The 228818-nt window shown below is 47.9% G+C and overlaps 8 protein-coding genes across 14 annotated transcripts; 2 read left to right on the forward strand and 6 right to left on the reverse strand.

The window, feature by feature from the left end:
• Positions 1-3277: 3277 nt before the first annotated feature.
• LOC308461023 (G-protein coupled receptor 4-like) lies at positions 3278-9806 on the reverse strand. The gene is made up of 2 exons (XM_080977601.1): positions 9721-9806; positions 3278-5695 (listed from the first exon to the last, which is right to left on the reverse strand). Exon 2 carries the CDS (start codon positions 5414-5416, stop codon positions 4385-4387), a length of 1032 nt encoding a protein of 343 aa, XP_080833727.1. The 5' UTR covers positions 5417-5695; positions 9721-9806; the 3' UTR covers positions 3278-4384.
• Positions 9807-16544: 6738 nt separating this feature from the next.
• On the forward strand, positions 16545-59959 carry RPGRIP1 (RPGR interacting protein 1). Its single transcript, XM_080978817.1, has 26 exons — positions 16545-16633; positions 22221-22334; positions 25272-25331; positions 26398-26536; positions 28565-28872; positions 31171-31270; positions 32618-32743; positions 34101-34206; positions 35339-35362; positions 35473-35619; positions 38210-38283; positions 39441-39571; positions 40058-40197; positions 41033-41206; positions 42223-42340; positions 43392-43844; positions 46041-46210; positions 47432-47765; positions 48758-48939; positions 52629-52757; positions 54537-54672; positions 55600-55694; positions 56512-56704; positions 58501-58585; positions 58681-58811; positions 59821-59959. Exons 2-26 carry the CDS (start codon positions 22247-22249, stop codon positions 59934-59936), a joined length of 3759 nt encoding a protein of 1252 aa, XP_080834943.1. The 5' UTR covers positions 16545-16633; positions 22221-22246; the 3' UTR covers positions 59937-59959.
• An 88-nt stretch (positions 59960-60047) lies between these two features.
• Positions 60048-78964, reverse strand: SUPT16H (SPT16 homolog, facilitates chromatin remodeling subunit). 2 transcript variants are annotated; one of them, XM_080978819.1, is made up of 26 exons: positions 78834-78964; positions 74923-75015; positions 74650-74820; positions 74371-74523; positions 74141-74287; positions 73239-73390; positions 72571-72743; positions 71932-72022; positions 71751-71824; positions 71436-71548; positions 70784-70849; positions 70281-70376; positions 69989-70104; positions 69710-69863; positions 69240-69367; positions 68550-68685; positions 68249-68375; positions 67840-67958; positions 66683-66808; positions 66448-66560; positions 65842-65917; positions 64627-64796; positions 64024-64153; positions 63417-63546; positions 62311-62388; positions 60048-61212 (listed from the first exon to the last, which is right to left on the reverse strand). In XM_080978819.1, exons 1-26 carry the CDS (start codon positions 78897-78899, stop codon positions 61049-61051), a joined length of 3162 nt encoding a protein of 1053 aa, XP_080834945.1. In that variant the 5' UTR covers positions 78900-78964; the 3' UTR covers positions 60048-61048. The 2 variants fall into 2 exon arrangements, with proteins under 2 accessions (XP_080834945.1, XP_080834944.1); XM_080978818.1 differs by having other exon boundaries at positions 62311-62391.
• A 4914-nt stretch (positions 78965-83878) lies between these two features.
• Positions 83879-150316, reverse strand: CHD8 (chromodomain helicase DNA binding protein 8). Of its 4 annotated transcripts, XM_080978807.1 has the most exons (39): positions 150180-150314; positions 148205-148274; positions 131722-132620; positions 130681-131061; positions 127743-128119; positions 127530-127644; positions 126000-126194; positions 125577-125645; positions 123603-123658; positions 122468-122585; positions 122254-122337; positions 120690-120827; positions 119094-119215; positions 117892-118135; positions 116828-117004; positions 115928-116071; positions 114505-114760; positions 113331-113544; positions 111616-111811; positions 109732-109899; positions 108396-108575; positions 106529-106639; positions 105590-105801; positions 102247-102446; positions 101703-101904; positions 100418-100507; positions 99573-99676; positions 98444-98558; positions 98162-98237; positions 96920-96974; positions 96577-96772; positions 95386-95594; positions 94047-94634; positions 93022-93170; positions 90514-90765; positions 88676-88783; positions 88394-88573; positions 86884-87006; positions 83879-85247 (listed from the first exon to the last, which is right to left on the reverse strand). In XM_080978807.1, the coding sequence occupies exons 3-39, from the start codon at positions 132481-132483 to the stop codon at positions 84750-84752; spliced, it is 7464 nt and encodes a 2487-aa protein (XP_080834933.1). In that variant the 5' UTR covers positions 132484-132620; positions 148205-148274; positions 150180-150314; the 3' UTR covers positions 83879-84749. The 4 variants fall into 4 exon arrangements, with proteins under 4 accessions (XP_080834933.1, XP_080834935.1, XP_080834932.1 ...); XM_080978809.1 differs by lacking the exon at positions 148205-148274 and having other exon boundaries at positions 101703-101859; positions 150180-150316; XM_080978806.1 differs by lacking the exon at positions 148205-148274 and having other exon boundaries at positions 150180-150316.
• Positions 150317-152872: 2556 nt separating this feature from the next.
• Positions 152873-164202, reverse strand: RAB2B (RAB2B, member RAS oncogene family). Its single transcript, XM_080978852.1, has 8 exons — positions 164032-164202; positions 160816-160887; positions 159013-159080; positions 157875-157957; positions 157396-157488; positions 156735-156846; positions 154677-154745; positions 152873-153462 (listed from the first exon to the last, which is right to left on the reverse strand). The coding sequence occupies exons 1-8, from the start codon at positions 164075-164077 to the stop codon at positions 153367-153369; spliced, it is 639 nt and encodes a 212-aa protein (XP_080834978.1). The 5' UTR covers positions 164078-164202; the 3' UTR covers positions 152873-153366.
• A 51-nt stretch (positions 164203-164253) lies between these two features.
• Positions 164254-181867, forward strand: TOX4 (TOX high mobility group box family member 4). Its single transcript, XM_080978823.1, has 9 exons — positions 164254-164841; positions 169565-169633; positions 170342-170584; positions 174781-175044; positions 176195-176473; positions 177184-177264; positions 178615-179310; positions 180383-180546; positions 181490-181867. Exons 1-9 carry the CDS (start codon positions 164836-164838, stop codon positions 181551-181553), a joined length of 1866 nt encoding a protein of 621 aa, XP_080834949.1. The 5' UTR covers positions 164254-164835; the 3' UTR covers positions 181554-181867.
• A 756-nt stretch (positions 181868-182623) lies between these two features.
• On the reverse strand, positions 182624-198106 carry METTL3 (methyltransferase 3, N6-adenosine-methyltransferase complex catalytic subunit). Its single transcript, XM_080978824.1, has 11 exons — positions 197947-198106; positions 196314-196516; positions 193634-194029; positions 190013-190188; positions 187619-187835; positions 186541-186728; positions 185686-185724; positions 185478-185586; positions 184621-184686; positions 184406-184518; positions 182624-182868 (listed from the first exon to the last, which is right to left on the reverse strand). The coding sequence occupies exons 1-11, from the start codon at positions 198038-198040 to the stop codon at positions 182757-182759; spliced, it is 1713 nt and encodes a 570-aa protein (XP_080834950.1). The 5' UTR covers positions 198041-198106; the 3' UTR covers positions 182624-182756.
• Positions 198107-201494: 3388 nt separating this feature from the next.
• Positions 201495-223297, reverse strand: SALL2 (spalt like transcription factor 2). Of its 3 annotated transcripts, XM_080978820.1 has the most exons (5): positions 214635-214830; positions 214205-214240; positions 208199-210543; positions 204830-205292; positions 201495-201815 (listed from the first exon to the last, which is right to left on the reverse strand). In XM_080978820.1, the coding sequence occupies exons 1-4, from the start codon at positions 214741-214743 to the stop codon at positions 204858-204860; spliced, it is 2925 nt and encodes a 974-aa protein (XP_080834946.1). In that variant the 5' UTR covers positions 214744-214830; the 3' UTR covers positions 201495-201815; positions 204830-204857. The 3 variants fall into 3 exon arrangements, with proteins under 3 accessions (XP_080834946.1, XP_080834948.1, XP_080834947.1); XM_080978822.1 differs by lacking the exons at positions 214205-214240; positions 214635-214830 and adding an exon at positions 223168-223297; XM_080978821.1 differs by lacking the exon at positions 214205-214240 and having other exon boundaries at positions 214635-214828.
• Between the last annotated feature and the right edge of the window lie 5521 nt (positions 223298-228818).

Here is a 228818-nt window from a genome sequence, read left to right on the forward strand (position 1 = left end):
CCCACCCATTTATTCCCCAGCTTCCTTTTCTGAATGGTGTCCATCCCTGCCACTCATCTCTTCTTGGTTTGTGATAGGTCAAGGTCTTACAGGCAGGGACCAATGGTGCCTAAAAGGATGTTTCAATAAATAAATTAGGTGGCTTCACGTACATCCGGCTCCCTTGGGGAAGTAAGGCTCCATTGCCTACGAGCGAATGACGTAAGTGAAGCCTCGAGTAGTCATTGGACACCGCGCAACCCTAACACAATTGGGCCCCGTTAAAAAAGGAGGCGTAACTTCGGCTTTGCTCGGCCAATAAGTGCTTGCCTTGTGCCCAGACTCAAATTTTAATTGGTATGTTTGAAAAGTATCCCGCCCCATAAACCTGTCCTTTTATTTTATTTTGCCTTACAGACCTCTTGGTACAGCCTCATTTTAATTGTCCACCTTCTCCCACATTCTATCTTGAGATTGTAGCTGCCTGCACATCATACGTTTAAATGAAATGATTTTGTCCCAAGAATCCTGGGAACTGTAGCTTGCCCTTCACAGAGATGAGGAATTATAGTTCCCGTAATTTTTATTTTTTTTTACAAAAAAAATTTTTGGGGAGGGAGAAGCATGTAAAATGTACAGTACTGTATGTACACAGCCTAAAAGCAGCCAAGTTTTTGCCTCCCCCTTTATGCTTTGTTTACCTTCTAGCCCTGTAAAGAATTCTGGAGAACTTAGTTTGGTTCCCGTAAGGTTCCCTATGGTTCCCTATGGCGGATTTTAAAATCTTAAATTATGTTCGATTTTCTTGCAGGCAAATGCACATAGGTCTGCAACTGTTCCAGGCTGTGCATTTTACTGGGAAATACGTTCCACTGAAATTATCAAGAGCAGGTTTTTCTCATGTACTCTTGAAACTAACTTGAAGAAACTGAAGAATCTGAAGAAGTTTATCTGAAGTGTGCATGCACACAAAAGCTTATACACAGAACAAACTTAGTTGGTCTTTAAGGTGCTACTGGACAATTTTTTAATTTATTTCGACTGCGTCAGACCAACACGGCTACCTACCTGAATTTGAGAAACTGAGTTTTCTTTTTTAAATTTCTCCTCCCTCCTGATCCCTTTTTATTTTGCGTTGTGCATTTTAGATTGCAAGCCTGAGGGTAGGGACTGCCTTATCGCTGACCTTTATAAACCACTCTGGAAGTTTTAAAAAAGTTTTAAATAAACGAGTAGAATGTTTGGCATCACAGCTCACTTACTTAGAATTAAGCCCACTTTACTAAACCTTGATTTGCTTCTGACTCAGGACAGATAGCTAGGAAACACAGTCTTACAAGTGCAAGAATATAGTTAAGCTTTGGTATGTCAAAAGCTAGTCTATGTAAGGTGATAACTAGGCCCATGTGTGTATATGACCTGTGTTTCTAAACATGCTGAAATTAGCATGCATTAAGCGCTATTTAAGGCAAGCAGATACTTCCTGTGATATGTTGAAAGCAAATTAAATGAGACTAATCCCCTCTGAGGTGGCAGCATGAGGGTAATGGGTCACCAGCATGGCACAGGATTAAAGAAGTGGGGCCCCTCCCTGATTTAGAAAAAGGGCAAAGTTTAGGTTAGCAAGGTTAGAGGAAGCAGGGATGTGACTTGAGAGAGCAAGGCAAGGTGCAGTACAAGAAAGAAGCTAGACTGTCTTGGAATACTGATGCTCTGAACTCTAGCAGGCTCAGGTTGTATATATGTGTAAATAAACCATATAGTATAAAGACACTGCAATTTCCTCTGTGCCTTGTTGTTCAAGAAGAAATACAGACCCTGGTAAGCGTGCCTGGAACTCCCTGGAATCTCAAACTGCTGGCAGATTGCAGGTGGTATATAACAATTGCCAATGCCCAGTGGGTCACATGAGTAACTTTTCACCCACTAAACAGCTACTTACACCTCAACTTGATGAACATCAGTGTGGTGAAAGCTTGGAATATGGTTCACTTCCAAAAGTTCTCTATCCTCGAGGCTGTTTTGCCAATCCAATACAAAGAATGCTGTTCCGGTATTCTTGACCATAAAAGGTTGTTCCTGTTCCTATACTCTTATCTTGGGGCAGGAGGTCACCAACTCTAAGAGCGCTCCTGGCGCCGTTCCCGGGTCTCTTGTCAGACTTGACAAGGTCTATGCGTCTTTGTGGTCAGGATATAAGATAAGACCCAGACGTGCCATCCCTTCTCCACTGGAACTGGCAAGGCCATCCATTGCCGTCACGGACTGATAAATGAGAGGGCTTTGAGCACTTGTTTATACAGCTGGCTTTCTGTTTATACATTGACTCTAGAGCTCAAGTTAATGCATTTTAGAAATGCTCCCTTGGAGGAGGAAAAATGAGGATTTTGGGTCCCGTTTCAGACTGACTGCACAGAAACCCATTCCTTCCCCCTTCAGTCCTGCCAGCATCCTCCACTGCATTTCCCCCCCTAGACATGGATGGCTTATAAGGTCCCTGCTCCCCCACATCAAATCCTCACAACAAGTTCACTGGGCTCTGAAATTGCGGCTGGCCCAAAGTCACCCAGAAAGCTTCATAGCCAAGTGAAGAACCTGGGACTCCTTGTTCTTCGAATGTGTGCACATTGTGTAAAAAGTGTTTGGGGAACAATGCATCAAAAAGCAGTGTTTCATAAGGAACGAAATGATAAGACACACGATCCAAGGGATAGCTCAGTTGGTAGAGCATGAGACTCTTAAGCTCAAGGTCATGGGTTTGAGCCCCACATTGGGCAAAAGATTTCTGCACTGCAGGGGGTTAGACTAAATGACCCTTGTGGCCCCTTCCAACTCTACAATTCTAAGATTCTAAGGATACAGATTGATTGTTGCCAATGTTTGCCCACTGCTTTGCAAACAAGTGGTGGGATGCACAGCCAACGGAGGTTTGTACACAGCAATAGTCTTGGCACTCTCAACTACTTTGATGACACAGTAGCTCCCAGGCTACCATACTACTTTTAAGTTGAGTCCACACCAACAAACTGCAAAGCAGTAGCAAGTATGCCATAATGGGCAGCTTACACAGAATGCCCATTTAATAAACTGGGCGGTTTCTCTTGTATAGTGCTTTCTTCCTCCTATATACATTCTGGTGGGACCGACTACTTTGCCCATCAACATTCTCCTTTTGGCAAGCTCCACACCATGTAATATCTCCTCTACCCCACCCACCCACTATGTATGTATAATCCCAAAATTCCCAATGCTCTTCTTGGGAGTGAAATCACAATGCAACTTTTGTATATTTTTATTTTTTCATTTGAGGAGGCTGGGGAGCTTTTGGTATACAAACCCTAAAACACCATCAGATTCAATCACAAATCCCTGCATAAAACAGTCAGTGAAACGACAAATCACATTGCCGCAGAATGATAGCTATGTTATTTAGAAGTACCCACAATGGAGTCAGGATCTACATTTCTCCAGCAAAGGTCAAAGCTTTGATCATCCCAAGTTATCAGAAATCAATCAAAGTGTTTGGGAAATCTGGGGACAAGAGTGCTTTCAACCACAGATGGCAAATTTGGCTACAGCCCTCCAATAGGGCTGGGCGATATATCAATATATAATCATCCGAAACCATTTTGAAGTCCATAATTGTGATATCAGCTTCATAATTATTGACCTGGCAATATATTGTGAATCATAATGTGTGTGTGTGTGTGTGTGTGTGTGTGTGTGTGCACACGCTATGCAAAAATTGCAATGTGGGAAAAACCATGAAGCCAGCCAATGCTTCTCTTAATTCCTGCAGCCCCTGTTAACTCTACTGGCTCAGCTCTCCCTCATGCAAGGGGGCAGCAAATCACAAGAGAAGGGGGTGGAATCACAATGCAGGAAAATCTGTGATGCCTCTACATAGCTCCATCCTTATTTCAGGCTGTGATATGTTGGTATATCACAATGTCTAACTGGTGATATATCAAAATGTTGAAAACCAGATATCGCCCAGTCCTATTTTCCATATATTGTTGGGCTCCAACTCCCCTCATTCCTGAGTGTCGGCCCATATGGCTGCAGCTGATGGGAGCTGTGGTTCAGCAGCCTTTGGAGAGTGACACAGGTTTCTCGCTCCTGCTTTCAACCATCATACTTTGTGTTATGTACTGAAGTTCTCACCCTGGGCCAGCAGGGGGATACTGTAGATAGTTATGCAAATGAAGGATCGAAAGTGACGTTCAGTGATTGGATAGTTTTAGAAAGTTGTTACAGTAACGTGGTACTGGAGCTCTATATAAGCAGGCTGACTGAGCCCTTCAGTGCAGTTCTGTCCTGGCCTGTGAATAAACAAGAGCTGTTTGAAGAATTGCTGTGTCGTCTGATATGTTTACCCACAACTTAACACTTTGCATGTGGAGCGTTAGCCGGGTATGTCCTGTGCCCCAAGCTGGTCTTGCATCTGTCTCCCGGTGGTAAAGCACGGAGGAAAACCTTGCTGTTCTGACTTGTTTGAGACTCCTGCCCTGCGAGCCTTGAAAGTGAAGGTGTATCTGAACTCTGCCCGAATATCCTTGAGGAGCAGGATGTACAGAAGAGGATCAAAGATGTTACCCAAGGTGGTAAAGAACAAAGTTGTACGTTGGTAGATGAAGATCTTCCTCACCAAGTCGCAGCTTTCAACTGCCTTCCCGTGGAGCATCACTTCCCAGAAATACCTGTAATACGAAGTCACCTGGTGAGGAGTGAAGAGGACGAAAAAGGTGATGACCGTGAGAGAGATGAAGCCGTAGATCTGCCTTTTCGTTTTCTGCTCCAGAGAGGCCACTTTCCTGAGTTCGTACAGGACCCGGAAGTAGAAGAACCCCATGAGCAGGAACGGTATAAAGAAAGAGAAGACCGTGATGCTCACCCTAAACTCGGCGTATTGATAGTTCAGCCTGGAGCCATCCAGGCAGCGCTCCTGTGGCTGCTCCTCTGGCCACTCACCTCTGATCTGTATCCCGATGCCGACCGCGCAGAAAGCTGCCACCAGGAGCCAACAAACGGCACTCACTTTGGCAGCGCCTCGCATGGTCTGCAGCCTGTGGAATCTGAGCGGGTGGACCAGGCCGAAATAGCGCTCCATGGCGATGAGGCACAAGAAGTTGTTTTTGGCGTAGAAGTTGGTGCGGAACGCCAGGCCGGCCACCGCACACACCTCCTTCCCAAGGCTGGTTTTGTGATCGTGGTAACTGTAGTACATCCATAAAGGGAGCGTCAGGGTCTGCAAGATGTTGGCTAGCACCAGGTTTGCAATGTAAACAGAGAGGATGACGGACCTCTTCATTTGGTGACTCAGGGCCCAAAGCGCCAAGCTGTTCAGAGGCAGCCCGACCACCACCACCACCGAATAGATGGGGATTTGAAAGTACTTGGTGATGTTGACAGGCAAAGGGTGGCATGAGATGTTCATGGCGCCTATTGGAAATTATTGTGGGTTTTCTCCCCTCTCTTCCTATGGAGCCCCATTGCTCCGGACTGTCATCTCACAGCCATTGCAGACAGCGCATACCTTGTTGAACTTGCTGGCCACTGGACTCGTCCACAGGGTGTGGAGGTGGAAACGAAGGACACTGCGGACGAGGTGGCAAATGCCCCTGCTGCCACTTGTCTTCTTTGGTGGCCTGCCCTTCCTTCTAATCCAGATCAGTTTTTAATTAAGAAAAAGAAAATAGAGAGGGCTTCTCAAGACCTGGCATGGGAAAGATTGCAGGAAAAATGGATCAGGCAGTTCTCAGACTTGGAAATAAGTGTGTAACCGCTACCTTCCCCCGCCCCCCAAAGGTCTGCAGTCCTAATGTACCTTTTGCACATGGTTAAGGTATAAACCACAGAGCCTAGGGCTAGCTGATCAGAAGGTTGGCAGTTCAAATCCCTGCAACGGGGTGAGCTCCCGTTGCTCGGTCCCTGCTCCTGACAACCTAGCAGTTTGAAAGCATGTCAAAGTGCAAGTAGATAAATAGGTAAACGGCGTTTCCATGCACTGCTCTGGATCGCCAGAAGCGGCTTAGTCATGCTGGCCACATGACCCGGAAGCTGTACGTTGGCTCCCTCGGCCAATAAAGCGAGATGAGCGCTGCAACCCCGGAGTCATCCACAACTGGACCTAACGGTCAGGGGTACCTTTACCTTTATGCAATCCTCTTACCTGGGAATACAACCCTCCTGAATAGATAGATGCCTAGGATTGCTGGCCAGTTAGGCATCACCCCAAAAGGCATGAGTCACCCCTCAACAGTACGTAACTTTGCATTATTATTATTTTTTTTAAAAAGCATCTGATCATTTACCATCCATCTATTTATATGCAAATTTAGAAAGAGTCACTATACGAAGACTCTTATAGTGGGGGGGGGGAGGATGAGTGTAGATAACAGGAAAGAGAAAGGGTAAAGGACCCCTGGATGGTTAAATCCAATCAAAGGCGACTATGGGGTTGTGGTGCTCACCTCACTTTCAGGCCGAGGGAGCCGGCGTTTGTCCACAGACAGCTTTCCGGGTCATGTGGCCAGCACAACTAAACTGCTTCTGGCGCAATGGAACATCGTGACGGAAGCCAGAGTGCACGGAAACACCGTTTACCTTCCCACCGCACTGGTACCTATTTATCTACTTGCGCTGGCATGCCTTCGAACTGCTAGGTTGGCAGGAGCTGGGACAGAGCAACAGAAGCTCATCCTGTTCTGGGGATTTGAACCGCCAACCTTCTGATCAGCAAGCCCAAGAGGCTCAGTGGTTTAGATCACAGCGCCACCCGCGTCCCATGAGTATATATACTACTGAGCTAGATAGACCAATGACCTGATTCAGTAAACAGTGGTACCTCGGTTTAAGAACTTAATTTGTTCTGGAGGTCCGTTCTTAACCTGAAACTGTTCTTTTGTTTCTTTTTTTTAATTAGCATTTTATTTATTTGTTAACATTCTTAAACGTTGTCATATTACATTACAGGACTTACTATAATATAATTTCCAACATGTATACATAAATTATATACAAATTTTATATACCTAGAAAGAAAATGAAACAAAAAAAAGAAAGAACAAAGAGAAAAAACAAAAACAAATCCCACCCCCAAATCATATACATACCAACACACTAGACTTCCTGTCTTTCCCGTTGTATATTCATTTTTTTACAAATGAATGTACTCTTATTATTGTATATTTCTTTACATATTATCTAACTTGAAACTGTTCTTAACCTGAGGTACCACTTTAGCTAATGGAGCCTCCCGCTGCCGCCACGCCACCACTGCGCGATTTCTGTTCTCATTCTGAAGCAAAGTTCTTAACCTGAGGTACTATTTCTGGGTTAGCAGAGTCTGTAACCTGAAGCGTCTGTAACCCAAGGTACCACTGTAAAGGCAGCTTCTGATATTCCTCAAATTAAGGTGGATATCACCAACTTAATTGCCAAACAAAGGCTTTGCCCATTAGGCAACTGGAAGGCTTTCAGAACCCAGCAGACTTGGCTGCCCTCACATATCCTGGCAATGTCCTCTTTCTGTTCTCAGGCCTGTTCCACTCATCTGAAGATCAAGGGAGCCACAGCAGGTGTCCCTATCCTATAAACATCTACTGCCAAAGAGCTCCGTTTCACTGTTGCAGAACATGCTTTCCTCCTCGTGCTGCTGAGCATTGATGAATGAAAAGCCAAGCCTGCGCACAGGGAATTTCCATGACATTTGACTGCGGTGATAACCTTCCTGTGGTTGTGTCCCTTCATAACCCACAGTCTGTCAGACTCTGACCTCATCTGTGCCAGCGATTGAATGGAAGTCTGCCCACATGCTCAGGGGCAACTTCCTCAGTGTACAGAAGAAACCGCTTGGAGACAGGAATAAAGAAGGAAGGGAGATGGGTATTTACTGGTATTTTTCTGGGTGATTTGAAATCTATTCTAGGTGGGACATTGGCCTAACCCAGCAGGCTCTTCTTATGCTAGTAATATTAATAATAATAATAATAATAATAATAATAATAATAATAATAATTTTATTATTTATACACCGCCCATCTGGCTGAGTTTCCCCAGCCACTCTGGGCGGCTTACAGCACATAAAAAAATTGTAAAACATTAGACATTAAAAATCTCCCGATACAGGGTTGCCTCCAGATATCCAACAATAGCAAAATGTAAGAAGCCGGCCCCAGCCCCAGTTAGGTTGCTGGAAAAGATTGCCAGAAGGAAACTATGTCAATTTTATTTGAAAGCCAATGGGTGAGCTTGGTTTGGTGGCTGATCACAAATTCCCAGTGTTTAGGAATAGACAAATCTATTTTTCCCATACATTTAAAGCACTCCCCCCCTCCGGGGGGGAAAGAATCCTAAGTACTGTAGTTTATCCCTCACAGAACTACGAATCCCAGCACCCTTAAATTACAGTCCCAATGAGTCCTTTCTGGGGGGTGGCGGGGGGGTTGCTTTAACTGTGCTTCAACAGTATGGTGTGTGTGCACAGCCGGGGCTGCATCCGGAACGAGCAGATTCCATTCTTCACTTCCTTAGGTTGTATTTAAGTACCGTATTTTTTGCTCTATAAGACTCACTTTTTCCCTCCTAAAAAGTAAGGAGAAATGTGTGTGCATCTTATGAAGCGAATGCAGGCTGCGCAGCTTTCCCAGAAGCCAGAACATCAAGAGGGATCGCTGCTTTCGCTGTGCAGCGATCCCTCTTGCTGTTCTGGCTTCTGGGATTCAGAATATTTTTTTTCTTGTTTTCCTCCTCCGAAAGCTAGGTGCGTCTTATGGTCTGTTGCGTCTTATGGACCGAAAAATACGGTACATCCTGCCCAGAGCAGACCCATTCAAATCAATGAACCTAAGTTAGGCATGCCTGCTAAATTCAACAGGTCTGCTCTGAGAAGGGTTGAATACCATGCATTGTTACTGCTGTAAAAACAAGATTACTGATATCTGAGAAAGAAGTAGAAGCAAATTATTATTGTTAGAGCTTTCCTGAGCCATATCCCTGTAGTGTGTTCCCATGCTCTTAGTCTCCAAGAGTAAATTTTATTTTGCGACTGGTAGCCAAACACCATAAGATACACACACACAGAATTAGTAAGGATGCATACTTTGAATCATAGATTCATAGAATTGCAGAGCTGGAAGGGGCTCCAAGGGTTATCTAGTCCAACCCCCTGCAATGAAGGAATCACAAGCGAAAGCATCCATGACAGATGGACATCCAACCTCTGGTTAAAAACCTCCAAGGAAGGAGAGTCTACAACAGGCATAGGCAAACTCATCCCTCCAGATATTTTGGGACTACAACTCCCATCATCCCTAGCTAACAGGACCAGTGGTCAGGGATGATGGGAGTTGTAGTCCCAAAAACATCTGGAGGGCCAAGTTTGCCCATGCCTGGTCTACAAGCTCCTGAGGGAGTCCCTTCCATTGTCAAACAGCTCTCACCATCAGAAAGTTCTTCCTAAAGAATCCCCTTTCTTGTAACTTGAAGCCATTGGTTCGGGTCCTACCCTCCGGAGCGGCAGAAAACAAGCTTTCTCCGTCTTCCATGTGACAGCCCTTCAGATATCTGAAGGTGGCTAGCATACGTCCTCTCAGTCGCCTCTTCTGCAACCCAACTCTCTCAGCCATCATACATGGTCATTAAGAGAATGAATGATCAAGGCTGATTTCAAAGTCAGCTTGAGTTTGTTTGTTTGTTTCATGCTGTAAAACAGTAATAATAAAAAATTGAAGCACTCACCTCATTACTGACCCAAGAGACGATTCACACACCTGCTTGCTTGCAACTGCTTCATTCTTTGGAATGGCATCCTCTCTTTGTGGCTGTGTCAGTCACTGTGGTTTTTGTGACTCAGATAGCATGCAGAATGCGCTAGTCTCAGTTAAGCGATAACCACCAAGTTGTACATCATAGGAGACAGCCAAGTGGGAACTCAAATAAAGCTGTTTTGGGTTTTACATATTGCTCTCAGGTTGCTGTGCGTCTCAGAAGGGACTTACCAACATGATAGATAGATAGATAGATAGATAGATAGATAGATAGATAGATGATAGATACCATCTGGGAAGTCAGAGATTTGACACTGAAATAACTGTTGCATTCTTGAAGGGTTGTAGGTTTGTTTGTTTTTTATCCCTTTTCAAATGGGCAAATCACCTGCAGGAGTCAGGAAGCATACCACAAGGGACTGGCTGATTTGTGCAAGAAAAGTGGCAACTGGCAGCTTTGGAGATGCGGGGTGTGATTCTGGAGATTAATGATATCTGATTTTGACTCGGAAGTAGCAGTGAACACACAGAGAGAGACACTGGAGGGGGGTTCTTTGTCCTCACAGAGGGTTAGGCCTTTTCCCCAATCTAATTGAAGCCCCCTCCTCCATACCACAAGCTACCCATAAGGGGGAAATGCAGGCACACAATGAAGAACTGCAGAGTTGGAAAAGACCCCAAGAGTCATCTAGTCCAGGCATAGGCAAACTCGGCCCTCCAGATGTTTTGGGACTACAACTCCCATCATCCCTAGCTAACAGGACCAGTGGTCAGGGATGATGGGAGTTGTAGTCCCAAAACATCTGGAGGGCCAAGTTTGCCTATGCCTGATCTAGTCCAACTCCCTGCAATCACATCTAAAGAAACCCTGACAGATCCAATCTCTGTTTAAGATCTTCCAACAAAGCTCACCACCTTCCAAGGGTGTCACAGGCCAGCTTCACCTGTTGAACAGCAGCCTGAAGAGGGAGAAGGCGGAGTGACTCCACCTGCAGCTGATCAGCCTTCTAGGACTTAGAGGAGAAGGCGCTGATGAGAGGCTTCAGCCTTCTTAAGCAAAGCTTCCAGCAGAAGTCAGGTGCTGGAAACAACGCTTGTCGTTCCTGGCTTCCTGCTTGTCTTGGCCCTTGACCCCATGATCATCGGATTCTCTGACCCTTGGATTGTCTGGCTATGCAGGTTGCTGTTTGTCCAACCTTTGGACTGGACTTCACTTTGGATGCTGATGCTGCCTTCAGGCAAGTACACCTCAGAGACTCTTCTGTTTGGCTGCCCTCCTGCTCCACTGAGCTCTGCACATCAAGCCTCAGCAACAAAACTACGGCAGTGGGAGTCTGTCCCACTGTCAAACGGTCGGAGAGATTTTGCATTTAATCAGAATCTCCTGTCTTGTAATAGGAATCCATTGGTTCAGGCCCAACAGCAGAAAGCAAGTTTGCTCTGTCCTCTGTGGGACAGCCCTTCAAATATTTGTAGGTGGCTATCATACCACTCCTCTCAATCTACTCTTCTGCAGCCTAAACTATACCTAACTCTCTCAACCATTCCTCTTAAGTGGTTTCCTTTCTAGATACTTTGGCTTAACCAGGTCAAGGACTCTGGCTTCTTGCTGGGTTAAGAGCTATGCTTGCCCTGTCCTTCAAAAGGAAGGTGCAGTGAGCATGTCGTTTGTTGGGTCAACATCTTAGCCAATGGTCAGAGATGATGGGAGTTGTAGACGAGCAACATCCCTCGAGGGCCACAGGCCCCAACTATTCCGTGATGGCTTCTCCTCTACGTTCCCCTGCTATGGGGCAAAGAGGTTAGTTCTACGTATCCCACAATGCATTGTTGCAGTTTATCACTGCTTTCTGATCCCGCTCCTCTCTCTTCTTTACCAAATGGTTTATGCCATTCTAACTTTCTTAATACAGTGGTACCTCAGGTTAAGTACTTAATTCGTTCCGGAGGTCTGTACTTAACCTGAAACTGTTCTTAACCTGAAGCACCACTTTAGCTAATGGGGTCTCCCGCTGCTGCCGCACCGCCGGAGCACAATTTCTGTTCTCATCCTGAAGCAAAGTTCCTAACCTGAAGCACTATTTCTGGGTTAGCGGAGTCTGTAACCTGAAGCGTATGTAACCTGAAGCATATGTAACCTGAGGTACCACTGTACTGCAATTCCTTAAAAATTCCGGAGCAGTTAACAAATAAGAATATCAGACCAATAAAATGGATTTTCCTTTTGCCTGGCCTAGATATCATTCCTTTCCCCCAACCGACCGAATTTTGTTGTTGGCTTTTGATCTGATTTCATCCTGATGTTAATTCTGACCCATTGTTCCATATTTATTAATAAATATTTCCCCATATTTATTTCTTAATGTCCTGATAGGCGCTGGGGATAGAACCTGGGACCTGCTGGTTGCCATTGAGTTACAACCAGGGCTTTTTTTTCCAGCTGGAACGCAAAAAAAAAGCACTAGCTACAACCCTTCTTTGCAATGTGGGGCCTGCTGGAGGTTTTACTTTCTGGCCTTTTTGTGTCCTGATGCTGGCTTGCAGGGTGGGAAATGAAGTCATAGCCGATAGAGGAAGCTGTGACAGGGATTCCTTTTCTTTGCATGTTCCCTGCCCTACACAGATCTGCATTTGCAGGCCACTTCCCTGTTGAGGTTTGATCTCTGGTTCTTTAGAATTGCCTATTATTCTTTTTTTTTGGAAGAGGAAGAGAGGCTCAGCTGTGCAGGCAGCGACAGCTCCTCTGAACTCCTAAAGAAGAAAAAAGTAGACCCCATCTGCGCTATATGTTTAGCTCCTGGGAACTGTGGTTTCCAAGCGTTGGTGGCATAGTGGTTAGTACATATGCTTTAAGAGTGCAGGTCAGTTATGTGTCCAGGGCAGCTGTCTACCAGCTCCATCTGGTACGCAGGCTGAGACCCTATCTGCCTGTGGACTGTCTCGCCAGAGTGGTGCATGCTCTGGTTATCTCCCGCTTGGACTACTGCAGTGCGCTCTATGTGGGGCTACCTTGGAAGGTGACCTGGAAACTACAACTAATCCAGAATATGGCAGCAAGACTGGTGACTGGGAGTGGCCGCCGAGACCATATAACGTTGGTCCTGAAAGACCTACATTGACTCCCAGTATGTTTCTGAGCACAATTCAAAGTGTTGATGATGACCTTTGAAGCCCTGAATAGCCTCGGCCCAGTATACCTGAAGGAGCGTCTCCAGCCCCATCGTTCAGCCATCGTTCACTGATGATCCAGCTCCGAGGGCCTTCTGGCGGTTCACTGTGAGAAGTGAGGTTATAGGGAACCAGGCAGAGGGCCTTCTCGGTAGTGGCACCTGCCCTGTGGAATGCCCACCCATCAGATGTCAAGAAACAACTATCTGACTTTTAGAAGACATCTGAAGGCAGCCCTGTTTAGGGAAGTTTTTAATGTTTGATGTTTTCTCATGTTTTTAATATTCTGCTGGGAGCTGCCCAGAGTGGCTGGGAAAACGCAGCCAGATGGGCGGGGTATAAATAATAAATTATTATTATTATTAGTGTCGTGCTAATAATGCCAAAAGTTGCAGGTTTGATCCCTGTATATGACAGCTGCATATTCCTGCATTGTGGGGGTTGGAACAGCTGATCCTCAGGGTCCCTTCCAATTCTACAATTCTATGAATGCTTTGGTTCAATGTGTCTTTAGGGTATACGGTTTTATTTATGTTTATGTACCACCTGCGCATAGGATGGAGGGGCTGTTTGCAATTAACACAGAGCTTGCCGACCGCATAACTGGCACAAAGAACCCTTGTTATCTCAGTTCGTGGAAGAAGTGCTGTTTGGTCTCCAGACTACTCCTCGGTCCCAAAAAACCTCATCCTCATGCTCTGTCCTTGTATCTCATTACTCTTCCTATATTTAGTACTGTAGAAGTGTGGGTTTGTTTTAATACTTTTGTATCCCACCTTTCTGCCAGGGAGCTCAAGGTGGCATACATAATTCTCCTTCTCCCCATTTTATCCTCGAGACAACCATATGAGGTAGGTTAGGCGGAGAAAGGCAGTGATTGGTCAACAGTCATCTAGTGAGCCTCACAGCTTAGTGGAGATTTGAACCCTTGTCTCCCAGGCCCTAGCGTGACACTCTAACCACTGTGCCACACTAGCTTTGCCAGTTTGTTCCATCTTTGTTTTTCTCATGACATCAACTGACTCCCTCCCATTCTGACAACCAGCTTTTGTTTCCTTGCTTTCCCCCCTCTTTTTCCTTTGCTTCTTGGAGCAAGCAAGGAGCCATGTGGCCGGTCAATGGCTCCCAACCACAAGAAAAACCAAGTGAAATGAATATCTCCAAAAGGGAGACTTTACAGCCTGCATCTTCGCATGATTCTTTTTGTAAGGAAACCCAGTTCTTTCCTTTCAGTCGTTCAGAACCCTTTTTCATCTTTATTTCACCGATGGAGACTTGTTTGCTGCAACGTCTGAAACTGTGAGCAGAACTTTTGTCTATTTGCTGAGCTAAGTGTCTGTGGTGTATTCTAGCGTAAGTATTTTTCTGGGGGACGTTTGTTTAAAGGTGGATGAGGGCAGATGGAAATCTAACCCAAGTTTTAATGTGCTTGGAACGATCGCCATATTGCTATCTCTGCTACGAGAGAGTAATGAATCTCTCTTCCAAACCTCTCTCTCCAGCAGAGGCAAGCAGGCTTTCGTCTCACAAACGGCAACCGGAGGTCCACACAGCCAGAAAAGTACAGCCCTCAAAATCAGCTTCTCCTTTTCGTGTACAGAAAAAGTAATCTCAAACCACAGCTCACAGCCACATCTGTGTTCGCTAAAATGAAAATTTCCACCAAACATCAGTCACATCTTGAACATCAAGGTAATATTTCAGTTCCCAAGACTCAAGTAACCCCTTCCCAAACTCAAACCCACCCAAAGCTGAAATAAAAATCCTGCAAGCAGTTTCCGAGTGAAATGCGCCACAGTTAATTTGAAGCCACCAAATGAAAAGCTGCGTTCATAATTATTTTGTAATCAGCAACACAGCCCCAGTCTCAGCAGAGACAGTTCAACAAAGGACAGGCATGAAGCCCACATAGACAGTGTTAATAGTCCTCAATTCAGAAGCTGCAAAATAAGGAGGACCATTTTGCAATCGCATGCATACACTCATTTATCAATGTTCCTCTTAGCCAAAATTAACTAGGGCCAAGTGAGACAAAGGCAGGCAAATAAATGAACACATTCATCGATGCCCCTCATAGACGTGAATTAATCCCGGCCTTCACCTCTCATAATCTGATTTAATCAGCTGTCTTCAAAGGGTTCAAAGCACTTTCCCCCCCTAAGCACTGATGTTCTGTTGCTTCGGATGGTGAGACAGGAAGGGAAGGAAGTATGTGAATCAGAGCATCCTTGGTAACTACCGTGGCAGCAGATGCTCCAAAAGGCATGATTTTTCAGTGCACCTTAGGGGAAATTAAAATAACAGCACAACATCAACATAGAAAGAGATGATAAAGCCGTGATCTCGCGGGAGCCGCCAGGTGACTCGCGAGAGAGCATGGCTCCTAAAAATGGGATGTCCCACTTAAATCAGGACAGTTGAGGGATATGTGTATCGAGAACCTCTGGCCTGGGGGTCCAGTCTGGCCCTCCAGGTCTCTCTTTCTGGCCCTGGGAGGATCTCTTTAGGCCACACCCCTTTCTCAGCCCTTCATTGTACCCTCCTTGAGGGTTTTTTGCCTGGCTAGAACATACGTTGCTTCTCTCACTTTGGCTTCTAGCCCTGTCCAGTGGGATGGATCCCTACAGAAGGTTAACTGGAGGGAATGTGGTCCTCAGGTGGGAAAGGGTTGCCCATACCTGCTGTAAGGACACTCAGTATTATCCCCCCCCCCCCAATATTGCAGATGTTAATTGCTTGGCACGAGAGAAAGCAGCCTGCTAGAGAGGCTACCTGGTGAGTGCATGACCCAGGTGGGATTTAAACAAGGAACTGCCTGGTCCCTGGATTTCTGTCTCCCTGAGGCAGTGGGACAGTTCAGACCAGGCCACCACTTTGCTGAAATTCCTGGAGGGGATCATACTTGCGCCACCTTGGGTCCCATGTTGGAAGGAAGTTGGGGTGTAATAAATGCATGAAAATAAATCCAAATCAAACAATAAATGAATAATAATGATAATAACATGCCCCCTATATAACTGGGTTGCCCCAGCCACTCTGGGTGACTCCCAACACAACATTAAAAACACGATAAAACACCAAACGTTAAAAACTTTCCTAAACAGGGCTGCCTTCGGATGTCTTCTAAAAGTCAGATAGTTGTTTGTTTCCTTGACATCTGATAGGAGGGTGCCACTACCAAGAAGGCCCTTTGCCTTGTTTTCTGTAACTTCGCTCCTCACAATGAGGGGACCGCCAGAAGGCCCTTGGCACTGTACCTCAGTGTCCGGGCTGAATGATGGGGGTGAAGATGCTCGTTCAGGTATACAAGTGGTCTCTCCCCTTTTGCTCTAACACCCCAAGTCTCTTTGCCCACCCTGACTTGCTTTTCAAGTCTTCTGTGAGGTGGAAAGCGAGGGATTAATTGCTGCCATGTTAGCTGGGTAGCCAGCAGCTTGCCCATCTCTCCATCCTTCTGTTGCCCAAAGTACCCTTTCTCCTCCTCCTCCTCCTCCTTGACCCGTTAATGAGCTTAGGCAGGCCAGGATTACCAAAGGGATTTCGTCCTTCCCTTCTGGGCAGCGTCTGCCTAACATGACTCACCGAGAAACCGAAATACGGAACCATCGAGAAGACAGCCTCTTAAGTGGCGCGGAAGGCGAAAGCGAACTGGGGCAAAAGCGTCGGAGGGATTGGATAGAGCCCAAAGCCCCATCTCCGTCTCGGCCTGTATAAGCGTGAGCTAGAATCTGATTAATTTCAATATCCAGAGAGGGAATTTAAAATCACAGCATGGTTTGGGGTGGGGAGCAGAGAGGAGAAGGTGACAGACAACAGAAGAAATTCTGCCGTGGCAGGTTCATTCCTCTGCATCTTCAGGGTGGGCTGAAAGAGACACCTGCCTGAAATCCTAGAGCAGGCACCCCCAAACTCAGCTCTCCAGATGTTTTGGGACTACAATTCCCATCATCCCTGACCACTGGTTAGCTAGGGATGATGGGAGTTGTAGTCCGAAAACATCTGGAGGGCCGAGTTTGGGGATGCCTGTCCTAGGGAGATGCTTTTAAGCAGGGGCAGGTGGACGTCGACCTTACAAGATCTTATTTGGGCTTATTCCCCTGAAAACCCTGAGGCTCCTCAGCCACAACCAGAGTGGCTAGGACAACCCAGTCAGATGGGTGGGGTATAAATAGTAAAAATATCATCATCGTTATTATGGAATAGGACATCTCTATTTTCATCGGAGAAGTGCTGGAGTGTCTGTCTGTCTGTCTGCCTGTTTAACTAAGGGTACATTCAGATGTGGGAATATCGGGTTAGTTTTGCTGATTATACTGCTTCCACCCAGATTTCTAATGTTCCTTTCACACTGCAGGATGTGTTGTGTTACGTAACTGTGGCTTTTTGACAGATATAGCAGCGCATCATGCTAAATTTCTTTCACACCAGTAGGTGTGGGGGTGGTGTAACAACAATAAACACCATTGGACGATGTCACTGCTCACCTACGCTTTTCACACATGCGTGTTTCTGTTCCATCATGGTTCCCCCATGAAAACGGCAGGAAATTGGTGTTTGCCGGTATACTGCCCCAAATTTTGTCACTTCATTCCTGCGATTTTTTTCCCAATTGAGGGGGCTGCAAATGGATTTTTTTCTGGAATCAGATAACAGAACTGAGTGCTAAATGCGTGCAATATTCTCTTGGTTTTTCTGGAATGGACATTGACATCAAGTGAAAGCTCACATATAATGTGGAAATTAAGCAGCAGGGAAGCATCAGGGAATTGGAATAAACTGCCAAGTGAAAGCAGACTAACTCAGTCTCATTAATTTCAGCTCACCTTCTCTGAACAGGGCAGAATTAGAGACACCCTCCGTCTTTTTCTTCCCCTCAGAAACTACCTTTGCAAATCTCCCATAAACAATGTAAATGTCTTTTGAGTTGTTCAGAGCCTGCCATCAGCAATGCAAATGTTTCGTGTTATAACAAAGCGTGCGTGCACTTCTTGTGTGAAATTTTGCCCCCTTTCCATTCTTCCAGAGTCCTTCAAAAGGTTTGCATAGTCCAATGTGCCCGCCTAAATTTGCCCAACAAAAAGGATCATTTACCTAATTCCAGACAAGAAGCTACGCTAGCCTGTTGCGTCAAAAACAGCAGAGCCTTGTGTCACCTGAGAGACTCACAGTGCAATCCTATACACCAGAGTTACATACACAATGTGTGTTTAAAGCACTCTATTGCCTCTTTAAACAGTGATGGCTCCCCCCCAAAGAATTCTGGGAGTTGTAGCTTGTTAAGCGCAATGAGAGTAGTTGGGAGACACCAATTCTTCTCACAGAGCTACAATTCCCAGAGTTCACTGGGAACTGAGATTGATACCACTCTATTCTACCTTGGTCAGACCACAACTGGAATACTGTGTCCAGTTCTGGGTGCCAAAATTTAAGAAGGATGTTGACAAGCTGGAACGTGTGCAGAGGAGGGCGACCGAGATGACCAAGGGCCTGGAAAACAAGCCTTATGAGGAGCGGTTGAGGGTGTTGGGTATGTTTAGCCTGGAGAAGAGGAGACTGAGAGGAGATATGATAGCCATCTTCCCATATCATAAAGGCTGTCACGTGGAAGATGGAGCAAGCTTGTTTTCTCCTGCTCTGGCAGGTAGGACTCGAACCAATGGCTTCAGGTTACAAGAAAGGAGTTTACAACTCAACATCAGAAATTTCTGACAGTAAGAGCTGTTTGACAGTGGAACAGACTCCCTCAGTAGGAGGTGAACTCCCTTTCCTCGGCAGATTTTAAGCAGAGACTGGATGACCATCTTGTCCGGGATGCTCTTGTTGAGATTCCTGCATTACAAGGGGCTGGATTGGATGACCCCCGGGGTCCCTTCCAACTCTACGATTCTGTTATTGTGAAACTATTCTGGGAAGCATCTGTGAGTCGGGAGACGTGGAGGACATTCAACGCTATTTGTTACGATGCCCTTTATATACATCCCCTCGACAAAAATTCCTCGATTCCATCCTTTGCTCTCTTTCCAACCAAACTCCTCTTGAGCAAATCTCTATTTTACTGGCTGGCAATAATGCATTTATGACTGCACGGGCTGCAACATTTGCCTTGGCTGCAAGTAAGTTGAGAGCTAGGCACCAAGACAAGTATCATAAGGGGGAGTGTGAGACGTGGAGTGCTTAACTTATGCAACAGGGATCTTTGCATTTTTGTATGTTTGCTTTGCTGCTGTTGTTGTTCAGTTTTAAATCAGTTATTTGTATCTAACGCCTTGTGACCAATTGTGACGGCTTATAGGGTAAAGGTAAAGGGACCCCTGACCATTAGGTCCAGTCGTGACCGACTCTGGGGTTGCAACGCCCATCTCGCTTTATTGGCAGAGGGAGCCGGCGTACAGCTTCCGGGTCATGTGGCCAGCATGACTAAGCTGCTTCTGGCGAACCAGAGCAGCGCACGGAAACGCCGTTTACCTTCCCACCAGAGCGGTACCTATTTATCTACTTGCACTTTGACAGGCTTTCAAACTGCTAGGTTGGCGGAAGAGGGACTGAGCAACGGGAGCTCACCCCGTCGCGGGAATTTGAACGGCCGACCTTCTGATCGGCAAGTCCTAGGCTCTGTGGTTTAACCCACAGCGCCACCCGCGTAACTTTTGACAGCTTATAGCTTTTAGCAATAAAGATTCATTCATTCATTCATTCACTATCCTGGGAGTTGTAGCTCCAGCTTACAGCTACATCTTATAGGAAAAAGGCCATTGATCAGTGGCAGAGCATGCAGAAGAAATCCAGGTTTTATTCCTGGCATATCCAGGTAGGTTTGAGAGAGATCCTTCCCTGAAACCTGAAAAATGGACTGTTGATCTGACTTGGTATCAGACAGTCTTGGGCTCCCTGAATTTGCCGAATCCTCTTCTAAAGCCATCCAAGTAGGAGGCCATCGCTGTTTCCTGCAGCAACGAGTTCCACAGTTCAACCATGCACTTTTACATCTCCTCCAGACAGCAGCAATGTGATAGCCTTGAGGAAGTGGAGCAGAACAACTAAAAAAAGAAATCGGAATAAATCAAACCACTGATGCACTGTTGTTCCATCAAAGACATGTTGCAGAAGACACTGGCGATAAAACACAAGTGTGGCGTGCCCGTAAAGACAGGAACTGAAAACATAACAGCCTGGACTGAGCTCTTTCTGACAGATGGCAAGAGGTTTTAGTGGGAGGGGAGAGAAAATCCGCAGTTGCTCTTGCAGGACTGTGTGGGTGGCGAGATCAAGTGCTTCTTCCAGGTCGTGGCGGCTGGGCGGGGGCGGGGGGGGGGGAGATGGAAGAGGCCAGATCAAGAAACAGAGTGCAGTTATTTCCGCTGCAAGCGAGCGGCTGCAGAGGCAGCTTCAAAAGCATCCAGAGGTGGGAGAGGCCTTGATCTTCAACAAAGTCTCAAAGGATGCTTCGAAGATCGCCATTTTGGGGAAAGGATTCAGCCACACACTGGCCAATTTGGGCTGTGCAATTAAAGTTGATTGGGAACTCTAGTGCAGCAAACCTGCCTTCCAAAAGAAAAGGAAAATATGGACCTTTTTTTGCAACGGATGGGGGAAATGTACCTGAAAGCATGGGAAAACAACTGCTTGAGACGATGTTGCATCACCTCCTTTGGCAAACAAATTCAGAGTGAAGGCTCTGTAAATCACAGGTATTCTCTAGCTCTCTGCAGACAGGTGGTCTGGGAGCAACCTCAGGTCCAGAAAACCTCTCTCTCCCGTTGAACTCTATCTCTTTGTCAATACGGGGCTGTGTTTTCCACTAAAATGAGTATGCATTTCTTTATGAAAAGGAAATATCTAGCCTGCCTTCCCACTATAAACAAAGTGGTTTCTATCAAAAGTTTAAAGTGCTTAGCCTTAGGGAAGGCTGCATAGCTCAGTGGCAGAGCATCCGCTTTGCATTCGTTAAGGTCCCAGGTTCAATCCCCGGCGTCTCCAGGTAGGAATGGGAACGCCCCATGTCTGAAATCCCTGGAGAGCTGCTGCCAGTCAGTGTGGACTGTACTGAGCTAGATAGACCCAACTGGCTGATTTGTTTGTTATGGGGCAGCTACCTCTGTTTCCTAAACACAGCAGACTGAAACCACACTACAGTGATACAGTACCAGCAGGTGCCATGGCAATCAGAAAAATCAATAAAAACAGGCACACATGGCTGCTAAGGAAATGTTTGCGTCGTGTGGTTAACAAGGAAGGTCTCAGGCATGTCCTTTTCTACAGCAGGGATCATAGAATACACTCTAAGTTAACTTTAGAGCATAGAATCGCAGAGTCAGAAGGGACCACAAGGATAATCTAGTGCAGAGGTTTCCACCCTTTTTGAGTCCACGGCTCCCTTTACCAACGTCATTCTTTCTGCAGCACCCTCAGGAGCCCAGATGTGCCACCCCTTGCCTGCAGAAGTGGCAGCGTCTCGCCCCTTTCAGAACAACCTGCCTTGTGGAGTTCCCCCCCCAGCCTCCTCTCCTCTCCCCTCTCCTTGGGAGTCCTCCGGACAGCCGCTGCCCCTGATCTCTGAGCTGCACCCCTCTCCTGCCCCAAAGAGAGGTCCCTCCTCACACTGCCCCACAGGGGCCTGAGAAGAGGATATTCCCAACCTTAGTGGCCCAACAGAGACTGGCCAAAGGTGAATGTGAGGCCAGCACTTTACCTTGGGAGGCGGCAGGGTCAAAAGCGGGCACTCAACTTCCAGGCAGGCCTTGCACACAGCAAGCACAAGAAAGGCCAGCACGGCCAGCACTTGCCCACCTCTCACTATTCTCCTTTCCCAACAGCAGGCACTGGCAGACTGGCGGACTGGGCTCCCTCTCCTGCTTGCTTGCTTACTCGGAGGCTGCCTTAGTTCCTGGCAACTAGCACCCCCTGGCCAGCCCCAGAGGCACCATTCGCCTGCGAAGCTTGTAGCCAGGGCTGCTGCAACAAACAGCTGTGCAAGCCTTTGGGAGGCAGAGACATGAGAGGGCATCAGGGGAGGGAAGGAAGGAAAGAGAGACAGAGGCCAGTGTTGCCCACGGCACCCCTGACCATCGTTCAAGGCACCCCAGGGTGCCACGGCACACTGGTTGAAAACCACTAATTTAGTCCATCCTTCTGCAATGCAGGAATCTTTTGACCAAACCAGGGATTGATCTCACGACTCTAGAATCCCAAGGTATGTGCTGGGGTTCTTGAAACCTTTCACCACTTGGAGTCTGGGGTGTGCCTAAGAAAGCCGCTGTGTTCCTTCCAAAGCTCTCTTCCTAAGTCCCATCTTTGTTATTTCAGCTTTGTTCCAGGCCTCCTTCCCAGCCATGTCGCTGCTTGTGTTGGACGAAACAGCAGGCGATCTGCCAGTCCGAGACACCAACCAGAAGCCCTCCGTGATTGCGGCTATACAAGGTCAAAATTTGGTTGGGGAGGAGTGGTTTTTTAGGGCATTTGCTACAATAGTTGTGTTGCTCACTCTGAAACTTTCATAAACAGAACTGCGAATGGAATTCAGATTCCGTGTCAGGAAAAGTTTAATTCTGCAACCGGAATAAATTATGTAAATCTGCATCGATTTGATCATTTTGGGTTGTTATTACCACAGTCATGCAGATGGGTAAACTGTGCAGGATACTGAAATTCCACCATTTCTTGACCCATGAATTTCCTGATCTGTCCCCTCTGGTATTTCTCATTCAGTTTTATCATATTTTGACAGTTTATCTTTGTGGCCCAAAAGACTAGCAACTTTTCTTCCTTGCTTCCCCTGCTCAAGGAAGCTTCAATTCCTTAAAGACTACATTCCGACATTTCCACAGTGCAATACCGGAAATTGAAGCGTTGAGTTAGGTGTCCTTTGCTGCACAGATAATATTTGCAAAGAGTGCGGTGCAATGTGAAACTCAGGTTGAAATTCTCTCAGTTTCACATACGGTCCTGCCTTTCCAAAACTTAATGCAAACTCCCTTCAAGACGTTTGAGCTGCCTGCAAGCAGAGCATGAATATGTAGGTGCATAGTGATGAATTCAGGGCTATAGCTCAGTATGAGAGCATCTGCTTTGCATGCAAAAGGTTCCAGAGTCAAACCCTGGCATCTTTAGGTAGGGCCAGGAGAGACTTCAGTCTGGAACCCAGAAGAGCAGTTGCTGGTCAATGTATATAAATGGTGCAATTGTTTGTTTCAGCACAAGGCAGCTTCCTATGTTGCTATGTGTCAGGGGTTCAGGGACAGAGGCACAGGGTAGGCAGGAGATGGAGAGCGATGGGGATGAATCCCAGGACAGCGAGGAAGAGGATGACAATGACTCAAGAGATTCCATGAGTCTTTCCAGCGAATCAGAGGATTCCCAGAAGGGGGCGCCGGTGGTCAAGGCCAGGGGAGCCCCAGGGGGGACGTGTCAGGAGCAGGGGGCCAGCGGGGGATCCCAAAGTGGCAGCTGGGCGTCAGGACCAGCCTCCCCGCCAGAGTGCAGCGAAGGGGGTGGAGGTTCCAGTGTATCAGGGGAAGCAGCTCCGGCAGCAGAGAAGGGAGGGAGGTCGGAGCAAGCCACCCTCCCGGAAAGGGGAGGGGAGTAGTGAAGGGAGTAGTGTAACTGTCAAAAGGAAGGTTAGAGGTTGGGCGCGCGCGCCAAGTTCAAATGTGGAGGCGCGCGGAAGTACAGGGAGCCCGGAGGAGGAGCCAGGTCCCAAAGCCCGCAGGAGGGGGGAAGAGCAATCTGGGGATTCCGCGTCAGGGGAATCCAGGAGGGGCGAAACCCCAGCGGGCAGGAAGACCCTGCGGAAAAGGAAAGAGAGGAAGAGGGGGAGCAGCGCAAGCCTCTTAAACTGGTGCAGGGGAGGGACTGACTCAGAGGGGACTTCAACGGTCTAAGCGTAACAGACGTGGGGCTGCGCGCCTCGGATGTGAAGCAAACAATGAACTCCAATAAACACTTTTGTATATAAGAAGAAATTGGCGTTGGTCTTTTGTGAGCTGAGACCTGAGGCAGCCCTGACACTATGTTTCTAGAATTGGAAGGAACGGTCTTTGAAAATAGGGCTCAGAAACTCCCTCGTAGCTGGACAGGCTTAGAGGGTATGGCCCTAAAGGGTAAAGGGACCCCTGACCATTAGGTCCAGTCACTGACGACTCTGGGGTTGTGGTGTTCATCTCACTTTATTGGCCAAGGGAGCCAGCGTACAGCTTCCAGGTCATGTGGCCAGCATGACTAAGCCGCTTCTGGCGAACCAGGACAGCGCACAGAAACACCGTTTACCTTCCCGCCGGAGCGGTACCTATTTATCTACTTGCTCATGCTTTTGAACTGCTAGGTTGGCAGGAGCAGGCACCAAGCAACAGAAGCTCACCCCATCACAGGGATTTGAACCTCCAACCTTCTGATCGGCAAGCCCTAGTCTCTGTGATTTTAACCCACAGCGCCACCTGCGTCCCTTTCCCTACAGGGTACCCTTATGCAAAAAGAGGGTTGGTAAATAAAGACAAACCCGCTTCCTTTTGTGGCATGCCAAGAAGTATAGCGGGGGGGGGGGATAGTCTACCGTGCCAGTGGCAGCGCAATACTTTCCTTGCCGTGGCTGCTGGCAACCCACATTACGACACTGTGCCCGCCACCCCCATCTCTGAGCTGTGCGAGATTCCAGAGGTTCCATTCGCTCACCCAGGATTTGTGTTTCCTCCTGAGAATATGAGGCACAGCGGACCCTGTGGTGTCTTTAGAATATATGGTTTATTTACACGTAGGTGCAACCTGAGTCTATGCTGTACAGGATCACAGCATCAGCACCCCCCAAAAAGATGTTGCTTTTCCCATAGCCCCAGAAGCCTTGGATTCCAGCAGAAATCAGACATAGTTCTCTTGCCTCCACCTTCTAGCTCACGTAACTCAAAACTCCTTTATTTTTCTATCAGCAAGTTGAGGGAGAGAGGCTCCCACCCATTTGTCATCTGGCACAGAGTCGCTTCCTTTGTTATCTTAACAACCCCTATGTAGGTCATTACCTCACCAGGAAGCTAGCCTGGCTATTCCAGGAGTTTGAATCCTTGCTGGATCCAGGAATTTGAAGGAGGTTCCCGCATATATCCTACCTGCCTCAAACTCTTAATACTATGTTGTTATGCAGTGGGTTTGTCTGTGCAATTCTTCTTCCCCCAGTCTCCCCCTCTCCATGCATAAACCCATGTTCTTTATGCAAGAATGGCTTTATCTACTGATAACTCTACTCTGTATTGTTTTTAATATTTGGTTGGAAGCTGCCCAAAGTGGCTGGGGAAACCCAGTCAGATGGGCGTGGTATAAATAATAAATTATTATATTATTATCTCCATCTCCAAACCCCCTTTCCTCCAGATGTGTCATCTTCTGCTGTCCTCCCTGCCAAATCCCAAGGGTTGAAAACATGGATGAAAGGTAGGCGAGGTCATGAAATTCACTGTCTTTATGTGTCATATCAAACTTTTCACATAACCACTCCCTCTAATAGCAAACCCCAATGGTGCGTGCCAAGAAAAATTGAGATGAAGCAGGACTACTGAGAAACAAGATGGAAGTGTCCACCCGACTGGGGAACTTTGAGGTTTCTAGAAGTACATATTAACTAGGGTTGCCATATCTCAAAAAGTGAAAATCCGGACAACAACGTTGTTGAAGCCTTTTTTGGCAAGTTTTTGAACTATTTTTTAAAGAAGGTCACCTAAAACAACTCTGCCAACACGGGTTGCCATACGCCCAGATTTTCCAGGACATTTTCCCGATTTCGGCCGGGACACTGCTTCCTACAGCGGTACTCAGGGTATGTTCAGGATATTCCGGACATAGGGCAACCCTATATAACCGTCCCCCAACTGTCCAATGAGAATTAAGCATGGTCAGCTGAGCACAGGATGTTGAGTGTGTTGGAAAAGGAAAAGGGGAAACTGAGGCAACGATGCCCTACTTCAGCTCTTTATCGCTTAGAGTATCATTGAGGAGAACATGGTTGGCCAACAAGAACCTTGTATCCTTATACATAATAATTCTCATTATGAAGAGGGCTAGCATTATGTAGTAAGAGTGTTGGGCTAGGACTGGGGAGACCTAAGTTCAAATCCTCCCACAACCATGAAACTCACTGTGGTCTTAGGCCAATCACTCTCACCAGAGCCATTTTTTAGGAGCAGGCAGCCCAGGTGGCTACCTGGAGCCCTGGACTCTGCAGGGTGGAGTGCCTGGCCTAGTGCAACTAGAAGGTGAAACTTAATTTTTGCAAATGTATTAAAAACCATCCTCTTACAGCCATGTTTGACCTCCACCCAATACATGGTTCTATCTTCCCAACCTAGTTAACATTTGCAGAATCACCTCCAAAGGCCTGAAGACCGTCATGAATGATGAAACCACGAAATCTACAAGATTTCTGTATGGGTGGAAACTTCTTCCTTTGTTTCCAGACCACATAGCTGATGATGTTCTTCCCAATTCTTTTGCTGCTCCCCAGCATCAGGTTCACTGGCAAGGACTCGGCGCCAGATAAACCGAGTGAACCGCACAGAGTTAGAGGACGGGTTCTTGCGACTTCACGATGAAAATCTCCTGCTCAAAGAGTTTGCCCGGAAGCAAGAGGACAGGATCAAAAGGTATCGGGAGTGACAGCTATTAATTAAATTGTCGTCCGTTGTCAGAGTATATTATTGTGTGTTGTCCATTACTCACAATCAACTGGCTGATTGTTCAGTTAACAGGTGTTTTAAATCTAATGTCTTGAAGAAATGACTATAGTAAGCTAGAGTTCACACCCAAGACCAGCTTCAATGTGCCAAACAGTAATAAAAGAGAATGTTGCTGAGTCTACATAGGTCCCTCACCACGGATCAATCCCAGCCTGTCATCATAGTTCAGAGTAGTCTATCGTCTCTGTAAACCACAGCCCTCTCTCCTCTCCCACTTCCCGACCACCCTACTCTGGGTTGGGTTTTGTGTTATATGTCTAGTTCGGTCAATAGAACTGGAAGTGTTGTATTAATTAAGCTCAGTTGAGCCGATGCTTTCCTTTGTTCCATGAATGCCTCTGTTCAGTGAAGACTAATGTTACATTCTGCCACCAGGTGTCGCTGTCGTGCTAACTGTGTTCTCTGTGTGCATGCTGAAGCCAAGAGCACCATGGTGGCCTCTAGTGGCAGAATGCAAGCATTGCAACACTGCAAATTTAAAAAAAACAAACCAACACGACAGGAAGTGGCTTCAGTCTAATGAGCATTTAAACTAGCCGTCACGCAGGTCTTTGCAATAACAGAAAACACATATACAGATTGCACCATCAACACACCGTCTTACATCAGCCATAATAACTAGGGTTGCCATATCTCAAAAAGTGAAAATCTGGGCAACAACATTGTTGAAACCTTTTTTGGCAAGTTTTTGAACTATTTTTTAAAGAAGGTCACCCAAAACAACTCTGCCAACATGGGTTGCCATACGCCCAGATTTCCCAGGACATTTTCCTGATTTCGGCCCGGACACTGCTTCCTACAGCTCCATCTGGTACGTAGGCTGAGACCCTATCTGCCTGCGGACTGTCTCGCCAGAGTGGTGCATGCTCTGGTTATCTCCTGCTTGGACTACTGCAATGCGCTCTACGTGGGGCTACCTTTGAAGGTGACCCGGAAACTACAACTATTCCAGAATGCGGCAGCTAGACTGGTGACTGGGAGCCGAGACCATATAACACCGGTCTTGAAAGACCTACATTGGCTCCCAGTATGTTTCCGAGCACAATTCAAAGTGTTGGTGCTGACCTTTAAAGCCCTAAACGGCCTCGGTCCAGTATATCTGAAGGAGCGTCTCCACCCCCATTGTTCTACCCAGACACTGAGGTCCAGCACCGAGGGCCTTCTGGCGGTTCCCTCATTGCGAGAAGCAAAGCTACAGGGAACCAGGCAGAGGGCTTTCTCGGTAGTGGCGCCCGCCCTGTGGAACGCCCTTCCAGCAGATGTCAAAGCGATAAACAACTACCTGACATTCAGAAGACATCTTAAGGCAGCCCTGTTCAGGGAAGTTTTTAACATGTGATATTTTACTGTATTTTTGGTTTCTATGGAAGCCGCCCAGAGTGGCTGGGGAGGCCCAGCCAGATGGGCGGGGTATAAATAAATTATTATTATTATTATTATTATTATTATTATTATTATTATTTCTCAAGTCTGCTAATAATAATAATAATAATAATAATAGTTAATAATAATTTATTTATACCCCACCCTTCTGACTGTGCTTCCCAGCCACTCTGGGCGGCTTTCAACAAAATATTAAAATACAGTAATGCATCAAACATTAAAAGCTTCCCTAAACAGGGCTGCCTTCAGATGTCTTCTAAAAGTCATGTAGTTGTTGTTCTCTTTGACATCTGGTGGGTGGGTGTTCCACAGGGCAGGAGCCACTACTGACAAGGCCCTCTACCTGGTTCCCTGTAACTTGGCTATATCTGGTTCCTTCTATCTTTCTTTCTATGACCCCTCTCTGAATCTTTTCCAACATGATTTGGCTTTCTTAAATGGTGGTGCCCAGAACTTGAATCTCAAACATGGTCCTACGAACACCAATTACAGAGGATGTATTATTTCTTGAGAATGCCAAAACTGGATCTTTCCCTCCCTTTGCTCTATCAGGATGGGCACCAAACTATCAAGGCTCAGCCACGAGCGAATGCAAGTTGACGGGAGACCCGGGAGCTGGATCCGAAGCTCTGGAAGAAACCTGGACCTGGAGGAGGACCTGGAAGGGACTCGGGAGAGGGTTCGGGAACTGGAGAGACAAAATGAGGGTCTAAGGAACCGCCTGCTTTTCTACAAGCAGCAGCTCCAGCTGCAGAGTTTGGGTCGATACGGCCCTTACGGCTATGTCTCTCCCAGGGTAGACACAGGACTTCGGCGGGCACACACAGCCGCTGGACGAGTGCCTGAGAAAGTACGCAAAGGTAAAAAGAGCTTGTGGAGGGTATTGTGTTCATCGGTAGAGAGGTTCTGGGCTGAGCAGTGGTTTTGCAATGCTAAAGGATGCATAATGAGTGTCAGGGACTGGCAGGATGCTGACGGGTGTGCAACAGTTGCACTAATGTACAGAGTATGGGAAAAAAGTAAGACGAATTGAGTACAGGACAGCAAATAGGACCTGGCAGGTGTTACTAAAACTTAGTGGGATGATGCAGAAATCCCAGCAAAAGAAGAATGGATACAAAAACTTATGGGATACGCAGAAATGGCATAACATGCTGGAAAAATAAGAAATCAAGATAACAAACTTTTTATAAAAGAATGGAAATGGTTTGTTGAATATTTACAAATAAAACAGATTTACAAATAAATTGTAAACAGACATTGGCTAGATTATTGTAATAACCTGCAGTTTTATAAGAGTATATACTGAAAGTAGATGAATAAATGAGCAAATTAAGTTAATTTGGATATGCAGAAAATATTTAAGGAACTGCAGAAAGAGGAAGGAAGCCAAGTTTTTAAATGTTAAAATGATTATAAAATTACTGAAATGTATAAAATTGAAAATCATACATAAAACAATTTTTTAAAAGTAATAATAATAAAAGAAACTTAGTGGGATGATACTCATGACTGAAATGTAGGAATTGAGAGGTATAACCTGTTCAAAAGGAATAGACGAAACAGAAAGGGAGGAGGAGTGGCATTATAATGTTAAGGATGTGTACACTTGTGAAGACCCAGAGCATGGAAGGCAGGTTGAGAATTTGTGGCTAAATTTGGAGCAGAAGGAAACAACAGTGACTTTGTTGTAGATATCTGCTAAGGACCTCTAAGCCAGGCTGAAGATTTGGATGATGCCTTCTTGAGCAGATGAGCAAACATTCAAAACAGAGAGATGTAGTAGTCATGGGAGACTTCAATGACCCCAGTACCTCTTGCAACTCAAATTAGGCTAAGAATGCCAGGTCTAGCAACCTCTACCACATGTGGTGGACCTGTGGTAGAGTGAAGGGCTTCTGGGAATTAATTTATAATGAACTTAAAAAAATCTTTAAGTACACTTTTCCCAAAAAACCCCGAAGCCTTTCTACTGGGATTGACAGGGAAGGAAATTAAAAAGAAAGATAAAAATCTCTTTCTAGACGCCACAACGGCTGCAAGAACTATCTTGGCTCACAATTGGAAAACAGATGTAATACCTACCATTATGGAATGGCAGGTTAAAATGATGAATTACGCAGAACTGGCCAGAGTATCAGGAAAACTATGAGATCAGGACGAACAGAAGTTTCAAGAAAGCTGGAGTATATATTTGGTGTATATAAGAGACAATTGTAAAACCTTAAAGACACTGGCAGGGTTAGAATAACTCTAACAGCGTATGGTAAAAATAAAGTTAAATATACAGAATACGCGATGTTAGAAAATATATGATACTTACTGAAGGGGTGGAGGGAAGTCCGAAGCTCGGCAGAGCTAAAGATAAATATGTGATTTATTTGTATAATGAATGTATGTTTAATGAAGAATAAAAAAAAAATTATTGGGGGAAAAAAGAAAAAAGAATTCCAGGTCTAACAAATTCCTCAATTCCCTCGCTGACAATTTCATTTCCCAGAAGGGTGGAAGAAGCAACAAGGTGTCAGCGACTAGCAGGCTGTTGACTGGGGTGCAGTGAGGATGGGGGGACTCAGGAGAGGGGGCCAGTGAATTGTGGGAAACCGTACCAGCCAGGAGACAAGAGTCGGAGGCAGGGGAAGCTTCGGAGCTGGAAGTGGGGCGCAGGATGGATCAGAAGAAGAGGAAGAGGCAGTTCAAGCAAGTGGAGGGCCAGGTGCTTCCTCACCCTCTCCTGCACCAATGTCTCCCAGAACCAGGAGGGAGCTGAAGAGAGAAGAGCAGAGGCAGCTTTCACACGGACACAGTCTCCAGCTGTGTGCGTGCAGCCCATAAAACTGAGGGAGAGGATGTGAGCTCCTGTTGCTGCAACTGTTCCACAGAGCACAGACCTGGGAATAGTTGCCTAGATGCTAGAGTGGTGTGCATAGTTATTCGGAGCCACAGAAACAATTGTAAGTGTCTGCTTTTAACAATAAAGAGTTAACTATCTTCCATTGCATTCCTTTGGCCCACGGCAGTAGACTTCATTGAAGCAAATTGCGCTGGCTTTTCGTGGACCCTGCTGGTTTTTCTCTATAGAATGTGTGACCCAACAGGGCATGGGCTGAGGCGCATGATGTGTTGCTCGTAATTATTTATATTTTTTGGCCCAGCAGGAATGCGGGTTCAAGGGCCGGCGGTCAGACCAACCCACACAGCTCCTGCCCGCTATGGCGATCACACTCTGGAGGGATCTCGAGTTGAGACGGAGAGACTGTGAGTCTTGCCTGCCCATCCTACCCTCAACCGTTTGGCCACTGTGATTCTTTTCCTTTCTTTCAAAATCATTTTTATTTGGTTTAACAAGTATAAAATTATAACAATACAATCATAAAGGTAAAGGGGCCCCTGACCATTAGGTCCAGTCGTGACGGACTCTGGGGTTGCGGCGCTCATCTCGCTTTATTGGCTGAGGGAGCCAGCGTACAGCTTCAGGGTCATGTGGCCAGCATGACTAAGCCGCTTCTGGCGAACCAGAACAGCACACGGAAACGCCGTTTACCTTCCCACCAGAGCGGTACCTATTTATCTACTTGCACTTTGACGTGCTTTCAAATTGCTAGGTTGGCAGGAACAGGGACCGAGCAACGGGAGCTCACCCCGTCGCGGGGATTCGAACCGCCGACCTTCTGATTGGCAGGTCCTAGGCTCTGTGGTTTAACCCACAGTGCCACCTGCGTCCCTAATACAATCATACACATCCACATTTACAAATTCCTCCGACTCTCTGGACTTCCCATCTCCCCTTCATGGTTCCCATTCTTAAACCTTTACTGCTGCATCTTTTCTATGTTTTATATACAGTGGTACCTCGGGTTACATACGCTTCAGGTTACATACGCTTCAGGTTACAGACTCCACTAACCCTGAAACAGTGCTTCGGGTTAAGAACTTTGCTTCAGGATGGGAACAGAAATCGCACTCCGGCGGTGCGGCGGCAGCAGCAAGTCCCATTAGCTAAAGCAGTGCTTCAGGTTAAGAACAGTTTCAGGTTAAGTACGGACCTCCGGAACAAATTAAGTACCGTAATTTTTGCTCTATGAGACTCACTTTTTCCCTCCTAAAAAGGAAGGGGAAATGTGTGTGCGTCTTATGGAGCGAATGCAGGCTGCGCAGCTATCCCAGAAGCCAAAACAGCAAAAGGTATTGCTGCTTTCACTGCGCAGCGATCCCGCTTGCTGTTCTGGCTTCTGAGATTCAGAATATTTTTTTTTCTTGTTTTCCTCCTCCAAAAACTAGGTGCGTCTCGTGGTCTGGTGCGTCCTCAAGAGCAAAAAATATGGTATTTAACCCAAGGTACCATTGTCTCCATAGTACTTGCTACATTACAAGTGTTATTGTAATCCTGCTAGTGTTTTCATCTGCTTACAGTATGTCACTGTTTTATATACATGTCATTATATTGTAAATCACTTTGAGATGGGAAGGAATGACATAAATAAATAAATAAATAAATAAATAACGTTAATGCATGCAAATGTTAACTGGATCCTCTCCTCTTCCCATTTTCCCAAGGACAATGAGCTGGAAACGGAGCAGCTATTTTTGTTTTCTTCCTTTCAGTACCCAGAGCCTGGTCCTTGCAGCGTTGGAGCTGGATCCTGAGTCGCTGAGTTCCACACACGGCAGAGATACGGACCCAGAAAGCGCCCGCTCCCTGCAGCGCCACCTAGAGGTCCGGGAACGCCGGTACAATGCCTGCACAATGCTTCATCCACGTATTATTTGGTCCATGTTAAATCAGTCTCTCTAGCTCTTGTTTTAAGGTCTTCTCAACTCTTGTTCCATTTCTCACCAAAACACTTAAATCGAACTTAATCCGTTCCGGAGAGAGCCAGATTCTGGGATGTCAAAGTATATATTTTCGGGCTTAAGTTTAAAACGGGGAAAACCAAACATGACTCATTGATAAGATATAGAGATTTGTAAATTGGGAGTGTTGACATGTGTTTCACTCTGAGTTTTGGCTTGTCATTGATCTTAATTATTTTTTGAATGTTTTAAATAGTTGTTTTTCATGGGTTATTACTGATAATTTTATTGTTTTACTTACTGTAAACAGTTTTGAAATTGGTTGTTTTCCTACATGGTACATGTACCTACGTGGTACATGGATTTTGTAAAATAAATCAAACAAACCTTTATTTTAACTTCTTGGTTCATCAGGAACATAAAAATTCAGATACAGTGGTACCTCATACCACATACGCTTCAGGTTACATACGCTTCAGGTTACAGACTCCGCTAACCCAGAGATATTACCTCGGGTTAAGAACTTTGCTTCAGGATGAGAACAGAAATTGTGCAGTGGCAGCACGGCAGCAGCAGGAGGCCCCATTGGCTAAAGTAGTGCTTCAGGTCAAGAACAGTTTCAAGTTAAGAACAGACCTCCGGAACGAATTAAGTACTTAACCCGAGGTACCACTGTATCTGTATGCAATAGCAGAAATGGCTGGAAAGTATTTTGTTACAACCACGCCCCCCACCCCTACCCCCCCAATTTATTAACCTAAAGTAGTTTCCAGCCCTTTTCTTCTCATGAGGGAAGTAGAAAGGAAGGACAGATAAGTGCTGGCCGGTGGATTTCAAATTTAATGCTGGTCTCTTTATCCAACACAGACCTAACAAGACAATCTATTTCTTTTTGATGATTATTTAAAATCTATTTTTATTAATACCAAAAGTTCAGTACAAAGTACCTATTTAAAACACACCAGAATAAAAGAAATACTTTTAAAAAAAACTACAGTAATCTAAAGAGGAACAGGGGCAGAAAGAAGAAGGAAAAAAGGGGGGGAGAAAAAAGAGTGAGAGAAAAAGTAAAGAACATGGGAAAAGATAAAAAGACTTCCGGTTCTCTGTCCGTCAACTAAATATAGTATTGACATCCAGCTATTCTATTTTCTATAAGCCAATATTTTTTTTCAATCTTCAAATCCAGACATTACAAGCTCATTTTCTCTCTTAGGCAAAAAGTCTGCAAGAAGTTTCCAGTCCTTAATAAATGTCAATAATCAACACCTATTTGTCTGTTTTGCTGTTCTAGAGCCGCCATCCAGGAAAACGTGGAGCTGATTCGTCTGCAGAAGCTTCTGAGAGCCAAGAATTCAGAACTGGTGGTAACCAAAGCCCAGTTTGCTGGCTTACAGGAAGTGAGTCCTGCCACGTAGTCAAATGCAGCCCACTGGGTTTCACTCTCTGGCCCCTGGGCTTCTCCCCAAGCCAAACCATTTCACACAGACATACTGCTTATCTTCTGAGCCCTCCCAAGGGATGCAGGCCAGTGGCAACTTGGGGCCGTCAGAGGCAAAAGTGGGTGGGATAATGGATGTACGTTTTGCCTTTGTGCAGTAGGCTAGTTCTTACACACACCCACAAGGCACCTCGCTCTCTTCTCCATCCAAGCAAGGAAGCGGCGTTATCAAAATTCTAGGGCAAAGTCTAGCAAGGCAAAAACACTTGCGGTTGGGGAAGGAAGCAGTGCTAGTGAAGGCCACATTTGAGCCCTAGACCTAAGGTTCCTCATCCGTGATCTCAACGATATTTTTAGTTGTGAGCTTTACAACGGTTTGTGTTTTTTGCAGATCGTTTTCAGAGCGTTTTTAATAGCTGTTTAGATCCAGCCCAAATTATTTAAAAACAGATTGTGAGGGAATGTGAGGGACCCTGACCCCCACAAACTACTGTTGCACGCACACCACATGACTTCCCCATAAGATTCCTGGGAACTGTTGGACTTCCGGTCCGCTGCAGAGGAGAATGGCGGTGTGCTAAGTGTCGTCCGCGACACAGAGCCGGCAGAAAGGCTTTGAGGGCAGCGATAGAGCTCAGCGCACCCCCCCAAAAAACCCCCACGGGAGAGTGGGGACCTGAGGGCTCCAGCGGAGTGAAAAATGCATTCAATGATTCAATTATTTGACAGTATAGAGCAAGGGTCAGCAAACTTTTTTAGCAGGGGGCTGGTCCACTGTCCCTCAGTCCTTGTGAGGGGCCGGACTATTTTTTTTTGGGTGGGGGGGGGGAATGAACGAATTCCTATGCCCCACAAATAACCCAGAGATGCATTTTAAATAAAAGGACACATTCTACTAATGTAAAAACACGCTGATTCCCAGACTGTCCACGGGCCGGATTTCGAAGGCAATTGAGCCGGATCCGGGCCTTAGTTTGCCTACCCATGGTATAGAGACTCTGTTTTCCTTCTTATATGTGACTTCCGACAAGGAAGGTGTTTTTTTCCTCATCCACCCCAATAATCCAGCCCTTTGCTTGCTATTCCTCCAGGCTTACGAGACTCAGCTCCAGCAGGTAACTTTCTCCAGTTCTTTTTGGTGGTGGCAGCATTGGGGGATTGGGACTCTACGGTCCCTCAAGGCTCTAGATCTCATGAATCTTTCCCTTCTTCTTTGCTTCTCCAGAACCAAGAGGCATTGAGGTCAGCCAGCGAGGCCTTGCTAGCTCAGGTCGAAAAGCTGAATGCCCACCTCAGGGAGGAGAGTCAGAAGGTGGCAGCCCTGGAGAGCCAAGTAGAAATCCTTTCTCCACTGCAGGGAATGCTGGAAGATGTAAGTCGTGTCAGAAATAACCCAGAAGAAAATGCTTCTATCATACTTCTCAAACTTCAGTCTTTTATTTTTATAGAAACCATTTCTATGCTGAGATATACAGTGCTTTTTTTCTTTAAAAAGGGGGTACTCTCATTTTTACTCAAGAAAATCACCATTTTATAGTTCAAATTGGGGGAAATAAATACAGTAAATGGACAAAAGTACAAAGATTCACAAAATGTTTAGAGTTACAGGTATATGTACCCCTGTGTACCTCCAGAAAAAAACAACACTGGGGATATGTGTGATATGCCCCTGAGATATCTGTCAGGTGGTACATTTTTGAATGTTGAAGTCTGGACATTGGCTTAATTTCTGTTGTAGGAATTCTAAGATCTCAAATATAGAATAAACATTGATAATTGCACAAGGAAAACACACATACAGTGCTTTTTTTTCTTAAAAAAAATGTTTAGGGGGTACTCTCATTTTCCTTCTCGTATTGAAATACTGCCCCTCAATGAGGCCAAACTTAGATTCACAAAATGTTTAGGGGTATGCGCACCCCTGCGTCCCCCCAGAAAAAAAGCATTGCATAAGTATATAAACCACATGTCTAAACAGTACAGGAGAGCAAACCAAAAACCATCTTGGCTCTCTTAAAGACTCTAAATGTTTCCTCTGCCTCCTTAATCCCTCTTGCCTGAGAACAGATAGGCAGATAGCAATCCGGGGATGTTCCTGAAGGGATTCCTCTCCTATATCTACGAACCTTGTATTAGTTGTCATTGTTTGCCCAGATGCTCTGCATTGAGGGATGTGTGACGGGCATCCTTATTGTCTTATCAAATGCTAATGCTTTGTGTAAACTGTGTCTGGAACTATGGAAAAACTTGCTAAATCCTCAGGAATATCACACCTTGGCCTGCCTGAGCCACAGCAACCCCATCTAACCTGTGATGCCATTTCTGACTGTTTGTAGAAGGGATGTGCTTCTTCTCCGTGCCAAAATGCAAACCCTTAAAAGAGATGTTTCTTCTTGGTTCTGGTTCTCTCTTGCCCCCTTGCTAGGAGGGGAGGGAACTCTGTTCCAACATAAAAAATGAAGATCTGCCTTGCTATCACTGTTGTTGTTGTTTAGTCATTTAGTCGTCTCCGACTCTTCGTGACCCCATGGACCAGAGAACGCCAGGCCCTCCTGTCTTCCACTGCCTCCCGCAGTTTGGTCAAACTCATGCTGGTAGCTTCGAGAACACTATCCAACTACCTCGTCCTCTGCCATCCCCTTCTCCTTGTGCCCTCCATCTTTCCCAACATCAGGGTCTTTTCCAGGGAGTCTTCTCTTCTCATGAGGTGGCCAAAGTATTGGAGCCTCAGCTTTACGATCTGTCCTTCCAGTGAGCACTCAGGTCTGATTTCCATAAGAATGGATAGGTTTGATCTTCTTGCAGTCCATGGGACTCTCAAGAGTCTCCTCCAGCACCATAATTCAAAAGCATCAATTCTTCGGCGATCAGCCTTCTTTATGGTCCAGCTCTCACTTCCATACATTACTACTGGGAAAACCATAGCTTTTTCTATACAGACCTTTGTCGGGAAGGTGATGTCTCTGCTTTTTAAGATGCTGTCCAGGTTTGCCATTGCTTTTCTCCCAAGAAGCAGGCGTCTTTTAATTCCGTGACTGCTGTCACCATCTGCAGTGATCATGGAGCCCAAGAAAGTAAAATCTCTCACTGCCTCCATTTCTTCCCCTTCTATTTGCCAGGAGGTGATGGGACCAGTGGCCATGATCTTGGTTTTTTTGATGTTGAGCTTCAGACCGTATTTTGCGCTCCCCTCTTTCACCCTCATTAAGAGGTTCTTTAATTCCCCCTCACTTTCTGCCATCAAGGTTGTGTCATCTGCATATCTGAGGTTGTTGATATTTCTTCCGGCAATCTTACAGTATTTTTCTTTACAGCATTAGACTTTCCACTATGACCTGTTCATCTTGGGTGCCCTGGATGGCATAGTTCATAGCTTCTCTGAGTTATTCAAGCCGCTTCACCACGGCAAGGCAGTGATCCATGAAGGGGCTATCACTGTATCCTGCCTCCATCCATTCATCTCTGACCTATCATGGACTTAGGGGGACTCAGTCCCTTCGGGAGTTGGGCAGCAAAAGCCAAACACCTCTATTTTTCTATATCGTTTCCAAAGAAAGATGTCAGTCATATATATGATTTGAGCTTCTTAGCTGCATTTTATGTTTCCTTTACATTTGACAAACCTGGGACCTTCAGCATGTGAAACAGATGGTTTACCACTGAGCCACAGCCCTTCTGCATCCCATGGTTTTGCTCCTCTTGCCCGGCAGAATTATCCTGGTATTCAGAGACATACCTCTTCCAACACGGAATACGGTATATAGCCGTCATGACTAGAAACCACTGGTAGAGTTGTATCCTCTATGCATTTTTTTAAAACCCCTTTTGAAGTCATGCACGCCATTGGCAGAGTCAAAAATAAAAACAGATTATTTGCCCATCTTGCTTCCCATCCAATCTCCGGGCTACCGCTGGCAGCTTGGATTCCACAACAAGACCCTGTATTGTGTACCGTTTTTCAGTTTCAGGAGAGAGTCCGGGACCTGGAAAAGGAGAGAGATTTGCTGAAGGAAGATTACGACAAACTGCTGGAGAGGTGAGAGATGGGTTGGCAGGAAAGGATAAGCAACTCGGGAGTTTGTTCCCTCTCAACAAAAGCCATTCGTGCAGCAGTTGGGAACCTCAGACACAGGACCGAATATGGCCCTTCAAGTCTCTCTGTTTGAGCCTAAGGACTTTCCAGGTTAAACCCCTTCCTCAGCAAAGCCCACTTTCCTCACTTCTTGAGTGTTTTTGTTTTGGCCTGTCTGTTTTGGAATGTGTCTGTGAACTCTGATATTGGTCACATTCACACCATAATAGTAGTAGTAGTACAGTGGTACCTTGGGTTAAGTACTTAATTTGTTCTGGAGGTCCGTTCTTAACCTGAAACTGTTCTTAACCTGAAGCACCACTTTAGCTAATGGAGCCTCCCGCTGCTGCCGCGCCACTGGAGCACGATTTCTGTTCTTATCCTGGAGCAAAGTTCTTAACCCGAGGTACTATTTCTGGGTTAGCAGAGTCTGTAACCTGAAGCATATGTAACCTGAAGCGTATGTAACCCGAGGTACCACTATAGAAGTAGTAGTAGTAGTAATAATAATAATAATAATAATAATAATAATAATAATAATATTTCTGACTCATTTATAGCATTCCCTCCCCCTTGTGTGTAGATCCGCCTTGGGTTGCCCCAGCCACTCTGGGTGGCTTCCAACACAGATAAAAACATTAAAAAGAATTACAGATTAAAAGGCTTCCCTATACAGCGAAGCACTGACTAGGATGCCATTCAAAGCACTATGATATCATTTTAAGCACTTATAGCTTCCCCATAAGAATTCTGGGAACTGTAGTTTGTTAAGGGCGCTGAGAGTTCTTAGGAGACCCCACTTCACAGGGAATTCTGGGAATTGTAGCTCTGTGATGGGGGGATAGGAGTCGCCTAACAACATTCAAGAACCTTAACAAACCACAGCTCCCAGAATTCTTTGGGGGAAGCCATAACTGCTTAAAATGGTATCATAGTGCCTTGAATGTATGGTGTGAATATGGCCAATATCTTTGGGTAAACCTGGATGAGGGACGGAGGCGTGTAGAAATAGACAGGCATTTTTGGTATGGGAAGAAGGGCTCCCTACTAGAATTTAGAGAAACATAGGCAAGGATTTTGTGGCCCTTTTTGATATGCGGCAAATCTATGTGTCTCTTTAGCTGCCTCAGCAATACCCAGCACCCCCTAGATGTGGTTCCCCAGGAGGACAACGCCCCTTGCTTGGAAGAACAACTCATCTCAGCAATTGCAGAAAAGCAGAGCCTGCAGGAGCAGCTGGAGAAGGAAAGAGGTGAGGAGGCCAACGAGAGCTGGCAGGGAAATGACTGAATAGGCAAAATACCCAAAACACGACCCCTTGCGTCTCACACGGGTCACTAACAGTGAAGTTCGAAACAAGAGCTGGGGGACCGCAAGCCCAGGGAGCAGATGCGGCCCTCTGCACCTTTCTGTCTGGCCCTCAGGGCTTTGGTCAAGTTGGACTGCAGCCTACTGCAGAAATGTCGCCTCACTTGCCCCGCCTACTTTTGCCTCTGGCCCCACCCACCACTGGCATGCGGCCCCCAGAAGGCGGCCTGTGAGGGAATGTGGCCCTTGTTCTTGCTGCTGTTGTTTCATTGGCTTTTATAAATACCCTCCCCCTGTTCCAAGCTTGGAAGTGAACTGATGAATTGAGGGTAAAAATAATTAGCAAGTTATAGGAAAGGAACAGTCAGGACTATTGAGAACAGGTGGCAACCTTGCAATTCATCCCAAATCCTTGCTTTCCCCTCATAAGCTCTGGACGAGGAACTGAAGCAGGAAGTGAGCCAGTTGCTTCAGGAACGCCCACAGGGAGTCGGCTTCTTGCGGGAGAAGGCGGCCATCTTGGATAACCAGACTAGAGAGGAAGACTTTCCATCCAGTCTAGTAGTTGAGGTAGGCACTGGGTAAAACCACACACTTAGCAACTGGACCTTAGATACTAGTACTGTACATACAAATACACACATATATGCAGGTAGGCATCGATTTCCATGCTGACCTTTGTCACACGCAGCTCTGTTTCCATCCTGCTGTTCGGCTTCCTACAAAGACTGTTTTTTCTCTCATGGTTCATTATGTTACGATTACGTGATTCCACCCTGTTCGTTTCGATGCAAAGAAAGCCCAATGCAAATACGGCTGGAAAGTAATCTGTCATGTATCATTTGCAGGCTGAGAACAACAGCAGCAGTGAATACCAGTTGTGTTTGATGGATTGGTTTCCATTCTGGATATGGGATGCATAAGCAAAACACTGGCAATTTCCATTCCCGTTTTTGTTTCTGTCAGAATTCTCCAGTATCCGCACGCACAAATTACCGGTATCATAAGCATTGCAAGTCCTCGGCTGCTGTTTCCCGGTCTTAATTAAATTGCGAGGAGTTCCAATCTGAACAGGCAGCTGAGGTCTTGCAAGGCTCATCTTGCTTGTGTTAATTGCCAGTGACATTTAGTTTAGAACATTTTGGGGGGGGGGGATAAAATACCTCTCCCTGCACAGATTGGCATTTTATGTAAAAATGACCTGATCCAAGGTAAAGCAGATACCAGCGGATTAAAATGTCAAAGCAATAGAGTGAGCAAGTCATCAGTGATATAGATCAGCACAGTTTCATGAAATGGATTTGCTTCTCCTCCATTTTCTGATTTGGCATGGTAGTCATGCACACACGTCAAGCCCCACACATTTCCTTCCATCTCTCTCCCACCTCCACTTTTTTCCTTGCAGCCCCTCTATGTGGAAGGTCTCGAGAGAGAGTCTGAGAAGGAAGAGATGTTTGCCCAACGGAGTCTAAAGCGAAGGCTCTACGAGACGGAGGCCGCCCACGCTGAGACCGTGCTGGAGCTAGAGAAGACCCGGGACATGCTCATCTTACAACACCGCATCAACCGGGACTACCAGGTGAAGCAAGGAGACTGAGCTGCCCACCTGGGAGATGGAACAAAGGGGGGGGTCTTTTTGGAGAACTAGGGGTGTGTGCAGACAAGCATATTCCATATTCACTGTGTCCTCACCAGGGTCAAGCTCAGTGAAAGCTAGTTCTGTGTGTTTGCATTGAGTTGAATGTGTACAGTGCTGATTGGCTAGCGCCTGTAATGTCCTCAAGAAACTTCTCTCCACCCCACATCAGTGGAATAATTTTGCAACTTTTACATTTTTATTTAACGGGAAAGGAATTCAAAACAGCCCAAATGTGCAAGGGCACAATTCACAAAGCATCCAATGGAAAATGAGGAGATGCAACTTTTAGGTATAGAGAACTCCATTTTATTGGGCCTAACCTGTTCGAATATGGATACTTTCTGGGGACATGGCCAATTTCAGTCTTTAACAAATGTATCAATAGAATTCCTTTGCTTACATTGGTGCCTTCACACATTTTCTGCAGAAACACAAGCCTTAGTAGGGCCAGGCAAGCAAAGCAGTTTTGCTACCTTATTCCCACCCGCCCAGGAATGCTCCCCTGCCTTTCAACAGCTGCATGGCAGACAGAAATTCTGGATCTGTTTCTTGCATGATTTGTGTAGCTCTAAGAGAGCATTTGGGCACGATGCAGGGTATTTTGTGAATCAGGGATGCGCTTTGCCAAGCAGGAGGCTGAAGGAAGGCAGACATCCCTCACTAAAGCCATTTCAAAATGTCCTCCTGTGAGTTTGCTTTCTGGGGTGGAGTTATATTGTTTTGTTACATCGCACTGTATTCTATTGTAGCTTCTCAGTTTCGTTCATTCGGTACATGTGTTTCATTGGCTATTTTTTAAGCTGCTTAAGGGACTAAGCGGTATATAAATAAATAACCTAAAGCAGCTGCAAGTGGAGGAGCAGGGAAACGAGAGTCCTCCTCATCTCTCTCCCGGCTGAGTCTTGAGGCTGACTGTAGGTACTGTACTCTCTTTGGCGGGCATGCCTTGCTTCCAGGCAGAGCTGGACGGGGTGCTGCTGCAGACGGCAAGAGAGAAGCAGGAGCATGAGGAGAAGGAGCAGCAGATGGCCCGCCTTCTGGACCTGCGTGGGGCCCGCATCCGCCAACTTGAAGGTAGGCATGTGGACGGGCATACCTCCTCTCCATGCAATCTCTAGCTCCCAATCCACACCATAGATTGAAAGCACTCTTTAGATCTGCACAAGGTGGAATGTGTGCAGAGGAGGGCGAACAAGATGATCAAGGGTGTGGGAAGGAAGCCTTATAAAGGCAGTTGGGTATGTTCAGCCTGGAGAAGAGAAAGCTGGGGGTTGATACGAGAGGCACCTTCGAATACCTGCTGCAGAAGAGGGAGCAAGCTTGTTTTCTGCTGCTCCGGAGTGTAGGAATCCAACCAATGAGTTCAAATTACAAGGAGATTCCAACTAAACATTGAAAGAACTGTTCAGTGGTGGAGCGGACTCCCTCGGGAGGTGGTGGACATTCAGTGGAGGACGGATGGTCCTATGTCAGGGATGCTTGAGTTGAGATTCCTGCATTGCTGTCAGGGACCATGCTGAAGAGAGCTGCACTGAGGAGGAATGGTGGGAGCCTCCCCCTGCTCTTGCTCTACAGCCTGAAACTTCCCAGGAGCAGGAGGACAGTATAGATTTGGAACAGTGGTTTGCAGAGGGACATAGTTCAGAAGGCAGAAGCTGGGAAATACTGGATGGGGAACAGCTAGGAGAAGAGAGACTGGAAGAGAGAGGGTTAACAGATTCACAGTCTCTGGACAGCATTCACCTCCCTTCTCGAAAGTCACGAGAGCTCAGAAAGTGGCAGCACAGAAAGTACAGAGGGTACAAGCTCAGATTACAAAACATAGGTGTGATGTAGATTATAATAGGGACAGAAGGGGGTGCAATCCTTAACTGGGAGCACCGCCATTCTAGGAGATGTGTTCATTGTTCTCTTGCTATGATTATTAAAGTTTCTAACTGGTAAGAAGACTCCTATTACTTTGTTCTGCTTATCTACTGCCACGGGGGAGGAAGCCGATTCCCTGAAGCCTGACAATTGCAGGGGGTTGGCCTAGATGACCCTCGGGGTCCCTTCCGATTCTGTGGTTCTGGGAACAGGTCTTTGTGGCTCTGTCTTGTTTCCCCACCCTCCCACCCCACTCCAGCGCAGTTGAAGGACGTGGCCTACGGAACGAGGGCAGCCCCGTTTCCTCCCAGAGAGGGTGACTCATCCGTGGAAGCAGTCCCTGACCAGGCCCCACAGCTGCGTCGCGGAGAGAACCTCTTCGAGCTGCACATCTCAGGCGCGGTGCTGTCGGCCGAGGCGCTGCGTCTGCTGGGGGACCCGGAGCCCCTCACCTTTTGCACGTACTCCTTCTACGACTTCGAGACCCACTGCACGCCAGTGGTGCGTGGCTCCCGCGCCCGCTACGGCTTTACCTCTCAGTACGTGGTGCAGGCCGAGCCGTTTTTCCTGCAATACCTGCAAGGCGCCACGTCCCGCCTCGACCTCCACCTTGCCTCGGCCGTCGAACACGCCACCCTGGCCTCCTGCTGGCTGCGCTTTGGCGAGGTGCTGGGCAGCGGGGAGAAAGTGCACGCCACGGCGGTGCTCCGCGGTAAGGATTGCGCCGCTCCAACTGTGGCAGATGTTTTGGAGTCGGAAAAGACTCAAAGAAGGGCAACCAGAATGATAAAGAGCATAAGAGCCTGCCAGATCAGCCCTGTGGCCCATATATATAGTCTGGCACCCTGTTCTCAGTGTGGCCACCAAGATGCCCATGGGAAACCTGCAAACAGGATTTGAGCATGAAAGCAATTGCCCCCTGTGGGAATGTTCAGGAAGGCAGGAGAGGATATATTGTTTGTTAATATCCTTCCTAACATGCGCTAGCAAGTTCTATAACCTAGCAGAGTTTTACATTCCCCTTTCTAAACACACAGCGGATAACTGGTTGCAGGCTTGCTTAAGCCTCTTAATATTAGCTTCCTGGTAAGTTCCCTTATATCCCCCTTAAAAGAATAAACATGCCACAATCTTGCTTAAAGTATATAAAAGAAGTTTACAGAGGTATCTCGGGTTACAGACGCTTCAGGTTACAGACTCCGCTAACCCAGAAATAGTACCTCGGGTTAAGAACTTTGCTTCAGGATGAGAACAGAAATCATGCTCCGTTGGCGCGGCAGCAGCAGGAGGCCCCATTAGCTAAAATTGTGCTTCAGGTTAAGAACAGTTTTAGGATAAGAACGGACCTCTGGAACAAATTAAGTACGTAACCAGAAGTACCACTGTACTCACATCATCAGTTCACAGTTGGATCCCTGAAGGCAGACTTAATTACAAAATATATAAATGTGGATCTATCCCATATGAGGGGTTAATCCCAGTGACTGCAGACTGGCAGTCACTGGAGTTCACACAACGAAAAGACAATGGAAAAGAAGGAAGTAGGGGGAAGAGGGCTGCTTGCCTTGTGCTTTTGTTACCTGCACAGGTAAGGTCATGCCCACCTCTAGTCACATGCAAGAGGAAGTATGTCCCAGGCCAGGAGGAAACAGGAAGTTCTGACTGGCTGGACCAAACATGCCCTTGCATGTCCACTCTAGGAAAACAAGGAATGTTGTATTTGACTGCTACCTATCTATCACATCCCACACCCCCATGGTTTCCAGCAACTGGTACAGTGGTACCTCGGTTTTCGAAGGTAATCCATTCTGGAAGACCATTCAACTTCTGAAACAGTTGAAAACCGAGGTGCAAAGGGCGGCCTGCAAATTCAAGAGAGAAAATTGGGGGGGGGGGGACTCAGCAGAACCCGTTCGACTTCCGAGGAGCATTCAAAAATGGAAGCATTTACTGGGTTTTCGGCATTCATAAACCGAAACGCTCAACTTCCTAGACGTTCGAAAACCGAGGTACCACTGTATTCAGAAGCAGTGCTGCCTCTGACTGTGGCAGGAAAGCCCTCTCCTCCATGAATTGGTCTAATAATTTGAATAAGGGGATGGAACAATTCCCCTCTAAGAAAAAGTTGCAGCTTTAGGGGGGTTTTTAGTTCAGAGAAAAAGCAAGCAAGAGGTGGCATGATAGAATTTTATAAAATTATGCATGGCATGGGTTAAGTGGATAGAGAAAAGTACACGCACCCCGGCCATAACGCTAGCACTTCTGCAATGAAGCTGAATATTGGAAGATTCAGGACAGATAAATTAGGAGTACTTTTTCTCGCAGCACAAAGTTAAACGATGGAACAGAATGCAATGATGGCCACCAATTCATAGAGGATGAGGCTATCAGCAGCTATGGCTCTATTGTCGGACTTTGACAGCACACATCCCTCTCTTGTTTTCCCAAAGCAGGTTATGTTCTTACAGAACAGGGATGGAGAACCTCCTTCCCTACATCACTTAATCATCATGCTTGAGCAGCTGGTAGTCGTGGCCGAGTGGTTAAGGCGATGGACTAGAAATCCATTGGGGTCTCCCCGCGCAGGTTCGAATCCTGCCGACTACGTAATCGTGCTTTTGCTTCCGAACGAGGGAGAGTGGCTCTTGGGCTTGAATCCTGCTTCATGGTTTCCCCACATGTTCGGGGCAGCCACTGTGAGATCAGGAGGCTGGCCTAGATGGGCCATTAGCCTGATCCAGCAGACTGCTCTTAAGTTCTTGGGATGTGGGGAGTCTGTTAGGGCTGGGGGCTCCCTACCTACCCAACTCCGGCAAGCTTCTGGAGGAGGGACTGACGCCTCTCTTTTGTTATTCCCACAATCCTTACCGCAACCTCCTGCCCACACCCTGGCACCACATAACTCCAGGATCCAACGGCGAAGATTTCGGCATCCTGGAATATTGGGCGAGGCTTCGCTTTCCGATTGAGCAGATCCTGAGACTCCACCGGCAGCGAACCAAAGCCTTGGGCTACCTGTCTGCGGGGGTCCAGAACGCCATGGTGGCCCATCAGGGCTGGAGGCAGGAAGAGGAGAAGGTGAGGACAGCAGAGCGGGGGGAGCTGGTGTGTACATTGCCAAAAAGCTCCAGTGTTCTAGTCCTCATGATGATGGGCAAAACGGCAGTTATGTAAATATTTATTAATCTGAGATTGAGAGGAGAAGTGATCACCATCTTTAAATATCAGGTTTATTTTCTTCTACCCATCACTGAACAGCACCTTAAGCTTTGGAAAGGGGACGAAGGAAGCCATTTTAATGAACTTGTTACCAGTTCTTTGCAAGAATCCCAGGCCAAACCGAAGATCAAGGGACTGGAAACCAAGCTTCATGAGGAATGGTTGAGGGTACTGGGCATGTTTAGCCTGGAAAAGAGGAGATTGAGAGGGGATATGGTAGCCATCTTCAAGTATCTCACAGAGAGGATGGAGTGAGTTTGCTTTCTCCTGCTCTGGAAGGTAGGATTGAACCAATGGCTTCAAGTTACAAGAAAGCAGATTCCGACTAAACATCAGGAAGAACTTTCTGACAGTAAGCTGTTTGACAGTGGAACAGACTCCCTGGGGAGGTTGTGGACTCTCCTTCCTTGGAGGTTTTTAAGCAGAGGTTGGATGGCCGTCTGTTACAGATGCTTTAGTTGAGATTCCTGCATTGCAGGAGGTTGGACTGGATGACCCACCTCTACAATTCTGTGATTGTAATATCTGTTCCTCCATCCTCACCAAAGGCTCAAGGTGGGTAGGGACGCTGAAGAAATGAACCACAATAAGTAGATCCAAACGCATTGTGGGAGTCATCTGAAGAGCCCCAGACTCCCTACGTTGCTTTTTCACTCTTCCATCACCATCCTGAAACCTGAAGGAGCGTTGCCACCACCATCGTTCTGCCTGGACACTGAGGTCCAGCACCGAGGGCCTTCTGGCGGTTCCTTCCATGCGAGAAGTAAGGTTGCAGGGAACCAGGCAGAGGGCCTTCTCGGTAGTGGCACCCGCCCTGTGGAACGCCCTCCCACCAGATGTCAAGGAAATGAACAGCTATCTGACTTTTAGAAGACTCCTGAAGGCAGTCCTGTATCAGGAAATTGTTAATGTCTGGTGTTTTATCGTGTTTTTAATATTCTGTTGGGAACTGCCCAGAGTGGCTGGGGACAACCCAGCCAGATGGGTGGGGTATGTATGTATGTATGTATGTATGTATGTATGTATAAATTATTTAATAATAATAATAATTACCCTGCCCTCTTCCCCCCCTCCCAACAGGCCTTGGGAGCAGGCTGGAACGAGGTTTGTGTGCAAATCGAAAGCTGCTCCAGCTTGCGCAGTCGCTGGTTGGGCTCTCAGCCCAGCCCCTACGCCATGTACCGCTTCTTCACCTTCCCGGACCACGACACCATCACCATCCCTTCAAGCAACAACCCCCACTTTGGGGACGCCCAGAACTTTGCTCTGCGCATCACTCCTGAACTGCACCATTACTTGCTCCGAGACAGCCTGCAGGTTTATGTGTTCGACGACGAAGACGAGGAAGCAGGCAGCTACCTGGGAAAGGCCCAGATCCCACTGGTGCCCCTGGCACAAGGGCGCAGCGTCGCAGGTGAGATGGGCATATCTCGGGGTGGAGGGATTTATCTCGGGCTGCAGGCGCTCAATACATTTAAGGCCTGTTTCAAGCATGTGACTTCCTCACAAAGAAGCCTGGAAACTGTAGTTTTCCCCTCTCAGAGCTGCAATCCCTAACACCCTTAGCAAACTGCAGTTCCCATGATTCTTTGGGGGAAAGTTGTGTGCTTTAAATGAACTTTCTGTGTATGAAGTGGATGCAGCCACGGTTTCTCATTTCACAAAAATATTATATAAATAAATAAATAAATAAAAGTGGGGCTCAACTCATACTTTTCAAAAGATTTTATTTATGCTTTTCAAGTTTATACATTTCATTAGCTTTACAGTCAATTTAACATTTCAAAATTTGACTTCCCCCTCTTTCTGCAGTTCCTTAATTTTTTTTAAAAAAGATATCTTCTGCATATCCAAATTCATTTAACTTGCTCATTTAATTATCTACTGTAAACATATACTCTTTTGAAACTGCAGGTTATTACAATAATCCTGCTAATGTTTTTATCTGTTTACATTTTTGCAAGGAATTCCCCCCGATATAATGCATTCCTGTATGTCATTTTCACTACGATGAGCATCTTTCTACACATATTTTTTTTGGCTGCTGTAGTGGTTTTAGAGTGTTGAATTAGGACTTGGAAGACCTGTGTTCAAATCTACACTCAGCCATGAAGCTCACTGTGTGACTTCAGCCAGTCTATCTCTCAGCCTAATCGACCTCACAGGATTGTTGGGAGGATAAAACAAGGAGCAAGGGAAATCATGTATGCCACCCTCAGCTCCTTAAAGGAAAGGTGGGAGGGGGTTTTCAGTAGGTAAATAAATAAATCGGCTGTATTGTGGAAACTGCACATTTTAAAGTCATTGGTGTCAAACCTGGGTTGCATCATCGTTCAGTGTGACAAAATCATTTCAGCTGAGACCCAAACACAAACCACCTGTGTCGACTCTTCCTCCCTCCTGCAGGAGATTTTGTCCTTATGGATCCAGCAGGGAAACCCAATGGCTCCATCTGCCTACGTCTGGAGTGGAAGCTCCTTTACATGCCCCCGGAGGACTTCCGCCATCAGGCGTCCGCCGACTGGGAGCAACAGCGGCGGTCTTTAGAGCTGCAGATTGAGGAAGAGAAAGCCGAGCTGCGAAGCCGGGTATGTAAAGTCAGTGTCAAGGGTCGGACTTGGCTGCCACACTTTGCAGCCCCCTTGGCTGTCGCAGAGCAAGCGGGCCAGTAAACCACACAGTCCGAAGATAGAGTTAACTCTCGATTAGCAAAAACCCGGTCTCCACCGACTTGGCTGAGTGTCAGGCCTAGTGAGATCAGTTGAGGACAATAAAGGTCCCCACAGCTGTCTATGTCTTCTCCACTGTAGGGCTTTTCCTGTCTAAAGTCTGTTTTGGTGGCCTAATCCGGCCTCCCGGCTGGTTTAATCCGTCCCCTGTGGCAGTTTATTTCAAGAAATCCTAAAGAAAGCTCAACAACTTTGGCTGGCCCTCATGAAAGTTCACTTCATCAAATCTGGCCCTCTTTGAAAAAAGTTTGGGCACCCCTGTCCTAAGCAATCGGAGACTGTGTCTGTATGCAGCCAGTCTCCCCTCCGCTCTCTTCATGCCTCTCCTGGTTCTAGGAAATTGGAAAAGGGGAGCTTGTTGCAGAAGGAAGGGGAGACACCCATGCCTCTTCACCAGCCTGGCTCATCCCTGCTTCTTGGCCTCCCTCCTTCCCTGCTTCAGCTTTTGCCTCTGATTTTGAACTTCCCTCTGCCATAGACTCTCCCCAGAACTCACTAAGCCCTGTTATCTCTTCAGCTTCTGATGCTTCTTCCCAGCTTTTTCTCTTTGACCACTCTTTGTCGTCCTACCACCAATCCCCTGGGTCTGAGCCGTCTTCCCTTGGGGGTTCATCTGGTTCCTCCCAGCGTTCCTCTGCGTCCAACTACAGCAGATAGGTGGACCCAACTACTTCTAATTTTGTCATCACCTGCCTCCCTGCTGAGTTCCACAAGGGCAGCACTGAGAGTAGGCTTTATAGCCAGGGCCATAAATAGCTGGTTATAAGGCAGGCAGAGGGATCTGGCTGAGGGCAGACTAAGGTTGATGGGCCAGCACCCTAATGGATAAGATTCTGCTGCTTAAGGATCTTTGTAGTGGTCTCACCCTGGTTGGGCCATAAGTGTTCATCTGCAGGTGTAGGCAAACTCCAGCCCTCCAGATGTTTGGGACTACAATTCCCATCATCCCTGCCCACTGGTCCTGTTAGCTAGGGATGATGGGAATTGTAGTCCCAAACATCTGAAGGGCATGAGTTTGCCTATGCCTGATACAGCAAGGAAGAGGCTGTGTCAAGGCTTCAGGCTGCACCAGCCAAGTGGAAATACCCTTACAATCTCAGTTCCTTTTAACAAAACAAACTTATGAAAAGGCTTCCCACTGTCCTTTCTACTTCTGCCATTCAGGCTTTGCAAGTCATTTATTGTGTCAGGATGGCCGAGCGGTCTAAGGCGCTGCATTCAAGCCGCAGTCTCCTCTGGAGGCGTGGGTTCGAATCCCACTCCTGGCAAATAATTGTTTGTTTTCAAATTTTCCACACATACAAGAAGAAAGGAAAAACATCAAAAATAAAAGATGAGCTTATCTAACATTGTATATTCTTAGACTGGCATAATTATTACAGTGTACATAATAAAATTGTTGTGAAATCTAAGATAACTATATAAATACAAATATGTAAATATGATAACGTTACCAAGCATAAACGAAAAAAGATAGGGAGAGAAAGAAAAGATGAAAGGAAAAAAGAGAAAGAGAAAAGAAAGGAAAAAAAGAAAACAGCAAAACCAAAAAACTATTAAAAATAAGAGGGCTAGAAATCTACCGGGGTCTCGTCTCCCTGCACAGGCCTTCAGCTCAGTGGCAGAGCCCTCGGTATTTGGAAAAGACTCCCAAAGCATATGTCTTCACTGCCAAGCCAAAAAATAAAGTGGAACATAAAACAGTGGCATGAAAAGTTACAGGGTTTCCCTGCAGGAACCTACAGGGCATGCACTGATTGGAAACGAAGCAGTACGTCCACCTTGAACCGTTTGCAGGTAGGAACAGTACTTTTGAGTGGAAACCTGATACCATCATGTGCAGAAATAATCGTGAATGCACAATGAAAAGGATGCCTGGAGAGGACCACGGACTGGCAGTGACTCTCCAGAGCTTCAAACGAAACCTTTTCATAGCCCTAATTGCTGGGGATTACAGCTGGCGACACCCATCTCCTGCCAACAGTGTTTTGGTTTTTTAAAAATTAAATAAAACCCTGCAAGACGAGTGCTGGGAAAACTGTGTACTCATTGGCACTATACATTTAAAGCCCTCTTTTGCCACTTTCAATGCTCCTGGCTTCCCTCAAAGGATTCTGGGAGCTGTAGTTTAAGGGTGCCAATAGATGTTAGGACACCCCCACCACCAGTCCCCTCACAGAGCTGCAATACCCATAGTCGTTAAACAGTCAAACCTGCTCCCTTTCCTGCAACCTCAAAATCTACCACCTGAGTGGATCCATTGCACTTCCTTCCCTAATGGTAGGGCCTGCCCTGGCAGTGGAGAGAGAACGCCAAGCTGACCACTGGCTTCTCTCTCTTTTTTTAACAAAAAAACCCAGACAATAATTACAGATCTCTTGTGTGTCGTTGTTGCAGTAGACGAGTGGAAAGGAGCAGTAAGCGTTAAAATCAGACAAACATTTTAAGTAAAACAACGACTTGGATGATGGAGGGCATCCTGATCAAATTTGCAGATGACACCAAACTGGGAGGGGTGGCTAACACCCCAGAGGACAGGATCACACTTCAAAACGACCTTGACAGATTAGAGAACTGGGCCAAAACAAACTAGATGAATTTTAACAGGGAGAAATGTAAAGTATTGCACTTGGGCAAAAAAAATGAGAGGCACAAATACAAAATGGGTGACACCTGGCTTGAGAGCAGTACATGTGAAAAGGATCTAGAAGTCTTGGTTGACCACAAACTTGTCATGAGCCAACAGTGTGACGCGGCAGCTAAAAAAGCCAATGCAATTCTGGGCTGCATCAATAGGAGTATAGCATCTAGATCAAGGGAAGTAATAGTGCCACTGTATTCTGCTCTGGTCAGACCTCACCTGGAGTACTGTGTCCAGTTCTGGGCACCACAGTTCAAGAAGGACACTGACAAACTGGAACGTGTCCAGAGGAGGGCAACCAAAATGGTCAAAGGCCTGGAAACAATGCCTTATGAGGAACGGCTAAGGGAGCTGGGCATGTTTAGCCTGGAGAAGAGGAGGTTAAGGGGTGATATGATAGCCATGTTCAAATATATAAAAAGATGTCACATAGAGGAGGGAGAAAGGTTGTTTTCTGCTGCTCCAGAGAAGCGGACACGGAGCAATGGATCCAAACTACAAGAAAGAAGAGTCCACCTAAACATTAAGAAGAACTTCCTGACAGTAAGAGCTGTTCGACAGTGGAATTTGCTGCCAAGGAGTGTGGTGGAGTCTCCTTCTTTGGAGGTCTTTAAGCAGAGGCTTGACAACCATATGTCAGGAGTGCTCTGGTGGTGTTTCCTGCTTGGCAGGGGGTTGGACTCGATGGCCCTTGTGGTCTCTTCCAACTCTATGATTCTATGATTCTATTCTATGATTCTAACTTTCTGATACGGCCCCTCCACAAAACCCAGGATGGGCAGTTGGAGATCATGAACTCTTCGAGATAACTATTTATGAAAGTTAAGAATGGAAACCAGAGGGTACCAGATGACTTAGTTATAGGCTGGTCCCTCACTTACTTCTGGCTTCTCTTATGCCCGTTCAGGTCTCCCGAGAAAGTGGTAGTGAGCGTCTGCCTTCCAGTCTCCAAAGGAAAAAGCCACGTCTCTGTACGTCCGAGGTGGAGAAACGCATTCGGAAACATGCCAGGCCAGAAAATGGAGCCATCCAGCAGGTGAGAGATGAAGATTTTGGCCCCGAGTACACTATACATTTAAAGCACTCTTATACCACAACAGCCATGGCTTTCTCCCAAAGGATTCTGGGAGCTGTTGTTTGCTAAAGGTACTGAAAATTCTTGTTGTTGTTTAGTCGTTTAGTCGTGTCCAACTCTTCGTGACCCCATGGACCAGAGCATGCCAGGCACTCCTGTCTTCCACTGCCTCCCGCAGTTTGGTCAGACTCATGCTGGTAGCTTCGAGAACACTGTCGAACCACCTCATCCTCTGTCATCCCCTTCTCCTTGTGCCCTCCATCTTTCCCAACATCAGGGTCTTTTCCAGGGAGTCTTCTCTTCTCATGAGGTGGCCAAAGTATTGGAGCCTCAGCTTCACGATCTGTCTTTCCAGTGAGCGCTCAGGGCTGATTTCCTTAAGAATGGATCGGTTTGATCTTCTTGCAGTCCATGGGACTCTCAAGAGTCTCCTCCAGCACCATAATTCAAAAGCATCAATTCTTCAGCGATCAGCCTTCTTTATGGTTCAGCTCTCACTTCCATACATCACTACTGGGAAAACCATAGCTTTAACTATACGGACCTTTGTCGGCAATGTGATGTCTCTGCTTTTTAAGATGCTGTCCAAGTTTGTCATCACTTTTCTCCCAAGAGGCAGGTGTCGTTTAATTTTGTGACTGCTGTCACCATCTGCAGTGATCATGGAGCCCAAGAAAGTAAAATCTCTCACTGCCTCCATTTCTTCCCCTTCTATTTGCCAGGAGGTGATGGGACCAGTGGCCATGATCTTGGTTTTTTTGATGTTGAGCTTCAGACCATATTTTGCGCTCTCCTCTTTCACCCTCATTAAGAGGTTCTTTAATTCCTTCTCACTTTCTGCCATCAAAGTTGTGTCATCTGCATATCTGAGGTTGTTGATATTTCTTCCAGCAATCTTAATTCCGGCTTGGGATTCATCCAGTCCAGCCTTTTGTATGATGAATTCTGCATATAAGTTAAATAAACAGGGAGACAATGTACAGCCTTGTTGTACTCTTTTCGAACCAATTAGTTGTTCCATATCCAGTTCTAACTGTAGCTTCTTGTCCCACATAGAGATTTCTCAGGATACAGATGAGATGATCAGGCACTCCCATTTCTTTAAGAACTTGCCATAGTTTGCTGTGTTTGACACAGTCAAAGGTTTTTGCGTAGTCAATGAAGCAGAAGTAGATGTTTTTCTGGAACTCTCCAGCTTTTTCCATAATCCAGCGCATGTTTGCAATTTGGTCTCTGGTTCCTCTGCCTCTTCTAAATCCAGCTTGCACTTCTGGGAGTTCTCGGTCCACATACTGCTTAAGCCTGCCTCGTAGAATTTTAAGTATAACCTTGCTAGCGTGTGAAATGAGCGCAATTGTGCGGTAGTTGGAGCATTCTTTGGCACTGCCCTTCCCCTCTTCCTCTTGGGGCGCTACAATGCCCAGAGTGGTTTTAAAAATCAATCCCCCTTCCCTTTGCTGATGGTCACGTGTATAGCTTTGTTGTTTTTATAGTTTTTTGATGTGCATGGTGCTTAAAGTGCAAGAGAACAAGTTCTTTGCCCTTGCAATCCATAAGGTCTCATACACACTTCCACATTTAGAAGAAGCTAAATTATGGAGAATGTTCAGACCCTCCATATGAAAGCAGATTTGTATACTTGCTTCTTTAACACCAGTGTTTCTGTTAGAAGTCAGAGGAGAAGCCCGGTTGCTGTGCTGTTCTCAGACCCTGACCTCAGTGGGGCTTATGTCTGCGCAGGTGGCCCTGGAAGGAGTACGAGAGGAAGAGGAGCACAAGGTGGCAGCAACGGAAGAAGAGATGACAACCGCAAGTCGCCAGGAATCGGAAGGGAAATCAAGCCCACTGGCTGAAGCAGCCATGCTGAGTGACAATGGTACTTTCACGGAAAGCTTACAATCAGTAGCTCTCCACTTGCTGCTGGACTCCAACTCCCATCAGCCCCAGCCGGCATGGCCAATGGTCAGGGATGATGGGAGATGGAGTCTAGTAACAGCTGGAAGATGCAACATTGGCCCTTTCTGTTATGGGTGGTGTCAGGCTACTGTTGCCCCTGGAGCAATGAAACAAAATATGAGGTGTGACCAGAAAGTTTGGTGAATGGTCACAGAAATCAGACAGTGAGAAATATTCGAACATACAATCGGCACTGGTAACCCACAAAATGCTCACAGTTGTGTACGGAGATGAAGCTGCAACTTGACAGACAATGTATGACTGGTTTAAGTGTTTCCGCGAAGGGTAGCAAACCGTCGAGAATGGCAGCAAATGTCGGCAGAGTTTGTGAGTTATTGATGTGGGATTGCCGATTGTCTGTCTGAATGATGGCGGAAGAATTGCATATTCCCTGTGAAATATTGTCCCAATCTGGCCCCACCGGATTTCTTTCTTTTTCCAAAACTGAAATCTGCACTGCAAGGGCACAGATTTTCCAACATTTCACACGTCCAAGCTGCTGTGACGAGGGAACTGAAAGCAGTACGAAAAGAGGATTTCTCCAGAAGTTTCCAACAGTTCTCTGAATATTGTCAACAGTGCCTTGTATCAGAGGGGGCCTACTTTGAAGGCCTGCAAGGCATGTATGTTAGAATATTTCTCGCTGTCTGATTTCTGTGACCATTCAACTGAAGTTTCCAGTCACACCTTGTAAATATTAGAACCAAGTCTAAGATCAGTTGTGGCATAAGCTTTCCTGGACTAGGTCTCGTTTTGCCACATTGCAGGGCAGTGAGATTGTAACAGGAGTGGGGAATAAATAAGGAGGCTGTCTCTTACATAGCTGTCTCTTGAATCTTGCCTCTAGCCTCAGAGAGACCAGATACTTCCAGTGAAGCCCAGACCACAGAGAGCGATGAAGTGGTGGTGCAATCTTCCGGGCTCCAGGAGTCTCTGGGACCGGTGGGTACTGGATTTTCTAAGCTAGTAGGGCGCGTGTTGAAAACATTGACCAAATACAATTTGTGGTGGGCTTATTCAATGCTGTATGTAGTACATGGTGCTGTGGGTTAAACCACAGACCCTAGGACTTGCCGATCAGAAGGTCAGTGGTTCGAATCCCCGCAATGGGGTGAGCTCCCGTTGCTCGATCCCTGCTCCTGCCAACCTAGCAGTTCGAAAACATGTCAAAGTGCAAGTAGATAAATAGGTACTGCTCCGGTGGGAAGGTAAACGGCGTTTCCGTGCGCTGCTCTGGTTCACCAGAAGCGGCTTAGTCATGCTGGCCACATGACCCGGAAGCTGTACGCTGGCTCCCTCAGCCAAGAAAGCGAGATGAGCGCCGCAACCTCAGAGTCGGCCACGACTGGACCTAATGGTCAGGGGTCCCTTTACCTATTCAATGCTGTATGTAGTACATGGGTCATGATGTGCCAAGGGGGCCGTCCCTGGGCCCCACAGGGTCTCATGCCAACTGCTGGAACGAGGCATGACAGAAGTCTTATTTCGCCAATAGATAATACATTTTTTACACCTTAATTACAGTGCGGGAACGATTGCATTTTGACATCGGGTGATAGGTAGGTGGAGTCACACATCTGATAAACATAGCCATGTGGATGTAAAGATATGGATCTGACCCACCCGCCTTCCTGATCCAGTTCCCCATCTCTCTCTTCTCAGTGAGCATCATTCTACTCAACTGATTTGCCTCTTGGTAAGCAAAGGTTTTTGCAAAGGTTTTATTTCATTCCTATTCCTCTCCCAACTTAACCGGCAGCCTTCAGACAGGATCCGCGTGGAGGTCATCTCCCTGAGCCTCCACCCAGGTAGCCCACCCATTGCTGATGAGAACATCCAGCAGCTGTACGTGGAGTATCGCTTCCCTGGCCTGCTGCTGGAGGAAACCGAGACCCCCTTCTCTTTGCGGAAGCCCCAAGGAAACCAGGAAATCTACTTCCACTTCAGCAAAGGTGAGGAGGCGTGTGTCTGGTTCCCTTGATGCAGAAGGAAACCCATAAACTTGTAAGAGTTGGTATGGTCTACAAGGCTTCCTGCTATATTGCCAAACTTACATGCCTCTAGGCCAGGGTGAGGAATTTCAAGCCTGGGGGCCAAATGTAACCCCCCCTCCAAGCCACACCCCTTGCTGCCTCTGACTTCGCAATTCTCCTTGAGTATTTTTGCCTGGCTGGAATATGCCCTTGAACTCCCAGGCTTCTTATCTGCCGGGCTGGAGTTGAGAGAGAAGTGTGCAACTCCTGTAGCAAATGTAAAAAAAAAAAAAATCACACCTCTTGCTCCGCCCACTTTTGTATGTAGCCCCGCCCAGGACTGGATGTTGCCCTCGGGCAGAGAAAGGGTCTATACCAGTGTTTCCCAAACCTGGGCCTCCAGCTGTTTTTGGACTACAACTCCCATCATCCCTAGCCAGCAGGACCAGTGGTCAGGGAAAATGGGGATTGTAGTCCAAACACAGCTGTAGACCCAAGTTTGGGAAACACTCATCTAGTAGCGTGGAACATTTTACAAAAGACCATTGAGGGCCACACTACATCCAAGATGAACTCTTGGGGGCCACATTATTATTATTAAATTTGTATTCCACCCTATACCCATAGATCTTAGGGGGGTTCACAATGCACAGCAGCCCCCATTTCTTCTCCCACCCCCACCACATGAAATTCAGCTGCCCAATCCTTCTCTAGGTCCTACCACCTGTTTATATCAGAACCTAGTTCCCTCTACTGCTTTCGGATACAATGCTCAATAGCACCATCTAGTGTGCATCTGAAGGGCTCCATGCTAATTTATGCACTACCCTTACTCCCAAGAGTGGGGTGCACAATTCCCTTCCACCACCAAAACCTACCCAATTTTATCCCCACCGTAAAAATGACCCCCGTGAGGTGTGTTAGACTGCAAAAGAGACCTGCAGAAGGCTACTTTTCTGTGGCCGTTTTAGAACTCGCCTCCCAGCCCACCCCAGATGCAGCCATTATCCCATGCCAGGTCTCACCAACAAAACCACTCTAAGCTGCCTCCCCAGATTCAAAGGCCAGCATCTCCGATCTTCATTTCCATTCTTGCAGATGGCTACACCATTGCACAACTTACGGGGATGGGGCAAGAGTCAGCTAGAATGTGTTATAAGCCACTGGCCGCCCTCCTAAATTTCTCCCCCTGGACCAGTTTGAGGAACCCATGTTCCACAAGGCCTGTTTTCCAGGCATAAGGCAGGATTGAGACCACGGGATGAAGAATTTTAAACCACAGAGCCTAGGACTTGCCAATCAGAAGGTCGGCGGTTCGAATCCCCGCAACGGGGTGAGGTCCCATTGCTCGGTCCCTGCTCCTGCCAACCTAGCAGTTTGAAAGCACATCAAAGTGCAAGTAGATAAATAGGTACTGCTCTGGCGGGAAGGTAAACGGCGTTTCCGTGCGCTGCTCTGGTTCTCCAGAAGCGGCTTAGTCATGCTGGCCACATGACCCGGAAGCTGTATGCCGGCTCCCTCGGCCAATAAAGCGAGATGAGCGCCGCAACCCGAGTCGGCCACGACTGGACCTAATGGTCAGTGGTCCTTTATAGCAAAGGACTAATTCCACTGTGGACCTCTCGTTCTGGAGAAGGCGTATTTTAGTATCGACAGCATGGTTTTTGTCGATCGCGTCTGCTTTTATCTGTCTCCCTGCACTCAACATGCCAAGTGCTGTATCACAGAGAGCAGCAGCGGCTCCAGTAAATGTCTTCTTGAATATTCTACTGCAGTGATCAAAGTGGACCCAGACCCAGAGAGCCTTCAGAGGCAGCTGCTCTTTTCTATGCTGGAGGCACAGGAGCCCCAGCATAATTGGTGAGTATCGTGTTTCCCTTCCCCTGAAACCCCAGGCGAAAAAAGAATGAATGATCCCAGTGCCTGTATTCATGGAGCCCTCTTCCTTGACATAGGCTGCAATTTGCAGTGGTGAGCGAACCACTGCCAGGGACCGGAGGAGAATGCGAAGACGTCGGCTTTGCCTACTTGGACTTGCGGGAGATTCTTCTGACAGGTAGCGATTTGCTGGAGCGAGAACTTGACGGTAAGAAGCTGGCGACTCGTGACAAAACTGAAGCAGTGTCAGAAGTAGCCTTCAGAGCCCTTCCAAGTTATGTCTGACTACAACTCCCATCAGCACTAGCCACGGATGCTGGGAGTTGCATCCCGACATCTGGAGGGCACCAGGTTTGGGGAAGGCTGGTCTACAACTATGCCAGCTTGCTATGCCACTTGTTCTGGACCCACCATTTCAAACCAGCCCTAATAGCTGTAATGACAATCTCCTTTGGTTGCTGCATTTTATCGACAGTGGATTGTGCAATATTTAAAAACCAGCATTTGCAAATCTCCAAATGGGTCCGAACTTCAATGTCTAAAACTCCTGGTAGAGGACAAGGATCTAGAGATCACGCTAAGGGTGGCCAAATTCTGTGCGACTGCCATAAAACTTAGGGAACAAGCTGTTCTACCAAAATTATTATGGTTTTAAATGACAATTTAAAGTGATCAAGATTTAATATACAGTGGTACCTCGGGTTAAGTACTTAATTCGTTCCAGAGGTCCGTTCTTAACCTAAAACTGTTCTTAACCTGAAGCACCACTTTAGCTAATGGGGCCTCCCGCTGCTGCCGCACTGCCAGAGCACGATTTCTGTTCTCATCCTGAAGCAAAGTTCTTTACCCAAGGTACTATTTCTGGGTTAGCGGAGTCTGTAACCTGAAGCGTCTGTAACCCGAGGTACCACTGTATATTTTTAACTGCCGCTATATCTGTATTATCTCTGTTATACCCAATTGCAATTCAATGTATTCCTGTTGTGTTTTATGATTTTCCTGATATTGTAAGTGAGCCGGAACAGGTCTGTGACCGTAATAATAAAATTCAAATTCACCAGCATTTGCAGGTTCCCTCATGCACCCATAATAGGAGTGGGTGCTAGAATCCTAGTCCTTGTAAATGAAGACTGAGACTCTCGTGCTTTCTTCAGTAATAACAGACTTGGTTCCACATCTCTTGCACACAAAAAACTATTTTAACCTTGTCATTCTAGTTATCAGTCCTTTTGATCCCGACGCCAACATTGGGATGCTGAAAGTGTCCATGGAAGCAGCTTCTGCCCTGAGAGCCATTTACTGGGCAGGCAAAAGGAAGAGCAGTGAGGAATGATAAGCTGAACGGGTGAAGACTACAGAAACTTAACAGGATTCCATGACCGAAAAGATGCTTTGGGGCGTTTGACAGAAGACAAGGATGAAGCCAACGAATAAACTTTCCAAATACTTAAAAAAACATTTTTATTGATCAGTTTTTTTCCAAAGTCAAAAATACCGAGAGTGCTAACTGCTACGGGATGGAGGGGGTTGGGGAGAAAGGAATTTTGAAAAAGCCTTTCCCTGCCCTCCCATGGGTGGATCATTGACTCCCTCCCTTCCCCACAGGAGAGAAGGGAGGCAGAGGGCAGACAAAGCATTCAACCCCCTACCCCTTGTCCCTAAAACACTTGCTCACTGGAGACCAGACTCTGCAGCCAAGGAAACAGATAAATACAGACAGTGCCTGACGTGTTTGTCTTTTTTAAAAAAGAGAAGAGAAAGCAAGAACCCTTGTCATTCAGTTGCGTTCCCCTGGTCTCCCACCTGTTCAAAAACTCTTGCCCTCTTCTGTGTCACTGTTCCAAGGTGGGATTCCTCTACCACCCGGGGGGGGTCTGCTTCAAAAACATGGAACGCAACCACCCTTGCCCCAGCACAAAATACCACAAAAAGTTGCACAGTTCATTTTGCTGAAGTACATGCTCTGGTTCTGGAGTAGATCTCAGGGCAACCTGCGCCTCCCTACCCCCAATCCGTCCGAGAACAAAGACACCGAGAGTCGGGGAAGAGATGTAAGCGGGAATGGAGAGGCCAAGGTTAGGTGACAGAAAAGGGTAGGTGGGAACAGCAGATCACGGACACCAGATTCCTGAGCCTCCCCCCCCCCCACCTTTCCTCCTTGGCAGAGTTTGCGTTTGTGGTTGACGTAACCGCAGGGCCTGGCATTCTCTCGCAGCTGATTGGTCCGTACAAATGGTCAGAGAGAAAAAAGAGAGACTCAAGGAACAAAAGCAAAATACTCCCCAGAGAAACAGAAAAAAGGGGTGAGGGTGCGTGAGGGAAAGAGGGGAGAAGTTTGTGGGGAGGGGCTGGCTGGCCGCCCCTCGTGCCCTAAACGTTGGCTGCTGGATGAGGCCTTGAAAGCCCAAACCCCCTAAAGATTGGCGGGTGGGAAGGGTTCGCGGTTTACTTCCTCTTCTTCTTGGAGGGGCCCGAGCTTCGACCGGGGCTGCGACTGTGGGAGCTGCGGTGGTGCCTCGAACTCTGGGACGATGACGATGGGACCTTCCTCTTCCGGCTGATGGTGCGGCTTCGCTCCTCTTCCTCCTCATATCGGCTCTCACGGTCAGCTGCAGAGAGATGCAAAGGAAAGGACTCAGTGGTGGTGGGAAAAGAAGATACCTACATTCCTGTAGTCAACTCATGGCTATTTCTCACAGCTGGGCACATATATTATGAGATACATGCTGTGCGAGGCTAAGCACCTTTACTAATTTATTGAATCTGTATGCCGTGCTTCATCCAAAGATCACAACTTATTTAAAAAATCATAAAATGCACAGTAAAACCAACAAACAAATAACCCCCACAACACATTTAAAAGGGCATCGGATGTCAATCGCCAAAGGCATGGTTAAAGAGGAACGTTTTCACCAGGCACCTAAAGGTATATAGCGAAGGTGGCAGGCGAATCTGTCCAGGGAGAACATTCCCCAAATGGGGAGCTGTTGCAGAAAAGGCCTGTTCTTGTCTTGCCATCCTCTGGACCTTTCATGACGGAGGCGCATGAAGAAGGGCTTCAGGGGATGATCTCGGGGTCAGGGTTGGTTCATATGGAGAGAGGCATTTCTGAGGTGTTTATAGGTCAAAACAAGCATTGTGAATTGGGCCCAGAAACTAACTGGCAGCCAGCGCAGTTGGACCTTTAGAGGACTACACCCTTACAGTCCTACTACAAACTCCCATCAGCCCTGAACATTGGCCATCGTGGCTGTGGGAGTTCAACACATCTAGAAGAAGCACTGGCTTCCAAACCTTGATACAGCTACCCAAAGTATTTTTTAGAACTTAAGAAGAGCCTTGCCATATCAGGTCAAAGGCCCATTCCATATCAGCGTCCTGCTGTCGCAGTGGTCAAGCAGGTGCTGTCGAGAAGCCTGCATTCAGGTCCTGGGTGCAACAGCAGCCTCCCTTGTGGCAGATTCCCCACGAACTGGGGATATATCCTGCCTTTTTGTTTCTTCCTTTGTGGAACCAAAGGTGGCATACATATTCCTCTCAGGCAGGCAGCCATCCAGACGTTGGCCAGAACCAAGGAAGCAGCCCTCATGCGCCTCCAGCTCCTACCCTGGGACCCATTGTTGCTCCTGCGAACGGCCTTCCAAACGCTCAAAGCAGTGAGCCCAGAAGCCTCTGCACCAAGTTGGGCTGAGCAACGGTTCTCTCACCTTTCCGTGCTTCTTCCTCCAGCTCGTCCCAATCTTTCCCGCTCTCCTCCTCGCTGCCCATGGACTCCTTGGAGTAATCTGCTGAAAGTGGGAGAGGCTCAGAATTAGTTGCCATGCAACCAAGGAGGAAGTGGGGTGACGATGGAGACCCTGATAGAGGAGCAACCTGCAGTCCCCCAGGTTTTGCCAGGCTCTGTCTTTGATTTCAGGTTCTCCAGTGATAATAGGATGCAAACAGACCAAGTTAGCGTCACTTAGTTCCCACTTAAAGATCAACGGGGACTTTGGGTACCAGGTTAGGCATGAGTGTTCGACTAATTTACAGTAGGATGCCTGTTTACTCTGATGTAAGACTCACTGGGATCAATGGGATTTGCTCTGTGTACCTGCGGTTATGTTTGCAGCCTTAGAACAGCTCCGGTTCTATGAGTTTCCAAAGACTTTGGGAGTTAGTGTGTGTTGGCGCATGTTGCATAAGAGTCAAAGAACAGAGCTACTATTTCAAGACATTTCACAAGGAAAGGACTAAATAGCTCTCCCATGGGATTTCTTAAGCTGGATCCGCATTCGGTGCCCCTGTTTCAGCACATCACTGATCAAAATGTTTTCACACACTATGACACCCCAGGTCAACTTTCTGAGCAATAATGTCAAACTTTTGTTATGTTACAACACCATGAACAATGCAGGGAAAGGGAGGCAGGCAAGGCAGGGCACACACACAGTCCTCCATCAGTGACCAGCTCCCAAGGTTTTAAAAGGAAATGGTGATGCTACTGCTTTTATAAAAATGAAGAAAGCAAAGATGAGTGACTTCCCTCGGAAAGGAAGGGTGGCCCACACAATGTGGCCTGGGAGAACTGAGTGTGCAGGAAAGGTTGCTGGAGATGGGTGCTTGAGCAGAACGTGTTTAAAGAGCAAGAGGAACAGTGAAATGGGCATCCACACACAGGTAGGGAGTCGAAGTGCTGGAGGAAAGCAGCCCAGGAACATCCTGAGTACAGGGTGCTTGTGTGTGTGTGTGTACTGGGTGTGCTGAAAAACCAAGACCCAAGGGGAAGCGAGGGCAGCTCTCATTGGGCCTGTGGCTGGCTGTTTCCCCTCACCAGAGTCCTCTGCCTCAGAGGAATAGTCCTCATCGCTGTCCTCCTCTTCATCTTCATACTCTTCCTCAGAAGGGTTGAAGGTCTCGTCCTCGATCTCGGATTCCGACTCCCCGGCCTCAGCATCACTTCCCTGCGGGAGAAGGAAGAAGACTCTTAACTACGTTGCTGGAATCCCATGAGTTCCATTCCGCTAACAGAAAGTTTTGGATAGGAATATGAAGTCAAGTTTGTTGGTCCATCCAACTTAGCACTGTCCATCCTGACCGGCTGTGGGTCTCCCAGGTATCAGAGGTGTTTCAGCCCTACCTGGAGATTCCAGGGATCAAAACAGGGACCTTCTGCCTGAACAGCAGATGTTCTACCATGGAGCTACCATGGAGGTCCTTCCCCTGCATTAGGGTTGCTTTTGTTTTTTGTGGGGATGCAAAAGTTGGGCTAATGCAGGATTCTTTATCCCGACACCCGTTTCCTGTTGCACCAGCTTCTGAGCAGGATTTCCAAAAATCCCCAACTCCCGTACAAACCCATTCAACCTTTCGAGAAAAGGTAACAACCTAACAGCTAAAGGTGAGGTCTTGTTCCCTGTTTTCTGGCTGCCCCAACATACCTCTCCTTCGGGCTCGAGGAATGACCAGCCCCCTTGCTCAAAGAAGCCTTCTGGGTCGTCCACAATAGTTTTCATGATTTTGGTCCAGTTAAGGGATTGTACTCCTTCTGTGTACTTAATGTCACAAGAGCTGATGTGGGTGGAGAGGGAGGGAAGAGATGAATGCAGAGAGTCAACAGAAAGGTGGGCTCACATCCACCTTTCAAAATAGCACTAACTCACTCCTGTAGCTACTAACCTGCTTCCAAAACTAGTTCATATGAGGGTGGAGTAAATATTCTCCCATAGCTTTTCACTTATGGCAAGTGGGGAGGGAGGGGGAGAGGATAGCTGCAGTTCCATTCTGCATTGCTTGAAGAGGCAATGCAGTCTTCAGAGAGGACTCCTGACCCAACTACTTTTGCAGAGGTAAAAAATGGACATGTTCTAATCTGCAGCTGCTAGCACTGTCTCTTTCGAGCACTTTTTGGGGGTGTGATGAGACAGGAGGGAGCAGAAGGCAATTCCGAGGAGCCTTCCAGCAATAACCTAACACATGAATGCTGCCAGCAGGGTGATCCAAGAACATTCCCAACCCCTAACCCTACCCCCCGGGCCACTCACTTGAGCCACTCCTTGATGGGGTCGAGTGAAGCCACAGGAATAGCGTTGATCATTGTGACCTTTTTGCTGTAGTCTTTGTAGACGATGACCATGTCAAAGTTCTTCAGGTGGAACTGCACACGCTCAAAATGTATCAGCTCCACCTCATCCAGTGTCACCACAAATGGAGGCTGGAGGCAGAACAGAGAGGAAGTATTAGCTGTCTAAAATCTCCAAATAATTCAGAGGGACAGAAATGGGCTGAATCATAGAATCATAGAGTTGGAAGAGACCACAAGGGCCATCGAGTCCAACCCCCTGCCAAGCAGGAAACACCATCAGAGCACTCCTGACATATGGTTGTCAAGCCTCTGCTTAAAGACCTCCAAAGAAGGAGACTCCACCACACTCCTTGGCAGCGAATTCCACTGTCAAACAGCTCTTACTGTCAGGAAGTTCTTCCTAATGTTTAGGCTGGGGTGAGGCAGCTCAATCCACAACCACCTTAAATTTCTGTTCTTCAACCTCCAGTGCTGTTCTGATCTCAACACACGATGAAGAACAGTAAGCAAATATCACTACAGTGGTACCTCTGGATACAAATTTAATTCCGGGGGTCCGTTCTTACCCTGAAACATTCGCATCCAGGGGCGCCTGTTTTGCGCATGCGCGCGCAGCGGAAACCTTTCCATTACTTCCGGGTTTGCCGCATGCGTAGCCTGAAGGATGTGTATCCAGAGGTGTGTGCAGCTAGAGGTACCACTGTACTGAGAGCACAAAATAATGTCTGCGTAAAAGAGGGATCTCCTTGCCAGACTTTCGTTAGTAGGCCAACATACCCTCCAACGAAGACCAATCTTAAGGCTCATGGTTTCTTCATAAGTTTATTACATTTATATATTGCTTCCCACTATGAAAAGCCCCAAAGTGACTTACAACCAAAGTTAAAATGATAAAGATATCTAAGCCTGTTTTTAAAAAGTCAGAATACAAACACCCAGTCACAGGTACTACCCAAATGCCTGGACAACAAAAATGAAAAACAGCTGAGCCTAAAACCATTTTGATTTCCTAGATCCGTTTCAGTCTCATGCAAGAGGGTCAAAATCATGCCAATTTCTGGTAATTAAGAGTTTTCAGTTTAAAAGGACTCTGTGGTCGAGAGAAAGCTGAGGATATTCCTCCGCCGGGTGTTCAACTTGTGCTCTCCCCAGTCAAACACAAGCTCACACTCACCCACTCAGTGCAATTCACCAGGGCGCTGCTGGTTGGTTGGAGCAGGCAGGTGCTTCTGTAGGGGGCGCCGTTGAACCTGCCGCGACGAATTGGGGATTGGGGGAGAGAGAGAAGAAGAGTGTGAAGCAGCTAGTGCAGGAGAAACAGCCAATTATCTCAACGTTTGCAACCAAGCCGCCCTTTCAAGTAAGGCCTTGAGTGTCTGCGAAGTCAGAATATGAGGGCGTGGAGTTCCTCAGGGACAAAATATGCCCCCAGCAGCTTCTGCTGCCTGATTTAGAAGTTAGGAAAATTCACAAATGTGGTGCATTTCCTCCTCGCCACCACTAGTTCCTATTCCTAGCCATAGTGCTTTCCTGGTTCCCTGAGGCAAAAGGTAGGGTGGAAATAGACTGTGTGTATGCATGCACTCTATAGTCCATTTACGTAAGCTGGATATTCCAATGGCACAATTCCTTGCCCCCTGTGTATTTTCTCCTCGTGTAATTCGTCCCCTGATCCCCAGCCATCCCTCTCCTACTCAGAAGAATCCTGGAAGTTCGGCTCAAACTATACGTGTTTTATTGTCCTGCAAAACAGAAGTTGCCCTGTCACAGGGGTCCTTACCCCAGCTCCCGGAAGGGCACCTCAAATTCCAGTTCCTCCTTGGTCAGAGACTCCACCTTCTCAATGAAATTCTTGAATGCCGTTTTCAGCTTGTGTCTCATCTCACGCTCCATCTGTGCCAAACAGGATCAATCGGGATCGGCCACGCAGCCCAGAGTTAGCTCTGCCGGGATCTGATTTCCGCCCCTGCTCCCCCCTTCCCCGGAACAGGGCCACAAGCAGCCCCCTCTCTCACCTGCTCGGCATAGAGGTCGTCGCGGTCGTGCATGTGCTGGTGCTTGCCCAGGTCGGTGGTGATCTCGCCCACCTCCGTATAAAACTGCACATCGGTGTGGCGCTTCTTGCCAAACATGATGGCATTCTAGGGTGCAGGGAGAGAGAACGGAGTTAAGCAGGGCCGGCACATTTGTGTGCGCCACCAGCGAATAAGCGGAATGCTGTTGCAAGGGCCACATAGGTTTTGCACCAATTAAAAGCTAAGGCCAGCATAAGGGATAAGTTTGCACTTCTGGGGCAGTTATTTTTCACACTTTATTATGCTTATACTGGCTTGGGAGGAAGAATTTTAAAAATCAGAAAATTAAAGAATTGCAGAGTTGAAAGGGACCACAAGGGTCATCTAAGTCCAACCCCCTGCAATGCAGGATTTTTTTGTCCAACACAGGGCTTGAACCCATGACCCTGAGAGTCTCGTGCTCTACCGATTGAGCTATGTCAAAAGCAGTCGCTCTTCTCTCTTCCTTCTTACACCCCCATCCCAAATAACAGAAGTTTTAATTAGCTATGACTTCATCAAAGCAAGCGACACCTACTACAAGCTTATTTCTAAGCTTCTTTTTACAAGGACACAGGTTTTCTGGGGGAAAGCAATTCTGCAGCGAATCCAAATTCTAGGAGCAAGGAAGGAGACCTGCACCTTTGCTTCGAGTAAGACATTGATGGGGGATGATCCACAACAGCCTGGTATAATAACGCCTCTTAAGTCCTCCTAACTTAAGCTGGATAGCAGGTAAAGGTAAAGGACCCCTGGACGGTTAGGTCCAGTCAAAGGCGACTATGGGGTTGCGGCGCTCATCTCGCTTTCAGGCCAAGGGAGCCGGCGTTTGTCCACAGACAGCTTTCTGGGTCATGTGGCCAGCATGACTAAACCACTTCTGGTGCAACGGAACACCGAGACAGAAACACTGTTTACCTTCCCGCTGCAGCAGTGCCTATCTATCTACTTGCAGTGGCGTGCTTTCGAACTGTTAGGTTGGCATGAGCTGGGACAGAGCAACGGGAGCTCACCCCGTCACAGGGATTCAAACCGCCAACCTTCTGATCGGTGAGCCCAAGAGGCTCTGTGGTTTAGACCACAGCACCACCCGCGTCCCTTTTAAGCTGGATAGCTACCTTGAGGTGAAAGTGTAGCACAATGATCATCTCCCCATCGCAGGGCTGAAACACGGCATGCTTGATGTTGTTGTACAGAATGTCCACTTTGTCCCCACGCACCGAGGTGAAGCGGAAACCTGCAAAGAAGGCGTGTCAGAGAAGGAAGCCGCCTGCTCCCAGCTGATGGTTGGGCCGGAGTTGCTGGCATGGTGGGTGCTAATTACCGCCTGCCCACCCCCAGCACAAGAGGATGTGAAAGAAGCCGATGGGTAGAGCTGGAATGAACCTAGGTATGGGATCATTTGTGAGAGTTTGGCCAAAATCCCTTACAAAAGAGGTCCTCTCAATGAACTCCTCCTGGCCTCAAGGGTATGAACACTTGTCTGCCTCCCAAAGGCAGTTCTAGGCATCCCACAGACTTCTGTACCATTTACGTGGGCCTCCAGAGACCCCTGCATCCTTTTCTGAGCGATGTTGGGGCGGATGTAAAGGTCCTTCAGCTTGGGATTGCTGCGGTTTAGGTTGATCACTAGAGAGTCTTGCTTGACAATTCCCTGGGGAAACAGAAAACAAACAGCCACGTCAGGGCAGAATTCCCACAGAGCTCCACCAACTCCACCCTCGCCCTCCCCAAGAGCCATCTCCCCAACCCAAGGGGTCCTTTCCATCACTGCAGTTTCTCAACAATTCTTCGGAAAGGTGTGCAAGGAAGCTCCTCTGTGCCTCACCTCCTTCTCCTTCTCCTCAGCCTCACGGGTTTTGTAGCGCTTCTGAACCTCCTTGATGATGCGGAAGGCGTTCTGGAGGTTGAGAGCTGGCACCATCTGCTCCCCAGGTGTTTTTATATTGGATGCCCGATATGTTCTGGGAGGGGGAAGAAGAGCAGAGTTGTGTGGCTACAACACGCAGGCCCAGTTCCTTTTGGATAGAGGGGGAGCTTTGAGAAGACTCACCCAGAACCTGCTACTGGAAGGGCAGAAAGAATGACTGAATAATACAAAACTCTACTGAGGCCTTTTAGATGCGGCTTAGGAGGCAGCCTTATACAGAATCAGACCACAAGCCCACCTAGCCCACTGACAAGCAGCCGTTTCAGACCCTACCTAGATATACCAGGATCGAGCCTAGGACCTTGTGTAGGCAAATCAGGCGCTCTGACAGCTGAAATGCAGCATGCTCATCAGGCAAAGCTAAAGGAAAATGAAGGTCATTGACCTTCATTACATGAATGGGATAAGCCACTGGGCATGCTCCCAAGACTCACAGCGATGAATCTGCAGAGCAAGACGTACAGACAGCAAATCACAAGCCCCGCAAAAATGCAAGAGGTGACTCATAAAGAGGTGTGGGGCTCGCAGGGCAATGAGGCTTCTTGACCAGACCCTGCAGTTGGTGCAGACTATGCAAGAGCGACTCACATTTCTTTAACAAAGGTGGCTTCCGGGTTGGGGAAGATGTTGCCTTCGTTGCGACCCAAAGCACTGCCCGGGCAGTAGAAGTTGATTCTCAGGTAGGTGTAGTCGCCCTCCACTGACATACTGATGTTCTGTAAGGAAGGGGAGGGGGTTTAATTGTTTATTGATTTGAGAATCGCCTTTCACATATATATATATATATATATATATATATATATATATATATATATATACCCCCGTCATGCAAAGCCCACTCCTGTCCCTGCCCCGAGCGCCTTTTCTACACACAAATCAGAGTTGTGACGACAACTTTGAGAAGAGTGCCAGTGCATTTTCTTTGGGGAAGGTTCTGTTGGCTGCTAATCCCCATTTCAAAGCCATTTCGTCACCCAACTCAACTGCTGAGCTGGCGACCGGCATTTATCCCAAGATGCAGCGGGCATCGAGGCCCCCAGTTGCTGCAGCTGCCGTACCTTGATGGTGGCAATGTGGAAAGGGGTGGCGATGCCAAAGACAGGCATGATGACCGTCTCGTACTTCTTGTCAATGTAGATCTTCATCTCCCGGATGTGAGGCTCCTTTGGCATCAGAGACGGGTTTTTGTAGGAGACGTTCGACTTACGAGCCCTGCAAGGGACCAGAAAGGTGAAGAAACCTGACCCAAGCAGCGGGGGCTTCTAGGCAGCTACTCCTGACCTTGCCAGAAGGTAGCCACTTTACAAGCAACAGAAGCCCGCATCGCTTCTACTCACTTCTGGATCTGCTGCTCCCCCTTTTGTTCCGTCAGCCTCCTCCGGGCTTCTTCGTTTAGCTGGGCAGCCAGCTCCTTCTGGTGTGCCCGACGCTTCTCCTCAGCTGTCAGTTCATTCTGGACCGGAGGAAGGAAGACAGCAAGTCTATTATTTGCCCACATACCATTTGCCAGACACCCCCCTCTTCAAGCTGAACACAGGCAGCTTCCCTCCTTAAGGCACCCTGAAGACCTTTTCTCAGCCCTTGAATACTTAACCCCACCCCCCACCCATCCACTCAAGCCTTCTATACCCGAGTTCTTTCTGGCAGCAGAGCTGCCCTGGAACCACGGCCAAGCAGTATTCCCTCCGTATCGTCTTCTTCCTCCTCCTCCTCTTCATCCTCTTTCTAAAATAAAAAAGCAGAACTTAGAAACTATACCCACATAAACACATACACTTGTTTTGCCTTCCTCAAGCTAGGCTTTCGTTCCCAAACTTAATCCACAATATCCTTGTTCATAAATTTCCTTCAAAATGTTTTATTTAGCAGTTAAAAACAAGAAGAAATTACAACACTGGACACCTCTTTTTGTTCTAAATTGCCTACATGTTATTTTCATGGTCAAAACAAAACCACGTCCTCAACAATGAGGGTTAGAAGCTTAAGAGAACTTATCAGGACTTCAAAATACCAATAGGTAACAACTCTGCTCCTGCTCTCATCACAAGTTTTTCAAAAGTATCATGCTTTTTCCTGACCATACCGCAGAGAAAAGCACACGTCAAGTGCCTAAGACTTGCCCCTGGACTTACCTTGAGCAAAATACTGACATTCTTGACCTTCTTCTTGACAGAAGTCAGGAGAGTAGCTGGACCATCCTGGAGGAGGAACAACAACAGTATCATCACAGACGATGTGAGCATAGAGCTCCCCGCCATCCTGGATGTTTAGGTGAGGGAGGTGTACTCAGGGGCTTAGAATCTAAATATTGGTCACCTGCAGATGGGGCGCAGAGTGCAAGGAGAAACAGAGCAAGTCAGCTGGAACTCTGGGAATGAACAGGGGGCAAATGAGACGGGATGTCCCAAGCTATGTATGTCTGGTAGGACTCCATGGACTCTTTGTTTGTAGCTGAGAAAGGTGTGCCCAGCCCCTATGCAACTTCCTTTCTCAGCTAAGTAAGAGTGCAGGGAACTGGGAAAGAGCAAAGTCTGGGAGAAGAATGAACAGAAAGGGGGTTGGGTGGGGTTGCTGATAATGCTCTCACAGTGCAGGCTTACTGAGAGCATTGAAGAGACAAAGCCTTCTTTTCAAAGGCAGAAACAAAACTGAATGTAGGAGGCGTCTTCTCCCTGGATGAGACGTCACACTTTCTGAAGGTCTTGCTCCCTCTTGTCCACTGTGGTCTCTCCACCATGACTCACATTCTTCCCACCTCCCCATCCTTCTTCGTGCCCCTCGTACCTCTTCCACCAGCACCGTGTCCCCGATGAACAATGCGTATGTTTTCTCCTCCGGCTTCTTTCCTTCTTTGTTGGTGAGGTCTGAGAACCCTACGTTGAGGCTGAAAACCATTCCTGCATCAGACAGAACACAGCTTCAGAGGAGAGCGAGCCTCCGCAAATCTTTTCACGAGCAGAACTGAGCTACTCACTTCCAAAACGTAAATGAACTTTGGGTGGTATATATACGAATGAACCAATTAAGCAGGACATCCTTGCCGCTGTGTTCCTGCTCTACAATCCTTTCTTTTTAAGTCGGGAGGAGGGACGTTCTCACCTTTTTTGAGCCGATACTGGTTTTTGCTATTGATCACGAGCGAACTCTCTCTGAACTCGATGCCCATGGCAAACCTGGGAAAGAAGAGCAGGGAAAACACTGAACCCTCCAACCAAACCACACATGAGCCTGTAAACTGGCAGGAAGGATGCCTCTGTTCCAACGGAGAGCCTTTTTTTACCCCAAGTTCTTGGTGATTTTGCTCAAGAGCTCTGGCTTTTGCTTCTTCACCATATCCATGACAGCAGCGTAGACCTCACACAGCTTTACACCTAGGATAAGCAGAGAGGGAGGAGGAAGTTAAGGAGGGAAAGAGCAAGCTGGGTCCTACTTGAAAAATAAATGCTTCAACAGGTTTTGCCCCCTGCCCTGCCCCAGCCTACTCCAACCATCACTCCCAAACAGTAAAAAGGTAAAGGACCCCTGGATGGTTAAGTCTAGTCAAAGGCAACTATGGGGTTGTGGCACTCATCTCGCTTTCAGGCCGAGGGAGCCAGCGTTTGTCCACAGACAGCTTTTGGTTCATGTGGCCAGCATGACTAAACCGCTTCTGGCACAATGGAACACAGTGATGGAAACCAGAGCACATGGAAACACCGTTTACTTTTACCTTCCCGCTGCAGCGGTACCGGTTTATCTACTTGCACTGACATGCTTTTAAACTGACGTGCACAAGCTGGGACAGAGCAACAGGAGCTCACTCCTTCTCGGGGATTCGAAGCACCGACCTTCTTATCGGCAAGCCCAAGAGGCTCAGTGGTTTAGACCACAGTGCCACCCGCATCCCTTCACGCCCAAGCACCCCATTTCTGCCACTCACCATGCCGCAGTTCTTTGAGCATCTCCTCCTGCAACTGCAGCAGGAAGGTGTAGTTGTCCTGGGTGTCCTGGGGCGGGTCAACCATGAGCGTGCGTACCAGGTTGGAGCAGTAGGATTTGTAGCGGATGCCCATGGCACAAGTGACGGTACCAAAATGCATGTAGCCCTTCTCACTGGGGACAAAGAGCAGATAGCTATATGGAGAGGCCAACTGGCAAGCCACACACAGGCAGCTTCAAACACAAACAATTGGCACTCCCATGCAGAACTTTTGCCTCCAACAAATCTCATCCTTTATTTAATGAGGAAAAAAGATCCACATATGCTGCTCTGAGCTTCCTGGAGGATGATGGGATAAAAATGTACTGAAAGAGATATAGAAGAGTGGCAAACTGGAATCTATTAAGTTTCAGCATTCTCTGCTGTCCTGTTTCTTAATATATATTATCATAAAAATGCCAAAGGAAAGGAGGCTGCATGACCAGAGGTTTTAGGATACAATCCTAAGTAAGCTGCACTTGAATGGAAACCAGTACAATAAAATCAAACCATTGCTAACCAACTAAGAGTGCCCGCTCATTCAGGAAGTGCATGGATTACAAACCGGGAAACATTTTTCTTTGGCGATCTGAAAACAGTTTGCACTACACCCATGGAGATTTGCCTACCTGACAACGCTAAACTTGAGGTTGTAATTTCCTCCACTCTGGATAATGGGAGGGTAGCACATTTCCACAGTGGAGGGATCAGCTCCGGACAGGTATTTTTTCTCCTCGATGGCCTTCTCTACAGACTCTGCCAACTTGCTGTGCCGCACTTTCTGCCGGAGGACAGAGAGGATTCAGAGGTCAGTAGAGACTTGAGGATTTTGGGGGGGGGGGGGTAGGGGCTCAAGTGCCTAAAGGAGAATTATAATCCCAGAGGGTTGACACACATACAAAGCCATCACAAGACCAACACTCCAGATTTCCCAATTCTTTTGCTGAAGAGGGGCATGCGCCTAGGGCACTACAGCAATGTGGTTTCTCTAGTGGATTTCTCTTCTCTGACTCTTAAAGATGTATTTCCACTGACCATTAAGACAAAAAGAGAGCATGCATACACAGCCTGTATACCTCAACCCTCTCTCTTCTCCCAAGGCAGCATGGCTATCCTAGGAATGAGTCCCATCTTAAATGGACCAGGAGAGACAGGGAGAATGTGCTGGTGTCAAAATGCCCAGTATGCAGTAGGAGGAAGCAGCAAATAGGCCTGGCAGCCAGAGGCCAAACTGCTTGTGAAAACCCACTGATCCAAGAGAGAAGATGGGCCAAAGTCAGAGGTGGTGGCCCTGTGGCCCTTCAGTCGTTATTGGACTACACCTCCCATCACCCTGACCATGCTGGGTGGAATTGATGCGAACTGAGGAGTTCACAACCTCTGGATTCCCAACAGGTTTCTCATCCCCAGCCTAGGTAAAATAGCCCACCTGCCCCACTTTACTCAGGGCCTATATGTAATGCCAGCCTAGAAAGCATTATCCTTATATCCAAGCTAAGATTTCAAACTCACGGACAGGCTCCTTCCTCACCTCATCAGCATCTACTATCTCCATGACACGCTCCTTCAAGAACTTGGTGAAGACCTCTGAAGTGATGGCGGCTGCTTTGCGCATCAGGGCGAGCTCCCCGTCCTCTTTGACGGCAATCGTGTAGGCCACCACCGCACTGATGTCCACCTGTACCAGGTCAGAGGAGGATCAGCAAGAGCAGCATTCAACCCACCTTCCTAAACCCACACGCCGGAGCTGGTGCTCCTCACCTTCTCAAAGCCTTCCTTGCTGAGAGCATCATTCCAGCTGTTCATGAAGTCCCCGGGGAACTTGTCCTTGCTAAAGATCCCAATGCGTTTGCCATTCTTGCTGCCCTTTAGGGCTTCTATCATCTTGTCAAAGTTCCCCTTGTTGCTTTCATTCTGGAGTCGGGAGAACAAAGAGGAAACAGGGGGGAGTGTTAGCAGTTTCTACACGTTTCAGCCCCAAAGCTCTCTCTTTCCATATTACCTGCAACTCTGGACAGGGCTAAACAGAGGCCCACTCACCTTCTCCCGCACAAGCAATGTGATAGCCGGCACCCCGTTGGTGCTTTCGTTGCTCTTGCTGTTTGCAATCTGCTTGAGAAACTCCACTTTCTTCTTGCTGGCCATGAAGAGGATCTTGTCCTCGCAGAAAACCATGATCGTGTCGGTGAGTTCGTAGCCAAACAGCCATGTCTGCAAAGGAAAGGGGATTCCAAGAGGAGCAAAGATACTCTTTTCTTTTCTGCCTAATAGTTACGTCACATTGAGGCAGGAGCACGCCTCACCCCCGCTCACCTGCAAGGCAGTGGACTTGGCATAGACAATCTCTTCATCTACTCCAACTGAGACCACAATAGCATCAATGGTGGCATATTCGTCTTCTCCTTTCTGCAAGAGAACAAAGCCTCATATAGTGCTGTGCATACGAATTTGTACTAAACCCAGCCCAAGTGAATTTCGCCTCTCAGCTGTTGTCACATGCGAAGGATCTGATCTCCTCCCAACAACAGTAGTAGATTACAATTCCTAAGAAGAAACACGACAGAAAAATGGGAAACAGCTGACCATTGTCTTCTGACAATGGAGCAGTTTCCAGCTTTAGCACCTTGTTATTTCCCTAGATCCTTCCCCCAACAGTCACCAAACACCATTACTTCTTCGGCACAGCCTTTTCTATCCCCACAGCTACTCTGGGGAAAATGTCACCAGTAATTCTGCTTTTGTCATTTCATTACGTATGTGAATCTCTTAAAGAAGCTACACCAAATAAAGCATATGCCTTATCACAGTACAGTGGTACCTCGCAAGACGAATGCCTCGCAAGACAAAAAACTCGCTAGATGAAAGGGTTTTTTGTTTTTTGAGCTGCTTCGCAAGACGATTTTCCCTATGGGCTTGCTTCGCAAGACGGAAACGTCTTGCAAGTTTGTTTCCTTTTTCTTAACACCATTAATACAGTTGCGACTTGACTTCGAGGAGCAACTCATAGAACGCGGTGTGGTAGCCTTTTTTGAGGTTTTTAAAGACTTTGGTGATTTTTGAAGCTTTTCCAAAACTTTCCCGACACCGTGCTTCGCAAGGCGAAAAAAATCGCAAGGCGACAAAACTCGCGGAACGAATTAATTTCGTCTTGCGAGGCACCACTGTAGAACACTTCCTGAAGGACTACCGCCTGAACTCGGAGAATGGGACCTGCAACAAAGTATTGTAGTATTGAGTGCTGTCATTCAGGATTCCAGCCATTCTTGTCCCCTCCTCCTATCCCTGCTCCCACTTTTCGTACTTCTGAAAACCATTAGGGCTGCCCAAGCCAGCACAAGCCTCAGACTTGTGTGTGGGTAGTTCTTTTTGGCCACATAAGCAAGAGCATGCACATCAGAAATGGGAGAACCAATGATAACTACATATTGAATTATAACACAATATTCCCTAACCTGTTGCTCTCCAGATGCTTAAGACAGCAACTCCAATCACCCTCAGTCATCATGCTCAATGGTCAAGGATAATGGGAGCCTAACCTCCAAACATCTGGAGGGAACCAGGCTGAGGAGGGTTGTTATAAGGGGAACACCATTTTGCTGTTTGGGTCCTGAATGTTCTTCTGAGAAAGGTAAAGAAATGCACCGTGAACCAAATTTCCTTGTCCCGGCACCAAAAGGAAAGCTTTCAACAGCTAGGCACGCTGTCTCAAAAAGACAGAGAGTATTATCAAATGCAGGAGAAATCCCACTACCAAGATACGACACAGCATCCAGGAGGGAGGTGAAGACAGGAAGTGAATGGAGAAGCTTGCTACTAGTATTTTGGATCAACATCCCTGGGAACAATCTGCAATCTAAAGCTGGAATGTCCAACTACTCCCAGCTCATAAAAGAATTCCACGTCAACAGGCAAGCAGGAATAGTGCTCTCTGTCAAGACTTTCTCCCTTAAGCTGGAAAGATTCCATCACTCTCTGTAATTTGGCATCATACCAAATTTGGCCAGTCCAACAAACTACGCATAAGAGCTACATATAAAGAATTTTGTACAGCTGAAAGCCACGTCCACTGTTTGATCTGCTGCTTATTGCCTTTCCTCCAAAAGTTCCTGCTTTCTCCCCAAATGTATCCTATGATTATTCACTAACCCCTGCCTTGGCCCCAGTATTGATTATTTCTACCAACTTTTCTGAGTTGCCCCAATGGCAGGTTGGGAGGACAATCTTATATTTTGCTGCCCCTTTCTAGAACAGCCCCAGGACCATACTGTTGTTACATTTGATATTATGCTATTGTTTTATTATTCCTGTTACTATGAAATTGTTCTTGTGATGATTGATCTTGATGTGTACTGCTGTTCTTCTTGCTAAGCAACTTTGGGCACAATTTTTGGGAAAGACAGCATACAAATAGTGAGGATACTAGGAAATCTGGCTCATAAGTTTTGGCTACCTGTGTCCTACATGATAGCTTGCAAGGTGTTTCTCCTGTGAAGCTTCCAATCGCTGTGATTGGGTTTCACCTGCTGCACAGGCAATTTCTCCAAAACAGCCTAGAAGTGCTCTTCCGGGGACTCTATAAATTGACCCACATGGACCCATTTGGCATTTCTATGTCCTGGAAGCAACGAATCCTACTTTTCATTTTAGGATGGTGAGAGTGGTAAAATAACAGGAACTGGGGGATAGGAAGAAATTCAACACTGTTATTGTTGCAAATTCTGCGTCAAAATGCAGCATCTCCACCCTGGGCACTCTTGCATTTTTGTCCAGAACAGCTGCAAGAGATTCTCCAACACTAGCTTGGTATCTTCTGCCAGTGTTACAAAAACGATTTGCAAGTTACATGCTAGTCACATGGAGCTAGATAGAAAATACGCACACTGCTACCTCCTGCAACTAATGTATTTTCAATGGAGTCGCTTAATGCTGATTAGCGGCCCATTAACATGCACTGCCCAACCACACTCACAATCAGGATAGCAGAAGGTGATGAGCAAAACAACAGCTGCAATCTGCACGGTCATATACAAGGACACAATCACATGGTGAGTTAACAGGCAACGCAGCAATAGAATGGCATATTGGAAAAGTAGCAAAACGTGTATAGTAAGCCCTCACATTACACACATGCACGGGGGGTAGTTATGATCAGGAAATGCCACCTAAAGCCAAAATTGCACATAGTCACTGTATATTTGGTGCAATGACAGATGGGATTGCCAGTTTTTTCTCCCTTTGGACAGCTGCCCCCTTTCTAACTTTTTTATTTGGTTTGCCAAGCACGTAAATCTGAGTAAGATCATTGCACATTCAACTAAAGCCATACATTGGGATGGGGAAGTGGCAACCCTTCAGATGCTGTTGGACAACAACTGTCATCATCCTTGATGATTGGCCATACTAGTTGAGGCTGATCTAGGAACCAACATTTGGATGGCTACAAGTTTCCACTCCTCCTGCTATACAGGATTATCCGTTACAATGAAAGCTGCTTTTACAATGCAGAACAAGAAATCTTACATTATGTACAAGCAAATTGGAATTACTGGATATGTTAACATGACAGAGAGGGGAGACTGCAAAAGAAATGCAAAAATGTGACAACAGAGCAGAAGGAAGTGTACTTTTTTTTAAAAAATGGTTTTATGGCAACATTGAGAGGATTATTAGTAAGATAGACACTACTAGTGTCTCTAGGCAAATCACTCCCTCAGTTAAAGACAGCAGCCACATTTGGACAAAAGCAACGTTTCTGAGCACTATCCCTGACCAAACCGGGGGTGGGAGGGGAGCCACTCGTGAGAGAATATTAAAGAGAAATGGCATTTGACAAACCTTAGAGGGGAAAGGAGGGAGGGGGACACACCATGAGATGCCAAGGAAGCGGGGCAAGGAAGGCAACGGAAATGCAAATATGTATTTTTAAGCTTTTTCTCGCTCCCCGCCCCCTTTCTTTACCGGGCACCTTGGAACTTTTGCAAAGGTGGAATACCGGCGCCTTTATTTATTTATTTATTTAGCTTAAAAGCGCGTGCAAGATAGGAATCCATCCCTCCTGCTTCCTTGGCGTCCATGGGGCACAAGGGGAGGGTCCGGTCCCCCTTTCATCCCCCCCACCCCACCCGAGATATGTGGTGGTGGGGAGGGGAAGGGGGGGTCCCTCAGTCGGCCCAGCCTCCCGCCCCCCTCGCTCTCTCCCTCCGCCCCACCCCCGCCGCCCTCACCTGCCAGTTGCTGTAGAGGCGCTTGACGCGGCGGTAGTAGGCCTCGCGGTCCAGACTCAGCGCCATGGAAGCGGCTCCTCCGCGCCCTCCGCAAGCCCCGCCTCCTCGCACGCTCGCGCCCCGCCGCCGCCGCCGCGACCTCCCCGACCCCGGAAGTGAACGCTTCCCTCGGCCAACCCCCGCGGACCCTTCCCTCCCGCGGACCTTTGACCCAGGACGCAACTTCCTGTTGTTGCTTATTTATCGTATCGTTTAATATTATTTATTTATGTTTATTGTTTATTTATTTATTTATTTATTAAAAAACAACAACAGAGGACGTCGTAAATAAAACCTGTGTGCTCATATCTAAATATGAGCAATATTGGTTTTACACCTAATAATAGCTTTGTATTTTTTTTAAAAAAATATTAAATAAATTATATCTATAAACTGTGTAACAGCAGCAATGTTGACCTAATTGCTCCGTCACAGGGTTTCCTCCCCGCTCCTCCCCCACACACTTTAAAGTGGGGCAGCCGCGCATGCGCCTCGCTTCAGCCCCGCCCCCCACCCAACGTCGCGCGCCTGCCTCAAAGAAGCGCGCGAGTCTTTACGCCGTCACGTGAGCAGGGCCCGCCTGCCTCGACTCAGGGAGCTCTGGCTGCGTTCTTCGCAGATTTCGCGCCCTCCGGCGCCAACCGGGCACGTGACCAAGGGAGCTGCTCGCTCCCTCCCTCCGCCCCTCTATCTTAGTAGCGGCGGTCGCGTCAGCCTTTCCCAAGCCCCGCCTACGTTGCTCCTCTCGATCCCTTAGAGATAAGGATATAAAGTGACACATCTGCTTTAACTTCCGAGCTCGATATGACTTCCCCAACCTTCCTTGCTACCTACAGGTGCATTGTGGAATGATGCCACTGAGATCTTGATTTTTTTTATTTTAAAAAAGTAACTAAAAGCATGAAAGGGGAAAGGCCCATTGTTATGTACTGAAGTTCTCACCCTGGGCCAGCAGGGGGATACTGTAGATAGTTTTCACTCAGGTCCACCTATGCAAATAAGGAATTGAAAGTGACGTTCAGTGAATGGATAGTTACAGAAAGTTGTTACTGTTGCCTTGTAGTTGAGCTCTATATAAGTAGGTTGGCTGAACCCTTCAGCCCAGTTCTGTTCTGGCCTGTGAATAAATAAGAGCTGTCTGAAGAATCGCTGTGTCGCCGTTAAGTTCACCCACAACTTAACACAGAGCGTAGCCCTCTCCTCCGTGAATTCATCTAGCCTTCTTTTAAAGCTGTGCAAATTGGTGGCCATCACTGCCTTCTGTGGAAGTGAGTTCTATAGTTTCTATGCGCAGCGATGTCCTTTCTTTTGCCCGTCTTGAATCTTCCAACATTTAGTGTCATCGAATGTCAAGTTCTAGTATTATATGAGGGAGAAAAAGGTCTCTATCCACTTTCAACATGGCATGCACAAATTTTATAAACTTCTACCACCTCTTAATCGTTTGGCTACGAGATTGTCTTAAAATATTGATGTTTTGTTTTGATCTGCAAATGTAAAGGAAGAAGCAAACATCTGAGTAAAGTAGGGCAAAAGAGGTAGATTGGGTGGTGGGGAGAGACTCATTGCTCACTTTACATCAGGTGTAGGGAACTTCTGACCTTCCAGCTGTTGCTGAATTACAGCTCCCATCATTTGACCAGGCTACTTGGGACTGATGGAGAAGGCCAGCCATTTCTCCAAACCTGCTTTGCAGGAACTGCTAGATATCCTGCTAAACCATCTCTGCCAAAACCAATGGTACCCAAATGAAATCTGGGCCAAAGTTTCTACCACTGGAAAACTTTAGCCTATAACTTCTCTTCATGAAAATTCTGTCAATGGTGTCCAAAAAGCTGCCAGCACTAGCCCAGGAAAAGCTCAAGCCGTTGGCTGCAGTTGACAGAGCTGATGGTCAAGACACCCACAGCAGAGTTCTTCAAAACAAAATTTGCCCTCAAAATAAGAGCAAGTATGACAAAACAGAAATAAAATGAAGTCTATGCACAAGAGCATATGGCCGCTTGACGAAAAGCTTGCCATGTTCCATCTCAGTAAGCATGTGTAGTGAAAGAAAAAAGGAGGCTGTGGTCTGGTTTTGGCAGATGATTAGGCCCCTAGCCTAGATAAAAATTGGCTACAAGCACACCCAAGGCAATAATAATGCTCCTGATGTAAAAACTGGGGGTTTGGCTTTTGCTGCCCAATTCCTCATGGGACCCTTGAGTCCCTTAAGTCCGTGATTGGTCAGAGAAGAATGGATGGAGGCAGGATCCAGTGGAAATCAAGGCAGATATTTTTCTGTTGCCTCAGAGTTCCCTCCCCTCCTTCCAAGGAGGGAGAGACCATGAACGAAAGTGTGCAGGAACCTTTAAAGATTTTCGACATTGTCCAACCCCCTTAGCCAAAGAACACCCCAAAATCATCCATCTATCATAGGAAGCTGGTCTACAGCAGAAATCCTGTCTGCTAGGATACCTAAAAATGGTCGCTGATTGCATCACCTGGCCATTCTTTTGTGGTTAATACTTTAGTTCCTGAATCCAGGTCACAGGCTCACCCTATTCATACACAAATATGCCGTTAAAACAGGATTTGTAAGTGAAAAGACAATGGGAAGGCTTTCCCCATTTGCCTCCCTTACTGCAGAGGAATATTTGGGGTCATTGGGAGAGTCAAAATGGCTTGAGGATTGCTCTCCTGTACTATTTCAGACACATGATTTATATATTTAGATCTGTGTGCATTTATGAATATTTATTCTATATTTGAGACCTTAGAATTCTTATAACACTCCTTTGTCCGTTAAAAGCCAGTGCTTAGTGTGTGTACAAAGTGTACAATTGTACAAAGTGCCATAATTTTTATTTTTAGTCCACGGCACCTGTTGTGTTCTGGCACCCACAGCTCTTTTATCAAGCGATGAATGCCGGCACCTCATTTTTAACCAAACGAAATCACCAATGTATTTGCTGCTTGAACTTTGAAGCACCACTAGGGTCTAGCTCATTCCGGTAGAAGCATTATGCTAGCTCCTAAAGGCAGATCAGGGCTTGGGGGGGGGGGGGGAGAGAAAGTGTTAAGCTCAAAGCTAGCTGCCCTAGTAAGGTGGCTCTCCACCACTGCCTATAGCGACTGTCAGTTTCTCTCCACAATTTCAGATGGGGGTCTTTCCCCCAGCCCTACATGGAGATGCCAGGGATTGAACCAGTAATGAGCAACAACTATAAGCCATAATATTTGGACTCTGCATGCGAGATCCTGGGCTCAAATAGCTGATCACACGTTTTGGCTCAGGGTCCCTTCTTTCAAGGTGCTTTATGCCTGAACTGGTGCAGGTAGCCAGCAAAAGGAGGGATGGATAATTATTCTGTCTTGAATCCAAGCCATTGTTCCAAACAAACCATCATGTTTGACAGCTAAAGTTTCAAAGAGGATCAGATAAATCTATGGAAGACTCACACTTTTAGCCACAATAGCTGTGTTTCACCACAGCTGTCAAGAGGCAGCGTGCCTCTGAATGCCAGCTGCAGAGAATCACAAGAGCCGAGAATGCCATTGTGCTCCTATAGGCAACTGCTTGGCCACTGTGAGAACAAGGTGCTTTGGCCTGATGCCACAGGGCCTTACAGTAACTTGCAAAAAAGAGGCAGCATGGGAAAATTGCTTGGCTGAGAAATCATCCTTGCAGCTTGTTTGTTTTCTAAAGGGAGAAGCAGCCTGGATAGCTCAGTTGCTTAGAGTATGCTGCTGCTAACACCACGGCTGCAGGTTCGATCGCCGTATGGGACAGCTGCATGTTCCTGAATTGCAGGGGGTTGAACTAGATGACCCTCAGGGCCCCCCTCACCTTTACAATTCCAATTCTCAGTGGGAGAGCTACAATCCATCTATTGGAACACAGGAAGTCATACTGAGTCAGACCACTGGTCCATCAAACTCGATATTGTTGACACTGGCTGGCACTGGGTCTTCAAGGTTCCCAGCAGACATCTCTCCCAACCCCACTTGGAAATGTAGGCAATTGAACCTGGGACATTCTACACACAAAGCAGATGCTCCTCTGCTGAGCTGTGGCCCTTCTGATGGAGGGTAGGCATTTCAGGATCAGAGCAAAAACAGGGCACTGTGAAGTATGCTCCTAGGCACATGTGCTGAAGGACACAGTGGACATTATTGCCTGGAAAGCATGCCAAAAAATTGGTAGGGAGAGTTTGAGGGTACGAAATAATAATTAAAAAAAGGTTGTTACAACACAGGAGACTAACTTACACCAAATCAGACTGCTGGACAGTCTAGCTCTGTATTGTATACTGCCTGGCAGCACTTTCCCTGGGTTTGAAAGTGGATCTTCCTTCTCCGAGCCTTTGACTGAAATTGGGACCTTTAGTGTACAAAGCATGAGTTCTGCTACTAAAACAGGTATGAGTTGTCCCAAACAGATATACAGTGGTACCTCGGGTTACAGACGCTTCAGGTTACAGACTCCACTAACCCAGAAATAGTACCTCGGGTTAAGAACTTTGCTTCAGGATGAGAACAGAAATTGTGTGGCAGCAGCAGGAGGCCCCATTAGCTAAAGTGGTACCTCAGGTTAAGAACAGTTTCAGGTTAAGAACAGACCTCCAGAACGAATTAGGTTCTTAACCCGAGGTACCACTGTACTATCTCTTAGGAAGTGGGGGCACTGTCTAGATCCTAAGTCTTTACTTCAGTGGTGTCCAAACTTTTTTCAAAGAGGGCCAGGTTTGATGAAATGAAGGGCCGTGTGGGCTGACCAAAGGGCCAACCAAAGTTGTTGACCTTTTCTTTTTTAAGGATTGAAGTTGTAGAGATTTTTGGGTGGGATTTTACCCCAGGAAATAAACTGCTACAGAGGTCGGATTAAACCGACTGGCGGGCCGGAATAGGCCCGCGAAACGGACTTTGGACATGCCTGCTTTACTTGGACTTCGCATGACTCTTTATTTGCAAGGATGAAGAGAGAGAGAAACACACACACCAGACAACACAGATGGACGTCCCAATTCTCAGGAAGATTTTTATGCAATTGATACAACAGCATGGAGGAGTAGGATGGGGGGTGGAATTGGTTTTTTCTCTCCCGTGTGTGTGTGTGCATTTTGTTCCTTTTATTAAAAAATGAAAGAAAAAAAGGAGAAATCCAGCTACAGGAAGCTCTACCTTCTCTTCCCCCCACAGCCCCTTGCCACCCCACCCCCCAAAAACCCACCCTCCGTGACTTGACTCCCCCACAAGTTCAACCCCACAGCCTCGGCCATATTACACAAGACATATTACATATTTATAAATATAAACCCCACCCACATGGAGACAGGGGGACGGAGGAAAGGGGGAGGCCCCACCCTCTTTTCGCATTTATGTTACAGCACATGAACCTGGGGTGGGGGGAGGGGGAGGGGCAGGGAGGGAGGGAAGGGCAGGAGAGAAATGGAACAGGCTGTGGGGGGAGAGCCAAAAGGGGAGTGGGGCAAGGGGATAAGAGGAGCTGCTAACTATACCCAGATCATCTCGACTAGACAGGGCCCCCACTGTGGTCCTTCTGCCCAGGCAGATCAAGACTGCAGCTCACAAGAACAGTTTCACAATGGATACCAAATGCCGGCAGGGCTTACCAACCAAACCAACAGCCATATTTTGTTAAAAAAAGAAAAACAGTAAGCCACGCAAGGAGAGCGGTTGCCTAACCGGGCCTTCCCGGGCTGGAAGGAACCTCTTTGCTTTTTGCCCTTCCTGCAAGCCACATGTGTGTCAGAACGAGGGAGAACCCAACTGGCCTGTCCCTGGGCCTGTCAAATTCAACAATGAGGAGACAGCTAAGTCCCAGCCAACTGGACCCTGTTTTGCGTCCTGCCCATTTGCGGGCGCGAAAAATGCTCAGTCGTCGCCCTCCTCGTCGCCCTCCTCGCTGGAGTCGGAGTTGGCCGGCATCATGGGGTCGTCGTCGAGCAAGGAGAAGTCCCGCTCCGAGCTGGCGTAGCCCTGAGACAAGTCGTCCATCTCGTCTTCCTCGTCGTCCTCGTCCACGGCCTGTGGGTGGCCCAGGTGCAAGGCACCCGTGGCGTAGCCGGGGTGGCCCAGGCCAGGGTGGAGCAGGGCTGCGGCAGCGGAGGACGAGGCGGCGGAGGCTGAGGCGGCAGCAGCGGCAGTCGAAAAGGGCATGTACTGTAAGGGAGAGCCGTGGGCCGTGCTGGCCTGGAAGTGGGCATGGTGCAAGGAGAGGGGCCCCGCGGCCCCCAGCTGGACCCGCCCGGCACCCATCAGAGCCATCATGTTGGAAAACTCCATGGGGGTCTGGCGGCCCCGCTTCTGGGCACTCTCGGCCCCAACTGGTCCGGGAAGGAGGCGGTTCATGGTGGGATCAGGCAGGAAGCTCTAGGGAGAAAGAAAATACAACATTGCGTTGCAGGGGGTGGAACTAGGGGGCCCTTTGCATCCCTTCCAACTCCACAGTTCTATGATTCTAACATTTGGATGAAGCAAAATCTAGTAGGCTATTCCCTTCCCTTCCATCTTTATGGCCTGCCTCAAACTGTCTTCACGCGTGCCATTTGTAGGGCATGTCTCTATACAGATCACCAGGGAGAATGCAAAACTTCCTCATACTGGTATTTATTTTTATTTTTTTAAAAAAGCATAAAGGAAAACTGTGAAGGGCATGAGTTTTTTCAGCTGCCATTTTTAACAGCAAATAAAATCAAGACTCAAAACTGAGAGTATAGAGAAGCTCAATTTTAAGTGACCAGTGTTTCAAGAGATCAATCGTTATCTGTTTGGACTATATGTTGGCCTCACATTATTACCGAACGGCTATAGAAAGAAACCAGAAGCCTTTTTTGCTAGATATAATAGGACAGGAAATTCCAGATAATGCAATAAAGAAACCAGTGGTTGTTTAAATTAATAGAGTATGCTGAACTTGCCATTATGATGGCCAAAGAAATACAGAAAGACAGTGATAAGTGAGTGGGAACAACTAGAAAGGTATTTAAAACGGAGTGGTATAAATATAAATCTACAAGCAGGGATTGATTTATGAGCACCAGCAAACAAAACAGAGTTAAGAATAGAGGGGGAAAGATGGGGAATTCCAAGGAGTTGTAGCAAACCAAAGAGGGTAAGATAGGATGCCAAGATAGGTTGGGAAGTCCATGAATAGTCAGAGAGGAGAGGATGAATGTATGAAAACAAATCTAATCAAATGTGATCAAAAACTGCATGCATGCATAAATAATATAGAAAGAAGTTTAATGCACCCATACACACTTGTTTTTGGCTCTTGTAAGTGCAGCATGACAGTGTCTTGCATGGGGGTCAGGTTCTGGGGGTAGCGCATATACACAAAACTGCATATACTCACACCTCAGTGGTGCCCTGCAAGATGAATGCCTCGCAAGACGAAAAACTCGCTAGACGAAAGGGTTTTTTGAGCTGCTTCGCAAGACGATTTTCCCTATGGGCTTGCTTCGCAAGACGGAAACGTCTTGCAAGTTTGTTTCCTTTTTCTTAACACCGTTAATACAGTTGCGACTTGACTTCGAGGAGCAACTCATAGAACGCGGTGTGGTAGCCTTTTTTGAGGTTTTTAAAGACTTTGGTGATTTTTGAAGCTTTTCCAAAACTTTCCCGACGCCGTGCTTCGCAAGACGACAAAAATCGCAAGACGACAAAACTCGCGGAACGAATTAATTTCGTCTTGCGAGGCACCACTGTATAAGCAACCTTACCTTCCTGAGTTCTGTGCTGAGCGGGCATTGCCCGCCAAGTATCCCAGAGTATCTCTGTTAAGCGAGGTGGAGAGATTAAAAGCTACTTCCACGCCTGCGCAAAAAGTGCTTTTAAGCTCGCCGCCTTCTGTGCATTTGTGTGATTTCAGCCGTGTAAGCACGCCCAAGTTGCAATTGCACTGCATATGCTGAAAGCTTCGCAAATCAGCAACTTGTTTTGCTTGGCTCGAGAAGCTGACTGGGCCACTGCAAAGAGCAAGAGGGAACACCTGTGGTTTAATCACCTTCTTGCCGTTAGCAGAGATGCTGGCTGCCTGCATCCGCTCCAGACCCATCAGGCAGGCCGGCTCTATCGGAACAGGCTTGGGAAAGCGAGGCCACCTGTGCTTCCGCCGCTCCTCCATGTACTGGCGAGAGGAAAAAAGAGATAAGAGTTAGTCGCTGTCCCGTGGAGCAAGGGTGGGCCACGTGTCTCTGAACCCTAGAGATCCAGAAAAGGTTTGTTTCGGTTGTTTTGTACAAAATCAGGCTCTCATCTACAGATTGCTATCAGAAAGAGGGCATTGTAATCTGTACTAGGAGCCCATATGCTGACGGGAAGCAATAATCCATAGGCAGAGAGAGCACAAACAGGGAAATCTCAAGGAGTTCAAATCCATGAGCATCGGGACAGTCTTAACATCTCAGGTCACCGTGAGGATAAATGGGAGCAAAGGAGAGAACAGCCACTTGTGCTACCCTGAGATTATTAGAAGATATAAATGATAATACAGTCGTACCTTGGAAGCCAAATGCCTTGCGAGTCGAACGTTTTGGCTCCCGAACGCCACAAACCCGCAAGTGAATGCTCTGGTTTGCGAATGTTCTTTGGAAGCTGAACATCCGACGCGGCTTCCGATTGCATGCAGGAAGCTCCTGCAGCCAACTGGAAGTCTCGCCTTGGTTATCTAACGTTTTGGAAGTCGAACGGATTCCGTTTGGCTTCCAAGGTACAACTGTAATAAGTGAGTAAATATCCCAGTCAAGGAAACCAGAAATGGACATGCCGAATGTTGACTTGGGGGCCTGGCACCCGAAGTTGGAATGAAAAGGTGTTTGAGAGGCTTAACATCCAAGGAGCCCTACCTAGGGCCATAGTTCAGCTGCAAAGCAAAAGGTGCCAGGTTCAATCCTCAGTATCCCCAGGCTGGCTGGGAGAAACTCCTGTCTGAAGCCCTGGAGAGCTCTTGCCAGTCAGTGTGGACAAAGCTGAATGAGATGGAGCAGGGGTCTGGACTCGATAAAAGGCGGAAGCTTGCTATGTTCCTGGAGTTCTTAGTACTATCATTTGGGCACCAGATAGACAATTTCCCCCGGCTTTTAAGAACTGTGAATGAAAGCATTCTTTCACTGATGAAAATCCTCTTTGATTTTACCATGTATGCAAAATACCCGCTGCTGTTGAATTTGCATGCATTGTTGTTTTTATCAATGGTCCTTTTTGTTTCTTACTACTGCCATGCCACTCTTGGGGACAGAAAACTATGCTGAGCGTGGAACAAATGGGAACCTAGGAAGCTGCCTTTGACCTGGGACCACTGGGTTCCTCCAGTTCAGTACTACCCATACTAATTGGCAGCGGCTGCCCAGGAATTCAAGACAGGGGAGATCTCTACCTGTAAATGATGGGGACTGAAGCTGTGACTTCTGTATGCAAGGCAGATGCCCTACCAGTGTTCACTGGGGCAGGGAACATGAAGGTCTGAAAAACCCGGAAGCAGGAGAGGAGGAGGAGGTGGGTCTGCAAACACTCACCGCCAAGAAGCGAGGGTCGACAGCGTACTCTGGGTGGGCCTGCAGCCACACCTCAAGGTCGGCTCGCCGGGGGGCTGCGTCACCCACCAAAAGTGTCCCGTCAGTCTTGTTCACCACTGGGATACGGGCCTCGAGGTCGATATCGGGGCCTCTCAGCGCCTCCAGACACTGCAGCTCCAGCTGAGACCCGAGAGAGATGGTAAGATGGGAAAGAAAAAGGGAGGGTGCCCCACCAAAACATTTCCCTCCACTCCCCGTGCTCTGGAGGCTCCCATCTCTTACCTCCACCATCTTTTTGCTGCTCTTCTTTTGAGTGAGAGCGGGGCGGTCGCGCATAGTGCCGTTGGGGACCAGCTTGTGCTTCTGGAAGGTCAGCTTGATTCCCTCTTCCTAGGGACAGCACGAGAGGTTAGGCCAAGGATGGGGAAATGCTGAATGGAGGATGAAACTGATGGACTATGCAGAATTAGATAAACTAACAAGGAGGATTCGAAACCTGCGGGACCAGAGATTCTCAGAAGACGGGAGTAAATTTACGGACTATTTGAAAAGTAATTGTGATGAACAGATCACGCTAGTAGGTTTGCAAGAAGTTTTGTAAGGTGAATTATTTGAAATATTGCAAAGAAGACAATGAGAATTATTAGTTAAGGATAATTAAAGGTAATATGAAATTAAGAAATGCATAATAAGTGATAAAGTACGGGAAATCATCAGAGGCATTGACGGAAGTCCAGAAATATTGTATAAGATGAGAAGCTATGTTGTATGAACACAGGAATTAATATGTTAAAAAATCAATAAAAATGTATATATAAAAAAAGGATGGGGAAATGCTTTTGACCCAAGGACGGCACTTACGATGGGGCCAGGTATGGGATTAAATCTGCTTTAATGAAAAGGGAGGTAGGCAAAGACAACCTCACAGCTTACTCTGCAGTAAAACTGTCTCCTCCATCCCTATCTCCTGGCCAACTGTGGGAAGGATCCTGATGCTTCTTACACTTTGCGACTGTAATCTTACGAATGCGTTTCAACATAGCCTGTAAGCAACCTTGTAAGAATTGGGATCCCTGTATGAGACAGCTGTATATTCCTGCATTGCAGGGGATGGACTAGATGAGCCCCAGGGTCCCTTCCAACTCTTTAATTCTTTGATTACAGGAAGTACTTCCACCCTCCACTCGAAATTCCCATCTATACTGAGCGTCAACAGAAAGCAAGGCTATTTCTCTTGACGCTTCCTCCACTGATGCTTCCCTAAAATGGAGTACCTTTGAGCATTAGATCAGAGGGAATTGACACACCTCCCCCAAAATATTATGTATGAAGAAAACCGGCCACTTCAGTTTCGTATGTTGTGAAATCAACCAAGAAAACCTCTCCTGTGTTTGACATATCTGGACTGCAAAGGAGGGCTTGGCTACATCTTCACCCTTGGCAAACCCCCTGGGAAGAGACTGATAATGGCTCCTTTTTCAAGTGGGAAAGCGAGGCCAAAATAGTATGAGGCCCAAGGCAGAGACCAGGGCAAAAGCAAGGCCTGCTTCTCTAAAGGAGCTTCCCCAACCTGGTGCCCTCCCAGATGCTGCTGAACAGCATCTCCCACCAGGTCACGGAGAATGGGAGTTATTGTAGACCAGTGTTTCCCAAACGTGCATCTCCAGCTGTTGTTGGACTACAACTCCCATCATCCCTAGCTAGCAAGACAAGTGGTCAAGGATGATGGGAATTGTAGTCCGAAAACAGCTGGAGACCAGTTTGGGAAACACTGCCGTAGACCAACATCTGGAGAGCACTAGGTTGGCAAAGCATCTGTTTACTGTATTTTATTTTTTAAAAAAATCTGATTTCAATATTTCACTTCTCTTTCATTCCACTGATCCTTAACCAACAGTTGTTTTTTTTAAAAAAAAGGCCGTACAACAGAGGTGCCTCAGTGCAAAAAAGTGAAATTGCTTCATCCATCTCCGGACCAAAGCCTCGGCTCTGATCAGGGGAGATTCGGTATTAGCATGGCAAGTCATCACAGGCAAATCTCCCTGGCGTATGTCACCAGCCTGAGCATCAGGCGGATGGACATTGGCTGCTCTGCCACCGTCAGCCCAGCTGTCACTCACATCTTTGATCTGCACGGTAAACTCCTTCTCTTGCCCACTGTGCCGGAGGCGGGTGAAGGAGGCGGCCCCTTCTTCTTGCGACGCCAGGGGGCAGATGTGGGGGATGGGAGAGCTGGTGTACTCCCCGTGCAGGTGGGGGAGGCCTTCTCCCTGCATGAGGCAGGATCCCACCTGGCCCTGCTGCGCTGTTGGCCATTTCCCAGAGAGCACGGCTTGACATACCAAGTCGATGCGGTTGATGAGCACTCGGTCCTGGCAGAAGGAAGAGAACAAGAGGCCGTCAGGACTGACCACAGGCAGAGCACATCCTCCAGGTTCACTTTGGCACTCCTCCATCTGGAAACTGGGTCATTCCAAACCCCCTCCCTTCCCCTTTTAGGGACAGAAGCCCATTTAAATAATTATCTAGGGGATAAGGGTTCATCAATAAAGACCTGGTTATGTTTAGAATGATACTGCATAGGGAAATGTTCCCTGATACCAAGATGAGAGATTCTATGGAATGCAGATAGAGAATTGATAAGAATAATGATCTGTTCTGACTTTGATGGAAGAGTACAATAGACGAGCCTTCTTGTGTTTTGGCTCATTTTCCTCTTTTTTCCCTTTCTTTTTTCTTGTTCTCCCCCCCCCTTTCCTTTTTCTTTTTTCTTCCCCATAATGGCTTATATTCTATGCCATGTACTTTGCTATTTTTTGTAGTTTTTTTAGCTTTTTCCATTATTATTCTTAAAGATTTTTCTTTTGTAATTTTGGTTGTTTATATTTATCTGTATTTGTTAAAAGAAAAATAAAAGTATTTTTTTTAAAGTAAAAAAAGCCCATTTCTTATTACTGAGCTATATTTTCTTATCGTGCCTCATTGCTGATCTTCACAAGCTGCTCTGGGATCAGTCTGTGGATAATTATTTCTTATAGGAACTATGAAAATATCGGTTTCTTTCACAACCTTAGAACAGCTTCCGGAGAATGGCAGATTATTCGGCACTGGCAGACTTGGGAGGGCTGTGTACAAGCTGAAAGGAACCCAAATCTGCTTGGCAAGGGACAGAATTTGTGAAACTGGGGTGCCACCACTAAGAAGGCCCTCTCTCTCATAACCAGTTGCTGCATCTCAGACTCAGGTTCACAAAACAAAGGTTTTAAAAAGAGGTGTCTGCTGACTGGGGGTCCCCAACAGAATGCCAAACAAACACGGGCTTTAAGTAAAAACTAGGCCTTTGTTGCTACAAGCGGACGCAGGGACAGTTTCCTGAAAAATGAGAAGACAACTGCAACGGCGTACAAATAAGCAGCACTCTTGTACAAGTCTGGTCACAAGAATGCATTCTATAGCAGTTATAACCCATTTCAACAAATCTAAGACAATCGGCAATCTTTTCGCTCCTCTGAATCGCGCTCCCCAACTTTCACATTTTAATAATGTATTACTGAACTTAAGGACAATGAAGAATAACTCTTTAGTAAGCATGCACTCATCAACATCTTCATTCATTAGCTGTCTACATTGTTCAGTCCACCCTTATTCAATAGTTTAAGATTAAATGTAACTGCAATGCCTAGCTGAGTTCTTGCATTCCTCCAGGGCGCCAGAGTACTGGTTGCTATGGTTATTATCTTTAAACTGAGTCCCCCCTCCCCACGGGGAAGGGTTAGTGCAAGTTCACACAGTTATGCTAAGATAAAAACTACCAAGAAAATGGAGTCTTTGAGAAAATGCGGCTTTTGAGTTTTCTCCTTCATTCACATGGACAAGCTGGGACAGTGTGTTCCTTTTGGTACCCTGACCCTAAGTCGTGTAGGACAAATGTGGGGAACCTTTAGCCTGCCAGATGTTGCTGAACTACACTCTCTGGGCCACTGACCATGCTTCTTGGGGCTGAGGGGAGTTGTAGTTTAGCAACATCTGGGAGGACGGAAGGTTCCCCACTCCTTGGCATAAGGTTTTAAAAAGACAAATGCCACTGCTTTGAACTGGGAACCACTGAAAAAGATGTGCGAGCATTCAGTTAGATACTTTCCCACTGACTGGTCCACTTCCAACAGCTTAAAAAACGACACGGGAACGGCCATGACCGGATAGTTCAGTTGGTTGGTGTGTGGTGCTGGTAACACCAAGGTTGCAGGTTCAATCCCCACAAGGGACAGCGGCATATTCTTGCATTTCAGGGGGTTGGACTAGCCTATGCTAGTTCCTACACCCCCTCACCTCCCCCCCACACTCTGATTTTTTCAGCCAGGCAAGCAGGAAAACAATGCTAGAGTCCAAAGACGCATTCCAGCCAGGGAAAAGACACTTAAAAGAGGATGTGAGCTGGGGAAGAGTCCCTATGGGCCAGAGAAGAGGGGCCTGGAGTGCTGTACAGCTTGGCTCTTCGGCCTGAGATTCCCTCATCCGTGCCCTGGACCCCTGGCGATCCAATTCGGGATGCACTTAGATGGAGCTTGTCCCCCACTGCAGCACAACTTACAGAGCCACAAACCACCTCCCTCTGCTCAACCTGTTACCTTTGGCCACTCGTGGGCCCGCTGGCGCTCCTGCAACAGCAGGTCAGAGGCGCTGGGCTGTGGGGAGTTGCCCTCGTGGGAGGTGGGCAGAGAGAGAAGCGACGACTCTTCCTCCTCAAACAGCTTCCCGCCACAAGAGGCCTCTTCGCCTGGCAGGGAAGAAGACCGGGGGTGGGGGGGAGAGGGGGAGAAAGAGCCTGAGAGGTGCCGCCGTGGAGAAACACATAGTGAAAACAGGCAGAGATGTCAACCTACACAAAGCCTGGTTGAGGGGCTTTTTTTGTGCTGCCTGAAGATGGGAACGCTCTTTACCTAGAGGAGACGGTGCAATAGCTGGAATGAAAAAGCATGGGGCTACCCCCTAGCAAGGCATGCCATTTTAGGGGGATAAACGTTAACCTTTGCACATTTCCTCAGCGAGCGGTCTTTCAAATATGTTTTGGGGTGTGGGGAATTCAAATCTGCTATTATTTTTGTGACCGGACAACATTTAGCTTTGTATGCCTGCATTTGATGAAGAAGCACATAAAACTGCTTATGGAAAACCAAAAAATGTTAATTTGACCTTCTGAAGATCTCAAGTGATAATAAAAATAATTTTAATATTGTAAACTGCAAGTACTTGGCAATCATTTGTAATGATTCACACACTTTTTACTTGCCAAACAAAACGAAATTACCTTCATTTAGCCAAAATATATTTTGAATACCCAAGTTGTGCTTCCCGATTTTTAGCACCCCTCGTTTTGGAAATTTGAGAGTAGAAAAATCTGACAGGCCGTAACGCCCCAGGAAGGACGCATGCAGGGCGACTGTGGCATGCAATCGTTTCTGAAAGGGTCTGAGCGCAAATAAGAAGCCACCTTCGCTGGTCTGAGTCTGTGCCTAAACAGAAGACCACTGGGGACCCTTCTGTACACCCATCTTGATTTCCACAATAGAAGAACAGGTGGGGATTCACATATTCCAGTGGAGAAGTCAGAGGAGAAAAGGGGGGCAGAAAACCCCTTGGGAAAATTCCTCACCATCGCTATCATCTGAGCACCCCGAAGTAGAAGAGCAAGACGAAGAAGCAGAGATCTTGCTGAGGTCCAGCTCAGAGTCCGAGTCGTCCACCGATTCAACTTTAATGGGGAGGGCTGTGGGCTGCTGTCGCGGAGTGGGGAGCTCATGCAAGGGCGGTGGCAAGAGCAGGGGGGCAGGAGGAGCGGCCGCTGTCACCACGGCAGCCCCAGAAAGAGGCAGCCCCAAAGGCTGTGGCGGGGGAGGCGGCGGGGGTGGCGGCGGCAGCGTCCCTGTGCTCCCCGCCCGACTGTGCATGTGGTTGAGTCGAGCGGCCAAGAAGGAGAAGTCCGGGTCCTGCATGATGGTGGCATCGGTCTGGCTGAGGCCATGGCGGGCAACGCCACGCAGCAACTCTCCGTCGTGGCGCCCGCATTGCCACCAGGGAGGCATCTCGGGGCCCGGGGGCTGGCAGAGGGCGAGGCGCTCTTCCAAGAGCGGGTGGCACAGGACTTGCTCCCGCAGGCGCCGCAGGAGGTCAATGCGATACAGGGTGCGCGAGGCCCTCTCCTCCGTGATGGGCTCAATGAACAGTGTCGGGTCTGGAGACTCTGGGAGGGAGAAGGGGGAAGGATGCATTAATTAACAAGAGGGAGGCACATGGGCGGATGCTCCCTCCAGCTCATGCTAAAGTAGGGATTACATGACTTCATTTTATTCAGCACGCCCCAAGCTTCGGGTTTCGCGCAGTCCTCCGCTAGCCATGGGAGAGCTGTGCGAAGTCGCGCAGCTCTCCCACGGCTTGTGGATAGCAGCCTGTTCTGGGGGGTGGGGTCGGGGGAAGCTCGGGCTTCCCCCGCCCCAGCCCCGCACCTGGGGGGGAAATAATTTTTTTTCTTTATTTCCCCCCCAAAAAACTAGGTGCGTCCTATGGGCCGGTGCGTCCTATGGGGCAAAAAATACGGTATATACTGATATATACAGTACCAACAATACTGATCTGACTCGGTGTAAGACAGTTTCCAATGTTGCTATGGAAGCCCTGGTTGGGGATGGAGGTGGGTAGACAACACAAACGGGCAAGGACTATGATTTGAAGGAGCTGGAAGGAAGAAGAGACTATACCCACAGCTGACCTCCCACTCACCATCCACAGAAACAACTGCACATTCCTGTAGGCCAAGAGATGGCAAGGAAGGCAGATGAACGCTGATTGGACCAGCCACTCTATAGTTTACATCTCAACCTTGTGCCCTCTGGCTGTCTTTGGAACTCCAACTCCCATCAGGCTTGGCCAGCCTGATCAATGGCCAATGCGGAGGGTTGGACACTTCCCACCCACCGTGGCCCCCAGGTACTAACCATCGCTTGCTGCGGGAGGCAGCCGGCAAACTTGCCGGCACATGGCCACGAAGCCGTGGAAATACTTGGCAAGGCTCTCGTCCGTCTTCTTCTCCAGCCGGGCCATGGCCCGGAAGCGGCCCCAGTGGAAGCGCATGGTGTCTGGGTCGTACTCCACCCCGAACGTGGAGACGACGCGGTAGAAGTCGGATTGCTCTCGGCGTGTCCACCTTTGGAGGAGAGGCAGGGTTGGGGAAGAGCAAACCCGCTAGATGTCTTCATAGGAGAACCTCTAACCAAATTGATCCCAAGTCTCCATCCCTCTCCTAAGCCAATGGCTGGCTGATGCAGGGGCGGGGCTAAGCAACCACTTCCTGGTTCACCAATCAGGAAGATCAGACCACACTGGCAGGTACCAGGGACAGGTGCCGTCCCCCCCCCCCAAATGCCCATTGGTGATCCCACACTTTTAGAACTCCCATCCTGTGAGTTCCATTCTGCCCTCATGCTTTCCCCATTTTGACAAAGGCCACTGAAAATATCTCTCTCTTCTAGTATTTTTACTGAATATTCTTTTTATGGATAATCCCTGATGGTTTTCAACAGTTCTAGTGCACACTTGAGGTTTTTTAAAAAATAAAAATAACAATGGGTGGATTTGGTATTTTAAAAACTTTTTTATTGTTTTATGTCTTTTTCTTGTTGCCTTGGAAGGATTGGCACCCTAAAAAGTAGGGTAGAAAGTAAAGGGTTATAGCCAAGGTTAATTTTACTCAGAGCTGACCCATTAAAATTAATGGATGTTCAATAGGTCTACTCATGAGTAGGCTTTCCCTGGCCAAGAATATAACCCAAAGGTATACCACCTAATTCTGATTTTTATTTTTTTGCTTATATGCAAATCCATCCAATCAACCAACCTACCGACACTCTAGCGGGGTAACCCGAAACATGATTATTCAGAAGCAAGTCCCAACCAACTCAATGGAACCTACTCCTTAGTATATGTGCTTAGCACTGAACCTTAAGATTTACTTAACTGGGTGTGGCAGTCCTACTAAACAGAACGTCCCCATCGTCTTCATGAAGTAACGCTATGCCTGTTTCAGGGGCCCTGAGCATTTCTGGCTCTGGAACTGGGGGTCACCTCAGCCCAGGCCACTGTGAAGACGTGCCCCTCGGTGGCCTCGCAGCCAAGCCCAGAGCTTTTACCTCTGTTGCTTCTCTCGCCGCACCATCTCCTTCAGCTTGAATGCGGCCTCACAGCGCCGCCGCCGCCGGTCCCCTCGTTCCGCCGCCTCCATCTTGAGCTGCTCGCGTTTGTAGCTCCTCTGGAAGGCGGTGATCAGCCTTCGCAAGCGAGCCGTGATGGCCGAGGCTGGGGGCCAGAACAGGTTCCCCGGCTGACCTGAAGGGAAGGCGCAAGCTGCGTCACAGAAATTCCTGTCCCCCTTGGCACCACAGCTGACACACAGCTAGTACCCCACCTACCCCCCTCCAAAGCACTGTTTCCATCGCCTCCTTTGACAAGCACTTTCAGCCAGCAAGTATTTACCTTCTTCACCGTCCACCACAGATATTTCCTCATCCATCATCATCAGTGGGTCACCCTGCGGCAGAGAGACTGGTGTCAGAAATAAGGGCAATTATTCTGACTAGATACTCCAACCATAGAGGGGCCACACCCAGAACATACCACCAAAATGAAAAAGAGACCCACCCCTCCTTAAAAATATATATCCCTTTTTAAAAATCAAGCTCCTAATACAAATTCTTGGTGGCCTTCCATCAACAGGCAAAATCTGTTTCATTTTAATGTCTGGCCTGCTGGGCTGATTTGTTTGGTATGTGCTATTCTGCATTCGAAACAGTATTTCCAATTTAATTTTGCTGCAATTTTTACCTGCTCTTATCCGATTTTGTTGTCGTGTTGCTTACTTGTTTGGGTGTATAATACAGTGGTGCCCTGCAAGACGAATGCCTCACAAGACGGAAAACCCGCTAGACGAAAGGGTTTTCCGTTTTGGAGGTGCTTCGCAAAACGAATTTCCTATGTGCTTGCTTCGCAAGACGAAAATGTCTTGCGAGTTCCTGCGGGGTTTTTTTCCTTTCCCCCCCCTTTTTCCCAAGCCGCTAAACTAAGCCACTTAACAGCTGATGCTAAGCCGCTTATCAGCTGATCGTTAAGCCGCTTATCAGCTTATCGTTAAGCCGCTTATCAGCTGATCCACTAAGCCCGCTAAGCCGCTAATACTGTAGCACTAATCCGCTAAACCGCTAATGGGCTTGCTTCGCAAGACGAAAAAACCCGCAAGACGAAGAGACTCGCGGAACGGATTCTTTTCGTCTTGCGAGGCACCACTGTACATGTAACCGATAACTTCATGTTAGCTTAATATCTATAGAATATACACGAGGGTGGGGGGAGAACAGATTTCTTTTTACTTTTTTTAAAGAAAGTCTGTGGGCACATCGAGATTTTTGAACACCAACACCACTGGTCATTCCTCTCCTCCCCGAAGGAGAAGAAAGTGAACCCAGAAATGCACTTCCTTTTTCAAAAGGACCCAGTAGAGTTAATTTGAGCCTTGAAAAGCACATAGAGCTGAAAGAGGAAGTGGGGCAGAGTGTCACTCTTCCCACTTCCCCTCTGGGAGAAAAAGGTAGCCACCACCACCAGTTTAAGGCTAACGGGGCTGTAGAGCTCAGAGCCTTTGCGAGAAGCTGGGAACTAGATGAAGGGGGCGACATGGAGCAACATTTGTGGCTCCCATACTGCGCTGGCTCAGGATCTCACCTCATCATCTGGCTCCTTGGCAGGGCCTCCCACTGGTTTGTACTCTGGGTCCTCGCAGTCCTTGTCGAAATCGACCCTGCCAGCAAAAGAGGGGAGAGAACTGGTTCGTCATTTCCGCTTCAATCTCAGCTCTCCCCCAATCCCTTTCATACAGACACACCTCAGGTCTTCCTGCGAGAAGCAAGCTGAACTCACTGACACCCGGTGCCTCCGTATTAGCATGGCAAGTCATCATAGGTGCGTGCTTCTTCAGGCCCCCCTCCCCCCGCACCAGCTACTCACCCCTCTCCCACATCCAGGCGATGCTCGGCGGCAATGGCCTTTTCGTCAGGGCGACCAGCCTTCTCCAGGAAGCAGAGCGCAGGATCCGCTCGCATGGTGTTGTACTTCTCGTAGCCTGAAAGGGGTGCCAGAGGGATGAGAGATTTCGGGGTTTGCCTGCACCCAATCTCAGAGAAGATCCACGGACCTTAGATTCAATACTGTCATCTTTATTTAATCATATTAAATAAAGCATTTTTCCGTGTATAAGACTAGGCTTTTTTCCTAAAAAATAATGTCAAAAATTAGGGGGTGTCTTACACATGGGGGCATCTTATAGACAGAAAAATACAGTACTTGAAACGTGCAATTATTTTGATGGATCTCCTCCAAGTATCACTAATGTTGAGAGTTACCCGTATATTGCGTATGATCATAGAATCGAAGAGTTGGAAGGGAACCAAACGTACAACACCCTACCCAACCTATTGGTTCTCAAGTCGTACAGCACTTGCTCATCACTCCATAAACATTGAATTACTTTCCCTTGGTATAATAGGGTTCATGTTTTGTAACCTTGTCTTGTTTAACCGTCATGTCTATGTTATGAATAGTTCCAGTCGCTACCTTCCATGTGTTCACATACCTGTGGTTTGTTTATTTCGGTGTTATTTTATGTCTCTGTTTGACAGTGATATATCATTGCATATGGACTATGTTTATTGTCACCAGATCTTGTTTGGTTTTGCAGAATCTTGCATAACCTTTTCTTTTTTGAAAATTAATAAAAATGAAAAACAAATGCCACACGCCAACTTTGAAAGGAAGGATGTGGCCTACAGAATTTTAATGGAGGGGGTGAGAATGCTGGGAATTAACCTGCTATCAGGCAAGACACTGAACAGGAAGGGCTGTAGCAGAACTGTAGAGCACAATCCTAACCCGAACATCTAAATAAATGAGGGCTATAGTTTAGTGGTAGAGCCCATGTTCAATTCCTGGCATCTCCAGGTAGGGCTGTTTCAACTATACTGATCTAAATGAAACTATCCTCTTGACAAGGCAGCCTTCATATGCTACTGTGAGCGCAGCTCAAAACAGGATGTGACCTCAGATTCCTTCCCCAGAATGGTACTGCAGCAGCACCTACCATGTTTGAAGACCCCAAGGAGCAAAGACTTGTCAGCTTCTGTATCCCACCAGGCTGTGGGGACCTCTGCTTGGTCCACTAGTGGGAACCACATGTCAATTTCACTGCAGGATCGAATGACATTTGGGAAGGGGGTGCAGCAAAGGCAGGAGGGAAGAGGAAGAGAAAAAAACACAAGAGAGAAAAAACAAAGCGTCAGAGGCAGCCGAGTTCACGGAAGTATAATGTTCTATGGGAACAGATGCAATTAGAAGTTCATAGAGAACAGGAAGTGGGGTGGATATGATCAGTCCTGGAATAGTGAACATAAAAGCATTGGCTTTAAGAGGGATGGCACATTTTGTTTTTACAGGTAAATTCATGGAGGGTAAGGCTATCAATAGCTACCACAATGGGAATCACAAGAGAGAGTGCTGTTGCACTCAGTTTGTTGCTTGCAGGCTTCCTATGGTTGGTGACTGGGAGAATGAGATGCTGTACTAGATAGTCATGGGTTCAAGCCTCAAGTTGGGCAAATGATTCCTGCATTGCAGGGGGTTGGACTAGATGACCCTTGGGGTCCCTCTTCCAGCTCTACAATTCTATTCTTCTTCTTATCTGCTTACACTCCTATCTGTAAAGAAGGATGCTAGGAAGCTACAGCTCTCATTCCAGGGATGAGTTTCAGCCATGAAACTCACTAGGGGATCATCTTTCAGCCTGACCTGCCTCGCAGAGCTGTTGTGTGAGGATAAGCACAGTTGCGGAAGACACATGCAGGCTACTCTAAAAGCTGCTTAAGAAGAAAGGCAGGGTTAAAAAAAAACAAACAGCCCAATGCAACTTATAAGTAAATAAAATATTACCTGGAAATAGTGCCTGCCAAAACTTTCTCGGCTTGGTCCCCGATCACCTCCTGGCGCAGGTAATACAGCATACGGACACGTAGGAGAACTCTGGGGAGAGAACAAGGACTTTAAGTGGGGAAAGATGGAGGAAAGAACTGTGCACCCTTTGCTAGCTATACCGGACAATATCAAAGACTCTGCCCTTGTTATCTCTCTCCTAGGGAACTGGAAGACGACAGTGATAATCTTTTTTGTTGTTGTTCCAGTCTGAACACATATGGATTGCAGTCTGGTGGCAGGGAGGAGGAATACACATGCTAAAGATTGGAGAAAACCCGTAAGCTATCTCATTTGACATTTTTCTTTCTGCAGGCAGAAAAAAAAATCAGAAGAGAAAGGGCAATGGGGACAGCACTACCACTAATACTCATTAGATTTATTCATCGTCTTCCTCAGAAAAAAAAGTCTGAAAGTGCCTAGCAGAGCCATAAAAGTATACCTAACTCACATTCAAAAAGGAAAGCAAGGAAGAAATACAATATAGCGGAAGTATTTACTAAAAGCGCTCATCAAACCAATGCTATAAAAAGGGCAAATCCTACACAAACCCGATTAAAAGATGGACACTGCCAACAGGGTGGAAATTAACCACCAAAAGTCTGGGGAAACAGGAATGTCTTAGGCTGCCACCTAAAAGCTGATTGCAAAGGCACCAGGTGCATTTTCCCTAGAGGGGAGCAACCCCTGAGAAATCATGTCATGTTACCACTCTCCACACCAACTTAAATCTACAGTTGTACCTTGGATCCCGAACGCCCTGGAACTCGGACGTTTTGGCTGCCGAACGCCGCAACCCCAGAAGTGAGTGTTCTGGTTTGCGAACGTTCTTTTGGAAGCCGAACGTCCGATGGGGCTTCTGTGGCTTCAGATTGGCTGCAGGAGCTTCCTGCAGCCAATCAGAAGCCGCGATTTGGTTTTCAAACGTTTTGGAAGTCGAACAGACTTCTGGAACGGATTCCGTTCGATTTCCAAGATACGACTGTATGCAATTGTGGTTTTTTGGATGGACTGCAGCCGGCCACGCCCTGAGAAACCAAGCAGTTTGCAAAGCTATAGCTTTGGGGATGGGAGCAAAGTACCTGCAACTATTTCTCTACTACAGTGGCGCTGTGATGGGGCTTCTCTCTATTCCGAACGAACAGTTGGAATGGGTTTGAGAGTTAAAGTGGGGGAAGGGACCTGCTCTCTCTAGCTGCACTGGTGTGTCAAAACAGGATCCCTTTGCATCCCATCCCATCCTTACTTGTTGCATTGGTGCTTGAGGTGCTTCTTGTAGCCCTCATCCTGGAAGAGGGTGTCGGGGTTGTACTTGCGGATCCATTCAGCTTTCTGGACGTCAAAAGTGGTCTGGGACTTGACCTTCTTCCCTTTGCGGCCTCGTGGGACTGGGATGGACAGGCCTGCCCGAGGAACAGGAAGTGAGCTCAGAGCAGGGGCATGGCTCTCTAGGTATAACATGGAACCAGTGCAATAGGGATTAGGGTCACCCCAGATTTTCCATCGTATCTCGAGCTCAAACATATTTCAAAAAAGAACCCATGCACACTGCCACCCAAGCAGAAGTTTAAGAGACAGAAAGAACCTCCCCGACTCCCGCAAAGCCATCCACATCCCCCTTCCCCAAGAGTCCCGCCATCTTGAATTTGCCAGCATCCTTGAATTTGCTTCCCCCCTCGCCCGAACAACCCACATCTTGCGATATCCCAAGACAGTGGCAATGTAAAATGGCAGGCCCAGCTTGGCCAAGCCCTTCACGACAACGGAGAGAGAAATTAAGGGAGGCTTACCGGAGTGGTTCTGAAGTTCCTTGGCTTTGCCGTTCTCAACCGGGCTGATGAGATCCCAGATGAACCCCTTGATGTTCTCATCGCCCCGGTAGTGCATCAGGCAGTAGACGAGGATGGCCCGGCAGATGGTCTCCACGTCCCGTTCAGACATGCGTCTCTTGAACCGTCCATGCGACAGGATTTCCCGCCAGCGGCCCCAGCTGTCAGGAAAAATTGGCAAAGTCAGAGCCGTTCCCTTGCTTTGTCTTTTGTCATGACTAAGGATGAGCAAGTAAAACCCTCAATGATACGTTGGGCAATAGATACTGGTCATAATATACACATGGGAAGCATGGGAACAATTGTGGAATATGGATATAAAATTTACAGCATGTTACAGTCTGAGAGAAAATTATATGAAAATGTTATCCTGATGATATCTAACACCAAGTAAATTGGCAAAAATGTATAAATCTAAATCACGTAAGTGTTGGAAATGTAAAGAGAAAGAAGGCTCTTTTTATCATATGTGGTGGTCTTGTAGTAAGGTTAAAGCTTACTGGGAAATACATAACACTGGGCAACAATTTTTTACTTTTTGAATGTTGTCTAGATTTCTACAGCTGATTTAGGGTATTTTTGCACTGCTGAATCAGGAAATGGCATCCGTTTCTCTCCATCAGGTCAGGTTTTCTGTAAACTGAATGGTGGGCATTGATAAAGGTAAGTACACATAAATTGCATGTTGCTTCACCATTTTTCAAACTTCAGGGCTTGAACTTCCGTTTCTTGGAACTCCTGGAATGCTCAGCAGCACGGAGGTCTCTCTTCAGAGTCCAACAGTAGTCAGCCATCATGACTGCATCCCAGCGACCCTGATACCTGGTCTCCATCTCTTTCATGTCCTGATGGAATCTCTCCCCCTGCTCGTCACTCATTGAACCCAGGTTCTCAGGAAGTCAGTCCATATGTGAAAATAGGTAGTGCATCTTGACGCTCGTGTTGCAGCCCAGGTTTCTGAAAGCAGCCAGCATGTTGTTGACAAGTTCTGCGTAGTTTTTGGCCTTATTGTTGCCAAGAAAGTTCTTCACTACCAGAACAAATGCCTTCCACGCTTCCAGTTCCACTTCGTTCATTGAGTTTCCGAACTCTGGATCTCTGATGAACTGACGGATCTGAGGACCGTCAAAGATGCCAGCTTTCAACTTCTCCATGGTCAATCCTGGAAAAGCCTGGCACAAGTAAATGAAGCAGTCACCATCCTTGTCCAGAGCCTTGGTGAACTGCTTGATTAAGCCGAGCTTGATGTGCAGCGGTGGGAAGAGTATTCTGTCTCTGTCCACCAGAGGGTCGTTGATGACGTTCCTTTCTTTGCAAGGCACCAATTCCTCCCGCACAGGCCAGTCCTTCTTCGTGTAATGCTGAGCACAGTCCCTACTATCCCACATGCACAGAAAACATGGGTACTTGGTGAAGCCAGACTGTTGTCCCAACAAAAAGTTCACCATCTTCAGGTCAACACAAATAAACCACTTATGCTGATCATAACCAATTTTCTCCAGCACATACTTCACCGCTTCATAGTTCTCCTTCAGTGTAGTCGAGTGAGCCAGGGGTATAGAGGCAAACTGGTTGCCGTTGTGTAGCAGAACACATTTCAGTGATCGCTTGCTGCTGTCAATGAACAGTCTCCAATCTTTGGGTTCGTACTGTGGCACTCCAAGCTTGAGCAAAAGCTGCGCAATATCTGCACAGTACACCAAGTCCTTCTCTTCCGAGAAAAAACGGAGGTACTCTTGATGCCTGTTGCGCAAGAAGCTGATGCGAGCACTGTCAGAGAGGAGGTTTTTTTCCTTCAATCTGGATGCCAACAGTTCGGGCAGAGTCCTTCGACAAGCTGAGGTCGCGAACTAGATCATTCAACTCCTTTTGGGAAAATGGATGTGGAGCATCATCTTCAAGAACCACTTCTTCTTCTTCATGTCCTTCAACACTGGAGGCATCTTCGTCACTAATGTCAGGAAGTTCTCCGAAGATAGGCACTGGAATTTCATCACAATGAGCTACAGGACGACGTGCTGATTGAAGATCAGGATACTTCGTGGGGCGGCTGCCCCATTAACTTAGTTTTGATCCCCCAACTTTATGCTTTGCTGGACCAATTTATGGAAAATTTCGAGGTTTTATGACTTCAAACTGATCCCTTTTCGACATAATCACCCAGAACTATCGAACCTGAATACTTCTTGTTATTAAAATAATCATTTCCAATCAAAACAATTATTTGACAAGGCATTTTACCCCCACCAACTTCTTCTAAAATGCTCCACACAAGCGTACATGTGAACAAAAACGTAAAAAAAGACGTGGCCATAGCTCAAAAACTTGACCTGATTGAGCAAAACCAATGTGATTTTTGGATTCAGCGCATCAGATTCATCCTAAATCAGGTGAAAAAGCACAGACAACAAATTTGTTGACCAGTGTAATAAATGAAAAGGGTGTTTAAAATAACCTTTGTAAAAAAACAACAACCTAGAAGCTTTTCTTTTGGGAATTATAGGGATAGAACTACCTAAAATGTATAGAAACTTATTCATGTATGCTACCTACAGAGGCAAGAAAGCTACTTGCCCCAAAATGGAAAGAAGCAGAAGTCCCAGCAAAGGAAGAATGGATACAAAAACTTATGGAATACACAGAAATAAAGAAACTTACCAGAAGAAAAAGAAATCAAGATAATGAACTTTTTATAAAAGAATGGAAATGGTTTATTGAATATTTACAGATAAATTGTAAACAGATAAGATCACTGGCAGGATTATTGTAATAACCTGCAGTTTTATAAGAGTATATATTTAAAATAGATGAATAAATGAGCAAATTAAGTTAATTTGGATATGCAGAGGATATTAAAAATGAATTTAAGGAACCACAGAAAGAGGGAGAAGGAAGTCAAGTTTTGAAATGTTAAAATGATTGTAAAAGTAGTGAAATGTACAGAACTAGTGAAATGTATGAACTTGAAAAGTATAAATAAAATTTGAAAAACTGGAGGTGGGGAGAGAGAGAGGAAGGAAGGAAGGAAGGAAGGAAGGAAGGAAGGAAGGAAGGAAGGAAGAGTTCCCTTGCTCGCCAGGAACTGCAGACCTATGCATGCTCACCTGAGATTAAGTCCTGTAGAACACAGCGGCACTTACTCCTAAGTAAGCATGCACAGAACTGCCCTGTGTTGTAAGCTGACCGCCGCTTCTAAAATGGATTTATAAAAGAGTCCACCTGCCCCGTAAACCCCAGAAACACACTGCCCGTACGCTGGCGAGTTTGCACCCACAACCAACAAAATCTTCCCCGTGCCACATACCCATAGACTAGCAGTTGTTTCTCCACCTGGAAGCAGTCCGTGCGCCCGTAGGAGTGGTGGAGCGGGTGGTGGTGGCGGTCATGGCGTCGCGAGCGCGGCCGGTCGTCGTCGTCGCTCTCCAGGTCGGAGAACTCCACCAGGTCGTCGTCCTTCAGGGTGCTGAAGTGGCGCGTCTGCTTGCGCACGCGGGGGGTGTCAATCACCAGGTTGTTCTGCGGAGGGGAGAGAGGAGGAAGCCTTAGGTTGGTCTACCAAAGCACCAACCCCTCCCACGGGTAAATGCCCAAATGTAAAACCATCCCCTGCCTTCATCAAGATATGTGTAGGCTGGACCGCCTTCTTTTATTGTGGAGGCAGGGAGCATTTATTTCATTGCATCTGCTCAACAACCAGTGCTAATTTCTCCTACTCTTATTTCAAAGCTATTTTTGCCTTTTTATCAAAAAGGCACCTGGCCCAATTTGGTTGCTGATAAATATTGCTGCAGACCTTTGTGAAATCATGGTCTTTGCAATGAGTAGCTCCGGTCCAGGTTTGTAAATTGTCTTCCTTTAAATGTTGTGAGGATCCTACGCCCTTTAAAATGTGGGGGGTGGGGTGGGGGGGGTTACTGGGTTGTTTTTATTTTATTTTGATTATGCATTTTATAGTTTTATATTTTGATTTTATTCTGTGAACCGCCCTGAGACTTTCAGGTTTGGGTGTTATATTATTATTATTATTAATAATAATAATAATAATAATAATAATAATAATAATTTAAGACAGGCTGAGGGTTGGGGAAGGAAATACAACTCACTTTTTTTAAAAAAAAAGTACACCATGCCTCAGAATGTGAAGTGTGTTGTGAAGTCCTCATGTTACTAATGCAGCCAATCAAAGCCTGAATTAACAATGGGGGCAGGCTCTTTCCCCTGCCAAGCCCATTCCTCAACACACCTTGCTATTGAGCATATCCAGGTCCAAGTCTGCCTTCTTGGCCCACTTCTGCCAGAAGTTGGGGTCGTCCAAGGCGATGTCTGTCCTGTTCTCTGAGGCCACAAAGCTCGCCTGGGAGAGAACATATATATATATTTAAAAACAAGAATAATATTTTTTTTATTTCTTCCATACAGAAAGTTACACATTTGTTAAGTCAACAATTACCGTATTTTTCGCTCTATAGGACGCACTTTTTTCCCTTCAAAAATGAAGGGAAAATGTGTGTGCGTCCTATGGAGCAAAGACGCCATAGCCCCGCGACCCTCTCCCGGCTGGAGAGGTGACGTGCGGCTATGGCAGGAGCCTCTACAGCCCCGCGTCACCTCTCCAGCCGGGAGAGCGCGCGCGGGGCTAAAGAAGCACCCCGCGACCCTCTCCCGGCTGGAGAGGTGACGCGCGGCTATTGAGGCTCTTGCCATAGCCGCCCGTCACCTCTCCAGCCGGGAGAGCGCGCGCGGGGCTAAAGCAGCCCCCCGTGACCCTCTCCCGGCTGGAGAGGTGACGGGCGGCTATGGCAGGAGCTTCCATAGCCGCCCATCACCTCTCCAGCCGGGAGAGCGCGCGCGGGGCTAAAGAAGCACCCCGCGACCCTCTCCCGGCTGGAGAGGTGACGCGCGGCTATTGAGGCTCTTGCCATAGCCGCCTGTCACCTCTCCAGCCGGGAGAGCGCGCGCGGGGCTAAAGCAGCCCCCCGTGACCCTCTCCCGGCTGGAGAGGTGACGGGCGGCTATGGCAGGAGCTTCTATAGCAGCCCGTCACCTCTCCAGCCGGGAGAGCGCGCGTGGGGATAAAGCAGCCCCCCGCGACCCTCTCCCGGCTGGAGAGGTGACGCGCGGCTATTGAGGCTCCTGCTATAGCCGTTCGTCACCTCTCCAGCCGGGATAGCGCGCGCGGGGCTAAAGAAGCCATAGCCCTGCGACCCTCTCCCGGCTGGAGAGGTGACGCACGGCTATGGCAGGAGCCTTTCCGCTGCTCCCTGAACTGTTCTTTGGGGCTGGTGGTGGGCTTCCCCCCGCCAGCCCCAAAGAGCAGGTCGAAAGGAACCTGAAGCCTGGAGAGCGAGAGGGGTCAGTGCACACCGACCCCTCTCGCTCTCCAGGCTTCCAAGGTAGCCGCCTGAACACACCTTAAACGGCACCTTGTTTTAGAGCGGGAAGAGGGGGAAAGTTCTCCCCCTCTCTGCACAGCGCCTCCTGCCACTTCGCTGAAGGGGCGCTGGGCAGAGAGGGGGAGAATTTTTTTTTCTTGTTCTCCCCCCTCTAAAACAAAGTGCGTCCTATTGTCCGGTGCGTCCTATGGTGCGAAAAATACGATATATTCCAGTTGAGAGAATAATTTTTTTTAAGGATTTATGGGGGTAGGGTTGGCTATCCTACTGTAACATGACATGCACCCTTAATGAGCATAACATCTCTACTATGGAACCTGGCAGGTTTGGTTTAGTTTTAAAACAAAGCAAATGGGTTTCTATGCTTCATGGCTTGGGTGGGAGTGAGTCAGCCAGGAACACACAATGTAAAACATTAAGAGCCTCCTGGATCAGATTATTAAGTTCAGCACCCTGTTCTCAAAAGTGGCCAGCCAGATACCCGAAGAAAACCCACAAGCAGGAAGGATCTGAGTACAAACAAACATATTATTATTATTATTAGTATTATTATTATTATTCCCTTTCCCCTCCAGTGGTTTCCAGCAACTGATGCAGTTTGTTCTGGCCTTCTGCACACGCTTTCCTTTTCACTTCTTCAGCAAAGCCTCCCCTCCATCAATCTCCAATTCCCCTAAACGAAAAAGGAGGAGGAGGAGGAAGCTAAAGAGCAATTACCTTGGCGAAGGTGGAGCCCTTCCCTTCGCTCTCAATGGTGATAGTGGTCGTCCGCCGCAGCAGAATCTGGTCAATGTCCTCTTCGCAGAACTTGGAGCCCTCGTCGTCCTCTTCCATGATGGCAGCATAGGCTCCCTTCCGCAGCAGGTCTTCGATCTCCTTCTTTGAAAACTGCTGGATCTGAGAGAGGAACAGGAGGCAACGACAAGGGGGGCGGGGAGATTAGAAGACCATCTTCTCTGACCTGCCTTGGAACGGAAGCAGGAATCATTCTATCAGGCTCTGCTGAAAAGCTCAACTCAAATCAGGAGAAGCCACCTTCCTCTGAAAAATTTCTGTTCCAGCTGGTTAAGATTAAGAACCACTATGTAACTTCAAGAATTGCAGTCTGAGGTTGAGCCCTCCCTTGGCTTCCTCTCCCTTTTTCCCTGTGTGTCGTGCCTTTTAGACAATAAGCCTACAGGTAGCGAAGGTTTTGCTTTATTGTACGCAGAGTGCTCTGAAAGCCTTCCTGGCTGAAGCATGGGATGCAAATGCTCTAAACTTTGTACTGCTTTTGATATTTTCTTCTATTGCTGTACTTGCAAACGTGCAATGGGTTTTTCTTTTTTAAATCAGACGATGGTGTACATAAATGTTTATGACTGAATGAAGAAATATACAATATTATGCAAAGCCACCAGAGCAGAATATGGACAATTTTGATACTCAGCTCTTCACCATCATCATCCATCATCCAGTCTAAAAAGCAGAGTGGGATGATGCACAGAAATGGAAATTAAGTTTCCAACGAAGGAGGAATGGCTTTAAAAAGTTACGGACTACGCGGAAATGGAAAAGCTGACAGCAATATTAAGAGATCAAAATGACAAACTTTTTATACAATGAACGGAGGCCTTTTTTTTGACTATTTGGAAAAGCACCTGGAACAAATGAAATCGCAGGCAGAATTTGAGATAGCAGCAGCAGGATAAAAATGATAAAGAGGATGAGTGGGGGGATTTTGGTAATAGACGAGAATCTGATATATAATGCAGAAGAAAAGAGTTTGAATAAAAACACTGTGGAGGTGGGAAGTCGGTACATGAAACAATGCAACTAAGTCAGTTTGTAAAAAAACAGGAAATTCAATAAAAACTATATTGGAAAAAAGCAGTGTGATGCAACTAGCTAGAATAGATGCTTCTTCGGGGTGGGAAGGGAGGAAGATGGGCAGGGGGAAGGCTCCCAATTGGACACACATTCCTAGAGAAACTTCAGCCTAGATCTGCAAATCCCCACATTTGCAAGTTCACCCAGGACTGCCTCTCTACCCACTGTCACTGACGTTATTTACCCCGGCAATGCTGCCCTCTCTCCCGCTCATGGACTGCAGGACGGCCTTGTCCAGCCCCAGCTTGAGGCTGGCTTTGTCAAACATCTCTCGCTCGTAGGAGTTGCGGGTGATGAGGCGGTAGACCTTCACTGCCTTGCTCTGCCCGATACGGTGGCAGCGTGCCTGGGCCTGGAAGGAAGAGGAGACAAGAGCAGAAGAAGGCAACTGAGAATGTGAGAGATACACCCACTGCACAGACCCCTCTTGGGACAGAGAAAATTGTGGTTTTCTTCAAAAGAACGCTCCTCTTAGTGGCCAGAAACAGGAGCAAGGAGAGTTAAAGTTTAGGCCCTTGGGAGGCAGTAAGTAATATTCACTGCAATTATAAAGATTGATTTTACATTTATGGAAAAAGTAGGCATACATACATATATAGCGTTATTTTCATAATTCCATTTCTGACCACTTTTAATAAAAAGTAAAATTGCAAGTCATAATGTAACATCATAACACATCATAAAACAAATTACTACAATGCTACTGCCTTTGCAACCCGCCCTGGAATAACATTCCGTTTTACGCTAGTACTACCATCCGGTAACAGAAAGGTCCTAGAATGCCCAAAGACCTCCCATTTCTAAAACCATGTCTGGATGGGAGGCAAATGGAAGGGATTCTTGGGGAAAGGGGATAGGTGCCAAATTATGACACAAAGAGGTTGGATACAGGTAAAGGACCCCCGGACATTTAAGCCCAGTCAAAGGCAACTTTGGGGTTGCGGTGCTCATCTCGCTTTCAGGCCAATGGAGCTGGTGTTTGTCCACAGACAGCTTTCCAGGTCATGTGAACAGCATGACTAAACCGTTTCTGGCGCAATGGAACACCTTGATGGAAACCAGAGCACACGGAAACGCTGTTTACCTTCCCACCACAGCAGTACCTATTTATCTGCTTGCACTGGCATGCTTTTGAACTGCAAGGTTGGCAGGAGCTGGGACAGAGCAATGGGAGCTCACTCCATTGTGGGGATTCAAAGTGCCAACCTTCCGAATGGCAAGCCCAGGGGGCTCAGTGGTTTAGACCACAGCGCCACCCACGTCCCAATGCTTGGATACAAGGAGGAAAGGGTGTGTTTGTGTACTGCTCAGTATCTGTGTATTGCTCAATAGGCAGAGTATGAAACTCTTAATCTCAAAGTCATGGGTTTGAGCCCCACGTTGGTGCAACGGATTGATGTACTGCAGGGGGTTGGACTAGATCAGAGGTAGGCAACCTAAGGCCCGGGGGCTGGATGCGGCCCAATCGCCTTCTCAATCCGGCCTGCGGACGATCTGGGAATCAACATGTTTTTACATGAGTAGAATGTGTCCTTTTATTTAAAACACATTTCTGGGTTAGTTGTGGGGCCTGCCTGGTATTTTTACATGAGTAGAATGTGTGCTTTTATTTAAAATGGCACCTCTGGGTTATTTGTGGGGCATAGGAATTCGTTCACATTTTTTTCCAAAATATAGTCCGGCCCCCCAAATGGTCTGAGGGACAGTGGACCAGCTCACAGCTGAAAAAGGTTGCTGACCCCTGGACTAGATGAACCTCGTTGTCCCTTCCAACTCTACAATTCTATGATCTATCCATCACAGTTGTAGCCTGTCCTGTCTTGCCCAGGATGGCATGTATAAGGTGATCCCATCTGATTCTCATAACAAACTTGCAAGGTAGGTTAGGCCATGAGAGAAAAAAGGTGGGCCTGAAGTTACTTGGTAGGCAAAGGGGGCATGGGTAATACATGTTTTCACTCAGCAGACATCAGAGCTTTGCCTGTGGACAACACCCAGCCCTCCAAGCCCGCCCCCCTTGGCAGAAGACTGCCTCTTCCCACCCTGAAGGTGTCCCTGCTTGCTGTACCTGCAGGTCGTTCTGGGGGTTCCAATCCGAATCAAAGATGATGCAAGTGTCGGCAGCCGTCAGGTTGATGCCCAGCCCTCCCGCCCGCGTGCAGAGCAGGAAGACGAAGCGGTCTGAGTCAGGCTTGCTGAAGCGATCAATCGCCGCCTGCCGCAAGTTCCCCCGCACTCGCCCGTCAATGCGCTCGTAGAGATACCTGCGTGGAGGGGCAAGGCAATTAGGGAACACAGAGCCTGAACGAGAGGCGGCACCCCATACAGGTGCCACAGGGAGTCATAAGAGTTAAGAACCCCCTGGCAGGAAAGCAAGAGGCTAATGGACCTAGGCATGGCATGCCGCAAAGCCAGGCTGGTGTGCATGTCTTGAATTTGCCACCCCCAGTAGGCTGAAGACAAGAATGTGCAAATACAGTGGAACCTTGGTTTTTGAACTTAATCCGTTCCGGAAGACCATTTGGCTTCCGAAATATTCGAAAACTGAGGATCAATGGGCTGGCTGAAAAGTCAATGGGAAAAAATGAAAAACGTGGCTTGGAAACCGTTCAGCTTCCAAAAATCCTTCAAAAACAGAAGCATTCACTTCTGGGTTGTTGGTGTTTGAGTTCCGAATTGTTCGGATTCTGAAGGGTTCGACAACCAGGGTTCCACTGTACAGTGGGGCCTCGCAAGACGAAAAGAATCCGTTCCGCGAGTCTCTTCGTCTTGCAGTTTTTTCGTCTTGCGAAGCAAGCCCATTAGCGGTTTAGCAGATTAGCGCTATTAGCGCCTTAGCGGGCTTAACGGATCAGCTGTTAAGCGGCTTAGCAGATCAGCTGATAAGCGGCTTAGTGGCTTAACGGATCAGCTGTTAAGCGGCTTAGCGGATCAGCTGATAAGCGGCTTAGTGATCAGCTGTTAAGCGGCTTAGCGGATCAGCTGATAACGGCTTAGCGGCTTGGGAAAAAGGGGGGGGGAAAGGAAAAAACCCCCGCAGGAACTCGCAAGACATTTTCGTCTTGCGAAGCAAGCCCATAGGAAATTCGTTTTGCGAAGCACCTCCAAAACAGAAAACCCTTTCGTCTAGCGGGTTTTCCATCTTGCGAGGCATTCGTCTTGCGGGGCACCACTGTACATGATTTCCCCCGCTCCCCTTTCGGATAAGACTATGAGTCAGTAACTGGCCCAAGGTGACCCAATGAGCTCCATGGCTAAGTGGGGATTTGTTTGTTTTCATTTTTTTATAGAAAGTATTTCAACTGAACAAAATAATGTAAAAAGAAAGTGTCCCTAAAAAGAAAAAGGGGGGAAAGTATAATATATCACTACACATGCAAAGAACTACCATTTCATACATGCTTATACAATATATAGATACGTGTGTGTTAATGTTATCCAAATACATATAGGGTTATTTATAAACGACATTTTTTTAAAAAAGTGTGTTCCAAATATCATTGTACAGTGGTACCTCAGGTTAAGTACTTAATTCGTTCCACAGGTCCATACTTAACCTGAAACTGTTCTTAACCTGAAGCACCACTTTAGCTAATGGGGCCTCCTGTTGCTGCCGCGCCACTGGAGCACGATTTCTGTTCTCATCCTGAAGCAAAGTTCTTAACCTGAAGCACTATTTCTGGGTTAGTGGAGTCGTATGTAACCTGAGGTACCACTGTACTTGGATTTGAACCCTGGTTTCCCAAGTCCAACACCGGGTCTCTTCTCGGCACAAGCCCTCACCTCTTCTGGATTAGGTAGTCCTCCAGGATGTCGAGGCAACGGACCATTTGGGAGAAGATCAGCACCTTGTGCCCGCCGGCCTTCAACTTGGGGAGCAGCTTATCAATCAGCACCAGTTTCCCAGAGGAGCGCACCATGGCCTGCAAGGGGAAATCATGGGGCAGGTGGTGGTGGCAGGAATCCCGGAACTCGGTCAGGATCTTCTCCTCGGCACCTGATTCAGCGGAGGGGGCAGAGCAAGAGAGAGAGGGCATGTCAGAATAGACTCACAGGGTCCCTGAAGCCAAAAGGCAAAGAGCCTGAAAGCACTGAAACTATACCGCAATGTCCCCCCCCAAAGTAATGAGAACTAGAGACCTGCTTTTAAAAACCAGCCCTGCCCTATTTCTACTGATCCAATGTATCAGAAATTCTGTCTCTGAAATGATCTCCACCGCCCTCCTGCCCACCCGGCTAACTTGCCGTTGATGAATACATCATTTATGTATGCGACCACAGCTGCTCGGATGTTATTGGACCAGAGATGAAAAGAAGATAAAAGTCCAGACCAGAGAATAATGGCAGATTAAGTTGATGGATTATGCCAAAACAGCAAAAACGATCGGAAGAATCAGAAATCAGGAAGACCCAAATTCTAATAAAGAATGGGGGAAATTTATAATTTATCTTAAAAACCATTGTAAACAGTTAAAATTGTTAGTAGGATTGGAATAACACCTGTAGTTTAATGGTGAATTTTGGATATAACGGAGATGTAAAAGATTTGGATTATTATAAAAGATGCAGGAGGAAATGACTAACAATAGTTCCCACAAAGGGGAGGAGGAAAGTCCAGGAGATTCTTTGGAGTCTTGTCTTTACATTGTATGTTGGATATGTCATTGTAAAACTGTACAGTCGTACCTCGGAAGTCAAACAGAATCTGTTCCGGAAGTCCGTTCGACTTCTGAAACGTTCGACTTCCAAAGCGCGGCTTCTGATTGGCTGCAGGAAGCTCCTGCAGCCAATCGGAAGCCCCATTGGAGGTTCGAAAACTGGAACAGTCACGTCTGGTTTTTGATTGTTCAGGAGCTGGAACGTTCGACTCCCAAGGCGTTTAGGAGCTGAGGTACAACTGTAACTTGAAAAACCAATATAGATATATTAATATATACATTAAAAAAAAAACACTTGCCGTTGATGAGGTAGGGATGGTTGCAACACTTGCGTAGCTCCATCATGGTGTTGAGGAGGTTGGGCATGTTGCTGTGCCCTGCCCCTTTGGACAGGAAGTTGAAGTTCTTCTCCAGGATGGCCCGGTAGTACTTCTTCTGGATGTTGGTGAGCTCCACCTCAATGATGGTTTCCTGCTTGGGGGCCAAGTTCTTCTCCACGTCCTCCTTCAGCCGCCGAAGCATCATGGGCTTCAGGATGGCCTGCAGTTTCTGCACCTAGGAGGGTGGACGGAGAAGAGATTCTTTTAACGGCTGGGCCTATCTGGGAGCCAGGGCCAAGATGGAGGAGGAACTCAAGGTCAGTGCCTGAGAAAAGCTTTCCATGTGGTTCTTCTCATCTCCTTGGGTTGTGCGTGTATATCTTACTATATAATAAGATTGCCATGCCGTTGTCATGCTGCAGTTCATGGCAGCCATGGCAACCCCAACGTGACGACGGACCAGCAGGCAGGCAGGCTAGCAAGCAAGCAGTTCGGGTGACAAGCAGCCCAGGTGAGCTGTTTAAAGAGAGTGGGAAGCGCCTCCCCCTCTGTATTAAACAAAGCAGGAGTGGTGTTTAAAGCGGGGGTGCTGCTGAAGAAAATGGTCTGCCAAGCTGCCTCCCATCCTCCTTAAAAAGGGCTGGGGCAAGCTTTGAGGAGGTGGGTGAGGTGAAAAGAGAGGAGGGAAGAGAGGTTGGAAAAGGAGTTGGTGGGTTGGTGAGTGGAGAGAGGCAGCAGTCGTGTGTGTGTGTGTGTGTGTGTGTGTGTGTGTGTGTGTAAGGAGGTGGAGAGAGACAGACACACAGAGAATTAACCAAGTAGTGTTTATTGGAATGGTTTGAGAGCAAGAAGTGGTATAGTAGGTGAGATGGTCAGGACGCTGGAACCATGACTCCTGGGTTCAATGTCTGCTGGGCGAGGGACAACGGGATACAAGGCATTAAAGAGAAAGGAGACCCGCCCTCTACAAAAAGAAAGAAAGAAAGAAAGAAAGAAAGAAAGAGAAAAACGGATGGGTAGAGTATATTAAATTGGGAGAGTAATGGGGAATCTGACTGCCCTGGAAGAAAAATTGGTGGAAGTCGCCACACTGGGATCAGTTTCAATTGCTGCAGGCAGATGATGTAGACACTCATGTGGTGAGGGCAATTATCTGACTCCTGCCCACCATGGCTTTTAAAATCTAGTAGGAAGGGACTGGCTGGTTGGGTCCCGGGAGCGGATAATACCCAATTACAAGAGGGAGTTATGCCCACTGCCTTGAAAGAAGCACAGTGGTGAAGCCCACCCACCCTCTGTGGATCAGAGCTACACTGTGCAGTCTCTGAAATTCCCTTCATGGGAAGTGAACCTGAGGGAGAAGCCAGTGGAGGAAGGACGAGGGCCAAGTGCCGCTGCTTACCTGCTCCTCAGTTTTGAGGTCACCAAAGTCCTTGAGGAACTCTGATTCTGAGGGGAACTGGGAGGGCTCGAGGAAATGCAGGAGGCTGAAGAGTTCCTCCACTGTGTTCTGGAGGGGGGTGCCGGTCAGTAACACTTTGTGCTCCTAGAAGAAGGGGGAAGGCAAAGGGAGGTGTCAATGCACAAGCTCAGGCCTGCCCCATAGATGAAATGTGTGCGTGTGCATGTATGTGAGCAACTGCAAAATAAGTCAGGCCCTCCAATAAGCCCCAAGGTTTTAGGTAACAGGAGAACGGAGAGACTGGCACGTATGCCAACAGACTCGCTTGCAGGTCTATCCGAGGTTTGAGGATAGGGAAGTTGAGCCTTGCTTACCAACCCCCATCTACAAGTGGCAAATCAAACAACTGCACATATATGTCCAAAAAACTTTGATATCATTTCTGTTAGATGTGGGGAGGAGAGAAAAGGCAAAGCTCTATGGGGCTATGCTGAACCCTTCAACACTGGAGACATCATGTGGTTTGGCCTATGCACTTCTAGTGGGGCATCTAATTTGACTCATGAATCCCTTTCCCCAAAAACCTATCCTTTGTTTTAGCAGGGGATTCTGTTGCAACCCCCTCCCTGCTTCAGAAAGGGGCCTGCATCTCATCCCTTGCTAAAATGAAGGGGTGGGGGAACCCCCATTGCTTTTCAAAGCATCTTGCACCTGACATCACTGAGACAGGTGGGTGGTCTGCAGAGCCCAAAAAGGCTTCCCACTCCTGCTTGACAGTCTTAAGGGCTAGAAACTCATTTTCCCAAAGTTGTGTACTTCATCTAACCCTTGTAAGCTAGAAGCAAGGTTTGACTCCTGACACCGGGGAAGGCAGGAAAGCAAAAAATAGGGTTCCCTTACCAGGTCCATGTGCTTAAGACTGTCCAGCAGTTTGCAGTTGCGGTTCTTAAGGCGATGGGCTTCGTCAATGATGACGCAACGCCACTCTATCTCCCTCAGCTCGGGGCAGTCCGACAGGATCATCTCAAAAGTAGTGATCAGGGCATCAAACTTGTATGCGCCTGGAATCAGGCGGCCCTGTTGGGGGACAGAAAAGAAGGCATTCAGATAGTATATGAGCATTAAGTTACTCAAGGTTTTTGTTTTCTCCCCCAACATATGCATTTCTATTTATTAAGTTGCTAGTCCTTCTTGTTGTTATTAATCCAAAGGCAAATGTACAGAAACCGTAAAGGGGCAGGTGAGATTGTGAAGATGCAATCAAATCCACCACCTCTACAAAAAAGTAGGAATGCTGGGAACTGTAGCTTTGCAGTCAGTTCAGAATGATGGGCTTAATCCCCAAACTTGCACTTTACAGAACTATAACTCCCAGATACCTTTCGGTGGGGATGACTGTGTAAGCAGACATGGCACTGGAACAAAATTCTTCATCTCAACCATCACCCAATGCTCACTTTTGTTGTACCCCCCCCCCCCAAGTCATGACAAACCTGACTGCTGAAGTGTCATCACCCATCAGTAGTAATGTTCAAATCCCCAGAGGATGTGCTCAGGAAGGCAAGGGCAAGTGCTATACCCAAGAATCCTTTTTTCCTCCGTTTTTGCACTACTACAGAGCCCCCTTCCCAAGCAAAGATCGTGCGTTAAAGACAGAGCTTTTCCCATCGAAAAGCTATTTTGTAGACTTCTTGATATGGACAAATAGGGGACTACCTGCTCATTGACAAATTGGGAAATCAAACAGGAAGACCCAGGAGGATCAGAGTCAAGCCAGTTTCTCATCTGGATGCCTGTGTTCCATTCCTCTGGCTCGTAAGCTCAGAGCCATCCTACCCAAGCACGAAATCGTTTTGTTTAATTAAGAACACAAGAGCAGCTCTGCTCTGGATTAGACCAATTTGGTCCATCTGATGGGACTTGCTTGGATTCTTGTAAACCGCTTTTTGGGGGAAATACCATACCCGGGAATCTTTGCAGTACATCTCGTATTGCTGGATCATCTGGCGAGAGGCAAGGCTGCCGTGGTAGACGATGGTGTTCATCTCGGTCCAGGTGTTGAACTCCCTCTCCCAGTTGGTGATGGTGGAGAGAGGGGCGATGACCAGGAAGGGCCCCCGGATGCCCACGTTGTAAACCTCCTGCAGGAAGGCAATCGACTGGATGGTTTTGCCCAGGCCCATTTCGTCGGCCAGGATGCAGTTTTGCCTGAAGAGGAAGACAGGGCAGACTCAGTGGTGGTTCTTTTTTGGGGGCTTTCAGGAGCCGGTTGGTCTATTCAATAGCTGGGATATTAAGGATCTAAGGCTGCAAACCCTAAACAAATCCAATAGGGACTAAATATCATCACCTCTTGAGACTACACGCATACAATTGCACAATTGCACTGTGCCCATTGGACCAAGGAAGTGCAGCATTTTGAACCGGACGGACAATGCAGCACCCAAATAATTTCAGATTTATTTTGCCTTGAAGTAAGCAAGTTTTTAGCCCTCAAGGGTGTGAAGGGAAGCTTGAAAGTTTGTGGGGGGTAGGGAGGGACAGACACTACACCTGCTGCAACCTTAAGAAGCTGGAGGGGATCTGCTAACAATTACTGGAAAAGACACCCTTGGGAGATAGAGGACTCTTTTGTTGGATGCTTTGAAGCAAGAGGTTGGATGGTCATCTGTCATGGATGCTTTAGTTGAGATTCCTGCATTGCAGGGGGTTGGACTAGATGACCCTCGAGGTCCCTTTCCAACTCTTAAAATTCTATTACAGTGGTACCTCGGGTTAAGTACTTAATTCGTTCCGGAGATCCGTTCTTAACCTGAAACTGTTCTTAACCTGAAGCACCATTTTAGCTAATGGGGCCTCCCGCTGCTGCTGCGCCGCCAGAGCACGATTTCTGTTCTCATCCTGAAGCAAAGTTCTTAACCCAAGGTACTATTTCTGGATTAGCAGAGTCTGTAACCTGAAGCGTATGTAACCCGAGGTACCACTGTATTCTAATTCCCAGATAGATGGGAGTGGGTGTTTCACTGTTCTATACAGCTCTTTGACCCTGTATATATACAGATGAGAGAACCCATCATACCTTTAATTCCCTGATTTAGCACCCAGGATACAAATGCGGATGACAGCAGAGTGTTCTGCTCTTCTCCTCTCCTTCCCTTGGGCTCACCTGTTGTACCAGTTGAACAGCAACCAATTCACACCCTCCAGCTGATACTCTCGCAGTCGGTTGCCGTTCTTGTATTCATGAGACAGCTCTAACTTCTTCCAGGAACCAGCCTGGGGACGGGCCTGGAAGGAGAAAAGTATAGAGCTTTGCACCTCAGGAATCAAGAGCTGCAGAACCTGTGGGACTCGGGATACTGTGGGACTCCAACTCCCATGAGCCCTAATTCAGCACGACCTAAGGTCAGGGGTGAAAGGAAGGCCACCAATTCTCCATCCTTGCAGATAGAACAACCTCTAAAGATTTCCCATTAACGTATCAGGACTGGAATTTATTTATTAAGAAGATTTTAATATCGCCTTCCTTCCCTCACCCCCAGATAAAAAATCCAAGTCGGTTAGCGAGAAATAAAATGGACAGGCGTCTTGCTAAATGCAAGGTGGTTCTTTTAATGAGATTCAGAAGCAATACAAACACACGTGAGTGAGAAGATTAAAGATTTTATTCTAAACAGCAAGCATTATATACATTATCAAGCAAGCACTTCGATCTGCCACTGGGAAGCCCTCAAGAAGCGGCAAAGTGACCCCCAGGTAGCCTGAGGTTGCAGGGCCCTGGGGCCATCAGTCCGTGCACAAGCTTCTCAGAACTATGCCCCAAAACCATCCGATTTACAGATAGCTAACTTGTTAGCCTTGATGCCTTGCTCGACTAGCTAGTGCAGATTATTAATTAGCTAGCCTCCTCTTCCAATACCACATGTTCCTCCAATGAATGTCTAACATCAAAGAGGGTCAGAAGGTACCCTGCATTATCACTTCCTTCCAACAAATTAAAGGCTGTTCTCAGCCATCAAAGAGCAGAACAAGAGATAGAGAGGGAAAGTAAACAGAGGCAGGAAGACATGACCATGTCAGATCACTAAACTCCTCGAAATACAAATATCTTCCAGAAACGATTGCCCATACAACAGGAATATACAGTGAGCATTAAAACTTTTTTTAAAAAAAAATCAGAACCACAACCAACAGGAAAAAACCCAAAACACCCAAACCAAAGACCCATTGAAATAACCAAATTATTCCTTTATGAATTGCCTTCCTTCCTTTTTTTTTTTTTTAAAAAAAAGTCACATTTAGGGACTCAAATATTAAAAGATTTTTTAAAAATTGTCTTGATCACAGTTTATAACCAAAAAATCATATAAATATATTGAAAAACCAGTGGGGTGCAAAGCCTCACATAGATGCAATCATCCTCACTTGCAAAAATTAAAACAAAATCCTGATTTTTAAAGCAAAAATTAAAAGAGTAGGAAGAATGAAAATTTATTACACTTATATCTCATTTTCCTCTTAAGTAGTTCAAAGAAGCATACATGGTTCTGTCCCACTCTCTTTTAGCCTTACAACAATGAAGTAAAATAGGCTAAAAGAAGTTGGGTCACGGATATATTTCTTGGAGCAAAGAAGCAGGTGTTCCAACATTACCCAGAGCCAAAATTGCAACAACCACCCCCACAGAAGATAAATCCACGTAGCAGAGAAGTCCACGTATCAAGAATTCTGGGGGAAGGGGAAATGCTGAGGCGTCACTCACCACGCGCTTCAGCTCCGGGTGCCTAGACTGGATGCGTTTGAACTCCCGGACCTTCCCCTCATCCACGTCCTCTTTGAGTTCCCATGTACTGTCCTCGTAGGGGAGCGAACACCACTTCACCAAGTAATAGATCACCGGCTGCAGAGTGTTCAAGAGACATGTGCATGCTTAGGGTCCATTTGCAAGCTACAATAGCCTCTTTATTTAGTCAATAGATTTTTATTTTTTGCACCTGTACAGCTATATTCAGAGCTGCTCAAGAACAAGCAAGCTTTTTTCTTTAAAAAAGAGATAAAAGGTAAAGGTAAAGGACCCCTGACGGTTAAGTCCAGTAGCGAACGACTCTGGGGTTGCTGCGCTCATCTCGCTTTACTGGCCGAGGGAGCTGACGTTTGTCCGCAGACAGTTTTTCCGGGTCATGTGGCCAGCATGACTAAGCCGCTTCTGGCTAAACCATAGTAGCGCATGGAAATGTGGTTTACCTTCCCACCAGAGCGGTACCTATTTATCTACTTGCACTTTGATATGCTTTCAAACTGCTAGGTGGGCAGGAGCTGGGACCGAGCAACGGGAGCTCACCCCATCGCAGGGATTCGACCCGCCGACCTTCCGATCAGCAAGCTCAAGAGGCTCAATGGTTTAGACCACAGCACCCAATAAATAACAAGACGACAAATAATAATAGTAATTATTATTATTAAAATAATAAAGAACTCCTTTAAGAGAATCTAGTCTTTTTGTCTTAAGCCAGTCTTTAAAAGAATCTTTCCCCAAAAATATTTTTTTTAAATAATTCCAGTAGCAGCTTAAAGACCAACTAAGTATATGCCTTCTAGGTATGAGCTTTCGTGTGTATACACACTTCTACAGATACTCTGAAGCAGAGGTCGCTACCACCTTTTATTGCTATCAATAAAAAGTGCCATGAAAACAGAAAAAGTCTAGGAGTAAGCAATGTGTGCATGTCTATCCATTTCAAAAGCAGAAGTATACTTCAGGGAACATACACTACTTTTCTGTGTATTAGACTACATTTCTTTTTTTAAAAAAGCAGGTTAAAAATTTGGGCTCCTCTTATACATGGATAGTGCACAGGGGGGACGTTGAAGCACAGGTCAGGCTGGTGAGCGATATTTGGTAATCGCCCCTAAAAAGAGCTCAACAACTCTGGGCAATCACCCCCATTTTCTTAATTTGGAGTCCCCCATTTTATACACGGAAAAATACGGTAAGTAGTCATCACTGTAAAGCCCCTTGAAACAGATACGTCTTTAACATTAATGGGAAGGAGTTAGGACCTGACCGATCTTTCCCAGGACAGGAGTTCTACAATTCTGGTGCTACCACCAAGAAGTCTCTGCCTCTTGTGCCCGCCTGTCAAAGCTCCAGAGGTGGTGGGACATAGGAAAGAGCCTCTGAAGCCAATTGACAGACTTGGGGGGCAGGCTGAAAAAGGAGCTGGCTGTTTTTGAAAGCACCCAATACTTCGCCACAAGGAATCCGGTCACAATCTGCAACAAATCCTCCTGCAGTGCCCCCAACCTCCTCCAAGACACCAACACACCTCCCCATTGTCCTTGTCAATGCTGTGCGACTCGTCTAGGATGCGGTCAACCTCCACGTAGTCTGGATTGAAGGGCTCCTCGTCCTACGGAGACAAAACACAGGAGGTGTGGGCAAGACCTGGGTATGCACTCCATAGAAGGAATCTGGGAGCTGGGCTTGCTGAGGACCTCAGCTTTCTTTCCTCTTGAAAAAGCTTCTAGTCCCTTAGGTACCTCGTGAAAGAAGTGCCTCATCTGGGCCATTTTGGTCTTAAAGCGCTTGAGCTTCTGGTGGATCCGCTTGTCTTTCTCCAGCTGAGCGATGGTGGCCCATTCGCAGTGCAAGTAGGAGCTTGGAGAAGACGCAGAGGCAGGATGTGGTTTGGGGTAGGAAGCAAGGGAGAAAGAGAATAATAATACATTGAAAATCTCTAGGGTGACCATAAAAAGGGGTACCTAACAGGAAGGGGAAATACTCCCTGTGCGGCATGCGCAATCTATCAATTCATAAGCAGGTTGGATGGCCATCTGCCATGGAGGCTTTAGTTGAGATTTCTGCATTGCAGGGGATTGAACTAGATGACTCTTGGGGTCCCTTCCAACTCTACAGTTTGATGGTTCTATGGAAGCCCACCTCAGGTTCCCTCTGGAAAGAAGTGCTTGGATTTTATAACCAGCCAGGGGTAAGCCACCACTCTTCACTCTAACACACCCCTGGTTATATATGCCTGTGTGCAGATTTTAAAATTTGTCAGTGGCAGCTGAACTGTCTGTTTTCATCCCATCCCCAGCTGCCTACCTTACTTACAAGAGGGTGGCATTGGCAACAGCCAATTTCTCCTTAATCTCAATGTTGCCTCTTTAGAACTGAGCAGAAGTCCGCCAGCCATTTGCTCTGGCTCCTCCGAGTGTTGTCCTCCCTGCCTCTCCCCCTACTAGTGGTACCTTGGTTCTTGAACAGCTTAGTTGTTGAACAAATCGGCTCCTGAATGCCGCAAACCCGGAAGTGTTCTGGTTTGTGAATGTTTTTCAGAAACCGAACGCCCAACATGGCTTCCGCTTGAGTGCAGGAAGCTCCTGCAGGCAATTGGAAGCTGCGCCTTGGTTTTCAAATGGTTTCGGGAGTCAAACCAACTCCCAGAATTGATTAAGTTCGAGAACCAAGGCAACTGTAGTTCCAGTGGGCATCATCCTCTACAATAGGCATCGCCTTTATCCTCGCAATCCCAGTGGGAGGGAAGTTGGGCTGAGAGACTGTGATTGGCCCAAGGTCACACAGAACGGGGATTTGACCCCTGATCTCCCAGATACTAGTGCATCACTCTAGCTGCTACAGCACTGGCCTCACAAGAAGCCACGTCCTACTCACTAGTTCTTGTATTTCACGAAGAATTCTTCTGCTTCTGTAAACTGTCCGGTGGGAAGCTGTAAACGGGAGAGGGCGGAAAGTGAAATCAGAGAGCCAAAGAAAAGGAAACAGAGATGTAATAGTTGTGGCAGAGTCGGATTTAGGTTTGATGAGGCCCTAAGATGCTGAAGGTAATGGGGCCCCTTATATGTCTAGCTGTCCTTTGTCAACAACAAATTGCCACTGTTTTTTGTGTTGAATATATGCTATATGGTAAGTTATGGACCTAATACAAGCTTCCTCAACTTCGGCCCTCCAGATGTTTTTGGCCTGCAACTCCCATGATCCCCAGCTAGCAGGACCAGTGGTCAGGAATGATGGGAATTGTGGTCTCAAAACATATGGAGGGCCGAGGTTGAGGAAGCCTGACCTAACAGATATCTAAAGCCCTTTGCACATGTTGCCATGCAACCAATCCATGCAGAATGTAGGCATCCTATATATCGAAATGAGCAAACCAGTGATATTTTAGGGAGCAGGGTAGCAGGCGGGGCCCATTACTTACCTCACAGGAGCCTACACAACACAAAACACTGTTGCTGTATTAGGTTTTATTTATTTGGTTTGTATCTTATATTTTGGAAATGTACATCCAGTTTTTTTCCCCTTAATTTTTTTTGGGGGGCCCCAAGAGAACAGCGCCCTATGCTATAGCTTGTTTAGCTTATAAATAAATCCGGCACTGGTTTTGTGGAGGGTGGAAGGAAGGAAATGCGCACGGCACAGAAATGATGCACAAAATGTTGCCTCTGATGCGTCTGGGCTCACATACAAATATATACATACAAAATTATCCCTCTCCTTCAAGCTTTGTCACCTGATTTCCCATGGAGTGCTCTTCCCCCACCCCAATACTGTTCTTTCGCTTTATCACTCAAAGTGGTTCTACTATAAGCCAAGGATGAGGAACCTCCAACCCAGAGGCTTAATTTGGCCCATGAGGCCATTTTCTCTTGCCTGGGCTACACCTGAGCCATGGGTCATCAGGTGCGGGGCAGGTAATGTTGTATCCACAAAGGAATGACCAGGAGCCTCATAACTGCACTTTCGATTGCTTTACAGAACGTGAGCCCTGCATTCAGCACATCTTCGCACTCCCCAAGTAGAACTGATCCCTGCAGAAAGCAGGGCTGGTGGTCAGCTAAGGGTGAGCCCTGCTTTCGACAGGAGTCTTTGCTTTGATTTCAAGCCGCAGCTGCAAAGGAAGCGTTACGAGTGCCCTTTGCGTGTATTCCCAGATTGTCTGCTGAAGTATGAACTACTTGATGCCAAGCTCCAGGGAGGGCTGGATTTGCTTCTCTACCACTGCTATAAGGTAAAGGTAAAGGGACCCCTGACCATTAGGTCCAGTCATGACCGACTCTGGGATTGCAGTGCTCATCTCGCTTTATTGGCCGAGGGAGCCAGCGTTTGTCCGCAGACAGCTTCCGGGTCATGTGGCCAGCATGACTAAACCACTTCTGGTGAACCAGAGCAGTGCACGGAAACGCCATTTACCTTCCCGCCGGAGCAGTACCTATTTATCTACTTGCACTTCGTGCTTTCGAACTGCTAGGTTGGCAGGAGCAGGGACCCAGCAACGGGAGCTCACCCCGTCGCGGGGATTTGAACCGCCGACCTTCTGATCGTCCCTGCTATAAACAGTGTTTATACAAAGTGGTATTTATAGCACCACTGCTATAAACAGATAAAAAAGCACTGGGGTACGCAATGGAGTTAACTACGCAGCTAGTCTTCAAGGGGCAACACCAAGTCTGTTTTGAAACAATACTGCCAAAAGGCGGCACTATTGCCTTAGCGAGCTGTGGTGTTGTGTAAGCTGGAAGAACAAGTCTCTATAGGGGAATAATAATAATAATAAAAATGGGTAGGAGCTAGCATGCTGCAGGAAGCTCATCTCTTCTCACCCCCCTGTAGCAGATAAAATGTTCTCACCTCCTTCTTCACTACCCGCATGGATAGAACTTTGTCCACTATAGCAGCGTCTTCCTCACTGGGGTTTTCCTTTGGAACAGAAAGGATAGAGAGAGGCAATTAAATAAGGAAGAGAAAGGCAGCCTTGATGGGCTATCTGACCCTGCATCCTATTTCCAGTAGCGGTTAACCAGAAACCTCTGGGGAGCCTGCCAAGTAGGAACAACCCTCCATCATTGATTTGCCCCCTTGGCACCGGATAAGATGCACACTGCCTCTGTACATGGAGGCTCTACTTAAGAAGCGCAGCTAATCGTCACTGATGGGGCTCCACTACACGAACCAGTATATAAGCTTATTCCACAGCAAGGATGGGGAAGCCCAACTAAGCCACTCTGAAAAGAAGCTGGTCTGGGAAGGAGAGGACCAGACAAGAGGCCTCACCACAAAAAACTGCATGGAAGGCAGTGTCTCCCCCTCGGGAATCGGCTCCGGAGCAGGTGGTTCGGGGGCTGGCGGCTGCTCGGCCTTGACGGGCCCCGTCACATCCAGCTCCTCGTCGTCCTCGTCGTCCGTGATCTTGATGTCCAGGTCCTCCGTGTATTTCTTCCGCTTCACCTGACGGTTCGAGCGCCGCTTCTGCAGGGAAATAAACGCCTTGGTACTCAAACAACTTGGATCCCAAACACTGCAAACCTGGAAGTAAGTGTTCCGGTTTGCAAACTTTTTTTGGAAGTCAAACATGCTCCGTTTTGAGTGTTAAGCTTCTGATTAGAGTGCCACACTTCCATTTTGAGTGTTAGCTGAGGTCTGTCTGGTTTTGTTATTTATTTCATGGTTTTGTTTTTGTGACTGTATGGAACCTAGTTCAGCTACAGATTGATTCTGTGACTGCAGTACATTGATTATTGCTTTCATTTTATGGATCAATGGTCTCGTTAGATAGTAAAATTCATGCTAAACTGCTGTTTTAGGGGTTGCTTTTAAAAGTCTGGAATGGATTAATCGAAGTAATTTTGCATTACTTTCTATGGGAAAGTGCACTTTGGTTTTGGAACGGATTTCCGAAACGGATTAAGTTTGAGAACCAAGGTACCCCTGTATGGAGGATGGAGCTCTGTGGACGGCCTTGTTTGTGAGAGCTGAAGACAAAACAGTCCCCGCTTTCACAACACAAAAGATTCCAGAGCTGAGAGAACGCAGCTGGGGTTAAGACAAACATTCACTTTGTGATAACTATTTTTTACTGAAACTTGGGAAGAACGCTACAAATTTATTTTATTGATTTATCTCATGAAATGTATACACTGGTTGATTGTTAAAAACAAAACCCTCAAAGTAGTTTACAAATATGAAAAAACAAAAACATTCTCAATAAGATAAATTAAAAACACTATGTTTTAAACTTTCGAAGTTAAAATAATAGATTTTAAACAGATTAAAAAAACACACTAGCTTTCTACATTTAAAAACAAACCTTAATTTTCTGTGTAATACATATAGGCGAGGGCTGGGTTGAGCGTTTGAACTTATTTGGAGCCAAAAACATGGAATGATAAAGAAACAACTATGCAAACCCTTTTAAATGCTGCAAGTACGGTATAATCCAGGGGTAACCAACATGGTGCCCTCCAACTCCCATGAGCCTCAGCTAGCATAATCAATAGTCTGGGGTGATGGGAGCTGAAGTCCCCAACATCTGAAGGGCACCACATGGCCTACCATTGGTCAATGCCTTCTCACAACTCAACCCAAGAAGCATGGGGGATCCAGAAGTCAAGCCAGGAAGACTTGACCTTTGCAATAACTTTGCAAACAATTAATGCCAGCCTCCTGTGCAGGGGTGCTGGAAAGATTACGGAGCATGATGGGAATGTTGAGTAACTCGGGATGCTAATCCTCAATAAAACCAGAGCTGTTCCTCATGCACACCAATAAATCACTTCCTCAGACATGCTCCCTGCCAGGTCTCACCTGAACGGTGCTCTCCTCCTCCTCGCGGGGGGACTGTGCCGGCATGACCTCAGCGTCTGAGTTGTCCGAGGAAGCGTTCCGTTTCCGCTTCTTCCCTACGACTGGCGTGATGGTGCTGCGAAGAAGGAGAGAGAGAGAATGGATGAGAAACAGGCTCGCCTCTCGAGAGAAAGGGAGGCGGGACGGAGGATCCTGCCCCATCGCCTTTCTCACCTGGGCTTCCCTCTTCCTTTGCTCTTCCCCGATCCCCCCTGGCCCCTGCCCTTGCGCGGCCGCTCTTCCTTGGGGACGCGGTCGCCTCCGCCTTTCCGGCGACGCTTGCGCTCTCCCGTCTCCTCGGGGCGCACGCTGGGAAGCTCGTCCTCGTTCAGCACGCGGGGGATGTTCTGCTCGCCCCGGGCCCGAGCCCGGGCGATGGCCTCCGCCACAATCCGGTTGGCCTTCTCCTGCTTCTTCTGGTGCTCCAGCTTGCGGGATTCGTCCGAGCTGCTCCGCGCCGTCCCGCTGGAGGAGGGGAGGGCGGCCACCTCGCTACTGCTCAGCACCTTCACAACGGAGAGCCCAGAGGAGCTGCCTTGCGATGAGCTGGCCTGCGGGCGGGGTGGGGAAGTGTTACAAAAACAGGTGCACGTTACATCCAGGCAACAGCATCCTGGTCCAGACAGAAGGCCAGGCAAAAGCTGCACTAACAAAGGACCAGCATATCCTACAATAAGGATGGGGAACCTGCAAGCTTCCAGATATTCAATAATGCCTTTGGCCCTGTAACACTGGAAGAGCATCTCCCATCATTCAGCCCTGACACTGAGGTCCAGCTCCGAGGGCCTTCTGGTGGTTCCCTCACTGCAAGAAGTGAAGTTAAAGGGAACCAGGCAGAGGGCCTTCTCGGTAGTGGCACCCGCCCTCCTGTCAGATGTCAAAGATGTAAATCGTTACAGTGGTACCTCGGTTTAAGAACAGTCCTGTTTAAAAACGATTCGGTTTACGAACTCCGCAAAACTGAAGTAGTGTCCCGGTTTGCGAAGTTTACCTTGGTCTAAGAACGGAACGCGGGTGGCGCTGTGGGTAAAACCTCAGCGCCTAGGACTTGCCGATCGCATGATCGGCAGTTCGAATCCCCGCGGCGGGGTGAGCTCCCGTCGTTCGGTCCCAGCTCCTGCCCACCTAGCAGTTCGAAAGCACCCTTAAGTGCAAGTAGATAAATAGGTACCGCTTTCTAGTGGGAAGGTAAACGGCGTTTCCGTGTGCTGCGCTGGTGCAGGCTCGCCAGAGCAGCTTTGTCACGCTGGCCACGTGACCCGGAAGTGTCCTCGGACAGCGCTGGCCCCTGGCCTCTTAAGCGAGATGGGCGCGCAACTCCAGAGTCGGACACGACTGGCCCGTACGGGCAGAGGTACCTTTACCTTTACCTTTTAAGAACGGAACCCGAACGGTGGAAGGGCATCAGCAGCAGGAGGCCTCATTAGGGAAAGCGCGCCTCAGTTTAAGAATGATTTTGGTTTAAGAATGGACTTCCAAAACAGATTAAGTTTGTAAAGTGAGCTGCCACTGTATACAATACAACCTTTCGTAGACACCTGACGGCAGCCCTGTCTCAGGAAACTTTTAAAGTCAGATGCTCTGCTGTGTTTTGGTATATTCTGTTGGAAGCTGCCCAGAGTGGCTGGAGCAACCCATGTCAGGTGGGTGGAGTAGAAAAATTAATAACTATCAGTTACTACTACAAGTCCCATCATCCCTCAGCAATTCCTTTGCTGACTGGGACTGATGGGAGTTGAAGTCTAAAAACATCTGGAGCTCCTTAGGTTTTTCACCCATCAGTAGCTAAGTGGATTTCGGCAGCATACGGAAAACAGGATTCAATACGACCTTAACAGATTGGAGAAATGGGCCCAAGCTAACAAAATGAATTTCAACAGGGACAAATGTAAGGTTCCACACTTAGGCATGAATAACCAGATGCGCAAATATAGGATGGAGGACACCTGGCTTGCCAGTAGTACAGGTGAAAAGGATCTAGGGGTCGTAATAGACCACAAGCTTAACAGGAGTCAACAGGGTGATGCAGCAGCAAAAAAAGCTAACGCTATTCTAGGTGGCATCAAAGGAAGTCATAGTGCTGCTTTAGACTGCATTGGTCAGACCAAAACTGGAATATTGTGTCTCCATATCCCCCACAGCAGAGCTCAAGGTGGCTTAACAAAAAACATTCTTTAAAAAAAATACAGCACAATAAAAAAAGTTGAGAGTAAAGGTAGCCAACGAAAATTTCATTGAGACACACTCCAGCACTTTAAAAATTATTAATTTAAAAACTGAACACACTTATGCCCCAAAGGCTTTTGGAGGCAAATAGCAGGTTTGGTGTGTACCAGTTTTCTAAAAAAAATTTAAAAGAAAACCTAGGTGGTTTTTTTTTTTTTTAATGTCAGGGGTAAACACTATCTACAATCACTTTCCCTTATCTTCCTGCTTCTGTTGTTTCCATGATTTATCACTCATGATTTCCGTGCTAAAGCAACTACAATCTGGCAGGCAGGGAATCCCATTTCCACACAAAACAAGTCCATGTTCAGTTCCGCATCACGTATGAATTGCAAAACTGCAACAGCGTTTTCCCCGCAATTTTGTCGCTGCCTGCAGTTTATTCTGGTTTTGCTGTTCACCAGAATGCAGTGGCCCCTCACTCAGTTAGTGGCATCCGTCTGTCTCTGGGGACAATGGAGGGGTACAACCTTTGGCGGTGAGATCAAACTGTTAGGTTTCAGTGCCTGCTGTGGCTGTCAAGATCAATGCAAGAGAGACATGCTTTGTTGCAGCCAGGGCAGAAGAAAGGCCTAGCTGCGACAAATAATGTCTCATTCAGTTAACGCTCTGGATTTGGAGATCTCTGCAAACATTGTCCACACATTTCCAAAACTATCATGAGAGCTAGAAAACTGCCTCTTCCTTTTTTTTCCAAGCTGAGGCAGAGATTCCCAGGGAGTTGGATTGTGGCTCTGCTAACATGACCAGAGCTCCATACCCCAGCACTCCCAAGGGAATTGAGGCCCCTGCACCCCCCATCATGATTTTCACTAGGCGCTCTATAGCTGTCGTATACCAAGACACCCCCAAAGCAGACTGAGCGTGGCAGAAGCGCTGCCCTTACCTGCGGCTGCAACACGACTTTGAGGGGAACTGTCACTCTCTGCCCCGAACCGCTCACCACCTGGGCTTGCTGTACGGAGGACACACCCAACGTCCCTTGCTGGCCGGAGGAGGTGGGTGGGGGCTGCTGCAGAAGCTGGATCTTCTGGGTCCCAGGCTGGCCGCCAAGTTGCTGCTGTCCGGGCTGCTGAACTTGGAGCTGGATGGTGACCACCTTGGCTGGCTGCCCTGGCGCGCCCTTGGCCTGGCTCAGGGCCGCCAACTGGTTGCCCTGGAGCACAATCTTGCCCGGCAGGCTGCCCAGAACCACGTGGCGCTGCCCTGGGGCGCCTCCACCCGCCGGGGGCTGCTGGAGGACCAAGGTGATGCGTTTCGACTCTCCCTGTAGGGAAGAAAGGGGGATCCAAGAGCCATAAAAAAAATCTCAGCACCTAATACATTAAGAAACTCCCATTAAGGAAGGTTACTCCGATATACCATTACAGTGGCGAGATTCTTATATACACGAAAACGGAAAGAATCAGCCCTCCCCACTAGATGGACCGACTGTTCGATTCTCAGTATAAGGCAGATTCCTATGTTCCCCACACCTGGCCTAGAGGCTCCTGAATTTCTAGTGACCCCCTAGCCTGAGAGCTAGTGAGCCAGAAGAAGGATATAAAGGAGCTGCCTTGTATTGTTCCATCATTGGTAAATATTGTGCGATGCTGTTTAAACAGCTCCTCTCTCAGGGGAACCTCTCTCAAGGGTAGCAGTTCCCTCTGTTGTTGGACTACAATTCCCATTATCCGTGAACACTGGTCCTGCTAGCTAGGGATGATGGGAGTTGTAGTCCAACAACAGCTGGAGGCCAGAGTTTGAGAAACACCGGGTTAAGATGAGAGGTGGGAACTGACCCAAGGTCACCCAGGGGGCTTCGTGGCCGAGTAGGGACTCAAACCCGGGTCTCCCAGGTCCAAGTCTAACCGCGCCATGCTGCCTGGATCAGTATCCCACCCAAGCTGGCCGCCCCAACACACCCGATCGCTTTCTGCTTGCTCACCTGCGCTGGAGTAGAGGTCAGAGTGACGGCAGGCTTGAGGGGTGTGGCTCCAGTGCTGCCCCCCGGCTGGCTCTTGATGGGCTGGAGCACCAGCTGCTTGACGGGCCGGCCAGGCTGCACCAGGCGGTGGAGTGTGGCTGGGGCCCCCGCTCCAGGGGACACTTTGGTGGCCAGCACCGCGTTGCCCGAGACGATGGAGACCCCCGGCCGCAGTGGGGTGCCTGTCAGCACCTTGGCGAAGGTCACTTTGCCCCCGTTGGCGGCCCCGATGGGCTGGGCTTGGATCTGGGCCACGTGGGCCCCCGTCACCGAGCTGCCTGCTGGTGCCTTCAAGATGACAATCTTTGGGGCAGCAGGTGGGGCCGCTGTGACAGTGGCGCCTTGCTGCCCTCCGGCAGATGAAGACGGCACTGCAACTGTCGTGGTGGTGGCAGAGGAGACGCCCATGAAGGGGTTGCCCTGGCTGAGGACTTCCTGGTCCTGGGGGGCCTGCAGGAGCCCCGGCTGATCCTGCTGCGGCAGTTCAGGCACAGCCTCGGGCTGCGCGTCCGAGAGGGGCAGGGCCTGCGGCTGGGGAGGCTCAGGCTGTGCAGGGGCAGGCTGTTCTTTGGCGCCCCCTGCCAGGGAGTCCAAGGCACCGCCTGGCAGCCCCAGGGCCTCCTCAATGGGGTCTGGGGGCCCCTGGCTGAAGCTCTCATCCGTCAATGAGTCCAGGCCGAAGAGGTTGGGGTCATCGAAGAGGTCCATTATGGGGTCAGCCATGGCAGAAGAGAGAGGTTCAGCTGCTGGCTGAGGGAGGGGGCTGTCCAGAGGGGCCCCTCCCCAACTGCAGCGGTTCAAGGGTCACAATCAGGTGGGGTTGAGCCTCATGAAGCAAGAAGAAGGCGGTCTAGAGCTGGCTGGAAAGGAGGAAAGTGTAGGGCTTTAAGTAAGAAGCAACACAGCAGATTTCAATATCCTAGAATGCCCAAAGGCCACTAACAAAATACAGCTTTTTACACCTGTTCCAGTCCCAGAACCTCTCTGCTTTGTTCTCTCTCTCCCCCCCCACCACAAATTAAACACACAACAGCTCTATAAGATTACATTTCAGTAGCACCCATCAGTAGAAGCACACACCTCTCTATGCCCCCCAATCGCTCTTCCCATCTCCTCTTCCAAGTTCGAAAATTCATAGGAACTGGAAGTATCTGGTTAATTCATTTAGAAAGGAGCAAAAAACCAGGAAAATCCAACTCTTAAAACCACCAGGCATGCAGAGAGAGGAGATAAGCCAAGCGTTTGCATGGGCCGCGTCTGTGCATTGCCCTCCTTAGGAATATCCTGTGCAACAAACAATGACCTTCTAGAATCCCAGGGCTCAAATGCTCAATGGTATGGCCCCCTGCTTTACATGCAAAAGGTCTCATGTTCAATTTCTGCTATCTCCCAGTAGGAAGGCCCCTGTTTGAAGCCCCAGAAAGCCAGTGCCAGTCCGTGGTCACAATATTGGGCTAGAAGTGGGAACAGAAGAGCCTGTTGAGTCAGGCCAACAGCCCGTCTAGCCCAGCATCCTGTTCTCACAGTGACCAAGCAGATACGCCAATGGGAAGCCTGCAAGCAGGACCTGAGTTCAAAAACACAACATCACTCTCCCCTTCTGTGCTTTCCAGCAACTGGTCTTCAGAACATTGCTGCCTCTAACAAGGGAGGCAGAATATAGCTAGCAGTTGGCATAAGGTAGCTTCCGATATTCCCATTTACTTGGAACTACTTTTTAATAAGATATACAGAAGATTTAAGGAACACAGGAGAATGGCCGTTTCCAATTCAAATAACAGACCCCCAAAAGGCGGCTACAGACTTTCAATCATCTGATGCACAACTCAATGGCTTCTCCTGTCTATCAACAGGCACCATCTTCAAGGCATTCCATTACCACCCACTCATGTTTGCTAGAGCATATCTGGGCTCTTTATCTGGTAAAGATTGAGGCATCAAGCGGCAACATTGGGAGCACGTGTAAATGAGCCAACAGCTCAAATTAAGCATATTGGCTCCAATGCTAGTCCTACTGAAGTTAATAGATATGACCAACTTAAATTCATTCATTTCATTGGGTCTCCTCTGAGTTGGACTTAGTTGGGAGACAAGCCTGAACATTTAAAATGGTGGAGAACCTGCGTAAGGATCTAAGCCGGGGTTCCCAAACTAAGGGGACTCATTTATCTGGCCTCCGGCAACCCCCGCCGCCCGTTCTTACCGGTGGTGCGCAGCTGCCCACTTCCGGGTCGGAGGAGCACTGGAAATAGCTTGTGCGCATGCGCAAGCGTTGTTTCCGGTGCACATCCGGGTGGGAGGAGGCCCGTGCACATGAGCACAAGCTATTTCTGGTGCTCCTCCGACCCGGAAGTGCACCGGAAATAGCGTGTGCACATGCGTATGGGCACACACTCCACAGCCCTCCATGCGATTGGCGCTAGAGACACTGGCCTGATGTGCAGTTAAGTTTGCTGACCCCTGATCTAAGCCATAGACAAGGGACCTGTGGCCCCCCAGGCGTTGCTGAACTCAAACAGCCATCAGTCCCAGCCAACATGGTCAACGGTGAGGAGCAATGGGAGCTGCATCTACAGGACCACTAGTTTCCCAGCACTGATCTAACTAGAGAAACTAACAACCCATTGCTGAGAACAGTGAAGGAAATTCTTCAGAAAGAAGAGTACCATAGGAAGTGCTTACACAAAAAGGACTCAAGAGCTTTGGTCCATCGGGCCCACTTCTGGCAGTGACTCCCTAGGGCAGGGTTGTGGAACCTGTGGCCCACCAGATGATGCTGAGCTATAACTCCTTGGACACTGGTCAATAGAAGTTGGGAGTTCCAAGAACATATGGAGGACCACAGGCTCCCCATCCCTGGTTTAGCCCACAGAAGTAGCAGCTGAGTCCATATCATTAGTCTGGAGATACCAGATTGACCCATGGATCTTCTGCATTCAAATGATGTGCTCCACCATAGAGCTACGACCTCCAGTTTCCTAGAGTAGATGGGGGGGGGTCAGTTACTCAGTTTATGTAGCGGCTTCTCGTTTGGGATCACCAAACCCAGAAAGGCTTGGAAATCTACAGCAAGTGTCGTCATTTAGCAGTCACCTGAAGGCTTTCAGGGCTACACGTCAACACGATGCCCTCCAAACAGAGCCATGTTCACCCTGCCTAATTTGCACTGAGAATATGCGACACACGATTTTTCAAAAATAATAACGAATCACCCAACACAGAACAGAAATAAAGAATTCGTTTCAAGCATCCAAGCGCAAAGAAGGGCAGAGAAGAGTTTTGGAATAATGTCTTCCAGGATAGAAAGCGCTGCCTAGAGTGCCCTTAGGGGAAAAGGTGTAGCTCATTGGTGCAGCAGGTCCAATCTGCAGCCTCTTTGAAACATTGCAGAGCTGCCAGTCAGTGGAAACAGTGCTGAGCTATAGGAACCAATTTTTTTACTCAATATAAAGCAATTTCTTATTGTTGTTGTTGTTGTTGTTGTTATTATATCAAATAATTAAATAATTTTCTCAGCTGTCCTTGTCGTTTGTAAAAACCAAAGCATACTCTTCTGTAAGTGTTCTCCCAGAATAACAAAGTGAAGCATGGAAAAATTGCTAGCAGGTCTAGGAACCAAAGGTCTCACAGTCTCCCAACAGTCCATTATATCTTTTCATATGCAGAGAATTCTTTTACAAGGGAAGGCATTGGAAAAATGCAAGCCCTGGGCCCCCCCCCCATGTGCCCTCTCTGCCACATCCATCTGCAAAATTAGCACTGCTACAGGTGCCACTCTTCTGCAGTTGTAAGAAATTGATCTTTTTGTGTGGCAGCACCTGAACTTTGGAACTCCCCACCTGTGGACATCAGGCAAAATGCCTTTGCTGAACTCTTTTTGGCACCCGCTGAAAAACTTTTTCATTTATGCAAACCTATCTGGATGTGTGAATGTCAATGGGTTCTGATCTTTTTCTAGTTTACTGACAATGTTAATTGGTTTTAAACTTTCAGTGGTGGTTTTAATATTTCTTGCAAAAAGCTTTAAAGGTTTTACTGCAATCAAGTGGTATATAAATGTTGTTAAATAAATGTACAGTGGTACCTCTTGTTGCGAACGCCTCTGGTTGCGCACGCTCCAGGTTGTGAGGTCCGCTAACCTGGAAGTAGCTGATCCTGGTTGTGAACTTTGACCCAGGATGCAAATGGAAATTACATGCCAGAAGCGCGTGCGCGCAGCGGGACACACCATTAGCAAAAGCACGCCTCATGTTATGAGCAATTTCCGGTTATAAATGGACCTCCAGACCAGATTCCATTCATAACCAGAGGTACCACTGTATGTTCTAAAGTGCAAAGCCCAGCAATTCCCCCACCCCCAAAACCATGCTTATGTTATTTCTGACATATGAATGGGTCCCAGGAGAAAAGATTGTGTGAGGAAGGACAATTAACAGGTTCTTCTCTTAAAATCATTATTAATAGTTAGCAACAATGCACTCTCTACCCCGAACAGTTAGTGGAGGAGAAATTTGTCTCTCCAGGGATGTCTATACCTCTTGCCAAAGTAACCACACCCCCTCCAGGGAAATGAGAACAGGACTTTGAGTCAGCTTTGCACCATCCTCCTTATGGAGAGAATGTGTTCCTGCTCTTAGAACAAGTGTGGATGAGCCTGACGACAGCTGCAGAAACATAACTACTTCCAGGGAAATATTATCTACAGATTTTCCCTTACAAGGATTGCCAAAAAGCACCATCTATTCTAAAAATCCCTAAGCCAGATGCAAAAAAACGCAACATTAAGGTATATTCCAAACTGTCCTGTGATACTTGGATGAAGGGCGGTATAGAAATTAAATAAACAAACACAATAAAACTTTTTTTTTTTTTTAAAAAAAAGCCCAAATAAGAGTTTCATTAAAACAGGATTATAGAAATAAAAATTTAGCAACAACAGGGCCCCATCTTATGGGCCTGGCAAAATGAGATGCCTCCTTAAAAATTGCATCTGAAGCAACTGGTGGATGATGGTCCGCTAGTGGCACAATTTCTGGTGAGGAGGAGGAGGATGCAAAAATAAAGCAAAGAAGTTGTGGTTGCTTCTGTGCATAGCAGGCTATTCCAGGGTTAAACTCAAAGCCAAAATGTGTTTCTGCATATCCGATCTTTAACCAGTAGGGTTGGGTTTTGTTTTATTTTTAATTAGCCAGAATGCATTGTACAGGTGCTTGTTAGATTCTCTGCAATTTTGGAATCTTTTCACCTTACTCCTTAATTCCAAGGACACAAGAGTTGCTTGTCCTGGAAAATCCAGACAGAGACCACATCACCTATGGGTGCCCTTCAACACAGGTGGGTGCCATAGTGCCCTCCAGAGGTGGGAAAACCTCCATGAACCCTGAGAATCAGCCATGCCTGCTGAGGCTGATGGGAGCCTGGAGACTGACCACCTTTGGAGAGACACAGTTTGAGATCCTGCTCTAAAAGATAGGAATGTCAATTGACCAGTCGGCTAAGGTGTATCTTCTGCCTATCAACCGACCAATGAGCTAATTTAATTTAATTTGCGTATTATCAAAAAACCAAAGAAGAGGTCTTGTAAGGGGGTGGGGAGAAAGGCAAGAAGGAAATCTGAGGATGCACAACACCTAAAAGTTAGCAAGTCATTGTCAGGAGGAAGTACTCTTTTCTGTGTTCCCTTGTTCATGCCCTAGGTCAGGTGTAGCTAAACTCTGGCCCTCTAGATGCTGACAGACTCCAGCTCCCATCAGAGTCAGGGTGAAGGGAGTTCTAGTCCAGCAGCAACCACCCCTGACCCTTCCAGTCAAGACACCTGGACCAAAAACAGCCTCAAGAGAAAAAACAAAACAGAACAAGTGGGCCTTTTAACTTGAAACTATGAATTTCCACTCCCCCTGCTTTCCTTGGCTGTTTTACTGATTTAAACAGCCCCCACTAAAACAACATCCATCCCCTTTCCCCCCCGGCACACCCTTTTTCTTGGGGGGAGCATCCTTGTACCCCACTTCCTATCCTGCTCACACCCCTCTAAGTTATTTCAAGGGCTTTCTCCCATCACTTTGCATCTGCCAACAAACCCAATTTTGGACCCCTGCACACCTCTGAACTGAATCCCCTGGTCTCCCAACACTTCCTTCTCCCCCCCACCAGCCTCACACCAGGGCTCCTTCTTCTCCCTCCAGCCCACCTGGCGGTTGTTTCTCCTCCATCCATTTGCACCCACCTGCCCCAACATCCTCCCCTCCACCCAGCCTGGGCTAATCCTTCCTCCCCCAAAGCCTTGCCCTCCGCCTGTCTGCACACCTCTGCCTTCCCAGCCCCCTAATGCACCCCATTCTCTGCACGCTGCAACCCGGCATGCCTCCCCCCACCCTCTTCCATCCCCACGGAGCTCCCTACATAGCCTCCCTGCCTAAACCCAAACCCACCCCCAGCCGTGAACCCCGGCACCTCTTGAACCCACCATTTTTCTGCAGCCCTGGTGTTCCTTCCGCCCGGCAGCCAAGCCACCCCTCCCCTTACAAGCTCCACATCGTGCCCCCCCCTCTTTACCTCCTCATCCGAATGCCAGCTCCCTCCTTCCTTCGCCTCCTTCCACCTTAACCCCCAAACCTGAAAGCCCCAGTCCTCCCCAACCCCCCACCCCGCCTCCCTGCTGTCTCCAGTTTCATCGCAGTCCCCAAGCCACCCCACCCCGCTTACCTCCTGCTACCCACAAACCGCCTCCCCTCCCCCCCTCCTCGCTGGAAGCTGCCTTTCCCCCTCCACCCCCAAGGTCTCCCCATCCGATCCCAGATCCTACCCAGCCCCAGAGCAGCGGCAACAGCTCCTCCTCCAAACCTCCGGCATCTCCTTCCTTCCGTGTGCAGGGAGGGAGGGGGAGCCAGGCCCAGCCGCGCTCTCTTTTCCCACTCCCCCCTTCAGCTCCCCCCCCTTTCAGCTAGCCAGACACAGAGTGCCAGCTAGCTTCTTTCCTCTGCTTCACTGCAGAGAGAAAGAGGGGCTGCCCCCCTCCCCTGTCACTGCTCATTTGCATCCCTGCATCTCATGTGTGTCTGTGGAGGGGCAGAAATACATCCCATCGGCTCAGCGGAGCATTTTGATATAATGCACAAACAAATGGCACAAAAAAGACACCTCGCCCCCCCCCCCAATTTCTATGTGCATGCATATACACTCAAACACCTATCATAGGCCTGTGCATACATACATAGGTGCATTTATCCTGGCTGCTTCCTCTCCTACCCCAAACCGCTGGGGTATCCATTTTCGAAGGTGGGGAGCCCCACCACACCAGTACTTACGTGCACTGTGATTATTCAGCGGTTTAAAATAATAATAATAATAATAATAATTCTCCATCCACTTGGGTGCATTGCATGCATTATGTGTACTGTTTCAAGGGTTCAAAAAGTAATTAAAATAATTTTAACCGGTCACTTGTATGAGCGGCTGATTGATCTCTCAAATTTTGCTTTATCAGTAAAGGCAACCATTCTGAAGCAAGAAACTTACTTTTTTTTAAAAAAACACAAGTCTACAACCGAAAGTCTACAACCGATGATGCATACAAGCCAAAGACATCACCTAAGAAGAATCCTTCCTCCCTCCCTGTCGGAAAAGAGACAATAACTCTATCCGCAGTTTCATTAAGCGTTTTTATTAAAAACACTCCCCTCCGTAACTTTTCTCCATTTAATTGGGGACTCTCTTGGCCAATTCAACTGAAAGATGAAAAACTACCACCCGTATCAGTCTACGAATTAAAAACTACTCCTTCAACACTCCCCAAAACAGTGCTCATACACATGTATGGATGCCAAACACTTTGCCCCACAACAGAGGGGGAAGGGTAGGATCCTACTGGGGCATTTGCCGCAAGAGGAGCCCTCCCCTTCCCTTTTCACCTTTGGATATATTGTTTGTTCAAGTACATGCATTTTCCCCCTCCTAAATATATTGTAACATTAACACCAGCATTAAAAAAAAATCATATATTTTGTAGGCGGCTTGGATTTGGCTCACATGAGGGAGATGTGATGATATAGGGCTGGGGAGATGAGGACATTTATTGCTCCCCCACTACATAAATTCACATGACTTGCTCAATTCAGATCACACTCCTTGCCAAAGAAACACACACAATGCAAACATCTGGATGCCTCAAAACACTGACCAGGTCCAGAATCTATGTCACAGAGTTCTGCAAGTCAATCCCCTCCCCTAGATAGATATAAAAAAACTCGGTCCCAAATAGGTAGTCTCCCTTATATCTACAGTTCACATGAACGAGCAAGTTCTATTCACAGATAAAGTTAACCAAACAGCACATCTCCAGCAAGCAAGGAAGCTTCCTGCACAATGGGAGCTTCGCAACGCACACCACGCAAATCCTTTCCAAACCATGAGGATATATCTCATCTGCAAACACCCACCAAGTAGTCTCTCTTCAAAGAGAGAGAACCTTCAAACTAGGTTCTCAATGCACTGAAGCAACAATCTAGGCATCCCAAATGCAGTGGCAGCTTGGAACGATTTCTGATCACTCCACCCCAAATTTAATTTCACGTCCCCTGGTTTCCAAGCACAGTTCAATCGCCAAAGCCCTAAAACAGAAATGGGAAACCTGTGGCCCTGCAGATGTTGGTAGACTACAACTCCCATCATCCTTGAGCGTTGGCGATGCTGACTTGGGCTAATAGGAATTAAAGAGTCTAGACCATGACTTTAAAGCAATCTCATAGCACTTCAACAGTCAGGGCTTCTTCCCAAAGAATCCTGGGAACTGCAGTTAGTTAAGGGTGCTGGGAATTGAAGCTCAGTGTACGGCAAACTACAGTTTCTTCTTTTGAGGTGTTTTAAGTGTTTTAAATGTGCAACGTAGATGTCACTCTTACTGGACTCTTTAATTCTTGCCAGCCCCAATCAGCATACTCAATGGTCAGGTATGATGAGACTAAACTAAGGACTACATCTCTTAATGTCACATGCTGGCATCACAACCAGGTCTTTGGCCTGATCCAGCACACCTCGCCTTCTTATGTTCTTATGGTTTTTATTACTGGGTGGTTCTTGCTGCTTGGTAAGCTGCTGTAAGGAGAACATTTTTTAATGGTGAAAAGCAGCATGTAAATGGCGAACGACACACACAAGTTTTAGTTACGCCTTCACAACCTGGAAACATCCCAGGTAACTCAAGGTTGAATTTGGCAGTTACAAGACAGCTGGAAGTTACGTTCAAGCTTTGCTTTAACCACTCTGTGGTTGATACCATGAGGCTTACGGCCCAGGAAAATGCTGGATTTCCATTTCAAGTTCAGAGCAGCAATAATAAGGAGTCAGGGAGTCCCATATTTCAAGTAGCACCTCAGCAACAAACTTATCCGACAGCTTTCAGCTGTTTTCTTAGCCTAGCAACTTTTGCAAGGTGCAACCACAACTGGCCTACCTTGCAGGGATATTGTCAGGATTACAGATATAGTAGTGACAAAATGCTGTGAACGATCTAACGGTGTTCTATATTGGGGTGGCTAATCTGGGGTCTATCAGATATCGTTGGGCCCCAACCTACCCAACTTTGGGAAGGTGGTGCAAGGGCTCAGGCAACTTCCCAGATCCTTCCCGCCTTGAAGGAGGTGCAAGGTCTCCCGCAGGGTCCTAGAGCCCTTAATCCTTCTTCCCAAAGTCCTGTAAGAGCTTGCCTGGCTGTGGAAAGGAGGACTCTAGGACCCTGCCACAGCCCTCACGCCTCCTTCCCCGGCTGGCTTACTCTGCCTTTGAAGACCCTGGGATGCTACCAGAGCCCTAGTACCACCTTCCCCAAGCCTTACCTGATCCAATACATGCATGCATGGGTGTTAATAAATAAATAGACATTTACTTATTTCCTCCCCCTGCTCAAAGCTGCAATCTAGTAAGTTAAATAAGCCTAAGGTGAGAGTTATCTGTAGTATTTTTGATGCCTGTTCACACGGGGTTTTTTTTTTGTTAGGTAAGCTCACCGAGACTTGTAAATTTTATCATGTACATTTGTTTTCAAAATCTGTTGATTTTTATCTATATTCATAATTTTATTCTGCCTATTTTAAGCAAGCATTTTATAACGTGAGCAGGATTTGAAATATGAGCATCGGCATCAATTATTAAGATAAACAGGTTAAAATGGAAGTATTAGATGTTATACATGAAATCTGCAGCATTTAAGGGTAAATATGGAAAGCATGGCGGGGACGGGAAGTCAATGGATAAAGAAATTTATGGTCTACGTCAAAATCTGTAAAGTTTTATTTATTTATTTTTGGTGGAAAAATAAATTGAAAATATAAATAAACAAACAAGCATTTTATAACGTTTTATGTAAACCGCTTATGAGGGGTTTTTTAATTACCGGTAAGTGGTACACAAATCTTACTAAATAAATATGTTTGGAGCCACCCCCCTGCTTGTTGGCTTGCATACCACCCCCTCAAAATAAAAAAAGAAAGATGGGTAGATCACTGCCAGTTGCTTTATGCTGGGAGTACATTGCGGCCTCTAAGGAGTTGGACGTGGCTGCACTAGAGGAACACAGCTAGAAAGATACCTGTGGGATAAATTCACTTTTAGTCACAGAGTCGCATAAGTCAAAGGATCTGGGAAAGGCATGTGTCCGTATTTTCTCCCTCAGTACCTGGACACGTTCTGGTTAAATCTGTGATGAAAATGTAACTTGTGAACAGTGATAATATGCATTACCAGTGCCACCAGGTAAGACTGTCTAAAGTTAAAGCACTTTAAAATGCACCTCTGATTGGGGAGAAAGTGGCTTATTCCGGCATGAGACTGCATATAGAGTTGTTAATTAGTTTTTTCCCACTTAAATCAATGAACTTAAAAGGTGCCTAGTGTCAACTGGATTAGGCCCGTTCCCCTTAAGGAGAGACAGAGAGCTGTCTGCCTTGTGGCAGACTAAAACACAACTTGTCTTCTGGAATCTGGCCTACTAGCCACAATAGCCATTAAAACGTCAATGTTTCAAAAGCTCTGATCACCAGATGCTGAGGATTAGCAGGAGGGGATGGATATTCCCATCATGCCCTGCTCCTGAACCTCCCGGAGGCATCTCACTGGCCACTGCCAGCAGACACTGAGCAGCCTTGATGGTCCAGCGGTTTGAACTCACTTGGTGATTAGCCAAATCCAGTTCAAAGCTCAGTTTCCTTTGACACTTGGCTATCACCAGGTCACGGGACACGAATCCTTCAGAACGTGGCCTGAAACCACTGCAACTTCATTGAAGCAGGATAGAAGATGCAGATTAATTCTAGATTCCGACGGGTCCAGTGCTTGCATGCGGACCAGGCACATGCAGGACGTGAATCATTTCCTAATCCATTTTCATCAACTTTCCGAATCAACTCTGTGCGGTGGGATAAAGAGAGCAGGCAACGGAAGCGAGGGGAGTGGGTGTGTTTCATTCCATCTTAATCTCAAAGAGAGGATGGGGGGGAGGGAGGAATTGGATGACCTTGAAAACAATCCTTGGGTTACAAGGCATGCCTGCTGAGCGGAGGATGCAAACTAGGATTCTAATCCCGTGTGAAATTCTGCAAAACCAGGCGTGGTAGTTATGCCAGGCTACAATCCCACACAGGAAGTGTATCACTTCTCTAAGAGGAAGGGAAACGGCTCTGAAGTCGGATCGCAGCTCAGAATGCAACACACAGATGCCCCTCATTCACTTTCTTCTCCGTTTTAAAAACTTCAGCTTGTTCCTTTCATTCCTACCACCAGCAAACATTGACGCAAGTCGCCTCCCCCCACCTCAATTTGCTCTATATTGCTACATCAGCATCTTTGCCCCTGAACCTAAAAAGGAAGACTGGGACTGGCCTCATTTCTTTCCCTGCTTTGGAGAAGCAAAGGGGACAAACAATGAAAGACATCTACAGCTCTACTCACACACGTATGCAAGAACAAAACCCTACTTTAAAAATTACTCTAGCATTTTGAAGGCAATTGTGTTCCCCATTCTCTCTCCACCAACATTTTAAATCGCTGCTTCCCATTTTAGGCTATTTAGCAAAGATTGATGCCGCTAATATTAGTATTAAGGGGCTGCCGTGAGCCAGCATATTTCCTTCAAGCAGCCATTATATGAGACCCACCCCCGCAAGCTACCTATTTGCAGAGGGCTCCCGGGGGGGGGGGGGGGATTGGCAGTTTACCAAATGTGCAGAAAACTTAAGTCCCACTAGGGTGGGCCAGAGATTTTGCCATGCACCCAAAATTTCTTGTCAGAAATTACTGTTGGCATTAACTTTGTTTTGGCAAAATCCTTGGTATGTGCAGAAGTTCATGGACTTTTAAGCGATATTCCTGCAGTGCAAGGATGAACAGATGGACAATGAAAGTGGATCCCGTGAGCCCTTGTAGTTGCCACTTACACAAGGCTAGGAAAATAAAGAACCCATCATCCACTATTTACTGCCCTTTCGATGCTTAGCCATGTGTCTTACAAATGCAAAGCTTGTTTGGCTATCTATTTGGACATATAATGCTTGTGTTAATATATATATTTAAGTCAAGAAAAAGTATATATGTGTCAGTGGGTGTGTAACTTTATATCTGAAGGAAGACCAATTCTGAAGATTTCCTGCCAGCAGTGTGACACAAAATGACACCTATTTTACCCATGTAAAATACTTTATTCTAAGTACGTTGATCGCAATGTGATGGAGTTTACTGCACTGTGCTCCCAAGAACTACCTTGCTGACGGATCACTGTGAAGAGAGACAGAAAGCTAGCTCAGCGACCCTCCTGCAAAACTACATGCTACCTATCAGGGAACAGCACAAAAGAGCTCATCGGTGACCCTGTCTCCAATTAGTACAGGAGCAAACCCCCTCACAAGTTCTTCACAGAAATGACAGATCGGGGCTCCTTTTATCCTCTAATCCCACTTTGCATTTATGCAAACTGACACTAGGTAGACCAGGCAAGTGGCTTATTTGCAAGCCCATATTAACACAGCCCGCTTTCCTTCCAGCAAACCAAGAAAGCAAGAAGATGATCCTGCTGAGTTCAGGAAGGACGAGGCGGACCACCTATTCCAACCCCCTGCCCCCAAGGCAGGAGCAACTTTGTCACATGCCAGTCACCTTGTTCAACACTTATTTATTGCATTTCTATCCTGCCCTTTCTCCCAAAGGAGCGGCAATGCAGTGAACACATCACAATGGGAATACGACAGATGAACCCCTTCCTCTTTTCAGACTTCAAGAGCAGCAGCCTTTCAGGAGAGCATGGAAACTGACAGTGTGCACACAGCTAACACTCCACAACCAGCTGTGTCCATGGCTCCATCTGCACTGTCTCTGTAGAGATATGCACAGTGGGAACTCGGGGAGCTTCACACTGGGCCAATAGAAACATGGGAAGCTGTGTTACAGAGAGTCAGACCACTAGATCCATCTAGCTTCATACTGTCCACAATGACCAGCAGCAATCCTCCAGGGTTTCTGAAAGGGGCCTCTCCCTGGAGATGCTGGGTACTGAACCTGGGACTTTCGGCATTCAAAACAGGCTGTCAGCCAACTTCCAGAACCCCTGTCCCTCACTGCTCTCAATGCCCAGTCACTTTACCTCTCCAAGCAGACAAATAGTGACCATATTGCAGAGATTAAGCATCCTTCTCCCTCTTGCCTTGCACTCTCCTTCTGGACAGCTGGTCTGGACTTGGCCCAGGAGAAGAGGACAAGCAAAAAGAGCAGTGGCCACAACAGCAAGGAGGTGGTGTGCCCAGCTAGAACATTTCATCCAAATAATAACAATAGTAAGGTAATTATTATTTATACTCCACCCATCTGGCTGGGTTGCCCCAGCCACTCTGGGAGGCTTCCAACACATATAAAAACATAATAAAACACCAAACATTAAGAACTTCCTGATACAGGGCTGTCTTCAGGTGTCTTCTACAAGTTGTATATTTATTTATTTCCTTGACATCTGACGTGAGGGCATTTCACAGGGTAGGTGCCATTGCTCAGAAGGCCCTCTGCCTGGTTCCCTTTAAGTTCACTTCTCACAGTGAGGGAACCGCACCAGAAAACCCTTGGAGCTGGACCTCAGGGTCTGGCCTGAACAATGGGGGTGGAGATGCTCCTTCAGTTATACAGGCCCAAGGCCATTTAGGGCTTTATAGATCAACACCAACACTTTGAATTGTGCTTGGAAACGTATTGGGAGGTCCACCAAACATGAAGCCAGTCTTGGATGGAACTTGCCATTCCCAGACCAGGACTGGGGAACCATTGGACCGCCAGATGCTGGTCCAAATCCCTCGTCATCCCTGACCATTGGCTGTACTGGCTGGGACTGATCTGTAGTCTAGCAACATCTAGAGAGGACCAGGTTCCCCACTCCTGGTTTAAGGTCATGGGAGCTCAAAACAGCACATCTTTGTGGGAGACATATTAGGAAAGTCCTCACTCAAAGCCTGATGAATCCTGGTTGGTGTTCCTGGAGGCTTTGGGGATTTCCTGCTGGCCTTTTTGAAGTCACAGTCAGCTTTTGCAGTGGGTAAATGTCCCAGGAACTTGATGCCCTTGCTTGCCTACAAAAGCCCAGCTGGCTCCCCAGTTTGCCAAGCAGCTGTGGGAAATAAATTATCAGGGACTATTAGGGCACGTGGAGAAGACCAAATGACAACTCTGATCAATGATGGGCTAAAGCTCGCCTCCTCTCCCCTTACGAACCAAACCAGACCCTGTGTTCTTCATCTGAGCTCCTTCTCAGTGGGCCCTCTTGGAGGAAAATCTGGATGGTGGAAACACAAGACCAGGCCATTTCAGCGGTGGCTCCCCACTTAAGGAATGCTCTGGCCAGGGTGGCATGCTAGGCATCATCACTAGCTACTTCTAGGCACCAGGGGGAAATTTCTTTTTTTTTTAAGCCAAGCTTTTGGTCTTTAACTTTTTGACACTGTAGCCTCTTTCAGTGGGCGGGATTTGTTAAGACTGCTTTTTATGTATCTCAAAATTTTTAACTTTTAGTTTATTTTTAGCTTTCTATTATTTTAATTTTTGCTTTCCATTATATTGCAATTAACTTTGAACTTAAATTAAGTTTGTTTTTTTAAAAAACTATTAAGTCCAATAAATAATAATTTTAAGGAGGTTGCGGGCAAAATGTGGCCCTCAATATGTTGTCAGACTAAAATTCCCATTAGCATGGCCAGAGGAATCAGGGAAGATGGGAGTTGAAGCCTTACAACATTGGGAAGGGGCACAGGTTGCCCATCCCTGCCCTCTACCACCCATGGCAGATACCTGCCCAATTGTTGCAACATTCTCTGGCTTCTCCGTTACGTTGAAGCCAATGCCGTCCACAGACCAACCCATCTCAAAGAGCAGAAGCACCATCACCAGTCCTTGGCTACAGAGAGAAAGTGAGGTTTTCAAAACATTAAATGCTGAAAATATTCAGCCCAAAAGCTGGCTGAGGGAGAAAATGTGTATAGTAGGATGCCCAGAATTGACTGACCTCTGGTGGGTCTCTAGGACTGCCTATAAAAAAATAATTATTCCCTTCCCCCAAACTAAAAAGTACAGTGGTACCTTGGGTTACATACGCTTCAGGTTACAGACTCCGCTAACCCAGAAATAGTACCTTGGGTTAAGAACTTTGCTTCAGGATGAGAACAGAAATCATGCAGCGGCGGCACGGCAGCAGCAGGAGGCCCCATTAGCTAAAGTGGTGCTTCAGGTTAAGAACAGTTTCAGGTTAAGCACAGACCTCCGGAACGAATTAAGTACTTAACCCGAGGTACCACTGTACATGAATGCCAAGTGTACATTTTCCTCATCCCAGCTTATGCACACCTTTAGACAGTTTAATATATTCCACCCACCCAGACACCTCATGTTAATTGTTCCATAACAACAACCACTCCCCGGCTCCGTAACAACTAGAGCAGATTATAATCCTTATTTCACCATATGCAGTAAGACTGGGGGCAGGGCAAAGGGATGCATCCTTTCACCATTTTTTTAACCATACTAACTCTCAGAACATGAGAGTGGAAGTCAAAAGATAAAGCACGGGCATTAAGCAACTAAATATGCATTCATAGATATTATGGGGAAAAGTTAAATATGGATGTAATCTTATACCCACTTACTTGGGACTAAGCCCCACTCAAACTGGGACTTGATTTTGAGGAGTCATGTACAAGATTGCACTGAAATCAGTTATTAGAATTCTTGAAACTGAAAAGGCCATTCTTAGCTGAAATCATTGTTCAGTTCCACTACTTCCTGTTTCCCTCTACAAACCATCTTTGACAATGTGGGCTGATCAATATTAGCTCAACCCTCAAACACATGCAAAGGCTTGAAGCCTTCCTAGTTGCCCTTTCCCCAACATACATTTTCTTCCACCCCTATTGTAAGCTACACTTACCTGAGAGTAAATCCCATTGATTCCAACAGAATTTACTTCCAAGTAAATAGCGTAGGTTTGCAGCCGCCTTCTAAAGAGGAGGGGGAAAGAGAAAGAAACACAGATCAACAAGACTAGAAATATATCAGGTATTCAGCTACTTGTGTGCCTAACAAATCAAATGTTGATTCTCAGGAACCTTGAAAATGTTTCCAAGTCTGCATGGGGCAAGAGACTAAAACATCTGATGAACACTGCAGAAAATCTCCCCTCCACACCCATGTCTCAGGACTGTGGTTTAACTCTCAATACATCAGAATATTTTCCTAAACAATCTGTGAACTACAGATCACACCTCTTCCTTCCCAATCACTGGTCCAAACAACACAATAAAAACACTTTCACATGTCCCACCCTAAGATCATCTTTCTGTCTGAGAGAAATGGCGATAAAAAAATTAGCTGCATGCAAATCTCTCTAGCCCAGGTATCATTCCAGCCCACCCCTCTGCCGTTTTTTTCACTATCCCCACTTACACTCTCCAAAGAAAGAAACTGTTAGGAAAAAAGCCTTTGCATCAACAATTGTGCATAAACACAACATGGGAAAGGAGTGAATGGGCAAATTCTTCCTAGCATAGGTGGAAACTGACTAGACTCTCCTCTGACCTTGTCAGTATCACCAGAGAACAGAGGAGACATCTGCACTGGTTTCCTCCTATACTTTTGTGATAAAACATATGAAAGCCATTCCCAGACGCAGATGTGTAGAAATGAAAAAAAGATGCCATGCGGAAGGCTGAAATTTCTGTCTGCGAGAACACATCCATTGACAAGTCCCTCGCACACAAATGGCTAGGAAGCTGACAAGCACTTGTAGATCCACTTTCTCACCTGGCCATTCATTGATTTCAAAACCAGACACATCTGCATTTAAAAGCTTTCCCACGTGCAAGCTCTTAAACATCTGAACTACCAAGTTACAGCCTGCTCCAAGATGGGCAGCCCTACAAATATACAATAAAACCGTGTAAGAAACTGGTCCCCAAATGCACTCAGGTTCCAGGTGCGCCTGGAGCTGACAGTGTTGAAGACTGCTGCTGTTCGGCAGTACATCAGGGAACCCTACCACCCACTCCGTGCCAAACTCCATGTGGCAACACGGGACTCACTTCCTCGTAGGACTGTGCCCGCATGCTCTCTTCCCACCCCATCACAACTTCTGCACGGAACGACCCACACGCGCAAAAGGTCCACGCAGTGCAGGAGAGCCATCCTCTCTGCGAACAGCTTGCTCCCGACAAACGTCCACCGAAATTCCCCTTCCTGGATGCAACATCCACCCACCACCCAGATCTCGGCCTCCTCCGTTTTCTCTCCAAATCCAGCTCCCTTCTTTTCATCCAAGATCAATCCACCTCCTTTTCCTCTCCTCCTCCGAGCCGGCCTGTGTGTGCAAGGGCTTTAGCAGGGGTGCAATCCTTCCTTCCCAACCTTTACTAGAAACCGGATGGCGATGAAAACACACACAAAATAAAAGAGCCGACAGGGACGGGGGAGGGAGAGAAATGCACAAGAGAAAATGCGACATGGATATTTTTTTTTGGAGGGGGGTGGAGGGAGGAAATACACCCAAGCAGCCTTTTTCTTCCTTCCCCCTCTGCAAAAGCTGAGTTTGGCTTCTCCTTCCCACCTTTCCCATTAAGCGAACCCCGGAGGGCGGAAAGCGAAGGGCCCTCCCCCTCCCTTCAGAAATGGTCCCTCTCACTCGCCGTAGGAGAGCGGCGGCGGTGAGGGAGGGAGGGGGAGGGGACGTCCCCGCATCGGGCCTGCATCGTGAAGAGGGCCATCCCATAATAATCCTCCCCCCTCTCCCTCCCCCCCCCGCGCTCGTGTGGGTTTGTGAAGAGAAAGAGGAAAAGGCCTTTTTATATTTGAAAAAATATAATAGCACCTCTTACCTGAGGGCCTGGTCCCCTCCCCCCACGCGGACTCACCCTCTAAGGAGCCACTTCTCCCGCCCCCCTCCCCTCTCCTAAGGAGAGAGAAGAGAGAACAAGGCAGCCGAGCATGGACGGTGCAACTTAACTTCTCTCGGGGGCCCTCCAAGCCACGCCCACCGCTCCTCCGCCAGGCTACGGCCGCCGACGAAGGACCCGGGAGGCCTGGGGGCGGGGCCAGGCAGCAGGTTAGGTTGAGAGAACCTTCCAGGAAGTCAGTCTCTCTCTCTCCGGAGTGGGGCGGGGGAGGGGGAGAAGGGAAGCGGGAGCGGGGGAAGCGGGCCTCCAGCTCGTGGAGAGGCTGTCTAAGGAAGTCGCCTGATTTATTCCGTGCCACCAATACAAATAAAAGTAATATACAGTATTGTTGAAGGGCTGTTGTTTTTAAACCGTGGGGGCCTGTGGAGAGGTGGCAATCTCATCTTGGCGCGGCCCGCGCCCCGGCAGACGGGCAATGCGTTAGGCACCTATATGGGGAAGCCATCTTGGGAGGGATGGAGAGGCGTGGGGGGCCAGATATGTGGCCCCAGTGCAAAAGCAGTCATGCTTGTGATATATGCATACGCTTTTGCCCTTTACTTGTTTGCCCTTTACAACAGTCCTGCAGGGCATGCCACTGTGGTTAGTTTCCCATTTCACAGAGGAGGAAAACGGAGCCTGAGCAGTTTGGGACATGGAACAGATTTCACGCCTGTCTGGTCCATTTTCAGTCTCTTGGTCCATATGATGATGCTGATCTGTATAATAATAAAAGCTAGTAAATCTGACTTCGCCATCAAGTAGTGAAACCATATGGTATTTTGTACTTTGTCTCAAGGAAGTGGGACTTGACTTGCAGGCTCCGTGATTCATTCATGGCCTTGAGATATTGGAAGACAGCTATCATATATCCTCTCAGCATCCCCTTATCCAGACTAAACATACCCAGATCATCTTTTTCCAAGATGATGAAGGACCATTAGGGTTGCCATATTTCAAAAAGTGACAGTCCAGAGGACACAAGTTGTTAAGTGGTTGAGCCTTTTTTTTTTTTTTTTTTTTGAAAAGTTGAGTATTGAGCTTTTTTTACTGAGCACTCTTTCGGGGGTATATCAGAAATAAATCCTAATGTGCTCAATGTGGCTTACTTCTAGGGAAGCATACATAAAAATTGTAGAGCTGGGATGGACCCTTATAATCCACAATCTTAATCCTGACCCTAAACAAATGCCCATGCAGGAACACCTCTGGATGTGTTTTTGGCATTCTGCAGACTGTGTCACTCCCACCCCTTTGAAATACATCATTCTTTCATCAATGAAAAGACTACCGCTGCATTTAATCACCCACGGATCTCCCCTTTCAGTTTAATAAATTGCAGAACAGGCAATGGTTGTATATACAACTTCCATTTCAAGCACACACACACTCCACCAAGAATTGTGGGGACTGTAGTTTACCCCTCACAGATCTATAATTCCCAGCACCCTTAAGCTACAGCTCGCATTATTACACCCCCCCCCCCAGTATGTGTGCTTTAAATGTACGGCATGTATGCATCCTCACCCCACTATAACTCAGTGGAAGAGCACATGCCTTGCATTTAGTAGGTTGCCACATTCAGTTCCTCGCATCTCCAGTTTAAAAGGATCAGCAGCCGGATGAACATCAGTCCTACTGGATCAGGCCAAAGCCCCCTCTAGTCCGGCACCCTGTCCTCACAAAGGCCAAACTGGTGCCCATGGGGCACTCACAAGCAGGACCTGGGTGTAACAGCATTCTCCCCACCTGAGGTTCCCATCAGCTGGGATACTCCCTCTGAAATCTACACAGACATGTGGAACATTAATGTGTTTTATAATGTGTTTTAAGTGCATTGCTGATTTTGGGAGAAGTTTTACATACCGGTAGTTGTTTTAAACTGTTTTTACTGCAGGGCTTTTGTCTTATTCTCTTTGTAAACTGCTTTGAGGATTTTACAATGAATAAATGTATACATTATATGTATATTCTAAAGATCTCTGCCTAGGCACAAAGCAGATTCCTTTGCTTATTCCAATAGCCAGAGATACTATCTCTTGCCCGCAAAGAGGATGTCACTGTGCTCAAAGCAAGTGGTTTTGATGCTTGTTGGTAGCTTCTGTTATGGAGCTGCCATGGCAGGATGCAAAACAGTCAAGTCCATTCAATATATCAATTTTTTCTTCCTTCTCCCAGTATATAAATACATGCCAGAGATATCATCAGTTTTGTTGGACTGGTCATGTGGTCTGGATGCCTGATTATTGTCTTACAAAACAACTACTCTATTCCCAGCTTAAGAACAGAAAGCGAAATACCCGTGGACAACAAAAGAGGTTTAAAGTCGCTCTCAAGGCAAACCTTAAAAAATGCAGTATAAGCACAGAAAACTGGGAAACACTGGCCTACCAGCGCTCCAGTTGGAGAACAGCCTTTGCCATGGACTTTGAAGAAACACAAACTCAGAACGAAAGGGAGAAATGCACTAAGAGGAGGCATGCTTGACAAACCCTCACCATGATCAACTCCCACCTGGAAACCTATGTCCCCACTGTGGATGGATGTGTGGATCCAGAATTGGCCTCCACAATCACTTACGGACTCACTGTTAAGACCGTGTTCATGGAAGACAATTTTACTTGGCCAGGAGTGATCACCAAAGAAGACGAAGAAGAAGACATGTCAGAGAATAATGTCAAACATGGAAATATTTAATATAAAGCTGAAACAACAGTGCAGTAGAGCTTAAAATCTAAGATTGGTTAGATTGGCCTGGATTACGCTCTCCCCAGCTCCTCTGCCAAGGCGTCTGTGAACCCAAAGTGTGGGCAATGGAAAGCTCCAACATTAGAAGAGGAAACTGCTGGAGGAAAGGCACAGATTGGTGGAGGAGGGAACTTGGAAGCACCATTCGCCTATGAGGGAGTGAAGAGAGGTCCTCAAATGGGAGGCTTTTGGAAGAGTTACTACTAGCACCCCAACAGCCACCAGCCAAAATCAACTCTAGGTCTAGGATGGCACCATTTGGAGGGCAGAGATAGACTGTAACAAGGTCGAGGGAAGGTGAGCTTGAAGGATTCCTGCCCCCAGTGTGGTGCCTGAAACCAAAAGAGAGAAAGAGAGCAAGACACGGAAGACGCATCTTCCCGTGTGTTCCCCAGCCTGGATGGACTTCAGGGGAAATTCAGCAGCACCCTGACCGGTCTCCAGAGGCCTGACGACCGTGGCCAGCGGAGGATCTTCCTGTGGGTTCCTGGGGGCCGATCCTGATGCCGTTTCCCTGCAGGTGGAGAAATAAAAGGGCTTAGTTAATAATAATCCGAAGGAAAGCCAGGACTGCTTCGACCGCTTTAATGATGCCATCTGTGACTGCCCCAGCTGCAGAAAGAGGCGGTCCCTCTAGGCCAGGAGTAGCCAATCTTGTTCCTTCCAGATGTTGATAGGAATTGTGGACCAGCAATATCTGGAGGGCGAAGCATTGACTACCCTTGCTCTAGGCAGTGGCTGTTTCCTCCAAGAGACTCCTTCAACCAAGTCTTTTAAAAGTCTGAAACTGGGTTTCTGTAGTATCCAGCATTGCTGCCTCCATCTGTGGAGATAGAACATAGCCACCGTGGCTAGGAGCCATCAATAGCCTCCATTAATTTGTATAATCCTCTAATCTAAACCTTGGTTTAGTGCTGCGTGAATGAGCTTTGCCTCTTTCTAGCCGGTACATTCCCTGCTCTCCTTCTCTGTGTGAGCAGGAGGAATCTGGAAGCATTTACCTTCTTTTAAACACAGCTTTTTCTTTGTCTCAGCTGAAGAACATGATTTAACCCTATGTTTTGTTTCAACCAGCACATGGTTTGATGTAGGTTTTTTAACAAAAAAAAAAAAACCATAGTTCATGTTCAAACCATGATCTTGGTTTGCGTTTAAGCAACAAGTTACATTTAAGCTGGGAAGCCTTTGCTTTTTCTATCTTCTCCTAGCCATGTGAAAGCCGACGACAGGAGAGCATGACCTGAGGAGGCAGCTAGGCTTGTTAATGTTGCATTAAGCAATGGTTTATCACTACATTCCAATGTGACTATCCTCTGAGCTGGTATAAGGCACCTCGATGTTCGCTAGGGACATGGGTGGCACTGTGGTCTAAACCACTGAGGCTTCTGGGCTTGCTGATTGGAAGGCTGGCAGTTCAACGGGGAGCTCCTGCTGCTCTGTCTCAGCTTCTGTCAACCTAGCAGTTCAAAAGCATACCAGTGCAAGTAGATAAATAGGTTCCGCTCTGGTGGGAAGGAAGGTAAATGGTGTTTTTATGCGCTCTGACTTCCATCACTGTGTTCCATTGTGCCAGAAGCAGTTTAGTCATGCTGGCCCCATGACCCGGAAAGCTGTCTGTGTTTGTACTGACACACATACCCATTAGCCAATCCCCATCCCAGCCCCATCACAAAATTTTGAGCTACAGGTTTGATGGGCCATCAAGGTAGGCCACTAGGTCTGACTTGCCTCGTTGTTAACATCAAAATGGCCTTGCTGGATCTTTTTATAGATGGCTTTAGCTGTGTGGAGAAAGGCCTGGAAGGAGTAGATAGAAGGGGGAAAGTTTTTTTAAGAAACAAGTAAGATGGGTAAAATAATACAGCAATAAAAACAAGTTCCTATCCTGCACATCAAAATGGGACACAGAAATGGGTCTGGCACTAGTACAGAGGGGGAGGTATTTTCCCTCTTCCAGGGCACTGCATTCCATACTATCTACCCATCCCATTTTTCTGTTTCCCTCCTCCAAATCCAAAGTCAACATTCTGTCCCTGCTAAGCTTCCTCAGTCATCACCCGAGGGAATGATGCAGGACAAAGTATATGCAGGCAAATCATTCTAATGAAGGCTGTACAGGATGAACTCCCCAGCAGCTGTTGGGTATCACAGATAGCTGCTAGCTAGCCATGGCAGGAAGATGGACCTGAGCATCAGCAAATCCCCTCTTCTCTGAGCCCTTATTGTCCGTATAATACATGATTGGGCTTGTAAACAGTTACTTCATGTGTCACCTGTAGCAAACAAGAATTACCTTCAAGCAATCAGGCAAAGAAGCTTTTCTAAACTGTAAGAGAGCTGGGTTCTTCCCCCACCTCTCTGCACCCCCTCCCAACCATATTCCACAAATAACCATCTAGATATGGTGTGGTAAGGAGGCTAGCAGGCCCCCCATCCCACTCCACATCAGCTACATTTTCCCTCCCCCCAACCTAATTGGAAAACTGCAGAGTTAAATGGACCTGGGAGAATCCAGGAACCTCTGTACTCCTCCAATGCCAGTCATACAAGTCTCAATGGGGACTTGGTACGGGTGCATGAATTCAGAATTCTGTTTCCATTTAAAGTTTCTGGTCCTCATGACAGCTAAGATGGGCATGAAATTGTATGGATGGGGATTGTCAAAACCTCAGAAGCCAGGGCAGTGCAGGACTTCCAAGGAGCAGGCTTTCAGACCTTCCCATCAACGGATGTAGCTCAGCAACAGAACATGCATCTTGCATACACAAGGTCAATTCCCAGCATTTCTGGGAAGCACTGGGAGAGAACTCTGTTGGAAGTTCTGGAAAGCCACCTTCAGTCCGTGCAGGCCAGAGGTTTTCAACCTTTTTGAGTCCATGGCTCCCTTGACCAATTACATTCTTTCTGCGGCACCGCTGTGGGACTCAGGAGCCAGTTATGTCACCCCTTGCCTGCAGAGCTGGCCGCCTCTCGCCCTTTTTCAAACACCGTTGTGGAGTGTTCCCTCAGCTTCCTCTCCTCTCCCCTCTCCTTAGGAGTCCTCTGGGCAGCCGCTGCCGCTGCCCCTGGTCTCTGATCTGCCCCCAAGGAGAGGTGCCTCCTCACACTGCCCCACAGGGGCCTGGGAAGAGGATACAACCAGCCTTAGTGTCCCAACTGGCCAAAGGTGAATGTGAGGCCAGCACCTTACCTTGGGAGGCAGCAGGGGCAGCAGCAGGCACTCAGCTCCCAGGCAGGCCTTGCACACAGCAAGCAGTACTTGCTTGCCTGGCCTCTCACTAGTCTGCATTCCCAACAGCAAGGGCTGGTGGACTGGCTGGCTGGGCTCCCTTGCCCACTTGCTTGCTTACTCGGAGGCCGCCTTAGTTCCTGGCAACCAGCACCCCCCTGGCCAGCCCCAGAGGCGCCATTTGCCTGTGAAGCCTGTAGCCAGGGCTGCTGCAACAAACAGCTGTGCAAGCCTTTGGGAGGCAGAGACATGAGAGGGCATCAGAGGCGGGTGGGAAGGAAAGAGGGACAGAGGCCAGTGTTGCCCACAGCACCCCTGACCATCATTCAAGGCACCCCAGGGTGCCACGGCACACTGGTTGAAAACCACCAGTGTAGACAATACTGAACTTGATAGACAAGTGGTCTGATTCAGTATAAGAAATATAAGCAGTTTATGTTCACCTGCATGCGGTAAGCAGAATAAGTTATGTGAATGGTTTTCCTGGCCCAAAAGGAAACATGGACTGGCAGGGAGCGGGGGGGGGGGGGTAGGCAAGCACCCAGGACTTTCTTCACCTCTTCTACGTTGGATGCTGTCTTTGCAGAGGTCTCCATGAAAACCATGCCGTGTTCCCGGGCAAAAGCCTCACCTTCTTCCTTCCGTACAGCTCGCCGATTCTCCAAGTCGCTGTGGGATGAGAGAGGCAAGAAATAATAATTAATAATAATAATAATTTCATTTATGAATCACTCCCTACAAAGCACCTTGAAGCAATTTCACAATACAGTGCAAACATATATGAAAACAAATGTAGATCTTACTTATTCTGCTTAATTTACTGATCAGCTAAACCACCACCTCAAGGTGATTTACACATAAAATAATATACAAAAATCCCAATTCACTATTATCCATCCCAGGTCAGCAAACTTTTCAGCAGGGGGCCGGTCCACTGTCCCTCAGACCTTGTGGGGGGCCGGACTATATTTTGGAGGGAAAAAATGAACGAATTCCTATGCCCCACAAATAACCAAGAGAGGCATTTTAAATAAAAGCACACGTTCTACTCATGTAAAAACACGCTGATTCCCGGACCATCTGTGGGCCAGATTGAGAAGGCGATTGGGCTGCATCCGGCCCCCGGGTCTTAGTTTGCCTACCCACGATCTACCCCAAGTCCTTGGCCGGTGGGGGTGGGGGAACAAGTGATTTGGGAAGCAGAAGATGACTGGATACCTCTTATTGCCGATGAGCATGACCACCATGTGGGAGCTGGAATGCTGTCGCGCATCTTCTAGCCAGGTGTACAAATGGTTGAAGCTTTCCCGTCTGCACAGAGCAAGAAAGGTAGGTCAGGGTGTGCAGTGGGAGGAATGGGAGCCTGAAGTTCCACCACTCATCTGGGCCAGCAGTGAGCAGAACATAAAGTCCCTGTCCTCTCCCCCAAGTTGAACTCTGTGCAGCACATTCTCAGCCACGCGGACCCTAAGACCCATGGTCTGACGTCATAAGAAGAGCCTGCTGGATCAGGCCAATGTCCCATCTAGTCCAGCATCCTGTTCACGCAGTGGCCAACCCAATGCCCATGGGAAACCCGCAAGCGGGATTTGAGCACAAGAGCACCCTCCTCTCCTGGGTAATTTCCAGAATTACTCCAACCATGGAGGCAGAGCATAGCCGTCATGGCTAGTAGCCATTGGGAGCCTTGTCCTCACCTGGTGATGTCATACACCAACAGAGCTCCGGCGGCCCCTCTGTAGTACGAGCGAGTGATGGAGCGGAAGGATTCCTGGCCAGCCTTTGGAGTGGGAGAGAACCAATCAGGAAACACACAAAAATGGAGCTGTCTAAACTACAATGGTACCTCTGGTTACGTACTTAATTCGTTCCGGAGGTCCGTTCTTAACCTGAAACTATTCTTAACCTGAAGCACCACTTTAGCTAATGGGGCCTCCCGCTGCCGCTGCGCCACCGGAGCACAATTTCTGTTCTCATCCTGAAGCAAAGTTCTTAACCTGAGGTACTATTTCTGGGTTAGCGGAGTATGTAACCTGAAGCGTATGTAACCTGAGGTACCACTGTACTAGCTAAGCATGCCCACACTTACAGCACTCGCCCCCTTTCCATCCTTCTTCCCAGGAAACCCTGGGCATTTTAACTCCATGAAGGGAATAGAGGCCTCCTAACTGTTTTAGGGCATATCCGTACCATACATTTAAAGTACTATACCACTTTAACAATCATGGCTTCCTCCGAAGATCCCTGAGAATTATAGTTTGTTTAGAGTGCTGAGAGTTCCAAGGAGACCCTTATTCCCCTCAGAAAGCAACAATTCCCAGAGCGCTTTATCAATCCATCTTTCCAGGGAACTCTGGGAATTGTAGTTGTTGTAGCAGAACCCTTAACAAACTACATTCCCCAGGATTCTTGGAGCAGTGGGGGGTCACGACTATTAAACTGATGTAAGAGTGATTTAAATGTATGGTGTAAACATGCCCCGGTCTCCTTAGCCCTCAATTCCCACTCCCCCCTCCACTTTCCAAAATTCGGACCCACAACCCCCTCCTCCTGAAATTCCAGCCTCTCTATTCTCCTAATTTCTTCCTTCCAACTCTGCAGCCCTGGAGCAGTTGGTTAAACAGGGCTGGAGAAATAATTTCCTGCCTGTCAACACTTAATAAAAACAAAACAAAACAGGTTGGAACACTGGCTGGGAACAGATGCCCAAGATGGGGATAGACAACCAACTAAAACAAAAGGATCCCTGTGAAGCTAAAATGCCCTCGCTCTGTTTGGGCCCCCAAGATCGTTCCTTTGCATTTGCAAAGGGTCAAGGCTTCAAGGGGAGCTCACCGTGTCCCAAATTTGCAGCTTGATCTTTTTGTTGTCAATGGTGACCATCCGTGCACCAAACTCTACACCTGGTGGAGAAATGGAAGAACAGGAGAAACCTCAGAGGGGAGAAACTCTCCACAACCCCAACCCGCCATATCATTCAACCCATGTTTCTCATTATAACCCGGCCTGTGACCCCCACTCCCAACTCCTTCCAGTTCTGCCACCCTCAGCCAACCAAAAGTCTTCTGCTCCTCTAAGCGACTCATTCTCCCTCACTGGTCCTTAGACATGAAACTCCCGGCTTGGACACATATGTGGCATCTTTTCTCTCCTTCCAGTTGTCCTCAAATCCAGCGGCAGAGCAAGCCAATCAGGCACCTGGGGCGGCGAATGGCCTGCACCCAGGGGCGGGGCCAGCCAGGGCAGGACGCTCTGTGGGGCCTCTGAGGAGTCAGTTTGCCTCCTCCCACGCAGCTGCCCTACAGCTGAGGGGGAGGTGGCAGGCAGACCGTTTGGGGTAGCATGGAGCCTGCGGGCGCCCAAGCCACTGTGCCACTCCAAGAAGAGATGTGTGGTTCGGGCGCACTGTAAGCCCCATGGTGAGTGCCGCCTGGCATTTTATCACCCCCTCAGTGGTGACACCTGGGGCAGCCTGCCCCCACCGCACCCCCTTTCCTCTGCCCCTCCTCAAATCCCCCTTTATCCTCATGGGTTATCTTCTTCCTCCTCATTCCCACCTGCTATGCAAACTGCTAAGCATGTGTCTTTGGTCTTAACCACATTCATTCATCCAGGCTTTTCCCATCATCTCTCTGTGTCACTCTTTTATTTTAAATTGCAGGCTCCTGGAGAGTAGAGACCCTTTTTCCCTATGTGGCTCTGTGTATGTACATACTTACATACACACACACACACACACATGCACACAGAGAGACCTTACTGTATGCTTGTGAAACATGGACCACTTATAAATGTCATCTCCAACTCCTCGAAAGATTCCATCAATGGTGTCTCCGAAAATTTTTACACATCACTTGGGAAGACAGGCGAACTAATGCCAGTGTACTGGCAGAAGCAAATATCACCAGTGTCAAAGCGATAATTCTTCAACATTAACTTCGTTGGACTGGCCATGTTGTGAGGATGGCTGATTATCGTTTCCCAAAGCAACTGCTCTATTTCAAACTTAAGAATGGAAAGCGTAATGCCGGTGGTCAGCAAAAGAGGTTTAAAGATTCTCTCAAGGCAAATCTTAAAAAAAAAGTAGTATAAACACTGACAACTGGAAAACACTGGCCTGCGAGTGCTCCACTTGGAGAACAGCCTTTACCAAAGGTGTCGTGGGTTTTGAAGATGCTCAAACTTAGGACGAAAGGGAGAAACGTGCTAAGAGGAAGGCATGTTGGGCAAACCGTCACTGTGATTAACTGCTGTCTGGAAACCTATGTCCCCACTGTGGAAGGACGTGTGGATCCAGAATTGGCCTCCACAGTCACTTACGGACTCACTGTTAAGACCGTGTTCATGGAAGACAATCTTACTCGGTCACGAGTGATTGCCAAAGAAGAAGAAGAATACACACACACGAGAGAGAGAGAGAGAGAGAGAGAGAGAGAGAGAGAGATGATGCTGTTGTTATGGTCTGCATTTCTGTACATGCTGAAAAGGAGCCTCTGTGCTCCCCTGTTCTCTCCCTACCGCCCAGCTGTAGGGCATCGTGTCCCCCCAGCTTTGTTCCTCCAGTCCAAATACATGCAACAACACCCCCTCCTTTGGAACCCTGCTTAAATAATACCCCAAGGCCCACTGGGGACTCACCTATGGTCAAGTCATGGACTGCTGTGAACCGCTTATCTGTGAACTGTAACAAGAGGCAGGATTTTCCAACACCTTGGGAAAAAAGAAAGAAAATAAATTCAGAACCTGTTGTACAAAAAACAAAAAAAACCCTGTGATCAGTGGTGGCTGGTGCCCATTGAGACCCATAGGATGGAAGGAGAAAGGCCCACAAATGCCAGTGCCGAACAGAGACACCTAACTCTAGCTTTGCTCCCAGCTGAGTTCTACAAAGGCAACACCTGCAACAAGGAGGAAGCCCACAGGCAGTGCTGTCCCTGGTGGAGGCTGGCAGAAGGCCAACTGATGTTTATTTTTGTTTTAATTTTATTTCTTTATTAAATTTATATACTGCCCTTTATCCAAAGATTCCAGGGCAGTATATAACATTAGGAACTTAATTTACGCAGCGTAATAATAAAAAAAAAGACACCGCATAATCACCAAACAATTGTAATAACAGCCCCCCCCCCATTTAACAGGCCATAGATTGTTTAACGGCCAAAGGCCTGAGTAAAGAGGACTGTTTTCACCTGGCATCTAATGTCATGTAATGATGGCGCTGGGTGAGCCTCTCTGGGGAGAGCATTCCACCACAGAAAAGGCTCATTCTCATGTTGCCATCCTCTGAACCTCTCGGGGAGTGGGGACATAGAGAAGGGCTTTGGATGACAAGCAGAGGGTCTGAGTCAGTTCATATGGGGAGAGGCGGATCTTAAGGTATTGAGATCCTGAAGCTTTGTAGGTCAAAACCAGCATTTTGAATTGGTTGGTGGGGCGGGGCCTTCTTTGCCCTATGGACTGGCCTTGCTGCCTGCGAGTTGTACAAGTTACATGGAAGCCTCTGCAAACATACTGGGAGAATTTCCACACTTTCTCTTGAGACTTTATTTATTCACCATATATACAGTAGTTCCTCCTTTATACAACCATCACGTTCCCTTTTATGTGGCTCTTACACTGGCTTTATCAATGTTGTTTTTAAATGTATGTTTTGCTATTTTTTCCATTTGTTTTATATTTGTAATTTTGTAACACTGCCCAGAAACAACATGATCCATAATTCGGGAAGAAAAGGCAAGTATGCAAGGCTAAACAAGAATGTCTTTGCTCTTCACTAATGTGAAGGACCTCTGGAAGTGAGAGCTGGACCATAAAGAAGGCTGATCGCCGAAGAATTGATGATTTTGAATTATGGTGCTGGAGGAGACTCTTGAGAGTCCCATGGACTGCAAGAAGATCAAACCTATCCATTCTTAAGGAAATCAGCCCTGAGTGCTCACTGGAAGGACAGATCCTGAAGCTGAGGCTCCAATACTTTGGCCACCTCATGAGAAGAGAAGATTCCCTGGAAAAGACCCTGATGTTGGGAAAGATGGAGGGCACAAGGAGAAGGGGACGACAGAGGACGAGATGGTGGGACAGTGTTCTCGAAGCTACCAGCATGAGTTTGACCAAACTGCGGGAGGCAGTGGAAGACAGGAGTGCCTGGCATGCTCTGGTCCATGGGGTTACGAAGAGTCGGACACGACTAAACAAAAACAGTGTGAAGGACCATTTAAGGCAGAGTTGGAGAACCCATGAGCCTCCAGATATTGCTGGACTCCATCTCCCATCAGCCCCAGAAAAAAGCAAGGACAATATTCAGGGACGATGGGAGTTGTGGTCCAGCAACACCTGCAGTGTCCCAAGCTCCCCATCCCTTTAAGGCTTTGTAGGTAATAACTCATACTGTCTTGTAGAGAAAAAGAGACCCTTTATTTCACTTCCACAATTTGGTTAGCAGATGTGAAACCACTCCCATCTTCCATTGCTTTGATCAACAGCACAATTAAATCTCAGCATCTCTCTGTTCTATATTGGCAGGTAAAAAGGTAAAAGTAAAGGCGCCCCGGATGGTTAAGTCGAGTCAAACTTGGCTATAGGGTGTGGCGCTCATCTTGTTTCAGGCTGAGGGAGCTGGCGTTTGTCCTCAGACAGCTTTCTGGGTCTTGTGGCCAGCATGACTAAACCGCTTATGGAGTCTCAGTGTTTGAGAGACTTGTAAGATTATATGTAAGAAATCGTATGGTTGGTCTGCGGGGACTTTGCAGGATCTTGGCTTCTGAGCTTAGACCATCTTACCCAAACCTTGTGTATGGTTGGTGAGGGTGGGACTGGGCATTAAGATTACTGTGTATAATTGATAATATTACTGCTGTTCAGCCTACTCAAAGATCTACATTATAATACTGAAGAGAGCCAGTGGAGACAAGGCATCAGTTGAGGGAGGCCTTTTGTTCATGACACCTTGCCTCTGCAACTCCCTATTTGTGTCCACTTCCCAGGTTTCCTCCCAGATTACAGTCACGTTCGCAACCCGAGGTATGACTGTACTGTATCTCTTTGTAAAAGAAACAAACTGAAAATGCTTCCTTTTGCCCTGTCCTGTCCACCTCCAGCTTTCAACAGGGTTTGAAACCTGCTGTTGTTACTATTACTATACTATTATTGCAACATAATGCAACAATCCTCCTGAACTGTAGTAACCTGTCATCATGGGTTATATGTGTTTAGACAGTGATTTTTTTTTACAGCAGCGATTTTATACCTGTGCATCATCAGCTGGGTCCAAGATCCCTGAGATTAAGAAGTACAGGGAGGAGGAATTAAAAAAAACAAAAATGTAAGGCAGACCTATCCAAGCCTTTCCGTGGTTCCCACACTGACAGCCCAATTCTATGCATGTTTACTCAGAAGTAAACAGAGTTCAGTGGTGCTTACTCCCAAGTAGATGTTGTGTTTTGCTAGTTAAAACTGTGCTTTGTTCTGTCCTTTTAATTCTAGTGTGATTTTAGTAAACGTCAAGCGTTCTTGGGTAGGCAGGGCAAAAAAAGGGGGGGCTATAAATAATGTCACAAACAAAACAAATGTGCACAGGATTTGTAGCCTTGTGTTGGGGAACCGAGAGCAAGGAAGTGGTCCTTTTCCAGTGTCAGATGGTCAATATCTGCAAAATGGGATCAACGGTGTCCTTCCTCACAGGGTTGTTGTAAAGTCGCACACTCTATATAGTGACATCTCTCTCTATATATGTGTGTATATGTATTTACATGGTGACCAAAGTGCACATTATTTGCCTTAAATAATAATATCTCCGCCCCCACAGTCCCCGACCCCGACCCGAGGCTGAAACTCCCTCATTTTCCCCGCCCATACCGGTGTCCCCGATGATGACGTATTTGAAGAGATAGGCGTAGGACATGGCTCTGAAGCCCCCCTAAACCCCAGCCCCGGCCTGGAGGTTCTCCAGGGGCCACTCTAGCTCACTCAACAGCCGCCATGTCTATTGCTCTCGCGCTCCCTGTCCTTCCTCTCCCTCCCTCCCTCGTCCTGTGACGCTCTGGTTTTCCTTTTCCGGCACCTTTTCCAGCAAGCCGGTAGCTACAGAGCTCGTCGGTCCTTTCCGCGGCCGCTCTGGCCCGTCCCTCGTTGGCCGGAGCCACGTTTCCTGCGTCGCTCTAGGCACCCTGGCGGTTTAACGTCACAGCCCCTCCTCCTCCTGCAAAAACAAACGAACAACCCGAACCGTTAGGCGGTTTGCCGAACCGGCCGTTTTACGTCACATCCGCTGGTCTACTACCCTCTCCCGACGTGTGCGTAGGGACGCTCTAGCATCTGCCCTTCCTCCTGCCCCGCACTACGCTCTAGCCTCCCCCTCGACTCGGCTCTATCCTCTCCTCCTCAACGGCTCAGGCGGGCGTGTTCAGAGAAATAGCCGCGGCCGTCCGACCGTGGGGGGCTGAGTGGGAAGAAAATTTGCCCCAATAGTTCCCCTCAGAGAAGTAATAAATAGCAGCGGAGGGAAGGCCGGGCGGAAGTGACGCGCGTTCCCGGCCTGAGGTCGGGTGGGCGGAAGGGCTTTCCGGTTCCGGTTGAGGAGCTGGGGAAGAAAGACGGGGGGGAGGGGGAGAGTGCGGCGGGGTCTCCCCCTCTCTTCGGCGAGGCTCTGAGGCTGCGGCCATGGAGGTAAGAGAGCCTAACTGGCGGTAGGGACCCTGGGACAACCACTCTGGGGGGGTGGGGGGGTGACGGTGGGTCCCCCATGCCTTTTAAAAAGGGTCCCCATGGGATTGGCTCTGTGGAGGGAAAGGGCATAATATGGGGCTGGGGAGGAAGGGGAATGGGATGGGGCTGAGGTTATCAGGGGGTCCAGTGTATTCCCCCCCCCCCCCGATTGTGTGTTTGGTACCTTCCAACGTATCCTTAAGGAGCCCAACTGACGGCAAAAGAGGGGAGGGGTGCGGGGTTCAGCAGTTGCCTTGGGCCCAACGTGGCCTCTCCTAGCCTGTCCATCTTCCTAACTTCTTATCCCCCCCCCCCAAATCTCTCTTTTCGCCGCCTCTTGTCATTTGAGAGGATGTGGAGGACCCCTCTAGCTTTTTCGGCTAGTAGCCACTGGCCGGCTCATCCTCTGTGGGTTGAACCCCACATCAGAGATATGACACAGTTGGGGACGTTTGAGGAAGGTTGTGGGGAGAAAGGGGGTGTCCTTGCGGGAAGGGGATGCCTTGGAAGTGGGGGTGAGAGTTCCACCAGGAAGCAAGTTAATATTTAATGGAGTTCATTCCGGGGCACAAAGGTGAAAGTTCAGACCTTGGATTGTGCTTGGTTAGAGTGGAATAAGTTCAGCTTGCATCTTGTACTAATGCCAGCTGTGGATTCCCACCCCCCCACCCCCATTGTGGGTGCTTTACTCCTAGTAACATGGATAAATGTGGCATGGGTTGCTCATGGGAAGTTCTTTGCAGATTGTCCTACCTTACATGTGCACAAAAATGGCATTTGTTCTCTAAAAGCCTGTGATCTTCCTTCTGTGTCTCTTCTCCACATCACATGCACACATCTTAAATACCCCTGAAATGGCAATAAAATGTTGATCAGAATATACTTGAGTCCATATAAGTTTGTTTTGGGGAGGAAATCAGTTGAATGTCATTTGTTCAGTCTTGATCTCTCCAGGAAAGAATATCTACCCCTCCCAGGATAGATTGGGTAGAAACTAATTTTGCATATAGCTGTTCTCCTATAGTTTGGTCTGTATGGTCCATCTGAAGTTACTCCTCCATGAGCACTTTGGCGTTGCACACTTTCAACCACTTGCACATCATCCTTTTGACATTTGTTGGTCCCATTGGTGTGGCTTGAGTGTAAGATGTGCCCTGCTTGGCTGGGACAAACAGTTGGATCCAGTGACCTCTGGGCTCTTCCGAACCTGAAGTTGTGTGCCAACTACACATGCCTTTGCCTACCTATTTACCTTCAGATGGTTTGCACTACGACTCCCATCAGCCCCAGCTAGCCTGGCCATGCTGGCTGGGAGTGATGGGAGTATAGTCCAAAACATCTTGAGGGAATCAGATTGGTGATGGCTGCCCTACCCCTTGTTGTATCCGGTCTGCTCATGTTAGCTTGGAATACGGTTGAGCTGCATGATGACTGTAGATGTTTCCTCTCATAGTATGCTCAGTTGCCCTTTATAGTCTTTCAAAACTCTGTGAGGCAGTGATGTCATTGTTCATCTTGGGCAGGGCACCTTGGGACTACCTGCATCCAAGGAGTGCCTTGGAGCATGTGCTTGGATGAAGGTCAAAGTACCACTCATTTAGCTCACTGACACTGCTTATTACAAGGTGCCTCTGCATGAAATAATTACCTGACGTTAAAGTTGACTACAGGTAGTTGTCCTTGCAACAGACCTGCTTACGACATATGCACCTGTGTTCAGGGGGCTGTAAATCAGGGAGTCTGAAGTGGCAGGAAGGCTTAAGAAGTTCTAAATTCACATTTGTGCTTGGCTGTATGTGTGTGTTCAGAAGCACTGAATAGGAATTCCAACGTGTTTTATTTTTCAACGCTCTGCTCTGTTAGAGCAAAGGGAACTGTCTTATACTGAGTCAGACCACTGGTCCATCTTGCTCAACATTGCCCACATTTGACTGGCAGTGACTCTCCAAGGTGTCAGGCAGGGAACAATCCCAACCCTACCTGGAGATGCTGGGGACTGAACCTGAGACCTTCTACCAGGAAACAGTTTCCTCTGCCTCTGAGCTGTAGGCAGTTCAAATGTTACTTGTCAGGAGTAGGATTTGAACCCATAACTCAGGGGAGATGGTGACTTTGTAGGCACCTCAGCCGTCCTGGCTTCTTAAATCATAGTGGTTCCACTGGGGCTCAAACACACAACCCTCTGTGTTTAAGCAGATATTACAATCATGGAATCCACATGTTGTGCCCTTGCCGTGAGAAGAGGCTGAGGATCTCCTTATGCGGTTGCTAGGCAACTGCAGCATACTTCCTCCCACACCCATTAAGATTATGGTTATCCAGGACCCTGGAGCATTGGGGCAGGACAGCAGTGAGTTTTGATGCTTGTGCACACAAACCCCAGTCTGGCCCTCTGCATAGAAACCAGGCCTGTCCAACAGAGGAGGGCGGGAATTCTGAAAATGCTAGAGTCCCTTTCAGCCATGTCGCTTCCATTCATTCATTCATTCGTTCATTTGGTATGGGGAACATGAATATACAAAGCTGCCTTTTACTGAGTCGAATGATAAGCTCATCTAGTTTTCTACTCTGACTGGCAGCAACTCTTGAGGGATGCTGGAGCAGCAGCAGCAGCCCCCCCCCCCCAAATCATTATACAATAACTGCACAGCACCAGGGGTTCAGAGCATAGCAATTGGGTAGGGTGATGGATTGGGCTGTTAAGCTTCTTGGCTTCTGCTTCAGTATGATTATTGGCCTCTGCTGCTGTGCTTTCTTAAACAGCTGCTCAATTTGCAGACATTAGCAGGAGAAAATGCTGGTCTCAGTCAGTGCTGCGAAAAGCTTTTTGTGTGCTGATGCCTGCTAAAGGCTCAGCAGTAGTTTGAATGTTTTAAAACAAATTTTTTTTTGTGGGCTGGTGGCACTCTCTGCTTTGGACCTTGGGTGAGGCCAGTGGGTGAAAGCATGGGGACAGCCTCGGCACCATAGATGACGTTTACATTCCCCCACTACTTGGTGATGTACCTATATATCATTCAGAACTGGTTTGATGTCCATATCATGATAATCAGTTTCATAATTTTTGACCTGGCAATATATCACGAATCATGATGTGTATCTGTGTGTGCGATGCAAAAATCACACGGGGGGGGGGGGGGGACCGTGAAGCTAGCTAGTGCCTGTACATAGCTCCATCCTTATTTCAGACATCTTGACATATCAGTATATTGTGAAGTTTAGCTGGTGATATATTGCAATGTTGAAAAGCAGATATCACTCAGCCTTACCACTTGGCTGAATGACACTGCAGTGGTGACTTTCAAAGCAGCATTATTCTCAGTGTGGTAGCGTGGCAAGGCTAGGCCCAGGGAGGCCCAGGTTGAAATTCATTTGCCACTCAACCACATTAGGTGACCCTGGGCAATTTTACTGTCTCTCGTCCTAACTTAACTCAAAGGGTGGATTTCGTGGGCATTCAATAAAACTGAATGTTGGGTAAAAGACAGCACTTCTTCACACAGCACGTAATTAAACTATGGAACTTGCTGCCACTGGAGGCAGTGATGGCCACCGACTTTTGAAAGAGAGTTGAACAAATTCATGGGAGAGAAGGTTACTAGGCACAATGTCTGTGCTCTGCCTCCACAACTGGAGGAATCAGTGCTTCTGAATATCAGTTGCTGAAAACCACAGGAGGCGAGAGGGATCTTGTATTTGGGTCCTGCTTGCGAGTTTCCTGCAGGCATCTCATTGGCCACTGTGAGAACAGGCTGCTGGACTAGATGGGCTTTTTTGCCTGATCCAGCAGGGCTCTTCTTATGTGTTCTTATCCCGAGGTAGGGCTGGGAGAAACTCCTGCGTGAAGCCACGGAGACTGGCTGCTAGTCAGTGTAGACCAGGGGTACAGGCAAAGGTAAAGGGACCCCTGACCGTTAGGTCCAGCCGCAGACGACTCTGGGGTTGCTGTGGTCATCTCGCTTTACTAGCGTACAGCTTCCGGGTCATGTGGCCAGCATGACTAAGCCACTTCTGGAGAACCAGAGCAGCGCACGGAAATGCCGTTTACCTTTCCGCCGGAGTGGTACCTATTTATCTACTTGCACTGCTTGCTTTCAAACTGCTAGGTTGGCAGGAGCAGGGACTGAGCAACGGGAGCTCACCCCGTCGCAGGGATTCAAACCACCGACCTTCTGATCGGCAAGCCCTAGGCACTGTGGTTTAATCCACAGCTCCACCCACGTCCCAGACCAGGGGTAGTCAACCTTTTTATACCTACCGCCCACTAATGCATCTTTCTTGATGGTAAAATGTCCTTAACGCCCACCAGTGCTCGATGGAAGGTGGATTCTGCTTGTGCTGTAGAACCCACTACATCCCACCTAGAATCCTGAAATGGCCGCTAGTGGGCAGTAGGGACCAGGTTGACAACCCCTGGTGTAGACAGTACTGAGCTGTATAGACCAGTGGTGTGACTGCTTTTAAGGTGGCTTCCTTCGTTCCTATTCAGTATCAACTTCTGACTAATGAGCTTTTTAAGACTGCGGAGGTGGAGGCCACAAGTGATGGTTTTATGAGTTCCCAAAGTGTGAGTGGTGCTACACCATGGATTTGTCTGGTTATATTGGACTTGGGGTGAGGCTGCATTTGTGGTGGAAGAAAAATAAATAAAAGGATTGCTAATATTTTCCTTTCTCCCCCTAAGTTCCCTGGAGGAAATGAGAATTACCTGGCTATCACCGGGACAGCGCACCCCTTTTTGTCAGGGGCCGAGGTGAGTTTGGCTGCTTGCAGGGGCTGAGGGTGCAGGGCAGTTGGCGGTGGAGAGCGTGGAATAAAAGTGCTGAATGGCAGGAACCAGGGAGATGTTGTCACCTGCAGCTCGCAGCAGACCAAATGCTTTGTTGTGTCCAAGGCTCCTGGTTCAATTCCTGGTGCCTCCAGTTTCAAGGAACTGTCCTCTTGTCTGAGACCCCGGAGAATGAAAACAAGGGGGAGATCAGGCTTTGGTGTTTACCCGAGGCAAGAATTTTTGCTCTGTGTATTCCTCTTTGAAGCTTAAAAAGCTTGCAAATTGAGAATCGCCTTGTTCTGAAAATCAGAACTTAAGAAGCATCCTTAAATAGGTGTCGCTTTTTATTATTTATTTTTGCTTTCACATCCCACCTTTCCTGGCACATATGGTTCTTTCCCCCTCTCCACAACAACCCTGTGAGGTACATTAAGCTGAGAGGTGGTGACTGGCTCAACGTCACCCAGCGAGCTGCACAGCCGAGTGGGGGATTTGAACTCGGGTCTCCAAGGTCCTAGTCAGACACCCTAACTGCTACACCAGCAGGGACCCTAAAGGGCCTCTTGACTCAGAATAGACCATACCGGGCTGGATGGACAACATCTGATCTAGTGTAGTGTGCCTTTCCTAAGTTTGTACACCTGCATCAAAGTCTCTCTTTCTCTCTTTTCCTCCCTCCCTTTTGCTCAGACCTTCCACACGCCAAGCCTGGGGGATGAAGAGTTCGAGATCCCGCCTATCACGCTGGACGCTGACCCCTCCCTGGCCGTTTCTGACGTGGTTGGGCACTTTGAGGACCTGGGCGACCCCGTGACTGCCCCAGACACCACTTTTTCTGCCCAGTATGGGGTGCAGGCACTTGACATACCTGTGGGCATCAGCCCTGGTCTCATGGAGCAAGGTGGGGGACTGCTGAGTGGGGGGCTGGCCATGGTGAGTACCCTGCTTTACATAGTTTTGAGAGTGCATGCAGACACCATACGACTCATCTAGTGGGCAGCGCAGTATCTTCTGGGCAAAATCCAGTTTGTGGGTTATCGTGTGTTAGCTTTCGATTTGCCCATACCCTTTGAGGGATTCTTCCAGGCCAGGGCAAGTTGGTTCAATTCTTAGCTGTCATGGAGGAGAACTGCCCCACCTTCTCATGGAGCTGGCTTCAGGAGGTGGGGAGGAAAATGCCAGAAGCGTCCAAGCTGTTTCCCCCAACACAATTCCAGAAATCATCTTTGTGCCACTCTGGCCGCAGCAAACACTGGTGTGTGTGTGAGGGGGGCGGCTTCTGTTAGTGCTGCAATTCACTTCAGCTGGTTGCCAATCTCCACATTGTGTGATTCCGTTTAGAAGTCATTAGTTTGTTGCCTTCACGGCCCCCCTTTCCCTCCAAGGAGCCCAAGTTGGCGTGCATGGTTCTCCCCACAACAGCTCTGTGAGGTAGGCTAGAGTGCAAGGCAGTGACTGGCCCAAGGTCACCCAGTGAGTTTCATGGCCAAGTCGAGGATTTGAACCCTGGTCTCTCCTGGATCTTAGCCTGATAATCTATCCACAAAACCACACTGGCTCTGTGTTCCATTCCTCAGCTGCTTCCCAAAAAATGTCTGAGCAATTTCGTAATGAAAATATCAGCGGCAAAAACAACTGCCCGATTTCATATGTTGGATTAATAATAATAATAATAATAATAATAATAATTTATTTATACCCCGCCCATCTGGCTGGGCCTTCCCAGCCACTCTGGGCGGCTTCCCAAAAAATATTAAAATACTGTAATACATCAAACATTAAAACCTTCCCTAAACAGGGCTGCCTTCAGATGTCTTCTAAAAGTCTGGTAGTTGTTATTCTCTTTGACATCTGGTGGGAGGGCATTCCACAGGGAGGGTGCCATTACCGAGATGGCCCTCTGCCTGGTTCCCTGTAACTTGGCTTCTCGCAGTGAGGGAACTGCCAGAAGGCCCTTGGCTCTGGACCTCAGTGTCCGGGTAGAACGATGGGGGTGGAGATGCTCCTTCAGATATACTGGACTGAGGCCATATCATATAAATGATTCTAACAATTTAAAAAAAAATGCTTCCATGTGTAAAAGCAAGTTCACATCCAGTACAGATGCAGGCTTAGATACAGATCACCGCTTAAAAGACTTGCTAAAAAAAGGAGGGTTTTCAGTGGAGCTGTAGCTCAGTGGAAGATCATCTGCCTTGCATGCAGAAAGGTCCCAGGTTCAATCTTCGGCATCTCCTGGTAGGGCTGGGAAAGATGACTTGCCTGCAACCCTGGAAAGCTGCTGCCAATCAGTGTCGATGATACTGAGCTAGGTGGGCCAATGGCCTGGCTAAATAGAAAGTTGCTAAGCACCAAAAAGACGCCAGAGACAGACAGACAGGAGGAGGAGGAGGAGTATTTATAAGTGGGACCTGCAACAAAACGTTGCAGCGTATTCTTTCTCTTAGTGGGAGTGCTCCTATTCCAGTTTCCAGTCAGCCATTCCTTCCAAGCATGGCATTTTACTCTTCCCCCACTTCCCAGTTTTCCGGTTTTCTTTTCCTATTGATATGCAGCATTCTGTGGTCACTGAGGAACATTCTCTTTTTTTTTTTTAAATGATATTTATTAAGATTTTCAAAAATACAGAAAGTAAAGATTAAAGTACATTCAAAGCCTTATTTTCATACATCCACTTTCCGGGACTCCCCCCTTCCCCCACCCCTACCATATTCCCCTTTCATATTGTTGGCTCCACAAGCTCTCAGTTCTAATTAAAACTTAATTTGTTTAGACCATTATTCGAATTTAAAATTTATACACTCCTCATCAATACCCTTAATAAAAGACAAAAGTTCTCTCCCCAGGGCCCACCCCATTTTCATTCCACAATTTCCCTTTTTTTAAAGATAAGGACACCCCACACAATAGAAATATAAGAAATAAGAAATAAAAAGTATAGTAAGTGAAAAAGAGCCAGTTCAGAAAAAAAAGTTGACAAGCCTTTGGATTTTAGTTCTCCCCCCCCTGTCCCCGGTTTAATTTCCCCCTGACCACCAAACCATGTTATCTGCCTGGAATTCTTAAAATCCATAAATCACCTATTTCCCCCAACTCCTTGCTGGCTTTTTCTTTTTATAGTTATTTTTTAAAACATTTAACTTCAAATCTTTAATAAAACTCCCCCCATTGTTCTTTCCAAGTTGTAGTCCAATTTCCTCTTGTTCCGCTGCTGAAACGTTCTAATTCAGAAGTTTAGTAACTCTGCAGGGATTATTGTTATTCAGGAACAAAAACTTGCGTTCAGTCCCTTCCTTTCTTCAATAGAAAATTCTATTGTCTCCTTTAGCTGAACACCCTGTAGACAAAATATTATTTCCGTTTTGCAGCTTTCCCAGAAGATAACCAGTCCTGTAAAATTCCAATGGTATTTTTCCACTTACGACCATCTTTGTAATGTCCCAAAACTCCTCTAGGGGGATTGTTGTAACTTTGTTTTCTCTAGTCCAAAAGTCCGATTGTTATCCATGTTTTCGCCATTTTGTATCCAAGTTTTAACGGGTTATAGCAAATTGTAACAAATTTAACCAGCAAAGTTCTCATAATAAAATCCTCTCTGCTTTCCGACTTTGACAGCTACTTTGACAGCTGTCAAAATCTCCGACTCTTTTCACCAGGCTCTCTCTTCAATCACCCCGGTTCCCAGGGGGGGGGGTCACGTTTCCCTTCTCCCTCAATTCTTCCTCCAGCACAGTTCTTGTAGTTCCCCATCGTGGAATTCTTAGTTTTTATCAGCAATACAAATCTTTTTGGACCTTGGTTTCCCCGTCCTTGTTTTGGAAGGTTTACAGTAGGGAGGGGGACTGACTTCCTTTTTGGATCCCCCCCCCCGCTCGTGTCCAATCCGAAAAAAAAATTTTTTTTTTCTCCTTTTGAACCCGGTTTCCAAATTACTCACGGGTTGTTGTTAAGAAGTCCGAATTTTCAATAGAAGAAGTCAGCGCTCTCCGCCGGATGGCATGCGGCTGCGCTCGGCAGGGATAGCAGAGGACTCAAAGCACCACGCTTCTCCCCGGCACCCGATCCGTAGCCTTTAAAAAGGCTCCTTCACGAGTCGGGAGGGCGCTAGCGGTGCCAGCCGAGTCTCCATGTCCACGGCCTCCGTGGCCGTGGTTTTTAAGGGTCCCCGCATCGCCGGTGCGGTAGGACCCAGCCCCTGCCGAGCAGGCTCCCTCCGGAGCTCGGAGGGAGTCCGCCATTCGGCGATGGCGCCAACCCGGAAGTCACTGAGGAACATTCTCAGCCTTCCTTTGTTTTTGGCCGGGGTTTGTGCATGCTTGAGAGTTGTATGTTTTATATATATATATATATATATATATATATATATATATATATGTACTTTTGCCAACCTTGGGCTTCTCCCAAATGAGAGCATCCTAGAAGATACGACAGCTGGCTGAAATCCTGAACAAGAGCCCATTTTGCTGTCTGTGTCCCGTTGCCAAACCCCATTCGCTTGGAGCTTTTCAGTCAGCTCCGTTGTGCAATTAAACATTCTATTAATTCACACACCCATTTAAAAACATGTAAGTAATTAGGCTCCAATAATAAACAGATTCAGGCTGGTCAGGGTCGTTAGCTCAGGGGTTGAATTTCCTTATTTCACCAGCGTCTTCCTTGTACAGCAGGAAATGACAGGAGTCTGGTGTGCTGCTGTTATCAGCAAACAAGATAAGCTCCTGGTTCTCCCCCAAACCCTCTGACAAGCGCAGAGGGCTTTGGCCGAGCCGTGCGCTGCTCTCTACACTTCAGCCCAAGTGAAACAAGAGAGGATACACAACGCAAGGGACTCCTTGCAAGAGAAGGCTATCAATGGCTGCTATGCTCTGCTTCCCTGGCCAGAGGCAGTAATGCCGCTGGAGGAGAGAGGGATCTTGTTTCTGGTTAGCCACTGTGAGAACAGGATGCTGGACTGGTTAGGCCATTGGCCTGTTCCAGGAAACACTTCTTAGGTTGCTACTGTTTGGTTTTTTTTCCAAATCGGAGGGGACAGGAGCTGTTGGGCATCTTTCTCACCGGAGGGCCAGACCGTCACACAGATTTCTGCCTTTCTATAACCATTGTCACCACCCTGAATTCTCCCTCTGCAGGATTTGGACCACCCCATGGGGACGCAATACAGCGCCAACCCGCCCGTCACCATCGATGTGCCCATGGCGGACATCAGCTCCGGTTTGATGGGGCATGGCCAGCTGACCACCATTGACCAGTCGGAGCTCAGTTCGCAGCTGGGCCTCAGCCTGGGGGGCAGCGCCATCCTGCCCCCCGCAGCCCAGTCGCCCGAGGAGCGGCTCTCACCCACCCCCTCGCCCACCAGTTCCATGCATGAGGAAGAGACGGAAGAGATTCGGCGGGTGAGTCTTGTTTTGACGGCATTCAGGGGCATCCCAGCCTGAACGGCTGGTGTCCAGAGTTGGTTTGCGCATGTGCAGAATCCTCTTGTTTTTGCATGGATGTAACATGACCGCCATTGCTCTGTTTGATTTGCCTCTTGCCCTGCCCACCCATCACTCATATGCAGTCCCTGGAAGGTTTCTCCACCAGAACATGTTGCTTCAGGGCTACCAAAAAAGGAGAAAAGGTTCCCACTTTGGGGCTAGAGTGTCAGACTGGGATGGCACGAGGTCCAGATCCCCTGCTATGAGACTCACCAGGTGATCTTTGATCTGTCACCGCCCTGTCCTACTTCACAGGGGGGTTGCCAGGATAAAAGGAGAGGGGAGGGGAGCATGTACACTGCCCTGAACTACTTGGGAGGAGGGCAAGGTTAAAAAACAAACACGATAAATCAGCCTTCCCCATTCCATTTCCAATTGGATGGCCATCTGTCATGGATGCATTTAGTTGAGATTCCTGCATTGCAGGGGGCTGGACCAGATTGCCCCTCCGGGTCATTTTCAGCTCAAAATTCTATGATTTCATGACCGTGTGCGTCAGGTGAGCAGGTGGTGAATTCAATCCACCTGTTGCCCCATGAAGGCTCTCGGCTATTTTGGTTTGGGGGCTATTGCCCAGGACATCTTGCAGCCCTTAACCCGGGCCCTCCCAATGTGGCTAGGCTCCAACTCCCCCAGCCTCAATGGTGAGAGAAAGAGAGTGGGCTGGGCTGGCAGTTGTCGTCCGGCAACCTCTGGACGACTGCAGGTTTCCCCATCCGTTTTAAAAGCGGGGGCCTCTCCATTCCATTTTTTCTTTCAAGCGCCCGTTGTTTCATGCAAAAGTGGCCCACTTCCTCTCCTGCGCTGTGGTTAGGCCGTTTCCTTTCAATTGCTTTGAATGCTGCCGGCCCAGCTTAGCTGCCGTTTGCCTGCCTGCCTTTTCCGTCTATTCCTTATCATCCTTGATGAGATCCGGGTGGGGGGAACGGTTTGGGATTATGCACTGAGCAAAGCGGAATTGGTTCTGTACCCGCCCCCCATGGGCGAATCCCCCCAGCTGCTGCCACCGCCGTGCCCTCTGCCCCGTGGAGCCCGTTTCCGACCCTCTCCCTCTCTGTCCTTGCAGCAAGTTTCCGTCGCCAAGCCGGCGGTGATGGCCCTGGCGGCCCCTGCGCCGGTCGTGGCACCTGTGGTGGCGGTGGACGCGGGGAAGAAGCAGAAGCCGGCCAAGAAGCAGAAGAAGAAAAAGGACCCCAATGAGCCCCAGAAGCCTGTTTCGGCCTATGCTCTCTTCTTCCGCGACACGCAGGCGGCCATCAAGGGGCAGAACCCCAAAGCCACCTTCGGCGAGGTCTCCAAGATCGTCGCCTCGATGTGGGACAGCTTGGGGGAGGAGCAGAAGCAAGTGCGTGCCAAGGGGGTTGGGCAGCGGGGAGGGAGGGAAAAGTGGGAGGGGCTGGGGAGGGTGTGTTTTTTTTGGGGGGACAGCGGCGCTGAGGGGTTGAGGAGGAGGCTGTAGCTGCAAAGGAGCAAAGCAGAAACATTGGGGAGATCGTGAACGTGCAGCGTTGCCCTTACAGAGGGATGGGGAGCTGTTTCGGATTGTGGACCCAGCCAGTAGCATCTGACAGCCACATAGGTTTGCTCGCCCCTGCTGTTGTTGTAGATTTTGCATTGCATAGAGACCACCAAGGTCCTGTCCAACGTCATGCTTTTAAAGAGAGCACTTTTTTTTTAAGGGAATGCAAGCTGCAGCGTTCATCTTTGAAAAGTCTTCCCCGTAGGAAGGAATTCCTCTTCTTCCATTTTTTTAAAAAAATAATGCAACGATACACATTTTCTTTTAGAAACCTGCAGACTGAGTAATTGCAAGACATTTTATTCAGTTGATCACATGCTTCTTTTGACGGAATGGAATGATCAGCCCAGATAGCTCAGTTGTTTAGAGCGTGGTGCTGATAATGCCAAGGTTGCAAGTTTGATCCCCATATGGGACGGCTGCATATTTCTACATGGTTTTCCCTAACAATTTGGGGTGCGTCAGAGGGTGCTGCAAAGCAGTGTGGTTTAAACAGGGAGCCTCTGCCACAGCCTTCTTCCCTCTCTCCCTGCCAGGTGTACAAGCGGAAAACGGAGGCAGCAAAGAAGGAGTACCTGAAAGCGCTGGCGGCCTACCGTGACAACCAGGAGTGCCAGGTAAGAGAGATGAGCCTTCTTGCCTCTGCCGTTTCCAGGACTGCAGGGGTGTGACACTGTCCTGTCCTCTCCTCTCCTGCCTCAGTGGACACAGCAAGAGACCTAGAAAACTACCCTTCTTCCAGGCAGAACAGCCTTTGCCAACCTGGTGCCTTTGGATTCCTTTGGACTACAACTCCCATCAGTCCCAGCCATGCTGTCTGATGGGAGTTGTTCTCCAAATTTAAGGTACCAGGATTGCAAAGGCTATAAAAGCATGTCCTTCCAGCCCAGAACTGTCCTGCAGTGGCTTTCCAGGCTGAAAAAAGGAGAGGGGTCTTCTGTCCCATCGCTTAAAGGGCTGTCACTCAGTGGGAGAGCGTCTGCTCTGAATACAGAAAGTTTCAGGTTCAATTCTCAGCATCTCCAGGTAGGGCTGGGAAAAGATTCTTGCCCTGAACTCCTGGAAAGCCACTGCTACCCAGTGTGGGAAGTAGTGAGCTAGCTCATTATTTCCCAGACTTGGGTCTCCAGCTGTTTTTGGACTACAGCTCCTATCATCCCTAGCTAGCAAGACCAGTGGTCAGAGATTATGGGAATGGTAGTCCCCAAACAACTGGAGACCAAAGTTTGGGGATAACTAAGCTAGATGGACCAGTGGGTGTGGCCATTTCCTATGTTCCTGTCACCTGTTCCCTGGAGACGCCAAGCATTGAAGGCGGGACTTCCTGCATGGGCTCTGCGGCTAATGTGCATCTCCTCTGGTGGCCCAATCTGTGGTGTAACTAGAGACTACTTCCTAGGTACCTGCGGAGAAGTAGAGGAGAAAACACAACACTCCTGGCTTGCCCACCCTTGTCTTAACTGGGTCAGGTCAGGAGCAGCTATTTACTCCCTCCCAGTGTGGTGTAGTGGTTAAGAGCGGTGGACTCGTAATCTGGTGAACCGGGTTCGCGTCTCCGTTCCTCCACATGCAGCTGCTGGGTGACCTTGGGCTAGTCACACTTCTCTGACGTCTCTCAGCCCCACTCACCTCACAGAGTGTTTGTTGTGGGGGAGGAAGGGAAAGGAGAATGTTAGCCGCTTTGAGACTCCTTTAGGTAGTGATAAAGCGGGGTATCAAATCCAAACTCCTCTTCTTCCCTGGGGAAGGGACCTTTTCGTGACGCTTCTTCGGGGGCAGAATGGGAAGCGGAAGATCAGCTGCCCCCAATAATGGAGGAGCTTTCTGTGCCTTCCCCTTTTCCCTTCCTTGACTTCTCTTTTCTTTTGGAAGCTTTACCAGTCGCCACCTGCAATGTGACCCCTAAAGCCCCCCTAGATTGTTTCCCCCCCAGCTTCCTGACTCTTCTCTTCCCCTCCACTCCGCAGACGGTTGTAGAAACGGTGGAACTGGACCCCATTTCCTCGCCTGCCGAGCAGCCGGCCCCCGCCGTGGAGTCCGCCTCCCCCCCGGCCCCGATGCCGCCCACCCCGCCGGCCCTGGAGAGCCCCCCTCCTGCCCCGACCGTCGTCTCGACGCAGCCCACCGTGGTGGTGACCTCGGGGGGCGGGCCCCAGGCGGGGGGCCAGACCAGCATCACCAAGATCATCATCCCCAAGCAGATGCTGCCGTCCTCCCTGGCTGTCACCTCGCAGGGCGGCGTGGTGACGGTCATCCCCGCCACCATGGTCACGTCGCGCGGCATCCAGCTGGGGCAGCTGCAGGCCGGCACGGGCACCACCCAGATCGTCACCCGCTCGGTGCTGGCGGCAGCGGCGGCGGCCACTTCCATGCACTTGCCGCGGCTCCAGCCCCCGCCCCTGCAGCAGATGCCCCAGCAGCCGCCGGCCCAGCCGGTTGCCATCCTGCAGCAGCCGCCCCCCCTGCAGGCCATGCAGCAGCCGCCCCTGCAGCAGAAAGTGCGTCTCAATCTGCAGCAGCCGCCGCCGCCCTTGCAAATCAAGATCCTGCCCCCGCCCGCCCTGCAGATCCAGCCCATCGCCCTGCGGACGGAAGAAGGCAGCCCCGAGAGGCCCAGCGCCGAACTCCAAGCTTCCCCAGAGCCCGTAGACGTGGTGCCGGAGGTGAGGAGCGCTGGGCGAGTGGGCGGGTGCTTGTTTGCTTGCTTGTTTGCATGTAGGAAACGCTCTCTTTATTATTATTTCTTTGGTTTTTCAGATTAAAATTTTACAGGCACATATCCAACATAGAAACGAGATTCCAGAGAATCTCCTGGACTCCCTTGCTCCCCTCTGTGGGTCCTTTCCTCCTGCATCTTTTATAATAATCCAAATCTTTTAGCTCTCCATTATGTCCAAAGTTCACCATTAAACTACAAGTGTTATTCCGACCCTACAAACGATTTTGACTGGTTACAATGGTTTTTAAGATGAATTATTAATTTCCCCTATTCCTTATTAAAATTTTGGCCTTCCCGATTTCTGATTCTCCCGGTTGTTTTAGCCATTTCGGCATAATCCATCAACTTGATCGGCCATTCTTCTCTAGTAGGGACTTTGTCTTCTTTCCATCTCTGGGCCAATAACATTGGAGCAGCCGTGGTTGCATACATAAATATGTATGCATGCCAGAAACTCTTATAATTGAGTTTCTGGGTCAATCCAAGAGGACCCCTGAGCATCTTAATTTGTTTTTACTTCATGGGACTTACGGACTTATTAGTTATAGGCGGAAACGTCCCAGTTTAATTTAATTAGATTTATTTATCTTCTCAAAGTCGTATGATTGTTTATCTCTGACGACTGATGGGAGGATGTCCCACAGGGCAGGTGCCACCACCGGGAAGGCCCTCTGCCTGGTTCCCTGTAACTTCAGTTATCGCAGTTAGGGAACCACCAGAAGGCCCTCTGAGCTGGACCAGGGTGCAGGTGAGCCTATACACACACACACACACACACACACACACACACGCACGCATGCAAGAAGAGCCTGGCTGCCAAGGGCCCATCTGAGTCCTGCATCCCATTCTCACATTGGCCTGAGAAAAATAGCACAGAAGGGGGAGGAAAATGAGACTCTTTGCTATGTATGTTTCTCTCCTGATTGCTTGGAATCAAGGTTTACTTGCCCCAGGCGCACGACTGACTAAATCCAACAAGGCACATAGTTACTTTAGTTTTCTCTCCCCCGCCCCAGGTGGAGTCTCCGACACCGATGCACGTGGAGCTAGTGTCTGAATCGCCTGTGGCCTTGTCCCCGCACCCTCGCTGCGTCTGCGCAGGCTGCGATAACCCTCCGGTGGCCAACAGCGAATGGGACAACGAGTATTGCAGCAACGAGTGTGTGGTTAAACATTGCAGGTGGGTGGGCAGCCGGGGCTGCCTAATAATAATAATAATAATACCCCGCCCATCTGGCTGGGTTTCCCCAGCCACTCTGGGCAGCTCCCAACAGAATGTTTAAAAAGCGATAAAACATCAAACATTAAAAACTTCCCTAAACAGGGCTGCCTTCAGATGTCTTCTAAAAGTCAGATAGTTGTTTCTTTCCTTGACATTTGATGGGAGGGCGTTCCACAGGGCGGGCGCCACCACCGAGAAGGCCCTCTGCCTGGTTCCCTGTAACCACTTCTCGCAGGGAGGGAACCGCCAGAAGGCCCTCGGCGCTGGATCTCAGTGTCCGGGCAGAACAATGGGTTTTCAAGTCTGATAACAGAGGGTGTACAGTCTATCCTCTTCCTCTGTGAGGACTAGACACTTGGCAGACAAATGAGGGAGCAATACAAACACACACGCACGCACACACCAGTCCTACTTGAATACACAGAGTAAATAGTTTCAGCTGCCTCAGCAAAGCCAAGCCACGTGGTTTGGGAGCAGGGAACGAAGATGTGCAAGCCAGTCAGGTCAGGAAGAAGCATCTGCCAGGTCTTCATTATTGAACATCCAGTTCAGCAATGCACTGCAAATGGCGCACAGCAAGACACACTGCTGCCATCGCTTCTTTGTAATGGCAAGCTCAGGTTATGAGGGCGGACCGAGACTGAACCCAAGCACAGGTTGCTGTGAAAAAAGGAGGGCCGCTGCCAGCTCGGGGGGGGGGGGGCGGGACATGAAATAAAGTGCATTTTTAAATACATATATCTCCCAGTCAGTGCTAGGCAAGATACTGGAGGTTCACCGGCTCCCCACTCCTGTTGTGCAAGTTTTTAGAGTAAGGATCTTTGCACCTGCAGGAACTGCTGCTGCATATGCTTCCTGCCTCTTGACTAAACCTCTGCTTCTGTCTCTCTCTCATTCACAGGGATGTGTTTCTAGCTTGGCTGGCCTCCCGCAATTCCAACAACAACGTTGTCTTTGTGAAATAACCCCCGGCCCTTTTGCGGCGGAAGCAGCAGGGGCGGGGTTGGGGAAACGACAGTTTCGCGTTCCTACGTACACTTTTTTTCCAAGGACGATCAAAAACATAAAAAACACAAATCGCCATGCTACTGTGGGATGGGGCTGGGCGGGCAGGATTCGCGCCATCGGCCGAAGACCATCGACAAGCGAAGACGCCATCCCGGTTGGGTGCTGCGGACTCCCCTTCCTCCCTTCCCCCTTTATTATTATTTTTTTCTATACACTATCCCTTGGTATGTTTCTGTTGATGGAGCCAATTAAAGCTGGAAGAGGGATATTGGCCAGGGCCTGCTATGTGCTGTTTTGCAGGAGGAGGCGGCGGGCGGAGATAGGAGCCGTCCTTCCGCCGCGGGTGAGCAAATAGAAAGCCTCTACAATTTAGGAACGTCCTCCCACCAAATGGATTGGAAAGGGGTGGGCAGTGTCTTGCCCCAAAGCTGGGCGTCTTGTTTTGCGTGGCACGAGCGTAGAAGTGCAACAACCCTCTACCTTCAGACTCCAGCTCCTTGCAGAAGCACATAGGGGCCTCCTTCTGTGCCTGAAATCTGGAACCTTCTGCATGCTAAACACATTCGTTCCCACTGAGCTGCGCTCCGTTCATTGCCTCCTCTCGGTGACTGGGATCCAGCACCGTAGAGCCACAGCAACCAGCCAGCTTCACATGAGAGGGGAAGGAGCAGCAGGAGCTCATCTTCACCTTGTGTGGAATTTCCCCCTGCCCTGAAGGGAGGAGAGGGTAGGAGCAAGAGGCTGGTCCCTCATCTCATGCAGCCTTTCAGTGGGATAATCCAAAGTCCAGGAGCAAGGTCTTACCCATCCCCTCTCCTGTGCCCAGAAGCTTCACCTTGCTGGTGAGCTGCTTCCAAGACCCACCAGCAAGGAATACAGGCAGAATAATGGGTGGGTTAGGGTCGAGGGAGTTGCAGCCTTCTACCTATCAATCACCAAGTGCCTCTAGGGGGTAAACAGCATCTTCCACAGGAACTGGGCTCTCGATTCTACGTCCCACATTCTTCCCAAGTCTCGGCTATGGAGAAAGAATCCATTTTGTTTTATTTATTTTGGAAAAAAACCACCCTATATTAGAATACAATCCATTGCTTTTGCCAGCACCCCCTGCAAAACACCCCCTTTGGTCCATCGCGCTGAAATCTCCCCTTGTCTCCCCTCTACATATTCTTGGGCTTGGAGATGATTCCGTCTGGGTAACGTTGTTTGAACTGAGCCACCACATCTGGATCCAGCAGGTGGATTCCGTCCAGCTGGTTACCAAGTGTGATCCTAAGACGTGAGAGAAAGAGAGAGAGAGGATGGATTTAAGGGGAGGGTGGAGGGAATGAGGAAAGGGGGTCTATATAAAACCTGTGTTGTGGTTCCAGTGTGAGGCTGAGTGAAGGACTGGTTAAAGGGCACTGGTGGAAAACTTTTGATTATCAGCTGCTGAGATCTAAGTGGGAAGAGAATGCCAAGGTATCTTTGGCTGAGCTCAGGCTCCTCACTCAGCCACAAATCGGCTGCATCCTAACCCAACTCATTCCCGTGGACAGGATTGCCCCCTAAATAATAGTAGCAATAACAGTATCTGCCACCTACCCAGATCAGATCACCAGATCTCTGTCTATTTATTTAGAGTTGCCACCAAGCGTAATGTTGCATCTTTAAGCAAAACCTCATTTGACGGCCACCAACTTGGATGGTTTTCCAAGAGGATTGGACAGATTCAGGGAAGAGAAGGCCATTGAGGTGCTAATAGTGACATTGGCTATCCTCTGCCTCCACAACTAGAGGCAGCGATGTTTCTGAATCCCAGTTGCTGGAAACCACAGGAGGGGAGATGGCGCCTGTGCTACAATTCTGCTTGCTGGTTTCCCACTGGGGCATCAGGTTAGCCGCAGTGAGAACTGGATGCTCGATTAGATGGACCTTTGGTTGAGAACGCTCTTCTCCCATCTTCAGTTCCCAGGCAGACTTGCTCCCCTCAAGCTGAGCCCTGACCTGGCTGACTGCAAATGCTGCATAGGGGTCACAGCTCACATGTTTCCAGCAGCTGAGGCTCTTTGAAGCAGGGATGCTCTTGCCAAACTACAGTGCCTGGAATTCTTTGGTTAGGGAGGCCACAACTGTTGGTATGGTTTTAAAGGAGACGTAATTCAGCAGGTTTAAGAGAGAGATGCAAACTTTGATTTGTGTAGGGCAGGAGTAGCTAACATGCTCTCCACATGCAGCTCCACATCTGGGGCTGATGGGAGAGGATAAGAACATCTGGATGGCTACCCCTGTCTTAAACCTTTCCAAAGACTACTTGGGGTTGCTTTTCTTAAAAAACACACACCAAGTAGGGTGACTTCTTAATCTGGCACTAAGAGGAGCTCATTGACGTGTCTGATGTATACTCTCAGCAACATCCTTTAAACAGCACAAACAAATTCTGAAATTTACTCGGAAGTTTGAAAATCCGTCGAGCGATCTGAACGGACTTAAGATTCTAAAGCTAAATTTTCAATTGGGTCCCAGAAAGGGCATAAAAATAATTCCCTTTCCTCGCATGGCTTGGGCTGGATTGGGAACAGCAAAGGATGCCAAGTCAGCCCATTGATCAATCTAGCTCAGTACTGACTGGCAGCAGCTCTCCTGGGCTGCAGATGGGATATTCCCAGTCCTACTTGGGAGATCCCAGGGATCGAACCATGGACTACATTTCTAAATTCTGTCAAAGTTGACATGAGAACCATGGGCTTTGCCGCAGAGTTCAAATCTTAAAGAGAGAGTTGAGAGGTCATTCAACGGTTCAGGGTCAAAGGGGATGGGTGACGCTCACCAGTTGGGCTGGACGTTATGGGGTCGCCCAAAGAGCTCTATTTTGCGGGTCCCAGGCGAGAGCCGCTCAATCATGCCGTAGATCTCGTCTGGCTTGTGACTGGTGGAGCGTACCTGCGGGACAGTAAATTTCACAGACAGTAAATATTGGGGGGGGGGGGGATCTTTCCGCCACCCCTGGATCCAGTGTTGGGCTGACCCAACTCTCTGCCTTACCTCTGCCACAATGACGTCGCAGTCAAGACCTCGGTTGAAGCCCTGGGGGTTTCCTTTCACCCCGACCTGCCCACAAAAAAAAAGATGGTTCAGGCACAATTGGGCTCCTCCGTAACTTGTGCCCATTTACATGCAATGCTTTGCGTCCTCTATTGCAGGGCTCCTCAAAAGAAGGGGCGAGGCATTACCTTCCCCTCTAAGGTGAAGCCGCTAAGAGCAGCTTTTGCAAAGATAGTGTTGGGACTACATCTCCTATCATCTCTTCAGTGTTGGGGCTGATGGGAGTTGGAGTCCAACAACATTTGGAGGGCACGGTGTTGGCTATCCCTGAGCTATCCATTGCAGTGAATTGGCACTGTTATCACCTGCAATATTGCACGGACCAAGCGTTCTAAAGAAATAGGACACCCAGGAAAGGTGTTTTGACAGACTCCCCACCCCAGGCGAGGCAGAGAAGTACAGGCCACAGGCTAAGCATTTCAGTGGGCTTTGTGGAGCCCACAAAACAATGAGCAGTGGCCCAGGATTTATTTTCCACCCCCCACCCCCCGCTGTAATCTAGTGTTCTCAATAATTTGGGTGTTGTTTTCAGCCAGGGAAAGCCAGGGGGATGGAAAAGGCATGGGGTATCTCTCGGTTCTTTTCAACAGCCCGAGGGCTAGTAGCTTGCTTTTTTAAAGTCTCTCCAGCATGCCCAAGTTCTGCACTTGAGGGATTATACATGGACGAGCCAACATGCTGATAATTATAGACTGCCTGTGCGTCTCCCTCCACCCCAAAATAACCAGGACTCCTGTATGCTTTCCGTTTCCATGGGATTCCTAACCTAATTTCTCTCTTCCCCCCATCCCAATTACCAAGCAGTGCTCTTTGCCATGGTTGAGCCAGTGGCCTGTCCGCCCCGTCCGGATAATGCGCTGGAGCTGGTTTGTTTTCACCCAGATTATCTCATCTACTCGCTCGTACCTAGAAAGCAGAGGGAGGGGGGAGGACAGCAGGCAGTGAGACTGAGCAGAAAGAAGAGGGGTTCCAGAAAGGAGAGGACCCTCCACCTTTGGCACTTACCCCCAGAGATTCAGGCACTCCCGGCCGAGTTCCATGGCCCTTGCGGTTGCAACAGAGAGAGAAAAGAGCAATATGAATGGTGAATGAATCATGGCTGCTCATGAGTGGGGAAGAGAGAGACCCTTTCCACCCCTGTCTCTTGTTGCCCCATAGTTGAATGGGTTGAGGCTGTTAACACTCTTTCCCACTCCAGAACAAGCTTGCTCCTACCTCGCAGGTGGGAGAATCTCAATGTGTCCCTCCTGCCTCTTTTAACTGGCCCCCAGGCCACACGGGCCCTACTTCACAGCCTCTGTATTTTGGCTGCACTTGACCTCTGAGAATGCCTCTTGTCTGCCTGGATGGAGGCTAGAGTTCGATGTGTACAGACCGTAGCCTACAGTACAAAGGCAGCATTTAGATTCATTGTTCCATCTGCTTTTTCCTCTGGTTCCACTCCTTCCTGGCCCCGAAAAGGTTACTTAGACCTAACATGGATCTATCTACCGCTCTAAGAAGCCAGGTTCTTCCTGGTTCTCTGTCGCCCTCTGGAGGCGACTCTGGGTCTTGCCGAGATGGCGGTACGTGGGAGAATCTGGTCCTGCCAGGCGTTTCTCAGCCACAGATCCCCTCCTGAGCCATGCTGCCTAGGGGCTGATGGGAGTTCAGAGCACAAGAATATCGGGAGGGCTGTAGGGTGGGGAATACCTGGTGTAGTGGTTAGACTGCTGGACCAGGGTTCAAATCCCGTCTCGGCCACCAAACTCACTGGGTGATGCTATCCCTCTGCCTGCCCTACCTGCCAGGGTCGTCGTGAGCATGAAGGGGAAAGGGGAGATCCTCGGAGGAAGAACAAGCTGGGTTAATGTCCCATACCGGCCGGTGACCCACAGAAAGAGGAACCCCTCGTCCTGCAGGACGGGGATGTTGAGGCGCCTCATCTCGTCGTCCGTGAGGGTCCCGTACGGAAGCTCCATGTGGATGTCCCAAGGCGGGTCGGCCATCACGACAGCGAACTTGCCCAGGATGCTGACGTCAAGATAGCGGATGTCGCAGCAAATCCACTGGGGGCAAAGAGAGGAAACGGGGAAGGGAAAACCTTAGAGAACATGGAGAAGTGCTTCAAAAAAAAATCAAAATACAGTGGACCCTCTGGATATGGATTTACCGTATTTTTTGCTCTATAACACTCACTTTTTCCCTCCAAAAAATAAGGGGAAATGTGTGTGCGTCTTATGGAGCGAATGCAGGCTGCGCAGCTATCCCAGAAGCCAGAACAGCAAGAGGGATCGCTGCTTTCGCTGCGCAGCGATCCCTCTTGTTGTTCTGGCTTCTGAGAGTCAGAATATTCTTTTCTTATTTTCCTCCTCCAAAAACTAGGTGCGTCTTGTGGTCTGGTGCATCTTTGGTGTAGTGGTTAAGAGCAGTAGTCTCGTAATCTGGGGAACCGGGTTCGCTTCCCTGCTCCTCCACATGCAGCTGCTGGGTGACCTTGGGCCAGTCACACTTCTTTGAAGTCTCTCAGCCCCACTCACCTCACAGAGTGTTTGTTGTGGGGGAGGAAGGGAAAGGAGAATGTTAGCCGCTTTGAGACTCCTGAAGGGGAGTGAAAGGCGGGATATCAAATCCAAACTCTTCTCTTCTTCTTATAGAGCGAAAAATACGGTAATTCGTTCCAGGGGTCTCTGTGCACCCCAAAAATCCGTAACCAGAGGCGCCACTTCTGTGCACGGCTGATAGAGCAGTTCTGTGCATGTGCGAGCAGCAAAACCTGGAAAAATACTTCCGGGTTTGCTCCTTTTGCAACCCGAAGACTACATATCCAGATAGGGACGTAACCCGAGGTTCCGCTGTAATTAAGGCGGCATCCACAGGAAGCTGCCTCGTACCAAGTCATGGATGCCTCCCCGCCTCCCCACTGCTGCAGATATCCGCTGCGGCCAGCCCTGGGTACCTGCGGAGGGAAAAGGCGGTCCACGCTGGAGTCCCTCCCCACCGCCTGGGGCAGCGCCAGCTCCTGGCCCGAGCTCAGCTCCCGCCCGCAAGGGGTGTCCAGGTCAGCACAGGCGTCGATTTCGTAGTGGACGTACTTGCAGGTGTCCATGTGGAAGCAGGTGTTGAGGAAGGAGCAGTCCCCCAGAGACTCGTCCGTGTGCTTGTTGATGATGCGGCTGCAAGGAGAAGGGGTGGCTGGCTGCTTCTCTAGATTTTACCTTGCTTCACGTCCACCTTGGACCGTTTCATATGAAGCCTCTGACACACACACACACACACACCCGACTGCTCGACTGGATGTGATTTTAACAGGATTCACATATTTCTGGGTTTGGGCTTTACGATACGCGACTTTGAAAGGCCCGTGCGAAAGGCAACCTATCTTAATAATTAGAAATAAAATGGCAAACTAAATATCCCACCCCCTTGAAGGCACGGTTCAGATATGAATAATTATTAAAGTTCATCTAAACTGGTGGTTCTCTAAAGCAGTGGAATCAGTGGTGGGATTACCTAGTGGTGGGAGCTAAGAGGCAAGGGGTTGGCAGCAGGGGCACTGGAGTTGTGAATGACTATCGGACTTTGAAAAGGTGGCATCATTGGATCAAATTCATCAGTTTTGTTGGATTAATTAAACTAAACCACTTTAGCTGGATTTTGAATAAATGTGCAGTTAATTGTTACTGTTTTGGATTTTGTTATAATTATTAATTAAATTTCTTTACCTTCATCAGAGGATCAGTATACAGTTTCACAGTATAAAAACACAAAAATGTGTAACACAATACCAAACAAAACCATAACACCCCACAACCCACACAGTTTAAAAGGATATAGAGCCATGGTTCCCACAGGGGGGCAATTTGATTTTTAAGGGGGGCAATTTGAGAATGAGTTATTAACAGTTAATGGCTTTTTAGGTTTCCTCCACATGAATTGGATATCACTTTTTGAATAATAAGAATTATATGTCACCGGCGGGTGGGGTGGGATGGGGGAATCAGGATTTTCGAGATGCTTAGGTGGGACATGGCCAAAAAAAGGTTGGGAACCATAGATTAGTCAAAATCCTGATTATAGAGGAATGGTTTCTCCTGGCACCTAAAGGTATGTAATGAAGCTCCCCAGGGGAGAGCATTCCAAAAGCAGGGAGCCACTGTAGAAGAGGCCCGTTCTCATGTTGCCACACTCCGGACCTCACATGGAAGGGGCCTCAACTGATCAATGCGGGGTCTGGGTTGGTGCATACAGAGAGAGCTTGCCCTCAAGGTACAGTGGCACCTTGGGTTAAGAACTTACCGTATTTTTCGCCCTATAGGACGCACTTTTTCCCCTCCAAAAATGAAGGGGAAATGTGTGTGCGTCCTATGGGGCGAATGCAAGCTTTCGCTGAATCCTGGACAGCAAGAGGGGTCGGTGCGCACCGACCTCTCTCGCTCTCCAGGATTCAGGAAGCTCTGCGCAACCCTCGGGAGCCTGGCGCGAAGCCGCGCTGGGTTCCCAAAGGTTGCGCAGAGCTGCCTGCATTCCGAAGCCTGGGGCCGCTGAAGAGTGCGCCCGGGCTTCGCGCAGCTCTCCGCAAGCCTGGGAAGACCGGCGCGGCTCCCTAGGCTTGCGGATAGCAGGCTGTTCTGGGGGCTGGGGTCGGCGGAAGCTCGGGCTTCCCCCGCGCCAGCCCCGTGCCTGGGGGGGGGGAATTTTTATTTATTTATTTCCCCACCAACCCAAAAAAACTAGGCGCGTCCTATGGGGCGATGCGCCCTATGGGGCGAAAAATACGGTAATTCGTTCTGGAGGTCCGTTCTTAACCTGAAACTGTTCTTAACCTGAAGCACCACTTTAGCTAATGGGGCCTCCTGCTGCCGCTGCGCAATTTCTGTTCTCATCCTGAAGCAAAGTTCTTAACCTGAGGTACTATTTCTGGGTTAGCGAAGTCTGTAACCTGAAGTGTCTGTAACCCGAGGTACCACTGTATTGCGGTCTGGGCCCTTTTAGGCTTTATAGGTCAAAACCAACCTTTTGAATTGGGCCCAGAAATTAATTGGCAGTCGGTGCAGCCGGGCCAGGATTGCCGTTATATGCTTAAAACGATCTTGCCCCATGGGTGAGCAACCTGGCAGCCAAGTTCTGCACCAGCTGGAGTTTCCGAACCATCTTCAGAAACTAGGTCACCTGCATCTTTAGTCTGACTCACCGGGGCTGGTTTTATAAAGCAAGGCCAAGACACGGCATGGAGAAAGACCCCGGCGCTCAGTCACAAAGCCTGACTTCCAAGATCCCACTCTAAAAGTTTCTCGAAGTCCTGCAGCATTTCCAAAACTGTTTCGGGGCTCACTGAACCCCAGAGGCTCACCGGAAGTGGAGCTTTCGGCACGGCCGGTCGGCGTCACTGGCCTTCATGCACTCTTCTTTGGTTCCGTAGTCGCAAAACTCTTGCACCTGCGCCCGGCCTCGTGAGCGGAACTTCTCCACGATGGACTGCTCCTTGGCCGTCGTCGTGTTCAGCAGCTCCAAGATCTCCTGGCTCACCTGGGGAGGCAAGGAGGCCGAGACCAGGTCAGTGGAAAGAAAGACACACACAAAAAAATTGCCTGGGCTTCCAGTCTTCATGGTTCCAACTGCAATTAATCTTCATTTCTGGTCTCCATCCACATTGCTTGCTAAGAGGGCAGGTCTTTTTCTGGGGGGGGGGGCTTTTTTCTTTTTAAGGGGAGGTATATGTCATCATATCGGGAGCTCCCACGTGCGGCCAATCCTTCCTGAAAGCAGGGCTTGGCGTTTGGAGCTAAATGACTGCAAGCCCCACTCGTCTCCTGGGTTGAGTTTGAGCCAGGATGCAAAGGCAAAAATGCTACTTTGCAGCCACAGTTTGAAGGCATGCCTGAAACGGAAAGAATCAAGGATTCTCTTCTTTGAAGTTGCAACACTTGATGTCATTGTGATATCAGCTGACGTGACAGGTGTGCGGACACACCCACTTGTAAAAGTGGCCCACAGCGTGTATGTGTGTGTGTGTGTGCGCTCAGCATCCTCCCTGCTGGCCAGATCCTGACCCCCACCCCTAGGGTACACCATCCAACTGACCATCGACGGAGACAGCACACTGGGAAAATTATGGACTCTAGACCCCAAGCATGCAGACCTGCCCAGGTGTTGCGATGTGCAGGGATGCCCTGCTGACCTTTCAGCCACCCTGTGAAGTTCGTGGGGCAGCAGTACACAAGAGAGCCTTCTCTGTGGTGGCCCCCCAAACTGTGGAATGTTTCCCCTTCCAAGGTGCATCTGGCCTTCTCACTACAGTTGTACCTTGGATCATGAACGCCTTGATACTCGGACGTTTCGGCTCCTGAACGCCGCAAACCCGGAAGTGAGTGTTCTGGTGTGCGAACATTCTTTGGAATCCGAACATCCGACGGAGCCTCTGTAGCTTCTGATTGGCTGCAGGAGTTTCCTGCAGCCATTCAGAAGCCGCGCTTTGGTTTCCGGATGTTTCGGAAGTCGAACGGACTTCCGGAACGGATTCCATTCGACTTCCAAGTTACGACTGTGTATACATTTCAACGTCAGATCAGGAGCGCCTTTTTTCTGTACAGGTCTTTGAGGGGGGCAGCACCAGATCAGAATACACCTCCAGTATAAATGTCTAGGTGTTGCACTGAGATGTACATAACCCACTTTGGGACTGCATAATGAAAGGAAGGCTGTAAATGCCTAATCCTAAAATAAAACAAATTTTGCCAGGACCGGCTGGTGCTCATTGGGTGGAAAGCAGAGAGGCCAACAGCAGGTGGCGCCAGAGCCAATGACAGCTGGAGCCAACTAATTCTCTTTATGCTGTCATTTTCCTCCCTGCTGACGTCTTCAAGGGCAACACTTAAGTGTAAAAAGGAGGTTATTGTAAAGCATCTTTACAATAAGCTAGTTGATTGGATAACTGATGATGCTATTCTTGCCAAAGAGCAAGCAGGATTTAGACAAGGCAGATCAGCTACAGACCATTGCTTTGTACTAGCCCATTTTATAGATAAGTATGTTAAGAAACCAGGTAGTGTGCTCTATGCAGCTTTCATTGATCTGAAATCTGCATTCGATTCAATCTCTTGAATAAGACTGTTGGGATAAGTTGAACGCTTCAAGTATAGACAAAAGATTATTGTTCTTGATTAAATGCCTATAAGAAAACACTGTGCTGAAAGTGCGTAGCTCTACAAATGGGAAGCTCACAGGAGCCGTGCCAGGCACAAGGGGAGTTAAGCAAGGTTGTATCCTAGCTCCCCCATTGTTTAACTTACATATAAATGATATTGTATTACTATGCGTTTATTTATATTGTATAGATCTAATATCAGCTGAGGAAGCCCTTCGGGCTGAAACAAAGGAGATATCCGGAAACCTTGTTCTGCCCAAGTTAGCAGTTTGTGCCTGCACCAGCAGTCTACATCAGCTGTGTTGTTCTCGTTACCTTGAAGACTTTTCTATTTTTACCTAAGGATTGTGTTACACAGGAACTCACAAGAAGAAACGGATAAGAAAAGAAGAAATGTATTTTCATAGGTTATATATCGTATATTTGAACTGTATATGTTGCACATACTGGGCTTGACCTTTATGTTAGGAAACAACCAATAAAATGTTCACTGTTATGATTATTCAGCCTGTTGCACTTTGTGTATTGTGATTACTGTATTTCTATCTCAAACAAAAGTGGGCCTGAAAAGACTGGTGACTGGGAGCGGCCGCCGAGACCATATAACACCAGTCTTGAAAGACCTACACTGGTTCCCAGTATGTTTCCAAGACCAATTCAAAGTGTTGGTGCTGACCTTTAAAGCCCTAAACGGCCTCGGTCCAGTATACCTGAAGGAGCGTCTCCACCTCCATCTTTCTGCCTGAGGTCCAGTGCCAAGGGCCTTCTGGCGGTTCCCTCGCTGCGAGAAGCCAAGTTACAGGGAAGCAGGCAGAGGGCCTTCTCGGTAGTGGCACCCGCCCTGTGGAACGCCCTCCCACCAAATGTCAAAGACAAAAATAACTACCAAACTTTTAGAAGACATCTGAAGGCAGCTCTGTTTAGGGAGGCTTTTAATGTTTAATAGGTTATTGCATTTTAGTGTTCTGTTGGAAGCCGCCCAGAGTGGCTGGGGAAACCCAGCCAGATGGGAAGGGTATAAATAATAAATTATTATTATTAGTAGTAGTAGTAGTAGTATTAGTATTAGTATTGATGAGGGCATTCTCAGGATACTGCCAAAGGGAACAGCTGGCTGTGAATTACAAGAAAACTTGAGGAGGAAGTTGGCAGGCAGTGGCCTCCTCAGGATAAGATGGGCAAGTGAGGGCTGGCCGAGGGCGGGCTGGGGTTGGTGAGGCAGTGTGCCATTTGCCCTCAGGGACAAGACTCCACTGGTTTTTCACGACTACCCTGGGATTTAGCAGCCGTCCCTCCCTCCCTCCCCTCCCTTCTTTTTTTTTTAACTTTTTTTTTGCTTTAAACAGGTACATATAAATATAGACAACCAAAATTACAAAGGAAAATTCCTTAATAGTAATGAAAAAAAACTTTAAAAACTACAAAAAATATCGAAGTACACGACACAGAACATAAGCAACTATGGGAAAGATAAAAGAAAAGAAAAAAGAAAAATAGGGGGAAAAAAGAAAAAGAAAAAGGAAGATGAGCCAAAGCAGGAGAGCTCATCTATTGTACACTTCCGTCAAGCTCACAACAGATCATTATTCTTATCAATTATCTCTATCTGCATTCCAAAAGAATCCCTCATCTTGGTATCTGGGAACATTTCTCTATGCAGTATCATTCTAAACGTAGCCAGATCTTTCTTGCTGAGCCCTTGTCCCCTAAATAATTATTTAAACATTCCCATTCTTCTTTCACCAATTTTTTAGGTTTATCTCTCATCTGTCAGCTTTGCGAGCTCCAAGTACTCGCACAATTGGACTACCCATTCCCCTCCCCTACCTTCTTGCTCTGCTGCTCCTTCGTCGACTGCTGGCTCAGCAGGCTCTCAATCTCCAGGTCCAGGTCCGAGGCCTGCTTGCGAGACTTCTTGGGGGGCTCCTTGAGCACCTCGGAAGACGCCAAGGCAGAGGGAGCGGCCCCGGACGCGGAGGCGGGAACCCCGGCATCCTGCTCCCCGGCTCTCCTCTTTGGCCCTCCGGGCCCGACCCCTTCCCCGGAGTCCTTCTTCTCGGCCACGGCACCCATCATGGCGGAGAGCTTGGAGTGGTCAGCGTAGGTGACCAGCATGGGCTGGTCGTCATCCTGGAGGAGGCCCCGTTTGACCTCGATGAGCTCCTGCGCCGCAAACTTCTGCAAGAGACTTTCCACGCTCCGCTGAGTGGCGGGGGCTTCGGGCTGCGGGAGAAGGAGTAAGCCAGTCAGAGGAGGTTGAGGAGGTGTGGACCAGCAGCATCAGACGACAGGGGAGTGGAAGAGCTGTGGCTCAGTGGCAAAGCATCTGCCTTGCATGCAAAAGGTCCTGGGTTCAATCCCCAGCATCTCCAGGTAGGGCTGGGAGACACCAGTCTGAAGCCATGGAGAGAGACTGCCAGTCAGTGTAGAGAATAATAATAATAATAATAATTTTTATTTATACCCCGCCCTCCCCAGCCAAGGCCGGGCTCAGGGCGGCTAACAAGCAATAATAAAAACAAGTTGAATGATTACAACTTAAAAACAAAATTAAAATACAACATCAAAATATTGAAACATTAAAATATTAAAATGTAGCCTCATCGCAGGAGGAGAAAGGAAAAGAAAAAAGAAAGAGAGGGAGGGAATCATATTGGCTCCAAGCCAAAGGCCAGGCGGAACAACTCTGTCTTACAGGCCCTGCAGAAAGAAATCAGATCCTGCAGGGCCCTGGTCTCATGAGGCAGAGTGTTCCACTAGGCCGGAGCCAGTGTTGAAAAGGCCCTGGCCCTGGTTGAGGCTAATCTGACTTCCTTAGGGCCCGGGAAAACTAGGGTGTTGCTATTTATGGACCCCTCTCCGTGGGGCATACCGGGTGAGGCAGTCCTGTAGGTACGAGGGTCCTAGGCCGCGAAGGGCTTTAAAGGTCAAAAGCAGCACCTTAAATCTGACCCTGTACTCCACCAGGAGCCAGTGCAGCTGGAAAAGCACTGGGTGAATATGCTCCCATGGCAGAGACCCCGTGAATACTGAGACAACTTCCTATGTTTCTATGAGACCAGCCTGTCACGATCAAAACAGCAACAGACTAAGCAAAGCAGCAACAAATAAACCGCTTAACCTCACCAAGTTTATATGGAACATGTAAGCTTTTGCTCTGCTCTGGAGAGAGAGGGGAAATTGCTACAGCAAATGGGAGGCAGGGATGGTCCCTTGGCTCTGCTGAGATATCAGCCTGCTTTTTTTGTCTCTTCCTTTGTCTCATGTGGTAATGGCTGTTCCATCAATCTACCAGAACAGTTTCCATCTCATCTGGTCATTATAAGAAAGCTAATTTTAAAAACCGGTGCCCAAGCAACTTTTCCCCTCCCCACTCCCCATCCTTGTCTTCCTTTCATGTCTTTTAAATTACAGCCATACTTCGGAAGTCGAACAGAATCCGTCCCAGAAATCCGTTCGACTTCCAAAACATTCGAAAACCAAAGCGCGGCTTCTGATTGGTTGCAGGAAGCTCCTGCAGCCAATCAGAAGCCCTGTAAGCCCCGTTGGACATTCGGCTTCTGAAAGAACATTCGAAAACCGGAAGACTCACTTCCAGGTTTTGGTCGTTCGGGAGCCGATTTGTTTGGGAGCCAAGGTGTTTGAGATCCAAGGTATGACTGTATAAGCCTGGACACAGACTGTCTTGGTGTTTTGATTTTAATGATCTGCAAGGCCCCTCTGGGAGCCTCTGCCACCGAAGAGTGGAATTTGGGGGTGCATCTGGGGACAGAAAATCATACTGAAAGAGCCATGACTTTTGGGTGCCCTGATGGGAAGGAAGCATAGTTAATGCCATTCTGTTTTTATTGTAATTATTTGTAAGTTTTAAACTGGCTTTACATATGTATAGTTTTAATTCTATTAATGTCTTATTTTTTATTATTCCCCCCCCCCCATGTTTTTTAGTGATTTTTGTTTTTATCTGTAAGCCACCTTGAGTCCCATCAGGGAAAAAGGTGGGAGTTTAAATAAATTAATAATAAAGCTTTAGTTGTTTTTCTTTGCAACAAAGTGGACCATGCCCCGCTCACTTTTTAAAGAATAAACAAGACTCTTAGGATCCTGCAGAGGATATTATTGTAATAACCAGAAGTTTCATGAGAGTATATATTTAAAGAAGATGAATCAAAGAACAAATTAGGTTAATTTGGATATGCAGAATATATTAAAAATAAAGTTAAGGAGGGGGAAGGAAGTCAAGTTTTGAAATGTCAAAATGATTGTAAAATTAATGAAATGTTCAAAAGTAGTGAAATGTAAAAACTTGAAAAGTATAAATAATTTTTAATAATAATAATAATAATGATAATGGATCCTGCAGAGGATGTGCCGACTCCCAAATAAACCTGGGGGTCCCTAAAAGTGAACAGACCAATGGGAAGAATGTAGACCTTGCCTAGGAGAGGGCAAGTCAGGGGAGAAGCAGACAATGACATACAGTCAGATTTATTGCTTTGATGCTCACCGTGGAAATGGCATGGCAGATAGACAAAGCGTCTGTGGGTAGGGCCAGTCCTAAGTCAGAGAGGTGATGCAGGAGCTTCTTCTCAAGCTCAGGATCAGCCACGAGATCCCCTGGCTCAGTGGCGGTGCTGGGCGTGACGGACGAAGGAACCGGACTGTCGCTTCGAAAGGGAGGGCTGAGGGCCAGGTCCGGATTCCTCAGGTCTGATGTAAGGAAAGATGAGGTCATTAAAGAAGAGTGCCGTTGCTGGATCAGGCCATAGGCCCATCCAGTCTAGTTTTCTGCTCCCACAGTGGCTTGCTAAAGGAAGCCTGAAAACAGAACCTGAGTATCACAGCACTCTCTGCATTTGCAATTCCCAGCAAGTGGAACTCAAAGGCATCCTGCCTCTTATGTTCTGCTATGAAGCTTGCTATGAACTTTTGGAAACACGGTGTTGGTTCCTTTTAAAACCGATTTTTTCATGGAGGAAGACAAGCAACTAAAAGAAAGAAGAGTAAAGAACAGAACAGCTCCTGCCGGATCAGCTCACATTAAAAATACAGTAACCGTGGATACATCCATCTTAGGCTAAGCATATATATTGACAAATGCCCTCCAAAGGCAGGCTTCGCAGCCACTGCATGATGTAGGCCACTGTCAATTAATAAATGAAAACAACAATGGATACAAAAGCTTTATGGAATACGCAGAAACGGCGAAACTTACCAGAAAACTAAGAAATCAAGATAATAAGAAATCAAGAATGGAAATGGTTTGTTGAATATTTACAAACAAACTGTAAACAGTTAAGAACATTGGGAGGATTATTGTAACAACCTGAAGTTCTATAAGAGCAGGCTTCCTCAACCTTGGCCCTCCAGATGTTTTTGGCCTACAACTCCCATGATCCCTAGCTAGCAGGACCAGTGGTCAGGGATGATGGGAATTGTAGTCTCAAAACATCTGGAGGGCCAAGGTTGAGGAAGCCTGTATAAGAGTATACATTTAAAGTAGATGAATAAATGATTAAGTTAATTTGGAATACACAGAAAATATTTTTTTTAAAAAATTAAGGAACCGCATAAAGAGGAGGAAGGAAGTCGTGTTTCGAAGTGTTAAAATGATTTGTAACATTACTGAAATGCATAAAATCGAAAAATAAATAAATGAAAGCAACTAGATGATGCACAGATGGGCACCCACGCAAAGACGATGTTGGCCAGAAGATGTATTCAGGCGCAGCGAGGATAGTGGATCTGATTCACCGGGGCTCTTAAAAAAATATGTTCTGGACCTGTTCTTGGGGTGGTTTGGCAACCAACCCTTCTCCCCAGGGAACTCTGGGAACTGTAGCTCCGTGAGGAGAATAGGAGTGTCTCCTGACAAGCTACAATTCCCAGGATTTGGGAAACCAAAACTCTTTAACGTGGCATGGTAACGATTTAAATGTATGGTGCAAACGGGAGCCTCAGCCATACTCAAGAGGAGAATGGACTTCAGCTACTCGCGCCTAGCCTAGGTCCATTAATACCAATGGGTCTACTCTGAGCAGGACTTACTTGGATGCAGCCCTGCCCTGGTGCTTCCTAGCATCCTATCCTATCCTATCCTATCCACACACCCCTGCGCTTCCTTCGCCTGCTTCCCTTACCCAGGGGGTCCTGCTTGCGCCTCCGCTGCAGCCGCTCCCGCAGCGAGTCCAGCTGCTTCTTGTGAGCCTGGATCGAGCTCCATGTGTCCGACATCGCCCCCGGTTAGCCGGGCAGCGGCTGTCCCGGCAGAGGGGAGGGCCGGGTTGAGAAGGACCGGAAGTACCCCGTGGGGGACGGAGATAAAGGAAGCACACTTCCCGTCGCGTGCCCGTAGTTCGAAGCTGAAACCGGGCAGCCGGTGGGGAGCCGCCATCTTCGCTTAAGGCGGCGAAGCTCAAGAGGCCATTTTTGAAGTGGGTTCGAGTCTCTACGCTACAGATGTAAGAAAGTACTGTACAGTACTAGGATAGTGTTTTTATCCGGAAGCTGGGATCGATGAGAGCTGAACTGCTGGAGAGCCGCACACACACACAGACACACAGTGCTTTTTTTTCTTAAAAAAATGTTTAGTGGGTACTCTCATTTTGATTCAAGAAAAATCACCATTTTATAGTTCAAATCGGGGGAAATAAAGATATTAAACGGACAAAAGTACAAAGATTCGCAAAATGTTTAGGATATGCGTACCCCCCAGAAAAAAGGACTGTATTTATATAATTTTTATATAAATATTTGGGCAGCATTATGTTCTACCCAATCTCCAAATACAGTAGAAACCAATCCAGGCCTTCTTTCAGGTGCAGGAAATGTGATCTTGTTTAAAAATTGTACTTTAAGAACAAAACAAAAAAGCATACACACAACCGTACTTAATTAGCGAAGGCCAAAGTTTCCAGAACGGGAGACGAGTGTCACTCTTATTGTGGCAAAAACGCATCTATCGTGGCATAACCTTTCATTGACTGGAGCTCACCTTTGCCAGATCCTGAGTTACACATGGTTTAGGGAGACCAAAATGTGAAACTGCTAAACTGCAATACTGGTAGAGATTCAGTGCCATCTCTGGCAGTCGATTTCAAGCATATTATATGTATTAATCGGCATACCAGTGTCAGGATGACTGTGTTATCGATGGCTGTTTTGCAAATTCATTGCCATTGTAAGGCACTTATTTATCACCGTCCTAAATTTTCTGCAGTTCATTTCTCTCTGAATTCATGATTCGCACCCTAACTCCCAACTCTGTGTGTGTGTTGCAATTCAATATAACACTTCGTGCATCTGATGGACTGGAGCGAAAGCTTATGCCACCATAAATTTGCTAGTCTCTTGCAGCAGAAAGGAGTCTCCTGGCACCTTGAAAGACTTAGGCAGCTTCCCCTCTGGAATTTGAATAAGAGCAAAAGATGTTGAGGATGGTAAATGGGGATGGGTGGGGAGGATTAGTTCTGAGAAGGAAGTGCCCCCTCTCCTTTGGACGGCTGCCAGGTTGAAGCTGCAACAAAGGAAGAGCTTGAGCTCATAAGCCGCTAAATAGCATTATCCGTAACCGATGGGAAGGGGAGGGGAAGAGAATCGGATGCTGCAAGCCACTTCCTTGACACATGGAAAGAGGTTTCTAAGCTTGATGCAAAGGTGCTTAACCAGCACTGCAGATTATTATTATTTTTTTCAGTTGTCGACCAAAGATGGATGTCAACGTCCCATTTCTAAGAAAATTTTTTTTATTAGTATTTGTTACTTATTTACAAAAAAAAAATGGTATCCAAAGGAGTCCAGGGCTGCAAACAACAAACTGAGAAAGCATCTTAGGAGCAATTCCAATACAGATGCATCCTGGGGAAGATCTCAAAAAGCTTGTAGGAAGACAAAGGTCTTCAGTAGGTGACAAGCAGACAGCAGAGATGGCACCAGCCTAACGTTCAAGGGGAAGAAGTTCCATACAGTGGGTGCCACAGCAATGAAGGCTTGAGCGGTATATTGTATTGGATGGGCGCAGAGATTGATTGGGTATGGGGTGAGAGATTCTTTCAGGTGATTATTTATGAATCAGGTGATTGACAGTTGTATCAGGGACCACATGAACCCTTATATCCCAGCTTGGTCACTGAGATCGTCCGCAGAAGCATCGCTGGTCGTTCCCCAAGTTGACAAAAGCTCACCTGGCAACAAGAGACCGAGCCTTTTAGTGTTACCGGCCCAGTATTGTGGAATAGTGCAACAGTGACTCCGCAATGCCTTTCATTTAAAACTTGAAACATCTGCTGGAAACTTTTCTATTCCATCAGGTTCATGCTTCATCATTTAATCAGGTATTCTTCTTCTTTTAAAGTTAACTCTTTTTAATACAAATACTTATGAAAACAGCCCTAGAAGCAGCTCCCCATCCTGGCTAAGAGGAAATGTCTTTTTCTAAAGCAAAGAGTGCACCACTCTTTAACTCAAGAGTAGACCCCTTGAATTGAATATAGATCTTTTAACCATCCCCATTAAGTTCAATGGGCCCATCCCAAGTAAGACTAATTTTTTTCCTTCAGAATTATCTTTATTCATATGCAAATGCTAAATATTAAAATGCATACAATTGAGTTAAGATGTATTTTGTCAGGAGGCAGCCCTTATTTAGAGAAAGACATAAATATTCCAGATAAATGGGGTGGGGGTGGATGGGGGAGAAATGCATTTGGTGTGGGGGGGGTCAGACTCTCTTTACCTCGGACTCCCCTGTACTCATCACTGCCTCCTGCTGGACAGACTGCTATGTACAGTGGTGCCTCGCAAGACGAAATTAATCCGTTCCGCGAGTCTCTTCGTCTTGCGGTTTTTTCGTCTTGCGAAGCATGGCTATTAGCGGCTTAGCGGCTATTAACGGCTTAACGGCTTTAAGAAAAAGGAAACAAACTCGCAAGACGTTTCGTCTTGCGAAGCAAGCCCATAGGGAAATTCGTCTTGCGGAACGACTCAAAAAACGGAAAACTCTTTCGTCTAGCGAGTTTTTCGTCTTGCAAGGCATTCGTCTTGCGGGGCACCACTGTACCGGTAACTCGTATCTTACAGGGAGGTTACATACTGAGGGTCCACATGTATACAGTGGTACCTTGGTTTGCATACGTTTTGGATTACAAACATGTCCAACCCGGAAGTGCGTGTCCCGGTTTGCAATTTTTTTGGGGGGGATTACAACCATTTTTTTTTTTATTATTATTATGAACAATTTTTTTTTTAAGGCCCCACTGGCGAAAGCGTGCCTTGGGCTACCACCTGTTTTGGTTTACAAACGGACCTCCGGAACGGATTATGGTTGTAAACCCAAGGTACCACTGTACTAAAAAAATGTATAAAGCCAGGAACCCAGGGAACTGCCCCCACCCCCTGCAAGGTGGAGGGCTGTTTACCAAAGTTTGGGTTTCCTCCACTCTCCATTCATTTATCTATTCCACCCAACCCGTGCAATCGCGCAAGTTAAATGTGTGTGAGTTGTGAGTTACACACAACTGTGAGTTACCTGTATTTGAAGTGTACGTGAAGAGAGACCCTTTTGGCTTGCATCAATTGCAGTGTGTGTGTGTGTGTGTGTGTGTGTGTGTGTGTTGGGGGTCAACATCAGGGGGCTAAACCAGGCGCCCCTCCAGCCCTTTGTAGAAAGAAAGAGCCAAAGACTTGGTAGTTCTGTCAAACTGCTTTTATTGGGGAGCTCAAGATGTCCTTCCCTTCGCTTGAATGGACCGTCCGGCATCCTTGCCCTAATCTAAATGAGACACACTTTCACTTCCTTTTTCTTCTCCCCTGCAGGGTGTTTGCCGTGCTTCCCTGACCCGCGACAGGATCCTGCCTTTCGGCCGACGGACATCCAAGCTACATTTTAAAAGTAAAAGACTAAAATGTTGCTAAAATTAAGACCGGAGCCACTTCTCTTCTTGCGGGACTGCGCTTGGGGAAAGGGGGGGGGGCGTCCCCGCCAGCCGGGGTATCGCTAAAACAGTTCCGCCTGGAAAAGATAGGAAAGGAAAGGAAAAAAGTTGGTTCCGGAACTGGAATATTAATAGATAACGTGTAAAACGTGCAGGGGTAAGCAAGGAAATAATAAAAGAATCAATTGAATAATTATTAAACTACAACAACACAACAAGATGGAAGATGTTAGAAAAATATATTGAAATCACACATGGGTAAAGGGAAGTGGGGAATTTATAAAAATTTCTAATATAATATTTCTAATTGTGTTGCATTTATATATAGCAAAGGGAAGTCTATAGCGATTAGGTGTGTTTTAATCTAGTCAACTATGTAATAGGCTTATGTTACAAAACTAATATGGATTTTGAATTTGATGTTTGTAATTCTTTTTTGGTTTTGGAATAAAGTTTAAAAAAAAAGAAAAGAAAAATTTAGGGAAAAAGAAACCACACTCACTCACCCTGTGGTCTACCTCCTTGCAAATCACTACTTTGACACCTGCCTCGCAAAAACGTGACTGCTTTGTTCATGGCAAAGCATCCTGCAAAGTCGATCCAGAGAGTGGATGACCAAACTTTCCAAAATCTGCTCATCGTTATGAACTCCGTAACACTGAAGAACTGGTGCATGTGTTTGCTTGCTTTCCTCTTCCCTCCTCACCCCTTTTTCCTTAAGTGTTCTATCTCTTAGACCGCAAGCGGAGATGTGACTCATTGTTGTTATTTGTAAGCTATTCAAGGAGCCTTTCGGGGCTGAGGAGAAATCTAGAAATGCCTTAAATGTGCGGGGAACTAAAAATAGGGTCTTCTGCACCTTTTAACAGGTTTCTTGGAGACATCCAACTGGATACCTTTGGGAACAGGATGCTGGGCAAACATTCAAAAGACAGCCATTCCCAGGCTAGCAGCAACACGCTGTGCTCCCTTCCCTCCTTCAGCCCAACAGTCCCCATCAATTTACTCTCGCCTCTCCTTGCTAACTCTGGAAGTTTTGACAGGGTTGCCATATTTCAAAAAGTGAAAAACTGGAGACAAAAGTTGTTGAGCTTTCTTTTGCAAAATCTCAAAGAGAGGTTTCTGAGCTATTTTAAAGGAAATTTGCCAAAATCTACGCTTTCGACATGTGTTGCAATACGTCTGGATTTTCCTGGACATTGAAGCGTTTTCTGACGAATCCTGGCTACGTCTGAGAAATTCCTGAAGTATGGCAACCCTAGTTTTACATTGGGAGGATAAAGAATATGCAAACCATGCCTGTATTTCTTGCCACTTCAGACTCTACCTTGCCCTGAGCATAGGTATAGAGGAAGCTATCTTTTACTGGGGGCTCTTGGGTCCATCTTAGCTCAGTACTGTCTACTCTCTATTGTCTATTCTCCAGGTCCTTTTAAGCAGGGGACATTCCTGGCCGTACATGGCGATGCCAAGGGACCTGGGACTTTCTGCATGCAAATCAGATGCCGTGGTAATGAGCTACAGCCCATTTTAGAAAGCAGAGTCCTCCCCAATCACATCCGAGCCATCATCACCCCCACACAAGGACCATCTAGTGAGAGGGAGAAGAGGAATGTTCTCTGCACTTTGCACCTTTTAAAGCTGCTTCCATGGGCGAAATCAGGAGTGTGGAACCTGTGGCGTCCCCAATATTGCTGGACTCCCCACTCCTATTAACCCCAGCCAGCATAGCCAGTGGTCAGGGATGATGGGGGCAGTTGTTCAGCAACATATAGAGGGCAGCAGATCTGCCCCACACCCCCCAAGCGGTATACACGATCTCTAAGTAGGACCCTCGTACCTACGGGACCGCCTCTCCCAGTATGCCCCATGGAGGACCTTAAGGTCCATAAATAGTAACACCCTAGTGGTCCCAGGCCCTAAGGAAGTCAGATTAGCCTCAACCAGAGCCAGGGCCTTCTCAACACTGGCTCCGGCCTGGTGGAATGCTCTGTCTCATGAGACGAGGGCCCTGCAGGATCTGATTTCTTTCCACAGGGCCTGTAAGACAGAGTTGTTCCGTCTGGCCTTTGGTTTGGAGTCAATTTGATTCCCTCCCCCTCTTTCTTTTTTCCTTTCTCCTCCTGTGATGAGGCTGCATTTTAATGTTTTAATGTTGTATTTTAACCTTGTTTTTAAGTTGTATTCATTCAACTTGTTTTTATTATTGCTTGTTAGCCGCCCTGACCCCGGCCTTGGCTGGGGAGGGCGGCATATAAATTATTATTATTATTATTATTATGGCTTCCAGCAGCAGATACACTGGGCAGAACAGCAATGGGGGTGGATTGCTCAAGGCAGTGACGGCGTACATAGCAAACCACCGAGGGCGCTGCTCGTAACAGCGTCCACCCAAGCCCATACACCTGGGTCCCATCAATCCAAACCTCCCTTTGCCGTGAATCACAAATCCTATCACCGGTCAGATTTCAGAATTTCATAGAATTACAAATCCCACTTCTGGCTGAGCTTTGGCCAGCAAATTCCGCGTCGCAAAGTTGCACAGCAGCTGGAGATGGACAGACAGGTTGTGCACCCACAGAAGTGACCACAGGAGAAATGGCCCAGAAAGAAGAAGAGTTTGGATTTGATATCCCGCTTTATCACTACCCGAAGGAGTCTCAAAGCGGCCAACATTCTCCTTTCCCTTCCTCCCCCACAACAAACACTCTGTGAGGTGAGTGGGGCTGAGAGACTTCAGAGAAGTGTGACTGGCCCAAGGTCACCCAGCCGCTGCATGTGGAGGAGCGGAGACGCGAACCCGGTTCCCCAGATTACGAGACTACTGCTCTTAACCACTACACCACACTCTGCCGTGGTGTATCTGCAGAGGCACAACGGGATTCCTCCATCTGCCCCAACTGCAACACAACATGTCTCTCCCACATTGGCCCCTGCAGCCACAGCAGGCGCTGTGACTCTCCAACAACTTGACTTCACTTCTCCCTTGTCCCTCGAGACGGATGCCAACCCAACCCACCAGGGCCCAGCTTCCAACTCCACCACCAGGCAAAAGTTGCAGCCATAATGGGTCTCCTCCACCTTGCCTTACCTGATGGAGGTGCTACGTCAGGGTGACATTACTTTTCCCCCTTCCCTTGGTTCTCAGGGATGACCTCCGGGGCTGGGGCTGGGGGCGGCGGCGGAAGCAGCAGCAGAGACCCCACCGGCGGCTTCTCCTTGGCCTCGCTGGGAGCCACCTTCGCGGGAGTGACGCTGGATCCGAAGAGGCCGTGGGTGCCCGCGTTGGATGCCGAAGAAGAGGAGGAGGAGGAAGCGACACCACTACCCCCACCGTGAGCAGGCTTGGTCGGGAGGCCTCCAGAAAGGAAGGCCGTGTACTGGTTCCAGAAAGAGAGGGGGCCCACCCCCACGAGCTGGGCTGGGATGTCGCGCCCCAGGAAGTCCTGGAGCTTGACCTGCCCCCCTGAAAGCACCGGCACGGGGCCTTCTAGGGGCAGGCGCCTCCCTCGGCGGGCCTGGCTGCTGCTCCACACGTGGCCACTGAGATTAACCTTTCGGAGAAAGACGAAAGAGATGGGCACTTAACACAGGCGGTGCCCTGAGCTGACACTCCTAATAATAATAATTTATTATTTATCCCCCCACCCATCTGGCTGGGTTTCCCCAGCCACTCTGTGCAGCTCCCAAGAGAATATTAAAAACACAATAAAACATCAAACATTAAAGACTTCCCTAAACAGGGCTGCCTTCAGATGTCTTCTAAAAGTCCTTGACATCTGATGGGAAGGCATTCCACAGGGTGGGCGCCACCACTGAGAAGGCCTTCTGCCTTGTTCCCTGTAACCTCACTTCTCGCAGTGAGGGAACCGCCAGAAGGCCCTTGGTACTGGACCTCAGTGTCTGGGCAGAATGATGGCAGTGGAGACGCTCCTTCAGGTATACTGGGCCGAGGCCATTTAGGGCTTTAAAGGTCAGAACCAACACTTTGAATTGTGCTCAGAAACATACTGGGAGTCAATGTAAGTCTTTAAGGACAAGTGTTAAAATGGTCCTGGTGGCCACAAGGGGAGGAATGCTGCTGGTTTGACCCAGAAGACAGGAAGCTTCCTCATATCGAGTTAACCCAGCTCACTATTGTCTACACTAACTGGTAGCAGCTCCATACCCTCCAACATTTCTCTGACAAAAATAGGGATGCCCCATTCCATAAGGATAATTTTACTGTTTATACCCCACACATCTTACTGGGCGGCTTCCAACATATTAAAAAACATAATAAAACATTTTTAAAAAGCTTCTGTGTACAGGATTGCCTTCAGATGGCGTGTGTGTGTGTGTGTGTGTGTGTGAGAGAGAGAGAGAGAGAGAGAGAGATAACTCCATAGCCTCCAACATTTCTCCAATGAAAATAGGGTCATCCTAAGGAAAGGTGAGGGACGCAGGTGGTGCTGTGGTGTAAACCACTGAGCCTTGGGCTTGCCAATTGGAAGGTTGGCGGTTTGAATCCCCGCAACGAGGTGAGCTCCCGTTGCTCAGTCCCTGCTCCTGCCAACCTAGCAGTTCGAAAGCACGTCAAAGTGCAAGTAGATAAATAGGTACCACTCCAGCGGGAAGGTAAATGGCGTTTCCATGCGCTGCTCTGGTTTCGGTGTTGCATTGCACCAGAAGCGGCTTAGTCATGCTGGCCACATGACCTGGAAAAACTGTCTGTGGACAAACGTCGGCTCCCTTGGCCTGTAAAGCGATATGAACGCCGCAACCCCAGAGTCATTCGTGACTGGACTTAACTGTCAGGGGTCCTTTACCTTTAAGGAAAAGTGGGACATTCCAGGATGAAATCGGAAACCGGAATGGCTTCTCTAAATCAGGGGTGTCCCCTGGAAAATAGGCACGCTTGGATGGTCAGCAGCTCTCCAGGAATTTCAGGCAGGGGGCATTCCTAGGCCTACCTGTAGATGCCGGGAACTGAACCGGGGAACTTCTGCACGCAAGGCAGATGCTCTGCCGCTGAGCTATGGCCCTGTCCCATTTCTATCATTCGCCATGGCTTCTAAGCATGCTTCCCAATGGAAGCAACACCACCTTAAATGGTGCCCACCATAGCTGTCAACTTTTCCCTTTTCTTGCGAGGAATCCTATTCGGAATAAGGGAATTTCCCTTAAAAAAAGGGAAACGTTGACAGCTATGGTGCCCGCATGTGCAATGCCGAACATCAAAATATAGGCGGCTGCCTATATTCTGCTGTTTCAAAGACTTTTGATCCACAGCTGCCATCAAAATTGCTCAACCCCCACTGCAAATCAGGTTTATTATAAGAATTCCCAGACTTTCAACTGCTTGCAATGAGCCAAAAGCAAATGAAATAGCTAGGCACAAAGGATGCTTCAAGCGGGTTCCCCCAAATTCAGCTGAAATTGCAACTTGTACTGGCTCTTCACTGGTCCTGCTAGCTAGGGATGATGGGAGTTGTCCAACAACAGCGGAAGAACCAAGTTTGGGAAGTACTGCAAGAGAGACGAAGCAGAGTGGCGACAGCAGCACAGATCTCTGACCAAGAAAACTAGGGTCTAGTGACCGTGGTACAGGCCTTCAGCCAAAACTCCTTCCTCCCCTTTCCGTTATGTTAATGTTGCTTTCCTTTCTTTCGTGCTTTCACACAATTCAGGTTTCTGTGTGTATTGAGGGGGTTGTTACAGGTTGATATCTGTTTTGTTGCTTTCAGGATTATAGCTATTTTTTAAAAAAACAAACGGTTTCTTTAAATTTTCTGGTAATTTCCTTAATATATTTAGTTTACTGCATGCATGCTTTATGCCACTTTCATTTCCTTTTCGGGAAAAAACATTTATTTAAAAATAAATAACAAACACCAACAAGCTACGCCACATGGGGACAGGAAGCTGCAAGCCTTTGTAAGGCCTAGGGTCATCAAACTGGGCTGCTGCTGTACTGCCAAGATGCATTTTAAACCTTCGGGCTTCAATAAATATGCGTTTACAGGGATTCTATCGCTACAGACTTTTATTTTGTTGCTTCTAAATAAACATATCACGAACTGCCGTGTGATCTTAACTTGACGGGTGGTCCAAGTGGAAGAAACGAAAATTATAAGGCTATAAAGATGTTTTGCCACACTCCAGAACTGTGAGGCAACGTGGTATCGTATTCCCTACAACGGTGCCCTTTGTGCCCCAGTTCTGCCTCTAGAGGGGGGCAGAGAGCGCACCAAGTGCAACCAGCTTCCTGTGTCAATCCCGTGCAAGGGAGATGTACTTCCTGTAAAGATGCCTTGCACTCCCCAGTTCTGCCTCTAGAGGGGGACAGACAGCACGCCAAGTGAAGCCAACTTCCTGAGTCAATAAAGCGATGGAGAAGGAAATCACAAGGGAACAGGGGATAGGCAGAACACTTACTATAATAGGAGACACCGAGAAGGAGCAACGGTCTCTCCCTTACCTGGTGGTGGGCAGCCAGTGCGTGCTTGCGCAATGCGGCCCTGTCGGGGAAGGCCTGCTTGCAAATCCCACAAACCAGCGTCGGCCCCTCTTTGGCTTGACTGCCCTCTTGCTTCTCCGATGGGCCTTCCCCGCCGGTTTCCTGTTCCTCCTCCTGTTCTTGCGGCATTGCCCCTCCTGACTTTTCCCCCTCCGCCTTCTCTTCCCCTTCCTGCATGGGCCGCTGAGGGCTTCCAGGCCCTGATGGCAAGGCAGCATTGGTGCCACCGTCTTCCTCTTCCGCCTGCACCGCTTCTCCCCCTTCCTTGGTAAGGCCCGGAGCTTCCTGTTCCGGGCTGGAGGGCCCCTCGGCCTTCTCCCCTCCACTTTCCAGGGAGTCTTCGTCGGTGGGTTCTTCTTCCTCCTCCTCCGACAGTTCCTCGTCTTGTGGAGGGGCCTGTTGCTGCGGTTGCTGCTGCTTCTCGCCTTCCCCCAAGGTGGCCCCTTCTGAAGTCGGGGTCTCAGGGAGGAGCGCTCCGTTGGGGATCTGCCCGCCCAGGTGCATGCGGACGTGCTGCTGGAGGCTAACGGCATTGGTGAACTTCTTCTGGCAGATGGGGCAAGAGTTCTGGGCCCGCGCGGCCGAGCTGGTTTTGTGGCCCACAAAGTGAGCGCGCAGGTTCCCCCGGGTGGAGAAGGCCCGCCCGCACACCTTGCACTTGAAAGGCCTCTCCCCTCCGTGCTGCCCGTAGTGGAGCTGCAGGGCTCGAGGGCAGCTCAGGACCCGCAAGCAGATCACGCACTGGTTGGGCCCTGAAGAAGCGGGCAGGGAAGAGGAGGAGGAGGACCCAGCCACAGCTTGGGCGGCCGTGACGGGAGCAGAGCAAGAAGATGACGGAGACCCCTGGCGGTCAATCTTCTCCACCAGCTGCTGGAGCTTGGAAGTCTCCGAGGGAGACGCTTCCAGCACGTAGGGGAAAGGCCCCACCGCTGTGCCCGCCTTGAAGTGATTGGCTAGCAAGGCCCAGCTGGGCAGCGATCCCACCAGCTTCCCCAGCTGAAGCCGGGCACCCTCCGTCTCCCTTTCTGGTGGGGTGTTCTCGTCCCCCTTCCCTTTCGCCTCCACTGCCTTCATCAGAACCAGCTTGTTGAAGCCGGGCAAGGCCTGGGCTGCCGCCGACGGGGAGGCCCCGGACAGCAGGGTGAGGCTCTCGGTGGCGCTCAGGGCCTTGCGTTCGGCGGTGGGCGGAGGGGTGGTTTCCTCTCCGGGCTCGGCCTTTTCGGGCGGCACCGACATGCCATAAGGTAGCCCCGAGGTGGTGAGGACGTAGTCCAGGTGCTCTGGGACGGGATGGGGGTTCATCTGGACGTGGGGGTATTTCTCCCGGTGGCGGTGAAAGTGCACCTTGAGGTTGCCGCGGGTGGTGAAGCGGTTGCCGCAGATGTTGCACTTGTAAGGGCGCTCGCCCGTATGGGAGCGCAGGTGGATCTGCAGGGCGCTGTCGCTGCCAAAGACCTTGCCGCAGAAGCGGCACTTGTGGCGCCCTCCGGGCTTCTCCTCCAGCCTGCTTTCTAACCCTCCTCCTCCTCCCGCTCCTCCCCCGTTCTTCTGCCGCAGGAGCCCCGGAGATGTCGCCTGCTCCAAACCCCGGGCGCTGCCCAAGCACTGGGCGGCCAGGATGCCCGTAGCTGTGGGGAAGGCCGGAGCCAGGAGCTGCTCGGCCTTGGGCACTCGGGCGCCTCCGGGGAAAGGGTGGTAGAGGTGGAAGAAAGCAGGTTTGGGGACCTCAGGGGAGCTGGACGCCTGGGTCCTCCCTGGCTCTGTTTTGATGGAGAAGACCGGCAAGGGGGGCTTGGGAGGAAGAGACGCTCCCGGGGCCGGCTCGGAGGAAGGGGTCGGGGAGCCCACCTGCCCCAGGGACCCCAGCAGCAGCACCTGGCGGCAGATCTGCTCGGTCATCTGCATTTGGTGCAGCTGGCGTTGCTGCAGGACCCGGAGCTCTTCCAAGATGAGGGGGATGTTGAGGTGCCCGGCGGGGACAGAGGCGGAGGAGGCGGGCAGTGTTGGGGGAGGCGGGGGAGGGGGCCGGGGAAGGGCCGCCTCTTGGGTTGGGTCGGACAGCAGCGTCCCCGATTCGACGTCCATGCTCTGAGGGCTCTCGGGACGGACTTCCACCGAGGAAGAGGAAGACGAGCAGGAGAGGCTGGAGTGGTCCTGACCAGCGGCGGCTGTAGCTGCCGCCGCAGAGGAGCAGGTGGGCTGCTCCGAGCAGCAGGAATCCACGTGAGCGGACAACTCGGAGGGATCCTTGAAGTTGGTACGGCAGGCGGGGCAGGATAATGGGGCTGTCTCGTCCCCAGTATCTCCTGCAGAGAAAGGGAGACAGAGAGAAAGGGGGTGGGGTTATTTTGGATCAGCAATCTATTTCTTTCATCACATTCATATATCCCATACTTTCCTCCAAGATGGTGTCCGTAGTTCTCCTCTTTCCCATTTAATCCCCAGGTAGGTTAGGCTGAGGGAGCAACTCACCCCAAGTCACCCAGTGAGCTTTAGGGCCGAGTGGGAATTTGAACCCTGGTCTCCCAAGTCCTAATCCGACACTCTAACCCAGTGTTTCTCAAACTTGGGTCCCTAGTTGTTGTTGGACTCCAACTCCCATCATCCCAGCTAGCAGGGATGATGGGAGTTGTAGTCCAACAACAGCTGGAGACCCAAGCTTGAGATACACTGGTACCTCGGGTTAAGAACTTAATTCGTCCTGGAGGTCCATTCTTAACCTGAAACTGTTCTTAACCTGAGGTACCACTTTAGCTAATGGGGCTTCCCACTGCCGCTGCTGCACGATTTCTGTTCTCATCCTGAAACAAAGTTCTTAACCCAAGGTACTATTTCTGGGTTAGCGGAGTCTGTAACTTGAAGCGTATGTAACCTGAGGTACCACTGTACTCTGCTCCAACCACTACAGCACTCTGGCAACCAAGCCCACCTTATCTTTAACCAAAAAGATGCACAGGACAACTGCAGATCAGATAGAAGCTAGTGGCAACACTCAGATTTTAGTGAACGGAAACAGGATGCAGGAGGTCCCAGCTTCAATCTTTGACATCTACATGAAGGACGTGGCTATCAGTGGCTACTGGCCATGATGGCTCTGCTCTGCTCCCTTGGTCAGAGGCAGTTATGCTTCTGAATACCACCGGCCGGAAGCCACCAGAGAGGAGAGTGTGCCTGTGCTCGGGTCTTGTTTGCTAGCTTTCCACAAACATCTAGTTGACCACTGTGAAAACTGGATACAGTGGTACCTCGGGTTAAGTACTTAATTTGTTCCGGAGGTCTGTTCTTAACCTGAAACTGTTCTTAACCTGAGGTACCACTTTAGCTAATGGGGCCTCCCACTGCCGCTGCGCCACCAGAGAACGATTTCTGTTCTCATCCTGAAGCAAAGTTCTTAACCCGAGGTACTATTTCTGGGTTAGTAGTCTGTAACCTGAAGCGTATGTAACCCGAGGTACCACTGTACTAGACAGCACACACCACTGGCCTGATCCAGGTTCTTCTTATGGCTGGAAACAAGCGCTCAAATTTCACCAGGCACGTTTTGCACCTGGCTATCGGCCACTTGTGACCAAGTGAAGTTGCCCGGGCGTCAGGATGGTGCCTTGACGTCTCCACCATCTGGAGGTGCGTGCCTGCGGATCCTAGGATCCGGGCTGTTTTCACACACTAGAAAGACATCCTGCAGAATTCTATCCATTATATTTTATCTGCACCATCGTAATGAATTTCTGGAACCAAAAAGTCGTATTGAAAAATACACGACTTTCGAGCCATCTGGCCCCAAATGGCAACTAGGCATTCCGTTTTGGCAACTGTAACCCTGGTTTAAGGAGCCATTTGGTGCATAGCTTATATAACTGAGTATCTAACACTAGTTGGAGATGTTCCTTGCTTGAAACTTTGCCGGTCAGTGTAGACGATACTGAGTTAGGCAGACCAAAAGTACAGTGGTACCTTGGGTTAAGAACTTAATTCGTTCTGGAGGTCCGTTCTTAACCTGAAACCATTCTTAACCTGAGGTACCACTTTAGCTAATGGGGCCTCCCGCTGCCACCGTGCCACCAGCACGCGATTTCTGTTCTCATCCTGAGGTAAAGTTCTTAACCCGAGGTACTACTTCCGGGTTAGCGGAGTGTGTAACCTGAGTTGTTTGTAACCTGAGGTACCACTGTATAAGGAAGCTGGCCCATTTAATGCTCACAACTAGGTACGTCCTCCAATTTGTGTTACAACCCTCTCTCTGCTCAACATCTGCCAATATTTTGATGTAAACATACAGTGGTACCTCAGATTAAGTACTTAATTCATTCCGGAGGTCCGTACTTAACCTGAAACTGTTTTTAACCTGAAGCACCACCTTAGCTAATGGGGCCTCCTGCTGCTGCCACGCCGACAGAGCACGATTTCTGTTCTCATCCTGAAGCAAAGTTCTTAACCTGAAGCACTATTTCTGGGTTAGCGGAGTCTGTAACCTGAAGCATATGTAACCTGAAGCGTATGTAACCTGAGGTACCACTGTATACTGTATTATATTAATTATATTATACATCTAGTTAATGCAGCATTTGTCAAGCTTGGGATTCCCAGATGGTGTTGCACTACAAGTCCCAGAATCCCCAGGCAAGCTGCCAATGGTGAGGGTTGACTGACAGCCGCTCTTTCGGACCTCTGGTCCTTCCATCGGAGGTTCTTTAAGCTGGAGATGTCGTACTGTGAGGCCAGTAGCTTCTCCATGCAAAAGCAGCTGCCTTGCTGTAGCCCCCTCCCCTAACACACTACCCCCCACCAGCAAGTACCTGGTTTTGCAAATACTTTAAAAAGAAAAAATGAAAGACCATAAGATAAGCCCCAGTGGATCATGCCAGTGGCTCGTCTAAGTCCAGCATCCTGTTCTCACAGCGGCCAACCAAATGTCTATAGGAAACTGATAAGCGGGATTCTAGCACAAGAGCTCTCTCCCTTCCTGCAGTTTCCAGTACGCTTCTGGTATTCAGAAGCATCACCTCCTTCAACTGTGGAGGCAGAGCAAAGCCATCAAGGCTAGTAAGCCACCGAACGCCTTAACCTGCACAATTTTTTTCTAATCCACTCTTAAAGGCATCTAAGTTGGTGGCCATCGCTTCCTCCTCTGGCAATGAGTTCCATAGTTTAACTACGCACTATGTGAAAACGTAGTTCCTTGCCCCCCCGTCCTAAGAGGGAGAAAAACTTTTCTCTGTCTGTTTCCTCCATATGTTGAAAGCAAGCAATGTTTCTACTTCTCATTGCCATCCTGTTATACAAACAAACCTGCTAGCCCAGAAAACGTGGCAGGCATGCCAAAGAAATCGTTCTACCCGGACACTGAGGTCCTGCGCCAAGGGCCTTCTGGCGGTTCCCTCACTGTGAGAAGCCAAGTTACAGGGAACCAGGCAGAGGGCCTTCTCGGTAGTGGCACCCGCCCTGTGGAACACCCTCCCACCAGATGTCAAAGAGAACAACAACTACCAGACTTTTAGAAGACATCTGAAGGCAGCCCTGTTTAGGGAAGCTTTTAATGTTTGAGGTTTTAATGTTTGTATTTTAATATTTTGTTGGAAGCTGCCCAGAGTGGCTGGGGAAGCCCAGCCCGATGGGCGGGGTATAAATAATAAATTATTATTATTATTATTATAAATGGAAGGAAACAAAAATATAGAAGAACCTCCTTCGTTGGAGGTTTTTAAGCAGAGGTTGGATGGCCATCTGCCATGGATGCTTTAGCTGAGATTCCTGCATTGCATGAGGTTGGACTAAATGACCCTTGGATCCCTCCCAACTCCAAAATCCTATCATCCTACAAAATGGGAAGGCAGACAAACAGATCTCATGCAATTTTAAGAATGGAAAAGAAAGATTGGGATCACCATGGCAAACATTTTTTTTTAATTACCTGAAAGCCCAACCCACATCCAACTAATTTGCAAGCCCCCTTCTCCAGCAACCCACCTTTGCAAGGTTCTGCCCATTCATACATCGTTCTCTCTAGAAAAGAAGGGAGGAAGGAAGGAAGGAAGGCAGAAAAGAAGGAAGCACACCTGAAAATTATCCACCATATTCCTACAGAACAGCTAACAGGGGGTTCTGACTTCTGGATGGAGACAATGGGGACGGAAAGGCACAAACAGGGCATGGCAAATCAAATAGGAGTCTGTCTGGCTATTTGGGTGGGGGGGGAAGGGGCAGGATAAACTACTAGGGTGGATGCGTAAACGGGCTGATGGCATGCAGGAGCGCGTGGGGAGAGATGGGCGCCTGGAGGGAGATCTCTGGGCCCGGCTGCTTCCCCTCCAGCCCTTGCTAGGAGGCCACGGCCGCCAGGTCGCCCCCTCTCCCCTTCCCCAGCCGGCTGGACCAGCCACGGGGGCGAGGAGCCCACCTGCGGCCTCGCCCATCCTGCAGTCGCCGCCGGCGCCCGCGGCTCCGTCGCCCGACGCCGCCACCTCCTCCGGCTGCTGCTGCTCTCCGTGCGCTCGGGAGCCGCTCATCTCGGCCCGCCCGGCCGCCTCCGATCCCGGAGGATGGAGGAAGAGGAGGAGGCAAGCGGCGGCCAGACGAGCGGTGGGCTGCCGAGAGCGGCTCCCACCCGGCCGCAGCAGGGACCTCTGGTGTCGGGAGGGCGGCTGCCGCCGATGGAAGGAGAAGGCGCTGCGCCCCCGTGCGCCCTGGCTCCGGAGCGCACCTGGAGACGGAGGGATGGAGAGCCAGGAAGGAGGGGGGAGGCAAGCGGGCCAAGCCAGGACGAAGGAGGAGCCCTGCTTTTAGGAGCCCCCCCCCCAAAAAAAACCCGGACCTTTTGCAAACAGACACATTTCCTTTTTTTAAAAAATGTTGCATTTATATTAGCCCACCTTTCGTCCAAGGAGCAAGGCAGTGTACATTTAATTTTGGTAAAAAAATATTGCATTTGTATTGGGGGGCAGGGAGGGGCACCTGCCCTCCGATCAATAATAATCAATAAAGATACATAGCAAACTGAGGTTCTGCCCCTCCAACAAAAGGCCTACCCCCCCTAAATTCCTGGCTACACCTATGCCTATATCCCAACTTTCCGCACCCCAAGGAGCTCACTGTACCTGGTTCTTCCCCGCCACATTTAATAATAGAATCGTAGAGTTGGAGGGGATCATCTAGTCCAAACCCCTGCAATGCAGGAATATGCAGCTGCCCTATATGGGAATCCCCACAACAATATATATATTTATTTAAATGTTGCATTTATATTATTCCACCTTTCCTCCAAGGAGCTCAAGGCAGGGTACTTTTCATCTATGCTCTTAATTTTATTTCTTGCATATATATCCCAACCTTTTCTCCCAAGGAGTTCAAGGTGGCATACCTGGTTCTTCCCCATCACACTTAATACCCACAATGACCCTGTGAGGTAGGTAAGGCTGAGAGACAGTGACTGGCCCCCAAGGTCACCCAGGGTGTTTCAGGGCCAAGTAGAGTTTTGAACTCTGGTCTCCTAGGTCCAGCACTCTACCCATAGTATCATACTAACTTTCCCTGAAAGGTGGGTTAGAAATCTGTAACAATCTTAATCGCAATCTATTTTTAAGGAGAGGGGCTCCCCTTAGATGGATTCCCAAATTGCAAACAAAGTTGCCCATCTATGTTATCATCTTCTGCGCCAGTGCACATCTAGATACAGTGGTACCTCGGGTTAAGAACTTAATTCGTTCTGGAGGTCTGTTCTTAACCTGAAACTGTTCTTAACCTGAAGTACCACTTTAGCTAATGGGGCCTCCCACTGCCGCCGCACAATTTCTGTTCTCATCCTGAAGCAAAGTTCTTAACCTGAGGTACTATTTCTGGGTTAGCGGAGTCTGTAACCTGAAGCGTCTGTAACCCAAGGTACCACTGTACCACTTTGAAACTGTGGGAATAAACACAAGAGGCTGCCTTATCCCAAGTCAAACTGTTGGTCCATCTAACTCAACATGATTTTAGCAAGGGTTTCTCTCCCAGTTCTGTTGCTAGGGATTGACCTGTTCTACCACAGAGCTACAGCCCTTATTATCATACTGTAAGACTTCACACAGGACCTATGTGACCTCCTAGCTTCCGGTTCTTAATTTGATACAGAACTGCAACCTGAAAGAAGTAACTGAAGCTTATTTTATTATTATTATTATTATTAATATTATTTAAAAAATACTAAATTTGTATGCTGCCCTATACATGCAGGTCTCAGGATGGTTCACAGGATAAAATCAGAATATAAAATCACAAAATCAAAACAAAAACAACCCAATAAACCCCCAACCAAATAAACTCCATATTGCATATAATATAAAAATAGATTATATTATTGCATTTCTGTTCCCACTTTCGTGCAAGGAGTTCAAGGCAGCGTACCTGCTTCTCATTTTATCCCCATAGTAACCCTGTGAGGTAGGCTAGGCTGAGAGAAAGTTGACTGACCCAAAGTCGCCTAGTGAGCTTCGTGGCTGAGGGAGGATTTGAACTCTGGCCTTCTGGGTCCTAATCTGGCACTCTGACCACTAGACCACACAGTCTTACACACTTCAGAACATGGTGTTACTATTGGTTCATACAACGCACCCTTCAGGGCTTTTTTTCCAGCCGGAACTCACTGGAACTCAGTTCCGGCACCTCTCAGGTGGGTGCCATTGCCATTATAAGAGAACAAGGGAGGTGTTCATGGGGAGTTTGGGCCCCTATTTTTCCAGAAAAACAGCAGTGCCACCCTTGCTCTTGTGAGAGCCTAGGACACCTTACATCAAGAAAAAGAAAAAATCCATTACTGAAAACACAAGTAAAATCCCATTGCATTATTATTATTATTATTATTATTATTTATATACCGCCCTATACCTGGAGGTCTCAGGGCGGTTCAAAGAAAAGATCAACATAAAAACCACAATATATATATATACACACAGTGGTATCTCGGGTTACAAACGCTTCAGGTTACAGATGCTTCAGGTTACACACTCCGCTAACCCAGAAATAGTGCTTCAGGTTAAGAACTTTGCTTCAGGATGAGAACAGAAATCGTGCTCCGGCGGCGTGGCAGCAGCAGGAGGCCCCATTGGCTAAAGTGGTGCTTCAGGTTAAGAACAGTTTCAGGTTAAGAACGGACCTCCGGAACGAATTAAGTACGGTACTTAACCCAAGGTACCACTGTATATATAATCATACTAAAAACAACAACCCAATACCCCCCCCCCCAAAAAAAAAATAATAGAGCCACGTTTTAAAAGGGCATAGGATGCCAATCAGATCAACCAAAGGCCTGGTTAAAAAGGAATGTTTTTGCCTGGCGCCTAAATGAAGGCACCAGGCAAACTTCCCTGGGGAGAGCATTCCACAGATGGGCAGCCACTGCAGAGAAGGCCCGTTCTCATGTTGGCGCCCTCCAGACCTCTCGAGGAGAAGGGACACAAATAAGCGCCTCAGAAGAAGCAAATCTACCAAAACAGCCAACAGCACTGTGCAAAGACAACAAGTTACAATGCATCCTAAAGGCCTGCAAAAACAGGTATGTTTTCATCCGTCGCCTAAATGTAAACAAGTGGATAAACAGATCTCTACAGGGAGGGAGCTTCATGGTTGAGATGCCACCATGGAGAAGGCCCTGCTTCATGCAATAACCTCATTGACTGAACTTAGTGAAGTTCCCACGAGCTGGGCCCCTCCTGCAGATCTTACCAAATAGGAATCCTGCCTTAAATTGCATCAGACCATTGGTCCATTTAGTTTAGAGTTGTCTTCACTGATTGGCAGCAGCTCATCAGAGTTCCAGACAGGGAACTTTTTGGAAATGGCAAGGATTGAACCCAGGACCTTCTCTGTGCAAAACAGATGAGTTACTGGGTTGGCCAGTGCCAGGGAAGGCATTCTTCAGATATGTGGGGAGTCTTGGACTTTCCATCTAGCGTATATAGTCACACCTCAGCTGCCAAATGCCTCCGTTATCATACGTTTTGGCTCCCAAATGCCAAAAACCTGGAAGTAACTACTCCAGTTTTTGAATGATTTTCGGAAGCCAAACGGTTTCCAGAGAGTATTTTTCTTTTTTCTCCATTGACTTTGCTGACCGCCCTTTGATCCTCAGTTGTCGAACGTTTCAGAAGTTCATATTACGGAACTTATTACGTTCGACAACCGAGGTTTGACTGTACCACCAGAAGCAAAGGACTCTTCCTTTTGAGAGATGCACCAGCAGGTTCTCAGGTTTCTTGCAACGTGTTTTATCACATTTAGGAATAAGAAGTCATGCAGCTACACATTTGCGGGGTCTTTGCAACAGACTTTTTCTCTCAAGTGAATTGAAATCTATATAATTTGCAATCAGAGCATAGGAACTCTGCAAGTTTGGTACCTGGATGAGCTTAACATAGTTACAGTGGTACCTCGGGTTAAGTACTTAATTCGTTCCGGAGGTCCGTTCTTAACCTGAAGCACCACTTTAGCTAATGGGGCCTCCAGCTGCTGCTGCACGATTTCTGTTCTCATCCTGAAGCAAAGTTCTTAGCCCGAGGTACTATTTCTGGGTTAGCGGAGTCTGTAACCTGAAGCGTATGTAACCCGAGGTACCGCTGTACATTGGGTTCAACCTATATGTGGGGTTGCGCTTTTGCAGCTTAATGTATACTTCACAAGAGATTGGTTGCTGGAATCTAGAAATATAGAATATGTAAGCAAGTCTTAAAAACTGACGTGTCATCGAACTCCAGCTTCCAGCAGCACCTTTTCTCTCCCATGTGCAGACAACATCAACGACATCACAAGCAGCAAATACTTTACGAAATCTAACACCTTTCCTCTAACACAGACGTAGGTAAGCAATTGCTCACAAGGAGTTATCGTCTCTGCAGTGAGCACAGAACTGGACCTTTGAGGTTTCTTTCAACACTAAAATTCATCACAACTATTAAGGTAGGGTTGCCATACGTCTGGAATTTCCTGTATGTAGCCGGCAGTTGGCCTGTCCAGATTTTCATTTTTTGAAATATGGCAACCCTACTATAAGGTAGTGGAGCCTGTCACACCTTAGAACCAAGATCTCCAAAAGATTGCCCCATCCCCTATATTCCCAACCAATCACTGTGTTCTGATGGAGCAGGATTCTGACAGATACCACCTGGGTGAATTTACTTAGAAGCACCAGGCTGGAGTGCACACCGTATATTTGGGGAAGCAAAAAATTGTCCGATGATGTTTGCTTGTGCAGGATGATAAACTTGGCTGAGACCCTACCTGCCCGCAGACTGTCTCGCCAGAGTGGTGCATGCTCTGGTTATCTCCCGCTTGGACTACTGCAATGTGCTCTATGTGGAGCTACCTTTGAAGGTGACCGGAAACTGCAACTAATCCAGAATGCGGCAGCTAGACAGGTGACTAGGAGTGGCCGTTGAGACCATATAACACTGGTCCTGAAAGACCTACATTGGCTCCCAGTACGTTTCCGAGCACAAATCAAAGTGTTGATGCTGACCTTTAAAGCCCTAAACGGCCTTGGTCCAGTATACCTGAAAGAGCATCTCCACCATCATCGTTCCTCCTGGACACTGAGGTCCAGCTCCGAGGGCCTTCTGGCGGTTCCCTCCCTGCGAGAAGTGAGGTTACAGGGATCCAGGCAGAGGGCCTTCTCGGTAGTGGCGCCCGCCCTGTGGAACGCCCTCCCACCAGACATCAAGCAAATAAACAACTACCTGACTCAGAAGACATCTGAAGGCAGCCCTGTTTAGGGAAGTTTTAAATATTTGATGTTTTATTGTGTTTTTAATATTCTGTTGGGAGCCGCCCAGAGTGGCTGGGGAATAGTTAATATATTATTCTATTATTATTGTTGTTGTTGTCCTTCTTCTTTCAGGAATCCATGCTTAACTGTGCTCAGATTTCCCTTAAATAAACTTTTCTCAAAGGGACCATAAACTTTCCTGCACCTCACCAGCTTGAATTTACTCCTTTGGAGATGAGCAAAAGGATGCATCAAATCGGCTCCTTTCCTCCACCAGCCTCCATCCTGATTTCTTGCTCCAGTACAGATTCTTAGAGGAAGCTGGAGTCAATCCAGTCCAGTTGCCACAAGCAAAGGACTGAAAAGGGGCGGTGGGGGGGGGGGAGAGCGAGATGAGGTGGGTGATGGGGAACCGGGGGATGGGGGAAGAGAGACCTCACTTAACACAAGAGAGACTATCTAGGACTCTGCGAGTTACTTAGCAACAGCACAAAGAGCAAAGAGAGCGGGAGAGAAAAGAAGCAGTGTGTGGCAAAAATATGTGTGTGAGGAAGTGTGACAGAATGCATATGTGTGTGACCATCTCTTCCTGGCTCTCTGGGGTGAGGGCAGTCACACACACACACACACACACACGCGCGCGCGATATGGCGAGAAAAGCTTGCAGAAAGACTGTGCCATATTCACATCACAGTTTTAAAGCGCTATGGTTAAACCATCATGGCTTCCCCCACCCCACCCAAAGAATTCTGGGAGCTGCCGTTTGCAGAGGTTGCTGAGAGTTGTTAGGAGACCCCTCTATTCCCTTCTTGGGGCTATGCTTCCCCCAGTAGTTAAATCCTTCTTCCCAGGGAATTCTGGGAATTGTAGCTCTGTGAGGGGAATAGCGATGTATCAATAGGGGAATTCCTGAGAAACTTTGGGAATTATAGCTCTGAGGGAGAATAGTGGTGTGTCAGTTTCTCTTCCCAGGGAATTCTGGGAACTGTAGCTCTGTGAGGGGAATATTGGCCTTATAACAACTCTTGGCACCCTTAACAAAGTGCAGTTCCCAGAATTCTTTGGGGGGGAAGCCATGACTGTTTAAAGTGGGAAAGGACAAGGTGAAAGTGGCCTGTGGCAGCGATGGCATGGAAGGGAATGTATCCCACACATGTGTAACAGAGGGTGAGACAGGCCATGTCATGGTACCAGGATGTGGGCCTGAGAGGGAAGGTGCAGAAAAATGCATGTGAGAGCAGCATAGCAATTTGGGGGGGGGGGCAGGATCAAGGCACATTTGTGGAAATGATGCTCCAGTTGGCGCAATGGATTGGCTGTGTATGAACGAGGGAGGTTACAGGTGGCCAAATCCTTGCGCGCTGTCTGTATGCCATGCTCAAAATCAATGCACAGCCCCATCCTATTCTTGTTTTACTTGGAAGAAAGCCATACTGTGTTCGGGTGGATGCTTACTAACAAGTAAACGTGTGCCAGGTTGCAGCCTTTGTGTGCAAGGGAAACAAGAATGTGGCCAGGCATGTAACAAAATGGTACTAGTCATAGTGTGTAAGGCTGCAGTCCTGAAGACTGGGGAATAAGACTCACTGGGCACAGTGGAACTTGCATCCGACTAAATGTGCCTAGGACTGGGCTGTAGATAATGAAAGAAATTGCTTGGGTTGTGGTCATGCTGATTATTCCACACCGGTCAGCTTGGGTGGTGGCTCCTCCTTCTTGTTCCATTTTCCTGATCAATGCAGCTTGACTCACTTCTTTGAGTCACCTGAAGTTGTCGTGCTCTACCAAGACCTTTCTACAAAGCGCCTGAACTCTTCTTGTAGCAGACTGAGGCCTAGTTCAGCATGGGCTCAGGACTGCAATGCCTTCAGGACTGCGTCCACCCATATGAACTGACCAGGACCCTGGAGTCATCATCCGAGGTGCTTCCTCTGTGAGATGTCTGGCAAAATGGGAATGGGCCTTTTCTGTGGTGGCTCCAGGCTTGCCTGGCCCCTTCGTTGCATATCTTTAGGCACCAGGCAAAAACATTCCTCATTTCCCAGGCCTTTGGCTAATTAAACAATATGGCCTTTTAAACTGGGTGTGTGTGGTGGGGTTTATTGTTTTTGTTTGTTACTAGGTTATGTATTTTTGTGTTTTTATATTGTAAACCGCCCTGTGATTTACACCTGTGCAGATTTACACCCTGTGAAGGGTGGTATAGCAATAGTAACAACAACAGCAACAACAACATCAACAACGTATATCTGTGGGGCAGTGGGAGCTAAAGGATGGAAATATCTGGGTCGCAGATGGGGCTCAGAGGTGGGGTATAGTGGCAAGCTGAGATTTAACCCGGAAAAGCCTTCAGCCACCAACTCATTAGATGGCCTTATGTGAACCAATTTTCTCTCGCTCTCAGTTCTGCCCACCCAGTCTGTAAAATGAGCATGAGTGAGGATAACTGGCCTACCTGACAGGGTTGTTGGAAGGTTTATGATTATTTCATTTATATTGCATCACTCATTTATGCAACACTTCCTTACCCCCTAAAGAATGCGAGGATCGGCCCTCACCTCCAAGGGACCCACCGTGTAGATATGACACACGGATGATTCCTGGGATAATTTTTGTGGAGCGGTCAGAAATGGCATGCATTTTGGGAGTCAGTTGATCTTTGGGGCCTTGAAAACCCAGTGAATGTGCTGGTAACTGCATCTAAGCTTTTAAATCTCATCGCCCATCCTTCCTGTAGAGGCCATTATGTTAGTGGATGCTTGGTTGCTGATGGTAAGTCAGAGAGAAAGAGAGAGAAAGAAAACGAGGATGGAAAGAAAGTTCTTATGTGACTTCAGTACTAACAGACAAAATGCATGTGTATCTAAGCATGGCACCTTTATGCGATCAGAATTTATGCTCCTAGATAGATGTGTTTTGAGCGTGTCAGTAAACCGTAGAGAGACCCAAACCCTGAACATACAGGCAACCGGCTAGTTACAAAGCATACTTTCGGAGTTTCCTAACAACTTCCTTCCAGTTTGGAAACAAAACTTTCTTTCTCTTTCGCCTCCTTCTCACCCCTTCCTTGCCACCCAGCTCCCCCCCCCCCACGACGCGCCCTTTCCCACACTGTCGCCATCCCCCATACCCATGGCACCTGCCAGCTCTCCTTGACACCCCCCCACAAAAGAAAACACCCTCCCCTCCAGGAACCCACCGTTCTCAGAGGCTGTGGAACCTTCACAGTCGGAGATGAGCTGTTGGGGGTTCCGCTGTTTTCTCCGAGACATCCCTGCGGAGGGGCTGGGGGGCTGGGGAGGGGACCCCAAGTCTCTCTCTCTCTTTGGTGGGGAGCCAGTGGGCACCTGATCCCTCTCTCTCTCAGGAATGGGATCTCTCCAGCAACCCCCCCCCCCGAACCCAAGCCCCCTCCTCTCCCACACTCACACATACTTAAGGGACACGCCTCCTGCTTTTGTGAACCTCATTGTAAAAGCAAAACTCTTAATCTTTCTGAACACTCTTTTTCTTTTGTACTAGCAGGGATTGAAGGGGGGGGTGGGAAGAGAGAGAGGCAGAGGGCAAAATTAACTCCTTCTTTGCCTGCAGCTATCCCAGTCCTCTGCAATTTTTTTAAAAAAACCACCACATAGGAGAGCATCTGCTTTTTAACGCTGAAATGCAGCCACCTCTGTGGGGTGAGGCTAGACTCCCTACTAGAGGTGCAATTTATTTGATGGGGCCCAAAGAATTTATGCCAGTTCAAATGCGGTTTGTAAGCACCAAGATTTACAGTTCGCTAATATGTGGCCAACAGGCTGGATCTGCTTCAGTGAAGCTTGTCTTCCTAAATGCTTGGTTATGTTACCTTTCAGAAAAATTCCCACCAGTGTTCCCGGGACAGATGTTAAGCCAACTGGCCTGTAGTTTCCAGGATTCCATTTGGATCCCTTTTTAAAAATTGGTGCTACAGTGGACATTTTATAGTCCTTGGGTAAGGAGGCTGGACTGAGGGACATATATTTTTGTTAGAAGACCAGCAATTTCACTTTTGAGTTCTCTCAGGTGGATGCCATCCAGAAGTGGCAATTGGTCAGTTTTTATTTTCCCTTTTAGGCCTATAAGCTCATCACTCATCACTACCCTCTGCCTCTGCACCTCAGACTCCCATCCTGCAAAAAAGTTAGTGTAGGCCAGGGGTAGGCAACCTAAGGCCCGGGGGCCGGATGTGGCCCAATCACCTTCTCAATCTGGCCCGCGGACGGTCCGGGAACCAGTGTGTTTTTACACGAGTAGAATGTGTGCTTTTATTTAAAATGTATCTCTGGGTTATTTGTGGGGCATAGGAATTTGTTCATTCCCCCCAAAAATATAGTCTGGCCCACCACATGGTCTGAGGGACGGTGGACCGGCCTCCTGCTGAAAAAGGTTGCTGACCCCTGGTTCAGGCACTAGAATCTGCCCTATATCTGCCACTTTAAAGGAAGATGCAGATCTCTCACTTTGTTGTGAGTCATTAGGTGAGCCTGGAAGACTGGGTATCAGACTTTTAAGAGAAATGCGATCATGTGCTTGAGTGGCTGGTGCTAAGATACTGCACTTCAAACCCATCCAAGCTATGGGCTTCTTAAATTGTCTTGGATAAGGTGGCAGCTGAGCCTCCATTTTCCCCATCTGTGAAATGGGCAAGACAGCAATAGGAAGTGCAAATTAAATTGCCGGAGCAAGCTATGTACCGGTATGTAAATAAGGAGGAGATAATCCAAGATGAGGAAGGGATCATTAAAGGGGTGCTGAGATTTCATGGGGTTCCGGAACATTATGGGATAGTAGTGTAGGGTCTGAAACTTGTCAGCACTTCCTGACTTGTATTTGTGTTGCATTGGTTGTCCATAAAATATGGACAAGTTGAAGAGTTGAATGGTGGAGCCCACAATCACCAGTGGTCCGTTTCTGATCTAGAATGAGTAGAAAAATCTGGGATTTTTATTTACTTATTATTCCATTTATATCCCAACCCTCCTTCGAGGCACTTACATTCAAGGCACAAGGTACACGGTTCTCCTCTCTCCAGTTTATCTTCACAACAACCCTATGAGGTAGGCTAGGCCAAGAGAAGGTTTAAGCAATTGAACCCTGGTCTTCCAGGTCCTCATCAGAGAATAAGAAGCTTGATTACTGACTGTGCTCCTTGAAGCTCATAAAATGGAGAGCAGAAAACAAATAGAGGGACCCTCTTGTACCTGCTACCCGCACCTTTCTTTGGTAGATTTGGAATCTCCTGAACCATGTGATGTGCTCCACGAACACTGCTGCTTTTGAGGGATCTTTCCAGATTCCATCGCTGGGTGTTCCATCAAACTAAATCAGTGCACGGAATGACTTCTGCAAACCTCTGCAGCAGGAATTTCCTCTTCTCCCCTGCCCACCCCCAGATCTGCTCTGGGGATTCCCCCAAGCCTACAGAGCACATTTGGGATTGGTGGACCCAGGGAAATGAGGGCAGGAGACGGAGGAGGGACGTTCTGCTGCACTTGTGGAAGTCGTGCTTGCAGAAGTTGCCATGCACAAGTCATTACTGGGTTGGTGGCAGCCCTAGGAACCTTTGTGAGGCTGAAGCTTCCAACCTTGTTTATTTATGTTTCTGCTGATTTTTGTTGTTGTTGTACTTGTTTGTGGCTTTTCGGAAAGAAAAAAGATGTCCCAAAGCTTTAAAAGAGGACAAGACAAATTCGTGGAGGATGTGGCAATCAGTGTTTATATCAGCCATGATGACTATTGTTCTACCTTCACTGTTAGTGCTTCTGAATACAGTACCAGTTTCAGGGAATCACAAGTAGGGAAAGCGATGTTGCGCTCACATGTTCTATTCTTGTTCTTTCGGTATGTTCCTTCCTTCATTTCCCATAAAACCCTTCCTTCCTTCCTTCCTTCCTTCCTTCCTTCCTTCCTTCCTTCCTTCCTTCCTTCCGTCCCCAAACTTCTAGGCACCACCTCACCATTCTCTCTCCATCTGTCCTATGCACCTCCTTCAGGCTCCATCCTTCTCTCCCATCCCCCTTTGAAAGCCAACATCTTTGACTCCCCCCCCCCCATCCGCCTCCAGGGTCTCTCAATTTTTTTCTTTTTTGCCCCACACCATCCCTGCCTCCTTTTTACCTCTTCCCTGTGGCCTTTTGACCTCCCCCCAGAGCTACAAAAGTAAAATCCTCAGAGAAGCTCGCCACGGGAATGTTAATGAATCCCCAGCACAAAGGCGCAAAGACTTTTACTTCAGTGGTTCTGGGGGGAGGTAGAGAACGGGCCCCTTTGTGAGACGATATTTCTGTGTGTGGCGGAGTGGAGAGGATTTTGAGAGGGGGTGGAGAAGGGATCTCTGTCGTGTCTCCGAAAGCGCCAAGAAAATTAGGAAGAGTGGAGAAGGCTCCTTTCTTTCTTTTCATCCCTTCCTTTTCCACTATCCCTCTTTCGTCTTATTGTATCAGTTGGTAAGTTCAGTCACCTGAACCCCTGAGGGTCAGAATTAAATGTAAGCAGAGACTCAGCCTTTGCCTTTCCAAAGACAAATAAAGCAAACTCTAATTTTCCAGTGCTTTTTCATTATCATTGTTTCTTTTAATCTCCTTTGCACCTCTGGGTCCAGAGATGTTAGCAATTCAGTCCAATTAAAAAACAAAACAACCCCCCGAAACCAAACTGCCATTGTTATTAACCCCAAAAGAGGATTAATTGATTGAATAATAATTCTTCCATTACCATTCTTACCACGTAGCTCTGAGCACATCTTACTTGGAGATAAGTTCCGTCAGGTTCAACAGGTAAGTCACTCTTACATTAATGAATGAAGAAATTAATTAGCAAAAATTTATGGCTCATGCTTCAACAGTAAAAAGGAGTTCAGCTGACAATTAAAAGCAACAGTTTATCTGTCGGGTTGAAAATGATAAACTAATAAATAGCAGTGACAACGGCCAACATCAAAAACCATTTTAAACTCCTCTTCCCAGCCAGACACACCTATCAGCTTATCAAAGAGAATGTTTAAAAAATTGCCTGTCAACAAATATTATTATTGATTTGTTAATTGCCTTCTAATCCAGCAACAGTTCAAGGCGGTTACACAAAAGATAACTAAAAACAGTTGAAAACACAAAAACAACAAATAGACCAAAATCCTAACAAGTGGGCCCTTGTGGCAAAGACCTATTTATCCAGCTTGGAGGGTCTGTACATAAAAAATATAATAATATATGAGTGCCAGTAGAGTCTCTGAATTCCAAGGGCACCACCACCAAGAAGCCCCTGTCTCAGTCACCTCCTGCTTCATCTCAGATGGTCGTGCTGTGGCTTCAATAGCATGGTTTGTCAAAAGCTGGGATTCCCTCCCCCCTGTTGCTACCAGCCTCACTGCTGCTTACCTGGACACGGGCTGGACTCTTGTGTGTGTGTGTGTGTGTGTGTGTGTGTGGTTAGGTTGTGCAGTTGCATCTATAGCAACTCTGAGGACAATCTCAAGAGGTTCGGTGGAGGGGAAATGCATGCATTTATGCTTCTCTGAACATCACCTCGAAAGATTCATGCAACCAACTTGATTCTTCCTGACTCGGACTGCCCTGATTTACCTGGTTTTACAGTCCTTATCTTGTATGGAAGTGCCCAGGGTTTCATTTGAACAGGGAAGCCTGAACTCCGCAAAGCCACGAATGTGCCTTGTGCGCGGTCGTGGGAGCTGACTCCCTCTGAACTCAGATCCCGAGAGGAGTAACTCAACTGTGCACACGCCATATATTTAAAACTTACCCCTCCCACACAAACAAAAAAATGAATCCTGGGAACTGTAGCTCTCTGAGGAACACAGTACAGTGGTACCTCGGGTTAAGTACTTAATTTGTTCCGGAGGTCTGTACTTAACCTGAAACTGTTCTTAACCTGAAGCACCACTTTCGCTAATGGGGCCTCCTGCTGCCGCCGCGCCTCCAGAGCACAATTTCTGTTCTCATCCTGAAACAAAGTTCTTAACCTGAAGCACTATTTCTGGGTTAGCGGAGTCTGTAACCTGAAGCGTATGTAACCTGAAGTGTATGTAACCCGAGGTACCACTGTATAGTGGTACCTTGGTTGACGAATGCCTCACGACTTGAACGTTTGGCTCCCGAACACCACAGACTCAGAAGTGAGTGCTCCGGTTTGCGAACGTTCTTTGGAACCCAAACGTCCGACACGGCTTCCGCAGCTTCCTGCAGCCAGTCGGAAGCCACACCTTGGTTGTCGAACATTTTCAGAAGTCAAACGGACTTCTGGAATGGATTCTGTTCAACCAACCAAGGTACGACTGTAGAGGTCTCCGGATTTTTCCTGGGGGTGATACACTATAAATATGCTTTGAATGAATGTTGTATATGCAGCCTAAACTCTTCCTCTTCCCTCGCTGCTAATACTACTCTGTTTGCTATTACCACATCCCTTTATTTCTCTCTCTTTCCTTTCCCCCCTCTTGCTCTGGAGCTGACCCATCCCTTTTAGCAACCGCTGGTTTCCTGGGGCCATACAAATTGGCCATATCCATCTTCACCGCATGCAACTGGAGTTGGCAAGAGATGTGAGCTGAAGCCACCCCTCTCTCTCTCTCCCCTCCCATCCTCCCCCTCCCCTCGCTTTGGCTGGAGTCCCCCATTCCCCACCACCAAGGCCACCCCATCCTCGCTTCCCCCGGCTCACTCTCCCTCCCCAAGGCATTGTCTCCTACACAAGCCCCTTTTCTTTCCGTGTTGCACAGGATTCTGACATGGAGGAGCTGAAAGGGGGACAGGAGGTGGCTGCACGGGAGGTGAATGAGTGTGGCGGATAAAAAGCATTGACTCTTTTTAC

The sequence above is a fragment of the Podarcis pityusensis genome, assembly GCF_964106645.2.
Source record: "Podarcis pityusensis genome assembly, chromosome: 13".
NCBI lineage: Eukaryota > Metazoa > Chordata > Lepidosauria > Squamata > Lacertidae > Podarcis > Podarcis pityusensis.

Excerpts from the sequence above, each read along its gene's own strand:
- LOC308461023 (XM_080977601.1), bottom strand. The coding sequence starts at position 5,416 with ATGAACATCTCATGCCACCCTTTGCCTGTCAACATCACCAAGTACTTT.
- RPGRIP1 (XM_080978817.1), top strand. The coding sequence starts at position 22,247 with ATGTCGCTGCTTGTGTTGGACGAAACAGCAGGCGATCTGCCAGTCCGA. Across the intron at positions 48,940-52,628 it reads AAGCCGAGCTGCGAAGCCGG|GTCTCCCGAGAAAGTGGTAG; the intron begins GTATGTAAAGTC and ends ATGCCCGTTCAG. Across the intron at positions 54,673-55,599 it reads AGCCATGCTGAGTGACAATG|CCTCAGAGAGACCAGATACT; the intron begins GTACTTTCACGG and ends TCTTGCCTCTAG.
- SUPT16H (XM_080978818.1), bottom strand. The coding sequence starts at position 78,899 with ATGGCGCTGAGTCTGGACCGCGAGGCCTACTACCGCCGCGTCAAGCGC. Across the intron at positions 72,744-73,238 it reads CTCAAGTTTAGCGTTGTCAG|TGAGAAGGGCTACATGCATT; the intron begins GTAGGCAAATCT and ends CTTTGTCCCCAG. Across the intron at positions 72,023-72,570 it reads GCTCAAAGAACTGCGGCATG|GTGTAAAGCTGTGTGAGGTC; the intron begins GTGAGTGGCAGA and ends TGCTTATCCTAG.
- CHD8 (XM_080978806.1), bottom strand. The coding sequence starts at position 132,483 with ATGGCTGACCCCATAATGGACCTCTTCGATGACCCCAACCTCTTCGGC. Across the intron at positions 99,677-100,417 it reads TTGGCAGGCACTATTTCCAG|TGAAATTGACATGTGGTTCC; the intron begins GTAATATTTTAT and ends TCGATCCTGCAG. Across the intron at positions 88,574-88,675 it reads GCAGCAAAAAGATGGTGGAG|CTGGAGCTGCAGTGTCTGGA; the intron begins GTAAGAGATGGG and ends CTCGGGTCTCAG.
- RAB2B (XM_080978852.1), bottom strand. The coding sequence starts at position 164,077 with ATGTCCTACGCCTATCTCTTCAAATACGTCATCATCGGGGACACCG. Across the intron at positions 157,489-157,874 it reads TTGGTGTATGACATCACCAG|ACGGGAAAGCTTCAACCATT; the intron begins GTGAGGACAAGG and ends TGCTCTGTGCAG. Across the intron at positions 156,847-157,395 it reads ATGCTCATCGGCAATAAGAG|CGACTTGGAGAATCGGCGAG; the intron begins GTATCCAGTCAT and ends CTCATCCCACAG.
- TOX4 (XM_080978823.1), top strand. Across the intron at positions 169,634-170,341 it reads CCTTTTTGTCAGGGGCCGAG|ACCTTCCACACGCCAAGCCT; the intron begins GTGAGTTTGGCT and ends CCTTTTGCTCAG. Across the intron at positions 177,265-178,614 it reads GTGACAACCAGGAGTGCCAG|ACGGTTGTAGAAACGGTGGA; the intron begins GTAAGAGAGATG and ends TCCACTCCGCAG.
- METTL3 (XM_080978824.1), bottom strand. The coding sequence starts at position 198,040 with ATGTCGGACACATGGAGCTCGATCCAGGCTCACAAGAAGCAGCTGGAC. Across the intron at positions 185,725-186,540 it reads TTTCTGTGGGTCACCGGCCG|GGCCATGGAACTCGGCCGGG; the intron begins GTATGGGACATT and ends TGCAACCGCAAG. Across the intron at positions 184,687-185,477 it reads ATGGCAAAGAGCACTGCTTG|GTCGGGGTGAAAGGAAACCC; the intron begins GTAATTGGGATG and ends TTTTGTGGGCAG.
- SALL2 (XM_080978820.1), bottom strand. The coding sequence starts at position 214,743 with ATGAGCGGCTCCCGAGCGCACGGAGAGCAGCAGCAGCCGGAGGAGGTG. Across the intron at positions 214,241-214,634 it reads CAGGATGGGCGAGGCCGCAG|AGAGAACGATGTATGAATGG; the intron begins GTGGGCTCCTCG and ends CTTCTTTTCTAG. Across the intron at positions 205,293-208,198 it reads CACTGGCTGCCCACCACCAG|GTTAATCTCAGTGGCCACGT; the intron begins GTAAGGGAGAGA and ends TTTCTCCGAAAG.